At 39.1% G+C, this 234,355-nt stretch overlaps 7 protein-coding genes across 16 annotated transcripts; 3 read left to right on the top strand and 4 right to left on the bottom strand.

The window, feature by feature from the left end:
* Positions 1 to 10,672: 10,672 nt before the first annotated feature.
* LOC113420009 (retinol dehydrogenase 8-like) lies at positions 10,673 to 20,409 on the bottom strand. 2 transcript variants are annotated; one of them, XM_026679720.2, is made up of 6 exons: positions 20,221 to 20,409; positions 17,024 to 17,185; positions 14,354 to 14,533; positions 12,766 to 12,859; positions 11,393 to 11,576; positions 10,673 to 11,061 (listed from the first exon to the last, which is right to left on the bottom strand). In XM_026679720.2, exons 1-6 carry the CDS (start codon positions 20,315 to 20,317, stop codon positions 10,822 to 10,824), a joined length of 957 nt encoding a protein of 318 aa, XP_026535505.1. In that variant the 5' UTR covers positions 20,318 to 20,409; the 3' UTR covers positions 10,673 to 10,821. The 2 variants fall into 2 exon arrangements, with proteins under 2 accessions (XP_026535505.1, XP_087801870.1); XM_087945744.1 differs by lacking the exon at positions 17,024 to 17,185.
* Positions 20,410 to 21,101: 692 nt separating this feature from the next.
* GRB7 (growth factor receptor bound protein 7) lies at positions 21,102 to 95,606 on the bottom strand. Of its 3 annotated transcripts, XM_087945732.1 has the most exons (16): positions 95,499 to 95,548; positions 93,239 to 93,341; positions 55,601 to 55,796; positions 53,748 to 53,889; positions 42,068 to 42,224; positions 40,290 to 40,411; positions 33,201 to 33,281; positions 30,413 to 30,550; positions 29,473 to 29,583; positions 28,153 to 28,251; positions 27,642 to 27,722; positions 25,790 to 25,906; positions 24,486 to 24,546; positions 23,363 to 23,450; positions 22,731 to 22,824; positions 21,102 to 22,425 (listed from the first exon to the last, which is right to left on the bottom strand). In XM_087945732.1, the coding sequence occupies exons 2-16, from the start codon at positions 93,258 to 93,260 to the stop codon at positions 22,279 to 22,281; spliced, it is 1,656 nt and encodes a 551-aa protein (XP_087801858.1). In that variant the 5' UTR covers positions 93,261 to 93,341; positions 95,499 to 95,548; the 3' UTR covers positions 21,102 to 22,278. The 3 variants fall into 3 exon arrangements, with proteins under 3 accessions (XP_087801858.1, XP_026535497.1, XP_026535495.1); XM_026679712.2 differs by lacking the exon at positions 93,239 to 93,341 and having other exon boundaries at positions 95,499 to 95,606; XM_026679710.2 differs by lacking the exons at positions 93,239 to 93,341; positions 95,499 to 95,548 and adding an exon at positions 81,657 to 81,763.
* A 3,535-nt stretch (positions 95,607 to 99,141) lies between these two features.
* LOC148128998 (uncharacterized) lies at positions 99,142 to 122,213 on the bottom strand. 7 transcript variants are annotated; one of them, XM_087945748.1, is made up of 6 exons: positions 121,608 to 121,807; positions 121,045 to 121,143; positions 109,294 to 109,348; positions 103,160 to 103,220; positions 102,846 to 103,050; positions 99,142 to 100,843 (listed from the first exon to the last, which is right to left on the bottom strand). In XM_087945748.1, the coding sequence occupies exons 1-5, from the start codon at positions 121,694 to 121,696 to the stop codon at positions 102,992 to 102,994; spliced, it is 363 nt and encodes a 120-aa protein (XP_087801874.1). In that variant the 5' UTR covers positions 121,697 to 121,807; the 3' UTR covers positions 99,142 to 100,843; positions 102,846 to 102,991. The 7 variants fall into 7 exon arrangements, 2 of the variants coding, with proteins under 2 accessions (XP_087801874.1, XP_087801875.1); XM_087945749.1 differs by lacking the exons at positions 102,846 to 103,050; positions 103,160 to 103,220 and having other exon boundaries at positions 100,603 to 100,843; XR_015745679.1 differs by lacking the exons at positions 102,846 to 103,050; positions 103,160 to 103,220; positions 121,608 to 121,807 and adding an exon at positions 122,050 to 122,188 and having other exon boundaries at positions 100,707 to 100,843.
* MIEN1 (migration and invasion enhancer 1) lies at positions 122,052 to 127,025 on the top strand. The gene is made up of 4 exons (XM_026679736.2): positions 122,052 to 122,242; positions 123,645 to 123,742; positions 124,441 to 124,517; positions 125,248 to 127,025. Exons 1-4 carry the CDS (start codon positions 122,160 to 122,162, stop codon positions 125,329 to 125,331), a joined length of 342 nt encoding a protein of 113 aa, XP_026535521.1. The 5' UTR covers positions 122,052 to 122,159; the 3' UTR covers positions 125,332 to 127,025.
* A 1,259-nt stretch (positions 127,026 to 128,284) lies between these two features.
* ERBB2 (erb-b2 receptor tyrosine kinase 2) lies at positions 128,285 to 203,185 on the bottom strand. The gene is made up of 27 exons (XM_026679708.2): positions 202,844 to 203,185; positions 180,399 to 180,550; positions 179,013 to 179,199; positions 177,255 to 177,389; positions 175,578 to 175,649; positions 174,418 to 174,533; positions 173,350 to 173,491; positions 172,993 to 173,109; positions 172,427 to 172,553; positions 170,610 to 170,683; positions 170,317 to 170,407; positions 169,661 to 169,860; positions 168,207 to 168,339; positions 165,949 to 166,039; positions 165,115 to 165,275; positions 159,016 to 159,063; positions 157,848 to 157,986; positions 156,493 to 156,615; positions 154,819 to 154,917; positions 154,247 to 154,432; positions 143,954 to 144,109; positions 142,661 to 142,736; positions 142,407 to 142,553; positions 141,287 to 141,384; positions 139,540 to 139,713; positions 132,076 to 132,355; positions 128,285 to 131,672 (listed from the first exon to the last, which is right to left on the bottom strand). Exons 1-27 carry the CDS (start codon positions 202,923 to 202,925, stop codon positions 131,284 to 131,286), a joined length of 3,795 nt encoding a protein of 1,264 aa, XP_026535493.1. The 5' UTR covers positions 202,926 to 203,185; the 3' UTR covers positions 128,285 to 131,283.
* LOC148128997 (E3 SUMO-protein ligase KIAA1586-like) lies at positions 151,116 to 152,426 on the top strand. Its single transcript, XM_087945743.1, has one exon. The coding sequence runs from the start codon at positions 151,217 to 151,219 to the stop codon at positions 152,279 to 152,281; it is 1,065 nt and encodes a 354-aa protein (XP_087801869.1). The 5' UTR covers positions 151,116 to 151,216; the 3' UTR covers positions 152,282 to 152,426.
* Positions 203,186 to 211,505: 8,320 nt separating the features above from the next.
* On the top strand, positions 211,506 to 230,442 carry LOC148128996 (uncharacterized). The gene is made up of 3 exons (XM_087945894.1): positions 211,506 to 213,077; positions 213,245 to 214,042; positions 230,155 to 230,442. The coding sequence occupies exons 1-3, from the start codon at positions 212,457 to 212,459 to the stop codon at positions 230,440 to 230,442; spliced, it is 1,707 nt and encodes a 568-aa protein (XP_087802020.1). The 5' UTR covers positions 211,506 to 212,456.
* The last annotated feature ends 3,913 nt before the right edge of the window (positions 230,443 to 234,355 follow it).

Below are 234,355 nucleotides of genomic sequence, written 5' to 3'. Positions count from 1 at the left end.
CAGAACAGCTGATGGTCAGGGGAAAAAAAGGAAAAATAGCAACTTAGCAGGCAAGTTTGCCAGGTAAGGAGTGAGTGGGCGGGGAGGGTTCCCGCGGGCCATGTGGGCAGCGCAGCCTTGTGTTCCTGTGCAGCCTGGATTAATTGCTTTGGGGGTGCTCTGGGGTGACATTTCTCTGCAGACCACCAAAATTTTCTCGTGGACCACCAATGGGCCACGGCCCACCGGTTGGCGACCACTGTCCTAGATCTCTCTCACATTGACTACTCTTGAATGCTACCTATTCTATATCTGTGCTTTTGGTTTTCATGCCTAACTATAAAACCTTACTTTTCTCATCACTGAATTCCATTTTGTTGGATAAGGACCAGTGTTCAAGTCTGTCAGGATCCTTCTAGATCTTGAGCCTAGATTATGAGCCACAGTGGTGCAGTGATTACAATGCTGTACTGCAAGCTACTTCTGCTGCCTGCCAGCTGCCTGCAATTTGGCAATTCAAATCTCACCAGCTTCAAGGTTGACTCAGCCTTCAATTCTTCTGAGGTCAGTAAAATGAGGACCCAGATTATTGGGGGCAATATGCAGAGTCTGTAAACTGCTTAGAGAGGGCTGTAAAGCACTGTGAAGCGGTATATAAGTCTATTGCTATTGCTATATTCTGAAGTATTGGCTATTCCCCACAGCTTGATGTCATCTATGCTGCCCCTGTTTATAAGCCCTAATAGCTTTACAAGAAGTGGGGGTTATGGACTTCTGGTTTGAGCTTCTTCAGGACAGACCAAAACCTCGTCTCTGTGAGGCTTCGATCCATGCTCGCCGCTGGAGCACCCCAAGCCGGCTGGTTTTGGGGCTAAGCCACCCCGTAGAGGTGGTGAAGAGGGGGGAGACTGCCAGCAGGGTTGAGGAGAGCCGCATCTCTCCTCCCCAGCTGGCCATTACTCCCTTTCCCGAAGGCGGTTGCAGTGGTGGTCAGAAATGGCCACCGCAAAAAAGAACTCGACCGGAAAAGAATGTGCAGGAGGAAGATAAGAAGAGAAAGTTTTGGTTGATCGGGTCAAACAGCAAAAGCAACAAATAAGGTACCCTGGAATTGAAACTGTTAAAAAACAATAACATTGTTCCCTAAGAAGATTTTTAAGCTGCGAAGGAGAGAGAAAAGGGAAAAGATTTGGTTTTCTCCTTTTCCTATACTGACAGCTAAGAGACTTAAGCAAGAAATTGGAAAAAATCCACTTTGACATCAATAGGCATTTAATGCTGAAAATAAAAAGTCAAAGGGATAATAAAGATTTCTGGATAATTAAAAACTTTTGAAAACAGGAAAGGAGAGAAAAAGAATAAAAGGGCAGGATCTGGAAGGGAGGAGACTGCCTGGAATTAAAAAGAACTTATAGGAAAATCTCAACAAGACTTCCAAAAGATACATTCTAACTGAAATATCGCAACAAAAACCCCAGGAAGAGAAAGTTGAAAAAGAAATAAGAAGATATAACTCGGGACTATCTGGATTACTTGATGATTTCTGGATTCTTGGTTATTGTTTTGAATGACTAAAATCAATCGGGTGGTTGTTTAAAACTGTTTAAAATGGCTCCACTTTTAGAAGAACTGAAAATGGAACTTAAAAAGTACAAAGAAGATGCACAAGAAGGAGAGGTTCTTTTGGCTTCGTATTTCAGTTTTTAGAAATGGAGATTTGGAATTATGAGAAACAACAAGAAATGCCTGCAGAACAAGAAGATTGCGACAAAGAAGAAGCCGTCTTTAATGAACAAGTAATCTTAGATGGGGGGAAGGAAAGGGGGGGAAAAAGAATGGAAAGTTTAAGATTGGGAAAAACAACTCCCCCCCAAAAAAAAATAGAGTGAAAAATAAGTATGAAATCAGAAAGCAACAGAAGAGGGAAATGCAGAAGAGAGAATTAGAACTAGAGAGACAAGGGGGTAAAAAGGGAGGGAGAAGATGAGAGGGAAGAAAGAAAGGAAAAGAAGTTATAAAGGACAGAAGCAAAATATAGAGAAACAGGGCCTATTTAGAGATAATGGGTGAAAACTTAATGGAAAAAGGATTCTGCAAAGGTACATAAGATAGTATGGTTATATTAGAAGCAGAAATAATTTTAGAAAATATGAAAATGTATGATTAAAATGTCTGATAAAATAGCTATCGTAATTCAGTGGAATGCTTGTCAATAAATAAATGTAACAAAAGGTATATTTAATGATTTATAAAACATATGTGAAGAGAAATAAAGGAAAAATTAATTATGGAGATTATATGTGTTTTTAAGGAAGTATGATATTTAATTGAAAAGAAGTGTTAAAGATGTTAAGATTTTAATGATTATTAATGATAATAAGAACTGAACTGGAATGGAATGAGGGTTTATAATTACATATATTTACAATCTTTCTTTCTTTTTTTTTTAAAGAATATAGTGTGTATTATAAGAATGTACCAAGCAGAATTCGATTGGAAATTACGTATTAAGTATTATATTGAAGGTCATAAACTTAAGGTATATATTGAAGTTTAAATAAGAGTTGAATGGATGTAATTAAAAGATATAAAGGTGTCATACTCCAATTAGTAACTACAGGAGAAAATTTGTTTAATGAGAAAAGATAATATGAAATTGAAACAGAACAGACAAAAGTATAAATATAATGATATGAATTGAGATGAGATAATCAAAATAAAATTGACAAAATTAAAAGGGGAAAAACTATATAGAAAATCTAAAATAGTATAACATATGGAATAGAATACAAAAAGGAGCATGAAATTGAGTTTTGTGTCTGTATAAAGAAGTTCAACCCGGGACCATGCTATTTTCAAAAAAGATGTTTTACTTGTATTTTGTGTGTGAAAACCCAAATAAAACTTTATTTTAAAAAAAAAGAAGAAGAAGCGGGGGTTATGAAACAAAGACGGTCCTTGGCAAAGTTACATCATGTCAAAATGCTGTTTATAGAAGAAAACACTGCAGGGGATCATTTCATCACAGGAGAAATTCTCCAACACTTTATTATAACTACCAAGCACTATCAAAGGCAGTATAGAGTAGGTAATCCTCAATTTACAACTTGCAACCATTTAAATCTGCAACAGCACTGAAACATGTGATTTGCAACTGGTCCTCTCATTTATTACAGATGCAACATTCTCATGGTCACGTGATCAAAATTTGGGTGCTTGGTATCCAGCATGTATTTACAACGGTTACATGTGTGACCTTCCCAATTGACTTCCGAGAAGCAAAGTCAATGAGGAAGCCAGATTTGCTTTATGACTGAATGATTCACTTAATAAGTGTAGTGATCTGCTTAACAACTACGGGGGGAAAAGGTTGGGAAAAGGGGCATGACTCATTTAATAACTGCCTGGCTTAACCATGGAAATTCTGGTCTCAACAGAGGTCATATGTGAAGAACTATCCGTAAATAATCTTCTTTGTTTCCTTCTGAGGAAACAGCAGTGTGTTCCTTAAAAAGGTATCATTGCACAGAAGCCTTCCCTGCCCCCCAAAAGCTCCATCCCTATTATTCTGCAGCTACATCTCAAAAAGCACCAGTTTGACTTATGATCCCCCTGCCCTATAAGCCACAAGCCTAATCCTGGCACCTGCTTTTGCCAATCCAAGCACTCACACAAAGGAAATGCAGTGCTTCTCGGCCATTTTTTTTTTTTTTTTTTTTGCTGCTTAGACCTCATCGTGACTAAAAATATTGTGTCATGGTCTAATAAATACCTCTCACTGGAGATATTTCTGTCTGGGACTCGGAACTGAAACTCCTATGGCTGGTCATGGGCTATCTACCTTAGGATCATGTAGGCTGTTCAACCCAATGCAAGCCTCCCTCCCTGCGCACACTTTAGTTCACACTCAAAAGAAATGGCCACAATCACCGCTACCACCTCCCCCACAGTGAAACCACTACAGGAAAAGTTGGAACATGTACTGAACACAGTGTACTAGAAGATTATCTTTTCATATGTTCATCCATCAATTAATATAGCAAAGAAAGAGGCAGATAGACAAAGGCTAAGGTTTTTCACCTGCTTCTGCTTGCTGAATTCATGCGTTGTATTCATGGTTTGTTTAACTGTAGTTGTAAAATGTCACAGTTAGATTCGCATAAAATGAAAGTAATTTGGTATTGTTTAAAAACCATATGCTTAGAATCACACTTTGCACAAAAGCTGAAATGAAGAAATCATTTCGGGCCATAAAACCAAATTTTAAAGCATAGTTTTCAAACAGTAGTAGCTGTTGAGTTTACTTATGTAGAATCAAGGAAATCAGATTATTTCAGATTATTTTTGGGTGCAAATGATTAATGATCTGGTTCTAGAATTAATTATCTAGATTCTTCAAAATGGAGTGTTTGCACCCCAATGGCCATTTAAATTCTGTATTTATTTTTTTACCGAAGGCTACCTGATATAGCTCAGTCAGTGGTGGTATTCAAATTTGTCTACTACCAGTTCTGTGGTCGTGGCTTGGTGGGCATGGCTTGGTGGGCATGGCAGGGGAAGAATACTGCAAAATCTCCATTCCCTCCCCACTTCACTAACCTGCTTTCCAGCTCCGTTTCCTATGCAGGGCAACAAAAAGGAAGACCCAGCTGATCAGCTGGTACTCGGGAGGCAGAGAATAGATGGGGATGGGGCCAGTCAGAGGTGGTATTTGCCAGTTCTCTGAACTACTCAACATTTCCACTATTGGTTCTCCAGAACTGGTCAGAACCTGCCGAATACCACCTCTGAGCTCAGTTCTGTTCAATTATGTACAATTCAGATTTATAGCGCAGATAATGTTATAATTCCTCATTGGATGTGATTGGATTATTTCTTTGCTTCTCATAAAAAGCAGTAGCATCAGATACCCCAGGGCATTAACAGAGGGATGCAATCAAGATCACATGAGGTACTAACACCATTCTATAAAGCCTTAGTAAGACCACACCTAGAACTCTGCATCCAGTTTTGGTCACCACATTATAAAAAAGATGTTGAGACTCTAGAAAGAGTGCAGAGAAGAGCAACCAAGATGATTAGGGGACTGAAGACTAAGAACAGTTACAGGAATTTTGAATGGCTTGTCTAGTGAAGAGAAGGACCAGGGAAGACATGATAGTGGTCTTCCAATATTTGAGGGGCTGCCACAGGGAGGAAGGGGTCAAGCTATTTTCTAAAGCTCCTGTAGGCCAGACAAGGAATAATGGATGGAAACTGAACAAGGAGAGATTTAACCTGGAAATAAGGAGAAATTTTCTGACAGTGAGAACAATCAACCAATGGAACAGCTTGCCCTCGGAAGTTGTGGGAACGTCATCATTTGAGACTTTCAAGAAGAGATTGGACTGCCATCTGTCAGAAATGGTGTAGGGTCTGCTTGGGCAGTGGGTTGGACTAGACAACCTACAAGGTCCCTTCCAATTTGTTAATCTGTATCTATATCTTATGGAAAGAAATATTTGCACAGAAATACATTTAACTTATTCAAAAATAGGATAGATCAACTCCTCTGTATGCGGAAAAGTTGAACTGTTGCTCCACCTAGATCTGTCTTGAAGTTTAAGAGAAATACAGCTCTAGTTGATGATTTGGCTGGAAAGTGCTGAGTTCCAAATATATTACTCATCTAAGATACCGAAAGGGAGCAAAATCTGATAATCCAGCGACTGTAATGAAACAAAAAAAAATCTATGTATGACTCAGATCTTAACAGATTTTGCCTGAACCATTTATAATCAGCAATAACAGGGACTGAACCTAGGACTGTGAACATGCAAATATATTGGCAATAGCAATCTTTCTCTGGTTGCAGAACTTTCAGAAGTTTTGGGATGATAACTTGACCTTGGAATTTTAGTAGATGGATAAGCGGATTGCGGTGAATACAGCCAATAGTGTTTCCTGTTGCTTACAGTTCCAATTTGCCCTATTTGCACTATCTTTAATTTGCACTTTGACTTCTCAGAACTAGAACAGGTAATCCTCAACTTATGACCACAACTGAGCACAACAAAATTTCTGTTGTTCAGTGAGACATTTATTAAGTGAGTTTTGCCCCATTTTACAACCTTCCTTGCCACAGCTGTTTAGTGAATCACTACAGTTGCTAAGTTAGTAACTCTGTTGTTAAGTGAATCTGCCTTCCCCATTGACTTGGCTTATCTTAGAAGGTCACAAAAGCTGATCACATGACCTAGGACACTGCAACTGTCATAAATGTGAGTCAGTTGCCAAGCATCTGAATTTTAATCAAGTGATTATGGGGCTGCTGCAATGGTTGTGTGTGAAAAATGGTCATAAGTCACTTTTTTCAGGGCTGTTGTAACTTTGAATGGACACTAAACAAACTATTGTAAGTCAAAGACTATCTGTACTAGAAATCCTAATGCTTATGTGTATATATGTGTCTACATCTTGAAACATATATTGAAAGCAATAGATAAAAATTATATAGTAAAGGTAGGATACAAATAAATTAAATAAAGTATAATACCATACCAAAATATTTTAAATCAATATGCTAACACAATGTAATCAGGAATGAAAAGTTACCAAGATTGGCCATTAGGTGTCTCCACTTACCCAAGTATTCAGTATTGAGGGCCTGGAATTCATTCCATGTACAGACATTATATTTAGAGCTCTCTTTGCTGCCATCTAGTGGTCATCTGGTGTTTTGCAGCCCAGTTATCAAAGCCCTAGTTTTATTAGATGAGTTTACCTTATATCTCATCAGATTTAATTAAATTACTTTCCCTCTCATGTTGTAGTTGTGATAGAATCTCTTAAAGTTAATAAAGATTGTGCACTTTTTCTTGCATTATCAACTTTTATACCTAATAGATCATCACCACTGCTATAAATAGGCATCAAAGAAACTACACAGCATATAATTTTCTTAATTTCTAGGCTTTAGAATAAAGATACACATTTTGCATGAATTAACAAGCTACTGTGGGACATAGAATAAGGGATAATGCAGATAATTATGTAGAACTAGTGCCATGAACTCAATGACTTAAAGAGGGAAACAGCTATTCAGTTATATTGATCTTTAGGTTATTGGACTAGAATTCTCATTAACCCCAAGCAACATAATCATCACATTGGAAGAACATCCGGTTAGACGTAGTTTTCATCTCTTCTTTATTTCTCGTTGTTTATTATTATATTCTTTCTATTATGCTTGGAGAAAATGAATCCAGTAGCAAATGCTATAGCCTTCTCCAACTTGAATTTCCCAAGCACTTAGAAGTTCCATTTTTAACCATGCTGTTTTGGTACATTTGAGAGTTATAGTCCTAACATGTCTGGAAGAAACTACCATAGTACAGAACATCAGAATATATCTTGTAGTGACTTGAGGTAGATAAGAGATTGAACTATACAATCACTTACTAACGAATAGTAAGTGACAATTCTTTTCCATACTGTGCATATGTGAGTGAAAAGTGACAATTCTTTTCCATACTGTGCATATGTGAGTGAAAACCTTTGAAATGGTTAATAAGCAGAACAAAAAAAACATGTGAAAATCACCAAGCTAAATTGAAGGCAATATTGCTTAAATCCTTGCGAGAAAGAAAGATTTGCCAGAATGGAAAAGTTGAACAATCAGCATGAGAAAAGTTTTCAAAAGAGTCAAAAATTTTATTTGGGAAGTAGAACAACTTATACATGGTTGTGAGGTATCTCTTTTCCAAAAACATGGATAGCCGTTAGTGAAAATTCTGGTTCCCTGGAAACAATATCTTAACTGAATGTCATAGTATAAGCATTATTAAATGAAAACTTAAAAATAAAGCTCTACATTATTGTCCAAAAATGAAATCTGTTCTTATACAATTATATCTCCCCAGATCAACCCTGATTTTTTAAAATAAAATAAATAAAATAGCTTCAATTAGAAAAATATTGACTACAATACACTATGTTGATCATTATTGTTTTTATATATTCTGAAAGCTTTTGTAGGAGCACAAAGTAAAATTTAAAAACTGGATCAGAAAATTAGTTGATTTTATTATTAATCAGTTATATTTACTCACAAAAGCAGTAATTAAAAACAGAGGATTCAGGAAAAAAACTTTTAAAATAAATAGGATTACTAAATTATCTCACTTTGTTTGATCTCATTATTAAAGTACTAGCAAAGAGTATCAGGAAAAATATTCAACAGCTTAATAAGTTGCTTGCATATACACTTTATTTGTTGCATATAACAAAGCTTACTAGGATCCAATTAGAAAATAGTTAGGGAAAGGCCCATACCTTTTGAATTAGGGGTTTGAAAAGTCCAGATTAGATGTTGGAGTTTATAAAGTGAAGCCATTTGATGCAAGAAAAAGTCAAGGATTCTCTGGACATCCATTTTGTCAAAGAACTGGGGCGGGGGGGGTGCAGTATAATGTTAATATAATTAAATGGAATCAAAGTTAATAGAGATTTCTGGCAAAAGACCCCTTTATCCCTATTAAAAGATAATAAAGATGCAGCCCATTGCAAAGTCCTTACATTTGGTGCTAAGTGAGCATATTAAAAATACCATATCTTCCTTAACATTTTGCCTACTTTTGTTTTGTTTTTGTAAAATTTCTTACTTTAGGGGAATTTGTGTTTTAACTTTCAAAATTAAAAAAAAGCCTGAAAGTTTTAAAAAAAATACTATCTTCAATGACGTGATGAATGAGACCTGTGGATATTGATACAAAAGGTCTGGCAATATGAAGAGAAACTCCAAGGAGTGATCAGCAGAGTTAAAAGCAAACTATTTTCATAATGTTTTAAAAGATGATCTTGGAGAGACAATATAACAGCTGAGTAAACCATAAGAGCCAAAGCCTCAAGAAATTAGTAAAAGTATGGTTGGGCAAATCCCTATGGATCTTGAAAGGATTGTGACAAGCAGGTTGATGGGAAAAGGTATAGCTGAACTCCATTAGATTAAAAAAGGCATCTAAACTGCCCTTGATGCAGAAACCTAGCTAGAGGAAATATATTTTTTTTTCAGTGTGTTATTAGCCCAAAATGCAGTGGGGTAGCAAATTGTAGTACATCTGGGCATTGTCACATAGAACAAAGCATTCTAATTGAAAAGGAATTAGACCGGCCTGATTTCCACTATAAACTCAGTGGAACAAAACCACACATAATGACAAGGGCATCTGAAATTGCAACTCAAGTCTTTGCCAACTCAAGTGTGTGATGAGTTGTGAGCTCTTGTTTAAGAATTTCTACCATCTTTGTCTGGAAATCCAGGGTATCTAAAATGGCCCTTTTTGAACCCCCATCTTTTATCATAAATAACAGTTATGGAGGGTGGTTCTGATGATTATAATTTACAAACAAAACAGTTCTGTTTGTGCTCCCTCTTTATCCAGGTTATGTAATGTTACTGGTGATGCAAAACTGTTTCCAATATAATAACCAGTGGTGGGATTAAATTTTTTTTACTACTGGTTCTATGGGCATGGCTTGGTGGGCGTGGCTAGGGGAAGAATACTGCAAAATCCTAATCTCTCCCCACCCCACTAACTTGCTTTCCAGATCTGTTCTCTGTTCTGCAGGGCAACAAAAGAAGACCCAGCTGATCTTCTAATACTCTGCACCATATAAGCAATACTCAGTTCCAAATTAATTTGCCATTAGCAGAGCATGAATTCTGTAGGATAGAAATATAACAGATTGTGTTATCTGGGGTGTAAATGAATTGGTGTATATTATCAACTTTTGGTCAGAGGTTTTTAAAGAAACCAAGAAAATTACTTGAAGTCATTAATAGAGAATTCTGAAATTGTTTTACAACAAAATGAATTGATTCAATTTTTATGGTTACCAATTCATTTGACTATTGCAATATATTGGAAAAGTAAAATATCTCTATTATTTTATCAATAGTGTTTTAAAATGTAGACTGTATTTCTGTAAAATTACTAGTATAGAAAAGCTCCAAAATTGTTTTAAAAGCAGGAAAAATTAATCAAATTTATTTACCATTTGCAAGGTATATTAATAATTGTTGTAATATATCATTCTTGTCAGAAATATTGAAAATGGATGCTTACTTTTTCTCTCCTTAAGATTGTTAAGTGTGTATGCCATGTACAACAGGAATGGGATTCTACTGGTTCTGTCTGGCTCTATAGAACTGGTAACTCTGAAAAGCAGCAGACATAGAACCAGTTCTATGTCTGCTGCTGTTTTGGCCCACCTGCCCACACGGGCTCTTACCTGACCTTTATTTCCTGCTTTTTCAACCTCAGCTGCTTTGTGCGACACAGCTGCGATTGAAAAAGCAGGAAAAAGGAGCTTTTTCAAATGCTGCGCACCCGCGCACAGCGCTGCTCAGCTGTCCAGGCTGCAAGATGACAACGTTTCACACACACACGCAGCAAAACGTAAATCATAGAACCGGTAGTTACACCAGTTGGATCCCATCCCTAGTGTCTATACTTGTGAATTTATCACTTTGGCAAATTCCCAGTTGTGACTTTTTTTCCTGCTATGGTTCTTGTGTTTGTAAATTGCTTTTCTGTTGGGGGATTCTTATTGATGCTTCTTTGTTTTATCTCTTTGCTCTGTTCTTTTTTTTTGTTTTGCAAATAATTATATACACATTGCAATTAACAATGCCACAGTGCAAATAAAGCAAGAATTGGGAGTTAAGAGAGTTTAACAAACATAAATTGTAAGTTCAATAGTTCAAAACTAATACATTAAGCAATCACTTGAAGAGTTTCCATGCAATTACCCCTAACTGTCTTGTTGACTGTGAAGTTTGGGCTACCATCACGAAGATCTTCATCTGAAGCCCAGCAATCGGGCACCTTGTTTCACTTTGCGTGCTTGCCAGCGGAGGAGCTGGATGGCTCTTAGGCTAATGCGCAAAAGGTTGTTGTATCTGAAGATCAATTTATAGAACGAGTCTGTCATCAGGGCCCCAGTGGAATCCGCTTGCTTGAGAGCCATCATGGGGGTATACATGGCATTAGTCTGGTGACGGAAGGGCGGCCTGGCCATACAAATGACCTTTAGGATATGCTGCCAAGGGAATCAGAAGACATTCATGTGAGTATAATTTTAAAAGTCAACTTTAGGAAACAAAAGGATGATTTCTCTCAATGAAAGTGAATGAGATGTACATCTTAGCAAGGGTATCAGGTGTCAGAGAAGAGCATACCTCATTTATCAATATTATATGAATGCATTAAAAGTTACATGTAAACAACCTCCTTTCACACACATTCTTATAGAAACGGTAAATGGACAGGAGGCAGGATACAGGGAGCGTAGCTAGTGTGGTGAGATCACGGGGCATCTATGAACCTCTTGATTCTACAGTATCAAACCCCAAATTAGAGGATATTATCACCTCAGTTACATCTTCAGGTGTTTGACTCAGGCTGGAGAAGATAGCTTTGGAATTTTTGAGATAAATCTGAGAAAATATTTCAGCAGTCTCGGGATCTGTCTGGGAATAGTCAGCTTTCTCTGCATCTTCATAGATTTTCATCTCAAACTCAGTCACCACTGGACCAGGCTCTATCAAGCTAACACTACAAATAAACCATGAAAAATCATAACAGAAATGAGTTTTTAGAAGATACCACCAGCAGTCCTATTCTGAGGACATTGGCTACAAAATTTCAGTTTCCTCCAGTTTTTAAATTTTGTGAATTAGTCATGTTCATTGGTACTTAATCATCTTAAAAATCATAGAATGAGATGCATAAATCTATTCAATAATCAGATCTAGCGTTTATACTGGTCGGAATTCATACTGGAAACTGGAACTAATCAGGTAAGCTTCCCAAGAAAAGAGTGAAAGTTGTTTGCATTGATTTATTAAGAAAATGTTGAGTTACCTTCTTCAAGTCTCAAGAAATGCTGAACTTACAATTCACAGAATTCCAAAGTACTATTTTATTGGCTCACTAATTTGGAGGACACCAGGACAAGGAAAACTGTTTCAGATTAGTAACATCCCTGTGGAAACAGCTTTTAATCAAAATGTGTAAAGATGCTAAAGCAGCTTTCTTCTACTTAACACTCTGAATTTTCATAGCTGAAGTATTGAGCAAATACACTTTTAACTGATCAGAAGAGGAACAGATTCCAAAAGCCTATACAGGTAATTGAGTCCAAAATTTCTGTTGCTAAGCGAATGAGTTTTAAGTGAGTTTTGCTCCATTTTATGACATTTTTTCCATAGCTGTTAAATGAATCACTGCAGTTGTTAAGTTAGTAACATGGTTGTTAAGTGAATCTGGTTCCCTATTGACAGCTTATCAGAAGATCACAACCGTCATATAAACATGCCAGTTGCCAAGCATTCAAATTTTGATCAGGTGACCATGGGGATGCTGCAATGGTCATATGAAAAACGGTCATAAATCACTTTTTTTCATTGCCATTGTAACTTCAAATGGTCACTAAACGAACTCTAGTAAGTCAAGGGCTATCTGTATAGAGGTTAACTCTGAACTATTCATAGCAATTTTATCTGATCAGGAGCTATGTGATATTCAGTTAACAGAACAAACCTTTTCCACATATTGCCACTTTTTTCTGCTAAAGATCAAAATCTAAGCCTTTTGCTAGACTATTCCAATGAATGCAACTGCTTTTCTTGAATTTTTATTTGTATTCCATTCATTAAAACCTTACAGAAATAAGGACATGGCAAATCTGATTATAGTCTAATGGGAGGGAAGTTTATTAGCATCATCACTATCACCCACTCACAAGATATTAAATCTGAGAGCTTGGATGATAAGGCTTTCACAGAAGCCTTCAATGGCAAATTTGGACGCAGCATAGATGTCGTTGAAAATGATGCCTAGAAGACAAAATATAATAGATCATTTTATTTTATTTATTTTATTTGTCAAGTGATTATAAGATAACAGGTATAAGTATAAACATAGTTATGAATACATGAAATGGTTACATATAAGAAAAATAAAAAGAAACAATAGGACAGGGACGGTAGGTACGTTGGTGCGCTTATGCATGCTCCCTAATTATGGCGATGCAGTCATGACCTTATCTCTATATTTTGTTAATCAGAAATGACCAGCAGGAATTTAGCCTCTCTCTCTCTCTCCCTCCCTCCCTCTCTCCCTCCCTCCCCCTCTCTCCCTCCGTCCCTCTCTCTCTCCCTCCCTCCCTCCCTCTCTCCCCCCCCTCTCTCTGCTGTTGAAGGGGTTTTCCGGGAGAAAATTGAAACGAATAACTTCCCACAGCTTTTCTTTTCCCATTTTCTTTCTCCAAAGTTAAAACAAATGTATTTTAAAAGTAGAAGCATTGGGCCATCTTGTCTCTGAAGATGCCAATCCACAGTTGCCAGCAAAATATCAAGAATTTTGTTGTCTAAGCCACCGACACTAAACTCTGAAGTTCGATACTTAACGCAAATAATTGATTGCCTACACTAGCTAGAAACTTTGCTTCTATCCCTCTAATGGTGTTACTTGCAGCCCTTCAATGGGAAGATATTTTTTCTAACCCAGGGAAAATAACCAATTTCTGGGATAATAGATTATCTTGGCTGTCAACAGGACAAGATAATGGATAGGTTCCTATAACATGTTGAACCAGATACTATCAGATACTATCAAACTCTAATGTGATATATTATGAAAATCCAACCAGTCCTTGGTATTGGTTTTATTTTTATTGTTAATTTTAGAACCATGATCAATGAGCAAATTTTTGTTCATTTGGATGCCTGAAACTTAGTGCATGCATTTGAGGAACCAAAAGAACATTTGAAAAAACTAAATATGAAGTTGAAAGCAAAATTGCTTTTACAACAAAGGTTTTTGTTCACTCCGATTTTGATATATTTATTACTTTTCAAATAGGTTAAACATTACTACTTGTTATCTTATTTATATACTATGATATACCAATCAAAATATCTGTAAGGTTTGTCCCAAACTAGCATTATGGAAACACAAGTGGATCTATACAGACAGGATTATATGTACAGAGTATTTATTTTGTAAATGTACAAATCTTGGTGCATGAATGATCCATGATATCTCTACCTCATACATGATTTTAAATTCTTATGAAATTTGGTAGATAATTTGGAAGTTATTTTATTCAATCACACTATTTTCAAACCATGGATCCTCCAGATGTCTTAGAGGAAACTTCCCACAGTTTTTTTTTCTCATGCTCATAGTTGTGGTATAATATACCTGAAGAGTATCATGTTGGGCAAGAAAGATTGTCCTAAAAGATATGCATTTAAATGAAATGCTCCATCTGCTGCTCCCGAGTTGACTACTGTTTGGACAATGTAGATAAATTAAAGTCAGCTTACCTTGCAAACCCAGGACACTACTGATGACCACAATGTGCCCACTCCTCCTTTTCTTCATGTCTGGCAAGACCTCTTTAATCATCCTTACTACACCAAAGAAGTTGGTTTCCATTATAGCCTTCATCTCTTCAATTGATTGACACTCAATAGGACCAATGGAGCCCAGCCCAGCATTGTTGACTATAAGTAATAGTTAAGAATTTTGATTGTTTTACCACTCACCACACAACATGATAAAGCACTAAATGGAAAGTCAACTGAAAATGACATTATTGAACCTTGAAGGTTTGCCACTTGGATATCCAAAGCGTTGAGTCAGAAAATATGCCTACCATTAACTTTTCCAGCTAATCAGATATCTAGAGACCAGAGGATTAAGGGACTGAAGGCTAAAACATATAGAGAACGGTTGCAGGAACTGGATATGTCTAGTCTAATGAAAAGAAGGACTACGGGAGACATGATAGCAGTGTTCCAATATTTAAGGGGCTGCCACAAAGAAGAGGGAGTCAAGCTATTCTCCAAAGCACCTGAGGGCAGGACAAGAAGCAATGGGTGGAAACTAATCAAGGAGAGAAGCAACCTAGAACTAATGAGAAATTTCCTGACAGTTAGAACAGTTAATCAGTGGAACAACTTGTCTCCAAAAGTTGCAAGTGTTCCAACACTGGAAATTTTAAAGAAAATATTGGATAACCATTTGTCTGAAATGGTATAGGGTTTACTGCCTAAGCAGGGGGTTGAATTAGAAGCAGGGGTGGGATTCTACCAGTTCGGACTGGTTCTATAGAAACGGTTGTTACGATTCTGCGCAGTTGAGAGAACCAGCAAATCGTGCCCCTGGCTTGCCCCTCCCCACCTCTCCATGCCCAGTCAGTCCTTATCGCACATGTGCGACATCATGGCCAAGCCCGATATCGCTGACTGCATTCTCCCCCACCCAGTAACTCCTTAAGGTATTTCTTTTCCCCCTTCATGATGATCAGCTGTTCTGATGATCAGCTGTGCCGGGATCCCACTTGCTGTCTTACTTACTGCTTTGTCTAGGCGGCTTCCCCGAGGCCCAGGAGGCAAAGGGGGACTGGGGGAGAGTTGTGCTCCCCCGCATTCTATTATTTGCCTTTGCCCCAGGGAAGCCTTCTGGGAGCAAAAACACCCCCCCCCCGAGGAAGCTCCCCTGAGGCCCGGGAGGCTCAAAAATGGAGTGCAGGGGGGATGCTGCATGCCCTCCCCAGACCTCCATTTTTTTCCTTCCTGAGCCCCAAGGAAGCGTTCTGGGAGCAAAAACACCCCCTCCCCAGGAGGATCCCCTGTGGCCCAGAAGGCAAAAAAAAATAAATGTGTGCGGGGGTGGGGTGCTGTAAAAAAGGAGAAGCCATGCCCACCCAGTCACATGGCCATGCCCACCTAGCCACGCCTACCTAGCTATGCCCACAGAATTGGTTGTTAAAAAATTTGAATCCCACCCCTGATTAGAGGACCACCTTTCAACTCTGTTATTCTATATTCTATTCTAAGGATTAATAATGGTCATCACCAAAGAAGACTCTTGCTGCTTGCAGCAAACATTAACCAAATGTTCAACAATACGTTCAAAGCACAGTGTCTGAATACCTGGCAACTGATTGGTTATTCAATAATGGTGAAAAACTGGATTATATGTGAAAGCAGACTTTATGCGCATGACTTATGTGCATGGTGGGATAGAATGAAAACCAGTATAGAAATTTTTGTATAAGTTCAACAAGCAAACAGTTAAACTCCAAATTCTGGGGAAGGCCCACCCTCCAAGGAAGTACATCTTTATTTCAGTAACATCAATATGTCCTTGATTTGTTTTGTGCAGTCCTAGGCATTCTGGCCCTTCCCAAAATGTGGCACCTGATTACAAAACAATGAATTCTTTTAGACTTTAATCTCATCCAGAAATTGAGCTCAGTATAATCAGTCATTCACAATACATGCCTTCATTTTTCACACTACATCCTACTGTAATATTTCCCAATGGCATTGTCATCTCAGTTCAAGTAACGTGATGTATAACTCTTGCCTTGTGTTTCCTTTGCCTTTTTAAAATAAATCTTGGCCTTTAGTATGTGTTATTAGAGAAAAAGCTCTTCCAAGTGACCACTAAATGTAGCTGAAATATTCCATTAGCCGTTTTTAAAAGACATGACATTCCCTACTGATGTGTTACTTAGTCTGGTAATGAAACATCTGCAAAAAAAAAACAAAAAACCAATCCCAAACAGTACCAAGGACCCAAGGTTCAACCCTGAGCTACAGATGTTCTCTTCTATCGAGATATATCATCATGATGTAGTGTTTGCCTTAAACTGATTATGATTATGGAGGATAAACTTATGTTTATGATTAACTGTGGCAGTTTTAAAGGAGTATTCTCCACTGCTCCAGAAAAATATGTTGTTCTATGAATGATCTATGACATCTCTGCCTTATTCATGATCTTAGTGATTAATACTCAGGGGCTGGCATCTGCCAATTCATATTTTCTTGTTGAGGCTGCTACAGGAATGCCTCTTCTCTAGTCGTGGAGGTATCTGCTTAACTGAGTCAGATTCATGCAGACAACACACACACACGGATTGATGGAGTTTATTGTTATGTCCCCCAGAAGGCTGATAAAGCTGCAATTCTTTGGGTACTTACTGAGGATATCAATATGTCTCTGAGGAATGCTGTTAATGCAGTTCTGGATGGATTTTTCATCGCAGACATCCAACTGTTTGATCTCTAGAGTCTGGTTGAGTGCTAGCCCTATGGCTGCTTCCAGCTTTTCTTTCTTGGTAATGTTCCTCATTGTGGCAAAAACTAGAAGACAGGTGATGCTTGGTCATATATTCTTTTCAACTTGACTGGCCAAATTTAGGAGTGGATTATTTCCTATTTTATTTCAAATGGTCAATTTTTTAAAAAGTATATACCCAATAATAAATAATGCTGTCAATTGTATAAATATATGCATATTAGGTAAACATCAAGTTACATAATACGTTAGTAATTTTACCAACTGGTCTTGTAATGTTGCTTTTGATGAGCTCTTCTCATAATTTTTCTCAACCTGGTATCTTCAGGTCTGCTTTACAGTACACATTTACTTTGTATTTATGTATTTTAACGTATTTCCAGACTATTCAGTAATAATTTCTTAGTACCCGAGCTTTTGGAAGCACAAATGTGTTCTTGAGGCATGTGTTCACAAAAGTGAAACAGACTCTCACCTCACACTGAATCTATTTTCTTTGAAGCAAATTTCTACAGTCGAGTTGGCATTTGTTAAACATTGGAAGTTACAGCATGGAACACAGTGTATTATGTCTTTGAAAATGCTGATACAGAACTCACCCTTTGCAATATGATTGTTAGCTTTGGGTGTAAGTCCACTAACATTTGGCATGGGCAAGAAGGGAAGAAAAGTCTCTCCGTGATCAGGATCAGGATGGTACAAGACTATATGGCCAGCTAGGTTATATAACAATCTCAAGGTTCTTCAAGTATAACTTTTCTTAATGTAATAGTATCCAGGTGTGTGCCCCACAAGGTGCTGGCTAATAAATCAGGAGATTGTGAGTTCTAATCCCATTTTAGGCATGAAAGTCAGGTGGGTGACTTTGGGCCTTCACTCTGTCAGTCTAACCTACTTTTCATAGTTGCTGTTGTGGGGAAAATAGGAGGGGAAAGGAGTATTGTTTATGATCGCAACCCTGAATTACTTATGAAGTAATAAAGGTGAGATAAAAATCAAATATATAAAAGCCTGCCTTGGAGAATATTAATATTGATTTGTAAAAACCGGTTGTTGGTTGCATTATATCAATACTACTAAAGGCCCAAGTAAAGACTTGAATGTTTTATTTTTACCAGTTGATGACCCTAAACACAAGCAAATACGCTACTCCCAAAATATCAAAGTATTATTTTATGATCCACGATATCAATGTTTTGAAGATCATGCAGTGGACATTTGTATTTAAAACTGGAACAGTAAAAGAAAACAGTAGCAAAAATCAACAGCTTTTGATTAAGCAGGAATTCTGAGGCAAAATAAATTGGGGCAAACAAATTTTCAAACTTGCACAGTAGAAATTCATAGATCCCACTTTTGTCATAAATGATTTTGATCCTTAAGAGGACAAGTCTACAAACTGTAGTTTTTGTATATCTCAAAAACATTTGTACGTTAAATAAGCTGGCAACTTATGCAAACAATTAAATGGAACTACAGAATGTCCATGCAGAGTCACTAAATGAAGAAATTATTCCTTATACTAATAGTTGTTAAGAAAGGTAAAACTAGCAAAAGCGAGAATTCAAAATTTGCACTAGATAGATAAGGAAAGGTTCCAAGAGACCATAACTTCTAAAATTGGTGTTATGTGACATTAGAATGCTCATTATTCTGTTTGTCCAACACCAGTAATATAAACATATATTGCAGTGAAACACCAGTAATACAAACATATTTTAAACATTTATCCTTTCTGGCAATGAAATGTAGAGGCCAAACAAGAAAAGGGATTTAACTATAGCTAAATTTCATCTCAATATTAATATTTTCACAATTTTGCCCTTTAATAGTTATCTGAAATGGTGCTTCAACATTTACCACAACAGAGCATGCCTATCCTGAACAAATATATAACAATTTATAGAGATGGACCAGGCAACTGAAACTTTTTTAAAAGTGAGGTTGCTACTCAGTACTGTGCACTTTTTAACATATTCTTATAAAATTTAAGTCCCCATTTAGCATTATATTGTGTAATTCATCAATCTATTTGATAGAGAAATTGTATTTGCTCCCACTACCAAATAAATTCTCTTAAATCTACACACACACACACACACTTTAATCTGATTACTGAATTCTTGTATTAATTACATTTATATCCTGCTTTTATTTTATACAATTCAAGGTTAGGTAGTATTCTGGATTAGTATAATACACAGAACTCCTAACAACCAAACATATTTATCAAAACTAAGCTGGTATCAGTAACTATATGTAAGATTTTGTTCAAATACTTTTGTTATATCTGTAACTGGCCTGTTTAACCATTTTTTGTGAACAGTTACTAACTTATCATCCATATAATCATTATATATAACAAGGTTACCCAACATTTAGGGATAATAGACAATGTTGGAATAAAGAGAGCTTGTTTTAAGCTTGCTTGCAAAATGATTGTCGAAAAAGCGGTAACGATTCACATAACACTCATATTTTGGAAGGCAAATGAAATTCTCAGCTGCAATACTCAACATTTTGTTTTCTAAGAATGCTTTAAGTATTTTAAAGATGTGAGAGGCATTGATGGAAATAGTTTACTTTGGCTTGTATTTCCTTTGTGTTTATTTCCTTTGTGTTGCTTTATAGCATACCAGCTTTTTATTTAATTGCAGAATAATTGAAAGATAGAGAGATACATAGACAGATAAATAAATAGAATTATAATAAGACAGGAGGTTGGAAGTTAGCATGCAAGTGGGATACAGGATGATAATGGTATATATTATACCTGTTAAAAGCAGAAAATAATTGAAAAAGTCAACTGCTTATACCATTTTGTTCCTCATGAATGCCTTTGAGTAAGTAAAGTAATATTGGAGAATATATATAAACATATATATATGTTTATATACACACACACACACACACACACACACACACACACACACACACACACACACACACACATATATATATATATATATATATATATATATATATATATATATATATATATATATAAACTTAATGAACTTAGTTATCCATGGCTTTCTTGTACACTATTTAGGCACACACACGCACACACACACACAAATTCACAATTTTGAAAACTCACCTTTGAACCTCCTCTGCTTATCTTTTGCTAGTTTAGCAGCCAAAGCCAGCCCAATGCCGGATGAACAACCTGTTATCAGTACAATTTTGGGAGACATAGTGCCCTATGCATAGGAGAGAGATGTAAACTCCCAAAGGGGACTTTTAAAAATATTTTGAAAAGACTTGAACTTCCTAAAAACTTTGTGCCCTTACATCTTCTCCAAAGGGTTCAAAGGGCTTTAAAAAGGCCAGCTTAAGACCTAATTGGCTAAAATGTAAACTCTTAATCTCCTGAATTTTGTTAAATTCCAAATGGATTTGCATACAAATCCCATCTAATTAGTTCCAGGATCAGCCACTCGTGATGCATAAACAAAACCATGAGACTTGGCAAAGTATTTGGAAAAAAGAAAATGGCATTTCCCAATAACCTTTGTAAGGCACATTACCCAGCTTGGTTTGTTTGTAGACAAAATATCATAGAATCATCAAAACTAATCTGGAACTTAGTGATCTTTTTTTCCTGATACAATAATTTTTCAAGGGATACATACTGGATGCTTTTGCAAATATTATTTAGCTCTCGTCTCTCCAAGGCATCTGGAAATATCCTGGGCAGTCAAATTTTTAAAAATGGCAAAGAAGGAAGTGTCCCTTCCAACTCTGATTATGTGTTATTTGATATCTGTTATCTATTTCTCTATCATTCCTGCTGCAGACAGTGTTTAGGATAGGAAAACATGAGGATGAAATACATTTATATTGAATTAGAAATTAGAAATCTGGTGCCTTAGATATGGAGATTTTTTTAAAAAAGATTCTATAAGGTAACATTGATTGCAAAGGTTGCAATTACTTACTTGTTTCACAACTTGACTTGAACAGAAAACCAACATGAGGTATCATAAAAAATAAGATTTATTACCAGTATTTACATATACAAACAAAAAAGATCACAGTATATACTGGCCTCAAAAAGTAGCAGAAATAAGAATGTCACAGCCTTCTGGCATCAGCCCTTCTCCCTCCCACAATATTTTAAGCCCTTAATACAAGGGGTGGGGGGGGAAACAACTCTTCAAACCTAAATCTCTCATCTGTCACATTAACTAAACTTAACCAAAAAAAACCTTTCAATCTTTGCTCTGCAATAAGACTCGCAATTAGAAGAATTCATGGGTTTTGTGATTCTCCAAAGGCCAAGGTGATTCTGCCTACCAGGCAGCCCACTGTTCTTAGATCCGACAGTCTCAAAAAATTTCAGAGCAGTCTTTGGACTTCATGTGAGCCTTCTTGCTGTGGATTCTTTCAGGACAGCCTCAAAGACTCTTATTGGATCCTCATAACATTGTAGCCCATCCCTTGAACAGGTTGCATTTACTTTCATAAACTGTGATGCTACTAGGTACCAGGGAAGAGATTGAACAATAAAAAAAAACTCTTTTTCTAACAAAGGTGACAGCACCCATAGAATCTTGGAAAGAACCAGACAATAGTTCTTAAGAGAGTTAATAAGACTTTTGTATATCTGTATTGATTTGCAATAAGAATCAGGTCTAATATCCTACTATTGTTCCTAGTCAGTTAGGGTTTTGAAACAATGCATAAGTCTGGCATACATGCTGGACCAGGCTATTGGAAATTGGTAATCTTATTAGAAACATTAAATAATCAACACTGCAAATTTTCTGTAACATGGTGACAAAACAAAATCTGTATTAAAACATACATATAGAAGGGCACTGAAGAGGTAAAAAAAAATCATATGGAAAAATAAAGACACCAGCCAACAACGTTGTGACTGTTTCCAAACTAAACTACTATACTGTGACCTGAAATCCTTCTTTGATTCTGAAAAAAAAAAAAAAAAATCTGATGGCTTACTGATGAATAGCCCCATGGGAAATTTCAAATACTGTTCTTTACTTGGTTTCTTGTAGGAGTGGCTGAAGGCAAGGGGACAAGAGAAGTTGAAAGTCTGAAGTAGGTCCTGATGTATGCATTTCAAAAAGACCTACATATAAGCCTTAGCCAATGGTAATTCAGGGCCCAGGAATGGCCAATGGGTGACAGTCAATCATAAGGCAACACACGTGCAATAGTGCTTCAGCTTGCAAGGCAGGATGCCACGATTAATTTGGTGAAATTCCACTAGCTGAATCAAGTCAGCAAAACGCGTCTGGCCATCATCCATGGTATAGTAGAGGCGTCCTTCTTCTTCACACTGAAAAGCATAAAGAATTAGAAAACACTGGCATAGAAATAGAGGCAAAAGAGAACAGAAGAAGTAGAATGTGGTATCAGGCTCTATTTCAGGAATTAATCTCAGATAGAAGTGCTCTACCCCATGTTTTGTAGAAGGTAAAGTACAACAGAACAATACATGCAGAACATTTAAATATAACCCCTAGGATACTGAAGCAATATTAATTTAGGTAGGAAACCAAGAAAAAATCCTGCTTTGCATTTAGACACCAAACTAGGTTGGATGGATGAAAGCAGCTCAGCCAGTTTCATTTGTTCACTTACCGGAAGTATCAGATAGTGCTTCACTTTTTGCGTATGACTAAGGGACAAGACAAAGCCCTTGGGATTCCTCTGACTTTCACGCACCAGGAATAACCTGCAGTTGATCAGACCCCAAAGAAAGGTTAGTTTTCATCACCCAGTAATCATGGCTACTCCCCGTTCACTGTTCCAATTTATTCTACTGCAATGCTTGCAAATTATACATCTTTGAATAATTTGTCTTTTTTCATACTAACTAGACTCTTTCAGATGTCTACAGATTGCAGATCTGAAAGTTGCAAATGTCCTAACCCATATTATAGAAGGGCCATATTATAGAAAGCTGCTAGAATGAATTTATCTGCAGAGTTGGGAGATGCAACAGCCAAGTATTTGGATAGATGGTGATTCTTTTTCTTTGAAAGTCAAAGCCTAACAAAACTTCTGGTGGTTATGAAGGTGAAGAAAAGTGACTGCTAATTGTCCTTGCTTGCCTCTCCCAGATGAAGAAATACTTTGTTCTACTCTCTTACAATATTCTTATGAGGTGTACATCAATATCCCTCTCCATACTGGCCAATTTCTACAGCTCCATATCAGAATATAGTAGTAAAATTAATATTATGAACTAGAATGTTACTCAAGCAACATACCCATCCACAACTCCTTGTTGAATTATAAGTCGCTGGGTGTCTTCTCTAGAAATATGACCATGGAACCAGGGTTGCATTTTGTGGATGGCTGGAAGGAAGGAAGAAAAGAAAAAGAGAAAAAGGAAAATGAAAAAAGAAAGAAAGAAATTTATTTGAGAAGCAAAGCATTAAAAATATTCACAAAGAGCTTCAGATGTAAACATTAACTTCTACAGTGAAGAGAATTAAAGATCATGATTGAAGGATCCATTTTTCACCCTGTAAATGTTGAGCTGCTGAGAATAAATTGAAGCTGACAAACAGGGAATAATAATTAATCAATAATCTGTCAGGAATTAATATAATCAGTAAGAAATCCAATTACATTAAATTGAAGTTTAATTAATGGGAAATTCTTTCATTTCTACCTCTCTTCATTTCCATTCTTCCTTCATGTTATCTGCAATGCTGTCAACCAACATTTCACAACTTTCAGTCTTTATCTGCAAGTAAATAGATTGTAAAAACTATCTATCACACTTGTGATTTTCTTATATATGGGACTATTATGGTACGGCAGATTTCCCTATGAAGAAGTTGTACAAAATAATGTTGGATAGTATTTCTAAGACACCTTCCCATTTTGTCATAAGTTGCTGAAAGGAATATATTAATAACATAAATGTAAGTATTCTATGCTAATTTGGAATAGTAAGCTGCTTTAGCTATTTTGCTACTAGGGACAAGTAGGGAAGGACAATTAGTGTACTCTCAGAAGCACTTTATTGTTGTCCTGACTTATGATTTTATGTACCCCAGTACAATAATCAAATACTGAAACAGTTCAACTGTGCTTCAGTTAAACAATTCAGATGAATACATCTGTAATTCAACCTCATCCTGCCTACTATGTTCCAAGAGAGTGGACTGGAATTCCATTTTAAAAAAAAAGTCATGCTGATTGTATTGCGAGTTTAGATGAACACTACAGCAAATGCTGTAAGAAAAAGCATTATTTCCCCCTGATCAACCACTCGCCTTCATTCATCCCTTAATTTGCTACCAACAACATCAATCAGGTATTCGGCTAATGTTGCACATATGCAACATGGCTACATATCATATCCTTGGGGCAGGCACTCACCAGCACCGAATGGACAGCTCTGGAATGCAGTGGGAAGGCTGTATCGCTGAGATGTCTTCTTCTGCAGCATAGAAAAAAGAACACCAGAGGTTGTTCAAGTGTTTTAAATTGCCATCATATCAGACAACGATATCAGTAATTGTCCTGACTAATTGCCATATACTTTTTGACCAATTCCAGTGAGCAACTATACAAACATTTACAAAAATTGCTGTCCTAAATTTACTATATAGAGTTGGAGCTTCTTCAGAGTAAACATTGAGATTGGACTGTAAACTTCCCTGGAGATGGGTTGGTTTCATCATATTCATCTGACAAAGCTGCTGGGTTTCACAGAAGCCAGATAGTATAATAAATGACTTAATTTTTGAGTTGCCTTAAATTAATTCAGATTTACTTGTCTAATCATGTTCTTGTTTCATCAAAGCAATAAATGTGTTCAGGAATATCAGTATTGGACTTTTGTTGCTTGGCATAAAGAGAAACAGAAATAAGAAGGGAAATAATAAATAGAGGTGTTTAGGACTGGAGGTTAGCTGAGTTGTGCTGTTGTCCATGTAGGCTTTTTGGGGGGAGGGGTGTAAGTGGGGCCATTGTTTTATTTATGAGCTCTGTGAATTTCTGCTTTTCATCCTTGTACATCACTTAGACTCATCTATGTGAGATGAGCATCTATATAAATCATATAAAAACAAACAAACCAACAGGAATTTTAAACAACTAATGAACATTACTGTGTATTTGGTTCAGGCTAATAAGAATGCGAGCCTGATCGTATTTAAAATCCTTGTTAATACAAGAATTGCTTTGTTTAACTACTAGATCAAGCTCCAAGACATTCCAATGTCAGGCTTTTAGGCTTCAACTCTGCACATCCTTGCCATTTGCCCTAAACTCTTAATTCCTTTGCTGGCCTCACAAATGGATTCAGCTCTTATGAGACATTTCATTTCCTAAAGACACTTTGAATTTATTCACACACAGTTACACATACAGTACACTCACAGTTTAGCTGCACTGAAATACAGTGGGCTTTGGGCGAACGTATCATAGAAACTGTGCTATTTTCTTAACACGTTGAATAAAGTCTGAGTAAGACTTTGGTAAGTCTTAATAGATTTTAACTTTGTGGGCATGTTATAATATCACAGTAACTGGGTTTTGCTATTCCAAGTTTATGATTAAATATAATATGTGAACCCTGTTAATCTGTTGACACCATAGATTAACCCAGCTCTCTTTCTGTAACATTTCTGTATTAATGTCCCTGAAATTCCTAAGTAAGAAATAAATAGAAGATTTACCCTCCATGCCCGAGCTTCCTCCAGAGCTACAGTCAGTGCCTCATTGGGGTTTTCAATCACTCGCCCTGTACACCCCGAAAAGTCCATGGCAACGAGGGTATTATCAGACACGCTCCGCTGGTGGATTTTTAAAACAGAGTTTAGCAAATTGCTCTATTCAGTAGTACACAATCAATTCCTACAGGCAGCATGGTAAGGTGAGCCTAATTTAGTACCTTTAAAAAAAGTATTTACAAAAATCTTTAAAGAAAAGGAGGGAGATACTTAACATAGCAATTAGCAAGTTTTGGTATCACATATCAAAATTCTAAGGTTTATTTCAAGTTCTGATACTGCATACCAGTTTCTAAATTATAAGGTTTATTTAAATATACATTTAAGCTTCTTTTCTTTAAAAAAAAATAAAGAACAAAATAAATGGCTGCACACTGACAACAAATTTGATGTTTTTCATACTCGGGAACAAAAATAGTGGATTGCAATAGTGGCGAATATCTGTAGCTCGGGTGGAGGATGAGGGTGAAAGTTTGTCCTCTAGGTTGGTTTCTGAATGTTTTGTTACCAGGCTAGGTAACATTTTCAGCAGAGTTTAGGAATCACCTCCCAATGACCCTGACTTGAAGTAATCTCCTTGTCATAGTTGACCCATCACAAGACCCTTACTTGACACCTGAAGCCCTTACAAACAGAAGAACATCCCCTAAACTCCTCTGAAGATATTACTTAGCCTGGAAACAAAACGTTCGGAAACCAACCCACCAAGCTCAGAGAACGAACCTTCACCCTCATAAACTACTAGGGTATTTATACAAGTTTCCTAATGGCTACAATTTGGGAGGGAATTTAAAAAAAATTTATTCAGGTATTTTTATTTCTTCTATCTTTTAATAACTATGTAAATGAATTGTCTACTAGACTGCTTGTAAACTACCTGGAGCTATAAAGGGATAAACAATAGATAGATCTCTAAAAAAATTAAATATAAAAATGTGATAGACAAGAAGATGAATATATAGCACGATGTACATCAAAAATCAAAATCATAATATCTGAAAGAAAATGTTTTAAATCCCAAACTAAAGTTCTTATTCCAGTGTAAAATTTCCTTCCAACAGAGCCTCATATGTAAACTTTCTCAGCACAAAGACATGAATAAAATATAAAGCAGTAATTATAAAGGTTCCTCTGGGTAAATTTGGTTTTGCAATTTGTTTGGAAACTCTCTCAATTTTGTCCTTCTTTATTCTTAAAATGAATGTTATCCATTTATAGAATAGTATTTATATGTTTATGTTTTTTTTTTTTTTTAAAAAAAAACCCTAACATGTTGATTAGAGCTGAATTGTACAGGAAACTGAGCAGAAGTAATATGGTTGCAATCTGGTGAAGTAGAACCATTCTCATTTAGTGGCTATCTTGGTTAGTGACCATAGTAAAATGAAATTTATTACACTATTTATTATGACAATAATAAGAAACTAAATTTTGACCAATGCATGTGTTTATGATTAAATTTCATGTCCTGGCAATATCGCACACAGGAGTAAGAATGATAATGGCATAGAGACAACTTTATCTGAATGAGAGTGCAACAACCATTGTGCTGGTTTGCAGTGTGTTTTTATCTTGGTTCCTTTTTTACATAGTGACCATTTTGCTTAACAGGAAGTGGGTGGGTGAAATTATCTGCAGAAAATTTTCCCATTTAAAATTAACTCCAGAAAGAGTTTTATCCTCTCAGGAGATATATGCTTATAAGATGAAAGTATTTCTAAAATGTCTACACCTCCATAAGCTATCAAAATGTTCACCCAAATAATAAAAACAACTAATTTGTTATCAGATTACTTACTAGGGGCACAGTGCCAAACCAAGCTGGTTCCTTTTGGCGTGTCTGACATTGCTGATAGTTTCTGTAGAGCTGTATGCCGTACTGAGGAAAGATTAATAGTTGTTAATATAGAGAGAGCAACTCCAGCCCATGTAACAGCTTTCTATGCCTGAAAGTGGCAAGTTTGACAATATGTACAGTACTACCATAGTAAACTATCTTTTCTCTATAAAGCATAGTATTGAGACCATGCAAATTATTAAAAGCTCCCAAATGCAGTTGGAGATCAGCAATATAGCAATACAGCAGACAAGATTTGAAGGATGGTGTGGTCAGAGCTGAAAATCTCATGTCAAGCTAAATGTTACTGAAATGCAATCTTTTGAAAAAGGAAAAATTCAATTTTTGAGGCCAGGTTGCAATAAGGAGGAAGAGGGTGTTCTCTTTCCTTCCTATTTGGAGGAAGATGGTTTCCTATTTACATTGAAAGAAATTTCCTATTATTTCCAGTGCCAAACTGAATGGCTCTCACCTTAAAGAGACGAAAGGCAGCCATCCAGCATGTGCGACTTTGTTCATCTTCACAGCAAAATAGCTTCAGTCCTTTGACTCCACTGCGTGCCTTATGTGGCTTTAAGAGAAAGGGAAAACTGATTAAGAATGCCCACAACATGACAACTCTGGCAAGACTTTCCTCTTCCACATCTGAAAATTTTTTACATGAGCTTGGTCTCAATTATCATTAAGCCTCCTGCTTTAGAGGTATCTTGACTCGGGAATCATCATCCTAAATCAAGATTCTTCCCATATGGAATAAAACATTTAAGAAAATTGAGTAATGTATCAAAATCAGGATCTCAAATGCCCAAAATACATATCCATATGCTCTTGCTTTACTTTTTCTGAGTTTGTTTATTTTCATCAACCTTTAAATAATGGTAGTTCTATTCTTTTCATATTGGGCTTGTCAGGAAAATTAAGTTATTCCCAGTTCAAACTTCAGAGTGGATGCTTATTGCAACTCTTCCTGAGTTTGGGCCCAGGATTAAAATACAAAAAAATTAAAAACCAATTGAAAAGATAAAATAGATATGCAAACTGTGTAAAAAGGTTTAAAAGCAAGCCTTTAGATACTAAAAACAGAATGAAACATTAAAACAAAATTATTATTATTATTTTAAAAAAAATTCCTGCCCCTCTAGGCTCAATAATAGTACATTAATAAAATATAGTTACTTGGATATTGAGAGTTAAATTAGGTAAAGATAAAAGTTCCCCTCACACATACATGCTAGTCATTTCTGGCTCTAGGGGGCGGTGCTCATCTCCATTACAAAGCTGAAGAGCCAGAGCTATCCGAAAATGTCTCCATGGTTATGTATTGGCATGACTAAATGCAAAAGGCACACGGAACGCTGTTACCTTCCCACCAAAGTGGTCCCTATTTTTCTACTTGCATTTTTACATGTTTTCAAACTGCTAGGTTAGCAGAAGCTGGGACAATTAATGGCAGATCACTAGGGATTTGAACCGCCGAACTGCCGACCTTTCTGATCGACAACCTCAGCATCTTAGCCACTGAGCTACCACGTTCCAAGAATTAAATTAAGAACCCTCAAAATATTTTTTTAAAAATTATAAACCACAACTTCTAAGAGAATCAAAGGTTAAAGTTAGGGTCATAGATTGATCTACCAATTGAAGAACAATACTCATTGTATATTTTACCTGAACCTGAATATTTAATTCTATGGGTATTTTAAATGAACCTGATAATTTAAAATTAAAGTTAAAGGGAAATTAAAGAGATTAAAGGTGGAATGAACCCAAGATTAATTCTCACTTGTCTTACCTTGATACAAAAGCCATACTCGGTGGGCGTGTGATATTGTTTTTTGCCTTGGCTTATATAATAAATGACTGATTCATTTATGTCAACACAATATTGTAAATGCCGGGGGTCCTAGCATAAGGGAGGCAAGAAAATATAATATATATAGATATATATTAACAAATGAGATTTTACTTCATACCAGTTGAATCTGGGGTTTTAGATATATTCTGTATATTCTACCTATGCACGATTAGATATGGCCAAGAACTGAATTTAATATCTGATGCAAAACTCAGTATCCTACTAAATTAAAAGATTTTTTCTTTGTCCAGAAAAAAGTAGCTTTCATAACTACTAAAAAAATAAAAAAATTATGGACCAGGAGGACTATATTTTGTGCAGTTCCCATCTGAGTTCCCTAAATAAAAGAAGAAAATGTGCACATGTCCATAACACATACAAGTTTTTAATTTCTGAACAGACACAGCACGGCAGTCAAGAAACGTTCACCAGTTCCTTTGAATTCACCAGTTGATTTTAGAGATGTGGGAACAATAATATCAATTACTTCAAACAGGGTTATAAGGATTACTGAGAAGCTGAAGAGAAATGTATTATTATCAAAGATGAAAGTTATTATCGATGTTATTTTATTTGGGCTTAAACATATTTTATATCCAGTGAATTCTAGAAATCCATAATATTTGGGAAGCATAAATTTTACTTCCTTTAGTCTCTGATTTGTATGACAGTTTCCACTTGGATATACCAAGTCCCAGATCACCAGATTCTGCTGTCAAACTTCACACAAACATCATTATTATAAATGTTGCTGTTGATTAATCTTGACTGCTGTTTTTCTTTCTGGGAAAACTGTTGCAAGACACACTCAGAACTGTTATCCATAGCGAAAAAAACCAAGGGATTCTTCCATTATATCTTGCACTCACAAACTTACTTTTGACATGCCTTTTGTTGAGTAATAGAGCCCAGAACGCCGCAGAGAAAAGTAAAATCTTTTCCAGGCTTTGCGCCCAACTTCCTTCAGATGCAAGAATCCTTGAATTTCAGGACAGCTTCCTGAATTTAGAACATTCTGGGAGAAAAATGGAATTAAAGATTCAGGCTGCATTACAAATTTACTGGTAGTTTTCCTTGATAATGGCTTGAATTGCTTCTTTTTGAATGGGGGGAATTATGGGAGGAGGGAAAATTATGGAAGTTCTGTGTTGCATGATATAAATTTATAGCATGCAAACCTGGGAATATGAAATTTTCATATTTCTAAAGTACTTGTTGACATCCTGCTGTTTGCTGAGCTTAGTTTTCTTCTTGTAAATGTTTCATAGCCAAACTAGGTAATATCATTGGTACTCTTGACACAGAGAGTGTAGTTGTTGTATTTTCTCCTTAAAACTCCTTAAAAGATGTTTTGGTTGTCAAAAAAACCTACAGTGGTAACTTGGTATTCAATGCTAATTCATTCTGGGCAGAGCAACAACTACTAAAAATGATGAGTACCAAGCAAACCATGTGATTTACCACATGACCTTTTATTTCAACAGGAAGGAGTAGCAAGTTATGAGGCAGCCAACATCAGCAAGTTCTACTGTGTGTCAAATACTGGGAGAAAAATGAGCCCCATGGCAAGATTTTCTCTTCAAAACGCGCTGAGTACCAAATTCAACAAGTTTTGAAGCAGTTGAATACCAAGGTATGAATGTTATTTCACCAGGGATAGAGCAAAAAAAAAGAAAAAAAAAGATGTATTATATATTTTGAAAATCCAGGTGTACACAACCTGTATTCTCATGTGATCTGTTATTCATTCTGTGCCCCCCATCCCAAGCATCCCAAGTCATGTTATCATCACAACTTGCTTGTAATAATGCAGGTTTGGGATAATATGGTTGGTTAGATCTATTCTGCCTCATTTAAAAACAAAACACAGAACTATCATATCTGAACTATGAAAATTTACTTGACTATCTGATGGCAGGAAATCCGCCAATATTTAGCGGTCATATGGATTTTTATGGACCACATATAGCAGCCCTAGGTTTTTCCAGAGATTGGTAATGGATGCAGAGGGGGAATTACAGGGCAAAATGTATGTCTGAAGCCTCCTTTCACCTTTTAAACTCTCTCCAAACTTCCAGAAATCATTACCACATCCCAGAGACCAACAGGTATACTTAATTTTTAAACAAGTACCTTCCAGCAACAAAAAGCAGAAAATCCAGCCATAAAAAGTTGACATAGTTTAAATTCAAGTGACATTTTAAAAATGAAAAATATAGGAAACAAATATATTTACACAGTATTAAGTAATTTCTGGAAAACTCTTGTCCTTTATGAATCTGTCTACTGTTTTTAAAGCCATCCAAAATTAAGGCAATTAACCTAATTGCATACTGTATGGAGAAATATATTCCTTCTCTGGCTAGAATTGGTTGCCAATGAATAAATAACTTTTACAATAAAAGTTTTGAACATTTTATTCATATTGTGCAAAATTTTACAGATATAGTATATTCCTTCCTTTCGTAATGGGTAAATAACTAAGGTGATATAACTTATAGTGCAAATTTCTGGCTGTTTCCTGTCCAATATAAAGTGCCAGTAACTAGTTTCTGTATCAAAGCATCCAAGAGCTCTGTTTTCTCCTTTTGAATGATAGGGGAACTGAAAAAACTGAATGAGTAAAGCAGGAATGACCCAAGTTCCCTTTTTGCACATCCTGGATTGCAAATATTTTTTTCTTGTAAATGTGTGACTGTGCTGTCCAGCCAGTGTATGGGAATTGGATTAGTTAGGTAGCAATTGTGAGCTGTCCCCTTAAGGGAATGTATCATGGTAAAATTAGTTAAGGTATCCTGGGAAATGTAGTCCATGTCACGTGACCACATCTGTAATCCTGATTGGTCACAAAATTGACCCTCCATGGGTTAGAGGAGTTTTCCTCACTCTTGGCTGAATTCACTGACTCGTGGTAACTATTCTACTTCTATCGCTACGAGATGAGGGGAAAAAGGATAGGAGAGAACCATCTTTTTACCTACAAGGCAGATATGCAAAGGATTGGTCATTAAAGAAGAACTTCATCACAAATGTGAGTTATGAGGATACCTAATGAACCAATAAAAGTACTTTGTTTTGGATGTTTTGTTGAGTTTATCTATCTGCATCTGTACAGAAGACAAACCTACCACTGTACAGAATACAGAACAGTGACAAACTGTCAAAACTGACATTTGGTAGCATGATTTTTGAAGAGGGGGAAATGTTGCCGAAATGTCGAATGTCAAAATGTCTGTTTTACATAACCAAAGACCCCAGAGCAAAAATAGTCAACCAAAGACGAGCACATCTCTCCTCAGTGATTATCACCAAATCACAATCACACATCCTGTGATTTATATTTTAACAAGCCTTTGGGATTTGAAGAGTCTTTGTCTCATCCCCAGAGTGAATATTTGTAGAATTTCTTTTTAATATTGTTTTAATCTTATTACTGATCTATATAATCTTACTACTAGATCTATAAGCTATTCAGAGTCACTTATGATTGTGCAGCATTAAGCCTAATAAATATAAATATGTGCATGCACACATAAACAGAAGCTTCTGAAGATATATGCACAAAAATACATGAATGCATAGACACACACACACACTATGTATAAGTGTAATCCCTAGCACAAAAATGATTACTTGTTTCTTAGGTAAAGGAAAAAGAAAATTACCTGTATGAGTTCTAGGTGGGACATGCCTTTATTAGCTGCATCCTGACATCTGGAAACCATAACTTCAGGAAATATTGATTGCTATGGGCAAGAAAGGAAAGCAGAACAATGTCATGAATTTGGGCTGTCATATACTGTATCATGGTGTTCTTAAACATACTGTTTTAATACCAAAGGGAAAAAGTGGTCTGAGTGCTATAATGTGGATTTATTTTTAGATTTTTTTAAATTTTATTGCGCTTATATTTGTATTGTAAACCCCTACTAAAATTGTAAAAATTTGGCTTTCAAGTTTCCACAAAAGTTATTTTATGTTTACTCTTTTTGGGGGAGTTGGGTATTTTTGGATTAATATTGATTCCTGTTCACTACCTGGACCAGTCCCTGCAATTTTCTTGCCATTTTTTTCAGAAGTGATTTACCATTGCCTTCGTCCTTTGTATGACTGGTCCAATGTCACCCAGCTGGCTTTGTACCTAAAGAGACTATAACTTGCAGTCTCCTGGTTTTTATCCTGGTGCCTTAACCAATACATCAATCAAACTGTCTCTCTATAATTATTCCAATACCTAATATAATTATTCCAATACCTAATATAAAAGGGATCATTATTAAATTAGATTGCCATCTTAGCCAGTTAATGATTTTCTGAGGCATATATTTAATCATAAAGTATAAAAGCTAGACAACAACAGTTTCTGTAGAAAGAATATTTTCAAAATCATGCTTCTCAAATTTTCTTCAATCATGGACAATCATACTTTTTAAAGTATGAGCACTGCCCAATGAAACAAACAAGTCCTTCACAGCAGTTTGTACTTTAATAACACAGAAGCTCACTTTGGGGGAGGAGGTAAATAAATTTGCTATAATATAGTACACATGTTGCTTGTATTATTATCACTTCTTTGCTTCAATGAACCAGTTTTCTGTTTCTATACTGATCTATTCTCCACTGAGCCAAAGGGAGAATCCAGGATGGGTAGTCTCTAGTCTCCTAGCTCTGCAGACCAAGTTGAAAAACTGAAGACACACTCCCTGGTAACGGTCCCCAGTTCTTCACTCAGTCTCAGCGTGTTCAGACTACCCTTTAAGGGCTCTGAATAGTTAGGATTGTAGAAGAATATTCACCCCCTGCTTAGATCAGGTTTGACAGCTAGCCGGCTTGCCGGTTTAGCACTTTCATTTTTTCGCGCCTTTTTTCCGGTTCGTCTTTTTTTGCTTGTTAATTTAATTTTTGACTTTTCTTGCTGGTGGACTGGTTTTTGTTTTGTTTTCTGTCAAAATTTGAGTGGAGGTGACCCTGAGAGCCCGTGTGGCCCGGGCTGGAGTGGGAGTCAGTGTCTTATTTAACTCGCCTCCTCCCGATCCACTTTCCCTTGCCTGGGACGAGCCGCAGCTGGCACTAAGCGCTTCTGTCCCTTTTTGGTGGCAGCGGCCATTTATTTAGTTTAGGGACAATCTTGCAGTTCATCTCCAGGATTGTCCCTTGGGGGGGTTCTGGCCATTGGGATTAAATCCTGACCCCCCCATCCAGTCCCCAGAGCACCGTGGCAGCTGCGAGACACTTGAGTCTGCCTGATAATTGCGGTGCAGCCAGCGCCAGCCCGTCAGGGCTTGCTGCAATTCAAAGAGGCAGCCGTTTTTTCAACTTTTTTTCCTTGACTCGGCTTTTGAATTGCGGAGCTTGGCTGAGCTCACCACTTTGGGTCGCACTAGCCTCCTGAAGTGGTGGACAGCTACTGTAGCTGTAGCTGACAGCTTAGGCGGAATATTTTTTATTTTATTTTATTTTTACTTCTTTCTCCCTTTCTCTACCCCTGTCAAGTGACAGTTATTTTTGGCGGGCTCAAAGATAGCCACCAAGGGAGCTGATCAAGAATTGTCAGTTCCTCAGCAGGGTAGAGAGGAGGCTGTAAAGGGATCCCCCAAGCCCAGGTCTGCTGGTCTGGAGGCAGCAGCTAGGATTAGAGCCAGGGCTCTAGCCCCTAAGGGATCCTCTAGGGCTGAGGATAGACAGGCCAGGCGTAGACAAAAAGCCATAGACAAACAGTTTGACAGGGCAGTGAGAGATTCCAGGATGGCTGAATACAGAGCAACCCCTCAAACTTTACCTCCTCAAGATAACAGGCAGCCAGACCAACTGGTAGATAGGCAGTATATGACGGCCTGGTCTTCTGGGGGCTCAATTACCCACGATTTGCAGGGTAACCTCCAAATCAGGGCTGAGACCTCTCACAATTTTTCTGAGCCACCACAGGGGATCTTGATGGTGCCACCTGCAGACCAAGTCTCCAGTGGAGCCAGATCTGTGCCTGCAGCCACCTTTACACCTTCAGCAGCTGGCTTACGACCGGAGGAGACCCAGATGCAAGAAATGCCATCCTTCATGAGAGCCTGGATCTCCCAGACAATAAGACAGGAATTGCAGGCAGAGGTCAACCAGCTGCGCCAGCTGTCTTATTTGGAACCTAGCAGAGGAGTCCTGCAGGGGCAGGGGCAGGCTTCTGCTGAATAGCCGGTCCACTTCAGAGAGTGCTCGGCCTCCGCTTCAGAAAGCAGCCAAATTTATGGCTCCGAAAGGGACCTCCTTCCAGAAAGGGATTTTTCGGATGTGGAGTCGGAGGTAGCAGGTCCCCCCCCCTCCTTGAAGGGCCTTTTCCAGCTGGCTCTTTTCAAGACTCTGCTGGTTACGGCCAAGAGCATGGCTCATCTCAAAAAGGACACGGTCACCCAGGACCTTCCCACTGAGGGAGAAAGATCAGGAGGATTTCCTGTTCACTGAGAAAGCATCTGTGGTGGATGCTGTACCTGTGCCCCAGATGTTTCTGAACCTGGTCAAAAAGCAGTGGGAGTCCCCTGGGATGTACACTCGCCCCAGTGGTAGCCCTAGCTTCCTCATCTGTCATTCCACCTGATGTGGAGGATGTTCTAAAGACAGAGGACCAGAAGGAGGAGATGGTGCTCCGGAGAGCTCATCATGCCATCTCCTGGGCCATCAGAGCATTGACAACCACATCTTTTTTTTTACTCGGGCCTCTTTGCAGTGGCTGAGGCAGCTACAGGACATAATCCCACCTGAGGATCTCAGGGTGCATCAGGACCTGAATAAGATTATAGCTGCAGCTCAATTAACTGCTGATGCCACCCTCACGTCAGCCAAATTTTCTTCCAGAGCCATGGCCTCTTCCATAACAGCACGCAGGCTTCTCTGGCTAAGAAATTGGCAGATGGAAGTCAGAACCAAATGGAAGCTGGTGTCGGCTCCCTTTAAGGGAGAGAGGCTTTTTGGGGAAGCCCTGGATCCCTTTTTGACAGAAACCAGGGACAAGCAAAAGATCCTGCCCTCCCAGGAGAGGCACTTAGATTACAGGTCTCATCCCTACTACAGGAAGCCCTCCTTTAAACGGGGGAAGCTGGGGCAGGCTTTCCCCGTCAAAGTAGGCCCTTTTTCCAGAGATCCTCTTCTCAGGCCGATAGACAGGCCTTTGCCGCCAGAGGGCATCAGAGGCAAGAGGGCAGAAGGTCCTTTAGGGGTTCCAACAGACCATTCAGGCGCAACAAGTGATGCCCGAGCCTCATCCCCCATAGGGGGCCATCTGGGACTGTTCTGGCAGAGGTGGGAACAGACCACAATGGACGTTTGGATCCTGTCAACCTTACGGTCAGGTCTCTCTCTAGAGTTTCTCTCCCCCCCCCCCCAAGAGCCTTTGTGTGCTGCCCCATGTCCAGGGACCTCTCAATGAGGGATCTCATGGAATCAGCGATCCACCATCTGCTGAACATTCGGGCCATCCAGCCGGTTCCAGTGAACCAGGAGAGACAGGGTTTCTATTCAATGTTGTTTGTGATTCCAAAGGCCTCGGAGGGTGACGAGCAATCCTCAACCTGAAAGGGCTCAACAGACATCTAATCTACCGAAGGTTCAAGATGCACTCCCTCCACTCCATTCTAGAGGGACTGCAGGAGGGAGATTTTTTGGCCTCGGTAGACTTGATGGAGGCCTATCTCCATGTGCCCATACACCCCAACCACCGTCAGTTCCTGAGGTTTTGCTATGGTGGCCACCATTTTCAATACAGGGCTCTTCCGTTCGGCCCGTCATCAGCCCTTCAGACTTTTACCAAGCTCTTGGCAGTGGTAGCGGCACACCTCAGAACCTTACCCATAAGGATCCAATGCTATTTGGACAACATCCTGATAGCATCCTCTTCCAGACCCCAGGCAGAGGAGGATCTGATGTCGACAAATCAGGATTCTTTGAGAGCATGGGTTCTCGATAAACCTGGACAAATGCCACCTAGTACCATCTACTCGGATCTTGCATTTGGGGGCCATTATAGACACCTTGGCTGGACAGGTTTTTCTCTCACAGGAGCGTTGAGACAGTATCAGGGAAGTCACGTCGCTGATCCTGTCTTCCAGAGAGGCACCTATCATCTTGCTGTCTCAACTTCTTGGCAAGATGATATAGTGTATCGGGATTGTCCCATGGGCCCGCTTCCATGCCCGAACACTTCAGTGGTTCTTGCTCCCTTACCAGAGGGCGAGCAGGGGCAACTCTCCAAGGAGGTTCACGTCCCCTTGCCAGTTCTTCGTTCCCTCCATTGGTGGCAGTCCCGAGCCCTAGTTCAGGGATGCTTGTACAGGGAACCCCAGAGGATTACCATTACCACCAACGCCAGTCTCTATGGTTGGGGGACCCACTTGGGAGTCCAGGTCACCCAGGGGAGGTGGTCACGAGAGGAGCTCACCCACAACATAAATTGGCTAGAGCTCAGGGCTGCCCACTTAGCGCTCAAGGATCTAAGGCAAGAGGTGGTGGGGAGACATGTGCTTCTCCTCATGGACAATGTGGCTACCAAGGCCCACATAAACTGGCAGGGGGGCACACGCTCCAGATCTCTAATGCTGGAAGCAACTCAATTGTGCAGGTGGGCGGAGAGAAACCTGTTGTCCCTATGAGCAGAACATATCTCGGGAGTATCCAACGTGCAAGCAGACTGGTTGAGCAGGGCCACAGTCAACCAGTCAGAATGGCGACTGAATCCCAGTCTATTCCAGGAGATGACGGAACGCTTCAGCTGCCCGATTCTGGATCTCTTTGCATCACCAGAGAACACGCACCTCCCGAGGTTCTTTGCTCGATTCCCTGCCTGAGGAGCAGAAAGGGTCAACGCTCTCTGGTGCAGGTGGCCCAGGGACTATTGTATGCCTTCCACCCCTTCCCCTGATTCCAGGGGCAATCAGGAAAGTACTGATAGAAAGGGCGGAAGTTCTGTTGGTAGCCCCTTACTGGCCCAGGCGTCCTTGGTTCGCCGACCTGATGGCCTGTCAGTCACCAGACCCTGGAGAATTCCTCTGCACAAGATCTCCTTCAGCCAGGGCCCGATTGAGCACGCAGATCCAGCCTGGTTTCGGTTGACCTTCTGGCGCTTGAGCGGGGGAATCCTGAAATGGGAGAAGTTTTCCACAAAGGTCATTCAGACCATCCAGGCAGCCAGAAGACCTTCCATGACCAGGATAGCAACTGCAGAAGATTTTCTGCAGTTGGTGCGCTTGTCACCAATTGGAACCCACTGGGGTTTCTGTTGCAAAGGTATTAGAGTTCCTGCAGGACGGGTTGGATAAAGGTCTCGCCCCCAATTCCTTGAAGAGACAGGTGGCTGCCTTGGCCTCAGTGATTTCAGTCAAGGGCTCTATTTCTCTGGCCCAACACCCTAGGGTCTTCCTTAGGGGAGCCATGAATCTGAGGCCACCGCTACCCCACCTGGGATTTGCCTAAGGTCCTGCAGGCACTAACTTCTCCCCCATTTGAACCTTTACGTGAAGTCTGCCTTCGCCTTCTCACGTGCAAAGTGTCATTCTTGGTAGCCATTACCTCGGCCAGGCATATTTCGGAGTTGGCCGCCTTATCCATCAGGCAGGATCTGTGTGTATTCCATGCAGACAGGGTGGTTCTGCGGTTGGACCCTACCTTCCTGCCCAAGGTGAACTCCTTATTCCATCGTTCACAGGAGTTGATTTTGCCTAATTTCTGCCCTGAGCCTACCCATGCACTAGAGAAAAAATGGCACACCTTGGACGTTAGGAGGGCCCTCCGTATTTACATTAAAGGAACTTCTTCTTTTAGGAGGACGGAAGTCTTGTTTCCTTTCAGCTGTCAACTTTAGGTCTCAGGGTGACACCTTCCACAGTAGGTCGCTGGCTCAGAGCCTGCATTGCAAGGGCCTATGAGTTACAGAGCCTTCCTGTGCCCAGGAGGATCACAGCACTCAACCAGAAGTGCAGCAACCACCGTAGCCTGGGCAACGCAGGCATCGATTCTGGACATTTGTAGAGCTGCGACCTGGTCATCAGTGACTCCATTCATAAGGCATTACAAAATTGACTCCTTTGCCTCAGCGGAGGCGTCCTTTGGAAGACGAGTCCTGCAGGGTGTGCATGTAGAAGTGGGGACCTCGAGCTCCCACCTGTAGGACAGCCATCAGCCAGCTTTGGTATGTCCCATCCTGGGTTCTCCCTTCGGCTCAGTGGAGAAGGGGCATTGGTCCTACCTGAACGCTTCTTCTCAGGGAGCTGAAGGGAGAATCCAGTCCCACCCTGTATTCTGTCTGGTCAGAATAGGGAGGAAATGTCCCTTTTTTTGCAGTATCAATAAACTATCTGTTTGAAGACAAGGAGCAGCTGAATTTGCTTCAACATCGTTCAGAACTGGGGACCGTTACCAGGGGGTGTGTCCTCAGTTTTTCAACTCGGTCTGCAGAGCTAGGAGACTAGAGACTACCCATCCTGGATTCTCCCTTCGGCTGCCCGAGAAGAAGCATTCAGGTAGGACCAACGCCCCTTTTCTCCAACTAACGGTGTTACAAGGCAAGCAGTTATGGATGACTGGTGATCTATCGACCACATTGTGGGAATCATTATTTTGGGGGGTTAACATTAGAGATGTGAAATACAGAATTTTTACAATAGCATCAGGGAACACTATTTCATTCCTGAAATTTGGTATTGTTTAAAAATGAAATAACTGCAAATCACAGGATTAAAATGACGTTTGTTGCTACTTTTAAAGTTGTTCCAACTTACTGGTGAGCTCTTGAACAGCTCATATTTAGCATAATTCTTCCGGAAGACAAATCGACTATCACCTCCCACAGGCCATGTGGCCTGAACCTCTACCACAGACTCATGGTCTTCTAAGATCCGTTCTAGAGAAAACAATGGGAGAATGAAACACACTATGTTAACATCATATCTACATTCAGCGGGTCTTTTAAAATGCTAGATGCATACAGACAAGCAACTGGAAAAATCTGTTAGCCATCATGTTCAATTATCTGATCCCACTTTGTAACCTAATTTTCCCCAGTCTCTGAACATTTTAGATTCAGGTAGGGGAATTACATAGGAGTTTTGATTTCTTTTACATAAAAAATAGATAAATTCTACTCCTTTATATTCTAATTATTTATATTCTAGGAATTATTTTATATGGTGAAGCATTCTTTTACATGGGACCAACCTATGTGAGAACTAGGCCCCCAAAATGGGGAACACTTGAGCGTCTTTGCTTCTCATTGCAAAAAGTTCGTTTTTATTTGTAAAAACGTTTCTGGATATATTTAGTTTAGTCATTGCACCACAAAATCAAACACCATCTTCAGTGCACATCATGACCATGACCATGAAAATAAACACAGATACACATCCTTCACACTCCACACATTGAACCGAAAACCCCCATCACTGCACCAACACTGCACTATACAGCAGAATTCAAAAGAGATATTGCCCTGGGATAGAAGCTGTTTTTCAGCCTATTTGTGCTTGTTTATATTATTCTGTACCGTCTGCCAGATGGTAATAGTCCAAAAAAAGGGTGTCCAGGATGAGATGGATCTTTGAGAATGTTTTGAACTTTCTTAAGGCAGTGGGAGCTATAAAGCTCTTCCAAAGAGGGGAGAAGGCAACCAATGACGTTCTGGACAATGACGTTAACCCTCTGGAGTGCTTTCCTATCTGCCACTGTGCAATTGGCAAACCATACACAGGTGCAGTCAGTTAAGATATTGTCTATGGTAGAACGCAGCAGTTTTTCATTCAGATGTTGTTTTCTGAGAAGTCTCAGGTAGTATAATCTCTGCTGGGTCCTTCTGACCAGTGCTTCAATGGGAGCACCCCAGGTCAGGTCCTCTTTTATGGTAACACCCAGAAACTTAAAAACTGGCCACTTGCTTCACTCGGTCTCCATTGATAAGCAAGGGCTGGATGTCTGATCAGTTCCTTCTATAGTCCACTATAAGCTCCTTGGTCTTACTAGTGTTGAGGACCAGGTTATTGTCTCCACACCACAAAAGCAACCGGTCCACCTCATCTCGGTAGGCAGACTCATCCCCCCCAGAGATAAGTCCCACCAATGTTGTATCATCTGCAAATTTACTAATAGTATTACTAGTGTGAGTGGGAATGCAGTCACGCATGTAAAGAATATAGAGTAAAGTATAACGTATAAAGAGTACAGAGCAACACGCAACCCTGTGGTGTACCAGTGTTAAGAATAAGGGCTGAAGAGGTATGATTACCTAATCTGACCCTCTATGAGCGGCCAGACAGGAAATCCATAATCCAAAGGCAGACTGAATTAGAAAGCCCAAGGTCTAGAAGTTCAGACACTAGTCTATGTGGAAGAATTGTGTGAAATGCAGAACTAAAATCTACAAAAAGCATCCTCACAGAGCCCCTGTTCTAGATGAGTCAGAGCAGCGTGAAGAGTGATGGCTATATCTGACCGAAGGTGTGTTTGTGGGTATGAATGCATGCACATGTATACTCGCGGTCTGGACTTTCTTTCTTTTCCTCCTCACCTAGAGATAAGTGATGATAGACCTCTACCAAAGACCAGCAGTCATCATGCAAAGAATGAGTTTTCTGCACCAGCATCTCACAAACATGACGGGCCGTGGTCCCTGCTGTGATTTCCAAAGAGCAGCAGGTATGATCTTCACTGTAAACTTTTACTACCTGTGAGAATAGAAAAGAGTCCGAGAATAAGCTCCAGCACTTACTAGGACTGGCCTGTTCAACCTGTGAGCAAAGATATAAGAACAAATTTAAGAATTCTTATGCAAATACACATACAATTCGTGTACTCCAATTTCCTGGTTTTTCTTCTCCAAGTTTTTCTTTTTGAAATAAATTTCTAAACAATAACAATATACAGTAACTTGTACTTCATTCTTTGAAAATGGTACTGCAGCAAAATATTATACCCACAAACAAAGAAAAACTCTGAAATACATGTAAAGAAAGTTAATGAAGAGGACAGAATTTGTAAAAATGGCTAAACTGACTTGCTTGATTAGGGAAAAGATAACAAATATATTTATCAGTGACTGGAAATCCTTCATGGATTTTTGTCTGAAAATGGAAAAAAAGAACTTGTAATTTATGGGTTTCACAATTAGAAAGGATAGGATATGGAAAGAGGGGAGCCATGATACAGCTGTAGAGAGAAAGAATAAAATATAAATGCAATGTATAACTGCTGTAAAGAAAATTGGAAGTTGCTACAAGATGGCTACTGATTGGCTACTGATGGATATAAGATGTTTAAACAATGTCAAATGACCAGCTCTGATCTTACGTGTTTATGAATGAGTCAGTTCTGAAACATCTTTGCTACACTTCAGTTATTCCACAAGAGGGAGTAAATCATAAATTCAAGTAACAGAATTCAGTTAAATATATTATGCTTAAAAATAATTGAAGATCTATTGATCAGTTTATTAAATGACATTATCCAAAACAATTTCTCATAATTATTGATAGTCCTGTATTCTAATTCCTGATAATGAAGATGAAATGTATTATAAATATACTTAGATTTTCTATTTATTGCTATTTTAAATAAGCACAATATTCAAAAGAAACTCTTAATACTCATTTTAAGCTCTTAAAAAAAGGAATAGGATGGGATGTGTGTCTTTTAAAGATTCTTCCACAGTTAAATTCAAATTCCAGACTATTTAAGATGGAAAAACAAAAAACAAAACTCATTCTGAACAGTGTAAACATTCAGTGTGTATTTTTAATATATATTTTATGACTATTTAATTATTTTGTTAACATTTCAACTCTTCTATATTTGTGTTTGTATAAAAGCTGTTAATAAAGGAGGGCACTTAATCCTTCCAAAGAACTGGATTCTAGTTCACCTAGTAAAAATCCATGTTCAAGTTGCTGGTAGTTGAATGATCAGGCTATCATTATTATTTGCTCAGTCTCGTGTTTCCCTCCCCAAACATATGAAGAAAAAGAGATAGATAGAGAGATAGACAGAGAGATGAGAGATGAGGGGAGGGAGGGAGGGAGAGAGAGAGAGAGAGAGAGAGATTATAGCAGAATTACCATTAATTGGGGGTTTTGATGAGAAAAATCCTAATAGCAGTGTTTTAATGTATTGATAGTCCTCAATAATGATGATTATTGAGACCAGCAACACCATCACTAAGCAACACAGTTATGTCATGTGATTGTGGCAAATTTTGATGGCAACTGCAATAATCCCTGTTGCCATCATTAAGCATATCCATACAGTCATGGATCCATGCAATCATACCCATGCAATGTCCCATGATCTTGTTTGTTATTTGTGACTTCTTGCCAGCTTCTCCATTAAGCTTGCTTGTTGGAAACCAATAGTGAAGGTCGCAATTGGTGATCACACATGACTACAAGTTACTGCAATGTCATAATTGTAAGCCAATTGTCCAGTGCCTGAATCATGATAATATGGCCAGAGTAGGAATAGCAATAGCAGTAGCATTTATATACCACTTTATAGTGCTTTACAGCCTATAATAACTACAATAGTTGTGGCTATCATAGGGACAATATGCTGACTCTGTAAACCACTTAGAGAGCTAAGTGGTTTACAGAGTCAGCATATTGCCCCCTACGATAGCCACAACTATTGAGAATCAATCATAAGTCCCCTCATTCGGCACCTTCATAACTTCAAATGGTTGCTAAATGAATAGTAATTCAATGAGACTAGCTGTATACTCTAAATTTTTTAACTACATGGTAGCTATTTTTCACCACATATACAGATCCTTTAGTTATCAGCCTCAGACACAAATTATATTTGGCTGACTTTACAGGACTATAGGGAGGTGTGATGACTCAGCAATTAAAGATGCTGAGCTTTTCAGCTGGAAAACTGACAGTCCGAGTTTGAGACCCGAGCACCACTCAATGGGATGAGTTCCCTTTCCTGCCCACCTAGCAGTTCAAAAACATGCAAATGTAAGTAGTTTAATAGGTACCACTTCAGTGGGAAAGTAACTGGATTCCATGCACCTTTGGCGTATAGCCATGCTGGCCACATGACCACAGAAAATGTCTTTGTACAACACTGGGTCTCTCGGCCAAGAAATAGAGATGAACACTGCATCCTAGAGTCAGACATAACTGGACAGGGAAATCTTTACCTTTTACATGATTGTAACTGTTAAGAATTGCTGTCAGCACATATAAAGCACTTGAAGCAAGCATTCTACTATTATATTATGTAAACATTCTTACCTATTAGCAAAAAGCCTGAAAATATCAATAAATATTACAAGCTCTTTGAAATTAAGTGAATCTCCTTTTTGTCCCTTATTTATAGAAAGACAAATATTCTGCATCATTATTTCTAAATTTTTCCCCTTTATTGTTTTATTTAAATATTGTATTATTATTTCACACAAACAGAAAACCTATCATACTGTGTTTCTGCAAAGTGTTCTGGGCATCAGTCAATGGAAATCTCACATTTTATTTTTAATGCTCTTTTTGCTATTATGATTTATGTTGATGTTACTGTTGACAACACTATACAATTTGTGAAACAGTATTTATACACTAGTGATCCGACAACTTCCATTAAAAAATTCCCATTATCATCCAGGTTTTAGGGCAAACAAATTTAGATTTTGTTAAATTCCAAACCAGTGAGGGCTGTACCAAAGGGATAGTTGTAGTCCTTTGGTGAGTCGCTTTTGCACAAGTTCCCAAAGGTATGCCACCAAACTTGTAACAACAGCAACACTGCACATTCCTTGCAGGTATTTAAGATGAAAGGCATCCTTCTTGTAAAGAATTGGCAGCTACAAAAAGTAATTTAAATTCCATGAGAAATATTATATTTTAATAGCTATACTACATAAGTAGTGGGTCTTAGTTTATTACATAATCTAAAAGTATGCCTTTAATTGCACCGAGATCTAGAAAATTATTTTTTAAATTAGCATTGATGACTGGAGGTTAATAGGTAACCAATGTCCACTGATCCATGCAAAAGCAGGCTGAGCAACATTTAGAATACAACAAACAAATAAGAAATAAAGTCGTTTTTGCCACTAGCACTAAGTACTAATATTTGGAAAGGAGAGATACTGCACTTACATAATATGTATTCATTTATGAGGGCTACAACATATAAGCTATACAAATAAGTAACATCATTGGATGACAGCAAGGATTTAAAGTTTTGTGTGTCTATTGGCTGCTATCTAGTGGGCATTGGCTTTTTGTAGGCCAGATATAGTACAGCCAACTTATTTTTCAATAATTTTCAAATTATTGCCATAGGCTATTACAACTTTACAAAGTTACAACTTTAACTTGATCAACAGGAGCCAGTGAATGAAGGGCTTTGTTTGATTTTCCTATTATAGTTTGCAGATTAAAAAAAAATGATCATGGGGGGAGGGGATTGGTACCCAGGCTGTCAAATTCCTGGCCTGCGGCCCAGATGTGTCACATACTGGCCATGCTCACTGTTAAGTTTGGAGAATAAGGAGACCAGACATCTGACCAGTGACTTCAACTCTTTAATAATAACAGGAATCAGAATGGAACAGAGCAATGCTATGGGCAGCAGTAACCCTTTTATAGGGTTAGTTGCTGCCTTATTAACCAATGAAAATGTGCAATCAGTTCAAACTACTAACCAATAAGAACAGTCCCAAAAGTGGCCAATCAGGGACTGGTTCTGGCCCAATCCCAAGTTGTTGTACAAGGACCAATCAAGTGTGCAGGTTTTCAACCCCTAATTTGCATTTAGGTTATTCACTTTTATTGATTCACAACACCCCTCCCCCTTGGGTTCCGTTTGAGGGGAGCTGTGATAAAATCCTCAAGATAGGCAGGCCGTTTGGTCTGCCTGGAAGATTTCCGAGGCTCCACCGGGTTTTGTCCAACGTCCGGTTCCGGTGGAGCGTTTGGATGACCATTGTTAAGTTCTATTTCGCTGCACGGCGATTCCGTGCTGCATTCACTGTGGATGTCTCTGCTGCTGCATGTTTCTTCGGGGTTTTGCAGTTCGTTTTCCCCTGTATTAAAGTTCCCTGGCGACATCAACTCCCTCCCCGCTTCACGTTCTGGTGCTTCGCTGGGCTGTAGGGCTCCCGTTGACCCGCTATTAGTTGTATCAAAGTCAATTCCCTCGATACTCCCTCCCCCTTGAGCTTTTGAACCGGGGAAGTCATGGCCGCTGGGTGATAATCTCGATCGGAGTTGGTCTATGTGGCGTTTCCACACTCTCCCATCGTCTGTTAGCAGGCGGTAAGATCTAGGCCCGGTGAGGTGGGTAACGGTTGCGGGTATCCATAACGGGTCGCCGGAAAAGTTTTTGGCAAAGATTAAATCGCCTACCTGAAATTCCCGGCATTTGCTGCTGGAGCCGACAGGTTTTTCTGGTGCGAAAGTGGGGTGGAGCCGGTCAAGGTGCGATCGTATTTTCCGCCCCATAAGAAGTTCAGCGGGTGTTTTGTTGGTTACGCTGTGGGGCGTGATGTGCTGCAATAAGAGGATTCAATTGATTTTCTCGTCGATGTTGCCAAATTCCATTTTATGCAGGGTCTTTTTCACAAATTGTACCATGCGTTCTGCACGTCCATTCGCCGCAGGGTGCGCGGGCGAGGTCAGCGCATGGCGGATGCCCCGATCAGCCAGATATTGTTCAAAAGGCAATGCCGTGAACTGCGGGCCGTTGTCCGAGACCAACACGTCCGGAAATCCGCGCGTGGCAAATAGTCTGTTTAATTTATTAATAACTGAGTCGGTTGTAGTTGTGTGCATTTGATGAATTTCGAGCCAGTTGGAATAGGCGTCGACAGTAATCAGGAAAGTGTGACCTTTGGTAGGCCCCGCAAAGTCAATATGAATACGGGACCACGGTCCCCTCGGTGTTTCCCATTCGGTTGGGCTTGCTTTCGGTGGGGCGCTGCTGACGTCCTGGCAACGTTGGCACGTAGCGACCCAGGCCTCGATTCTTTTGTCGATTCCCGGCCACCAAGCGTAGCTGCGTGCGAGTGATTTCATCTGCACAATGCCCGGATGTCCCTCATGCAATACTGCCAACACAGTCTGTTGCAATTTGGCAGGGATTACGACTCGATCGCCCCACAAGATGCAGCCTTTTTGGGAAAACAGCTCGGTTTGGCGGGCTTTGAAGGGCGCCCATTCAGGTGCAATTTGGTCCGTCGGCCACCCCCGTTCAACCCAGCGTAGTATGTGTTGCAGAACTGGGTCACGTTTCGTTTCAAAAGCAATGTCTCTAGCCGTCAAGGGTGGTGCCTGTAGAGTTTCAATCTGTAGTGTTGAGAGGGTTGGGGCTGGATCCACAACAGCGTCTGGGAGCGGTGTTCTGCTCAATGCATCGGCGTGGAGAATCGATTTCCCGGGCGGTGCTGCAAAGTGTAGTTGTAGGCCGCCAGGAATTCAGACCAACGGGTCATTTTAGGGGACAATATATACGGGGTTGGTTTATTACCCGCAATGATCCCCAGTAGCGGTTTATGATCAGTGATTATTGTAAATGCACGACCATAAACATATTCGTGAAATCTTTTAACTGCAGCAACAATAGCTAAAGCTTCTTTGTCCAGCTGACTATAATTGCGTTCAGCTTTAGCTAAGGTTCGCGAAAAAACGCGATTGGGGCTTCCGCTCCGTTTGGTAACACGTGGGCCAGAATTGCCCCAACCCCAAAAGGTGATGCATCACACGTGATAGTGAGCGGCAGAGTCTCGTTGTACTGCATAAGTACTGAATCAGAAGTTAGCAATTTCTTTACTTGTTGGAAAGCATGTTGTTCCCGTTGTCCCCAAACCCACGTTGCTTTTTTGTCTAATAGTCTATGCAATGGTTCAGCCACTGTTGCTTTGTGGGGTAAAAACACATTATAGAAATTGATAAGTCCAAGGAACGCCTGTAGGTCTGCCTTGTTCCTCGGAGTGGGTGCCTTTTAATTGCTCGTAATTTGTCTTCGGTGGGATGAATTCCTTGGCTGTCCAGGAGGTATCCCAAAAATTCTACTTTTTCGGTACATAAGTGGCATTTATCCTTTTTTACTCTGAGGCCTGCATTTTGGAATCTTCGTAAAACCTCTCTGAGTCGTTTTTCTAGGGTGTCTTTGTTAGGTGCGGCGATGAGTACATCGTCGAAATATGGGACAATGCCTTTTATCCCTTGTAACAACCTTTCCATTAAACTCTGGAAGATTCCAGGGGCGACGCTTACTCAATTGGAGCCGGTTGCATTTAAAGGCGCCCCTATGTGTTACGATCGTTTGCGCCTCAGCTGTGGTTGGGTCTACAGGCAATTGTTGATATGCCTGGGCTAAATCTAGTTTGGCGAAAACTTTCCCGCCGCCCAGAGAATGGAGTAAGTGTTGCACTACCGGTACTGGATAAGCACTTTGCTGCAGTGCGTGGTTTAATGTGGCCCGGTAGTCTCCGCAAATTCTTAGGGACCCGTCAGGCTTGATAGGCGTCACTATCGGGGTTTCCCAACGGGCGTGGTCGGTGGGTTCCAGTACGCCCTGCGCTATGAGCTTATCGAGTTGTTCGTCAATTTTAGGCTTTAAGGCGAACGGCACCCGACACGGCTGAAGGCGGATGGGTGCTATTTCAGGGTTCAAGTTAAACGAGATTGGGGTCCCCTTATACTTGCCTAGTCCGTTCGCGAAAACGTCTTTGAATTCTTGCACGAGTGCTTCCTCCCAATCGACGCTTTCGGCCTTGTGGACTCTGGCTACAGTGATTCCGAGCGGCCTGAACCATTGCAGGCCTAGAAGACTAGGCCTGTCTCGATCCATGACAGTCAGTGGTAGTGCGACGGTGCGGTCCTTGAATGAGACCTGGAATCTGCGGGACCCGACAACGGGGATTCGATTGCCCTGATAGTCTTTGAGTATAACCCTTTGAGGGTTAAGGTCTTGGCAGCGAATCGTTGGAAGGAGCTGTTGGAGCGTTTTCCACGACACCGTCGAGAGGGAAGATCCCGAGTCTACCTCCATCACGCAAGGTTTGTTTTCGATGGCGACCTTTACTCTGATTTTTCCGGCATCAAGGGATGTAGCGTGGCCTATGGTGATTGTTTGGTGGGTCTCTTCCCGCCGGGTTTCTTCATGCCTGGTGGAAGTGGTGGACGGTTTGTTTCTGTAGGAGTGGTTTAATTTTGTTCGGTGTGTGCCGAAGAATCCTGAAGATTGGCATTCGGCCTGTCGGGGTTTGGCATTTTATTTGCTTCTGCAAACCTTTGCGATGTGACCTCGTCTCCCGCAATTTCGGCAGAGCGCGTCGAGGAATTTGCAGCCGGATCGTGGGTGATTGGATCCACAACCGGCACACGGTCGAAAGGAGTGTTGTGTGGACTGGTCTCGCTCCGTTCGCAGTCGGTTGACCTCTTCCTCATCGCTGTCGGACGGGGACTCTAGGTCTTCGTGGTGAGTTGATACCGGGTGTCTCTCTGAGCGAGGCGAGGTATCAGTGGCGAGTTTATGTAGTGGTGCGTTGGTGCGGCGCATTCGGGCTGCCGACTTCTTGGTCGCCTCTGCTGCCAAGGCTTCTTTAAGGGCATCGTTGAGACTGATGTCCCCCTTAGCCATAATTTTACTCTGGATCGTGCCGTCTTCTAGGCCTAGAACCAAACGGTCCCGGAGAGCTTCTTCTAAGTCTGCGAATCCGCAGAGGCCTCCAAGGTTTCGGAGGTCTGCGATATAATCAGCGAGGCTTTCGCCTTTCTGTTGGTCCCTCCGGTAATATTCATGTCTTCTGACGAGGGTTGGCACCGTAGGTGCGTAGTGAGCCCGTAGTAAAGGCTCGAGGACGTCCCAGTCCATCTCTTTTACCTCTGCTGGCCTGTCAAGTGACTTTGCCATCTTAAACATGGTCGGGCCGCAGTGAGTTAGAAAGATAGCTCTTTTTTTCCCCACTGTTGCATTTTTTAGGTTGTTGGTCTCCAGAAACATCTGGAACCGATCCATGTATGACTCCCAGTCTTCGGTCTCTGGGTCGAATGGAGCGGGTGGTACGACACCGCTGGCCATGTTGCCGTTGATGGTGCGTGATCAACCACGTGCTCTGTAGGTTGCTCTGTAGATTTAGTCAGCTCTTCGGTCTCCGCATCCCACCTTCGTCGCCAGTGTTAAGTTTGGAGAATAAGGAGACCAGACATCTGACCAGTGACTTCAACTCTTTAATAATAACAGGAATCAGAATGGAACAGAGCAATGCTATGGGCAGCAGTAACCCTTTTATAGGGTTAGTTGCTGCCTTATTAACCAATGAAAATGTGCAATCAGTTCAAACTACTAACCAATAAGAACAGTCCCAAAAAGTGGCCAATCAGGGACTGGTTCTGGCCCAATCCCAAGTTGTTGTACAAGGACCAATCAAGTGTGCAGGTTTTCAACCCCTAATTTGCATTTAGGTTATTCACTTTTATTGATTCACAACACTCACCCCCAGTTTAGTGAAGGGGGGGGGGAAGTCCTGCTATGTCAGGTGATGCCATCATGACGACGTGAGTTTGACAGCCCTGAAACTTCCAAAAGGCTACTGAACTTAGTTCCCATTGGTTCTACAGATTGGAGTTGCTAAAAGTTATACTTCAAAAATATTTGAAGAATCGCTGTTTTCTCATTGCTGTACTGAAGACTGCAAATGAAACTTCTCTTAATACAAAAGTCAGATGAGAAAGTAAGAAGTGTTTAGTTTATAAAAATGTATGGTCACTGGTCACTTTCAGAGATGAATAATAATGCATGGTGGCTTCATCACATCTTGTCTGTCCCTTAGTACTTCGAAATAAAAATGTACAGAGTGAAATCCATGTGTTTCTGAAATATGAAAAATAATTAAATCTTCAGTGTGACTTTCTAAATTAAATCTGTGGCTTCTTATCACAGACAATTTCCTGTGAATATTAGCTAATTTAATATTTCCTTTTAAAGGTTAGGGTTAGGGTTAGGGTTAGGGTTAGGGTTAGGGTTAGGGTTAGGCAAGGGAAATTAGATCAGTTCCTACATATGAAGTGGAGCCAAAGTATCATTTAAAATTTGAAATGGTCAGCTGGATCAATAACTTTCATTGAAAGTAATAAATCTAATCAGTTACAATATAACTTCAAGAACTCTTCACAAGTTAACACTTGAGGATACCAGTCTGAGAAAGGGTGCTCTATTTATCAGAATTACTCAGTAAAATTGAAAGAAAGACTATCCTCTCTCTCTGAAATAATTTAAATTTAAAATGGAAATGGCATTCTTTGACTATGGGCTTGCAGCTTTTTCTTAATACAATTCTGATGTCTCTTGCAGTTCACTGTAGAATTGATTGCTATTTATTGTGATATAAATGTGGATTATTTTATTTAATAAAGATGTATATTATTACAATATCTATTAGCAATCATAACCAGACAGCAAGAATAAGATGTTTCTAATAATGTATTTGATGTGGGCACAGACAGGCTAGCATACCAGCTGATAGTAGATTATCAGATGATTTGTTAGTTTGCCTGTGCCTCACATCAAAATTCTTCTTTTTTAAAGCATGTCTTTAGATAAGAAACCAAAGAGACATCAAGTGGACTCCAATACTTACAAAGCAGCTGGAAGCCTTCCATCCCATAATTAAAGACTCCTAACCCAGACTAGTTAAACAAAACCTAAGAATCTTGGCAACAATTTCTAAGGGAACCAGCTTTGCCATATCTTGTTCTATGAACTCAAGAGTCCAAAGCTGTAAATTTCCCTTGACTGTTCTTCTGCCCATATTTTAAGGAAGGGGAAAAATAATGGATAACACTGAACATTATGGATTCAACTGTCAGCTCTTGAGAACAGAGCGGGCCCTGCAATTTAGGGTCACATTATGTTCTAAGGATATTCTAAAAACTGATCATTTTGATGGATGTTTCATGGAGAATAAAGGAGTAATTGGCTGGGTTTTTTGCAATATGGCTGGGTGAAACATGGTTATATAATGTGCAACTTGCTGTGTTAGGATGGAATTTAACAAAGAATTTCAGGGAGCTTTTAGAATTACCGTATTTGCCGGCGTATAAGACAACTTTTTTGCCCCGAAAAACATGCCTCCAAGTGGGGGGGTCGTCTTATACGCCGGTATATCCACTGCCGGCTTTCGGATGCTTGTTGGACGCAGCGAAGGCGCCTCTGGCTTCCTGGATCCCCTGCGTCGCTTCCGCTTCATCCCGCTCGCCTCGCTCCGCCCGAGGCTGCAGCCTTCCTGCTCTTCCCACGGCCCCTGGCACTCTGCCCTGCCGCTGCAGCCCCGGGGATTTCTGGAGGGCGTTTCCGGTGGTGGTGGGGGGTCGTCTTATACGCCGGGTCGTCTTATACGCCGGCAAATACGGTATCAAGAAAACAGAATTACAATATTTATAAGGATATTGAAAATTGAAACAAACCCAGAAAAATAAGGAAATATTACAAGAGATTTCCAGGTTTCAAACTCAAATTGATATGCTAAGGAATTTATTTAATTAAAAATGGTTGATTAAAAAGATAGTGTCTGGATTCATATGTTGCATGAAACAAAATAAAAAGAAACACATTTGCACAATGTGTGAATCTAGCCAATTATAATGCCTTGTCAGGTTATTTAGTTATAAATCATTCTTACTGTGGGCCAGCAGGCAATTTTCACTTCATTTTTATACATGACTGCCCCCCCCCCCTGCCAAAATGTACCTTGGTACGCTTTTTATCATCTCTGAATTTGCAAGACTCAAAAACAAACTCCCTGAAACTGGTTCCTTTAATCAAAGACCATATCACTTGGAACCTGTGGAATTGAAATAAATCATATGTACAGGCTACCACATTGGGAGAAGCTACTCTAAACTTGCCAGTGGCTACTCTCAGAAGCATCTTTACTATGCTTCTGTTTCATTCCAGCTTTGAGAAAAAAAAGAACCCGTAAAGTTCTTCTAGGTTTTTCCTAAGAATTCAATCCCTAAAGGTTTTGTGCATATCTCCATGAAATTTTCTTGAATACTCATGCTCTTCTTCTGAAATATTTTCTTGGTTTACAGTTTAGTCTTTATCCTGGAATTATTTAGGAACCTTAGCTTTTCCCAGATTAGCCAGGTCAAATAGGTATTGCCACCTAGCTGGACCAGCAAGGAGAAACTGGTATAGCCCTGGGCCATCTTCCTCTTCCCCCAAATGCAAATAGATACACTTACATGAGAGCCACCTTCACGCTGTGATCCTGGCCCCAGTGTGGAGCTGGTGAGGATAGGTGAATTTGAGGGACTACAGAGTTCTGGAAAAGGGTTTGGGATAGAAGGCAAAGATAAGGTATGAGGCTTTTCCTCCTTCATTTTTCTAAAGGAAAAGAATGGAAATATTGTTATAAATGGGTTAGCTACTAATAGGACATCTGGGTTAGTTAATAATGTCATCACTATTATTATTATTGGAGTAGGTGTTTTTTTCCTAACTAAGTTATTCCCTCAGAGCTAATCATGTTGTCTATATGCATAGCATGGCTATTATTGAAACACAAATGTTTGTGCATCTACCAAAGTATCTCAGGCATCATAAAAGGCAAAATGCAGTTGTACATATTTATTTGAGCAATTACCAGTAAGTCAAAGTGCCCTACATGATATGACAAGTGGTCTAGACCCATAATTCAAAATCAAGTGTTCCGCATAGAAACATGGTGGATACAGTTGAGGGTGCTGTACAGTAGTGGAGGTTTTTAAGAAGAGATTGGACAATCATTTGTCTGAAATGGTCTAGGGTTTCCTGCTTGGTCAGGGGGTTGGACTATAAGACCTCCAAGTTCCTTTCCAGGTCTATTATTCTGTAGCAGAACCAAATACACATGAGACACTCATTATCTCTTGGAAATCTCTATTTTTTTCTGACACTTTATTTTTTTTTACCCCACAAGCAGTAAGCTTCAGAGAAGAGTCAGATAATTCCTACCAGAAGTCTGAGCTCATCTCTTGCATATAATTATTTCAGATCAATATATCACATTCAGCACTTATTGCCCAGACTTTAGATCACTCTGCACTTGTTCACAAAGAGCTCATTCAACATTTAGTAGACTCAGCAAACTTGCTATATCCAGTTTTGTGTGCCACTAGTACTGGGAGCAGACAAGAAAGCAAATATTTAATTCTTTTGGCTTTTTCTTCCCCAATCCTTCTGTGTCACTTCAGGTTTGTAATCTATATGCATGGCCATCACTGAGGAGGAACGTTTGCACATCCACCAAAGCATCTTGAGGCACCACAAGAGACAAGGTGTGCAGATTTATCTAAGCAGTTATTCAAAATGGTCTTCATGACATGAAATGGTTTAGCACTGCAGTTCAAAATTAACTGATTCTCAGTTTCAGAATTAAAATGAAATCAAGTACCTTTAGATCAAGAATGTATAAGAAAGTACATCACAATGAGTAGCAGAATGGCTGATTCCAACCATGTCTTTATTTTGACCCAAATGGTCATTGGCATGCAGACTCAGCAGTTATCCCAAAGGTAGCGTGATCCTCAACAGAAAAAAGTTATCTATCATGTCAAACGAAAGATTTGCACGCTGCTTATAAACTTTGGTTTTAATATTTCATTTTGATCATTTGATCATTCATTTTGATCATTTATTAAGCTCATGATGAGCTTAATAAACTGTAGATAAAACTAATAATCTATTTCACTTTTTCTACAACTAAAACAGAAAAAGCTATTAGCCTATGAGCCACATTTCATTTTTTTCTATTTATAGATGAGATACAGACATAACTTGGACAATAATTAATTCAAAATATAGAAAGCAGATTTCAAGACTCCCCATAATTTCTTCTATCTTTCAGTTATGTGTAAAACACAAGGCAGAGTCATTGTATTAATAAGCTTATACTCTGTTCATGTTCAGAAATAATTTTTGATAGTTATTTCTGGCACTGATATTGATTCCCACAGAAAGCTGAAAGATCAGACTAAATTTTCTCGCCACTGATTTCTACTTCTATAAAAACAAGCCTTTTGTGTTATCACAATGATTTTTCTCCCTTGTAACATACCTATTTGCTTGGATGAACAGAGGTTGAGAACGCTTGATCACATCAGTGTGGGTCAGAAAGTTGCTCTGCTCATCGTTGCAGAGAGGATTGTCATTGGAAAGGATTCCAGTATGATCAGGTGGCAGGGCACCTTCATAAGCATTGCCCAACATCCTGTTAAGAGTTTTTTTGGGAATTCCAAGATCCATGTCATTATCTGTAACAAATAACAATTTGACTAACTCTTCCAAAATAAGATGATGCAAATAACCAGGTAGAATAAAATTCTGAGAGGTAAATGCAAGTTGTTTTTAAAGCAATTCTTCAAAACATTATCACATTTCATTTTCTTTTTTTTACATTAAAAGTTGCTGTTTTTAGGAAGTGGCAGGATCATGTAGTTAAATATGTTCACACTAAAGCTGTGTAACACTTCATATTCAAAGGGCACAAAGATGTGCATGGTTAGTGAAATGGTTAATGGTGATGGTTAATGAAACAAGTAACCACATTTTTTCCAATATTATTACAATTATCTCATTCTAGCTTAAATTAGACAGTAAAATTCAGCTCAAAAGTTGCTTATTTGTATGAATCACCTTCAAGTTTTCAAAGTGACATATACAATTAAAAACATTGTGCTGCTGAAAAAATGCATTGTTGCAATCTTTGGTAAATTATCTTCCCTGAGCTAATTTTCATAGGACTACAGGAGCATAATAAATGGAGTTATAACCCAGCAATCTCACCAAGGCAATTAGTCAGCGATCTGGTTGACATGAAAAAATAGCATACAGGTAACCAAATGAATCCATATCATTCTCTTCTCTAACTTCACAGAACAATATCAGCTCTAGAATATCTTGATACGAGTATTGTCAATGGGTTCCCTTAAACTCAAATATTATAATAATGAGGTAAACCATACAGAAGGCACACAGCTAATTGTACAGTTGATTCAAGTCCCAAAGGAGAATAGAAGCTTCAATTTATTCTTGTGAATAACGAGTATAAGATGGCAGCATGCAAGACAAATTTGCATTAAAACAAATAAGATTTGTTTTAACCATGGTTTCTTGAATAATGAAACATATGATTATGTTAAGTTATAAACTCATCAAATTGTGCCAAAACAAAGCAAGCCACATTATGGCTTAGTATAATATGTGACAAATAGCCATTGAATTTTCAGTTTTATTTAATACAGGGAAACTTCAATTTTTGAACATTTATTTCCGCAGTATGTGGAATATAATGTTCTATATGAGTTGCAGGACAGTCTATTACTTGGAGTTTTGTTTTTGTTTTTTGTATGCAACTATCCCAATGTATACTACGTTGAAACACAGTATTTTTATTTATTTTGATTTGATTTAACCCAACCTTATTTATAAGTAACAAAGTGGCCACTGTACATAACAGTTCTTGCTGTTGTTGTTTTCTTCATAACAACAACCCTGTGAGATGAGTTGGCTTAAGAGTGAGTGAGTGAGTAGCCCAAGGTCATCGAGCCAGTTTACATGCCTAAGGCAGGGCTAGTAATCTCAGTTCCCTCGTTTCAGCTTAACACTACACCAAATTGGCATTTTTACACAAATCCCCAAATATAATCTGATTTATATGCAATTTTTCCAAATATAAGCCGTTGCTGCCATTTGGCTCTGGCTTTTTTGCTTGTACTTCATTGAAAAATATAATATCCAGTATATGCATTAATATAAACTTAATGATTATTGTAATATGAGAGAGTGGTATAAGAGAATCACATATGCAACAATGCATTGACAGAAGATTCAGTAAGAGTATAACAATGAGGTTATACTCTTGCAAATTATAATGCTAGTGCTGCTGTATGAATTAATATTAAGGTCCAAATTATAGGTATATTTCTGAAAAGAAAACAGATTGCAAGAACCAACATATGAAATAGCCTCACCCAGCCTGATTCCTTTCCAGATGTATGATCTTCAATGCCCAAATTCTCCAGCTACCATGGTTACTATTGTCAATAATGAGAACTAAAATCTATACTTCTGAAAGATTGGGAGGAAAACTACCCCGTAATATACAAGATTCTTTCCCAGATTTTAATTTTCAGAAGATGCTTCCAGCCCCTTTGATATACAGGAAAAATGCAGAAAAATAATTTTCTACCCAATTTTTCAGGTGATATTTATCATAGTTTTTGCAGGTACTTTATCAAACCTGCTGTACTTTTCTGACAAAGAAAAAGCTTTAAAACCATTAAATTTAATAGATTAGGCAACAGATCTACTAGGAAGATGCATGACTGAATTAATTAGGATGTACACCTGGGTAAAACTGTGTAGAATTATAAACATCATTCAGATAAAAAAACTGTCTAGGAAATGAAGAATATGCAAAATTAAATTGAAAAAATAAAGGTACATACACTGAGTTCATCTGTGTCAAAAGAAATTGGTGACTTTCAGTCACATAGGGTCAATATAGCTATAAATCTAAGTGGATCCAAGCACTATTAACCTTAGAACCTTGTGCCAGTTCGTATAAGGCTTCATGTGAGATAAACATATTTCACTGTCAGCCTCTTTGCAGGTATTTCCTCCCCAAATTCAACAGATAGGCCAATGGGAAAATGCCTAGTTAATAGTCACATTCCTATTTATCATTTTTGATTCAGATGTATACATGCTTTTACATAGAATTTAAATTTTAAATTTTTTAGAATTTTAAATTCTAGAATTAAAAAAAAAAAAAATCTCTCTCCTCGCTCATTTCTTCATTCACCCATGATTTCATTATCAGAATCAGGTAAAGGTGACTCAGGAGTTCTTCTTTGGGTCAAAGAAGCAATGATGACAGAGTTCAAAAAGCAATTCAGGTGGCACAGGAAGTTATCAGAAAGTCTAATTTCACACGCCCTTTGTTGTATTGTGCCAACCACTTTTGTACCTCATGGTGAAACTATGTTTGTTGCTCCAATGTTCTCATGAATGACGAAGTGGCTGGGTATATTTTGATAAAGTACTCCACAAAAGTCTTTGTTGTAAATTACCAGTTAGGCTTCAAGATGATACAAGAAAATCTGGCCAGCCATATGGAATTTTGCTTAACCTGAATCACTCTTGCCATTCACAAAGAGCAGAGAGAATTGTGGGGACATTTAAATCTTGTCCTTTCATGGGAAACCCTCCTAAGAACGGATATTTTGTCAGTTCTAGTCAAAGACTTTCACGTTTGCCATCTCAGTGGGAAAAACTACAAATAACAGCCTATTTGTATTCAAGTCCTCCCTTAGTGATGAAGTGGGGCGACCTTGGGCCATTATTCTTTCTCAGCACAATCTACCTTACAAGACTGTTGTTATGGACAAAATAGGAGGAAGAAACAGGATTTGTAAAATGAAGGAGGGATATAATGAATGAATGAATGAATGAATGAATGAATGAATAAAAAAGTCTTGACCAGTAGGTTTACACAATTCCAAATTACCAAGAGCTTCACAACCACAAAACCACAAAAACTACTACTTTATGCAACAATTCTGTACAGATACATCTGCCCTCACAAATCAATGTAAATTATTTTTGAGCTTTTGAAAGGCATTCTTAAAACTATTCCCCTTACAAAAATTTCCCGACAGATTGCATGGGCACGCTTTTTTGCCACCAGATAAATATTGGCTATTTATAAGCCTGTCTGACAAAAAGCGTGAAAGGGACAAAGATAAAATCTGTACATTTCTTCATTCTCCCAAGTGGAGGCTAAACAATCAAAGGCTCTCTGGTTAAGGAAAGGCCTCTGGCCTCCTCCAAAACAAAACAATGGCACACTCTGGACTAACCACTTCAGATTCCATGAGTGTGAGAGATCACATGACCAAGCAGCTCTAAATTCAACAAGAGAATTAAGCAAGCTGGTGAAATCTGGAGGAGGAGCCTACAAAGCATTTAATCATATATATTCTCCACGCTCCCTAGTCTCTACTTTGAAGTGGCATATAGGCACATTAGCAAACTAGGTCAACAATGCAGCCATGAACAAATAAATATGAATAATGATCTAAAGGTAACTCAGTGGTTAAATTGGTCCCGCTGTATAAATTAAACTTAAGCACATTTTAGTTTTGGATAGTACAATTATTGGAATTCAACTCTCCGCTCAAAGCAGTTCAGTTTGCACTTCAGAAAATGTCCTGAAAACAGGATCAGGTTCACAGATTAGGATTTTACGGTTTCCCACTCTGCAGGAATAATATATACTAAATGGCATGTTCTTGGTTGATTTCTTTGTACAATGCAGATAATTCCTGAGAAGGATGGTGGCCTATGAATTCTGCTGTAAATGTGAAGAATGTAAAAGCTGCAAGAAGTACATCATTTGTCTGAAAAGAAGATATGGGTGAGAACAGATTACTATATGCCCTAGTTTAACTTGGATTGTCCCAATTAAACATGCACTGGTTTTAAAAAAAGGTTCAGGAAGTAGGGCTAAGGAACAGCAAAGGGAGAGAATAATATTTGTCACTCCCTTCCCCCACTTGCCTTTTCCAGGAAAGGAAAAGAGTTCCAATAATTAAATGTGTGCTCCGGATTAACTGAATAAACTCCCTCCTTCCTTTGCTTTTACAAGTTATGCAGGCAAATGAAGAAACATTGAAAAAATGCTAAACCCTCTGCCCTGATTTTACTGCTTAAAAATATAGTAAATGTGTGGGATTGCAAAATTGGAGCCAGGTGATCAACGTTTAAAACATTTGTATGTCCTCTCTTCATAGTCTCTCATGGCTGAGTTCACACATCATGTTAGAATAGGCTAAAATGGCATTGGATCATTTGTAATTCATCATATTGTGGGAAGCCAGCCTTAGCTTGATAAGTCATAATAAGTGTTATTGCAACTTGATAAATCATAATAGGGATTATTTGGTTAGGTATAACATGTTACATGAACACAGCAACTGTTTTTGTTAAATTTAAATTAGGTTTCAGTGTTCTCTGTGAGCACAGCTACTGTATTCATATTTGTACTCTGCCATTTATTAAAGGTTTAGATGATTAAAAAGTGTAAACTTACATATCACCAAAAACATAAGCAAACATAATTATCAATATATTTGTATAAATGGTTATGTGTGCATGTTGTGAGAAAACAGCAACATATAATGGCTGGAATTAATCGAATAGGTTTTGTTCTTCTTAAATTTAACAGCAAAGGCTAGGCCTGAATAGGAAATATTATGGGACTTTTAAAAAGGCATTGAAAATCCTGTATGTTAGATCTGAGGTGGATCGGGTCGAATGAGACGCGAGACCATTCTGTGAGTTCAGCTCTTTATTTGCAATAAGAACAGTCTGAGAAATACAAGCCGCGGCAGTCCTTCATATAGGGCTGGCTCGCGGCTCGGTGGCCAATGGCAGCGCTTTGAATCTCCCGCGATCAGCACAGCCAATCGCGGTAGATTCTTAGCGCTCCAATCACGGCCGGGGCGTCGACCAATCAGGTCGCTGTCCGTCTGGACCAATCGGTTTCGAGGGTTTGGAGTATGCTAATACAGCATACCCCTCCCCTCTTGGTTTCGTCTGTCGGTGCGTCGTGACGTAGTCGCGCAGGTAGGCGGGTCTTCGTACCTGTCTAGTTGACCTGCGCAGATCAGTTCTTGTTTGGTTGTCGACCGGTTCGGAGGCCTTCTCTGTTGCTCTGGGTCCAAGGGATGGAACCGCCTGGAAGGTCGGGCTGGGCCTTTCTTGGTAGCTCCCTCCCGGTCTACCCGGGCTGGTTGAGCTGCCGTCTTGGCTGTTCCTGCGGGATCTTTCCGGGCTGGTTGTGCTGGCCCGGCTGCTCCTTCCTGGTGACGCTACTGGGGTTGCCTGTTCGGTGGGACCCGCGTTTGCTGGTGAGTAGGACTGGTTTATTTGTGGGTTTTTTGTTCCGGGTGGGGGTTTTTCGGCTTGTGCTAGGGGGTTCCCTTTTTCTTTAACGCTTTCCGATTCCCCCCCCCTTCTAGTTTCTTGGTTGGTTGTATGATTGTTAGCTATTCTGGACCTTAGTTGGTTAATGTGCCGTTTCCAGTGCTTCCCGTCGCTTGTTTCTAGCCGGTATGATACGGGGCCGGTTATTTGGGTGATCGTTGCTGGTATCCATAGTGGTTCCCCCGACAGGTTTTTTGCGTATACGGCATCACCTATGTTAAATTGTCTGTGCTTGCTGGAGGAGCCCGGGGGTTTGTCAGGGATGTATGTGGGGTGCATTCTATCTAGCGTTGATCGTAGTTTTCTGCCCATCATTAGTTCTGCCGGGCTTCTATTTGTGGTTGCACTCGGTGTGATGTGTTGGATGAAGAGCAATTTATTAATTTTGTCCTGTATGTTGGTTGTTTCTATTTTCTGTATGGCTTTTTTGTGTATTGTACCATGCGTTCCGCTCGTCCGTTCGCTGCCGGGTTTGCCGGCGCGGTTAATGCATGGCGTATACCCAGGCCTGCCAGAAATTGTTCAAACGCTAGTGCGGTGAACTGGGGCCCGTTGTCCGACACTATTATATCTGGCAGGCCGTGTGTGGCAAAGAGTTTGCCCAGTTTTCTTATTACCGCCTCTGTTGTGGTTGATTTCATGGTGCTTACCTCCAGCCAGTTGGAGTAAGCATCTACTGTGATGAGGTACATGTGCCCTTTGGTCGGCCCCGCGAAGTCTATGTGAATCCGAGACCACGGTCCTCTTGGTGTTTCCCATTCCTGTATTGGGGCGGCGGGAGGACTGGGTCTGGACTCTTGGCATTGTTTGCATTTGGCTACCCAGGTTTCGATCTGTTTGTCCATGCCTGGCCACCATGCATAGCTTCTGGCCAGGCTTTTCATCTTGACCATCCCTGGGTGCCCCTCATGTAGCATTCCCAATACCCTTTCTTGTAATGTCTCTGGGATTACCACTCTGTCCCCCCAAAGTATACAGCCCTTCTCGGTAAAAAGTTCAGTTTGTCTGTTTCTGAAGGGTCTGAATAGTTCGTCCCTGTCCCCTTCCGGCCATCCTTTTCCAACCCAGCTTAGGACTCGCGCCAGCCGCTTGTCTTTATTTGTTTCTCTGGCAATGTCTGGCGCGGTCACTAGTGTGTTGGGTATTGTTTCTATTTGGAATACCTCTGTCGTGGGTGCCGGGTCGTCTTCTAGGTCGGGCAAGGGTGAGTGGCTCAGGGCGTCTGCGTGGGTGATGTCCTTCCCGGGTCGGTGAATCAGCTGGTAGTTGTATGCTGACAGGAACTCAGACCACCTTGTCATCCTTGGTGATAGAATGTTCGGTGTGGCCTTATTTCCTGCCAGGATGCCTAGCAGCGGCTTGTGGTCCGTAATGATTGTAAAGGTCCTACCGTAAAGATATTTGTGGAATTTCTTAACGCCGGCGACGACTGCTAGGGCCTCCTTGTCGAGCTGGCTGTAGTTCCGCTCTGGTTTTGAAAGTGTCCTTGATGAGAAGGCGACGGGTGCTTCCCTCCCGTCTGGTAGCTGGTGGCTGAGGATGGCGCCGATCCCAAAAGGCGATGCGTCGCACGTTACCGTCAATGGCAGGGTCTCGCTGTACTGGATTAGTACCGCGTCAGATGTTAGCAGTTTCTTTGTGTTGTTGAAAGCGCTCTCCTCCCGTGCTCCCCAGGTCCAGGTGGCTGTTTTATCTAACAGCCTATGCAACGGTTCCGCCACGGTCGCCTTTTGGGGTAGGAAGACATTGTAAAAGTTTAATAGTCCCAAGAAAGCCTGCAGTTCCGTTTTGTTTTTGGGTCGCGGCGCTTCCCTTATGGCTCTCAGTTTCTTCTCCGTGGGGTGAATCCCTTGTTTGTCTAGGAGGTACCCTAGGAATTCGACCCTCTCAGCCCTTAGTTGGCACTTCCCTTTCTTGACTTTGAGCCCCGAGTCTCTGAATTTCTTCAGTACTTCCCTCAGCTGGGCTTCTAGTTGCCTTTCGTTTCTTGCGGCCACTAGCACGTCGTCAAAATAGGGGACCACCCCCTCTATGCACTGGAGGAGTCTTTCCATGAGGCTTTGGAAGACCCCGGGTGCCACGCTGACTCCGAACTGGAGCCGGTTGCAACGGAAAGCCCCCCGGTGCGTTACGATGGTTTGGGCTTCGGCGGTTGCGGCATCGACTGGCAGTTGCTGGTAGGCTTGTGCCAGGTCGAGTTTGGCAAAGATTCGGCCACCCCTCAGTGAGTGCAGGAGGTGCTGCACTACTGGGACAGGGTATGCGCTTTGCTGGAGCGCGTGGTTTAGGGTGGCCTTATAGTCCCCACAAATTCTCACGGACCCATCTGGCTTGATGGGGGTGACTATGGGGGTCTCCCACCTGGCGTGATCAATTGGCTCCAGTACCCCTTGCGCAATGAGCTTATCTAGCTGCTCATCGATCTTGGGCTTGAGTGCAAAAGGCACCCGTCTGGCGAATCGGTGCGATGTTCGGGTCTATGTTAAAAGAAATAGGGGACCCCCGGTACTTGCCTAGGCTGTCATCGAAAACTTCCCGGAAGTCCTCCACGGCGCCGCTTCCCAGTCCGACTCTGCGGTGTGGTGGATTCCGGTTACTTCAATGCCTAGTGGCGCGAACCACTGTAGTCCCAATAGGCTTGGCCAATCCCGGTCGACGATGGTCAGGGGTAGTACTTCGGTGTGGTTCTTGAAGGTGACTTTAAAATGGCCTCTGCCAACTACAGGGATACGGTTTCCCTGGTAGTCTTTGAGGGTTAGTGTTTGATCTTCTAATTCTTTGCGGCGGATGGAGGGAACCAGGCGCTTGATGGTGTGCCATGAGACCATGGAGAGGGAGGACCCGGAGTCCACCTCCATGTCGCATGGCTGGTCTTCTATTCCCACCGTTACGTATACCTTCCTGGCGTCTCTTGTTGAGGAATGGCCGACGATGACGGTCTGGTGTGTTTCCTCCCTTTGCCTTGCCTCGTTGAGCCGCCTGTTCCGACCCTCTTGGCTCCAACGGCTCTCTGACTGGCGGTCTCGGAGGCTGGTGGGGGTGTTCTCTTGCCTGTGCAGGCTGCCATCTCGTCGCCGCGGGCTGTAGCGTCTTTTATTTCTGCACACCTTGGCGATGTGCCCTCGTTTCTCGCACTGCCAGCAAACGGCATCTAAGAACCGGCAGTCCGAACGGGGGTGATCGCCTCCGCAGCCGGCGCACTGGAACCTTGACTTGCGACCTTGGTTTTCCCGTCGCCCTCGGGCTGCTTGCAAACGGTGGATTTCCTCCTCCTCGTCCTCGGTTCCCGAGAAGGAGTCAATGTCGCTGTGGTGTGTGGTTGCGTCCTGGGGGTCGCTCTCGGGTCGCTTCTTGGGGTTCGGTGCCGCCGGTCGCTGCTCGTGGCGTGATGCTCGATTGTCGCATCCGAGCCGCCGATTTCTTGGCCGCTTCCGCCGCGGATACCTCGGTGAGCGCGTCGGCGAGTGAGATGTCGCCCTTCGCCATGATGCGGCTCTGGAGGATGGGGTCTCGGAGTCCCAGGACGACGCAGTCTCGCAGGGCCTCATCCAGGTTGGCGAACTCGCATAGGCCGCCCAAATCTCGTAGGGCCGCTATGAAGTCGCCAAGCCCTTCGCCCTCGCGCTGGTCCCGCCTGTAGAATTCGTGCCGCCGGATGAGGATGGGCACGACGGGGGCGTAGTGGCTTCTCAGTAGAGGCTCGAGTTCGCCCCACTCCATGGTCTTAGCATCCTCTGGCTTGGTCAAGGCTTTGGCCATCTTAAATACAGTTGGTCCGCAGTGTGCGAGGAATACGGCCCGCTTCTTGTGGCCGTTGGCATCTTTAAGATTGCTACACTCAAGGAACATCTGGAACCTATCAGTATAGGATTCCCAGTCCTCGGTAGCGGGATTGAAGGGCGCGGGTGGCGAGTTGATGCCGGCCATGCTGTCTGCTGCTGTGTGCCGCCTCGCCACGTGCTGGGTGGTTTCTTTGTCTCACAATCCCACCTTCGTCGCCAGTGTTAGATCTGAGGTGGATCGGGTCGAATGAGACGCGAGACCATTCTGTGAGTTCAGCTCTTTATTTGCAATAAGAACAGTCTGAGAAATACAAGCCGCGCAGCCCTTCATATAGGGCTGGCTCGGCTCGGCGACAATGGCAGCGCTTTGAATCTCCCGCGATCGGCACAGCCAATCGCGGTAGATTCTTAGCGCTCCAATCACGGCCGGGCGTCGACCAATCAGGTCGCTGTCCGTCTGGACCAATCGGTTTTGAGGGTTTGGAGTATGCTAATACAGCACACTGTATCTATAGGAAAATGCACATAACTATGAAGGCACCCCAATAATTCCTCCTATCATGCTTTGTAAAACTGGTACAAGAAGTATCCTTACATATGGTGCTTTAAGAACATAATGAGACATAGGAGAGAAGATTCTAGTAGGTTGTGACTAAACTAGTTAAAATTTTGCAAATTATATTCTGCACCTTTGCATTGTAACTGTGTGGATATCAGAGCACTGGAGTCACAATGACGGGAGAAGAGAAATTGTTTTTGGCTTGCAGGCAAGCCTGCCCTAATTCAAGAGCTGAGTAGTAGGCAACCAACATTTTTCTCCAAACTCTCTGGCACTTGTTTTCTCCTGAAAGGTAGCTATTATTATCATTACTGCTTTTTTCCTTCTTACAGGCGCCAATATTGCCTCATATTCAATTCCAGTGGGACCAGACCAGTCACTAGGCATGACTCATCAACTCACGATGCTGGTTTAACCCTGCTTATCAAAATTGCATACCTGCATCTTTATAAGAGAAGTCATCCACCATCAGCCATGATGAATACTACAAAAATAAACATGTGTCTAAAAACCTTGCTTCGCTTACTACTGATCTGACACTGACCAATTACACTCCCTGTCATTTTTTTGAGGGGGAAGAGCTGGGGAGTTAGAGAAAGATGTAGAAACCAGGTCTACCTTATTATCCGATCTGTTTCCCTTCCATCAAAAGAAACCAGTGAGTCAGAATGTGAGGTGGTGATTCAGATCTCATACCACACCCTGTGTACCGGCTCAAGCATGTCTCAGCCTTCACATACCTGCACTCTGTCTTACAGACTCCTTTTTTCCCTGGAGACTTGTGTGGGTTGAGGAGAAAAAAAGCTATCTCTGGACTCAACAGTAGATGTCTGATCAGTCACAATGGGTGTCACTTATTCTAATTTACTTGTTTCGATTAGAAAACATCTACCTCACTTTATAAACCACAAAAGCAACCACTGAAAAACTAGTATTCTCAGCACTTGTTTATGTAGATTCTGCTAGTTCTTTTCACATGACATACACCTTTATGTTAGTTCAACTTGTACTAATGAGATTGTGTTTTTTTAAAATTTCTTCTAACCTACCATCTAGGATTTCCTGGTGGTTTCCAACTATTCACTATGTTTGAGCTGCTTAGGTTTTTTTTAGATCATCCAATTTATGTGCTGTAAGAACCCAGCTATGCTGATAGTAGTATTAGCTGTAATCACCACTGTAGGTTGTACATAGAACAGAGTGTTTGATGATCTTTACATTTCTTTCTAGCAATCTGTATGATTTTGTTTCATTTTTAGCCCTGGACAATCTCTAGTCATTATTTTTAGTTTTTCATCTTTTTAATATGATTTCCTCAACTGAAATTCTTGTCCCTCCTCAGAGATGCTGTATTTGAGGAAAAGTATAGGCATTAGACACGTTTTTGGTTAATATAGACAATTATTATAACTACTTATTACTTTAGTAGCATCTTATAATCTCTATAAAGCTCTAGAATCCAAAAAGAAATGCTGCAGAAGTTTTTATTTATAAATGAAGCCCATCCTTATTTGTAATTTCAAAGAATGAAACTGGAAATTGCGGAAACACAAAATCTTGATACCAAACTTGGTCATATTTCCCTGTGCACTTTCATGAACTTCAAAATAATTTCCCAGGAGATGATGCTACCCACTTTGCAAAATCTGGGAATTATGCAAATATTTTGTATCTAATATATATTTTACAGAAGAAACATAAGTTATTTTTTAAATCATAAATGAAATGGGAATAAAATGCAAACAGTACATTTACATCATCACGTTTTTCGTTGCAAAAGCAGTCATCATTTACAAAGGGTTTATCATCATAAACAGCAAAAGTACCAGCTTGGTGCTGGAGGAAAATGAATTGCCTTATTGGCTAGCAGTCTGAAACAGGGAACATATTGAGGAAATATTCATGTGACTTGCAGAGTATCTAAAACTTTACTACTGGTGCTCAGTCCTTACAACGGAGAAGAAGGAAAATTAAAATACATGATTCGATTCTATTCTGCATTATTCTTGGCTGATTGTTTGGCTGATAATCATTGGAAAAAAATATTTTAGCTAACAATGGCAGAGGTACAAAAATATCTATAAATGATAATTTATTATTATAAGTAGCAAATAAAAGCAACAAGCAGCAGAGAATGAAGGAACATAGTACTATAAAGAATATGATTGTTCTGAACCAAGCTATGTAAAAAGATTTTTTTAAAGAATTTAAGATATTATCTTCACAACCCTAGAGTCTGTGGCGTTCGGAAAAGACTGAGCTGAAGTCTTCACTCTGGTCCGTGTTTCCAGTGGGAACACGGACCATTCCTATTGGCTGATGCCGTTTGACAGCCAGCTATAAAAGGGAGCTGTCAAACGGCGTCAGCTGTTGTCTGCCAGCTGGCTGCCTTGTTAGCACGGCAGCCGCGGCAACCCTTTATTGTTACAATAAAGTAAAAGCTGAAGTTCGCTCCGTGTTTGCCTCAGGTTATTCCGCCGCTTCACAACACTGGTGACGAGGGCGGGATACATATAAGAGGCAACCGGGCAAAGAATCGCTGAGCGAAGTCACTACAAAAAGAGCCGAAGTCACTACTGAGCTGTATGTCACTTTAAGAGCTTCTGTCACTATTCGTGAGCGCGAATTTCAACTTTCCTCGAAAGATCCGGCACCACTGAGTCGAGATGACTTCGAACCCTGCATTCCCGCCTTTCAGACCAACAGCGGAAACATGGGAATCCTACAGAAACCGATTTGACTGTTTCCTAGATGCCATAGACCTTGCTGACATTTCCGACCATAGGAAAAAGTCCTACCTTTTAAGTTTTTGTGGAGCCACAGTGTTTGACACTGCTACGGCATTATTGGCTCCACGTTCAATTAAGACTGTTCCATGGGAAGAATTGCAGGAAATTCTTTCCAACCACTATTCCCCTAAGCCATCCCGAATTGCCAGACGTCATGCTTTTAGGAGACGGATTCAGGCTGAGGGAGAGACTATTAGTGGGTACATGGCTGCCCTATGAACAGCTGCCTTGCATTGTGGGTTTAGAGACTATCTGGAAGACATGTTATTTAGACCAACTAGTTTGTGGAGTCAGGGATTTAAGGCTACAAAGGTGTCTATTGGCTAAAGGGGATTTAACCCTTAAATTAGCAATTGAAGAGTCTCAAGCTGCTGAACTATCAGCACTTTCAGCAGCAGAAATTCAGGGAAATCCAATTAGCCAGAGCAGCTCAGCCATCCATTACGATGAAGCCTCCACAGAAGAAGGCTATGAAGAGGCTAATGATGTAAATCGCCTCAGGCAGCAAAAAACCAGTCAAAGGGAGAACAGGCCAAACCCCAATCTACCTCCATGGCCTCAGCCCATTTGTCTAAGCTGTGGGGGAAACCACCTCAGGGCATCCTGCAAGTTCAGGAATGCCATTTGTCTAAAATGCCAGAGGAAGGGTCATTTAGCCAGGATCTGTCAAGCAGGAAAAACTTTCGCCCAAAAGCCTCAGACAACCCAACATTTCCAAAAACAAGTTGAAGACTGTTTTACCTGCTATCAAGCCAAGCTGACTAACAAAGGCTCTAACAAAATCAGTGCTTTTGTTTCTATAGAAGGGAAATCTTGCAGGATGGAGGTTGACACAGGCTCAGCACTGTCCATCATCTCATGGAGCACCTTGAAACAACTACTTCCCAGAATGGCTAAGAAGAAGCTTCATGGCTGCCAGTTAACCCTACGTGACTACCAAGGCAGAACCATCCCAGTCATCGGAAAAGGCAAGTTTTTTGTTCAATTTCAAAATTTTAAAGGTCACTTGCCTTTAGTGGTAGTGGATGGTGCCCTCCCTAGCCTGTTGGAGTTAGACTGGTTCCCTGCCTGTTGGAGTTGGACTGGTTCCCTGCCCTTGGCCTCCATATAAGCGGAATCCACTCTATTACAAATGCTGAAGTGGACACCTTGTTTAATGACTATGCTGATGTGTTCAGCGAGGGGCTGGGCTGTTATTCAGGAACCTCAATATCTTTCAACTTGGACCCTCAGGCAGTACCAATCCGTTTAAAGCCTCGAAGGGTACCTTTTGCAATCCACCCCAAATTAGACATGGAGCTTGACAAATTAATTAAACAGGGTGTATTAGAGCCTGTGGACTTCGCAAAATGGGAGACCCCAATAGTGACACCCCTGAAGAAAGATGGTAGCGTAAGAATCTGCGCAGATTACAAGACATCAGTGAATAAATATTTACAAATCAGCACTTATCCAGTCCCTGTTATCCAGCACCTACTACATTCTTTTAAGCCAGGAACCATTTTCATGAAATTAGACATGTCACAGGCCTATCAACAGTTCCCTGTTGATGACACAGCCGCTGAACTACAAACTATTGTAACGCACAGGGGCACTTTCAAATGTAGGCGCCTCCAATTTGGCGTAAGTGTGGCCCCAGGAATTTTCCAATCCTTAATGGAAAGACTTCTTCAAGGATTACCAGGCATAATTCCGTATTTTGATTACATTTTAATATCTGCTCCTGACAAGTCTCAGTTACTGCAAAGAGTCAGAGGAGTCCTTGATCGTTTCAGAAAGCATGGTCTTAAATTAAAGAAAGACAAGTGCACTATTGCCACTCCACAGGTAGAATTTTTGGGATACAGAATTGACGCTTCTGGTATTCACCCAATCGAATCCAAAGTAAGGGCTATTCACGAGGCACCCACGCCAACTAACAAAACTGAGCTCCAGGCCTTTTTAGGATTTCTTAACTTTTATGCTTCATTTTTGCTACATAAAGCTTCTGTTGCAGAGCCTCTGCACAGACTCTTGGATAAGCAATCCCCCTGGCACTGGGGACCTAGGGAATCCCATGCCTTCCGTGCTGTCAAATCATTACTTACATCCAATGCTGTCCTGATCCAATTTAATGAGCATTTACCTTTAGTTTTAGCAGCAGATGCTTCTCCTTTTGGCATAGGTGATGTTTTAAGTCATAGACTGCCTAACAGTTCTGAGGCACCCATTGCCTTTTTCTCCAGAACTTTTTCCCCAGCTGAGCGCAACTACAGCCAAATTGACAAGGAGGCTTTGGCTGCAGTTGCTTCTGTCAAAAAATTCCATGAGTTTCTATATGGACACTATTTTGAGTTGATTACGGATCACAAGCCTCTGTTAGGCCTTCTGTCAGGCAAAAGACAAACTCCTCAGATTTTGTCTCCAAGGATGACCAGGTGGACCTTATTTCTGGCTGTCTATTCCTATACACTGGTTCATCGACCTGGCAAGAGTCTATGCCACGCTGATGCTCTTAGTCGCTGCCCCCTGCCTGTTCCTGTGGAGGATTCTGCACCAACTAATGCTGTTTTCCAGATCAATGATCTCAAACTTCCCATCACTGCCCTTGATATCACTGCCCACTCTGCCAGGTACAAGGTAATCGCCCAAGTTCTTGACTGGGTGGGAAGGGGGTGGCCGGCAATTCCTTATGCCCCCGAATTCGTGCCTTTTAAAACTCACCAGCAAGAACTATCTTCTTTGCAAGGCTGTTTACTTTGGGGAACTAGGGTAGTTATCCCTTCCAAGTTGCAAGACTCAGTTTTAAAGGTCCTGCATGAGGGCCATCCCGGCATTGTCAGGATGAAGGCCCCAGCTCACAGTTATGTATGGTGACCAGGCATGGATGCTCAGATTACAAGTTGGGTGAATGCTTCTCAGCCATGCCAAGCTACCAGACCTGCTCCACCCACCTCCACTCCAGGCAGGTGGGAAGATTCCATGGCCCCTTGGTCCCGGGTACATATTGATCTGGCTGGCCCCGTTCATAGGCGTACATTCCTGGTGATGGTTGATTCTTTTTCTAAATGGGTAGAGCTGACCTTGATGACCACCACAACTTCAGAATCTGTCACTAAGGCTCTATCAAGGATAGCTCTATCATGGCCTCCCTGACACCATCGTGTCTGATAACGGCCCCCAGTTTACTTCCTGTGAGTTTGAGGTCTTCCTAGCCAACCTAGGAATAAGGCATGCACTTACAGCTCCTTTCCATCCTGCCAGTAATGGCCTGGCTGAAAGGGCAGTCAGATCGGTGAAGGAGACCCTGGCAAGGTTTGGGCCCATAGATTGGTACTCTAGGCTCACTAAGTATCTCCTGACCCAGCACACAACTCCTTGTGCCTAATGTGTGACTAATAGGTCTCCGGCTGAACTTCTCATAGGTAGACATCTGAGGACCACCCTAGACAGACTCCATCTGCATTACGCCCCAGTCACGCCCGTAGGGTCAAATAGCCAGGCAAGGGAGTTCACTGAGAATGACCAGGTCTATGCCCGGAACTATGCGGGACACCCTTTGTGGATGCCTGGGCAGATTGTGGCGGTAACTGGTCCTAAGTCTTACAGGGTCCAACTGCAAGACGGGCACATCTGGCGCCGCCATATCGATCAACTTAGAAGGCATTGGAGTTTGTCTGCAGATGGTCCTCAAGACATTCCTGCAACAGAGAAACCACCGGCGCCCGAAGAAACTTCCCACGAATCTGACAGGAACGCAAGCCTACCTGAACAGCCATCTGTCCCTCACTCAGAGACACCTGAAGCCGAGATGCCAGCTTTGTCGGCACCAGAAGTTGCCCAACAAGCAGAAAAGTTCCTTCCAGCAGCAGCTTCGTCAGAACTTAGAAGATCTGGCCGCCTGCACAAGCGCCCGAGTTATCTGAAGGACTACACATGCTCCATTCTGGGAGAAAGGAGTGTGGCGTTCGGAAAAGACTGAGCTGAAGTCTTCACTCTGGTCCGTGTTTCCAGCGAGAACACGGACCGTTCCTATTGGCTGATGCCGTTTGACAGCCGGCTATAAAAGGGAGCTGTCAAACGGCATCAGCTGTTGTCCGCCAGCTGGCTGCCTTGTTAGCGCGGCAGCCGCGGCAACCCTTTATTGTTACAATAAAGTAAAAGCTGAAGTTCGCTCCGTGTTTGCCTCAGGTTATTCCGCCACTTCACAACAGAGTCAGTTTGGTGTAGTGATTCAGACAGCAGGCTAGAAACCAGGAGAGTGAATTCTAGTCCATATTTTAGGCATGAAAGCTGGCTGGGCGACTTCAGGCCAGACTCTCAGCCCAACTCACCTCACAGAGTTGTTGTTGTGAAAAGAGGAGCGGGGAAAGTATTATGTAGGTTCACTACCTTGAGCTATTTATAAAAATAATAAAGATGGAATATAAATAAAATAAACCCCAATGCTGCTAACTTCTTCGTAACAAACTTCTGATCCCTGATTGTTAAAATCTATACTGAATCTGAAGATCAGAGATACACACGCTGTGTCAGATCACTCTTAACTATTCCAAGGGCTATGCCAAACCAAATTTCCAAACTTCGCAGCTTATAAAGACATACCCATTTGATTTTTGTTTAAATCTGTGTGCAGCCAGAGTTGTGAACTAAACCTACAATTAATTCCTGATAAAAAGCCAGCACACCTTCTGAAACTTCACTGAGACTGCTAATACTGTATTATCTAAGTCTCATTGAGACCACTTTAATGACTAAACAATTAGTCATAGTAAGTTTGAATAAATTATAGACATATACATAAATACATAAATAAAGAAAAAATAAGTTCTTAATTGTATGCCTAACACCAAATATGCTCTTCTAGCAGTAAGTGACAGTGTCCTATCCTGCAACTCAAGAAGTTGCCGGATGTTTGTTTTCCCTCCAGCAATCTTTTCTCTGCCTGAGTCATCCTAAGATATTCAGACACAGAGAGGGATGCCCAATATGAAATTAGAAAGTAAAATAAGTAAACAAATAAAAGAATAAGGGAAATAGAAGAGTAAGAGATGTCAGAGGGTGAAAAAAACAAAACATGGGGACTCTATTTAAAGTCTGAGGTTAAAGATGGAAGTCATATTTGAGAGGATTGATGGTAGCAGCAGTATATAAGATGTTTAGAGAAACCAAGACCAAACCATACAGATTGAACCCCTTCCTTCCCTCTTTCATCTGCTCACCATACACAGAGTCAACACACGTCAAGGTCCCTATGCCTCCTCATTTCCAGTCAAACCAGTTTAGCATCATGATCTCTCACGCAAAGATGCTTGAATAACCCTTCCCTGGTAACAACTAACTGGGTTGATATCTGGGACACTTGCAAGGAAAGACAGGTCATTTTGGCTAGCAGGAAGAAAGTTGTAAAAATTGGATAGTGATGGGGAAAGGAAAGATAGGACAGCTGTTGGCAAGCAGAGGAGGAAATTTATTTATTTATTTTATTTTATTTATTTGATTTGCCAATTGTTTACAAGATAATAAGTATAAGTGTATACATAGTTGTGAATACATGAAATGGGTACATATAAGAAAAATAAAAGAATAAGAGAAACAATAGGACAGGGACGGTAGGCACGATGGTGCGCTTATGCACGCCCCCTACAGACCTCTTAGGAAAGGGGTGAGGTCAATAGTAGACAGTCTAAGGTTAAAGTTTTTGGGGTTTGGGGAAGAGACTATAGAGTCGGGTAGAGTATTCCAGACATTGACCACTCTATTGCTGAAGTCGTATTTCCTGCAATCAAGTTTGGTGCGGTTTACTTTGAGTTTGTATCTATTGTGTGCTCTTGTGTTGTTATGGTTGAAGCTGAAGTATTCATTGACAGGTAGGACATTGCAATGTATGATTTTATATACCATGCTTAAGTCAGACCGAAGACGGCGTAATTCAAGGTTTTCTAGTTTTAGAATTTCAAGTCTGGTGGCATAAGGTATTCTACAACGAGTAGAAGAGTGGAGAACTCTTCTTGTGAAATATTTCTGGACTTTCTCAATTGTGCTAATATCAGATACGTAATGAGGGTTCCAGACTGATGAACTGTATTCGAGTATTGGTCTAGCAAATGTTTTGTATGCTCTGGTTAGTAGTGTGATATTACCAGAGAAAAACTACGTAGGATTAGGTTAACAACTCTTAATGCCTTTTTGGCTATGTAGTTGCAGTGGGCTCTAGCACTTAGATCATTAGAGGTGAGTATTCCAAGGTCCTTTACAGAGCTTGGGTCATCAACAAGATCTTGACTATTCAGCTTGTATTTTATTTTCTGATTTTTTTTGCCAATATGTAAGACAGAGCATTTATTTGTTGAGATTTGAAGTTGCCATTTGTTTGACCATTCAGATACATAGTCAAGATCTTTTGTAAGGTAGCAGTATTGTCTGTGGTATTGAACAGCTTTACATCATCAGCGAAGAGAACGCAATTGCTCTTAATATGATCACAGAGGTCGTTTATGTAGAGTATGAAGAGAGTTGGTCCTAGAACACTGCCCTGGGGGACACCACTATTGACAGGTACTGGATTTGATAGAACGCTCCCGATTTTGACCATTTGTTGTCTGTTTGACAGGAATGCTTCTATCCAGTTATTCAGTTGTCCAGAGATACCATAGGATTTTATTTTTAGGAGTAGTTTGTCGTGTACCACTGAATCAAAGGCTTTACAGAAGTCTATGTAGATTGTGTCAATTGCTTTGCCCTGGTCGAGTTGTGTCGTCCATATGTTTTTGCAGTGTAAGAGTTGCAGATTACAGGATAGTTTTTTTCTGAAACCAAATTGTTTATTGGAGAGTAGGTTGTTTGACTCTAAGTGGAGGATGATGGATTGGTTAATAATTGATTCCATGACTTTACAGGTGACGCAGCATAAGGAGATTGGCCTGTAATTTTCAACTAGGCTTGGGTCTCCCTTTTTGAAGATGGGGATGACTGTGGCTTGTGACCATAGGTTAGGCAAGGAGCTGGTCCTGAAAGATTTTTCAAAGATTATGCTTAGAGGTTTGGCTATGGCAGTGGATAGCTTTCTTAAGAAGTAGGCACATATTCCATCCGGTCCAATAGATAGAGATGGTTTTAGATTGCGTAGTGATTTTTCGACATTGTCTTCTGTGAAATCGATATGTATTAGATCATTGTTGTTATCTGTGGTACGGCTAGGAAATACTGGGCATGATCCATTGCTGTTTACAAATACTGAGCCGAAGAATGTGTTAAAGATGTTGGCTTTAATGGTGTCGTCGTTGCAGTCTTTACCATCAGGTCCTATCAAGGGAGGGTACACAGGCTTGCTACACAGGCTTGCTACACAGGCTTGGGGCTCACCTGCTACAAAGTGTACACATAGGAATGATTTAATGAATCAGAGGATGGCAAAAATATCCCATAATTCCATATTATAACTTTCTATTTCTAATTACATTAACCTCTCTTACTAGTTTTGGATTACCATTTAACATAAACAGAGCACAGCAGCTTGTTTAAGCAACCCCGTAAAAGGAAAATTCACTTAGCCTGGTATTTCTCCCACTCTGGACAACTAATCTGACTAATTCATATTTTTCTATCTTTTATTACCATAACTCAGAGAAAATTGAAGAATTGTAGCATGAAAACAGTTCTCCATAATCCACGTATTGCCCAAAATGGAGGTGTGTGGGCAAATCAAGAAAAAGTTAAACAATTGTTTTCTAAAAGAAGCTGTGTTCTTTTCATTCAGCAATCCCTCACTACTGAAAAACATAAAGATACTTTTCATGGAGGAGAGCTTTCTTAGAAAAAAATGGGCAAGGCTTATTTATTGTGTTAATTTTTAGTGCTTGTTTTGTAATTCACCTAGGAACATAGAAATGAACCAAGACTTAGCTTATATTTTGTTTTTCACCTGCCAGACAGTTCTAAGATCCTTGAAAAACCTCTCCCACTTTGTTCTCTTTCAACTGATATTTGGAAGCATGTTACCCCAACCAGGAGATTACACAGAATAGCCATTGCCAGATCCCCAAAAGATTAGTACCATTACCATAACAGGTAGCCATTCTGGACTCCCAGAATTTTGTGCAGAAGATTCTAGACTCTAAAAGTTGCCTACCAAATCCCAATATCAAATTGCAATTCATGTAACAGTAAAGTGAATTCATTAAACACATGAATAGACATACTGTATATACTCGAGTATAAGCCTAGTTTTTCAGCCCAATTTTTGTGCTGAAAAAATCCCCCTCGGCTTATACTCGAGTCAGATTCCCCTCTGAAAAAAAATGGTGTGGAGTCGCGGCCTCCGGCGGCAGCGACTCCCAACAGTTTAGCCGGGAAGGGAAAGGCAAAAGCGCTTTGCCTTTCCCTTCCCGAGCGGCGGGACTGGGGCGCGCCGGCGGTAGTGACTCCTGACTCAGGGGGCCTCCGAGGAGGGGAAGAGAGTGACTCCTGCCTCCTGCTGTCATCATCATCTTCTTCTTTTGGGTTAGTGAATCAATTAAACCTTTCATGATAGTGAGATCGTTTCCCAAATTAATTATTTTTATTTTTGAAATTTACCAGTAGCTGCTGCATTTCCCACCCTCGGCTTATACTCGAGTCAATAAGTTTTCCCAGTTTTTTGTGTCAAATTAGGTGCCTCGGCTTATATTCGGGTCGACTTATACTCGAGTATATACGGTAATTACATTTCATGATTTGAATATACATCTTACCTTAAGATATACTCAATAAATTTTAGTTTTTATCTTTACCACTTCGTAGCATATGGCCTTCAATATGCCACTCAAAGGCAAGGACAGCCTTGATTCAAGAAAAGTTGAGCACCTGATATAGCAGAATGTTTCCGCAATTATTTTAATCAATAAATTAACCATCACCACCCCCAAAAAGGAATTAAAATACTCTTCAATCACCTTGTGCAAAGGCAAAATGATACCAGCAATGGGAGATCTGAAATTTTTATTTCATTTTTGCTAAACCACAAGGAAAAATATGAAGGCATTTAGTTCAATGGAAAAACAGGTGCTCTCCATAAAATGGCCCGGATTAATTTCTAGGGTTTTGAAATGAAAAATCTTAGACTCCTGAGCTGTTGGCACTGTAATAGGTAAAAGAGATGCATAAAGCATTTCTTTGGAACATATAAGCTTAGCTGAATGGACATATTTTTTTCTGTTACAGGGAATGCTTTTGCTTTGCATCTCTCTCCTTAGCATTCCAAGGTCAATATCTCTACTTTCTATATGATATTCCCTACTCTCTACATCATGGGAATCAAACTTGCCATGTCATGTTGCCGTCAAGTGATGTATCGTGATGTTTTTTCCCTTTGTGGAGCTGCCAGTTTGACACCCCTACTCTACATGATAAAACACAACTTCTGTCAGCTTAAGGCAACACTGGGTTTTACATAAAATGTCAAGGGTTTCAGTTGCCAGTTGTGTTTGGCCAATACTATATACACATTGGAGAAAGTTAGGGGCCTTATGAGATGAAATGCTGCCTTAATGGAGAACTAGTGCTTGGTACCATAGTAAACCACCCATTCTGCAGAGGCTTTGGGTATTGCAAAAGAAAGGCTGGTAGGCTACATATGATTCATCATCCACTTTTGTTTTTGGTAGCATTTTATTTCAAAGTGTTGTTGCCATCTAGCCTTGTCTCAATTTCAATTTCAGCTTTGTGTAGCCATTTAGCTTTTTTATCCATAGACAGATATTTATCAACTGATTAATATCAGATCATCCTTGCTTTACTATCAGTTGGGACCAGCAACTCCATCAATGAATGACACAGTTGTTAAGTGAGACATCACACGAATGTCATGGATTAGCAACTCTACATCCATAGCGATCATTAAGTGAAATATCATGTGACCATGCCTTGCAATTTTACAGCCAAATTCTCTACTGAATCAGCTTGTCAGAAGCCAGATGCGAAGCAATAATGATCATGTGACCACAAAACATTACAATGGTCATAAGGGTAAGGATCAGTCATAAAGTAATTTTTCAGCACCACTGTAACCTCATATGGCTTCTAAACCAGGGGTCACCAACCTTTTGGACCTCAGGGACCACCAAACTCATCATTTTAAATCCCAGGGACCACTAACTGGTTCTGTGGGCATGGCCTAATTTGTGGGTGTGGCTTGGTGGTCATGTGACTGGCTGGGCATGGCTTTTATGTAAATATTATAAATATTTATATAAATATTGAATTTTTTATTTAAAAAAGAGCAACATTTACCTAAAATCAGGGAAAGTAGGCAGGCAGATTGAGTTGTTCACAGAATCACAGATTCATTCAGAAATCTATCTATCTGCCATTGGCTAGCTCAGTCTATCACATAAAATTTGCTTGCAAGCAAACTCACAAAATTAACTCACAACACACCATGTGTGTAAATATTGAATTTTTTATAAAAAAAGATAAACTTTTACCCAAAATCAGGCAAAGCAGACAAGCAGATTGAGTTGCTCACAGAATCATTCAGTGATCCATCTATCTGATCTATCTATCTGCCATTGGCTAGTTCAGTCTCTCAAATTTGCTTGCCGTGAGTCTGCACTGAATAATAGAACCTTCAGTCTTAAGGGAGGTTCAGCTGTGCTTAAAAGCAGAGCCGAAGATCTAAAGACTAGCTAGAAAGCAAGAAATCCAACCATTTCCTGCTTCCTAGCTAATCTAAATCTCCCGGCACAGCAGACCAGATGTTGGTCAGAAAAAGGAAAAATAGCAATTTAGCAGATAAGTTTGCCAGGTAAGGAGTGAGTGGGCAGGGAGGGTTCCCGCAGGCCATGTGGGTAGTGCAGCCTTGTGTTTCTGCCACAGCCTGGATTAATTGCTTTGGGGGAGGGGTGCTCTGGGGTGAGGTTTCTCTGCGGCCCACCAAAATTTTTTCATGGCCTACCAGTGGGCCGCGGCCCACCAGTTGGTGACCACTGTTCTAAACAAGGCTCTCATTAAGCAAGGGCTACCTGTACTATACAATAAATGCTAAGGACTCTGGGAACAGTAAAGTATGAAGACAGTACAAGTAACATGAAAATCAGAACAAAATCTTGCTAAATTCTGTCTTCCTTAAAGTTTGTTCTCATCATTTCTTTCACATACTGCAATTTGTGCCTTGTAGCCTTGGAAATGAAACCTGTTTGGAACACATGCTCTCCCATTCAATTTGATTTAGACTCTCAAGAAAAGGAGAAAAGAATTTTACAAACTGAACTACCTACGGAACACCCCAAGTTCAGACAGACCAGGCTTTTAAGCATTCAGTCCCTTTCTGCAGAGGAAGCAAACCAGCCAGAGAAATGGGACAAACAAATTTATTTGACTTTTGTCTTTGGCTCTGTGCCTTTCAGGAGGCCTTTTTCACGGCTGATCAAGTTTCCCAACAGTCTCAAGGTCATACCATATTTAACCATGTGTGTGTGTGTGTGTGTGTGTGTGTGTGTCCATGTACAGAGAGAGGCTGGGGTGTAGCCATTCCACCTCCACCACCATATTCCACAATTGTTCCAATTTAACTAATGGGAAAAGTCTTAGTTATTAAATTACTATTTTGTTAAATCACTTATCTGATGCTTTTAAAAAAACAACCCCTTTCAAAGGGATGCCTTGTAACATTTTGTTAGTTGCAACTTATTGGAATGGCCAATCTGCTGTTACATTCTCAGAGATCTCTGGTCAGGTTGCACACATTGCATGACAGAAATGTGTAAATGTTCTCCAACAGCCCTTGAGCAATTTTAAAAACTGCTTTGGAAAAGCATGGGAGGGATATCACTCAATTCTTTCTCCATTCCAAATTATAATACTCTTCCTTCCATCCATGTCCTGCTATTTGAAAGACATCAGTGCAATCACTAGGTTGAAGGCACTCTATCCTTTGATGTATCTAGTAATCCCTTAAGATTCCCACACCTCCAGATATTTACCCAACTTTAAGATAATCCACTTCAGGATTAAAATCATTTAGACCATGCCTCTTTGCACATAGTTGTTTAATTTGGCCCAGGTATGTCACTGTGAGCCACAGAAATGTTACAGCAGAATATTTTTGCTGCAATTTTCCCACACTGACTCTATGCCTTAGTTTACAAAGAAGAGTTCAAGTGTTAACACATAACCCCTGCTGTGAAAAAGCAGAGATAAGACCATGGAGGGAGTTGGCAGGTTGAGATGGGCACAGATCCAAGCAAGGCACAATATTCAAACCTTCTTTTAGGCTGTGATAAGTTGCTCCTGTTGGCAGCATGAGCTGGGCCAGTAGCTATTTTTAAAAACAGATCTAAAACTAGAGAAAGCCTGCAAGTCAGCAAAAGCTGATGCAGCTGTAGCAGAAAGCAAGACACCAAAAGGGGTTATTTAACCCTTCAGTCCCAAAGTGCAAAAGCAATAAAAGCATAGGCGCATTTATTATTCTTTTATGGTGTAATTCATTACACATCTTCTGGCTGCCCGTCTAAATAACCGGACAACCTCTTGGAAAGGGAGGTACATGGTATTCAATAATATCACACAAGAACATAAAATAGTCTCAGATTCTCTCACTTCATAAATCCGATGGAAGGTTTTAGGCAATTCCTATCCTTAAAATTGGCCTGCACGTCATAGAAAGACTGAGAATAAACAAAAAATATTCACTATGTACAAAAGCTCATAGTTTTTGGAGGAAAGGCAGTATATGTTGTTGCACATAAAATATATACATTTATTACACAGAATCAATTTTTTGTAGAGTGAGTCTGTATTGATGAAAAGTGTGTGTACATTTGGATTCTAGGCTGGACTTTTGCATTTCACTTTAATTAAATGCATCCTTCTGCTTACTTAGGAACATATATAGAAGTTATTGCAGAACATGAACAGAAAATAGCAATAACTATAGCACTTAGACTTACACACCATTTCACAATACTTTACAGCTCTCTCTAAGAGGTTACAGAGTCAGAATATTGTCCCAGCAATCTGGGTCCTCATTTTACTGACCTTGGATGGAAAGCTGAGTCAACCTTGAGAATACTGGAAACAATCACGCCATCTAATTCAGGGGTCACTAACATGAGGACTGTCAGCCCCAAGATATACATCGGTGTCTAATATAGTACCCACAACATTATAAAACTAAGCAATGAAAAATGAAACAAATTTCAAAATCTGACATCATCTGCATCTCACATTTTTTTACAATCTTACACAAAATTTCACAAGATTTCAGATGGTGGGACAATACATAATTCATTGTAGTCATAGTGTAGACATAACACTAAAAGCCATAAACCATATATTTAAGCATATGATTGAATCCACATTATTCTTGGATATAATCAAACACATGTAAACAAAAATTATAGTTTAATGAAATGTATGAATTTATGAGCAGCTGGATCACAAAGAGATATTTATAAAAACAAATAGCTATGAGTGTTTATGCAATCCATGAACTTGAAATTTGTAAAACAAAATCATATTCAGGGAACATTTATCAAAACTGAACTAAACTAGCCTAACTGAGTATGCCTAAACCAAGGGTATCAAACTCAATTTCATTGATGGCTGCATCAAGGTTTTGTTTGATCTTGGGGGGGGGGGGAGGTGGCCAGGGGTGTGTGGCCAACTTGATATCTCTCATGTTGGGGGCGCCTGTGGTGGCCCAAGCACTCTGCCAGCAAAAACAGGCTCCTGAGCTCTGTTTTCGACTGGGACAGCCTCATGCAGCAGTTTGCCAGCAAAAATGGAGCTCCATTTTTGCTGGCAGAAGCACCATGGACTGGTCCTTTGTTGTTAACTGGACAGCCCTGCAGGCCAGATCTAAGCACCCCACAGGCTGGATTCGGCCAGCAGGCCTTGAGTTTGACACCCCTGACCTAGATCAAATTCATCTCAACCAAAAATTCACTAAGTAATATTTAGCAAGCCTATCTTCTGTTCTCTCTCTACTATTTCCTAATAACTCACACTATACTTGTAATTTTGCATCAAATCCATACCATTTACTGATCTCAAATACTTTCAGAAAGTGTTGAATATTCAAAATCCTCTATTCCCCAGATTGAAGAGTGAATCTTAGGAAAGTGGCATTCTAGCAAACCCTGTAAAGTGCGCTATCCCAGCAAATTTTCAGCACACTTTAAAATATTGCATTTAAAAGCTTTTCTCCTAGATGGATTGAAGAAAACATGTGCATTACTAGGGATTTCTGTTGGTTTCCACATGTAACATTGAGTGGTTGCTGAGTCAAGAAAGGTTGTCAATTAATAGTAGAACACCTACTTTGTGCAAAGAAAAGGGCTCTCAAATATTATCTGTTGCTAATTAAAATTAGCAATTTTGGACCAACTTTACACTTATATAGACAATTTGTCTGTTAAAGAGAGAAGCAAAATGTCTAGAATTTGAAAATTTGAATAGGAAATCAAGACACTTATGGATCATCTTTGCATGAAACTCACAACTGAACTCACACTGCTTTTGTCATCTTTATTTACTTCCTTGTTTTCTTTCTACCACACAGGGCATTTCTCACACAATGCAATGAGGAAGAAATGGGAAAATATGTACTGGCCTTTTGGCATGAGCTCAAAGGCAAGTGAAGCAAATATTAATGTCATTCTGGAATAAAGCTAGATGATCAACAGGTTGTAGCTTAGACCTTACATTAAATCTGCAGCAGGCAGATTGTTTTAGAATTCTGGGAGTATTGTTCCAATATATTTAGTGAATGTGTGGTTGAAGAAGAGTTCTTGCTCATGAAATTTATGTTATAAAGATTTTTTAAAAATCCAATTAACATTAGAACATTTTAGTCTCAGATGCTGAGTGGCCAAATGCAATATGTTTATTGTGGAATATGAAGAATAATAAAAATAATAATAAAACTGAGAATCCAAGGTAATTTGCACACTCAATAAGGCTACAGAATAAGGTAAATATAGCATTCTCAAATCCAATATTAATGAAAAGTTGCTAGGTTATTCCAGTATTATAACTAGAAGTCTCTCTCTCTTTGTATTTTTCAACACTTCATTGAAAAACACATATCAATATCTACTGGAAGGAAATCAACATTATAAATGCATATATCAAGCCATTTAGTCCTTCGTTTCCCACTATAAAAACAAATTGTGTAATCAAAAAATATGCTGTGGGAGTTACATCAGTTTTGGTGTACTCCAATTTCAATCCCAAAAATGACGCTGAGCCTATTCTTCTTTTTTCCGCGTTCAACAGCTGCTACTCTTTACTCCACTAGTTATACAATCTCCAACTGCATAGACAATAATCTAATCCATGCCCTTGTTCAATGAGAACAATTTCAAATAAAAAGGGCTCTTCCTAACATATGAAGATGTCTCCTGAATGCAGCACTTCATACTTCTATTTCCATGGGCTGAAAAAGTTATAAAAGATAATTTTTATGGTGTGCCTAACAAACCAGTATCAGATTTAACTAGAAGATTCCTGTCCATCAATATTCATTTCTCCCAACTTTAGAAAGTCAGGGACATGTTGTCCTTGGAATCTTTAATTTGTACAGTTGTTTGCTTATTTTCCCCATATCTTTATGTTGAAAATTAATAATTTTTTTCATTATAAATTTGACTCAAAATTGACTATGTGTATTTTGAAGGATCTAAATAATTTTTATGTCAAATGTTTGGTTTTCATGTTATACACTTGACTAAAACAGAGATGAAAGAAAACAATGGATTGTGCCTCTGCCTGTAGAGAAGTTTGCTGAAAGTCACTTCCCTTCAACTCAGATAATTATCTGAAGGATTCTATTCCTCTTTAATTTTAGATTTGCACAGAACTGAGTGACTAGATATATTATTACAGTAACTCTAATTTGTTCTATTTATTTATTTATTTTTACTTATTGTGTTGTTCAAATCCAGTTATTGTGACTTAGTAACCCTTATGGCATATGGCTACATTATAAGAACTATTGTTGCTATTTGATCCAATAATTAGCTGAAACCACAACACACAAATAACAAAAAATGCAAAATATTTGTGTTGAAGTAGAGCAGCTTCCGCCATCTTGTATTTGTGCAGAATTGCTAAACAAAGGCAGTTGGGAGATATCTGCTGGATAGAATTCCTGGACAGAAGAAATTGGACTTTTGAAATCTGTTTTTTAGATCTTTCAGTTGAACTCCAGACCAGATATGGACTCATCTACAATGTGAGATTGGTGTAGAAGGAGAAAGCAGAGGAAGTCTTAAGTATACTGTCTTGTTTCATTCTTTCTCTTCTAAAAAGGAGGAATAGAAGAAGAAAAAGGATGAAGCAAGGCAATATACTTAAGACTTCCTCTGCTTACTCCTTCTGCATCAGTCTTACACTGTAGATGACTCATATAACCTCAGATCAAGACTTGGAAAAACCATTTAACTATGCTTAATCATATATCAATATTTGTGTAAATAAAATAGGACTAAAGTGCCAAAGAGGACATAAGGAGTTAAATGCCATAAATAAGGTTTAAATTTGAAACCTTCCTATTTCATAGTCTACCTTTTTAATCACAAGTTCTGTAGACTTGGCATAGCACTGATAGCGCCAAAATAAATCAGTTCAAATAATCTATATGACAGAGCTTAAGTGTTATACTCTACATAACCCAGCAAGGTAACAGTGCAATACTATGTGAGTCTACTCAGAAGTTCCCAGTAAGATACTTATGCATTCCCTCTTTTCATTTCCAGTACTTTTTGTTTCTACCTATGGTTGGTTTTAACGAAAGACTGAAAAACATCTAGCAAGGATAAGGGGGTTTATTTTAGGACATTTTGAGGGAATGATTCTAAATCAAATATAATGCCATCAAAGTGTTCCAAATGCTATTTGGTTTTATGACTATACTGATAACACAGCAACCAAGATTTTGATCAAGATGCAAAAGACATCCTAGTACCTATTCTGATGATCTTAGTGATCAGCTAAATTTTTTAATGGTAGAGAATTAAAGATGGTACGATTCTAAAAGTGAATTGCTGAATAACAATGGACTCATTTATTTATTTATTTGGTAGGCCACTATAAAAGTCATATGCCAGATTCCCTTGTCCAATCAGGCAGAACTATTTTAGCTTGTTGTAATGCATAACCCAACCAGCTAAATTTTTGTTCTATATCAAATAGAAAAGAAATGCATTCCTGCAAAACTGCATTTTCAAGCATGTATTACTCTAACAAAAATATTGATATATGATATGTGCTAAAATTAATTTAATTAGGGTTCCTGTTTGTGAGATACTGGGAAACATTGTGAGGATGGTAGAGTTTATAAAGCTTTTTTCAGCACACTTAACTGTAATTCCCACAAAGAATTTTCCTACCACCTCATATTTGCCAGCAAAGCACATTAGATCCTGCCAACACACTGTATAAAAAAGCTGCACGCAAGTCATTAGCCATTGACGTCTGAGAATAAGTAATTTCATGAGGATCCTGATGATTGGATCTGAACTTGGCAGCAAAGCTGAGCCCAGCACATAAGTTGACCTTTCACCTATCCCAAAAGAAAATTATATCACAAGAGGCTTAAAGCAGCCCCACAGAGGGCAAGAAATAGAGAGAGTAAAGACGATCAAAGTTCTAGTGATTAGACAGAGGGTGCAATCACAGCATAATCATCATGTAGGGTAAAATATGCTGGAGAGAAAGAAAGAAAAAACTGCTGGCTTCAGCACCCTTTTTTCCTGTATCTTTGATGTGACTTTCATTTCCTCAGTAAATGCCGTCCTACATACGTACAATGTAGCTTCATCCAACATTCATACCTCATTACTTGGCTCTTATCTATTACAGGTTTTTTACTTTAAACTTTATTCTTTTGAGCAAGGACTTTTTGCTTAGGGTACTATATACCACAGTTGGGTAATCCCTGGTCTATATGTGATTAGTATAATCATGCAATAAATATTGGACAGCAAATTATCACTTCTCAGTAATTTTTGCTTATTTTAAAAAAATCTGCATTACTGTAAACAATAGAAGATTTAATAAACCAATTTTACTGAAAATGAACTATCCCTCCAAAAAGAAGTTCCCATGATTGACATTACCATGCTCTTGGGCCAATACACTTTAACTTCTTAACACATGGTTCCCCTTCCCTGCTCTATATCATGAAATGTGTTATGTTCCCTAAGCTGGTAGGCAGCCTCCAGATCTTAGACAGCTCCTATCAGGTATAGTTGGTGTGACCAATGGTCAGGCATATAGTGTACTTGAACTATTTAAAATAGCCATTCCCGATGAATCTAAGAAAGGGAGCAAGATTCATTATTTCTTCCAGTTCTGCCTCCCTTTTTGGTAAGTTAGCAATTTAGAAGATTGACTTTTAATAGTTTCACTATTTTTGGAGACAGTATTATTTTTGCTTTACATGAGTGTTGGCTGCTACTTTATCTCATATGCTAGCAGGTAACCTATAGAACAGACATTGGAACTTTGTTTTGTACCTATCAACCACTGGCATATAAAATTCCACTTCCTTTACTTTCATGCTATAACTCAACACAGTACTTAAACTTAATGGGGACAATTTCTACATTACTAAACATTCAGTAATAGAGTGATTTCCCTCACCCCTTGAAAAAAAATCAAGTGATCTTTGAATCAGACTTTCCCAAAATTCTGTTTTGCAAACTTCTGAGAGATAATTCTTTTCATAAAGGTTATTTTTTTCCTAAAGAGACTAGAAAAATTTCAAATACAGTTTCATCTCACTTTTGATCATTATATTTTCAAAGGGGTATTCTATTTTTTTCAGATGATTTCATTTCCAAAGAGACTTTCATAAATTAATTCTGTCAACACAAAGTTACTTGTAATCTAAACATCATCACATCTTTAAAAAACCCTTTTTGCTTAATATATAGCACTTTGCTTCCCAAACAAACCTGTGAATATGTTGAGCTGAAAGATACTATTGGATCAAGATTTCCCACATTTTACATGAAAATTATTTTGTCTCAACCACAAAGAACAAATGTCTATTCAGAACAGAGTAATTAAAAAGATCACTAACATATAAAAATATATATCTGATGCTGCGTATCAGACATGTTGCATTCCAGATGTGGAATGTGTTAAAAAGCCTGCAGGAGGTAGCTATTTAAAATTTTAGTTTGAAAAATTAAGTTGATAATTGATTCAAATGATTAATCATTCATTTATTATGTTACACTTTCAGGTCACCTGTCTCAAGGTCTAAATTTGTCTTTAAAGATCTTTTATAATATTCAAGCATAAGTAAAACTAAAAATTATTTGGAACGATCATATGTAGTGCCATTACATTTTGAAGCAAAATAAAAAATAGGGATTACCAGCTATGGTGGAAGGAGCCACTACAGTGATACTAGATCAGTATCATAGATAGCCAATTTGTCCCTAGTACTGTTCAATGTGTTTATAATTACCGATAATATAGGAACTCAGTATGACTTGGATCCAGACTACCCATGGGAATAATCTTGTTCAGAGGAAATCTAGCAGTCTTGTTCAATCCATGATGTCTCCTTCCTTGAGGGATCAAAGAGATTGCTCCCAAACCAGGTCTTCTTAATAGCAGCTGTGGAATAAGCTGCCCTTGAAATCCATACGGCTCTATCTTTCCATCTTTTTTCAGGCCAAAAAGATATGACACTTTAATGTAATATTTAGACATTAAAGCACGTGGCATGGACCGTCCATGAAGTGGCATGGACCCTCATTTCTACTATTAGGTCTTTGTATACTATTGGTATATTGCTATAAAATGATTTTATTTTAATTTGGACTATGTATCTGAAGTGGCAAAGAAATTAATGGCTTGCATGGGGCAAGAAAAGCAGAGAAATCAAGCTTTATAATTTTTTCATGGATTGTGTAACTAGATTATAAACTAACTAAAAGGACAAGGATCTGGTTTGCTGATAAGACTGATTATGTTCCTTCCCTAGCGTAATAAGCATAATAAGCTAAGTGTTCTGATCTGCAAACTGTTAGTTTTGAACACCAAAATTCAGAAGACCAATATGAGATTTCAAAATTACAAAGATTTTTGACAGTGTAAAAAGTGTAGAAGATAATAACAAAATAGTTCAGGGCCTTTACAGTTTACAGTTCAAATAGAATTGTTCAAAAAGTTTACAGTTCAAATAGAAAGCCCAGTAGCTGATGGTTCCTCATTCCTGTCTTAAGAAATGGGAATATACACTCTGAAATCTGAAAGGGCAACTTTGCCCTTCCACAGCCTTTAACATCAACTTACATGTTTTTTAACCATACTATATAAGTTAACCAACTCAGAAGTCTAATACAGTCTTTCTTGTATGTAGTTGCCATTTTAGCAGTAGCCACATTTATGTGTAATTCTGTTTTTGAATTTTCCTTTTGCCATTTGCCTTTTTCCTTTTTTCCGTCCATGACACTCCAGGCATGTGATACTTTATGGATAATTTTTTTAAACTTAAGGTGCCACAAGATTATTGCTTTTGTTGACATCGTTTAGAATATCTTTATTGAGCTATCTATAAACCTACTACAAGCAGAAATGTACACCTAATAGAAAACAATGTTCTTGTTTCCATCATCTCCCTTTCACTTCTTTATCTATGCAAGGTGTCCTTGCTTGTTGACTGTTTTGTTCAGTGACCAAAGTTGGATGTATTTTTTAAAAGAAAGGTTTGCTACTAAGCTTTGCATTTATGACTATTGGAAGATCCCATAACCACCATTCAAAGGCTTTGCAGTTGGCCTGCATTTAAGTCTTCACAGCTTGTCAGTGACAACCATGTGATAGTCATTTGTATGCTTCCCAACTAGCTTGCAACAAGCAGATTTAATGGAGAACATGGGTGTAAAATCAAAGCCATGGTGACATCACACAGCAAACTCAATTATAAGAATTAAAAAATAAGGCTTCTACTTAGTGAGAGGATACAAAAAGTTCTAGCCTTTTTACATATATTTTGAACAAGCTGGTGGAGAGAGAAATTGAGACAAAGAAACAGAGACAGTGGAGGGGAAAACTGGATTCAAAATTCATAGAAAGTCTAGAGCAAAATAATTAATTGACAACGACAAAAAAAAACACCTTCAGTACAGATCATTAATATTAAAATAGTGTTGTATATAAGTAAGCAAAAAGACATGAAGACCCAGAATTCTACAGCAGAATCCATTTTGTGATATAAATATTGTGGACTTAAAAGAATACTGTCTCTACACATGCATTTATAAATATTGTTAAAGCAGTATTACTCACTACCTATAGAACAGATATGGAAAGCCAGACTGTTATTGTTATTGCTGTACTGAAGGGTATTGTCTGTAAAGTAGATTTACATTCCAGAGTAGGCCACTAATTCTCAACCCCAGCCATTTTAAGAATTCCCCTCCAGTTTCTTGGATTAAGAAACACTGGAGTAAAAAGAATAAAGTAAACAAAATAATTCATTATATTGAATAATTTTAAATGGAATTGTGAACAAAGGATGAACATGTAATAGTTAAAATGTATAAACTTTTAGTGAAATTTGGAACAAGAACAGGTTAAAGAGTGTATGGTAAAATAGGCTAAAACTTTGATTATAATATACAAATGGAACAATGGGAAAATATGATTGAAATGATTGAAATTTACATTATGTAAAAATATAATCTTAAAGAGAATTTTTATAAAATAATCTACTGTTGGTATGTAACACCAAAAATATATATCTAGAATGTATAAAGGCACTTCACATTTATGTTGGAAATGTGAATAAGAAATGCTTTGTAGATTTGTCAAAAAGCTAGAAAATTTTGAATTCAAACACATATAGTGATTCAGAGGATTTTAAAGATTAACATCAACTGAAACTAAAAAATTTCCTCCTGTAGTGATGGATAAACAATTAGTAAAGAATCATGGAACAGTTTTTCATATGTAACTGCAGCTAGATTATTGCATGCACAAAGATGGAATGATTTGCAAATACCTGCAATGAAGAAATGGTTGGTGAAGTTGACAAACATGCTGAATTGGCTAAATTGACTTATTTGATTAAAGAAAAGGCAATATGTATATTTGTTAATGTCTGGAAACTCCTACGGAATTTTTGCACAAATAAAAATGAACTTATAATTTATGCTTTGATGATTAGACAGGATAGATTATAGAAAGAAGAATGTTATGTTGCAACCAGAGAATAAGAGGAAAAAAATATAATACAGCACTTATAACTGCTGTAAAAAGAAGATCAGAAGCCATTTCTTTACATTTTCTTTTGTTTTTCTTTTTGCACTTTTTCTTTTCTTTTTTCTTTTCCCTTCTTCTATTCTATTTTAGTTTATATTAGTTCTTATTAAAATTTCCAATAAATTTAATGTGTATGTATGAGTTCATGTGAGAGAGAAAAAAATGAGAGTGTATGACAGTGAGACAGGGTGTGTGTCTGTGTGAATGTTTGTGTGAAACACTGGAATAGAGCTTTTAGCAGTGTATGTAGAATGAATAGAATGCTGGGGGCTTCACTCCCAAAAGCAATTGTGAGACATAAAAAACTGTATTTGATTCAATTTAGAATTAATTAAATATACTTGTATTTAATATGATCACTCTCCATTCTATTTTCCTTCTATCACATTAGCAATTAAAGTTTCATCATTGCTATTTTTAAAATGTTTTAAACAATTAGGGGGAAATTAGCATATATTATACAGTAGGTCTAATCCTAATAATATTTTTACAGGGTGGCATATGCTGTTCTTTTTAACTCCGGTGAAGAATCCAGATATTCTTCTAAGTTAAGGATCCAGTTAATATGTTTAAAGTTTAACCCTGCTCTATCATGGCTCCAGAAATGACAGACAGCTTACAAGGCCATGGCAGAGGTCGTCTACTCAGGAAAATTTCACAAAGAAGGGATTCCTTTGTCAAGCAGCCCTCAAACACTACAAGTCACCCTGCTCTGTCTTCACTAATTAAACTTGATGGCAAGAGTTGGGTTCCACCTGGATTTTTATTAACAGAACATTCTGTTCCTCTCCAAGGCCAACAAGTCATGTCCTTCTAACATTGGCCAATGGCCAACTGGCAGCCCCTAGATTGAAGCTGGCACCACCACCATTGAGTCAAAGATTATACTAGAAGTCCCCTGAGCCGCTTAATTCTCTTCCCACTGGGAAAAAAACAGGACTCTGATGAAGTCAAGAAAGCAAATAATTGCAGAAGGACATAGTTTTCAATGGTTTTCATTTGCATAGTTAGATGGACATTGGGGAGAAAATGTGGGTAACTAGTATTGAATTTACATTGTGTCCTAATTTAAGAGAGCTTTTTTAATAAAATGATGTGTTGTTGGTATATGATAACAAGGAACTTACAAAATATGTGCAAATGTATTTCAAACGAGTGTTGGAAATCTGAAAAGCTTGAGGGAACTTTTTATCATGCATAGTGGATTTGTGAGAAAGCTGAGAAATCACAATGATGTAAAGGATTTTAAAGATTAATGTTGCAAAGAAATTGAAATTGGTTATACTTTGACTTATGGACAATGAATTGGAAAAGACTCATGTTACATTGATTTTGTCTATGGTAACTGCAACATTATTGTATTCACAACGATGTAAAAATAATGAAATTCCCACAGTGGGTGAATGGATTGAGAAAATGTCAAATGACAAAATTGACCTGTCTGTTTAGAGAAACAAACAAACAAAAAATTCTGAAACTTTTTTTGCTGAAAAAAGAAATAAATATGGTTTATGGATTTGAAGATTATAAAATGGGCTAGTCCTCTAAATAAGTAGATAGATACCTATCTACTTATCTAGAGGGCTAGCCCATACCCTTGAATGCCTACAACATATGTCAAGATGGCTTTTGTCTACTTTTACTGTACTCTTAGATACAAATGTCTAGTAGAATGGGGGGGGGGGTGAATTTTATTTCAATATTGCTAACAGGACAGCTTTTTCTTCCTGAAATTAGGGAAACATGGCACACAGTCAGTAAGGACCTATCTATGCCAGACCCATGTTCACCTTCAGACACTGAGTGATTTTAGGCAACTCATTTTCCATTTTCTTTTAGCCTAAATTCTGCATAAGAATATAGTCACAAAAAAATGGAGATGAGAGCGCTAGTTACCCCACCCTGAAATCCTGAAGAGAAGGCAGGATGTAAATATAATACATGAAATAAAAATGTTCCTGTCTATCTTATGATGAACCAGAAGATTCTAATGGAGGCTCTTCCTCTAGGAAGTCTCACCTCAACTGTGCTTGGACTTTTATTTCTGGGCTTTAGTATCTTATTTCTTCAGTCCCATCTCAGAGTATAATTGCTTTTGTAACTTATGTACCATATTCAAATGCATGCAGCTATAAACTTTGAATAATATGTCTAAATTGTTAATTTACTTTTATGTAAGGCATACATAAAGTCTAGAAAAACTTTAAACAAAGTAGAGTTTGCTAAAGATTACAAATTTGCTGAAGAAATCATGACGCGTCATCCCAAGGGACAAAGCATTATATACAAACAAAATATCAAAAAGTATTTTTTTTAAAAAAGAATGTTCTTACCTTGTTTCCATTGAATTAGCATGTGTATCTCTAGCTGGGCAACAGAGCACTAAAAACATCAATTAGGAAGCAAATTGCCCCCGTTCTTGTTTTTCTCTCCTGTCTGCTATTTGAAAAAGGTCAAAAATAAAAAAAACAAAATAGAGACCCCACACCCACTGTGTGGAAACCTTTAGAGTGGCTAGGAAACACTGGCAAACAGGAGCCTAGAAGCAGTTGCTGCCAAAGAATGACTGCGTTCACCATTCTATAATTTTGGAAGAAATGCTATAGCTCTATCTTAATGGGTTTTTTTTCCAGTACTTACAGCAGAAACAGTTAATTTCTGGAGTTAATCAGCGCAGCATATGAAGGTCACTAGTCCCACAGTGGCATTAGGAAAAAACAAAGGTAGCATCAGTCCTGGAGCAGTGTTATTCCTGTTTGTAGACTGCTCTAATCAACCAGTGGAAAATTAGTAAGAGAGCCACATGTTTTTGAGCTTAACACCTGCCTCTTTTCATTTTCTATTGAACAGTTAGATAACTGAATATTTTAAAAGAGTTAGCACTTAACAATTTAGAGTGAGTAGACATGTGGAAAAAGCGCTAAGAAAGACAATCTGGCTCCTTACAATTTTTCCTTAGGCCCTAAGATGGTGATGGCCCAAGGTTCTTATTTGAGTGGATATAGAATAAGGGCACACAATGTTATGCTCCCACCAGAACCGACATATTTTTAATAAAAAATAAAAAAGGCCAAAAAACCTATATCATGAGGTTTGATTTGTAGCACTAGAAGGCTGTAGCATCCCAAATTACCCAGATTATTGTGAGGAACCTGGCAACCAACGAAAGACAGAAACACCTTATTATGTCAACATAGAAACCTGAAGTCACACTGAAAGTATAGTGGTTTGCACCTGAATGGCAAGGAATGACTCCATTGTTTAATCATACTTTTTTTCTTTTGTAAAATCCCTGATCTGTAGTAATACAAATATTGATTTGGAATTGCAGTTACAGGTGTTTCTATTTTATGACTCAGAGAATAATAAGCAATCCAATTTACGTTTTCAAAACCATTACTTTACTTGCCTTCTGTTAAAATACCCAAATACTATATGTTATCGGTGCAACAGGCACACACATTCATGGTTAAGCTATACTATTTGACTATTTTGAATTCTCAGTTACAAGGAACAATAGAAGTTTAGAATATTGTTTAATAACAATATTAGGATATACAATTGTTGATTGATAATATGAGTTACTATGGGAGTTGTAGTCCTTATATTTAAAGCAGTGTTTCTCAGCTTCTTAGCCCAGGATCTGGGCACTGAAAATCCACACATCCTCACGCTGCCACATTTGAGAAACACTGAGCTAAAGGTCTGGAAGACGAATGGGAATGGGAATTTATTAATTTACAATTTATAGGTTCCCCTTCTACACATGATTCAGGGTATCTTACAATAGTCTTTTAAACCTATCAAAAAGTTAAATGATATAGTTTTTAATTGCAATTAGTACTCAAATTAATATGCATATTAATTGATAGAGTGTCCATTATTAATACTTAAAAGGCATTGTCAGAAGGGTTAGATATAACAATTCTGGAAATTATGCTCATAGTATAATTTGTCATATTGATCCACATATTTTCTTATCTCTTATCCTAGTACACTTTTCCAAACTAAGATAAATGTATACTGAAACTGAGATTACTTAATTATAATCTGTTTCCCTGTGATTTTCCTTTGTCCCACTCCTCCTGTTTTCATCTTTGTTCCAGAAATATAAACAGGAAAGGAAGACTGCAATCTTAACAGGAAACAAATAGCAGGAAGAGTAAGAGTTTTTTTTTTTTTTTTTAAGGAGATAGGAAGTTACAAAAGTAGCTTTAAAACTCTGTGCGGGTTTATGTATATATTTATAAAAACAACTTTAAAAAAAAATCCAGAGAAAAAGAAAAATCATATTTCAAAGGAATGTGAGAAAACACAAGAAAATATTAAAACAAATTCAGGCACAAAAGCCTTCAAAAATCTTACATTACAGATGTTAGATTTGAACTACAATGCTATCTACACATATTCAAAACTGGAGCAAGATTGTGGATTTTACTCCTCAATAAATAATATAACAGGCAGCTTGTCTTTCAGTTCACTAGCAGACACCCCCCCCCCATCCTCAATCTGACCTTTTCTAACTCCAGATTTAAGAAGGAAAAAGGGAAGCAAAGGGAGTTAGAAAACAGAGGGAGAGATAAACAAGCTTACCTGACACTGGCGACTTGTGGTTCCGCTGTTGCTCCACTCTCAGAACTGGGGAATCCTGTTTAGTTTGAATCCTTTATCTACCTGCCTCCAAAGTTGCCACACCTCTTTCTCTTGACATCACAGCCGGCCAAAACACACACACAAGCAGACTAGAATTAACCACAGGTAATAGAGCAGGTGCACCATAATTTCAAGCTCCTTTCTTCTTGACAGCATTTTAGAGAGTTTTATGGTTAACTTGCTTAACTTTCCTTCGTCGGGGACATTCCTTTTCCACTTCTCCATTCTACTTTGTTTGTTTTTCAGTCAGTTCTTGGGGTTATTCATACCATTTCAGACTTTACTAGACTAGCAGGGAAAGGTCTTTGAGTGTTATTATAATAAGTCTGATAAAGCCAGACTTGACAACTTCAAAAAAGTAAACCCTGGGATGGGGAACGTTGGGAGAGGCAGAAGAAGATGGAGAATGAAAGATCATATTTCTGGTTAATGTGCACATTGGCACCTGGCATTTATAATTTTGCCCAGAGATAAATGTTATTAGAACACTGACCTCGAACTGATTTCAATCTACGTAACAAACCTCAAAGTCCATCATATAGGATAATTAGATATTCAGAAAAGGATTCTATGTGAAAGAAATTTTAATTTTTTTAGAAAAAAGGTTTAAAAAAAGCATTGCTATTTAATTACGTTTTACAAAAGACACTTGTGACACTAGACCAACTGTTAGGAATGTAAGTCACCTAACAGTTAGTTGGGTTGGAAAATATATAAACCAGGATAGACATTTTAATACTGTTTCGTTAAGGGAATGCTAAAATGGTAATTGGGTTTGGTTCCTCAAACGGGCATAAGATGAAGCCAGAAACCTGGCTTGTTCCTGTTCTGTCCTTTTTCTGGAGAGTATTGCCGTTCTTGTATTGACTGTTGCTGATCATAGTTGGATTTGATGTAAGTCTGTTACTGAACTGTTTTTGATACTGGACTTTGTTATTTGGATTATCCCTGGACTGAAAACTGACTGCTTTACCTGTGAATGATTTTGGACTGTATTTTGAACTTTGCTTAAAACTTTATTGAAAGTAAAATAAACCTAAATTTACTGTACAGTGTATCTGTGTGCTGTGTGTGTATTATTCAAACACTTCTCTCAAATACGTCTCCCTGTATGCGCTCATTCTCCTAACGGGGAATTACCTCAACACTGGTTATGGGCCCAGGCCATACCAGGCTCAGATAACTGAGAGTTAGTGTGAATGCACAGTACTGTATACAGACAGCTGTTTACTGTTTAATTGTGGGTTACTATCCTGGTAAAGATGGCACAAGACACTTCAACAAGTGATAACCCGGTTGGAATGAACAAACTATGCTTCCTGGTCTATGAAGTGTAGTTTACTTCTGCGTAGAGAAGGGTTATGGAATGTAGTTCAAGACCCACCGGATGTAAATACTTGGGATCCAGAAAATGAGGACGATGCCAAGAAGCTTGCTGACTTTAAACGAAACAATGAACGAGCTCTTTGTATAATTGGACTAACACTGAGTGACCAGCAGCTAGTCCATATTCGTGGAGAAGAGTCTGCTGCTAGGTGTTGGGAGAATTTGAAGAGGATTTATGTTCGTGACAGTGTAGGTGCACACATACAACTTACATGTAAACTGTTTAGAGCACATCTTCTGAAAGGTGGAGATATGTTAGCTCATTTGAACTTCATGAAAAGAACTTTTCAGGAGCTACATGAAAAGGAACTGATATTTTCTGAGCTGCATTAAGTTTACTTCATTCTTTCCTCATTGGATGAAAGTTATGACGATTATGTATCTTTACTGGAAGTCCTGCCCAGAGATAAACTGACACTGACTGACATAGTTCCTCAAACGGCCATAAGATGAAGCCAGAAACTTGGCTTGTTCCTGTTCTGTCCTTTTTCTGGAGAGTGTTGCCGTTCCTGTATTGACTGTTGCTGATCATAGTTGGATTTGATGTAAGTCTGTTACTGAATTGTTTTTGATGCTGGACTTTGTTATTTGGATTATCCCTGGACTGAAAACTGACTGCTTTAATGTGAATGACTTGGACTGTGTTTGTTGAACTTTGCTTAACCGTTTTACTGGAAGTAAAAACCTACATTTTACTATACAGTGTGGCTGTGTGCTGTTTGTGTGTTATTCTTCACCACTCTCACTACGTCTCCCTGTGTGTGCTCATTTTCCTAATGGGGAATTACCTCAACACCAACATAACTCAAACCATCTTTAATGGAAAGCAAAGCTACAATCTTTTTTATCAAGGTTTTGTCTTCCAGTAGTTTTCAAGCTTTCTAGCAGCTTTTTCTTTATTCTGCTATAGATGGCATATATGTTTGATAAGAGAATGCAATATGGTAGAGAAATGAGGAAAGAAAAATATTGTAAGGCATATTTCAACCCAATTTTTCCATAATTCTCATTTCTGAATTAAGAATACATAGCAGCAACAGGTGGAGTTACTTATTATCCTTGATGATGATTTCCATATTACCTAGGGACGAGGGAGGTAGCATTTTGTCAACAACTGGAGGAAAACAATTTTCTCTCTGCTCTAGAACAAGGCCCAAAGTCCATTGTGGTTGCATTTTGTAAATTGTTTTTAGGATAAGTGTGATGAGAAGTACAAATGATCTTTGAATATTTTCCAAATACTGAGTTGCTCCAAGGTGCAGTTTAAAAAATAGCATCACAGGTAGGCTTCAACTTACAAGTTACAACCATTCATTTAGCCACCATTTAAATCTAGAATTGCAGTGAAAAAAAGTCACAACCAATCCTTGCACTTAACAACCACCACAGCATTCAGAGTCATGGGATCAAAAATTGGGTGCTTGGTAAATGGAAATTCTGGTCCCAGTTGTGTTGTAAGTCAAGGACTATCTGTATAAAATATTCCCTGTTTGGTATTATGGTCCATGTATCTCTAGTTTACTGAGTTAAATCTCAGATTTTCCCAATTTAGTAATCTTGGAATATATTAGACTACAATTTCTTATTGAATTTTTAGAATTCTCTTGTTGCTGTCTCATTACACTGAATGCATTCAGAAACATTGTCTGAACATGGCTTATATTTTCCATGATTTAGTCATTCATAAGCTTATCATTAATTAATGTTTCATTTTAAATACATTCTTATATTTTTTCCATCACTTATAACAAAAGAAAAAAATAATGTCCAAAGTAATAAAATTTATTTGGAATGTTAACGCTGCAAATCTCTCGTCTTATGCTCAGTTATATGGAGGTGTAAATAAGATTGTATCATAGAATCCTCAGAAACTTCTTGAGATCTGGTTAACCTTTTCTAAGGAAATTCGCCCCTTGCTATATAGTGACAGTTATAAATTTCTTACAGCGCAGATACTTCGTCCACACATCTATCTCTGTTGAATGCATGCTTTCCAGAAAGGAAATCTTTCTTTTTGTTACTGCACTCGTCAAATCACTGTACATGTGTGGCCCAACATTACAGCCTCTCCTTATATCGCCCAAACTAATAACCTCTCAGTTCATAAAAAGGAATAGCACACTTTTCAGAATCAGAACACCGTTTCTCAATTTCAAAGAATAGCCTGGGCATCTCTATCAATAATCTCAAATGTCATGAGGTTTCAACAAAGTTTTATAAAGGAATATTGAGATTTTTGTGACATTTAATAAGATTGATATATTTGCTTTCTTTTCAAAAAAACATTAAATTTTAGGAAATAATAACTACTGTTAAGCTTAATTACACAATTATTCACAAACATCCAATTAGTGTTATTTTTCCTCATACTGTTAAAATTCATGAAATAAAAAAATGACTTTATTGAATATTTGTGAAATTATTATTAGAAAACTATTGATTTGTTACAGGATCCAGTTCTCCATTTCTTCACTGCCCTGTCTGGTCTTGAATGGGGTGCCTCAAACAGACTTGGAATGTAATCTGGGGGTTCTCCTGGACTCATGACTCCTGTTTCAAAGACCAGATGGCAGTAATGCCAGGAGGGCCTTTGTGCAACTGCGGGTTGTGTGCCAGTTACACCCTTCCTTGAACCAACAATCCCTGCTCACAATCACTTGTATCCTAGTCACCTCCTATCTTGACTACTGTAACGCTCTCTACATGGAGCTGCCCTTGAAAAGTATCAGGAAGCGCCAACTGGTTCAAAATGCAGCTGCCCACATGGTTTTGTGCAGACTAGGTGTGCTCATGTGTTACCTCTCCTGAAAGAGCTACATTGGCTGCCAATTTACTTCCGGGTACAATTCAAGGTAATGCTTGTCACTTTTAAAGCCCTACATGGCTTGGGATCCGCTTATCTGAAGGACTGTCTCTTCCCATTTATATCCACACGAACCATCAGAGCAGGGAGGTAGGGAATGTTGCCGGTTCCCCTTCCCAAGGAAGTACTTCTGATGGGACCCAGAAGAAGGGCTTTTTCTGTGGAGACTCTCTTCCTTTGGAACTGACCCCCACTTTGACACTCTTTTGCAAAGCCCTGAAGACCTGGGAAACCCAGAGTGGGATGGAATCCATCAAGGGGTTTGATTGCTTTCTTGTTGGTATTAGTTTTACTCTTTGTATTTGGGGTTTTCATTTTTTGTAAGCCACCTAGAATCACTGAAAGTGAGTGGGAAGCAATATAAATTAACTAACTAAATAAATTACACAAACTGAAACAAGTTACAAGCTCTTGAAATGACAAGTTCTTAGAATTTTGCAGTGCATTTCTTACATATGTACGTGTGTGTGTTTCCATATATACACAAACATGCACACACATAAGCACATGCACACACACAGAGCTATATCTGTTAGGGGATAGCACATAGTGAAAATATACCTGTATTACAGAAAATTTCGTACAAAACAAAACTATGCAAATTGCAGACAAAAATGTGCATGTAAGAAGAAATTTATACAAAAATGCATATGAATCTTAATACAATATTTAAAATATATTCTTAAATGAATGTGGAAATACTAAGCCTAAAATGGTAGAAACTCAGGGAGAATAACCATTTTATTTAACGACGGAATAACTATATTTCTATTCCCAATATTCTTGTATCTAATTCTTTAAAGTTAATCTTATGTACATTTTGAAAATAAAAACTAGTAAAATTCATGAGCTGTACATGTCATGTACATACATGGCAAATGATTTCTAGTCTTTGTATTCCTTCCTCCTCCTCCCAATCTCAATCTTGGTTTTTTGTTCCCTATTCTTTCCAACCCAAAGGAATGTTGGGAAGAAGTTCTGTCAAGAAAGTCAGGTCCTGATTTGTCTGCTGTCTCCTTCCACCAGCTGGGTAACTCTGAAAATCAAAAAGAGAGGGCCAAAATTGATATAAAAGAAGTCAGTAAAGCAAATGTCAGATTTCAAAATTGGCCAACAATCAGATTTAAGATTGTGCAGAAAATAATTTTGGAAAAACATCTCTCTATTCCCATCCCTATAACAGTTAGACCCCTATCTTGAAAGGTTACTGATTGTTCCATTCTAAGGTTCTGCTCCTTCATTTTTCAGTCAAGGGATGCAGAACAGAGCAAATGCAGTCTATGCTATTCTTCCTTATTTAAATACAAACAAGAAGGGACAGATAGTCTTTGCTTATCAACATTCATTCAAAGTTATCAATATTCACAGCCTCACGATTGCAATTAGGGCACTTGTGTAGCTGGTGCACATTTACAATGGCTGCAGAGTCCTGAGATCATGGGATCGCCATTTATGACCCTCACTGCCAGCTTTCGACAAGTAGTCAGTGAGGAAACTGACAGGAAGTTGCAATTCAGTATCATAGTATATGACATCGCACTTAACATTAACTGCATTCATTCTCTTAATGACCACAGCTAGAACTGACAAATTGCCATCATAAATTGGACATGGTCACATGATTTTTCACTTTACCACTGTATCACTTAGCAATGGAGTTGCTCGCCCCAATTGTGCTTGGTAAGTGCAGACAGCAAAAACCACATACAGAGAAATGCAATATTTATTTATTAAATCAATTTATATAGCCACTGATCTCACAAACAATTGAATTATGTTGTTTCATTATACAGAAGAAAATTTATATGTCTCTGAAGTCCATTGCTTGTAAAGGGCCTGGAAACAATTCCTGAAGCAATGTTTTTCTTGCTTTCCCTATCTCGTTATTATTTTTTACAATGCAAGATAATGTTAAAGAAAAAAAAATATGTATAGTAAAGGGTCAATGTGTTTCTTAGCAGGATAATTTTCCAAAATTGAACAGGTCCAAATTTAGTATGGTGTGAGAAGAAGAAAAAAATCAAGATAAAATGAACAGTATCTGGCCCAGGCCAGTACAGGAAAAATTTTCCTTAAAGTCCTCTAATGCAAGGATCCCCAACCTCCTGGCCCCAGCAACCAGTCTGTGCAAACAAGCGAAGCCCCATCTGCGGGATGCAGGCAGCATGTAAAATCATGCCTCCTCTGGTATATTGAAAAACCTGTCTCCACGGAATCAGTCCCCTGGTGCCCAAAAGGTTGTAAACCTCTAATGTGATTCCTAAGGAAGAAGCAGTAAGCCATTGGTGATTTGGAATGTTGGCAACTAATGTATTCAATTCTACGTTCTCTTAGAATTCTGTCTTCCCAGTCATGTGACTCAGAGATGAGAGGTTGTAGTGCACATATTCTCCCCAGTGCACACACAAACCTGTGGTTCAGTGGTGGGATTCAAATTTTTTTTACTACTGGTTCTGTGGGCATGGCTTGGTGGGCATGGCCATGTGACTGACTGGGCGTGGCTTTTTTTGCAACCTCCCCCTCCGTTTTTTAGGCCTTCTGGGCCTCAGGCAAGCCTCCCTGTAGGGGGAGGCGTTTTTGCTCCCAGGAAGTTTCCCTGGGGCTCAGGAAGGGGGGGGAAACGGAGCCTGGAGCACAGCACCCTCCACGCTTCATTTTGGGACCCTCTATGCCTCAGGGAAGCATCCTGGGGGGACATTTTTTGCTTCCAGAAGGCTTCCCTGGGGCTCAGGAAGGAAAAAAATGGAGCCTAGAAGGAACGTGCAAACCACTCCCCCGTTACTTCATTTAGGGAACTTCTGTGCGTCAGGGAAGTCTCCTGGGGGAGGCAGTTTTTGCTTCCAGGAAGTTTCCCTGGGGCCCAGGAAGGCAAAAAATGGAGCACACGGGGAGAGGGGGCTTGCGCCCGCCTCCCTCCATTTATTGCCTTCCTGGACCTCAGGGAAGCCTCCTAGGAGAAGCAGTAAGTAAGCGAGGGGAATTCTGGCACAGTTGATCGTAGGAACAGCTGATTGTCGGGAAGGAAAAAAAAGTAATACCTTAAAAAGTGACTGGGTGGGGCGAGCGTCAGGCAGGCAGGGTGAGCGAGCATCGGGCAGTGGGGCAAGCAAGCGACTGGCGACCAGGTCGGGGGTATGGCCACCCAGAAGTTACTACCGGTTTGGCAACCCACACCAAATTCTTGCTACCGGTTTGCGTGAACTGGTACGGACTGACTGAATACCACCATTGCTTGGGTTGCTGCTGGTAAAGGGATTGGAAATAATCTCAGAAATTATGTTCCCTTTGCATTCCCATTCTTTTACTGCACATTTTTTAACCACATGCTATCACAAGAATGTATCTATCATACCTGCAATGGAGGACTGGAATGTGAAGATGACAGAATTGGTAGAAATGGCAAAACTGGCCTGCTTAATCAGGGATAAAATAAGTACTTTTATAAATTGCTGAAAATGGATAAAAATGATTTGATAATTTTATGGATTTGTTGACAGTATAGAATTGCATATAGAAAGAAGTTAACTATGTGAAATAACCTTGGAGAAGAGTGAGAATAAGTTTATTTCTAACTATCATATGAACCATAGTTTCTTTAAATATTTATTCTTTCCCTTTTCTTATTTACTGCACTTTATCTTTTCTCTCTTTCTCAACTTTGCTTTCTACATTTTTCATTTTTATCACTTTTTAAAAATCTAATAAAATTATATTTAAAAAGATATTAGATTTAATGTATAAATTGCAATGAAGTAAACAATCTGACAATCTCATAGGCCATTCTGCCTTAGAGAACTTACTTTAAAATGCAATGTCAAAATCTGTGTTATTTCTTTTTGATCTTCAAAAAGGTCAAAATTCATTTCAGCCATCATTTGAGAAAAAAATCTTCTCAGAAGTGTTCTTTCCCCTACTTACCTTATTTCCTAGAGCATTAGTACTTGATTCTTTTTAGGTTTCAATAAGTCTCATACTGAATTCAGTGAACTTTACACACTGAGGTAACTTTTGATGAGATGTAGTCTGAATTCTATCTTTGGCTTGCAGTCCTGATTGTATGGTCAAATGCTGTGGAGCGAGGGGAAGATAGCCACACCCAAAAGAAAAAAAAAGCCTTTTGGTAACCTGATGAAGTAAAATTACTGCATTTCTTCCTTGAACAGATTATATATTATCTTTGGTATATATAAAGCATATGGGATGAACTATGACAAATTTCCAAACCAGCTGCCCTCCAACGTGTGGGGATTAGAACACCTGGAATGTAAAAGCAGACTGGTTAAATGGAGGGATAACTCTGGGTAGTCTAATAAAGGAAAATATTTGTAGCTGAGGGTTGACATGAGGGGTCCTTGGTGCTCTCTGAGCTTGTTTGTTTTCTTGCAGACATTTCATTACCCAAACTAGATAACATCATTAGTGCTAGTGAAATGTCTGCAAGAAAACAAGCAAGCTCAGAGAGTACCTAAGACCTCTGGACAATTTCAAAGGTGCTTATTCAAAAAGGCAACTGGACTGTTGGTTTTTTTTCCTTGCGGAAGATGTTTTGCTTCTCATCCAAGAAGCTTCAACAGTTCTGGCAGGATGGGGGCTATGAATTTTTCAGCTGTAGTTTATGAGAGAATAATTTATTCTCTCATATATTTTAATTTCATAAGCATAAGCATTTTGTAGGGAAAAACCATACACAAGGCCAGAAGCCAAATGAGGAACCAAGGAGTCATATCTGAAACCTTCAAAAAATGGCTCTGCTTTTTTCAGATCTATATTCCATTGGAAGGCCAGAAGTACCCACTGAAGAAACACTTAACTTGACAAAGATGAAGAGAAAGAACATAGCTGTTGTGCTACAGGACAATATTTCATTTGACATCTAGATAAATTAAGTGAAAATTATGACAATAGTGAAGAATTTCCTAAGCAATACTCTACATGATTTTCATCATATGGTTATCCTCTGTTGGTATTTTAAGCAATCACAATAAATGAACTATCTATCTATCTATCTATCTATCTATCTATCTATCTATCTATCTATCTATCTATCTATCTATCTATCTATCTACCGTATTTGCCGGCGTATAAGACGACTGGGCGTATAAGACGAGCCCCCAACATTTCCACTCAAAATATAGAGTTTGTTATATACTCGCCGTATAAGACTACCCCCTCTTCCACACACCTTCCACTTTTGCATTTTTTTTTTTTTTTTGACGCACTTTTCTGCTTTGGACAATTTTGAAATGAGCTAATCCAATTTTGAACCAAGAATATGCAAATAGCTATGGAGTTTAGAAATGAGTTTTAAAATATTTTTCATTGCTTACCATTAAGCGTAAAATATGTTGTAAATAAAATGAGAACACAGGAAACGTTCTCTTCTCAATACAGCTGATCTCTCTCTCTCTCTCTCTCTCTCTCTCTCTCTCTCTCTCACACACACACACACACACACACACACACACACACACACACACACCAAAACCCGGACACTGAAAAGGCTGCCAAGGAACATTATATTCAATGCCTTCTCTTTAATCAAGAAACAAGGAATTCCTTAGAATCTTTTTTTTCCCCAAGTGGCCCTCTTAAAAAAAAAAAATGGAGGTAACACTTTCATTCAAAAAGTCTTCCAGTATCTGGAGTCGCTCAGACATATTGAAGTGAGGCAGGAGAGTAAGTGAAATTTGAAATGATCCAGCTACCGCTTTTCTTCCCCTCCTGCCCGAAGGCCATTATCTCCACGTCAAAACGAACGAGGGGAGGCAAAGAAGCCAAACACGCTAAAAAGGATCTCTTTATTTTCCTACACAAGGTCACACCTACTTTTCCGCATTCAAAGGACAACCTCTCCTCACCACCACCACACACACACACACACCCCAATACCCGCAAACAATGTTCTGGGCATTAATCACCATTGCTACATTAACCTGGTAAATTTATACCCTGCCTCCCCCAGTGTTGCTTTGACGGCAGGATTTCACACAGCGGGCGCTCGCTCGCTCTCTTCTCCGCTCTCCCACCGTTCGCACATGTTGGAAGCACAGTAAAACCTGATAACCCACCCGGGCTCCCCATCCTTAACCTACAGCTGCCCGCATGCAAAACCTGCGTACAAAAGAAAAAAAGAAAAAGAAAAGTACGCCGCACGTGAGGATCTTGAATCCTCTCCTCCCCACACCGCTAAGGAAGGAAGAGGGGGAAAGGTTGCGCAGCGCGTGGCGCAGTGACACCCGCCCCACACACACACACACACACACACACACACACACACACACCGCTCCCCCAGCCTCCCTCCCGGCTGCAACTCAAGCTCGAAGTGGGAGTCGGAGTCCTCCCGGCGTATAAGACGACCCCCACTTGGAGGCATGTTTTTCAGGGCAAAAAAGTCGTCTTATACGCCGGCAAATACGGTATCTATCTATAGATAGATACCTACCTACCTACCTACCTACCTACAACTTATCTGCTTATATCTCCTTAGTGAACTAAAACAGTTCTGATTACATTATTTATGGATATTGACTTCTAACTTCAACCTTTTTTTATTCAGCTTCAATGCAGATAAAAATGATAACAGCAGTGATTCAACAACAGGTCTTCTGAGAAGCAGGAAGTTCAGCCTACTTTTGGGTTGTACCATTTCAGATTAACCTGACTGAATGGTCCTAAACAAAAACAAAAATTAAGTACCAGGAAAACTAACGTGGAGACCCTATTAAATTGAATGGTACAATCTGGACTCAGACCATTTACTTCATTAAGAATAAGAATGCAGCCTCAGGCAAATCTGACAAAGTCCTTCTTCTACTGTAACTCTCAAGGCAGCTTAAGGAATATTCTTCCATTTACTTTAATTTGGCAGCATAGGCTTAAATAGTTGCACCCAAACTGGAGCCAAGGAGGATTATTTTTTCTGCTGAATCCAAATAAGCTTTTGCTTTCTTTGTGTGCCTTTCCTGGAGGCTTTGGCATCTTGGCATATTACTGAAGAAAAAAAATGAAGGTACTGAGACAACGGGAACACCTTTTTTTAAATATATATATTAAATCTACAACTTGAGCTTGTAACTAAAGATGAATGATTTATGTCTATGCAAGTATTCATTCTGCATATGTGAAGCCTTAAGGATTGGTGGAGTATCCCACATTCATTACTACTCCAATAAGTATCACCTATCAGTGGGAAAACCTCCATCATTGCCATCCTTAATATGGAGTAAAGCTCAGGGATGGGATTTTACCAGTTCGGACCAGTTCTATAGAACCGGTTATGATTCTGCGCAATTCAGAGAACTGTGCCCCTGGATGGCCCCGCCCCTCTCTGCCCACCCCTACCCTCCCAGTCAGTCCTTATCGTGCATGCGTGACATTGCGCGCATGTCCGGCATCGCTGACTTCCCCGCCCAGTCACTCCTTAAGGTATTGTCAACTAAAAAGATACTCCTTTGGTCTTTTTACCTGCCAGAAAAAGGGGGGAAATAAGGCATTCCTTAAATGCCTAGATAATCACCCCGGCAGCCCAAATTTGTCAGAGCGTAAGAAGGTTAGTGGAGAGCATGATGGATGACTCTTGGATATGGATGTGTCCCATTGGAGAAGTCACATCCAGGGGGTGGGGGGAAGATCAGGGTCAAGGGGGAAATGTATGATGCAATTTAGCATTGGCTGCATCCAGCTAAATGCCAACATGGCCACTTCTAATAAATCAATTTTCTTTTCTCTGAGATGTGGCTAAAGATTTTTTATTTGAATGTGGGTGGATTTGTTGAAGCGCTGACAGGTATTTCTTTTTTTCCCCCTCCCAATGATCAGCTGTTCCTATGATCAGCTGCGCCAGGATTCCCCTCACTTACTTACTGCTTCACTCAGGAGGCTTCCCTGAGGCCCAGGAAAGCAAAAAAGGGAGGGGGTACAGCACCCCCTGCCACCTCCCTTTTTTGCCTTCCTGGGCCTCAGGGAAGCTTCTTGGGAGCAAAAGTGCACCCCCCAGGAGATTTTCCTGAGGCCCAGGAGCCCCCAAAACGAAGCATGGGAGGGGTGCTATGTGCCCACCCATGCTCCATTTTTTTCCTTTCTAAGCCCTTCTGGGAGCAAAAATGCCCCCACCCCCGGAGGCTTCACTGAGGCCCAGAAGGCCCAAAAAACGGGCGGGGGGGGGGTGTTGCTGCAAAAAAGCCATGCCCATCCAGCCACATGGCCATGCCCATCTAGCCACGCCCACAGAACTGATTGTTACAAAATTTGAATCCCACCCCTGGAGACCTGTTCTGACATCTGTCAAAATTCATTCTGATTTCCTGCAAGTCGATTTTTAATATTCTAAATAGCTCTATCCTGGAACAGCAATGAACCCATGTTTAGAATCCTGAGAAATAATTGATCGGTCACAGAGGTTGGCCCATCCAATCACATCGGAAACAGTTCTTCACTACACTAAGAAATGGTAAATTAGTGGTAAAATGATATTTTGAAAACAGCTCTTTTGCTACAAAAAGATTCAGAAGAGAATTGGGTTAGATTTAAAAAAGGGTAAAATGTCAGTCACTATCAAGTTTCTTTGATTAACATTGTCATCTATTGGGAGCCCAGAAGTGCATCTCTTCTGTAGCATCTAGATGGGCCCCATTCTGCTGTACTGAAGAGCTGTAAAGACCTGGCTCTTCGCTCAGGCTTTTTGCAAGGGAGAGTGCGATGCCCATTATATCCTGCCTGCTGAATTTTATCTTTTTTACACATTTCACTGATTTTTATTATAATTTTTTGTTTGATTATTGTGAGATACCCAGGATCATTGAGATTTGGGTGGCATATAGATTTAAATAATAATTATTATTGTAAGTATCATCATCATAAATGTGTTTATGCTTTTCCCACTTGTTTATTATAGCTGCTTTGATGCCAGGCAGGTAGTCCTTGAATTAAAACAGCAATTGGGACCAGATTTTATTAGGCAATGTGGTCATAAAGCAAAGCATATCAGGGACAAGCAACCAGAACAGCTCATGGATAGACCTACAGGTTTGATCTCAATATGTTTTCTCCTCTGAATGGACTCTAAAATATCTATTCCCCACTAGCAGGGCCCTTCAGCAGTGGATCCACTACTTTGCACCACTTAGTAATGACAATCCCTGCAGTTCTGGTTGCCATTGTTAAGTAAGATTGTGGGTTATTCAGTGAACATATCCTCACAACTACCAGTTTGCAACAATCAAAGTCAGTAGGAGCCAGCAGGAAGTTGCAAATCTCAGATTGCTTACAAGCAGGCTGGCAGGCAGGTAAGTACTTCTGCCAATTGGAAGAGGGAGCAAGGATGTGTGGGAAGTGGGGAAGGCATAGCATGAGTACAGTGGGGCTTGGGATGATTGCTGCCAGGTAAAGAAGGGTGCACAGGGGTTGGGAAGGTTGTGCAAGTGGCCAGGGAGAGGCAGTGTGAGCATAGCAAGCCTAAGGGAAAGTGTGTAGATGTGCGAGACTTACCCAAACAACTTTTGATCTTCTCTGCCAACCTCCCTCTTGACTTTGCTTGGGGTAGCTGATAGGAAGTCACAAATCATAATCATGTGAGATGCTATTACAACATAAGTGCAAACCAGTTGCCAAGTGCTCAAATCATGATCATATGAACACAGAGGTGCTGGGACAGCCGGAATTTGAAGGATCAGTCATAATCACCACTTGTTCAGCACCATAACGTAACTGCAAAACAAGGAGTCATTAACCAAAAACTATATGTATTGGAAATTTAAATAGAGGTACCTAAAGATAACTTAACAACACTGCTGCATTCCTGTAATTCTAAAACGAATTTCAAAATATAGTAGTGTGTTGGGGAAAGGAAGAGGCCTCAGTGAAAGTGTTGTGAATAGCCAATATGCAGCATTTCTGTCATTCTAACTCTGAAATAGTGTCTGATTTTTAATTGTTATTCACAGGGATCGTGTTCTTCCTATTATTTACACCAAAGGCAGATTTCTTACCTATCTCTCTTTTCAGGATTCAGGATGTTTGGATTCTTCGGGGGGTGGGGGGACTAAAAGTCTGGAGTCACAGAGCAAAAAGTTGTTATGTCTTAGCTAGGTTGTCTGCCATTTTCCCAACAGCTCTGGTGAATGGCTAAAAACAACCCAGAGATCTGGAGAAATGCAGTATAAAAAAAGTAGAGAACTTTGCTTGAGATTCATGTTATCTCTAAGGAATATATAACTACTTCAGTTAGAGTTTTGCTTTAATTTATTATGTTTCTCTGTGTTAACTCCCCCCAATTCCTTTTCCTTTGCATCTGGAATATATTATGTACAATTCCAGAGTTATACAGTAAATTTGATGTAAAGATTTACTTTTCTCGGTCTTAATTTGTTGAAACTGATATATAACTTGAAACCTGCCTCTCTCCAAAGATTACTGATATAACAAACCAGCACCATCTTGTGATTTGCCTAGAGCAGTGCATAGGTTTTTGTAAACCAGACTTCATAAATTCATAAATCACATTTTCAATTAAAAATTATTTTGTTTATCTCGTGAGATTGATTTATATCAACCACACAACTCAAAAAATGATGGGGAAAGGACATGCTTCTATACTACAAGTCCAGTGTAGAAATTATTATTATTTTTTTTACAAGTTTACCTTTTTTAATCTGTTTTATAACCATAATCATATACATTTTTCCTTTTGTTTGATGGAAGGACAATTTTGATTGTGAAAGCCCATTTTTTTCACAGACCAGGGTTAGTAGAAAGATGCCAGATGAAACACTTCTTAAAAATTAGGTATTGGAAGCTCTTAGAACCAGTTACACTAAGTAAAAGAGTGGTAGGAAGGTATGTTGACTTCTTGGGTAAGAGGACTGAAACCTCCAGCCTTTCAACCTACGGGCTCAACTGTGATACTATGAAGTTTTGTAAGCTTTAAGGAAGTTCAAACAGCTTTGAAATGTAACTTCCTGTTCAACTGTTATCAAGTGGCATGAAAGGAGAAGACAGCCTCATTTCTAACACTAGTAATGTTTGCTTGTTTATTTGTTTGTCTATTTATTTATTTATTTAATATTGTAGCCTATTGACCCATGGCGACTCGACGTGGTTTACACAATGTAAAACCATATTTAAAACAAAAAAAATAACAATAAAAACTAACAAAAAGAATCAAATAAATTAATAAAAAGTACCATAGAACAAAATCTGGAAAAAAATAAAAATAAAAAATCATCCCCCAACTCCTATCCCCCACCCCGATGACAGCAGATCACACGAGCCATTTGATGGCTCCATCCCACTCTGGGTTCCCCAGGCCCACTGGCAAAACCAGGTCTTCAGTGTCTTCCGGAAGAGTGCTAGAGTGTGGGCCATTCTAATCTCTGGGAATGATATTCCAGAGAGAGGGAGCCACCATGGAGAAGGCCCTTCTTCTGGGTCCCACCAGGTATATCTCCCTCAGGGATGGGACCCACAATATTCCCTGCCTCCCCACTCTAATGGGTTGGGTAGATGTGACCGGCAAGAGACGTTCCCTCAGATAACCCGGTCCCAAGCCATATTATTAATATTAATAATAATATATTATTATTAATTTAACATGGAACTAATCAGTTTGTCTCTAATCACTTTCACAGAGGGCATTTTCCAGTTCTGAATGAAATGCATGGGGGAGCGGAAACTCTGGAGGGGTCTTACTGAAATAAAATATAAAATGTTATCTACAGCCCATTCTAGGCCGCCTGCATATAGAGGGAAAAGGGGCCAACAGCTCTTCCACATGCAACTATAAACACACAGCTTTTTAAAAAAGATACATTTAACATCCTTTCAAAAGAATAGTAATACTTTATAAGGAATATATATGATACTCAGATGGTAGTTTGGAAAGCTGCAGAACCTGGGCATCCTGGGTATCCTGCAACCCAAGCCAAAATGACCATGAAAGGAATTGAATAGAGGGAAGGAGAAATGGCTGTAGAATCTGAAGCAACCAATAGAAATTAAGCTGATCTAATACCTCTACCAGGTACATCACTACCAGTAAAGTACTGCAGATTGTAAAAGCAACATCTGTGTCAGGAAAAGAGGTAGAAAAACCCACTCTGTAAAACTGGAATTGTTGTATGAATAAAGCTACCTCTGGCACATACTGCTCTGGAACTTCAATTTTGTTGCTCTTATCTAAACCATAAAATCTAAACCATAAATAACTATATAGTTTTTAAATAAGTATCTTGAGGATAATGATCATCCCCTTTAGGGGATGGTTGTTGTCATTATTGATTTATGACTAAATATGGTCAATTTGAAAGCTAGTTTGATGTAATAGTCAAGGTGTCAGGCTAGAAACTGGGAGATTGAATTCTAATTCTGCATTAGGTACAAAACCAGTGGGTGACCTCAGGCCAATTCTTCTCTTTCAGCCCTAGGAGAAGGTAATGGTGAACTACTTCTGAAAGCTTGTCAAGAAAACTGCAGGGACTAGTCCAGACAGACTCCAGGAGTCAAAAACTGACTCAAAACTCCAAATGGTCCTGCATCCCCACAAATGCTTTATCTCAAGTATAATTCATCTTACTGTAAAGCAAGTCATGAGATGAATTATATCCAAGAATAATAGTACATTTATGTTAACATTATATATTATGTTGCTTGGAAGTTTTTCCATCTATATACTCCTTGAGAAAGAAAAAGCAACGGTGCATGATTGCTTCATGCTATTAAGGACATAAAGATGTATGGATGCAATCGAGCTTTTTTTTTTTCAAAGGGTCATCCAACTCTTCTAATATTGTAAATTTAAGGGCTAAAGTGGCATATTCATTTCTCCTGCTGTATTTCCAAACTAAGGATTATTACACTTTCAAAGAAAAGGGAAAATAAATTAACACAAATATGGATTTAAAAAGATGTAGTATAGTGAAAAAGGTGGAAAAATACCTAGTACGGGTGAATTACTGATAAGTAATAACTAGCTTAGTCCTAATCTCAATTAAATTATTTGATTTTTTTGGGGGGGGTCAGTCACATATTTATCATTCAAGAGAGTGATCATAGAGTATGAAAACTTTTGCCCTGATTATTTCCCAAACTCTTCTTAATCCTTCTAGTCAGATTTAATCCCATCTAGTCAATTTCACGATACTTATAGAAAACTTGTTTTCTCTTGTTTTGCAAGTAAGTGCATCTCCTCAAGCAACATCATACACATCTAGAACTAAATCAGCACTGGTTTTGAAATCCATTGCATTTGGCAACCCATGGAAACCATGACAGGAAGTTTTTTAAATTGACATTAAAATGAGATAAATACTCAAGACAGTTTTTGAAATGAAACATTAAGTGTTGTATCCGGCTAATAATCCAATCCTAGAATTTTGTGTTGGAGAGAAACTGGCCCAGAGTTACAGAATCTTTAGAGGCCAGTTTTCTCAAAATAAACTGATAGATCTATATTTCAACAATTTAAAAATACTTTTTCAAAGAATAGAAAATAAACGATCATATTTTCACACTGCCATTTGTTTTATAAGACATTAGTTCAGTGAATGAAAACATATACGGATGGAACAATTTCAAAGCAGATGTTCCCTTTGAAGAAAGACAATTTTTACTTTGCAATTTCTGCTAGCCAGCTTTAGGCTCCGAAAATTTATTTCTTTTGTTGTATTCACATTAGAGAGAGATACATTTCATTTTATTTTGGCATGTGAAATATCGCAAGAATTCTAGGATCTCTGAAGTAATCACTGATCTCAAAGTCTATTAATCAGGACTCTACTGCCATCTCTGAAGCTCAGGGCCAAATAAAATATCATAGAAAGAACGGAGAGGGAATGTCCTACTCCCAGAACACAATTATAAATAAGTTATAGTCTTGAGAAAATAAGATGTTTCAAGTGTAGCTGAAGAATTTTGAACACTTTCTGAAATGAAATAAATACATTCTGGTTGTTTATATCATAGAGAAAACTCCAGCTGGTATAGTAGTGGCAAAGCCAGGCATTGGGAGCAACTAGTAGCATTGGGCAGGTGAGGGCATCCAAAAGGCAGTTGTAAATTTGGGTAAGTCTGAATGATTTGTTCATGGGGCCAACGCAATGGTCATTAGATAAAGACATGATGTAAGGATTACATGATAGCCTTTTTTTTTTTAAAAAAATCCACTATTAGTGCCTCTTCAAAAATTCATCAATAATTGAATTTATTTAATACTTATCCCTTGGTTAAGATGAACACATGCACAGATGTCATACGTTTACCACAACCAAACCAGAAGTCCTGCGTCGGCGGGGGGAGTAATACTGAAATAGCCTCGAACATTATCACTGAGCTGTCTCTTAGTTGTATGGGATGCTGCCTTTATCTACTAATGCTAGCTCTGCTGCTGCTGTTTGCTGACAGAAAACTTACAATATACTACTACAAATCAGAAAGAAATGAAAAATAGGAAAATTCTGCCTGTTGCAGTTTTGTAATATTTTCATTTTGCAGTTCTCATACTGTTACAGACATAGAAATGGCAACGAGCCTGATTTTCCTGGGACAGGAAAATCTGATGCAGATCTGATGTTATATTAGCCAGCTTCAAAAATGCACAGGTCAAGTTGCTTTAATACAGGAATGGCTTTGCTGTATCCAGAGGCTACATTTAACATTTTTGGAGATGGGGGAACTTCCGGTTTGGGCTTCTTCGGTGATGGACCGAATCCGCGATCGTGTGCGGTTTCGATCTGTGCTCACTGCCGGAGCGCCCCGAGCCGCTTGGATTCAGGGCTAAGCCGCCCCGTAGAGGTGGTAAAGAGGGGGGAGACTGCCAGTGGGGTTGAGGAGAGCTGCATCTCTCCTCCTCGGCTGGCTATTACTCCCTTTCCCGAAGGCGGTTGTAGCGGTGGTCAAATGGCCACCTCAAAGAAGAACCCGACCAGACAAGATTGTGCAGGAGGAAGATAAAAGAGAAAGTTTTGACTAACCAGGTCGAATTGAGAAAGCAACTATTCAAGGTACCCTGAGTTTTGAACTATAAAGAATAATATTGTTCCCAAAGAAGATCTTTGAAGTGGCGAAAGAGAGAGGAAAGACAAAAGATTTGGTGTTTTTTTTTCCCCTCTTACATTGACAGTTGCAATTGGCTTTAAATGCTAAGAAGAGATCTGAGCAAAAAATTGATATAAATCCACTTTGACATTAATAGGCAATTTTAAGCTGAAAATAAAATGTCAAAGGGATAGTAAAGACTTTTGGATATTTTAAAACCTTTAAAAGGAGGAAAGGAGAGGGGGGGGGAAAGTAAAAGGGTGGGATGTGGAAAAATGGAGGAGACCACCTGAAATTAAAAAGAATTAACAGTGAAATTTTAACAAGACTCCTAAAAGATACATTGTAATTGAAACTTTGCTACAAGATAACAGACCCTCCGGCAAGAGAAAGTGGAAAAAAGAAGCAAGAAGAAACAGCTTTGGGTTATTTGGATTACTTGGTGATTTTTGGAATTTTGGTTGTTTGATTTTAATGACAAAAATTAATCGGGTGGTTGTTTAAAAGTGTTTAAAATGGCATCACTCCCTGAAGAGCTAAAAATGGAACTTAAAAAGCAAAAAGAAGATGCACAAGAAGAAAGAGGATCTTTTGGCTTCATATTTCAATTTTTAGAAATGGAGATTTGGAACTATGAAAAACAACAAGAAATGCTTGCAGAACAAGAAGGGCAGGAAGAAGCCATCTTTAATGATCAAGTAATTCTATGTGGGCTTAAAAAGGAAAAGGGGGGAAAGGGAGTGAAAAACCTAAGATTTGAAAAAACAACCAAAAAAAAAAAGAATAGCTTGAGAAGTAATTACAATACTAGGAAGAAGCAGAAGAGAGGATTACAGAAGGGAGAATTAGAACTAGAGAGAAAGGGGGTCAAAAAGGTGAGGGGGAAGAAGAGGGGGAAAATGGAAAGGAGAAGTTATAAAGGACAGAAACAGGATATAGAGAAGCAGGGAAAACATACAAGGATTCACAGAGATAATGGTTGAAAACTTAACTAAAAGAGAGGATTCTGCAAGGGTACATTAGATAGTATTGTTATATTAGAAATAGTAATGGGTATAGAAAATATGAAATATAGGTGATTAAAGTGATAGATAAAATTGGTACTGTTATGTAATGGAATGTAACTAAATGAAATAAAGAGAATAAGAGAATGGAAGTGGGAAAGGATGGGAATATTTTAACTATATCAGATGTTAAGATGAATTTAAATAGAATAACAACTCTATTAATTACTTCCTTTTCTGTTTAGAATTTATTGATTTTTAAGGGAATGTAGCAAATAGAACTTGGTTGATAAATTATATGAAATGGAATGTTATAATTGTATTTTTTAGAACCTAGTGTGTATTTCTAAGGGAATGTACCAAGCAGAATTTGGTTGATAAGAGTTATATATTATAAAATAGAGGTTAGAGATTCAATGTTATAATTGTTAAGATATAAATTAAATCTTAAATGAGATTTGAATGGACAGTAATTTAAAGATATAAAGGTGTTACACTCCAGTTAGTAATTACAGGGGAAATCTTGTTTTATGAGAAAAGAAAATATGAAAGTGTAAATAGGGCAGACAAAAGTATAAATATGATTAGAAAGATACTGAAACTTAGAAAAAGATGAATATGTAAACGAGTTTATGTCTGTATAGAGAAGTGATAACCTGGAATCATGCTGTTCTCAAAAAGATATTTTAATTGTATGTTTTGTGAAAACCCAAATAAAATTTTTACAAAAAAAAATTTTTTTTTGAACATAGGACACTATAAACAGGAAGATAACACCAAATGAATGAAACTGTGTTACACCAGTAAAAGATACCTCTCTTTTTCTTTGAAGAGGTGGTTATACTGGTATTATTTAAAATCTAAGCTTATTTTATGGTCTTTAATGTTTTCCTCTCAAAATAGGAAAACTGTCCTGTTGCCATACTATAGGAGTTGGAAGTCACTGAAAAGAGCTTTGGATTACCATATGAACTTTAACTTTTTTTCCCCACAAAAAACAGAAGTAAATGATGGAACTGGCAAAAAATGCCTAAACTTGTAAGACTGCAAACAGCTATAAATGTGAGCCAGATGCCAAATGCCCAAAATACAATCATGAGACTGTTTGTGTGTGTGTGTGTGTGTGTATGCACATACTTGCATGCAGTTTTGAAACTTCAAAAATGGATCATAAATAGCTCTGGAGAGGTACATCATAACTTTGAATAGTTATTAAATGATAAGTCATTAAGTGAAGACTATATATAATCCAACCTGCATTAGAGTCACTAAATATTTCTATATGCAGGTGTTTATTTGCCTACCTTCATAAATGCTCCTGAATAGGAGCATAAATATCAGAGCAGTATAATCTTTTCTACCAGTCTCAAGAAGAGATCTTTCTTTGCTTTGATATGCAGCTGAGCACAAGATATTTTTAGTGTTAAAATAGAAAAAATGCCTATAGAGAATATGATACCTGGAGAGGGGGAGTATCAATGTTAATAATTACAGACATTTTATTAATACCACCACATAGAGAGCCAGAGTCAATATTGATGAATAGACAAAGCATGATGTCTGGATGGGAAGGCATAAGCTTCCAGGTTTAATTCTGTACTATATACTTTAAGATACTACAACCATAGTCCCCGGAGATTACCTTGTAGTGGGAAGCAAAACTTCAGCTTTTGCAGACTCATACAAAAGACCATTCCCATAACTCTTCTCTGATGCAAATGTGGGTTTCTTGCATGTTGCAGATCCAAAAACCAAAAGTCTCCACATTGCCTTTTACTGACTATAGATATTGGCTGGATTGAAAAGACGATTCCTACTTTTTACTTTATTCAGTGACTCAGCCCACTGCGTTGTAACAAAGCTATTTCCATACCCGTCCCACCCTTCTTCACCTCCCCTTTTCCTGGTCTGCTTATATGCTGCACATTTATCTAAGACAGAACTAGATGTTTGAAATACTGTCAATTAGGGGATCCATCTATCACAAATACTCTATGATATTCACCATTCTGCCTTGCATGTGTCCTAGAAATCTGCTCGTTACACAAACTTGACCCAAAGGACCATCAAAAAAAAGATTGATGATTGCAGTACAGTGAAAACTATCTGAATCTCTTTATGGAACTGCAGAAGTCACCTGGAGATATGGTATCAAGCTATTTTTGGGGTTCTGGAAAAAAGGGCATGTCAGATCAAGTTTAGCCTATATGGTTCCCAAACTTGGCAACTTTAAGACTCATGGACTTCAACTCCCAGAATTCTCCAGCCAGCACAGCTGACTGAGGAATTCAAGGAATTGAAATCAGAAGTCTTAAAGCTGCCAAGTTTGGGGACCCCTGCTATAATAGATCAAATGGGGTGGAGGGTGGGGGTGGGGAGCAGAGAAGGAAGAAAGGATTTTCATGCAAATAGAACTTTAAGCTACGGTATTCAAAAGTTATCAAACCAAATGTAAAACTTCTCTGGTCAAAACTAGATCATCTGAAGTCATATAATTCCAAAGGTGAGCTGTTCTACCTACCGTATTTACCGGCGTATAAGATGACTTTTTTGCCCTGAAAAACATGCCTCCAATTGGGGGGGTCGTCTTATATGCCGGGTCGTCTTATACGCCGGCAAATAGTAATTGGGAAGCACTGCGGCTGCCGCGGCTGAGGCACTTTGCGGACTGTGGAAGCGAATCCGTGAGCCGAAAGGAGCAGCCAGCCTTCTCCCAGCTCCCAAGTGAAGCGAGGCTCGCACCGCCCGAGCTCCGCTGAGGTATCCGGCTGGGGCTGTCAGGAGTTGTTACTGCTGGCGCGGCTCCGCGCGGCTCCAGTCCCACGTTGCCTCGGGAAGGGAAAGGCAAAACCAGGAGCCGCTGCTGCCATTGCAAAGCGCCGCCGCGGCTCTTCCTTTTGCCTTTCCCTTCCCGAGGCAACGCAGGACTGGAGCCGCGCTGAGCCGCGCCAGCGGTAACAACTCCTGACAGCCCCAGCTGGATACCTCAGCGGAGCCCGGGCGGTGCGAGCCTCGCTTCCTTGGGAGCTGGGAGAAGGCTGGCTGCTCCTTTCGGCTTCACGGGATCGCTTTCCACTGGTGCACAAAAGTGCCTCAAAAAAAAAAAAAAAGTACAAAAGTGGAAGGCGTGCGGAAGAGGGGGCGAGTATATAACAAACTATATTTTGAGTGGAAATGTTGGGGGGTCGTCTTATACGCCGGGTCGTCTTATACGCCGGCATATACGGTAATAACATTTTAGTGCAAAATGTGGTTATTTTCAAGCCTAGCAAGTATGAATGTCTAATTTTATAAGTGAACTGTTACAAGAGGTTTGCATACATGATCTGAAACTAATCTACTATTTTAAATAGATGTAGTAGAAGGTCCCAATTTGGTTGCACTTCTTTTCCTTGTAAATTATCATTTTCCATATTTATCATGACATTGTAGCATGATTCTCATGGTACTGGGACACCCATTTATGTTGAGCTTCTGTGCATTCTTGAATTTCTAATCGGGTCTTAACATATAAACATTTAACAAGGAAAAATCTGTTGTGTCTCTTTTTTACCTCTGGGAGATTTAGTTCTTGCAAAAAGTATAACTGAATTTTGTTCTTTCTCAGTGAAAGGGAAAGATGTTCACACATCCACAGGGAAAGACAGCATTCTGCTAGAACCAAAATATATTAGGTTCCCTATCCTCAATTCCAAAATGTGGCCCCTAAAATCAACAGTTTTACCTTATTCCAATTTACCTAACTAAAATAGCTAAAATTTAGAAATCTAATTCATTTATATATGACTTGATGACACATAATCAATCAATGCATTAATTTTAGCCTTTGGCAAGATAGCTTAAAATAAAAAAGAAGGGGGAATTATGGACTTGGTATAGATCAAGACAATTGTTTCAATTTTGTATTTATATAATATACTCATATCTGCATGATTTACAGATTATATATCCATACACTGAAAAAAACATGATTACATTCATATTTATATAAAAATACATTCTATTAAACCTCAAGGACTTACTTATACGGTTTTTTTTTCCCCTTCCAATTGTGTCCAATTCTCACAGACTGTATGGGCTGCACTTCTGCACTTTTCTTGGCAAGATTTTTCAAAAGTGGTTTGCTTTCCTCCTCAGGCTAAGAGAAATGACCAGCTCAAGGTCACCCAGCTGAAATCGTATCTAAGGTTGGATTAGAAATCAGTCTCTCAATTTTTAGTAGGATACTTTAATCACTTCATCAAACCTGCTATTAATATTATCCAGGTCTGACCTTGCTTAGTTCAACCCAGCTGTAGGATTTAATTCATCCTGTACACAGAAAAACTCCTTATTTGTAAGTAAAGATGTATATTTTGAAATATATTATGTCACTTTTCCCCCCAAAATTTCTAACGTGACCTACAAGATATTAACGTATTTTTTTAAAAAAATTATAACTTTTTAAAAATATAATATAAGTAGCAGAACACCAAGAATAAAATCTTGCACCAATAAATCAAGGAAGCAAAATCATTCAAGAGCCAAGAAAGAGAATGCCTGAAGTGGTAATATTGCAGTTTTTCAAAAGGTAGTATTAGATAAAAGTACTAGATAGTATTTGCACACCTATGCAAATCTATGCAAATTTGCTTTGATATAAGAAACAGTTGTTTCGAGCATCATATTTCAGATAAAATGCCCATTTCTTTATTACCACTCCATATTTGGAGGTAAAAAGTGTGCAGCTTTCACAGTGTTAAGTAGGTTTTTGGAGCTGATTATAATTTTAAGAATTATGTTTTCCATAATGCTTTATTTACAACTTGAATTGCTGTTATTTTTAAAATCAAAATGTTAGAGGATTGTTCAACATTTTTTCTCTTGTTCGTCTAGCCATATTGAGAAAAATAAAGCTGTTATATTAGAAACAATCTGGTGCCTTCCTGAAGTTTTAAACTACAGGTTCCCAAAGCCACTGCCACTCAAGATTTGTGAAGTTGGCCAAAATCTGGAATGTATAGGATTATACTATATTTTCACCCAGATGGAAAGGGAAGCAAATGTATAGGATATTTTTGTTTCCCTTTGGCCTTTTTAATTTTCTCTTTTAAGAAAATGTTGATGTTATTTATCTCTACATGTAAGTTGATGGCCGATTTGTCTGAATGCCTGGCTTCAGGAATTCTCTGAGACTTCGGGACTTGGCTTGATCTAGGATACTTACAGTTTTATAGTTGAGATTATGGTTGAGTCTGTCCATTTGTTATGAAAGTAAGGAGTTTTCATTATGTCTTTTGACTGCTGCTTGATGTTCACGGATGTGCTGTTAAAATAAGAAGGAAACAAAAATATCAAAATACCTCACCAGAAATCAACACTCAGAGGAGCAGAGATTAACACCAAGATTAACACTAAGTCAACAATCAAGAAAACAATACCCCAATCAAAGAACTATCAATGCAGATAAACAGTAAACAGCTAATCAAGGAACCTCCAAGAACATTCCCACCAACACCAGAACACTAGTATTTAAACATAAAAGCAATCTCCATTCCCCATTCCTTTCCAGCACTGATGATGTTACCTAGTTTAGTAACGAAACATCTGCAGGAAAACCTCATGGTCAAAGACTACCAAGGAGCCCACAATTAGATTCCTCTTTGCAATATCTACTTAGCAGAAACCTGCCTCAAAAGTTTATTTTCTCCAACAATAATTGCCCCAGCTCATCACCAGATTTGGAAGCAAGGACATGTCCAGATTGTGAAAATGCAAATCCAATGATACCGATTCCCTAGGATCTTATGAGTTCTTGAAGGCAAGATGGTTGATACAGATAGAAAGTTTGCATTTGTATTTTGCATTATCCAGGGCATGGTGCCTGAAGGTTATTTGAAAGGAAGGGCTCTTTGACAGCAGAGACTTAGCATGTCACCAATAGAGAAACTGGCCACGAAACTCTTAAGGCTGAGTAACCATCAGAATGGAACTGCTCCCTTGCAGTGTTTCCATGGTAGCGACCCGGAGAACTGCACAGAGGATACAGCTGACTTAAAGGGAATGGATAGAGTTCTGCATTAACGATTATGCTAGCTATCAGCAGGGGGAGCTCAAACTCTCGGCGGTGTGGCAGAAGATTGGAGGAAACGAAAGGCCCGTTAGAGGCCCGCTTCACGTGACCCAGCAAGGCCTCTGAAGGCCCACATAAGCCGGAAGTAGGTTTTCTTGCCTGGGATGAGGTAGCAACCCACAGGAAGTCAACCTTGGTTTTTGAAACTTCGGCCCGAACTGAGACGGGAAGGCTGTTGGGTAGGTTCCGTGGACTCGCTAGCGGTTGGCATGATGAGCGATGGGTCAGGAGAGCCGACTACGGAGGTCCCGCCCGTTACCGGAAGAGGGATTCATATCGTCGTGGAATACTGGTGAGCGAAAGAGAGCCGGAGGGCGGCGCCTGTGGGGGGAAGGCCACGCCTCGGCAGAGGGTAATCCCGCCCATCCATGGAGGCTGCGAAAGCTGGTTGCTCTTTTCTCTCATGCTTCTTGATTTCGCTGCCTGGCTCCCCTTCAAAGTTGCGCTGTTAAGGCAGGGAGGTAGAGAGTCGCCTTTTCTTTCCTCCGTGTTTGCGTCTTAATTTCTTTGTTCTTGGGCCAATGCGGTTGCTTTATAGCAGCGTTTCCCAACAGAAATTCTACAGAAACGGAAGTTTCCCAGACTTGAAATTCTAGACCTAGACAACCTAGAACTACGCCGCCTTCGGTCCGATCTAAGTATAATATATATAAAATCATACATTGCAGTGTCCTACCTGTCAATGAATACTTCAGCTTCAACCATAACAACACAAGAGCACACAATAGATACAAACTCAAGGTTAACTGCACCAAACTTGATTGCAGGAAATACGACTTCAGCAACAGAGTGGTCAATGTCTGGAATACTCTACCTGACTCTGTGGTTTCTTCCCCTAACCCCACAAACTTTAACCTTAGACTGTCTACTATTGACCTCACCCCTTTCCTAAGAGGTCTGTAGGGGGTGTGCATAAGCGCACCAACGTGCCTACCGTCCCTGTCCAATTGATTCTTTTTATTTTTCTTATATGTATCCATTTCATGTATTCATAACTATGTTTATACTTATACCTGTTATCTTATAATTACTTGAAAAAATAAATAAATAAAACGGCAACTTTTAAGGCTCGGGAACTTACTCCCAGAATTCCCTGGCTAGCCTGGTTTATGTCATAAACTTTATGATATAACCGCCTTGACGTGAATTTTTACAGATCATAAGGGACAGAATAACATGCCTTCCTGGGGTCTCCACAAACCAAATCTTACTGTAAGGGCAAATAACAGAGGGGTTTAGTTTGGCTCCTTGATGTTGGGAGAATGTTTGTGTGCTCAAGGTTTATTTAGCCTATCTGTATTTTATCAAGCTTAGAAGCCAAAGAACTAGTTTGCCCTGCATGGTTCAGAGTTTAATGACAGAAGCATGCCTGGAAAGCAGAATAATAGCATGAGTTACTGTATTTTATGTAAAAATGTGGATATTTTTCTTTTGGTAATATTTGCAAAATGTTGGAATGCAGCCCCTCGTTCCACAGAAAGATGATGCACAATAAAGACATTTACTCTTTGTGAATTCTTCAGTCTCGTGTGAACCATGTTTTAGTACTATTTTCAAAATAAGCAGGTAGTGCATATGTAAAAATCAAATATTTTATTGCCTCCACCCAACTTTCACTTTACTGCCTTTTTTACTGAAGATCTTACCCTATCTTCAACTTAAACTTTACACCAACACTTAATTTCTCTTTTTAGCAAGCCCTGTGGCTTTGAATCTGCCTACCTGGAACTGGCAAGTGCTGTAAAAGAAGAGTACCCCGATGTGGAGATCGAATCCCGTCTTGGGGGCACAGGTACAAGTTAGTGTCTGTATGCTAATAAGCAGCAGCAATTAGAAAGATCTCATTTATATGATGGAATGAAGATACTATGTCTATGAAATTAATGTCTGCATAATAAACCTGTACATTAGAAGATCACCAGTATGGGCTGGTTGTACCCCTTGGAATTAGGGAACTAGCCTATGATCAGTCCTAAGAGTTTAAGAGAACAAAGTTCATACTCATATAAATTAAAATGAGAACAAGAGATAGTAGTAGGGAAAGAAAAATTAATATTTTTGCCCCCGTTTGCTAGGTCACCTATTGAAATCTCTATATACTGTATATTTTCATGGGTAAGATGAGAGTCTTAGGTCCTAAAATATACCCCTCAGATTGAGTTCAGTTTATCTGCTGAGTTTATCTGTATATTATTAAGAAATACCTGGTGAATAATTAAAGAAGTCCAGGTGCTTTTGAAAAGTTGACCTTTACTGTATACCCAGTAAAAATTTAGTGCTACAAGGAGATGAGTTGTCTTCTAATATTTGGACTTTCACATGGATTGTCCACATCCAAGTACAGATGTATATACAGATGTATAGGTATGAGTATGAAATCTTACTGTCACTTTATAGGTTTATTTTTGAGATAGGTGACACAAGCAGGTTTTTGATTCTGGATGAATTAATATGAACTGAACTGCTTATAATGCAACATATTTTTTAAAGGTGCCTTTGAAATAGAAATAAATGGACAATTGATCTTCTCCAAACTTGAGAATGGAGGATTCCCTTATGAGAAAGACGTGAGTTCTTATTTTTTCCTGCTATTCCTCAAAATATTATTTTGGAAGAAAGCTTAAATATCTAAGGTAATGGTCCAATTGTTCTCATGTAGGGTTTCAGAGATGAGCTCAGCAACATATTGTAGGATTTGACTAGTTTTAATTAAAAAGTAGAGGAATGGTTAGATGCTGAAAATGATGTTGATATTTGCTTTAGAAGTTATAGTCATCCTTGACTTTATTTGAAAAAATACTGTGTAGACATGCCAGGAATAAAATTGTATTCTTAATTCATGTTCTCATCCAGATAAAATGGGAGCATTATTCTAATAATATTTCTCACTTCCTCATAAAACATACAGTTGTAGGCTAGATCTAGTTAGCCTATCCTATAGTTAGAATAGAATAGTTGTTATAGGTGTGATAGAAAAAAAGTATCTCTCTTCTTCCAGTAGCCTCCATTTTCCTTCAAACCTGTTCCAGAGAGATGATAATATTGTAGAATAGTGGGGACGGAACACTTCAGGGAGGAGGAAAAGGGAAATCCCTTGTAGAAGTGAAAATGTGTTCACACAACACGGGAGTTAAAAATCCTTCACTTTCAAGGTTCATGGGGAAAGAAATTATGTACAAGAGATTTAGTTTTCCTTCCTTGATTGACGGCGTTTTGACAATTTATTCTTTTTCACTCAGTCTATTGAAAATGGGGTGGAAAATTACAGAGTTTATTTTCTCCATTTTGTCTCTTTAGCTCATTGAAGCCATTCGGAGGGCTAGCAATGGAGAGCCACTTGAGAAAATCACCAAGAGCCGGCCACCTTGTGTCATTCTTTAGTGTATTTTTTACATTTACTCCATGTTCTCTACTTGCCCACCCTCCCTGAATCCTTGTCACTTTTGCTTCCAATTTTTGCTTCCAACTTTTACTTCCAACTTTTGCTTCCAACTTTTCCTTCTGGTATTAATTCAATCAATAGTTTAATACCTGATCAGGATAGACATTAAAATAATTTTGGTTGTTTACAAACAAGTAAAATAAGCTAGAACTAGAACTTAAGCCATATTTGGGGGGGGGGGTTCATTTAACAGGGCTTATTCAATAAAGTAATCTTTTTTTCTTGAGGACAGTTTAATGTAATTCATTTTTCTATTTTTTGAGATGCTAGCATGGATCTTTCATGTTGTATTTGTTTTTAATCCCATCTGAATGAACAGGAGTAAAACCTTGTCTTAGATGTCTTAGAACATCTAAGATCTTTTAGCTTCTCTGCCTTTAAAGCCACAACTTCTGGCCATTTTCCTGCTCCTTTCCAGGGATTTAGAATGAGCTGGTGCCACAACCTGACTTCACTATGAGATCTGCAGGTTCAGAGTGAAGCTTGATAAGAAGTCTTCCCAATAGTCCTGTATAGGGACAATTGATACTACAGCAAATGTTTTCAAGGACCACATATTTTAAAGCAACATTTTGGGGGTCATTGTTGCTAAAGGAGTGCTTCAGAATGAAAAACATCCTACACACCACACTACATGAATGAGAATTAATCACAATTCTTTTGCTCCCCTACTCCACTGATTTATCTTAGGTTTAGAGTTTCCCTAATTTTACGTGAAATTCAATCGAGTTAACCAGGACAATGTTGCTACACGTGAGAGGGGAATATTTAGATACTCATTTCTTTTCTACACTGCGCTGAACTTTTGCAAATGATCATCCTTCTAAGATATCCCCAAACGGCATGATTTGTTGACAAAGAAAGTAGTTCTTTGATGCTTATGTTCTGAATTAGTTTTTTCTGAGAACAAGTATAAAATCGAAAGTAATTCATAGTAGGACATTTAAAAATTATTTTATGGGTGACTTATATTTACAGCTCAATTGTCTTGTTAAAAACTAGACTTCTTGAACTTTTTACCCCCTCCCAATAAGTATTTTTGTAGTTTAATTATTTCAACAGTAAGTTATAAGCCTAACTCTTCCATTGCAATCATGAGACTTTTAAGAGTTTCATTTGGATCAGAGTATGTACCTGTCTAACTTGAAGTGTTTACTTGCAAACAGTCTTTCTTTTGATTAAATTGTAGATCTATATCTATTATACTAGTAATACAGATTTCACGACATGAACTTATTGTCATAGTATTCTCATCAGTACGTATGGCAAATATTGAAATCAGAACATAAGTTATCAACCCTGTAACTGCATGTTTCACAGCTTATTTCATAGGAATGAGCAATATAATTTTCTTTAGTTTTTACTTTACTGTCATTTTCACTGTACTGTGATGCCTCTATTTTGTTTCAAGACTTGATTCTAATAATCCAGTTTTCATCTTGGATCTATCAGTGAGTAATTCTAAGAAGTAATTGAAAATGCTGCTGCTTGTTGGCCCCTTTGCTGGGGCCAGACGGTGAAAGGCACCAATAATCTTCCTGCTTCCAGAGTCTTAATTTATATGTTGAAATTGTTGATGAGCCTCTATTTAGTGCAATTTATAATAAAGGAGAAAATGCTAAAATGCTTGCAATATATTGTCTATGTGATTCTCTTAATTAATTAGAGCTTTTCACTTTTGGGGAATAGCTTGAAAAAATAAGATTGCTGTTTGCAAGGCATGATATGGGGTAGGATTTAAAATTTTGCAATTTAGAATGAAGAAAATTTAAACATTAAATTAAAATGGTTTGATTTTTTAAAAGTTTTTCTTTCCTATTAAAAGTAGACAGTCTCAATTGCAGGGGTTTGCTTTGAGCATGAAACAAGATTGCCTGTATTTGCTTCTGTTCATTGGTTGCAAAAAATCTCACTGGATCAACCCAGTGAAGAGTTCCTTTCACTGGTAGCGTACAAGAGATATAAGGAGAAAGAAAGACAGGGAGTTGTTCTAAAGAAAGTGGCTAGGTGCCATAACTGACCAAGGAAAGGAAGAGTTCCTTGTGCTAACAGTCTCACTCTAAAAAAAAGTATTTTCCACATGTTCAAAAGTCCAGCTTCCATCTTGAACATGCATGAAGGGAAGAAAAAAAAGCCAGGCTAAAGTAAGACTTATATGAACACTTACATGGATATGCAATATTGACATCTGGCCTTAAGTTCTGGCCAAAGAATTGGAATGATTTATGTCTGTACTACAGCATCCATGCCTTGTTCCTATAGGCAATTTTTAATTACTAAAATGGCCAATGAATAGAACCAGTGCAAAGGTTAAGTGAAGAGAGGTCAGCCACCCTATAACTTTTTTCTTAAAAGATACAAAGTCTCCTTTTTACTGTTCCTCAACGTCATTAGCCTTTCATCTTTTATTGGCCTTTCTCCTTCCTCCCCCCTTTTTTTTAAAAAATTTGGAAATCTGCTACACTAATATCTCTGCCTGGGGAAAGGGATCTTTTGAGGTGAGTCAGGCTGAGAGTGGCCCAAAATCTAGTAGGGGAAAACAGCTAGGTTAGCTATTGACCTAGAATTTTTCTAAGATGTAATTATTAATTCAAGAGTACTATGTTGTATTATCTCAGACTCAATTGTTTTGCTCTTTCCATCCTGAAATAGGATTTTTTTGTATAATATATAAATTTTTGTATAAATTTATGTAATTCCTAAAACAGAAATCTCAGTGACCTGGGCAAAAGGAATCATGGTCCCATTTTTCTGCTGTCAAAAGCATCTAAATTCTGCCAAAAGGGTAGACTTTCTCTAGAGATTATTTCTGACCCTATATATGTGGGATTGAGCAGTTATAGAAATGTCAGTTTAAGGGACAATAACAATAAAAAAGCTTCAACACAAATATTATAGAAAATGAAAACTATATTATACATTTCTCAGATATACAAATACTTAAACCACATTTTTCTTTTTTTAAAAATAGTACTGACAGCTGATACCTCTCACTGATTTAACTTAGCACCAGCTGGAAAACACAGGTTTTAATGGAAACAGGAGAATATGCAAGTACAGTGAACTTCAAAAATAGTAAACAAATCATTCTTTACAACAGCTACATACACAATATAATTCTATTGTATTGATTTGTTTCTTACTGTTTTCTATAGTTTTTGTAAATGGTATTCAATTCCAAGACATTCTTTATTTACAATGAACAAGCTGTACCAATCACACTACATCCCTTTGCTCTTCAAGGATCTTTAGCTAACCTGCTGCCACCATCTGCAACTTTCAGAATTACTGACATACACAGCCATTTCAGATATTTAAATATCAAAACAAAAGGCATTTCTCCAGATCCTCAGACTTGTTCTTTGTATGTACATATTGAAAGTGGTTACTTTTTTTGTCAGTGTTAGGAAGCCCTGGTAAAGTTTTAAATTCTCTTGTTCTATTTCATGTAAAGACATCAGAAAACAGTGCACTAATGTTAGCATCTCCATTTCATTACCCCACTTTTCAAATTTGATTCAAAAAGAGAGGAAGAAATAGAATTACGGTAGTTATAATCACAGTATTTATTCAGAATGGTTTTAGAAAAAGTTCTCCACAATCCGCGACCTACTGAGTCACTGTTTCAGAGATATTTCCTTATTAAATAAACAGAAAAAGAATGGCCACTGGTAGGTAAAAAAAGCAATGGAGTGCGATTAATTCTTGACTTCATGTCAACTTCCCCACTGACTTTCCTTGTAGGAAGCTGGCAGGGAATATAGTAAATTAAAATCATGTGACTGCAATTAACTGCAGCAGTATAAGGTGGCATGGCAGCATTGAAATGGGCACAAAATTGCCAAATTTCAGTCCCATGGGAGTCATGGGTCCCAGATTTGGGATGCATTCTGTAAGTTAGCACATTTGAGGTACATAGATTCAGCAAATTGTTGCTTTCTGAGTGTGTTTTGCCTAAGTGAAGGTTGCAACTAAACAAAATGAATTTTAGCAGTATATAATAGACCTACAATCATGACACATGGAATGGGAGATACTGACTTACAGGAACCTTCCCCAGTCTAGTGCTTTTCAGACATGGTACTCTTCCATTCCAACATACCACAGAAAAACGGTCTTGGGATTCATTTAGTTACATGTCACTAAGTTCACTTAAGAGACATCAATTATTTTTATATACAGCATTTTAACATAATAGTAATAATTAAGAATTAATTCATTGAAGAAAGACTTCAATTAGAAGAAGTACAACCTGGAAAGTAACAAATCAACTTTAAGAGGACCACTGCTGGCATAAATGTAGACTGATTACAGATTAGTTCTTTCAGAGAGTAAAAAATTAAGCACCCCTTAATCTGTGCTTAATGAAAAAGTTCCTTTATGTTGCTTCATAAATTACACTGAGTAATACTGTACTCTATTTTGCACATTTTTTGTAGCCTTGAGTGCATGAGAGAAAGTAAGAGGCGTTTCTTGAGTATCAAAAATTTACCCACAATTATATTAAATATATTGCCTTTTTTAAAAAAAAATCATATTAGTGGTCCTCAGGATTTAAAAGTAGTTGGCCCTGGGATCCAAAAGATTGGCGACCCCTGATTTAGAAAACATATCTATATCTATGCATTTCAAACATACATTTGCCTCCATCAATGCTGGACTCATTCTTAAAAGCAAGGTTCTTAGAAATCTATATTTGGCACTATCAGTCTGCCCTTTCATATACTACATGTACAGCTTTCACTTACTTAAGAAACAAATATTTCAAAAGCGCTGTTAAAGGAGACATATTGAACCTATGAAGAAACTTCCTTCTAGTATTGTCTCTAACTGAAGCAATATGTTAGATGCTTTTTGTCAGCATGCTTGGTAGAAGCTAAGAAGTGGCATGTCAAAGATCATATAATATCAATTACTTTCCAATCCAAACATTCCCTTTCTGAATTAGCATCACATAGTTTAGTTTTGGTTCCTCAACTGCCTCTTCTAGAAACTTCGGCAAAACAAATACGTCACTAAGCAAAAGTCTTTGTTCTAAAATATCTTGTTGAAAAAACATAAATTATTTTGTTCTTATCTGGTATATTATTCCCATCCTAGGGTTGAAGAATATCTGTTTAAGCGATAATAAAATTTCCCAAAATAATGCTTTGCCCTTATTTTCCACTCTTCCTGTCAGTCCAAACTCCAGTAAGAATGTTTTCGCTCTTCTTAATGTATTATAATTCCAACTTGTCGTTTTCCAGCCTCTTCTAGTAGTCAGACCCTCTTATCTTGAATCCCAAGACATCAAAAGCAGGGACTACAGGTATGGTGAGAAGAAAAGAGCACTCCATTCTGCTGAAGTACCCAAATGGCAGCTGAGCTGCTTGAATCAGAGGAATGTCACGGATGTAGCGCCTTACAGCCCAGAAATGGGCAGACTTCAAGTTTGCAGGATTTTTAACCTCTTTTTATTTAAACCTGTGTCCGTCATCTGATTCTTGGGGTAATGGAAATAGTGTTGCAGAATTCTGAGCCAACTAGTATGTTTGATTACTGTACTATATTGACCAAAACTTGTAATTCTTCCAAACAAAAATCCATACTTGGACCCCAAAACTTTTAACAGCACATCTTAGGGTAGTAGCAGAGGGAAAATCTTGCTACTGCCAATATTAAATAAGAGGGAGTAAAAAAAAAAAAAAAAAAAAGCACCATGCTATTCTATTGCAGTAGATCCCACTATCTTCTTTCCTCAAGAGCTAGGAGATATGAGAGAAACAACCCCATTGGGCTTTAAAAGGATCGTTAAGGCTTTAATCATGTTCATGCATGGGTAATTCACTGGGTTTGTATCCTGAGGTGTCGTGATTGTAAAAGTCAATTTGATTGGTCATGAGAAATAGTTTTTATGGAAAGTCCTTGGAACAAGTGACTGATTCTGACAGCCCTAAATACTCCAGGTTCTCTGCTGTTGGGGTTGAAGGAAAGCCATTGGTAGCAGCAGAAGGAACAATGGAGGTGGCAAAGAATTCTGCTGGATTACGCTTAGGATTTTCTTGGTTCCAATAATAAAGGTTGTCAAAAGCTTGTGGTAAAGGGCTAGATGCAGGGACACTGCATGGTGTCAGGTACTCTGGATTTTCCACTGCACTGGTGAAACTCATATAGAATGCATTCTTTGGTTCCTTGAGAAGCCCGTTTTTGCCCATGTGCCTTTTTTGCTTTTCTAGTGTAGATCCTGGTAGTCGTAGGTTTTTGTTGGGTGGAAGATTGTTTTCTGGTTGATTTACATACTCTACAGAGAAAAGAAAGAAAAGAATAAAAATAGTAAAATCCAGGCTTGATAAGCTTGCATGCTTATCAACAAATACTACTAAGTGCACTCGTGGCTTTTTTTTTTTTTCAATCAAAATTTAATAAAGGTTAGAAACATTCTTTGAGAATATCCAGATCCATTACAAAATATCTGAAATACTCAATCTGCCATTATACAGAGAAAGGCTATACAGCACATGGATACACACTTTTCGGTATCTATATAGGGTTGCTTAAACTAAACATATTTCTTAAGATCGTGCTGCAGAGAAAAAAGACATATTAGCTTTAGGGATTTGCAAACTACATAAATATCCCAAGCATTGTTCTGCCTTCAAAATCAAACTGCTATGCAATCTCCCAATAAAGAGAATAGTACATACCTGGTATGATAGGCAAGCTTAATGGTGCAGTGTAGGTCTTGTTATCAGGATTCTCCTTTTCATTGACTGATGCACTTGTGGGATCTTCACTATAGCGCTGAAGAGAAGAATCAGGTAACTGCAATGGTGCTGAATTCTGCACTGCTTTGCTTGCTGCATAGTCCTCCTCATGCACGTCCGTGGTGATACTTTCTGACTCTTCAGAAAGGGATGGCCCCAAGTATGGGTAATGAGGAGATTCCTCAGTCTCTTCTGCATCCATTTGAGTCTCTAGAACATTCTAGAAGAAAACAGTTCACAAGATCTAAAAAATGGATGTTATAACTTGGTAATTTGTATATACACACACACATATTAGATGGCTATCTGCATTTATACACACATACTCGTGTGTATAAATGCAGACAGCCATCTAATATATAAATGCATTTAGTATGTAAATGCAGACAGCCAGTTTGGTCTAGTGATTAAGGCACCAGGCTAGAAAGAGATAGATTGTGAATTCAAGTCTGCCTTAGCAAAAGCAATAGCATTTAGACATTTATACTACTCCATCCCAAAGTAAAAAATGCAAAAAAGCAAAATGGCTGTCTGAGGAAGCTTTACAAATAGTGGAGGAAGGAAGGGAAGCAAAAGGCAAGGGAAAAGAGAAAGATACACCCAGTTAAATGCAGAATCCCAGAGAATAGCTAGAAGAGGTGCCTTCTTAAATGAACAGTGCAAAGAAACAGAAGAAAACAATAGAATAGAGAGGACCAGAGATCTCTTCAAGAAAATTGGAGATATGAAGGAACATTTCGGTCATGATAAAGGACCGAAATGGCAGGGACCTAACAGAAGCAGAAGAGATTAAGAAGAGGTGGCAAAATTACACGGAAGAACTACACAAGAATGAGCTTAACATCCCTGATAACCACGATGGGGTGGTCACTGACTTCGAGCCAGACATTCTGGAATGTGAAGTCAAATGGGCCTTAGGAAGTCTGAGCAACAACAAAGCTAGTAGAGGTGACAGTATTCCAGCTGAGCTATTCAAAATCTTAAAAGATGATGCAGTAAAAGTGCTACACTCAATTTGCCAGCAAATTTGGAAAACTCAACAGTGGCCACAGGATTGAAAAAGGCCAGTTCACATTCCAATTCCAAAGAAGGGCAATGCCAAAGAATGTTCAAAATACCGCACCATTGCACTTATTTCACATGCTAGCAAAGTTATGCTCAAAATCCTACAAGCTAGGCTCCAGCAGTATGTGGACCGAGAACTCTGTGATCATATTAAGAGCAACTGCGTTCTCTTCACTGATGATGTAAAGCTATTCAACACCACAGACAATACTGCTGCCCTTCAAAAAGACCTCGACTATCTATCAGAATGGTCAAACAAATGGCAACTTCAAATCTCCACAAATAAATGCTCTGTCTTACATATTGGCAAAAATAATAATAATCAGAAAATAAAGTAGAAGCTGAATAGTCAAGACCTTGTTTGTTAGGGATAACATTGTTTACCCTAACTGGTTTGGGTAAAAATAATAAATATGGTATCATGGTTTGTTAGTTAAAGTGTGTGTAACTTTAACTGCAAGAATGTAGTTAAGGGTGTGGTTGTAAAAGCACTATATAAGAAGCGAGGCAATTGCAGCTCGCTCTCTCTGGCTTACTGATCCCTAATTACTGGATGGATTGATGACTGCGTTCTTGCTGAAACGGGGAGAGAAAGAAGAGTGTTGATTTTTCTCAACGGAGAGAAGATAAAGATTGGACTGATTTATTGTAAGTGAACTGACATTGGCTATTCAACATGGACTTTGCAAATAGAGTATCCCCGACAAGACTTGACTGAAATTGATATATGACTAATGGACCGTTTATATTTGACTATGCTATAATTCTTAAATGGAATAAACTATATTTTTGATAGCACAAGCGTATCTGTATTTTTACTGCGTGTTAACTAGAAAACTTATCTCACACATTTACCTGTCTTCCTATTTGACTTCGCTGTACATTCTGTTTAGTTTGTTTTCCTTAACACCCGTTGGGGAATCCAGGCTTAACACTGTTGATGATCCAAACTCTGTCAAGGACCTTGGAATACTCATCTCTAATGATCTAAGTGCTACAGCCCACTGTAACTACATAGCCAAAAAGGCATTAAGAGTTGTTAACCTAATCCTGCATAGCTTTTTCTCTGGTAATATCACATTACTAACTAGAGCATACAAAACATTTGCTAGACCAATACTTGAATACAGCTCATCAGTCTGGAACCCGCATTACGTATCTGATATTAATACAGTTGAGAAAGTCCAGAAATATTTCACAAGAAGAGTTCTCCACTCCTCTACTCGTTGCAGAATACCTTGCCACCAGACTTGAAATTCTAGACCTAGAAAACCTAGAACTATGCCACCTTCAGTCCGATCTAAGTGTAGTATATAAAATTACATATTTCAATGTCCTACCTGTCAATGAATATTTCAGTTTCAACCATAACAATTGTCATGCCCCTGGTGGAGACTGACTCTGAAGAAGAGGAGGAACAGCCAACAGGGAGTGGGAGTGTGGCTCCAGAGGTGGTAGAGGAGGATGGGGAAGGGCAGAGGCCGGCTGAGCAATCAGAGGAGGATCCAGGCCCATCCCCTATCCATACTAGGTCACGCAGAGAGGAGAGGATCAGGGAAAAGCGAGGTCTACTCAGGAGGAGATTACCATGATCCTCCTCGTGGCTTGCAGCTGGGAGCTATGTATATAAATTTGTAACTGCGTAGTCAGAATTGCTGGAGTCAAAGTTTAGTGTTTACTTTGAAAGAGGTTTATCTTTGCTGGCGTTCTTCCCATGGACTCTCCTCGGTTATTTTCCTGGAATGTATGATTGATTATCTTGGCTTGCTTCAGAACTCTCGTCAATGCTATTTGTTTTGGTTTTCTTTTTGCCTCATTATTTACTTTTGTGACTTTAAACTGTGCCTAATAAAACAGGGAAGTTAAGCTGAAGGCATGACCGGACTTTAATGTATGTTTTGGGTTTGGGGTTATTTTGAGAGACTACGGTCATCACATTTTGACTCCAGCCACCCCTTCAACTTATTTTTGCTTTTTGTGGGGTGACCATGGATCAGCTCAGAGCAGAGATTGCCCAGTTAAGCCAGCAAGTGGCTCTTTTGACTGCACAGATGGCACAAATGCAAGCTGCCCAGCCACGCCAAAAATGCCCAGTGGCAGTGCCAGATAAATTTGATGGTTCGCTGGCCCAATTTCCAGCATTTTTTGGGCAGTGCCAGCTTTACATGAGCCTTCAGCCTGAGGACTTTCCCACTGACCAGGATAAGGTGGGGTTTTTGATTAGTTTGTTGTCAGGCTCTGCAGCATGTTGAACGATGCCTCTGTTGACCCAGCCCAACCAGGTATTGGACAATTACACCGAGTTTTGCTGTCAGTTTCAGGCCATGTTTGAGGACCCTGTTCAAAGCCAAACAGCAAACAGAGGTTTGAGAGAGTTGAAGCAGGGGCATGGCTCACTCATGGATTATATTGCTAGTTTTCAGGTGGTTGCTCAGGATGTACAATGGAATGAGTCAGCACTATCAGACCAGTTCCAGGAGGGTTTGTCGTCGGAGTTCCTGGATGAGTTGGCACGCACTGAATGCCCTCGCACCCTTCAGGAGCTCATGCATCTGTGCCTTAGTATCGATGCTAGACTTCAGCATGACGGGTGCAACGACGGACAGAGACCGTATCTGTTTCCAGCAAGACGGCGCCCTTGGTGGAAGTGCCTTTGGAGGAACCCATGCAGTTGGGGGCTGGCCGCCCTCGCCTGACTCAAGTAGAAAAGGATAGACGTCGTTGTGATGGTTTATGCCTCTATTGTGGCAATCGAGGCCATTTTGTGGCCAAGTGTCCTGTTAAGAATCCACAGCAGTGACGCCTGCGGTGGTGGGAAACAAGCATCGCTCGGACTAAGGGGGTCTGTAGGTCGGGGTGTAAAGTCCTTAGGCCTGCCTTCTTCACCAACCTTGCCATCCTCGCCACCTTTGACATCTCCACCACAATTGTTATTGGTGCTAACAGCAAGTGTGTTCGTGCCTGGTGTGGGAGCGGTGGAGATCCAAGCCTTGGTCGACTCAGGGGCCACAACCAATTTCATGGGTGCTCATTTTGTAGAGCAGTGGTTCATTCCTCAGCAACAGGTGTCCCTGTCAGTAATGGTAGAGACGATTGATGGTGGGCCCCTTTGTTTGGAACCAGTGGTTGCTGCAACCAAACCCCTTTGCATGCTTATTGGGCAACATGTGGAGGAAACCATGTTCTACGTTACTGCAGTGTCTCATTTTCTGGTGGTGCTGGGTTTGGAGTGGTTACAGGCCCATGATCTACAGATTGTCTGGTCGTGTGGAGCTGTGCAGTTCCTTGATAGGAAGTGCCCTAACCATTGCTTGCGCTCCTGTGCAGGGAGTGTGGCTACGCCCGTGGACCTGTATCTATCTGCAGAGTTGGTGGACTTTGCTGATGTGTTTGGGGAGAAGGAGGTGGATCAGTTGCCTCTGCATCAGGCGTATGACTGTCCAATCGACTTGTTGCCCAATGCAAAATTGCCGGTGGGTCGGATATATTCCCTGTCGGAACCGGAGTTGGCCGCGTTGCAGGATTTTATTGACAAGAACCTCTGGAAAGGGTTTATCCGGTCTTCTACCTCCCCATTGGCTGCACCGGTGCTTTTTGTAAAAAAGAAATCGGGGGAGCTACGTTTGTGTTGTGATTACCACAAATTGAATGCAATCAGAGTGAGGAATCGGTACCCGCTTCCCCTCATCCCTGAACTGATTGAGTGGCTTCATCAAGCTAAGATCTTTACGAAGAAACAATAGGGCAGGGATGGTAGGCACGTCCCTGCCCTATTGTTTCTTTTTATTTTTCTTATATGTATCCATTTCATATATTCATAACTATGTTATACTTATACCTGCTATCTTATTATCGCTTGACAAAATAAATAAAATAAAATAAATCTACCAGAAGTAAAGGCAGGATTTCGAAGAGGCACAGGAAGTAGAGATCAAATTGCCAACATACGCTGGATCATGGAGAAAGCTAGGGAGTTCCAGAAAAACATCTACTTCTGCTTCGTTGACTATGCTAGAGCCTTTGATTGTGTGGATCACAACAAATTGTGGCAAGTTCTTAAAGAGATGGGAATACCAGACCATATTGTTTATCTCTTGAGAAATCTATATGTGGTTCAAGAAGCAACTGAGAACTGGACACGGAACCACTGATTGGTTCAAAATCGAGAAAGGAGTTTGGCAAGGATGTATACTGTCGCCCTGCCTATTTAAGTTATATGCAGAGCCCATCATGAGAAAGGCGGGGCAAGATGAATCACAAGTTGGAATTAAGATTGCCGGGAGAAACATCAACAACTTCAGATATGCAGATGATACCACTCTAATGGCAGAAAGTGAAGAGGAACTAAAGAGCCTCTTGATGCGGGTGAAGGAGGAGAATGCAAAAGTTGGCTTGAAACTCAACATTAAGAAAACTAAGATCATGGCCTTCTCAATTCCTGGCAAATAGATGGGGAAGAAATGGAGGTAGTGACAGATTTTATTTTCCTGGGCTCCAAGATCACCGCAGATGGGGACTGCAGCCTAGAAATTAAAAGACACTTGCTCCTGGGGAGGAAAGCTATGGCAAATCTAAAAGCATACTAAAAAGCAGAGACATCACCCTGCCAACAAAAGTGTGTATAGTCCAGGCTATGGTTTTCCCAGTTGCAATATATGGCTGTGAAAGTTGGACCATAAGGAAGGCTGAGCACCAAAGAATTGAGGCCTTTGAACTATGGTGCTGGAGAAGACTCCTGCAAGTCCCTTGGACTGCAAGATGCTCAAACTGGTCAGTCCTAAAGGAAGTCAACCCTGACTGCTCTTTAGAAAGCCAGATCCTGAAGATGAAACTCAAATATTTTGGCCACCTAATGAGAAGGAAGGACTCACTGGAGAAGAGCCTAATGCTGGGAACGATTGAGGGCAAAAGAAGAAGGGGACGGCAGAGAATGAGGTGGCTGGATGGAGTCACTGAAGCAGTCAGCATGAGGTTAAATGGACTCAGGAGGGTAGAGGGCAGGAAGACCTGGAGGAAATGTTGCCCATGGGGTCGCAAAGGTTTGCACACGACTTAGTCACTAACAACAACAACTGCTTCACAGCCCTTTCTAATCGGATTACAGAGTCAGCATATTGCCCTCAATAATTTGAGTACTCATTTTACCAATCTCAGAAAGATGGAAGGCTGAGTCAACCTTGAGGTGGTCAGAATTGAACTCCTGGAGTGAGCAGTGAGCAGTGAGCTAGCATGCAATATTGCATTCTAATCCCTCAGCTACCGCGGGGCTTAGCAATGAAAACCAGGATGACTTTGGGCCAATCACTCTCAGTCCAACTCACCTCACAGGGTTTTTGTTATGGGGAAAATAGGAAGAGGAAGGTGTTTTTGATATGTTCGCTGACTTGAATCATTTGTAAAATAATAAAGTTGTGGTTTACAAATTTGGGTTTTAAAAAATGTAAGGTTTTATTGAATATATGTTCAAGTCTTCTACTTATCATAACATAGAAAATTAGTAAAATAAAATAACTTGCAAGAATTTTGCCAAAAGTATGTTTGTCCTCCCCCTTGCACACACCTTATTGTCTATTATTGCTTTGTTTTTCAGTTCATAGACAGAGCTTTTACAAATAGATTCCTGCCTTTTTGGACCTACAGGCATATTTATTTCCAATATCTTCAGATGAACTGTTGAGGGAACTGGACCAAACCTCATTCTACTTTCTATGTGTAGGTTTGATGTTTTTTTTTTTTTTATTATTATCTTTAGCTCTTTCTCCTCACCATGTTCTAGTCTAGCAATCTCTAGAAAGAACTTTTTTTTTTTGCTGATCTTTTTTTCCTGCTCTTGCCTCAAAGCAAAATTCTGTACTGCAGACTTCAACTGCTTGGTGATACCTTGATTGGCAGATTCCTTTTTCTCCCTTCCCACCCATGCTTAGAAAGCAAGTGTCAATCTTTTTCATTATGCAGATAGGTAGCTCCTGTCTGATTCTATTGGAAGGAACATTAGAGATTATCTAGGCAAGTTTTTTCACCCATGGCAACTTTAAGATATATGGACCTAGCTCCTGAATCCCCCAGTTTCTGGGAAATGAAATCGACACATCTTAAAATTGCCAAATCTGAAAACATTGATCTAGTCTGATCCTCCACTCAGCTTGAGTTGCTTGTAACTGGAAACAAGAACTCCTTTTTTTTGAGCCATCCAAGGAAGACTTTTAAACTTTTGTATGCCTAAATTAAAGCAGTCCTTAAACTAAAAAAAATAATAATCCCTATTATGTAGGAGAAATATAGTATGACAAACTGGTTTTGTCTGTTTTTGGATATTAAAAACTAAAATCATATGCTTACTCTTGTGGAGGAAATCCTAGATCGATAGTCAGCTGATGTTTCACCACTGAAAAAACCCTGATGGGGGACAAGGTATTCTTCTGCATCCACCAAGTCTTGCATTTCTTCCTCCTCCAGCAAAGTGCGATAGAAAGTGCTGTCTACGGGGCTGGCAAGGCCCATCTTTTCATCATTCTATCAAGAAAAACAAACAGCAAATGCTTGCAGCTCCCAAAATTTTCTTGCTTCCTCTGAAAGTTTAGACTAGTCTTGTAACACCCTGGATGGTCAAAATTAATGTCCCCATAATGCAGTTGTGTCAACTAAGGCTGTCAAGAGGACTTATCGAAGGTCATTTAATACTTTCATGACAAAAATGGGAACTTAAATAGGGATGTCATGGTTCACAGCTGATGGCTCTATATTAGGGGGCACTAAGCTGATACCCATCTATCTTCTGCAGTCTTATCTAAGATTCAAAATAAACACCATTTTGGCAGCAGAGGAGCACAAACAGAAAGCAATAAAGCAAAAGATTACTACCAGTATTTTTAACTACTAGCATTCTATACAATGCAACCCCAGAACATAAATCAGAGATAAAAATCTAGAACTCTAAAAAAAAATACACACTGGCCCCTAATAGCTTTGGATGTGGATTCTAGAACGTCCCCAATTATTGCTTAAGATAGGGAAAAGAAGTTATGAAGTATGTAGAAAGTATTCCTATTCATTTTATGTAATCATTACATTACAATTAAATACCAAACAAAACAAAATCAATCTTTTTATCCTGAATGTTCTCCCTTTATCTTGGTACTTTATAAAATGCCAGTCCCAGCAAGTAAATTAAAAGTGGGACCTTCACTTGTCCGCCTAATATAGCTTCTCACATCTTTTGGATTAACAGTGAGTTTTTGATACAGAAAACTTGAAGCATAGCTGATGAAAATATTCCGAACTCAGATAAAATATAATACGTACATAAGTTTGTAATACTATCATGTGATATTTACTTAGCTAATTTGTGCTCTTCATTGCATGAGAATATCCATATACTATGCTCCTTCTGAGTCAATTTGAAATTGTACCTTCTATAAATTTGGAAGTTGGATAAGTGAAATGGTTGCTTATATTATAAAAGCCATAATGCATTACCCATTTGTTTTGAAGGCTACCATGTTAAGAACAGACACATAATGTTGCCTGAAAACTAGTAAAGATTCAAGCATGTGATCTTATACCACTGAGGTATAGATTGACACTAAACGAATACTCATTAGTCATTATTAATTAATTTTCCTTGGTGTAAAATATTTTCCTATCTCCAAAGCACAGAGAGAAATTTAGATCACTGAGATCTAGATTAAAAATCAGGCTATGAATCTGCCCGTATATGTTCAGAAGACTTCATATGAATACAGCAGCAGCTACAGTTAATTCCAGATACTTCCATGCATTGTCACTAGAAGCAATATCTATTTTTTTAAGCAATAAATTAACTGGGGCACCTGTTTTAAAAGATTACATTAGGATTAGTTATCAAAAATATCATCAACAAGATAGTGCTGTTTTGACCCGATAGGACAACTCTGAGTATAACTAGTTGATCAAATTTTGAGAAACAATGCTATTCTAGCTGGACTTAACCTGGTGTAACAGGAAACTCTTTTAGTTTTTCTTTCCCTTTTTCCACCATCCCTACTGTTATACAATGAAAGAGTTGGGAGGCAGTGCAATCCTCTTGAAAGTAAAATATCATCCTCACCTGAATAACCACAAACCTTTGAGGATCTCTGGCCATGCGAGTGAACTCAGTGACCAATTCTCGGAACTTAGGCCGACATTCTGAGTCAATCATCCAGCCTACAGAGCAAAAAGAGCATACATGTTTCTATCCAAATTAAGTCCTCCTTTTGACAAAAAGAACTAATTTCTCTGATAATGGGAAGGAGAAGAAAAGGGGGAAAAACATGATCAGCTACTTAACATGAACAAGGAAAAAAAACACAGAAAATATTATCATGACTTCTGGAAATTCAAAATATTTATCTACTTCAGAACCCACCTTTTGCTTTTAATCTCCTGCAATATTTTTCATATTGTAAACCTAAGTACTATGCACTTGTATGTATGTATGTATGTATGTATGTATGTATGTATGTATGTATGTAATTCTGTATAAGACAGTTCATACCTTTGTTTCTTACAGAAAAGAGTAGAAATCTCTGAATATACTAAAGATGCCTATCCCCAATTGGGCAGAAAACCCAGACAGAAGGCAGGACAAGTAGTAACTATCCACTTTAAATAGCTGCATCTAGAATACATTGCTTTTGGTTTTTGAATAGAAACAGGCTTTCCAAATACTAAACACTGCCAAACATAATATTTTATACTTTTAAAAATAATCCGATAGAACAGATACATATCTGAACAAATAGCAGCAAAGTTAGTAGTTGATAAAAAAATTAAGCAATTTACAAAAATTAAACCAATGGTTTATAACTAGCAATCATTGGAAGGCATATTTCTAAAAAGAAGACGTCTACCTCACTAGACAAAACTGAATTTTTTCATTTAAAAAACAGCCCAAATACTGTCATATCTTAGAATCATAGAATTGGAAGTGATCTATCATCTATGAAGTCATCAAATTCAACCTCTGTTTGATACATACAGTTTGACTTGCCCTTATTCTCTTCCTGCTTCCTTTTATAGGACATCTAGAGGCTAAGATAGAAAAATTACAGCAATTGCAGTTTTGACTACAAACTTATTCAATCTGATGCTTCTCAGAAATATTGGAGATATAAATTTCAATCTGGGATTAATAGTCCCAATATCTTTTCACCTAATGAAAAACCTAATTATCCCGAATTTCTTACATTTAACCATAATCATATAGACATCAATGGTGCAAATAGGAGGCTGGGGCAATCTCTCTCCTTTTTCCAAGAGTTCAGGAATCTCCCTGGCTGGAATACCATCATAAGGCTTTGCACCAAAAGTCATCAGCTCCCAAACAGTAACACCTGGTGAAAGCAGAAGAGAGAGAGAGAAAGAAAGAGAATGGGAGATTTCCATGAAGCAACAGTAAAGTTTTCACAATGGGAGTTAATTGAAAGGCGATTACACATACCATAGCTCCACACGTCACTTTGATGAGTAAATCGTCTGCGCAAGATGGACTCTAAGGCCATCCACTTGATAGGCACCTGGACAAAGAAATGATGGCTACAAGTCACATCTATGCTGGTTAATTTCAAGCAGTACCATTATTTAAAAGTTTTTAGATCCTGCTTAGATAAAGGTTGTGGTTAATTAAAATGGTTTTCAATATAAAGGTAACGAAGTATTATTTGGCACTTGAAGATGTCCAATTTCAAACTCAAGCAAGTGGACAAAAGACTGATAGAATAGACAGAAAATTTGCTTACAGAAATATCTCATCATATATACTGATTTCTTATGTACAATAATCTATCCTACTTCCAGGCTCTGAAAAATGCCACTGAATTATTTTTTCAGCTCTATTTCATTTTGATATTTGGGTGTTTTAAAAAGATTTGGAATGGTTGCTGTTTATTTCTCAGAACCCTCCTACTAAAACTTTTCTTTCTTTAATTTTGGAAAAAGATAATGGTACTGCTGATATTCTGCTGACTGAATTTCAGCAATGGAATCTTTATGAACTAGGGAGATGCAATCCACAGAGTTCAAATTGGTCATCCCTATTTTAAAAAATACAAAATAGAAAGGGATTTAGAAAGTTCATTCTGATTATTGTGCAATTCTATCCTGTTGCCCTTCCATTTTTAAGCTAGCTTGATTTTATAATTTAAGTTTGTTAAGTTGCTTTGGACAGAAGGAGAAAGTGAGGAAAACTGAGATAATGTGCTTTCAGAGCCTTAATTTAAGAAACAAAGGAATCAGTTCATACACTAGTGTGTGTGAGGCGACAAGACAAAAATTATTGTCAAAGTACTAGCCAGCCTTCATTCAGAAGAGATTATGCTCTTAACATACAAAAGTTAAATATTATCAGTCAGATATTATTTGCAGTTGTTTTGGGTTATAACAATAGAATTTTATCTGTTCAACTAATATATCTTCAATCTGGCATTTCTCCAGATATGCTGGAGTACTTTCATAATCTCTTAGGCCAGTATCTCTCACACTTGGCAACTTTAAGATTTGCAGGTTCAACTTTTAGAACTCCCAGCCAGCCACCAATGCTGCTCCAGACCATACAAGTCTAACTAAATATTCTAATTCAAAATATCTAGTGGATAGCAAGTTGAAGGATGCAGGTCACAGCAATGTGTTAGGAGGGAGCTAAGTGCACCTACTGTTATGTACTGTACAGGTAACTAACATTTCCTCACAGAACCTATCGACATTTAGTCTATTAAGGAACATTGCCATGTCCCACCTTGCCTCCATCAGCGTGATATTCTGTTTCATCAATGTCCAGCAATCGGGCCAACCCAAAATCCGTAATCTTCACATGATTTGGGCTCTTCACCAGGACATTCCTGGCAGCCAAGTCCCGATGAACCAAACGGACATCCTCCAGGTAGCTCATGCCCTGAAAGAGAAGTAAATATTATTTGTTTTCTTGACCAAGGAGAAATATTGATGGAACTCCTTAAGATAATGCATTCCCACTGACATTAATTATAACACTATCATTGATGTTATTAGTAAAATCAATTTCTTTTATGTCATCAGAAAGTTGCTTACATTTAATTTGTAAGTAAATGTAAAGTTGGGGTGTTCCCACGATGCTTCCGGTGTTAAGGATTGGTCAAGCTAATGTTTCAATATATGAAACTAATTATCTACTGAACTAAACAATTATTCTATTTAATATATCTTGACTTTAATATACCTGTAACTATTGAAAATAGATCTCCAATATACTGGGTATAGTTTTCTATATCTGCCTATTGTCATTCTCTGACTGGAAATACAAAGGATGGAAAATTGAGTTTTGTTTTTACAAAAAAAGAACAACTTTTATTTTATACAAGTTATATTTCTCAACTTCCAGTCTTTAAGAAAGAAAGATTCTGCAGGTAAAATGGCTATGGAAAAATGTTCTAATAAGAATAGAAAAAGGGAATTGTGTATATTTATAAGGACATGTAAGAGAGACTATATCAGAGAGATGTGGAACACTGTTAATTAAAATTGAGCAATTCCTTCAAAATCTCTGTTGTTTTGAATGTACTTCTATTCTGCCTTTCTTCATAAAGAGGAATTTGAGCAAATATCTTTTCCAATTACAGAAGAGTAAAATATAGATACTAGGTAGTTCCATTCCCAGCTGCATATTAATAAATTCAAGAACCTTTTTCTACAATAAACCGTTCAATATAATTAATTATTTTATTTTATTTTTATTTATTTATTTATTTATTTTTGTCAATTGCTTACAAGATAATAGGTATAAGTAAAAACATAGTTATGAATACATGGATACATATAAGAAAAATAAAAAATAAACAATAGGACAGGGACGATAGGCACGTTGGTGCGCTTATGCACGCCTCCTACAGACCACTTAGGAAAGAGGGGAGGTCAATAGTAGACAGTCTAAGGTTAAAGTTTTTTGGGATTTGGGGAAGAAACCACAGTCAGGTAGAGTATTCCAGACATTGACCACTCTGTTGCTGAAGTCGTATTTCCTGCAATCAAGTTTGATGCAATTAACCTTGAGTTTTTATCTATTGTTTGCTCTTGTGTTGTTATGGTTGAAGCTGAAGTATTCATTGACAGGTAGGACACTGCAATGACAGGTAGGACATTGCAATGTATGATTTTATATATTATACTTAGATCAGACCGAAGGTGGCGTAGTTCTAGGTTTTCTAGGTCTAGAATTTCAAGTCTGGTGGCATAAGGTATTCTGCAACGAGTAGAGGAGTGGAGAATTCTTCTTGTGAAATATTTCTGGACTTTCTCAACTGTGTTAATATCAGATACATAATGTAGGTTCCAGACTGATGAGCTGTATTCGAGTATTAGTCTAGCAAATGTTTTGTATGCTCTAGTTATTAGTGTAATATTACCAGAGAAAAAGCTATGTAAGATTAGGTTAACAACTCTTTAACACCTTTTTGGCTATGTAGTTACAGTGGGCTCTAGCACTTAGGTCATTAGAGATGAGTACTCCAAAATCCTTGACAGAGTTTGAATCATCAACAAGATCTTGACTATTCAGCCTGTATTTTATTTTCTGATATATATATTTTTTGCCAATATGTAGGACAGAGCATTTATTTGTGGAGATTTGAAGTTGCCATTTGTTTGACCATTCTGATACATAGTCAAGATCTTTTTGAAGGGTAGAAGTATTGTCTATGGTGTTGAATAGCTTTACATTATCAGCGAAAAGAATGCAGTTGCTCTTGATATGATCACAGAGGTCACTTATGTAGAGTATGAAAAGAATTGGTCCTAGAACACTGTCTTGGGGGACACAACTGTTGACAGGTACAGAATTTGATAGGACGTTCCCAATTTTGACCATTTGTTGTCTGTTTGACAGGAATGCTTCTCTCCAGTTATGCAGGTGTCCAGAGATACTGTAAGATTTTAGTTTTAGGAGTAGTTTGTTGTGTACCACTGAATCAAAGGCTTTACAGAAGTCTACGTAGATTGCGTCTATTGCTTTCCCCTGATCGAGTTGTGTAGTCCATATGTTTTTGCAGTGTAAGAGTGGCAGATTACATGATAGTTTTTTGCTGAAACCAAATTGTTTATTAGAGAGTAGGTTGTTTGTTTCTAAGTGGAAGATGATGGATTGGTTAATAATTGATTCCATGACTTTACAGGTGACGCAGCATAAAGAGATTGGTCTGTAATTTTCAACTAGGCTGGGGTCTCCCTTTTTGAAGATGGGGATGACCATGGCTTGTGACCATAGGTTAGGCAAGCAGCTGGTCCTGAAAGATTTTTCAAAGATTATGCTTAGAGGTTTGGCTATGGCAGTGGATAGCTTTTTTAAGAAGTAGGCACATATTCCATCCGGTCCAATAAATAGAGATAGTTTTAGATTGCGTAGTGCTTTTTCAACATTGTCTTCTGTAAAATCTATATCTATTAGATCATTGTAGTTGTCTGTTGTTCGGCTAGGAAATACTGGGCATGATCCATTGCTGTTTACAAATACTGAGCCAAAGAATGTGTTAAAGAGGTTGGCTTTAATAGTGCCGTCGTTGCAGTCTTTACCATTAGGTCCTATCAGGAGTGGGATGAACCTTGAGTCTTTTAGTTTGTTGTTTATAAAATTGTAAAAAGCATGGGTGGAATTGGTGCGTAGAACGTTTTCTTCTTCTTTTAATGTGATAATTGGTGCATTCAGTTTTTATCTGGTGGCATAAATTTTTGTAACGGCTTTTGAAGTTGGCAACGTGACCAGATTTGTTTTTCCGCCAAACATTCTCTTCAGACCTGCCAAGTTGGTGGCTTATAAATAGGTTGTGTTGATGTAAGATCAGAAGCATTTCTTACTTTTAGTCAGAGCAGATGAAAAATGGAAAAGTAGAAACCTAATTTGACAGAATGATTATATATGGAACAATGGTTTCAAGACCTAGAAAAACTAAACAGTGCTTCCCCATGAACCAGAAGGGTTAGAGCAAGGATGGGCTTCAAAATTTTTAGCAAGAGGCTCTCTGCCCTAATGACTGGCTGTGTGGGCATGACTGGGTAGTCATGTGGCTGGGGGGGATATGGCCACTTCTTTGTCCTAAGTACTGTTAGGCAGGAAAAACCAAAAGTACACATATACACTGAGTGAAACCAGGCTTAATGGCAGTGACTGTGAGAGGGATCTTGGAGTCTTAGTGGACAACCAGCTAAATATGAGCCAGCTATGTGCAGCAGCAGCCAAAAAAGCCAATGCAAGTTGCATTAACAGAAGGATACAATCAAGATCAAGCAAGGTACTAATACCACTCTATAAACTAAAGCCTTAGTAAGACCACACCTAGAGTGCTGCACCCAGTTTTGGTCACCACACTATAAAAAAGATGTTGAGACTCAAGAAAAAGTGCAGAGGAGAGCAACCAGGATGATTAGGGGACTGGAGACTAAAACATATCAAGAGTGGTTATAAGAACTGAGCATGGCTAGTCTAATGAAGAGAAGGACAGTCTTCCAATATTTGAGGGGCTGCTACAGAGAGGAAGGGTGGAAGAGGGAAAATATTTTTGAGAAATATTTATTGTGTTTTTTGCTTGTCAAATTTAAAAGGCCATTGGACTCCATAAAGGTTGTGATAGCAATAGAAGCAATGATGTAACCATGAAGCAGCAGCTAGGCAAACTGCTGAATAGTCTGAATTATGCTTTGGAAATTGTGTAATGTATGCTTGAAATTGAGCAAATGAATGAGACCTAAAGGTAAGCTATTCTCTATAAAATCCACTCTGAACTTAGTCTGGCATGAAAAGGCAGAGCAACTAATTTGTTTTGAAGAGGAGGATATGGAATAAAGAAAGAAGATTGGTTTTAGGAGACTGCATAGTTTTGTTTACCTAGAACATTCCCAAGGCACTAATCAATACTATATTAGCTGCTCCAAATGTTCTTTTGGCTAAACATTGAATCCAGGCCTCCCTACAGCCTCCTGGGAGAAAAAAGGGGGCACCGGGGGTGGGGGTGGCACCAGACAAACCCCACACCATGTTTTTGCTCCCAGGAGGGGAGCCAGGTGGGACTCCTGGGGACTCCTGGGAGAGCTGGGTTGGGTGGGCCAGGCCATCCAGGAGTGGGATTTTGGGGCTCACCTGAGCCCCCGCAAGTTCCCAGCAGCCCACCCCTGGGTTAGAGCCATACAACCACTTACAACCAGGGGTGGGTTTCTACCATAGAATCAGTTGTTAACGTCACCGGTAGTTCTAAGAACCAGTAAAATTGACCCCTGCTTGGCCCCTCCCCTTTCTGCCGCTCCTATGGTCCAAAAACTGATTTTTATTACTGTGCATGCGCAAAAATCCCTTCCTCATTCTCCCCCACTTGCCTTGCCCCTACTTATAGCACATGTGCGCGAACTACAAAAATTTTCCCGCTCGGCGCCATCGCTCACACCAGCAGCAGCAGGAGCAGCAGCCGCTGAGCCAACTAGCCGCCGAGCCATTCAGCCATCACTGCCTGCCTTCTGCCGCCCTGCTGAGTGAGTGAGGGCAAGCTGCAGTCCCAGTCGCCACCATTGCTAACCGTCCTTGCCTGGCCGGCCTGCCTCCCAGGCCTGCCTTGCCCAGCCTGCCTCCTGAGTCCGACCTGCCTGCCTTACCTTAAAGAAGACACAAGCCTCGGCCGCCGCCACTTGCTGTCCTCGCCCACCCTGATTGCCTATCCCGCTGGCCTCCTAAGACGCGGATCAGTAAGTACAACCTCCAACCCGTCACCTACCTACCACCGCCTGGTTGATTGCCGACTCCTGGAATGCCCACTGCCATTGCTGACGCTCCCAGCCTCACCCGCCCCATCTTTCCTCCCCTACGGCCCTCCATTGTTGCTGCCTTGCCTTCCCACCACCGATTGGTACTGAGGAGACAAAGCAGCAGCTCCTGGTGGCCTGGTCCCCTACCTCCTCTTGCCGCCGCTGCTGCCGCCAGCCGACTCCCAGGCTGGGCGCTGCTGCCTCATCCACATGGCGGCCGCAATCTTGGTGAGGCTACTGGCGCCGGCGCGCCACCTTCCCTCACCCACCATGGCCCAAGAGTTGCTGCCTTACCTTCCCACCACCGAATGGTAATGAGGAGGCAAAGCAGCAAGTCCTGCTGGGCTGGTCCCCTACCTCTTCCTGCCGCTGCCACCGCCAGCCCGGTTGAGAGCCAACTCCTGCGCTGGCCATCCTCGCCGCAGCAAGCTAGAAGACTGAGGACCCCAGCATAGTTGGCTCCTTTTTGTCTCCTTTTTGTCTCCTTTTTGGTAAGTTGCTTTTTTATATTTATGTATTTATTTATTTTTATACTATCTGTTTTTGTTTTTATTAATCATAAAAACAAAATGTGCTTAAAGAAATATCAAGATGAATAGTAAAATAAAATATTTTTTATTTATGTGTTATTTATTTCTTTAGTATCTGTTTTGTTTTTATGATTAATAAAAACAAAAACAGATAGTAAAAAAATATATAAATACATAAATAAAGAAAAGCAACTTACCAAAAGAGAGACAGGCAACTTCTTGTTACAATGATGTTATACATTGTATGTTTCTGCTTAAATCAATATATAGCAACATCAATGTAACAAGATGTTGCATGCATACATAAATGGAATTTTTTTAAATAAAACTGTTTTATTTTTTTTAAACATAAACAAAACAAACATAAACATAAACCATCTTCAGTTACATAGTGTGTTGGTTGGCACTTGTGCACAATTTCTGCAGTCTTTCCCTTCCAATTTGCATTAATCCTTATATCATAAATCCACTATATATATATTTATATTATTACTATTATTAATTACTTACTAGACTACTAATATTACATCATTTGATGTGAGCAAATCACCATCTTTACTTAATCTACTTTGTAATGCTCATTTCATCATCACCAATCTCCTCTACAACAATATATCCTTACCCTACCTTACCTCTGTAATTCTATTATACTTATATTATAAAGTATTATAAAATATTTCATAAATGAAAAAGCAAAGCAGAAACAAACATCAATAAGTACAGCAGTGTAACAGAAAAATGATTTAAACTTCTTTGTATTGACTTATTTCTAATTTTGTTAATTATATCAACATGTTTATAATTATCAACCTTCTGTATTTAATTCATACATAGCAATGATCATTCTCCACCTAATTTCTACCTCTTATCTCTATCCATTTCTGCACATTGTAATTTTTTAATTTCATTTTCATCTATGGGGATCTCTTTGTTTTTCCACTATTGTGCAAACAATTCTAGCTGCTGTTAACATGCATAACATTAAATATGTATTGTACTCCCTTTATGTGGGTACCCACAAAATATTTCTGGTTTTAAAATTTAAATCTATATGTTGCTTTACCATTTTTGCTAACCTGGACACTATATCCTATTGAATGGCTACACTAGCAGTGCCCAATACTGAATTCATATATTCCAGTTTTTTAAACTGAGGAATAAATTTCCGAAAAAAAGAATTCAGTATTGCTCTGTGACTGTACCTATCAATTCCATTTGTAATCTAACTTCTTAGATGATTTTGTACTGTCATCTTTTTTTTGTACTATATATATCTGCATAAAGCTGTGAAAAGCTTCAGTATATTTTTAAGCTGCATTCTAAAAAGGTTAGGCGACCAAACATATAGAGAGAGAGCTTTCCATTAGGGACTGTTGGTTCCATTTCAAGTGTTTCTTTTTCAATTAATGAATTGTAATTATGAAAATATCAGCCATTCTTTTATATACACATTGCAACATCTTTTTTATAGACTGTCATTTTCATATCTACTTTCAGTTCCGTCTCATTGTTGTCTGGTGAAACTTGTTCCTCTTCCATAACATCTTTTAAACATTAACTAGCTATAGTGTCAGGGACTCTTAAAAGTAACTGAATATTACTGATCTCCGTTTCTCGCCTGCTTTCTTTGCTTGCCACTGCCTTCACCACTCAACTTACAACAACAATCGAGTCCAAACCACTGTTGATTTTTTTTGCAGCATATTGCCAAGATGAAAAGCCAAATGAATTTGTCTGCTTTCTTCGGCAAGAAAACAAAAGGAGATCCAAAAGAGTCACAACCACAACCTTTGGAGTATGAGGAAAGCAGAGCCAGCATATCATCCATCGAAGAAAGCGGAGCCAGCACATCATCCACACCACGACCAGAGGAAAGAGTAAGCACATCATCCACACCAGGACCAGAGGAAAGAGCCAGTACATCATCCACACCAGGACCAGAGGAAAGAGCCAACACATCATCCATCGAAGAACACGGAGCCAGCACATCATCCACACCACGACCAGAGGAAGGAGCCAGCACATCATCAGGTACTGGAAGAGCTGAATCAAACATTGAAGGGAACCTTCCTGACTGCTGGACACTGCAGCAGTACAATAATTTTAGGGGAAAATATGATGGACTGGACGTTTCCCAGAAAAAAATAGGTTGCAAGTATTTCAGAAGATTTGAAATTTTGAGCAAAGAAAGAAGTGTCCACGGAGCTAAGGAGTGGAAAAATTACCAAACTGAACCATCAGGAAGGAGTAAAGAAATCCAACAAGCTTCCCCCAGAAAGAAATTGAAGGAACATTTCTCATCTAAGGCTCACAACATCTGTACAGAGAAGTTAAAGCAATGTGAGCAGGATGTCATAAGCAAAGGACTGGAGAAGATGAGTGAAAAATATTTGGATAGTACATGTAGAGTGTTTATTACAGTGTATAGTTTGGCACAAACGTGCAGACCATTTTCATATATAGAAGATCTGATTGAGTTACAAAAAAGAAATGGTGTAGATTTGGGAACAGGGTTGCATTCACGTAGAACTGCAGTTACAATAGTAGATTTCATTGCAAAAGATATCAGGAAACATTTATTTACCAAAATTATTGAGAAAACTCGCAAAATCTGTTTGATAATTGACGAAGCCTCAACAATATCTTCCAAACCAGTTCTTATACTGTACTTAGAAGTTGAGAGTCCAGCTTTCTCACCAACAATTTTCCTTGAACTAGTAGAATTAGATACAAGATGCAGAGACGATATATTGTTCAGTTATAGGAAGTTTGAATAAAGTTGGGTTTAATAGAAACTATCTGTAGAAACATTTAATTGGATTTTGCTCTGATGGAGCCAGTGTTATGCTTGGGAGAAAATCTGGGGTAAGCACTAGGATAGCCAAAGAGTTTCCAAATATTATAATATGGCATTGTTTAAACCATCATATCTGCAACTTGTTTTAGATGATTCTATTAGGGAAATAAAGCAAATCAATCATTTTCAATTTTTTATTGATAAAATATATTCTATTTTCCATCAATCAAATAAGAACCTAATTGAACTTAACAAAATTTCTGAACAATTTGAGATTGAAATTATAAAAATTGGTGGAGTTTTTGGACCAAGATGTGCTGCCTGTAGTTTAAGATCAACCCTAGCTGTGTGGCATGCTTATCCAGCGCTACATCAGTTTTTCTGTTCAAATAAAAAATACTCCAGTATGGCTGCCCGTCTTGAAAACTCATATTTTCCCACTGATTTGGCCTTGATGATTGATGTCCTAACTGAAATATCTCTCCTTTCTAATGCATTGCAAGCAAGAAATAAAGGCTGAAAAACTTATGCTAGGATCAATTAGATCATTTGAAATGCTTATAGAGGAAAAGGGTTCATATGAAAATAAGGTTGATGAATTAATCACTTCAGATACCTTTAGAAATATAAATTTTATACAAAATAATTGATTTGTGGGACTTCCTCGTGAAAAACTTATATAAAGCATTGTTACTAATTTGAAGAAAAGATTGATGGATTCCGAACATTTAAAAACAGGCTGCCAATTTAAAGACATTGATCAATTAAAATTTCTAAATTACTTGGAGCCAGATTATTGGAACATTGAAGAAGTGGTGGTTCCATGGAGAGCAGCTGAAGGAGAATTGGTTGCATTTGGTCAAATTTTCAATCATGAAATCAATATTAATGATTATCGTGATTTCATAGAAAATGTACTAAAAGATTCTAAAAATTATACAATTCCTTGCAGCATTAAAAAGGCTAGAGATATGATTAAAACTATTGCAGTCAGTTCAGCCGAGGCGGAAAGGGGCTTCTCGCAGATGAACATAATATGTTCAGAAGGCAGAAGGCACCTTACAGTTTCCAATATTACAAACCTCCTGACCATCAGTCTAATTGGCTTACCTGTGCAAGAATGGGACCCTGTTCCTATAGTAAAGAAGTGGTTACGGGCATATCACACAGCTGATGATGCTCGTGTTAAACACAAGAAAACTGTAACTCGGGACGATAATAGAAAAGCAATTTGGGAGTACTTTAAATAATTTTTGTTTTTTGTAAAGTTTTGTTATGTAATAGTTTTTGATTAATATTTTAAAATGTAACAATATAGTTTTCTGTACCTTTTTATTATTTAAGCATTAAAGACATGACATAATAAACTACCTTTTGTTTTGGTATATCTTTTTTAATACTTAGTCATTAGGGCACAGACGTGATGTTGAGTTGGCCTCAACCAGCCCTCTGCAGCCCTCCCTGTAGTTGCCCGTGCCTCGCCTTGCCCTCTCCAGGGTTCGCCAGGCCTTGGAAACTGGCAAAAAGCACTTGCTAAGCAATTGGCCACTAAGCGAGCACCTGGTCATTAAGTGAGGACCACTTAAATTTGGGTTGCCAGCCACATGGCCACCTGCCCGGGCCTTGCCTGGGCCTCCCCAGGCCTTGGAAACTGGCAAAAAGCACTTGCTAAGCAATTGGCCACTAAGCGAGCACCTGGTCATTAAGTGAGGACCACTTAAATTTGGGTTGCCAGCCACATGGCCATGGCCATCCGTCACTTAACTACATAGCCACGCCCACCCGTGTCACATGAACATGTAACAATGCCCAATCAGCAAGCTACTCCCACCCCAGTCACATGACCACCAAGCTACACCCACAAATTAGGCCACACCCACAGAACCATTTGTTAAGAAATTTAAATCCCACCCCTGCTTACAACCCTACCTAACCTGCCACATACCTTAGCTATTTGCACACACCAGTTGAGGAGGTCCTGGGATCCAATGCGGTCCTTATTCTCCCGCACGTAATCCAGAAGGCAGCCATATGGCATGAGCTGAGTCACAAGTTGGACTGTGGAGGTGAGGCAGATTCCCAATAGCCGAGAGACGTAAGGGCTGCCTACACCTGCCATAACATATGCCTCCTGTTGGAACAGAGAGGGATGGAAGTGAGGGACCTATGTAGGAAGAGAACTATCTGTTGGAGATGACCAGGCTGAGCCCAAGAGGGAAATCAAACACGTCATCATCTGGAGTCCTTATGCCTTGAAAGAGACCTAAGTCTCTTTGAAATCCGTTGAATCTTATCTGGTGGCAATTTGCCTTGAGCATTAATAGATTTTTGTGTATTAGGTTGCAAGGAATAAACTTACAATGCTTTTGAACTCTATCCTGGCTCCTGTTTTCTTGCGCCTGACAATACTGAGAGACCAACAAGCAAAAACAGGAACCATGTAATAAATTAGGTAGAGTACACTGTACTTTTCTGGAAGAAATACACCTTCCTGGGAGGTCATCACAATTTTCTTACATCTAAAATCTCCTTGTTGGCTTTAGGTGAAGTGTTTTCCCTCAGGACTTTGATAGCTACTGGGATCTTCACGTTCTCTCCATCTGGAATCCACACACCCTGCGGGGACAAGATGATGATGATGATGATATTAATATTAATAATAATTTAAATGCTTTTAAATTTAAATAATTTTAAATGTTCGGTTGAGTGAGTTTCATGTTTAATGAATAAAAGAGACAATGATATAGTTATGGATACAATGAGGTTATTCTTTAATCAAGAAAGCATGTGACCAGAACAAAAATACAGATCTGATGAATAAGAAATGCACAGCAGAAGAAATATATATAAAATACACATTTTTCAGAATGTTGCAATGAAGGACTCAGTTTGAGGATTTGGGAGACCTAAAACACAAACATGTGTTTTACCATTACAAATATAGATACAGATGGTTTTTAAGAAATATTGTAACTATTTTATTTGTTCGTTCATTTGAAAAATGAAGGAAATAAGAGTTGGAATGGATCATATAGGTTCTCTGATCCAACCCTCTGCTCTGTGCAAGATCCACTAAAGCATCTCTGAGGGATAGCCATACAGTCTCCTAAGACCTTTGGAGAATGAGAATTTCACTCCACTAACAAAACGTTAAATCTGGCGAAACAAAAAACAAAAACCCTCCAAAAATAGAGCAGGAATCATATAATATTTTTATGAATATCTGGTAGTGTTCATTGAAATACACCAATGAACAGAATTAAATATGCTCAAACCATGCTGACTGGAAAGAATTTCCATTTGCCTGATCAGTTCCAAGTTGGAAAATGCTAGGCAAGAATATGATTACTGCATTTCTATACAAGGAAGACTGCAGGGCAAGTGGAACAACCACAAAGATACTGGTCAAATGCATGGCAAAACAGTACTGATCTCAAGAATAGCTTCATGCTTGATCCCTAACTAATCCATTTCTGCTTTTTAATCCTCTTCTCAAATAAACCCAAGAAAGCACTATGGTGTACACTTTAACAGCATTCAAGGTAGTTCTTCAAATTGCAGAACATTTGCACATTTTTGCTGATTACAAGAACACTCCACACAGTTACAGTGAGGGTCTCTAATCAGCACAACATCTTGATGATCTCACAACTATGATCTATTCAGCAGCTGAGCCAATATTCAGCTGAGATATGGCACATCTGTAGTGAATTTGATTTTTCATTAGAGACATTGAACCCTACAAAACTTGGGAGGGTAGATCATTCTCCTCAATGGTGGGAACTCTGGATTTATCATATCTCCCAGGTCTTATACATGTTCAGCCATTATTGGTCTAGACTAATATTTCTGTAATCTTTTAAATTGAGCCCCTCCCTATCATAAACATATCATTTTTCTTTTGCTTTTATAAAGTATCAAAGATACAGGAAAAACAGTTATGAAGGGAGTGGGCTATTAGTTGTGTACTGTGTTTTGTTCTCTCTGGGAAGAATATTGATTGATTCATGTTGCATTTCCAAGACTGGTGTGATTCAAGACTTTGCTTCACTTTGCCTTCAGAGAGTTTAGTGAAAGAAAACAGAAAAAGAGGGGAAGTACTCTGAATTTCTCAGGGTGGTTTCCAGCCAAAGCTTTGCCTGCCATTTGCCCAACTTTAGTTATGCAGTTTTCAATTCCTGTTCTCCTCACCTTATACACGGTTCCAAAAGCACCTGACCCCAAAATCTTGACTTTTTTCAGTTCTGTTTCCTTGAGAATACGCATCTGAGCCTGGTTTGGAAGAGCTCCACTGGGAGTCAAAGGCTCCACTAACTAGCAGTCACAGAAAGAAAGGAACTTAAGAATGAGTGAATAAAAAAGAAGATAAATATATTTCCATCAATGAATCACCAATACAAGAATATATCAACGTTTTCTAAATAACACAAATGTAAATGGAAATAAAAGCAGTGCTGGGTATCCTTCAGAATTATTAAAACATTTCTGAATTTTTTTTCTGTGTTAGATTTTTATCCCACATATTTTCCATATACAATTCAAGAAGGGAAATATACCAATATTATATCTTTCCCCTATTTTGCTCACAACAATCATCTTGTGAGGTGAATTGGACTGGGAGAGTGTAACTGGCCTAAAGGGTCAATTTTTCATAGAATTCAGTCTCCTGGTTCTAGGCCTGCATCTTAACCACTATACCAGATTGACTCTATTGCAGTCTGTGTTAGCAGCTTTATGAATCTAGGCAATAAGGAATCAGCTTTTTTGGTTTAAACAATGGCAAGCCACAACTTTCTAATACCCCTGAAAGCAGATTATAAAAACAAAGTCCTTCTTCTGGTATTTGTTCCCATGACTCCATACAGCAATGCTTGGGTTATGAGGCAGTTGGGGCTGGGATTGCTGTTGCTAGGTGATGCAGTTATAATGCCACATGATCACATTGCTTAATGACTGTAATCCCAGCACTCCCAGTTACTGGTTGCAGTTTTGTGTGGGACATTAAGTAGGAAGAAGTGGAGTTGTTAAGCAAAGAGAGTGGCAGTGCCTTGAGTAGGCCAGAGAAGGCTGCAGGGAGGGTCAGTGTGTGGCTCAAGGAAGGTTTTAGGAGGGTTATGAGGAGGTCAGGGAACTTGGCTATGCACAGGAAAGGGTGTGCTGTAGGTGAGATAAAAAGCAGTGGGAGACACTTACCAGAGCAACTTGCAACCTTTCTTACCAATTTCTCTCTTTGACTTTGCTTGTGGGAAGTCAGTAGCTAGGGAAGGTTGTAAATAGTGATCACGTAACCACGATTTGTGTCAAGGTCATACTGTAATCATGAGCCAGATGTTCAAAAGTTGGGTCATGATCACATGGTTAAGAGAAAGCTGTGATGACCAGAACACCAAGGACTAGTTGTATGTCCATGTTTTCATTGCTATTGTAACTTCAAACAGTTGCTGGATGAATGGATGTTAGCAGAGAACTAACTATGTGAATTTGAGCTTTATTTCATTTGCTTTCACTCCATTACTGTGGGAAAGGTTCACAACTTCTAACTATACCTCAGTTTCCTGCAGAAGACGCCTCATGGTAAGTTTCCTCTCTTGCTTCTTCCGTCGACTGATGATAAAAACAATGACCGTCAAGAGAACTAGGCCAAGGATACCACCTACCACACCTGCACTGATTGAAGTAGCATGGCTGGAAAGAGGATGGAAAGAGAGAGGGATAAATTGTAATCTAAAACAGGGAATGCCAAGCTATGATCAGTATTCCTCTGGTTAGAACCAAAGGATTAGCAGCAAATCAAGTAAGCTGAGAAACTTTTCAAATATCATTGACAATAGCTGGAAAATCAAAGTCACCATTCCTTCCTTACAGTGACCTTGTTATCTGTGTGTGGGCAATAGTGGTAATTTAACTGGTTTCTCTGTTTGGCTCTACAATAGTTAGGAAGATTAAGCACTTCTCAGACATAAGATCCCCATCTTTCTTCTGCAACATAGATACTTTTCTTTCTCTGATTTCTGTCTCTCCATAGTATGCTTCCCTTCAAGTGGGAAAGAGCAAACTGTGTGTAGACATACTGAAATTACAATGAAGCTGCACACAAACCAATATATGGATCAGAGGTATTTCATTCATTGCCAAATGAGACAGCAGGCTTACCCGCCCCCACAAGCCTCTTTGAACATTATGGGGTGGGGGGAGACCTCACCATTCTCCTCTAGCAATGTAGCTCATTAATTGACTCTAAGTAAAACATTTTCAACATTTATCTTAAATAAACTTTGAACATATCAAACTGATGCTTGCCAAATCAAAGCCATTAATTTGCCTAGCTTGGAAGAAAGGGAACAAATTTTAGGGGTCACATTTTCTTTAGAGGTTTTGAGGTTCTTTAGAGGTCTTGAGGTTCTTCCTACTATCCAATCTGAGGGCTCATTTATTATTTCTAAGCCTTAGCAAATGGCAGCACTTGGCTGATTTTTTCTAGAATCAGTAATTAAGCAGACAGGACCTGATTTGTGCCTTGATGACTACCACAACATTCTAACATTGAGAAATCAAAAAACATTCCCAAAGGGTGGCACTTCCATGCTGTCCTTAAGAAAATCCAATAAATTTTAAACTTGCAAACTCCTCCTTTGCAAACAATAGGTTTTAGATATATTATTTTGATTTCATGATAGAAAAACAAGATAAGAGAAACTATATATAAAAAAATACCTGGGCTTCTGATCCACAGGGCAGCCAAATTCATCCCTTAGTGCACATCTGGAAAGAGAAAACTGGTGTCACACAGTCATTCACTAGCTAAGTTTTATTTAGTGCAGTCTTTCTCAAGCTTTCACTTTGGAAATACTCTTAAAATAATTCTCAGCTTTCAGAGAATCCCTGAATAAAAATTGCAAAAAATCCAAAGGCCTTCCAGTTCAATTCACTTCTAACCTACAGAAACCTTGTTTTCAATGTTTGCAATGAGTGTAAAGCAGCAGGCTGGCAACAGTTTCAAAATGTAAAAAAAATCACACCATTACAAACCCTACCTCTGCAGAGCGCCAATTAAACACACAGAGAGACTCACACACTATTCTTTTCTATTTCAATCACCATCTCACTTGGATCTCTAGGGTTTTGCAGAATCTTAGTTCAGAAAAGATGTTTTAATGAATAGCAGTTGTGCAAGAACCAAATGAAATGGAGCTTATGCAAATAATTTTCTGACGGGTTATGTCCTGTACATATTATAAGAATTACAGTTTTTGTGGGACTTCCGGTTTGGGCTTCTTTGGTGACAGACCAAAATCACAATCGTCCGCGGTTTTGATCCGTGCTTGTCGCGGGAGCGCCCCGAGCCGCCTGGATTCGGGGCTGAAGCCACCCCGTAGAGGTGGTGAAGAAGGGGGAGACATCAGCGGGGTTGAGGAGAGCCACATCTCTCCTCCTCGGCTGGCCATTACTCCCTTTCCCAAAGGTGGTTGCAGCGATGGTCAGAAATGGCCACCTCAAAGAAGAACCCGACCGGGCAAGATTGTGCAGGAGGAAGTTTAAAGGAGAAAGTTTGACTGACTGGGTTGAATGGAGAACATCTATTTAAGGTACCTGGAACCTGAGTTTTAAAGGCTAATACTATTCCTAAAAAAGATTTTAAGCTGCGAAAGAGAAAGGGAAAGGAAACGGAATTGGCTTTTTCTCCTCTAACATTGACAGTTTTAACTGACTTGGAACATTAAGAAGAGATTTGAATAAGAAATTGATACTAATCCACTTTGACTTTAATAGGCTATTTCTAGCTGAAAATAACATGTCAAAGGGATAAAGATTCTTGGATAATTTAAAAACTTTCTTTAAAAAAAGAAAGAAAGCAGTGGAGGGAAAAAGGAAAAAAGAGAGTGGAATCTGGAAAATGGAGGAGACCACCTGGAACTTAAAAAAAATGATAGTGGAATTTTAACAAGGCTTGCAAAAGATACATTGTAGCTGAAACTTTGTTACAAGATAACAAAGCCCCTGGAAAGAGAAAGTGAGAAAAGAAGCAAGAAACAGTTTTGGATTATTGGGTGATTCCAGGAACTTTGGATGGAGGATCCTAATGAAATAAAATAAAATCAATTGGGGGTTGTTTAAATCTTTTTAAAATGGCATCACTCCTTGAAGAGTTAAAAATGAGACTTAAAGAACAAAAAGAAGAAGCACAAGACAGAAGAGGATCTTTTGGCTTCGTATTTCAATTTTTTAGAAATGGAGATCTTGAACTATGAAAAACAACAAGAAACGCTGGCAGAACAAGAAGGGCGGGACAACGAAGAAGTCATCTTTAATGACCAAGCAATTTTAAGCGGGGTAAAAAAAGGGAAAGGGGGGAAAGGGAGTTAAAAACTTAAGTACTGAAACAACAACCAAAAAAAAGAGTAATTTGAAAAGTAATCATAATATCAGGAAGAAGCAGAAGGTAGGATCACAGAAGGGAGAATCAGATAGAAAAGGGAATAAAAAGGGGAGGGAGAAGAAGAGAGGGAAGAGGGAAAGGAAAAGAAGCTACAAAGGACAGAAACAAGATATAGAGGTACAGCAAAAGCGTACAAGAATTAAAGGTACAAACCTATTTAAAAGACACAGAGACAATGGTTAAAATTTAACTTAAGGAAAGGATTCTGCAAGGGTGTAAGGGATAGCATTGTTATATTAGAAATAGAAAAGGGTTAGAAAATATGTTAGATGATTAAAGTGATAGAAAAAATTTCTATTGATGTGTAGTGGAATATTTGTTTGTAAAGAGAATAAGGCTCTCAATGATTTAAAAAGAACATTTAAAAAAACTGAAAAGAAACATGGAAGATTTTTATCAGTTGACAAGATGAACTTGAATAAGAATAATAACTTTATTGACTACTGTTAATAACTATTGTTTGGTTTTTTTATTTAAAGACAGTAATACGTAAAACATGAAATATAGATGATTAAAGTGAAAGACAACTGATATTACTAGGTAATATTTGTTAAAAGAAATAGAAATGTAAAAGATTGTTATTAATATTAATGGCAGAGCTGTACTTGAATAGAATAATTATTCCATTTACTATTGTTATACATATATACACAGATATACATATATACATATACATTACATATACATATACATATACATATACATACATACATACATACATATATATATATATATATACACACACACACACACACACACACACACACACACATACATATATACTTTTTTCTTTTAAGAATTTAGTGTGTATTTTTAAGGGAATGTACCAAGCAGAATTCGATTGAAAATAGGTATGTGTTATGAAATAGAGGTTAGAAAATGAATGTTATAACTGTAAAAGTGTAACTTAAATTTTTAAATAAGATTTGAAAAAAGATACAAAGGTGTTACACTCCAGTCTAGTAATTACAGGAGAAAATTTGTTTTATGAGAAAAGATAATATGAAATTGTAAACAGGACAGACAAAAGTATAAAAACATTGATTAGAAAGATTTTAATAATTAGAAAAAGATATGTAATTGAATTAAGAAAGGAATGAGGTAATTTAAAATAAGGCTATAGGAAGTAAAGAAAGGGGGAAAGCTATCAAAAAAATTGCAAAAATAGTTATAAGATATGGAGTAGAATGTATAAGATAAATATGTATTGAGTTTATATGGAGAAGTGATAACCTGGGGCCACGCTGTTCTCAAAAAAAGATATTTTATTTGTATTTGTGTGTTTTGTGAAAACTTAAATAAAACTTTTATTTAAAAAAAAAGAATTACAGTTTTTGTCTGGGAACCACAATGAAATAAAAAATAGATGTTGATACTCTCTCTACTAAGAACTTATTTTTACCTGAAATAAAATGAGGCAGCAAAAAATCAAAATGTGATAAGAAGAAACCAGATTAGACTGTTATCTGAAGAAGAAGGCAATAGTAATTTCAAAGTTCAGTTATTAACAAACTCTCAAAACACAGAACAAGTTACACTTTAACCTTTTCTGCAATTCAGTTCCAGTTTAATATTTTATTTTCTTAAAGATATGTAGGACCGCCCATCTTAAACTAATTCTCAGTGGTTCAAAACAATAAAAATTTAAAACCATTAAAACATTTTTTTTAAAAAAAAAAAACCTGATGCCCCACAACTCCACCTTAATGGCTGGGTAAAGAAACATATTTTAATGGAATTCTGGAAGGCCAAGAGGGTGGACGCCTGCTGATTCCTGGGGTGTGTTCCATATGGCAGGAGCAGCCACAGAAAAGGTACAGTATGTTTCCTAGGTCCCACAGTGTACAGAGGATGGTATTTCAGAGAAAGGAACTCCAGTGAGTCCCTCCTATCCAATCTAATGGGACAAGAAGATAACCTCAGTAAGAAATCATCTTAATACTTGATTCTGTACCATGTAGGATTTTAAAGATAATGAGTAGCACCTTGAATTTTACCCAGAAAGAAACTGGAAGCCCGTTTGCAACAGAGGAATAACATAGATCACACCACTGATGCTGCTGCATTCTGGTCTAGCTATAAGCTTTCAGATGGTCCTTCAAGGGCAGCCCAATGTACAACACGTTGCAATAATTCCTTTGGGGGAGACAGGTAGCTATATATATTTGATTGACTGATGGATTGATTGATTAATCCAAACAGGAAATGACCAAGGCCCTTAGTGACTGTGATTCAGAAAAGAGATCTGTGCAGGTTCCCCCAGCCATGGTTGTCATTTGCTCTTGTAGGAGCCATGAGCCCAGGAGGATCAAATTACATATCAACTCAGTCCAGGGAAGTGCAATCCTGTCAGAGTCAAAGATGACATGTTAACAAACCCTGGAGGGCTATGTAAAATGTAAAGCCACTAAGTCTTGTCAACATTGAGTCAAAGTCAGTTCCTCCCCATGCAGACCCTCATAACCTCTAGGCCCTTGGTCAGCACAATAACTGTGTCATATGTCAGGGCAGGGTTAAAGATGTATGCTGAGGATACCACATACTGTGAATTTGAATGACTTTATCCAGAAGCTTCATATAAATGTTAAAAAGGAGAGAAACCTAGTCCTTGAGAAATCTCAACTCCTATTCCCAATAGCATGCAGACAGAACAAAAGGTGAAAGGAAAACTATAAAGGAAAAATATATAAAGAAATTGCTTCTTTTCCTTCATCAAGTTAAGTACCATTTCAATAACCCCACTTCTGTAACATTTTATCCAAAAATCTTTTCAACTCATGTTTCACTTTTTATCAATTAGCAAATGCTAAACTTCATCTCTCTCTCTCTCTCTCTCACACACACACACACACACACAAATACCACCCCCAAAATTATTTTTTCCATATACTATTGTTATAAACAAATATTTAAAACTGCTTTGTTCAAATTTAATCAATAAAAATTCTATTGCTACCTGAAACAACATATAGAAAATCTTGATCTTTAATCCCTTCAAATGATCTCCCACAAATTAATTTATTGTTTTCTTTTTATCTCCTTTTAGAAACTCCTTTGCAAGTTCAATTTTAACATAATATCTTATAATTCTCTTCAATTTTAACATCATAACTTATATTTTTTCTAAACATACAATAAAAAATATCTCTCACATTTTACCTATAAACAAACCTTTAAAGCCTCATCATTTAATTCAAATCATCAAAATACTAGAAAAAATAATCATATCTATGTATTACTAAAGCTCTCATTCGGGTAACTTTTAGCTGGGAAAAATGGTGCATCATAAGGCAACAATTTTTGAAAGTAAATACTTCAAATGAACTAATTTATTCAAAATCTGGGGTCCATGACTTCTGTGGAATTCAAATTTGGCAAGTTTTATAAAACATTTCATTACATAAACATTATCATAAAACAGTTAATGCATAATACAAAATGGCATAAAGTACTTTTTGTGCCCATGTTTGACCGTGCTATACAGTGCAACATGGACTATTTTCAAGGCAGATACATCTCTGAATGTATCCCAACTCTTATGCTTTATATTATATATATTGTATTAGAATTCTGAACAAGCCACAGGATTTTTGTAATTAGCTTCAAAATCTTATTTCCAGTCAATCTGCCCCCCTTATTGCATTTATAACTTTCCAGAATCAGCACTCTAATCACCCACCTGCTGCTTAATTCCAATTTTTTAAAAAAATTCTCCTTCAATCCTCAGCAAAAGAATTTTCACATAAATTTAAGAATGTTGAGATTTTTTTTTTCATTTGGAAACTAAAGTTGTTGGTATTGAAAGGCAATAAAATTCAGGAGGGCCAGGATGGTTGCACCATCCCTGTCCCAAGCCTTCTAGAGGTCACTCACAAGCACAATCAATACTATCTCAGAAGTGAAGTGAATCCAGAGTGAAACAGAGTCCAGATCTCCCCTCTCCTCATCCCTCCACGTTAAATCCAAAGCAAGGCAACCCAATAAATAACTCAGGCCTCTCTTATCTCATTCCATTTATGCATTAATGTAAGTTAGAACTTAAAAGTTTTGTTATCATAAAAAACAAAAACAAACAAACCCTTCTTACTGTTCCAGTCATGCTTGACCCAAAATTGAAAAAAACAAAAGGGGAAGAGAATATTCTTTTAAAAGATTAACTCTAATTAGTTGCAATTTCAACAACAAAGGGAAATAGCTATCAGTGAGAGTCTCATTTTAAAATTATTCTTTAAACTGTAATTTGCTTTTGCAGTGTCTTTAGAACAAAAGCTGATCTTTTTTTTTTTTTTTTTGCATTACACTGTCCACTTTTTATCAGAAAGTAGTCAGAATCCTGCTGTTTCTTGCTCTGATCTTCCCATCCCTGGGCTACTTACGAAAGGGTACAGTTGACTGGGCAGAGCTGACAGACATTGTCTTCATCAGGGTACTTCCAAACAGGTATGAAAGAGCCATCAAGCTTCACACCACTGGGACACCGCTCTACGCAGGACAGTCCATCTTTGTAATGGGCACAAGCTACACACTGATCTGCCTCCTAGAACGGGGAGAAGTATGGTATGAAAGAGTCTCAATTAAACAAAAACAACAACTCTCCTCTCATCCATTTCATAAATTTTGTTGGATATTGAATATGTCTCAATATTGAATGATGTTCTTGTTATTTCATTGTAGAAGCTGTCTAGTTGCTGACGTGATCTTAGATGGACATAACCTACAGAGCGGTGAAAACCAGCTGTTTGATAGGCATCTAGGCATTTAGAGTCACAGGGTATGTTGCAAAGTTACCTCAGGAAAAATAGCAGCGGTTACACAATTTATTACATACATATGAAGGACATAGTTGTATACTTCGGATTTGGTAACACTGCAGATAGTTGCTAGAAAGCAAGTTAATCTTAAGGATAGCACTCTCTCAAGATGAAGTTGTCCAAATCAATTCACTCAAGTTAGCTTATATAATCTATGATTGTTTGCTCTGTACTATTGTTTGCCTTCTTTCTTAAAAGTGCTATGACTGCATCAATAGCACTGAACACTGAATAGGTCATCAATTTTAGGTTTTCTAGTCCCCAGAAAGGAGGCCTGGATATTTACACTCTTTTCACTGTGAACCAGTCACAAAAAGCTAAAAAAAAAAAAACATAATAGAAAAAGAAACAAGAATATAATATCTGAACATGATTGCAGTTTCAAGATATATTTCTTACCGATCCATTGCAAGATTCAGTCCCGTTTTGGGGCATGCACTCTGGATGACATGGAAAGCACTGTGTCCCATTAACATATTCCCGGATATCCCTGTAAAGTCCAAGCAAGCCAAAGTTTAGACAGTCCAAATTCTTGACTTCCTAGTTTTCTCAAACGACATTATTTTGTTTTTCAATTTGTAATCCACTGAATTAGAATAAAAATAACTTTATAATCAGGGTTGGGTGATTTAAAAATATGTAATTATTTCATTGGTGGTAGGTATTTTAGACAAAGAGGAGGTATGATGTCACTTCTATGTACCTTCAAAGAATACGGAAAGTGAGAAATTTGATAAATGGCACAGGATCAGGCATCCCAACCGTGATAAAAGTACAAGTAAGTAGTCCTCATCTTACAACAGTTTGTTTAGTGACCATTGAAGTTACAACAGCACTAAAAAAAGTGACTAATGACCATTTTTCACACTTATGACCATTCTAGCACCCCCGTGGTTACGTGATTTACATTCAGATACAGGTTCCACAGTTATGACGGTTTCAGTGTCCTGGGGGTCATGGGATCACCTTTTGTGACCTTCTGACAAGCAAGGTCAATGGGAAGCCAGATTCACTTAACAACCATGTTAATTTAACAATTGCAATGATTCGCATAACAAATGTGGCAAGAAAAATTGTAAAATGGGGCAAAACGTCACTTAACAAATTTCTCACTTAGCAACATAAATTCTGGGCTCAATTGTGGTCATAAATTGAGGACTACCTGTAAATTGCCATGGGGTGAAATTTGACTCCTTTTTAATTTATTTATACTTGTTAAGAATTTTACCTGAAATAAAGACAAATCTAAAAAAAAAATGAAAAGGTGCAAAGAAAAAAAGAAACTGAAGTTATGAAATATACCGTATATGCCGGCGTATAAGACGACCCGGCGTATAAGACGACCCCCCAACATTTCCACTCAAAATATAGTTTGTTATATACTCGCCCCTCTTCCGCACGCCTTCCACTTTTGCACTTTTTTTTTTTGAGGCACTTTTGTCTACCGTGGAAGCGAATCCCGTGAAGCTGAAAGGAGCAGCCAGCCTTCTCCCAGCTCCCAAGGAAGCGAGGCTCGCACCGCCCGGGCTCCGCTGAGGTATCCGGCTGGGGCTGTCAGGAGTTGTTACCGCTGGTGCGGCTCCATGCGGCTCCAGTCCGCGTTGCCTCGGGAAGGGAAAGGCAAAAAGGAAGAGCCGCGGCGGCGCTTGCAATGGCAGCAGCGGCTCCTGGTTTTGCCTTTCCCTTCCCGAGGCAACGCGGACTGGAGCCGCGCCAGCGGTAACAACTCCTGACAGCCCCAGCCGGATACCTCAGCGGAGCTCGGGCGGTGCGAGCCTCGTTTCCTTGGGAGCTGGGAGAAGGCTGGCTGCTCCTTTCGGCTTCACGGGATTCGTTTCCACGGTGCTAAAAGTGCCTCAGCCGCTGGCAGCCGCAGTGCTTCCCAATTACTATTTGCTGGCGTATAAGACGACCGGGATATAAGGCGACCCCCAATTGGAGGCATCTTTTCAGGGCAAAAAAGTCGTCTTATACGCCGGCAAATACGGTAATTTTCAACTTTCTCTTCAACAGAAAAATTACACTTATAATCTTTCTTCTCTCTTAGGCATTACACAAATCCCTTCAGTCCCTCACTTAGTCCACATCTTTTTAACTCCTCAACCATAAATCGTATCATTATTTTGGGATTTTTTTTTTCCAGCAAAAAGCCCATTCCGTATAAGGATTCTTGATGACCTATAATGGCAGACCCAGGCAGTTTTCTGAGCATGAAAAATGAAGTGATTTGTTATTGCTTCTTCCCACAATAGTTTCTTCTTTTAATTCATTTTGAAACTTCCAGTTCTAGATTTTTCAGTCAATCCAAATATTAAATCAGATCCAATTCTGTTTGGCTTTCCAAAGTAAGCTATGCAGTGCCACCTACTGAAACTTTAAGGATATTATTTTTGCTTTTTGTTTGAGGATAAGGGAAATCAAACACACTCTTACATTTTATTGTGATTTTATTTATTAACACCGATTGCTATTCCTATTGTGTCCAGTTTCAGCAGCTTATACTTCTATACTCAATGACAAGATTAAAATGCAAGACTTGAAACGTTTTCCTTCTATTTAATACTTTCGAAATCCTCCCTCCCCCCCCCCCTTATTATTTTCTCAGTAAGAACTCAGAAAAGCCCCACCACCTAATCACATCTCCCCTTGCCACGTACCCATCCAGAACATTGCAATTCTCAATGCATTCCTTCCCACGGAGAAAGCCACTGCAGGATACACACTGACTTTTCCCTGGTCCCCAACAATGTCCCTGGATGCACAAAGAATAGCAAACTTGGCCTTGGAGACCTAAAGAGAAGAGATGCAAAGGAAGGTTGGACAGCACATAATTTTATACTCAGGGAACCAATCAGTATAATTAACCTGCGCTCTTGCATCAGGTGCTAAATTGTGAGAATCGCTGTGGTGTATGATGCGTTGCCCTATGAGCGGGGAAACCCAGCCTCTAATCCATCTTCAGCCATAGAATGACTTGTGCTGGGTTCTCTTTTGGCCGAATCTACCTCACAGGCTTGCACTTATGGGGACCAATAGGAAGAGTGAGCACTAGGTATATCACCTTGGGCCCCTGTACAAAGGGAAGAATATTAGTTGAATGAATGAATGGAGAATGGAGCTGGAAAGCAGATTAGCAGATGGATGTGGCTGCCTTGGGAGGGGTGGGAGAGTTAGGGACCTGTGTGTGTGTGTGTGTGTGTGTGTGTGTGTGTGAGAGAGAGAGAGAGAGAGAGAGAGAGAGAGGAGAGGGAGGGAGGGAGGGAGGGAGGGAGGGAGAAAACATCACCACCAGGTTGGATTGTATTCTCATTCTCTCTCTCTCTCTCTCTCTCTCTCTCTCTCTCTCTCTCTTCTCCTCTCCTCTCCCTCTCTCTTTTCACACACACACACACACACACACACACACACACACACACACACACGTTGTCCCCACCCAAGGCAGCCAAAAAGCAAGGTGTTTGGGATGGGGAGAAGGCGGGCAAAGAGCAAGAGAGGAGTGATGACTGGCTCCCAATTTAGTGCTCACACTGCCCATCCTCCCCCGCCCACCGTTATGTTGGGTTACAATAGATGAAGGGCAGGAACCAAGGGAAGGAGGGCGCCTGCAGATGGATGCTGCAAAGGGGCCATTGGAGCTGGCTGCAGGAGCGCACAGCAGACCAATCGTTTTGCGGAGGCATGCGGGGGCTCCTGCTCCTTTTGCAGCCACAATCGCTGAGCTTCTTGGAGACGGCAGCAGGAATGCACCCGCAGATCATCTGTTTCACAGAACAAGCTGCTGGTAACACTGTTAGGCAAGGAGGTGCGAGAGGCTGGTGTCCCCCACAAAATAAGACCTAGCTGTTTTTTGGGGGGTGTCAAAAGAAAGTAAGACCCAGTCTTATTTTGGGGGAAATATGGTATTACAACCTGCCCAAACCAAAGATATGCCAAGCAACCTTCTAACGTCTTCCTGTGAGCTCACAATATTGCAGGGAAATCTCACACGGGATTCTATTTTATGTCCTTTCCACCAAAATATCAGGTTTATAGGACATTTTCATACTTACAAAGAATGAGGAGTGGGGGGACACACACACATTAACGCAAATGGGCTTCACACATTGCTTACCACATTGCTCAGGTGAATTGTTGTCATTGTGGAATAGCTTCTGCCGGGGGTTTCTGAAGATGTTGCCCCAAGGAACGTTTTGGGTGAAGCAAAGGTCGGGATTGTGGTGGATAAGGACCATGCCACTACTGATTTCTTGCAGTGAACGCAGGCCCAGCCAGGATATGTTGAGGTTTTGCAGCGTTAGTGAATAAGCTCCACTGCCACATGAAATAGATTTCCCAGTTAAAAACGAGCAAAATTCCAGTGACAAAAATAGCCATTACTTCTGTTAAATCTATACCACTAAGCTAGAGAAATAGGTCATGAAGATAGACTGTCTTCCTGATTCTCTGAGAGGTTAAAATAAAGATCTTATAGGAAATAAATAGAAAATAGTTTTATTATTATTCTATAACAGCTGTGGGCATTTATAATTTAAATGTCTTTTTCTTTTATCTGTAATCTTTCTTTGTTATAATAAAAAGTTTCCCTCTTCCCCAGGCTAAGATACAAAACCTAATCAGTTGTCCAAATTTTCAGCAATTTGGTCAAATAAGTCTGGGTAATCTAGTAATTGGTGATTTAAAAAAAAAAAAAAGAACCCATTGCAATTGCTCAGATACCGACAATTTAACATAGATCTCACCGTTGTTAAAACACTTGAGACAACTTACTTGTAAAGTGCCCGCCCTCGGATCACCTGAAGGTTCTGGAAAGGACTCAGGTCCAAGAGAGTCTCTGGCCAGGATTCAATGTATAGAAAGCCTGAGAAAACACCAAGACAGATCCATTCAATGGAGAACTGTGATTGCTACTTTTTTAAAGGATTGGCGCTGACTTCATTACAGAGGAACAATCATTTGATCAGAGGCAGGGACCAAGTGGATATGCTGCTATTTATTACAAGCCCTGGTACACTGCCCTTATCACAAGGCCTCAAACTGTCCTGAAATCTTCTTGTACGTACCTGTTAAATCTTTCAGGTGCATAAAGACTTCAAGCTGTTCAGGTTGTAGGGGTGGGGTATTTGTGGCAGGATCTCTAAAGAGAAAAAGAAGGAGTGAAACTTAAGTGTTCACATGCACACATCTAAAATGACCCCTCCCCCCTGGTTATTCTAGTGGTCAACATTATTTTTGGTTGAAATGATGCCAAATTGCACACTTTCACATGTCTCTTTTAGGAGAATGACAGGACCATCCAGATTTCACAGAAAGGTATATAAACAAGGAAATATAAACACACATATCCAACTTTTTGCTCCCATAAGTTCTTGCTTTCAAAAGAATATTTTGAGGAGCTATGGGCCACGGTGAGTGTGAATGAGATCTGTATTCTTATCTGTCAAGACAGTTTCCCCTTAAGATTCAGATGACTCCAAGCCTACAATCTTCTGTAAGGCTCTTAAGGTCTGGTTGTTTCCTTGGGGCAGAGTAATGAGGCAGCCCCTTTCTACCATAGAAGCAAATGATATGTTAGTATGTTTGGTTGCCAATTTCTTCTGCTACTTTGATAATATTTTGTGATTGATTGGTAACTGATTTATATGTGTTTGTGTACCTCTATGAATTGTGTATTCATACAAGTTAAATGAGTGAATGAATGTATGGCACAATGCTGTCACTTGAGAAAATATGACTACATTTTTTGTTTCATTTTGGGAGTTGAGGCTGTTGTTGTTTTGTTGTGGCAAGCCTGTTAGAGGTTGAGTGTCACGCTTTTTTAGAAGACTAAGAAATGCTGCCACATGGCAGCTTTGCTAAAATAAAAGAAAGGGCTTGAATATGAATCCTACAAGTCACCCATTCCTTCTATAATACTTTCAATTTTTCTATTAATTTTTCTTAATTTTTCTATTGTCACAGGTGATACTACCTTTCCTTTAAAAAGTAACAATATATCATGCCATCATGAGATATATTTCTAAGGGCAAATCATATTACAGGGCTTTCACAGTTCATGTTCTGATTTTCCTATAAAACTGTGACATTTTTCAATTCAACAATAATGGGAAATATGCAGATTTATCCAAGCCTGGACCCAAATCTATAGACACTAGTCCGTTAAACCTTTTCACCTTTGAGCTGGAAAATGGGAACCAGAATGTGTTCAGACTACCCAGCACCAAACATCACTCCTACTGCTGGAAATGTTTATTTTAAGAAATACCAAGGTTTCTCAATTTAGAAGCTTTCCCATCAAAACTGTTAACATATATAAAAGCTTCTATCTTAGGCCAACAAATTATTTTCTCTCTTCACACCACAATTTTCACTGGCAGCATTATTCTCCCACCCCACAGTAGCTTCACGACAGAGATTAGTTTCAGAACAGATTATTAGTGTAGTTCTTTCCCTCCCCATTTTCTTTTTCTTACAGACTTCGTTTTTGGAGACACTTTTTAAAAGCTTAAACTTTTAGGCCTTCAAAACAAAATTCCTCAGTGATTACAATGGTGCTATATTTTTAGCCTTGTTTCTCTGTTCCTATGCGTTAATATCCTTTAAAAAAATAAAAGCTTTCTAAAGATGCTGAATTATGAAATAAGCTTCTAATTCTGTAAATAACTCTGTATGGTTATTTATGGTTTAAAAAGCTCACCTAGAAACAATAAGCTCTGGCTTTAAAAAGTAATAAAGCTAAATTGCAGCTCTTCTGCAATAATTCACTGGGCTCGCTCAGAAGCTTCCTAATGTATAAGCTGGGATGCATTACCCAAAACAACTACACAGATGCATCCCAGAAACTGATACAGCCTTCTGACTCTAAGACTTGGTTACCTACCCTGCAAAGGTCTCTTTCAGAAAGGCTAAACTGCCAAAGATCTTGGTACAGCCAGTAAAGTGGTGGATGTTAGAGGCATTGACAGCACGAACGCCTTTCAGGAAATCCATTCCTAAACCATAGCAGACTAAAATAGAGAGAAGGTGGTGTAGAATTAACTAAAACAGAAAAAAGGATGCATATATTTATCTATACATCATATTAAACCAACAGTGTAGGGCAGCCTATCACAATTTAAGCCGTGAACCTCTGGACTTTACAGTCAGTGAAGAACAAGTTGGTTGGCCTTTTGTGGAGGCATAACAATATGGAAGTGAATCCTCTGCATTCCACAGATGGCAACAAATTATTGAGATGACTGAACTCCAAAACAATAAGAGTAAATGGAGACTAAGAAATTTACAGTTAAGCCAAAGTCCCTGGAGTTGGACAAGTATAAAGCCAAAACCCGTTCATTCTTTCCATGGCTCTGTCAAAAAAGTCAAGGAGAATCCAGATAGATAACATTTTGCTGTGTCCAGAAAAATGGGGAATCTTTTTACACTTCAGCTGATTTCAGTTCTTACCTTCTGGGCAGGAACTGTCACATTTCTCACATTTCTGCATGGCACCCATGCTCACTTCTTGACTGTTCTGGGGACACACCAGAGTGCAAGAGCCTACCTCTGCAGCCAAGTAATTATCTGTCATGAGATATGAGGAAACCATTTTTAAAATGCTGTGCACAGAAATCTATCAGGTCAAGAAAAAGGTAAGGCTATAATTCATCTTGATAACTGTACGAATGTACGAGTGCTCCAAAAGAAGCAAGGAATTTCATATATCAGTATATCAAATGGTTGAAAGTGATTAGAAGTATGGTATCTACAACCCAACTATCTGCCCCCCACTCCAAGCAAACCCATCCATATATAGAGGCTTACAAGGGCAATGAGGGACACAAGTTGCTCCAAAAGTATAGCGTCCATTTGGGTTGTGCATAATTTCAAAAGTATCTGGATTGTAGTTCATTAAAGGTGGACAGTGCAGTTCACATATACCACTGTGGTTGAAGTGCAGGCAGGCCTGGAAAAACAGGAAGTAGTAGTATTTTTTAAAAAAAAACTGCAGGCAAAATTCAAGAAACAGTATACGAGATGTCCTGCCCTATTCATCTCTTGGAGGAAAAGCAAGAAAAATTGTGCCTCAAGAGATAGTCATTGCTTTGCATCAGGTAAAGACAGCAGGATCCTTTTTTAATAGCATATTAATATAGCCATTGGTTTAAAATTGATCTAGTTAGTGAAAATACTCTAGAGCAGGGCTGTCAAACTTGTGGCGTCACAGCAGCGTCACGTGATGTATCGGGACATTTTTCCCCTTTGCTAAACTGGGCCTGGGTGTGGCCAGCGTGTGATGCATTTGGCCTGTGGGCCGAGAGTTTGACAGCCCTGTTCTTGAGTATAAGTATACAGCTAAATTTTGCTTGCCAAAGGAAACATCCAAATATTATTGTATCTTTGTAACAGCTGCTTTATTGACAATATGCAAACACAGCACATCGCACCCTATGAGGCTGGATGAAGAGGGACTGGACAATAGTCAACCTCCCCATTGGCTGATGAGACTTCAACTTCTCCAATCCTAATACCATGAGGTTCAACAAGCCTTGACTTAGTATAATACAGGAATTAAAGTGAAAAACAAAGAGAGAACTCAACATATTTTCTCATAGCATGGGGTCTTAAATGTCAGTGGACACAACACCAGTGTTTTCTGTCTAGAACCTTCACTACTGGATCCATACTCTTTTGACCAAAACCAATCTAACCCACAGTTTTCCAGATGTATGTAGCCATATGCGAGGGGAGGTTAAGTTTAGCTCCTTGCAGGAATACTGGTAGGTACCAATTAACAAATGTCAACTTTGCTGCAATCGCAAAGTAGCAACCTGTTCAATGAAGTAGACATCTCCAGGCTGGGGGAGAGGCCTCCAAGAGATCCCCACTCACCAGGCAATCAGAATGTTTGGGTCCTGTACAGCCTGCCGCACACTGCTCATGGCAACAGTCTGTTGGGTGTCCTCCTTTGCACCTCGGGCAGCTGCTGGCACAGATTGTACTTGTCACTGTGAGAGAGCCAAAAATGAAGAAACCAGTCATTCTACCTCTCTCCCATACAAGCAGAGGTTCCCTGCTCTCAGATACTTTGCAGGAAGAAAGGACTTCAGTCCAGTCTCATCTTGAACCAGAAGCAATTGTATGATGAAGGAGACTAGAGTGAACTGCTGCTGAGACCACTGTGGGAAACCACAGGTTGAGCAGCACTGATCATCAGGTTATTAGGGATAATCAGGGACACTTAGAACAAACAGATCAGGAAGTTTTGACCATAGAGAAAGCTGAATTCCCAGGCAGCCAGGACACCATTAAGCAGAAGCACAGCTTTCCCTCCCCTCCCCCAAATAATGGAACCTTTTCCCTCTAAAGCAGGGGGTCTTCAAACTTGACAGCTTTAAGACTTGTGGACTTCAACTCCCAGAATTCCTCCTCCAGTCATGTTAGCTCAGGAATTCTGGGAGTTGAAGTCCACAAGTCTTAAAAACTTGCCAAGTCAGAAGACCCTTGCTCTAAAGAAACTTTCTCCCACTGCCTTGGGGTTAGGACTTCCAAATCCACATGCTGACTGGGGAACAGATTCTGAGAAGCACAACGAGGATGTTTTAACTTGAAAAGAAAGGATGGTGGGGAAGAGGAGAATATGACAGTGCACTTTATTATCTGAAGAGTTATCATGCAGAAGTTCAAGATTAGTTCTCTATCATTCCAGAGCGCAGAACATTGCATAAAGGATTTATATTACAAGATGATTTACAGATTTCATGTAAATCTTGGAGAAACCTTTCTAATAGTAACTTGACAGTGGAACCAATTATCCAGGGGAACATTAGTCTTCCTACACTGGGCTAAATCTTTGGCTTAGACGTAAAATCTTTGGCTTAGACTCCAGCCCCTTAAATTTTAAGATCGATTCAATAACACATTTCAAGTTCTGTATTTTTTAAGCCCTAGGACCCTGAATTTTTAAAATAGAATTTGTCTACCATTTCCTTGCATGCATTAGAGATGTTGGATTTTTCCCTCAGATCCCAAGCAGTGATATTCCTTCTTACATATTTGACAGCTTCCTTTTGCTTCTCCCCAGCAGTGGTTATTATGTGGGCAGATTTGGCTGCAGTCAGGGCCTAGAGGGAAGGAAAACAGATTTTTAAAATCTTACAACTAGGAGGAAAAAACATGAAAAATTGGAGTAGTGACAATTGTGAGATTCCAGATGTCCTCAGCTAGAAAGACTGCAAAAATGAACTTTTGGCAAAGAGTTGTGTATGTTGTAATTTTGCCAGGACACAGAATGCAGTTGTACTGGATTCAGCTTCTTAAGAATATCTGCTTTCAATTTTTTAAATTAAGTTTCTAACCCTTTTGTTTGTAATAGCAAGCAGGGTGTTTGTAAGACACATTTGCTGAAGTCTCTAATGACAGAAACAGCTGAATATGATTGTTGATAGAAAAGAGCAGAGTTTCACTGTTCCTTGTGAATAAACCAAAATATATCACATAAAGCAGAAAATATTGCAGAAGGAATTATACAAAACTAAAGAGAAAATATTTAAATTTGCTTATATAACACTGCAGAATTGGCTTTTCATCATGTGAATTTCAGCAATTTGGGCACGGAATCCAGACATATCTCTAATATGTAAAAGCTAAGCTAGTGCAAACTGGCTTATTAGGACAACAAAATGACATCAGCCAGGCCAGAAATGGGGAATTCCTAGAATGCTGATGGTGGCATTGGTTTTCATTCTGTCAATTTGAATAGATGAACTGTTGACAAGTAAGTAGTCCTCAACTTACAACAGTTTGTTTAGTGACCATTGAAGTTACAACGGCACTGAAAAAAGTGACTAATGACCATTTTTCACACTTATGACCATTCCAGCACCCCCGTGGTTACGTGATTTACATTCAGATACAGGTTCACAGTTATGATGGTTTCAGTGTCCTGGGGGTCATGGGATCACCTTTTGTGATCTTCTGACAAGCAAGGTCAATGGGAAGCCAGGTTCACTTAACAACCATGTTAATTTAACAATTGCAGTGATTCGCTTAACAAATGTGGCAAGAAAAATTGTAAAATGGGGCAAAACGTCACTTAAATTGCAGTCACATGAGATCCCCACTTAATGCAGTCCTCACTTAATAGGGCAAATGGGATTGCTGGAATTGCCATTGCTAAGTGACATGGTCATGTGATGTCATGCTTTATGACTGCATCACTTACAGACAGTAATTCAAGTCGTAACTGCTTTACAAGCCAAGCGCTATCTGGAAGTTCATAATAAAAGAATATTGCTCATTCATTCACCCAACCTCACAGATTGTAGAAAGAGTTACTGTGAAGCATAAAATGAGAAAAGAGTAATCCAGTGCAGGGATAAAGTGCAAGATCTATAAATCTTTGCTATATTTGTTATTCCAGTTATTATGGGCATGCTACATGTACAAATCACAAAAACTACAAGAGATGTGATATGCAGGAACTTCAGAATTAGCTCCAGATAAGAACAAACATAAGCCAACTTGTATTACTAATGGAAGCTATGAAACTCATTTCATCTCAGGGTCTTAATTTTACCAGAAAATAAAACAGCACTGATAAAAAAATCAAAATTCCAAACTTTACTCAGAAGAAAGAAAGTAGATATAAAATATTTCCCGAGCATCATTAAAATTACTTCTGCATATATTTCCCCATGAAGCCCAGAGAGCTAACCAATTATACTTACAGTTCCTACGGCGATGGCTGCTGATCTCTGTATAGTTTTGCCCGTTATATTTATGAAAGATAGCTTCCCAATGGATGGTTTCTTGGAAACACAGCTGAGGGTTCCTCATCATAATCACACTACCTTTTAAGATCTCTGAAAGCAAACAGGAGGAAAGGAAGGGACAGTGAAGGGACTATGAGTTAACAGTCTGTTTTTGTTCATTATTTTAAAATCACACATTCAATCTATTAGAAAGTTCAACCTGTTGTCACAGCTAAACTGGAACTCTATTACAAACTGGGATAAAACTGTATTACATTTCCTAAAATTAGTTCGAGGTAGAGTAGCAGCTGAGAGTTTGGCACATTATGATCATAATGTATCTATGCTGAAGAAAGTATGTCCATGGCACAAGCGATGTAAATTCATGGCACAAGCAAGATTTAAGCAACAAATATCATACCTTATAGTTCAGGCTGAAATATGATGCCAAATCTTTTAAATATTCAAGGGGACTTTGTAGGGGGATATGGGACCAGACCATCAATCAATCACTATACTACCAACAAAACATTTGTTCATACTTTGTGCAATGAATTCATTGTAAACAGAAATATAGTACAGTTTGGAGTGAGGGGAGTTGCTAAAACTTGTTAGCATGAGCACTAAGAAATAGGTTCATCAAGTCTTCCCACCTAGAAGTAAGCTAAACTTTTCAAATTCACATTATTTCAAATTCTAAACGCATCATTTGGAGCTCAAAACAGAGTGTTCTAGCAATTCTAGAAGCTTCTGAATTCAAGATAGTCCCTGCAAGTCAGAACAATTCTTCTGATATCAATCTGGGCATTTTGATCTGGGTTAACTGTACATATTTGAGAAGATTTGCACTCCTCTTGTTTCTACAAATGGGAACTGAAAATACAACTTTCCCACAGAACTTCAGGGTTTTAAATGGAAATAACACATTTATTGTGATTTTTTTTTTTTGGAGCTGAGCTAGATATAAATGCTTTCAGTTGCCAAGCAGAAATACTATAGTATTTTTTTTACAGAATTGGAGTTGCTCTTAAGGCGAAAAATTCTTTTTTAATAATGGCAGTTTCATAAAATATTTAATAAATAAACATTGTAGTACATTTTAGGGCTGGTTAGAACAGCAATAGTAATGACTTTTGGCTTCTCCTAACAGTTGGAATATTTACAACAGTTGTGGTTTATTAAGCATATGTGAACTAGAATCTTTGATTTGTTAGAATCCATCAAAATTTCCAGTTCACATATCCTGTTAAGGCAGGAATCCACCAACAGTGCTTCCTGCCTTTATGTTTTAAATGCAAATAATTTTGTCTGGATTCAACCCAGAGTGCATGGCTTCCAACACTGCCTCCTGCATATTCCACATCTGGAATACTTCATCCAATTTTGGTCACTATACTACAAAAAAAGATATTGAAACTTTGGAAAAAGTCCACAGAAGAGCAACTAAGATGATCAAAGACCTGGAGACTAAAACATATGAAACATGGCTGCAGGATTTGAGTTTGGTTAGTCTAAAGAAGAGAATTAGGGGCAACATGATAGCAATATTCCAGAAGAGGGGGTCAAATTATTCTACAAGGGCAGGACAAGAAACAATGAAATAGTATAGGTTCTCCTGCTTGAACAGGGGCTAGACTAGAGGACCTCCAAGATCCCTTCCAGCTCTATTCTATTCTGTTCTGCTCTGCTCTGTTATCTTCTTCCTGAGAAACTACCCAGCCCATCTTTACACACCTGTTAGTTTCAACATGCCCAGTTCCTGCAACCCCACATCTCCACTGGGATCAGCATTGTCTAGGACAGCCAGTGCATACTTCTCATCATAGAGCTGCGTTCCACGAATGATCAAGAGGCTGTTCAGGTGTAAATGGCGCATGTGATTCTTGGCTATTAATACATATCCCTGGACTTCTCTGATGTCCTGAGAAGCAGAGAGAGAACAAAATGAAGTATAAATGTTTCAGGATGCTTGGGTTTGCAAAAGATCACCTAGTAAGAACATGATGAAGGTCCTCCAGAGCTGATGGGCCATAATACCCTCCTTGAACTTTACTATACTACAGATGAAAACTGAAGTGCAATAGCTGGGAGACCAGATTCCCTGACTCAACAGACCCAAATCTTCCCTGAGCCAAACTACAGTATGTTGCACACAGAGAAGAGAAAGTTTGAGGTTACACTGCTCTATGTGTACAACATACTGTTATTCCTCCATAATCTGCAATTTGTAAATTGCAATTGCTACATTTGGAGAACATACTGAGCTTTACTCAAAATACATATTTGGGCTTACTGCACTATATTTGGGCTCAGTGCAGTAAGCCCAAATATATATTTTGATTAAGGCTTGACATATTTCCCAAATCTATATTTTGTTATTTACAAATTGTGGATTATAAAGAAATCAGACATATCACTAAAAGTGTAGCTTATTGATTTAACCATGGTTAATATAAATAATAATAAGTGCGCTCAGCATTAGAGTATATAGGGGGAAAGTGGCAGATGATTTGTATTTATATTTCCATTCACCTTTTACTTATACCTATCTATATCTTCGTTTCCATGTACTCTTTCTATTCTAAGCTTGTAGGTGTTACTTGAAGCCAACTTTTCTGGTTTGTAAATTGTGAGTTTGACACAAAGACTAGGCTCAGATATTATGCTTTGGTATGTTTTGTTTAATAAGGATTTCTAATACTAAATAATGAATTTCATTATGGCTTAGCATGTCGCAGAAATTAAACTAGTTTACGGACTACTGAACCCAGCATAAGCAATCCAATTCAAATTCTTGGGACCCAAAACAACATCTTATTATCTTGCTTACCTGCAGGTATAACATGAGACTCAAAAGCTACTAAAGCCCCTTTAAGGAGAAATAAAAATATGCACAACTAAATTAAATTTAGCTACACTTTACTAAATGTGGTGAATATTTGGAGTTGATCTAATACAATCCTAATAGACAATGTTTTTGTAACCTCTAGTCATCAATGTCACCTTCTTAAATTCTAATGGCAGGGACAGTTAAGTGGAAGCATGTAGCGTTTCCCCATTTCTAAGCCAATAAAAGAAAGTTTGGAAACACCACCATTTCTCAAATTATACTGTACCTACTTTGAGAAAGGATGTATCCACATCTGCTGGTAGATATGTGATCTCCAGATTGCCTTGCACAACTTGACAATGCTCATAGAGCCAACGGAGTGTGTCTGGATGGTTTTCTGGGCTGGAGGGTTGCTGCAGTTTCATATCTGTCCCTGTGCATACTGAGAAGAAGAAGAAAAAGGAGGGAGGAATTATCATGAAGCTCAAGAGAAAGAAGAATCTGCTTCTCTCAAGAGGGTTTTACCTATCTGGCAAGACATATCTGGTTACTTTGATCACAGTTGCAACTTCTGAACCCTCTCAAATTCTTCATAATGATCCGTGATCAATTACTCAACACAGCTATTGAGGGCATTGCCTCAGCTCCCACCACCCAATTAATAAGCAAACACAGAAATTGGCCTGTACTCCCCGCTCTCTTCCATTGCAAGAACCTTGGCTTCCTGCATTAGTTCTGTGAGAAAAGAAGAGAAAGTAAACCACAGTTGCAAAAGGACTGGAATCCAGCACAAAGTAATTATGGAACTTCAAATCACCATAACTGCAGAAGGCAGGAATTGGTGGGCCTTCATGCCAACAGCAAAATTGCAGACTCCAAGCCCCACAGATCCAAATCACAAAACAGAAATTTTCAATTGGAGATTTTGGGTGGCAAAACTGGAAGAAAATTAGTTCAGTTGTCCAAGATAACACCAGCACGGAAACAAAAGGATGTGATTCCAATGCACCATATGGAGGGGTTTATGCCTTCTTAGGCTATACCTTGGCAAGGTATGTGAGTTTATTTTGGAAAGTTTGAATTAAGTTGATGGGGTTTAAAATCTTAATTTTAAACTGTAAAATAAAAAGTTTAAAATGCATACAAGCCAAACATTTCGTGTATATTATCCTTACTAAACAATCACTGAGCAAAGAACATCTTGAGAATTTCAGTTATTTTTCTTTTTTAAGTAAGTTTCCAATTCCTAGGACAACTACAATGAGCTTAAAGAAAATGGCGTAATTCTCAAAATCTAGGGTATACAGTGTATAAAATTGTCTAGTGTGTATAGTGAGTGGACAATAGTGCCCTGCAGAACATCCAATCTTTTCTCTTAATTAGCAGGACTAAATCAGATTAATAATATAGATATGTATAAACTTGATTGATGTGCACAATTTCACAGCCTGCAGAGATCCGTTGCTTGGGCCTAACGCATATTAAAATGAACATGAACAGCCCTACAAGTTTTTTAGCAGAGGACGGAATCTCTCTTTCCATTTCAAAAACTAGCAACAGCAATAATGACTGAAATCATATATTGTGCAAACAAATATTTTAATTCTAATTTGCTGAACAACCTACAGTAGCCTACTTCACATAATGCCAAACCATAATAGCTAGGTTTCCACCTCATATTTAGGTTACTCATTTGTTATAATGACTGAATATTAAAATATTAACTTCATGTGCCGCCAACTGCTAAAATACCTGCTTTTAAAAAAGATGTGTATGCCTTGTTTTCAAAAGAAAAATATGAGAATCTACATGCATGGACATGGGTTGTCTGGACTGAGAAATTAACTTTTGCTATTCCTTGCAGCTTTTCCTACTATATATAATTAAAATGTATTTTTCCTGAAAAAAAAATGGAATGTGGCTTTTAGCAGTTGAGATTCAGAAATCCAAGAGGTCATTACCCTCTTTCATTGCATGCCATTCTGGAGAGATTAAAAAATGCAGAGCAGGATGGCAATATAATAAACTGCTTTGAAATAAATGTGGGTGGAAGGGGTTTTTTGGTTTCTGGAATTCAATGTGCAATTCAATCGTGGAACTCTGGTATCCATCCAAGCCCTTCCAAGCCAAGCAGGAACTTCTCAGATCCTTTCAGAAAAACCAACACTTCCTGTGTCACTTTCCAGTTATTGAAAACATAACTAAAATCGGCATACATGTTCCCAAGTATAATTCATGCCTCAATATAATCCTCCCCCAGATTCACGACATGCAATAAAACAGTTGCACAGTAACTGTTTCTTTAGGAAATACAATGAACCCAATTTAACTTGATGGTTCATTTCAATAACTTCCTATTGATTTCCTGTAATAACCTAATTCATCCCAGCTGCTGTCTGTGTATGAGTCAGTCATCCTCATTGCTCAGCAGGGGATTTGAAACATATTGATTTTGAAGGACTAGACTTTTAAAGGCATAGTCTTTTTTTAAAAAAAGATCTGCTTATTCCAAAATACATTTTGCTGTGATTTTCTATCTGGAATGGATTGATTTGATTCCAAATCTTGTTTTATCAGAAACATTAGGAAGGCTGACAAGCTACTTCAATTTTGTTTCCTTCACTGATCTCAAATTTGTATTCAGAAGCCATTCCTTCTTGTCCCTATTATCTCTTCTTGTTCTACCACCCACATTTCTTAAGTAACTCGTTCCCAGATTCAAGTTATTTTATTTCTCTTGATAATACCCAACACTCATTTCCATATAACAAAAACACATTGTAGATTGCTTGGGGGAAAATTTTGGATATGGGATTGACTTAGAGAAATGGCAAAAATTGTGGTCTCAAAATTATAAAATGACAATGTCAACAGCATATGAAGAAAACTTGTATAAGATGTTTTACAGGTGGCACTTACCCCCAACAAGAATAGCAAGAATGTTCAAGAACAAATCTGGAAAATGTTGGAAATGTCATCAGACACCTGGTTCATATTACCATATGTGGTGGACGTGTGCGGATGCTAAAAGATATTGGACTAAAATCCCTACATGGTTGGAAAAAATGACAAAAAAACACATAGACTTGAAACCAGAGATATTTTTATTGGGAATTTTACCTGAAATATACAGTAGGGAATTGAAATATTTGATTGTAAATGTATTAACAGTGGCTAGGATTGTATTTGCCAAAAATTGGAAAAATGAGAAAATACCAACGCAGGAAGAAGTTATCAAGAAAATAATGGAATGTGCTGAAATGAGTAAATTGACACTTGAAATTAGAGGACAAGATAAACAATTTTATAAGATTTGGGATTTGTTTTATCAATGGTTAGAAAATAAAATATGGTAATGAAATATGTAGAACTTTAGAATAAAACCATATAGAATATATAAAGATGAATATATTATAATTATGGGATGGATTTAGGATGATAATATGAATTACTATAAGATAAATCAATTTAAAAATATGGAATATCTTGCATAATATGAATGAATAATAGCATAGTCAAATGATTGAGTAACAATGATAATAATGTATTTAGGAATATTTGATTGATAATATGAGAATATATACAAGTAATTGTGAGGACTATGGAGTGGATGCACAAAACAATTTGTAACCAACCGACACACTGTATGTACGTAAGTGGAAGATGGCTTGATGTTTTTATGTTGTGTTTGTGTATGTTTGTCTTAAAAAATTTAAAAAATGTTTTTTTAAAAAACCACATTGTTATATACAGCCATTTTTTTATTTTACGAGCATTAATTTCAGAGAAGTGGTTGTCCAATCCCTCCTTTTAAAATTCCAGATTTAGAAAACCTCACAACTTCTGGAGTCAAGTTGTTCCACTGATTAATTGTTCTAACTGTCAGGAAATTTCTTCTTAGTTCTAAGTTGCTTCTCTTCTTGATTAGTTTCCACTCATTGCTTCTTGTCCTGCCCTCTGGTGCTTTGGAGAATAGCTTGATTCAGTGCAACTCAAACTTTCAACTCTTGAAAGAGGAGGATGAAAAGGTATAAAGAAGTATAAAAATAAATTTACCATTTTTGAAGAAGATCTTTAATAATGGATGACAGCAAAACTAAGCATGTGTTTGCTCAGGATTGGAGAGGTGTCAGAGCAATTTTGGATAAGGTATCCTGAAGGGAAGACAGAGAATGGCCTTGGTCTTCCCAGTTGTTTCTCTACAGGTATCATTTTAGGAGAAAACGTGGTTTATAATGATGCAGGACCCCATGTCTCAGTGCGGGAGAAGGATCCCATCTCATTCTACCTTCAGCAAAAAGAGATTTTTATTTTTAAAAAAAATCCAAAATACACACTTATTTCATGACCTATTATGCAAGCCAGGAGAGTTAGGTTTACTGAAGGCTAGAACTTTAAAGAAAGAAAAAAGAAAAGAAAAATTCCATGAACAAAGGAAGAGAAGAACCAGGGCTTTTTGAACACTGTTCTTTCACTGGGAAGGAACACTCCATTGCTGGATGGAGCAATGGAAATATTATAGAGTCAAACCCTTTCAATTATACTGTTGGCTACATGCCTTAAGAAGGGGACAGGGTGGTCAGTTTCAGGTCATCAGAAAGGGTTCCTTGGCAACTACTTTTCTAGGTCAGCTGTCCAACATGTACAACACTGCAGTGTACATGATGCTTTGTTGTTGCCTAAGAGCTCAGAAATAGTTGGAAGGGCTGCCCCAAAGTAGTTTTACAGGAACAATTACAGGGAGTCCTCGTTTAGTGACTACCTTGTACAGCAACAGTTCACAGTTACAATGGCGAGGATTTAACCAAGCCTCACATTTATAACCTTCAAAGGTCTGTAAAACAAAGGAAAACTGAAGAACATAATAAACAGTGAAAGTTTCAATTAGAGACTGCTTTGCTTAACAACCAGTGGCAGTCCCAATGATGGTGACTAAATTAGGGGTGACATGATAGCAGTGTTCCAATATCTCAGAGGTTATCACAAAGAAAAGGGAGTTACTTACTTTTCTTTACCCGATATGAGAAGGCTGCATTCTTCCAGTTTTTTCAAAATAATCTGATATTACTTTGTCCTTGTTTTGAGTTCCGTGTTATACTTCATCAAAGCTTTAATAAACTGGTGGGCCTGAACATGTGATCTCTGGCTCCTTCCAATTTTTTGAATCAGAGAGTAAATTAGCTCCCAGGTAGCTGGGACCAGGGCCAGATGAATCAAAGACGTGCACTCTCTATTGTACTGAAGTTTGTTCTCTGCCTTTATAGAGATGACAAGGTGCCGAAAACAACTTGAATATGGGCCACAGTATCATTTGCTAGGCAATGTCAGCCATTCAAGTATGTGCCTTGGGCAAGGACACATGTCTATTCATGAAATAGTTGGGCAATAGTTGAGATCTCGATGGCATAGTGGTTGGAGTGCAGTACTGCAGGCTATTTCTGCTGCAGACAGCTGCCTGCGATTTGGCAGACCAAATCTCACCAGGCACAAGGTTGACTCAGCTTTCCATCCTTCCAAGATGGTTAAAATGAGGACCCAGATTGTTGGAGGCAATATGCAGACTCTGTAAATTGTTTAGAGAGGGCTGTAAAGCACTATAAAATGGTATATAAGTGCTATTGCTATTGCTATCTTATGGCTATCTTATCTTATGAGCAGGGGCAAAAATTTATGGCCCACCTGATGTTGATTACACAGTGGGGGGGGGGGGGAGAAACAACCTTAGTATCTGTAAATACCTCAACCTAAGCTGGGCAGTCAAGAGGAATCAGGAGAAAGTAAGCATAATCTAAGTTTCCAGTCCTCATAACTTGTGTATATAATGAGAGAGGCAGACTCTCTGAGCTCTTTTCATTTTAGCAATGTAATTTAAGACAGTTTGCTGCTGCCCTTTTAAAACTCCTGATCAATGAAAACAAGTCTTCCTCAAATATCCAGAAATCTCTGGTATATTCAGTTCAGCTTTCTATTCACTTGTTGCTTTAATGTTAAAGTATGTAACTTAAAGTCCTCTCAGGTCTATAAACTGATTTACCTATTTTAAATAATCATCTCTCCCACTGTAATTTTTGTCTCCCCCTTCCACGTTTACTAAGAGTCTCAGACATCAAAAACTATCTCTGTTTTATATTCATATCCTTTATTTGGAGAGAGGGCAGTAATATATACTGACATATATACTAGTGGACCCCTCTCACCAAACTCTTATTAGGATCTCTGACTTTATGACAAGTATAAATACTCAACTGCATTGTTCAGTAAACAACTAGCACAATTCAGCAAGGTTGTTTGGTGAAAGGCTAGATTCACCTACTATACACAGAATAATCTAAATCCCTTTTTGAATAGGGGAGAATGAATTGGTATCAATGGCAGGGCCCTTAATGAATGTGATTATTGCAAATTTTGCTCCAAAAGACGGAAGGGCATTTGCTTACAGCACGGCCCAATTTGCGGTGTGTGTTCCCTATCTTATAGTAGGCATCTCTAAACTGATGGGCTTTAGATTGAAAAGGATTTAACTCCCATTTGGGAAATTATAGGCACGGTAATAAAGTAGTTCTTAACTTATGACTACAACTGAGCCCCAAATTTCTGTTGTTAAGTGAATTTTGCCCCCTTTTATTATTTTTCTATGGTTGTTAAGTGAATCAGGCTTCCCCTTTCCTTGTCAGAAGGTTGCAAAAGTTAATCACATGGCCCCAAGTCATGTGCAACCATCATAAATATGAGTTATTTGCCAAGCATCTGAATTTTGATCATGTGACTATGGGGATGCTGCAACAGTCGTATGTGTGAAAAATGGTCATAAGTCACTTTTTTCAGTAAATTGTAATTTCAAACAGTCACTAAACAAACTGTTGTAAGTCAAGGACTACCTGTATAACCATTGTACATGTACATGTTATATAGCAAAGATTGCTATATAACATGTACATGTACATAAAATATTTGTAGCTTTCTACTTCCTCTCTGTGTTTAAAATGGTACAAATTAATTGATATTTTTAATTGCTATCTAATTTTCATAATATGTCACTAGAAAAGATGGGAAAAACATCAAATGTCACAAATCTTCAGTAGGTTGAGAGTTAGTAAAAACAAATTATGGCTAATTCAGAAGCTGTAAGCCAAGAAATTTTGTATACATACAGTAATACAAAGAATGTTAAAATTTTAATCCTGGAAAGAAACCAGAACTTTTTTATTGGAGTTTATGGATTACTGAATCAGAAAGGATTCGTGGAAGATAAATGTTATTTATGGTAATGACAGCATGATTATTATATGCATAAAGATGGAAGATAGTGAAATTCCCGCAATGAAAGAGTGGTTATAAACTGTCAGAATTAGGAAAATGCCAAAAGATATCTGTTTTGTTAGAAAGAAAAAAGCAAGTACTTTTTAAAGTTTGGAAATCTTTTACTGACTTTTTCTTTAAAAAGAAAAAACAAAACAAAATTATGATTTGTGGATATAATAATTTCAAAAGATGAGAATTTAATACAGAGTTGAAGGAATTTCTGGAAGAGAACATATGGAGGAGAGATATGGAGTCACTAATTTTTGTTTTTGTTTTTCTTTGCTTCCATCTTTTCCTTTAGGTAAAATTCTCAATAAATACTGGATTATTTGGTGGATTTGAATCTAAAGGTATACTTATTTCGCTTTGTTGAATAAAAAAAATGTTTAGCTAGTAGGTTAGTTATAAAACTCAGGGCAACTAAGCAATAAGATTATTATTTGGAATGGATGTTCTCCCCTACTTTCTTTCCCATGAATGCATCCAAGGCAGATGAGAAAATGAAGAAGAATCAGCTTCGGCTTCTCAAGGATGGGCAATTTAACACTGAGAGCCATTGTCAGCCAAGAAGAAACTTCTCATACAAATGTCACAGCTTCTGGTCAAATAACAGTGAGAAAAATAGGAAGAAATAATGATGGCAGATTCCAGCTGGCAAAGAAAACATAGTTTCACTTAGTTCCAACAGAATTCAGAATTAAGCAATTGATGAAGTGGAACTAATATATAGGTTAATGAATGGCAAATGCATGTTGGAGAGTGGGAAATTACCTAAAATAACGGAACAAAGCCTGGAAACTTCAACAAAATATCTGATTTGTGAAGTTTATGATCCACAAAGATAAATAAAGGTTAAGGCACCAGACTGGCTGGAGATCGTGAGTTCAAGTTCCGCCTTAGCCTTGAAAGCTAGATGGGTGACCTTGAGCCAGTTACTCTCTCTCAACCAAACCCACCTCATAAGGTTGTTGTTATGGGGAAAATACGAGGACGAATGAGTATTAGGTATTTTCGCCACCTTGACTTATTTGTAAAAATAATAAAGGCAGGAAAAAATAAATAAACAAACAGTTCAGTACTGTTGCTGGAGTAAAGAACACAATTACTCCATGAAACTGCAACCCCAAGAACTGTGAAACCACATGTGGATAACAAGCTACGCAAATTTGCACTACAGTAAACACAGTTTCTTTTTAAAAAAATAATATAGGGACTAGTTACTTGTATTTAAATAAGAGTGAGAAAGTCTTAACTGGAATTTATATATTATCCTTAAATCTTAACAGACCTTAGATTTTAAGCAAAACAACAAAAACGAATGGAACAAGTTCATTTTGGGGTGTGATAAACAGCCCAATTAACAATGTTCATCAAAACAGCTACTTCTAAATTAATTTGGGTTGAAGAATTTGGGTTTATTGGTATATAGATAATCCTTGACTTATAAGAATTCATTTAGTTACTGTTCGAAATTACAACAGCCCTGAAAAAGGTGATTTATGACCTGTTTTCACACTTACGACCATTACCTCATCCCCGTACTCAATGTAACCAAAATTCGGTTGCTTGGCAACTGATTCATATTTATGATGGTTGCAGTGTCCCAGGGCTACATGAACACCTTTGGTGACCTTCTGACAAGCAAAGTCAATGGAAAAGCCAGATTCACTTAATGACTGTAAAGTGCTAATTTAATACCAGCAGTGATTCACTTAAGAACTCTGACCAGAAAGGTCGTAAAACTCACTTAACAACATAAATTTTGGGCTCAATTGTGGGCATTAGTCAAGGACTACACATACAAGGTTATAGAATATATTCTTAGCTAAGGAAAAATTTTTATTGCTTTGGAATGTAAACTCGAATACCTACAAAAAGGGTCTACTATACAAATGATTTAAGTGGGCCAGATAACTTTTAGATGAATTATGTATAGTAAGAGACTTTGCAGCTGAGGAAAATTTAAATAAAAAAATGTATCCCATTATGTTGTTAACTGAGAGCCAATATTGTCTATTCGTATCAGGGCAGACACTGGGAGATCATGAGTTCTAATCCCGTTTAAGCATGAAGCCAGGGACAGTAGGTGACCTGGGGCCAAACACTTTCTCTCAATCCTAAGAAGGAAACAATGGCAAATCACTTCTGAAAAGCCTTGCCAAGACAACTGCAGGGATTCGTGCAAGCGATCTCTGAGAATTGGGCTTGCTTAATGAAAAAAAAAGTGTTCTAATTGCATAATATTGGAATCAAGTGATGAAAAATTTCATTTTTAAAAAGGCGAGGCTCCAAGAATCTGGACAACCATGTATCAAAAATTAATTATTGTTATCTAGTGATTGTTTGGATTTCTTTGTCACATATTATAATGGATGGAACACATCTAAATCTAAGTGCAATGGCCCCATCAATGTTTGTATTTGAATTTTCAGAAGTAAAGCCAGGGGAAAATGACCAATGGTAAATAACAATTGTAGCAGATGTAACTCTGCTATTTGCAAGCCCAGCAAATGAAAATTCCTTCTACAAATTTAACTGAATCTCCTAGGCAGAAAAGCTGACACCCAAGGCTGCTTTAAGGATTCTGCTGCTAAACTCTTTTTCCTATAAGATCAAAAATGTCTTTACATCATTCCTCTGGCAGTTGGCAGAGTTTGAAAACAGAACTACTTTTTCAAGCTGAGCATGTTTAGAAAGGGAAAGTGATTCTCTGAAGTAACCCTGATGAAGCCAAAATGCTCCATCCCTCAACTGAAGTTGGTACTGCCCACACAGCTTGATCCAACTAGAATTAGGATCAACAAACTCAATTTATGTAACCTTGTTGCTACTGGAAAATCTAGATGTACAAGTACAGGCTGTGAAGGAAAGGAGTTGCTAAGTTGTTGAGAGACATGGAACAAGTATACTTTAATGCAAGTGAAGTGCCATTACTGTAGCTACTTTTCCTATTCAAAGCCAATATGAAGAGCAGAATTTCAAAGTAAAGAAATAAGTGAAGACTCACTATTTTCTGGAGTTTCTACTCAAGAAGCTCTTATTTCTTCTCCCACAAGAAAGAAGGCGATGAGAAGTGGAAATATACTTTACATATTTTCAAATTCTATTTACACATTCCATAGCTAGATTTCTTGGGTTCAAAACTAACCCATAAGACTTTAGATAAATACAGCCTGTCACAGAAGGCTTAGGAAATATACAGACCAGGAAGCTAGACAAAAATTTTGTTTCATCTCTTTAACAAAAACAGCAGACCCAAACATATTGTGTGTCCAGTGACACATAATGATAACAATGTAATGACACCACCCATAGATTTCAGAATCTGGTAGATAAATTGGAGTACAACCAAGAATATATTTTAATTGGTCCTGTCTAAACATATCACATATTTTACTGCCTCAATTTTTCATTGAATATTGTTCCATAGAATGAAACATGAGATGGTACTGAATTCGATAGGAGTTTGTGCTTACTACTAGAAACCTGATACAAAAATACTTGGAAAAGCTGTCTTTTTGCAGTTTGATTATTTAACATAATGGTTTTATAAAATCTCCATTTTTTGCATTCTTTAATTAACAGAGATGAATTTTTGCAAAGTTTGGAAATTGTTTCTTTCTTCCAGGTATTAGTGGCAGGACTACTAATGAAGAGAGGTCTCTGGCCAAAGGGACCCAAGTGTTTGGGTGCTCTCCATGGCAAGGACACATGGGGGTTGGTTTTGCAGCAAGAGGCCACTGCCAATCAAAGGAAGTTATCTGACTCTAAGTCAGTAGGGACCCTCCTACAGGATAATCAACGGAAAGAGCCCATAATAAAGTGCACTCCCAGCTGCTGGAATTCTCAGTGTGTCCATCAATGGTCTCCTGGCAACAGGCAGCAGGAGACTGAAGGCCTCGGCCACCCAAATAAACAGGGGCTTTGGCTCTTATCTGGTGCTGAGTGCAGCGTGGGAGGAGGCTGGGTTAAAATGAACTTCATTACAGATGGAGAGATCCCCTTCCGGAAAGAATCTCCCCTTTACTACTTTAGTAGCTGCCGATACTCCTTCAACCCACTTTTAAGTAATTTTTATTGAGAAGAAAAAAATAGGCATTGGTGAACAAACCAATAAATAAAATCTGAATGAGACAAACAAACTGGTTTTAAATTAATTTACCAAAAGGTTTGCAGCCAAGTAGCCATCACAAAGGGAGAAGTATTAGTGACGGTTAATCTCACAGATGTTGACTAGGGCTTCTTTAGCAAAACAGATCCCGGGTTGAGTTTTGTAAATTCTGCACCTCTTCCTTCCCCTGCATTAAAAAAAATTCTTTTTTGGTTGCTCTTTACGCTGCTGGCTCATATTTAAGAAATAGTCCACTAGAACTCCAAGATCCTCTCACAGTTACTGCTATTGAGTCAGGTTTCACCTAATCTAAACCCGTACATTTGTTTTTTCTTACCTAAGTGTAAGACCTTACTTTTCTCCATACTGAATTTCATTTTGTTCGACAGGTTAAAAAAAAGTAAAGGAGTTCCTGCAGATTTTTACTCCACTGTTCTTTGTCTACTATAGTGGGCGGAGTTCATCTCCATTTCAAGGCTATTGAGCCAGTACTGTCTGAATACATTTCCGTAATTATGTGGCCAGCTAATGTCACGGAGTGCTATTACTTTCCCACTGAAGTGGTACCTATTTATCTACTTGCATTTGTGTGTTTTCAAGTTGCTAGGTTGACAGGAGTTGGCGTGAGGATGGGAACTTGGGTCTCAAACTGGGGCTGTTGGCTTTCCAACCAGTAAGCCCAGCATTTTAACCAATAAGCCACTGTTGGTTAGGACTGTTGGTTAGGACTCAGTGTAAATCACACCCACATTTCTTTAGCTCCTTAATGCCACTCCAGGTCAGCTAATGGAAGCCTACCATATAAATGATGATTAAATGGAATCACCATACTCCTGTCAAGGAGGAGTATGAAGATAGTCTTGAAGAAAGTATGCAATAGTTGATAAGGACAGTATCAGCTTAGCCCTGAAAGATAACAGGAGGTGAAAAAGAAACCCAACATTGCCCTGATTTATCTTATTTTTTTAAAAAGAGGGAGAGAGACACTGTCAGACTTTACAACTTCTATATAATATTCTATAATAATATAGTGGACTTCCAGTAGTTCTTGTGGTATCTGTTCTCTGCTCTGGCCTACCTCAAAGAACTGGAAATTTCTCTGAATATCACCTATTGCAGACAAAGAGAGATTCTGTTTGGCTGTCTCATCATTGTTATACCTGGACTAGATGAAAACTGACATTTAGTCAAAATGACAAACAAAATACAAGGCAGCAATATTGAGTATCAAACACAAATCAAAATTATATCTCATCTTTGCTTTAGGGCTATTGTTTCAATAGCTTAAAAGGAATAAAATAAATGCCAGATAGTTAAAAGGAAGCATTAACAACAAAGATGATCAAGGATTTTTCTTCTGTTTCTTCTTCTTTTCTTCTGTTTTCGCTTGAAATGAACCAGAAAAATATGCAGATTGAAACAAGTAAAACTTCATTGGCATATTTCTCCAAATAAGTCTTAGCTTAATAGCATAATTTACACAAATGTATGTACTTTAACCTAAGTAAGGTAATCCTCAACTTACAATCACGATTGAGCATAAAATTTTTGTTAAGTGAGACATTTGTTGTGAATTTTGTTCCATCGTATGACCTTTCCTGCCACAGTTAAGTGAATCCCTGCAATTGTTAAATTAATGACACTATTGTTAAGTGAATCTTGTTTCCCCGTTGATTTTGCTGGTTGGAAATTCACAAAAGGTGATCACATGACCCAGGACACTGCAACCATCATAAATATGAATCAGCTGCCAAGCATCTGGATTTTGATCACATGACCAAGAGGATGCTGCAATGGTAATAATTCTGAAAACTGGTTATAAGAAGTCAGGTTTTTTTCAGTGCTGTTTTAATCTTGAACGGTCACTAAATGAACTGTTTTAAATGAAGGACTACCTGTTTTTATATAAAAATTGCATCTGTGTAAAATATATCCAGGAATAATGAATATTTTAATGTGGTTGAATATGAAATAGGAGTCACTAACTTACACATTAAGACAAGACAAACTGATACAGGTAAGAAATTTAATGATCCCAATTACTGCTTTATTTCAAACATCAGGAGAGACTGTATTCCTCAAATTCTCCCTATGCCCTTTCAGCAGCACCAATCTAGTAGTGGTGTGCAAACTATTTCAAATTCAAAACAATGGGCCTGATCTTACTGGAATACTTTTGAAAGGTCAAAACAACCTGTTTCAAATTCAAAGTAGTGTGTTTCATATTCAAAGCATTTTTCACCCATACATTGTTTGAAATATGAGGTGCTAAATAGATAAATGAGCACTGGCAAATAAGCAGTAATATTCTGAATATTCTCTTACCAAACTCTTTCCTACAGACATTAGTACTTCTTTGATAATTTCTCTCCAAGATCCTCCTTAAAGAGATTGCTCTTGAATCATCTACATGAATAGAGTCAGTGCCAGCTTGGTGACATTGGCAAAGCACATTTCTGCATACATTCTTTCCATTTGAGACTTGAAACAATAACAAAAATATGTAAGTCCTCATTTTAAATTTCCCAGCATGTTCCTAATGATCCTCCTCCTATCCTGTTTGAATTTAAAATTGCAGTGTGTCAACTCATTCCCAATTCAAAGAGCACAGAAAAACCAGCTCTATAGGTGGAGGATTTGGCTGTGTTTAAAAGAGGTAGAGATTTGCCCCCCGCCCTCCGCCCCTTCTCTCTTCCTTTTTATCACCAGAATTCTTAATGTGTAACAAAGGCAAGGTAACTTATATTGTTCTCATTCTATGTCATTAGCATACCATTACGAATTAAGTACTCATATTACTTGTAATAATTTTTAATAGTTATATTTTCAAAGATTGTTTTCATTAAGGTTGGACCTTAATGAAAGTAAAATAGCAACAAATACACTAAAGGCTCAAATGAGTTGATAAGCAGGTGATTAACAAATATTCCTCAAAGTAAATTTAAAAAAACACCCACACCCATATTATTATCAACATAGAGGATTCTTGTTTTGCATAGAAAGAAAAAGAAAGAGAGGGAGGGAGGGAGGGAGGGAGGGAGGGAGGGAAGGAAGGAAGGAAGGAAGGAAGGAAGGAAGGAAGGAAGGAAGGAAGGAAGGAAGGAAGGAGAAAAATCCATTCTATAATCTGTAAATAATTGTATATCTTCAGCAAAGATAATTGAGTACAATAAAGTTTCTATTAAAGTGATGCTTATTGCAAGCAGATGAAAATTCTCTAAGGAGAGTGTATTAATGTAACACAGAGATTTTTATTAGTAACAGGGTGGCTAAAATATGTTTTGAAAGCAAATGGTTGGATATATATATATATATTACAAGCACTAAGAAACCACAGAATGGTTTAAGGTAATGTGGGAATGATATAGTTTATAATATTACAAAAGTAAAACCCACCTACTGTCTGGATCAGGGACTCCTGTGAAATTGATTTTCATGTAGTTGGGGAAAAAATATTATGCACCTGATCATTTATAAAGTGTCCTTCCATTGAACATTCACTAATTTTTATATGTAATTTTTAGTGAAGATTTTTTTACACAAACAAAAAGATAAACATGAGGACATATATAAAGAAAAGTTAAGAAAAAGAAAAAAAGAAAAAGTGTAGCAGTATAAATAAAGAAAAGAAAAAGTTAAGGAAGCAATTTCTGATCTTCTTTATAGTAGTTACAAACCAAATTATTATCCCTCCTCACTAAGATTATGGCTCTCCTCTATCCTGTTCAATCCTTTTAATATTAATTTCTACTATTGATTGAGAAATCCAGAAATCGCCATTTCATTTCTTCCCGTTTTCACCAAAAGGTTAATCAAAGGCTCCCAACCACATTTATTAAAATACTTGTTTTATCCTTAATCAAACAGATCAGTTTTCACATTTCTTTTATTCTGCCTTCTTCACGATCTATTCTCCTCCATTGTGGGTATTTCCGTATTTCTTCAGTGTTGAGTATTAAGAAGTCTTGCTGCAATTACCATATACAAAATCAATCTTCCATAAAACTTTTCTAACTGGTTATCCATGAGGCCCAATAAAAAAAATCTAGTTCAATCATAATATTAACTTTTAAAATTCTTTGTATTTAATATGTATTCATATTTTTTCTTTTTTACTAGTCATTGTAAAATCATGGGTTTTTTTTCATATTTTTCATATTTCTAATCTTGATTGGAAAGTCTGATGAGCTGCAATAGTATCAACTATCCACATAAATTACAAATGGAAAGACTATGTATCCACTCAAGAAACATTTCTCCTTCTGAAAAGAACTTGTAGGCATTAACATTTGGAACTCTTGTTTAATTATACAGGAAGAAACAACGAAGAAAGAAAACATATCCAACAGTTACTGAGTTCACTCCATTGTTATTTTTAAGATACTAAGCATATATGATCTTGGCTCTAAAGATCCTGTAAGTTCCCACTAGTTAAGCAAGGGCTCAAAATAAATAATCCTATATGATGCTGTTCAAAGAATCATTTCTATTCCTATATAGATTAGGATATTTTTTTATTTGTAAGATTTTTAATGGAACTTCACAGACAGCAGATTCAAAACATCATGCTCATTATATAATCCTCTTTGGAGTACAAAGCATAGGAAAGCTATAACTTTCAAATGTCCTTTTGCATACTGAATCATTATGCTAAGCATGCTACCTAAATCTCTTCTAAACTGAACGAATCATTATTCCCGTCTAGGTTTAACATCTCTACGGATCCACTGGAGTTTCCATAGAAAATATTGTTTGGATTCATCCTTCTAGAGTAACGTTTTCCAATCTTGGAAATTTTAAGATGTGTTAACTTTAAACTCCCAGAATTCTCCAGCTAGCAAGGCTGCTTAGGGAATTCTGGGAGTTGAAGTCCACACATCTTCAAGTGTTAAGGTTGAAAAACACTGCTTTAGAGCTTTATAACAGAATGTGTGCCAGTGGAGGCAGAGGATGTATCAATCCTTTAGTGGTATGACACACAAAGTGTTCTTTCCGAAGTTCAGATTTGGTAACCTTAAATATGGGTGCTGGTATTAGTTCCAATCCTTGTTCTAAAAGTTTCCCAAAATAACATCATGAAGCACTTCAAATATTCAAAAAGTGCTAGATAAAAGTGATCATTATTACCTACCAGTAGCAGCTGTGACTTATTAACAAACTGTTGCTAGGTTCTGAAATAACAATCCTTTCCTCTTTCAAGAACTGTTCTTGTGTTTCAAACTACTTGCAGGAATCTACAGGTCTTGTAAAATCTGAGTGACACTCCAAGGGCCACTTGCATTGCTTGATGCTCCCACTCTCAAACATAGCACTACTGGGAGAAGGTCAAAAGACTAGAATAGTGTTGCATTAACAGCAGCGCCTTGATTTCAATCCTCTAACTTGGGGGTGGCAGGAGTCGGGAGGGGGGGGTGAGATCAATATTTAAAGACAAGAGATCTATGGTAGAGCCACAACAGGAATGGCTCGGAGAAAATTTTATTCACCATTGTAATCATGCAAGCAGTTACTTACAGGTCAGGGCAAATTTTGATACATTAATCTTCTCCTTCTCACATGCATGTTAGCTATGTATAATCAGGGATGTTCAATGTGCAACCTTGGCTGCATATATTTCCTAAACTCATTTCTGTGGCTGCAAATCTCTTCCAAATGCCTTTTCATCTTGAGACAAGAAATGTATGAGAACTCCTATATAACAGTTAATAAGCATAAATTGGCTTAAATAGTTTTAAAATGAGATGAAACTATACTCATTCCCCTCACCACCACCCAATTCTGAAGAAAAGAAACAGCATATATAGCTTTTCTCCAAGTGTGACATTTTTATGGGAACATGTATAGGAGAATTAAAAGAATCCTGTACCAGGTTACCCCTAATACTTTGAGAAATGTGTTTAAGCACATAGTGTATATCCTCTTGTATGTCCTCTGCAATACTACAGATGATACAATTGAACAAGGAAAGAAGAATGCCTTCAAAAAGCTTTGTTCCATTTGAGCAGAGATGCTAGTTGGCTCTTATGTCTCCATTTCCACTTTTGGGCACCTTGCAGAAAAAAAACAACACCTCAGGGCATCCGGAGCCAGCTAATGTCCTTTAAAATAAATTGAGAAATGCCATGCGGGAGTGAGGTCAAGAGTTGTATTTGGAAAGTAGACTTTTCTCTTTTCAAAACCATTTTGGTTTAATATTTAATAGAAACTCTGCGGTGGAAGTATAATGAAGTGGAAAGCAAAGGAATCTTCTGATGGAAGTTTGAAGGTCACCTTGGCAACAAGTTAAGCCAATGGATATTGTATGCTATGTATTTGAATGCCAAAATAACATCTTTCCAAATTGTTGTGTCGGATCACTATTCTTCTACTATTCTTCAACTTTTAAGCAAAAAAGAATCTTTAATAAGATTCTTTTCATGCTCCTTGACTGCAGAACACAAGCTCATATTCAGAATTTCATTTGGTCACAGCATATAGAGCTGCACAATTAATCTAGAAAATAAACATATGGCATACTCCAAATCAGAGGTCTCCAACCTTGGCAATTTTAAGACTTTCAGGCAGCTTTGCTGGCTGAGGAATTCTGGGAGTTGAAGTCCACAGGTCTTAAAGTTTCCAAGGTTGGAGACCCCTGCTGTAAATAAATAAATAAGATCTAGAAAATATACAATAATCTTACGTTTGAAAGTGGTTTGAATAGTACAGATGTATTCAGTTGGGCCTATTCAAGAAGTTCAGAAGTTGCTTGGAGACTTGAGAAAGAAGTACAACAAGTTTACTATTTTTTCAAAAGAAGCAAAAAAGTTTTATTCTGATTACTTCCTCCAAATGAAATGGTTTGAAATAATTCTCAAATTTAGTCTTGATATATAGAAAAACCACAGATCTCTCAAGCAGAGACTGCCACTAGTTTATGTGATGCCATAGGCCAGGTATTTTAAGCATTTTTTTTTTTGCTTGATGAAGAACTATGGAGAATTTAAAACCTTGCAGAATATTTTGTTATTTGATTTTTTTACCTTTATAAATGTTATTCCACCAGTAAGAATTGTGAAATGTATTACTGCAGTGGTCTTTACAATAAACTTTTATGTGATTATAGACATTGTACAAAGAAATGTTACGGTGGCAAAAACTCGGGAAGTAAACTTGAGTATCAAGTTTATCAGTAAACTTGATAGTTAGAACTATCTATCTATATTTACTATCTATCTATATTTACTGATAGAACTAACTATCAGTAAAACTTGATAGTTAGAAAAATACTATCAGCTTCCAGATTTTATTTACCAACAAACTGCAAAGTAATATAGCCAGAGAATCAGGGCTATCTGGACATAAATATTACATTTTCCTATTGAGAGCTCTTGCTGAAGCCTTATTTGAAACTAATAAATATAAGACCAGGTTATGATATATTCAATTAAACCAGTTAAATAAATTATGACTTAATACAATGTGCAAATCCAGCCTGAGGGCAGGGTTGGTTCATCCCAATCTTACAGACATGTACACTCCCAAATTTCCAGATGCTCAAACTTGTAGAAAGGCAAGACCAGCCTGAATATGAAGTAATGTCTTAAATTCCTAACTATAAATCACTGTCATATATCTGGAATGAGGAAGAACAGCAATCAGAAGTAAGGCCTCAGCCCCAGGATCTCTTTCTTTGGATCTCAACCAATGGTTCTCCTTTGTTGCTGATGCTCTCAAAAGTAGCTTCTGCCCAGCTGCTATTGGCCACTGAAGTTACTTACTGTAATCCTTCCACATCTGGTATCTGCAGAGACATCTATCTTTCATAATATCAGGTCCTTAATAAATACAAGTTTAGCATCTTTTGAAAGAGATGAAAGCCTGCTTTTCAAAACAGAATGTTCACTTTCTTGAAAGAGTATTACTCTTATGTTACAGACACCTTGATTTATAACAGAAGACAGGTAGATTCTATTTGCTTTGTTGACGGACTATCAGCATTTGATGTATTGTACACTTTCTGCTGTTTCTATAGGTAACAAAAATAGTATCCAATACAGCTATGCAAAGGCTGTATGCAGTGTCTCTGCATGGCTGTATTAGTTACTGTTTTATTACCCGGTGGTAGTGATGGTATGGAGGAATGGCACCACCTTGTCTTCTCCGTCTAAACTTCATGGTTGTTCATGGACTACTTCTGGATGTCACCAGGCATCTAGATAGAAAGCTGCTAGCATTACTATTCCCTCTACCTATCTCAAGGACAGAATTGATTTTTATCTATTGTTCATGTCTGCTTTCTCCTGCACTTCTATTTTCCACCTGTGAGCTGGGTTAGCCTTGGACTCAGGTTTAGGTTCTTTCAGAAAAATGGCAGACCCTTGTTTGAAAATAGCCTGATAGTCTGCCTGATGTTTCCTAACATTTCTTCAGGCAACCTGACAGACGGCTAAACATGACTTTCCAAGCACACATCTACACTTGTCCAATCCTGCCATACCACACCTTACAGAAGGTGATTGGTGGTTGGTTCCCTGCCAGTCTACAATGCTTGGCAGAAGGAGAAATGAAGCTGAAAGATTCATTTCTTTACCTCATCCTTCATTAAATCAATAAGAACAACATCACTCACCAGCCTTGTTATTCTGACAGAGTAAAACTTGACAACTGAATCAGCAAATTTTGTGCCAGTATTACTTTGAATTCATTCACCCTTTAATAAGCCATCTAACAGTGCCCAAATGCAGAGTGCCACAAGTTAAAATACTATAACAAACAATGTAGTGTACATGCTGCTCTAAATCAAAAAGTACATAACAAGGAAGCACTAGTGCGACAAAAGAAGGTAATAAAATAACCTTCTCTGCATAATATATAGCATGCTATTAGCATTATGTTCTATTGCCACATCAAATGTTTTGCAACATTCCAGAAAACACCATCAAATTCGGCGTCTCTGACTCAAACACCATTATTATCAACTCAAGTTAGCACACACATAAAAAACTTATCTATCTAAAGTTTAAATAGTAAACATTTAAACTTGGGGTGTGGGGTAGAAAGAAAATAATTTAATTTTCTAGAGAGGCAAGCAAAAATTAGTACTGTATGCTCCATTTAATGCCTAAATTTTGAAAAAAACCAACCAGTGTTTTTGAAAACTATTGCCCTCAGTGCAATCTCACCCATTTTCGTATCAGTTCTCCAGAGACAACTGCTGAAACTAACTGGAAGAAAGTTTCTATCTATTTAAAAAAGGCAAAAGCTTTTAGACGATTATATATTGAAACATTAAATTGAGTGTGAAATGTAGCATGAGTTACAAATCTACCTTTCTTACTAGAAGACCATCACCCCCCCCCCCCCGCTTCTGTTTCTGAGATTTAATGTTATTCTCTTTTCTGATTGTTAGAAATTTACCAGGTAATATTCCTCCACCATTGACCTGGTTTCCCCAGAAGGAAGTCCACAGAAAGAAGATAATCTTTTCATGGAGCCCCTCAGCACACTAAATAGGGCTAGAAGGAACACCAGACTGAAGAACACCATCAGTACAGGGTGCTTTTCTTCTTCTAATGTCTTCCAGATACTTTGGTCTTTGATTCCTATCTACTTTGATTCCTATCAACCTCCTCTGATTATGTAAGCCCATTATATCTTGGGAAAAGAGGTAATGAAAGAGTTAAGGAGATGGATGAGAAATTTCTGGTTTTTCTGCACTCATCTGGCTTGAGACCCCTGAGAAACCATCTATTAATCCCTAAACTTCACCCCTTTAAATTCAAGGAACCCAATAATATTTTCACAATATTTGCTTAACAGAACCCATTTAGATAAGATATGCAGCAAAATTGCCTGATCTGCATATCATGAATTATTTGTTATTATTAACCAGATTCAACTGAACTTTTGTTCTCAAATCATCCTTAACTCATACAATTTCTTTGGAGAAGTAAGATCAAGAAAAGCATTGAGAAAATACTGGGTGTATGGAAACAATCTAAGGCCAGAAAGAGTTGGACATTTAAAAATGGGACTGAAACATCTCAAATCATCCTTACACTAAAAAGCAACTTTAAAAAAGTAACAAAATGTTCAGTGTGTAACTATGGATAATTAAGACAGATAGCTGGTCATTTCTATTTCTGATGGACAATATCTGTTGGGATTATGACCAGGAGCACTGAACAATGCTGAAATCTACACAGAAGTTTTCTTTTCTGTAATTTGATATCATCCAATAATAATACATTTCCTATTCCACAATATCAAGCTTATCCTGTCTGGAAATTACAGCAACTGCGATCCAACACTTGGGGAGAGCTGTAGTTTGTAGAAGGCTGGTATGCCCCCTTGATAAAAATGAAATCCACAAAACTAAATGTTTTACTTTTCAGTCGCCTAGGATTTCATTATAAATTATGTCAAACCCAGCCAAACTTCATATTTGATTAGAACTACAGGCCACTGATTATTTCTTGACAGTAAAATGATTTTAGACCAGTGCTTCCAGTTTTTTTTCGTTCTGAAAAAAAAAATCATAAGTAAATGGGACGCCAGAGAGATTTAAAGTATCTATGAATATGTGTAAAAGCTAGCAGAAACTAGCTTCCGCCGCCGTCCGTTGAGAGCTGCAGCCCTTTATCTCCCTTCCTTACAAGGTAGAAACATTCTCTCTTATTCACACATACGCTTTTGTATAGCAATCCAGATAACCCCTAATTTAACTCATGAGTAATTCAACCAGAGTCCCCGGCTTCAGGCTCATAATCACTGCTACAGATTGCAACAAAACAACCAACCAGAACAACAACTCCTTTCTCGAAGGGCGGAGCTATAAAGACAATCTCCGACACCAGATCTACGATAGTCTCGGACCCAAAAGAAAAGGGACCTCCCGAAGAACTAGTAATCCAGTGCATTCTCCTGATTTGCTTTGTTAAACTAAGATCTGGGCGAACCCAATTGAGAAATGGTCAGTTTTCCACGAAAACTTCTCAGATCCCATCTGCAAAACCTGTCCCCCCACAAGACTCGCCGAGTTTAACAAGCCAAGTTGCATTTATTCTTTCTCTCGCCTCCACTCGCCTCGCCCTGCCTTCCCTCAGGGTTGACCCCTATACAAGTATTTGAGCAATTCCATGCAGTTTACCCACACGTTAAATTACAATAAAGTTACACTCTCACACAGAAGAAAGCGTAAATCGGGATTGGAACGCAAAATTGTGTCTGTTGTGCAATTCTTTCCCTCTTTTTCCCTTTTCTTTTTTTATTCGCTCCCTCTCCCACGGATTTTTCCATGATTCAAATCACACATACAGTGTATAAGCATTCACAATGACCTACCTTCGGTAGTCGAACCGCTTGGCCAGACAGAAACCAAGAGAAACCCCATGCCGAACCAGCAGGGACAAAAAATGTGGCCCATTGTTTTATCATTGCAACCCCCTGCGCATAATGTTCTTCTAGACTAAGAAGCGGAGTTATTCCCACAGCAATCTTCAAAAATATTCCCACCAGCTTCCCTCCACGCTTCTTTGCTACCTAACTTTTCAACTCCTTTTACTTCCTTAAAAAAAAAAAAAGGTCACCACCTCTGTGGGTTGGTTTTTTTCCCCTCCGCCAACGCTAAACGTCAGGAACGCGCCGAGCGCGGGCACGAGAAAAGATTCCAGTTCCCTCGGGAGCGGCGAATGAGCTCCTCTGGGGACGTACGTAAGTTAATGCCTATGGAAAGAACAGCAGAAGAAAAATGCTTTCTCTCTTTTTCCCCCCCTTTGATTCCGTACTGCTGAAGTTGAAGGTTTCTTTTGTGCTTCGGAATTTTGTTTTAACTTGTATCGTTGGCTGACTGAGGAATGCAAATCTTAGAGTAACATAGAAATATGTGAATTAAGCCCAACCTCCATAAAAAAAATTGCAGAACAAAAACATTATCAATACACTAGCAATATAAAACGTTACACCAACAAAGATCAATAATAGCGCCAAAATTTAGGTGATATATTTGTAAAATGCTTCTAAATTTGGATTAATCTTGTATTATCTTGAATGAGTTGGAAGATTGTATTAATCTTGAATGAATTGATGAGAAATTTGAGACTGATTAATCAGAAAGATTAGACTGAAAGATTAATTGAAGTTTTTAACCTTGATAATAAAAAAACCACAAGTATCTTTGCATAACTGGTTTTTTTCCCTAAAGGACTGAAATAAATCAATACTATTTTGTCAGTTATTTCCATCAGATACAAAACAGCTTCAGTAAATAAAGCTGTAAGGTAAAAGCTATACTTACTTGTATACATGTACTTAGGGTGTGTGCATGTATGTGTGTTTGCATAAAAAAGATAGTGTGTTACCTTTTAGTTTTTACCTAATTTTTACCTAATGATTTTTTACCTTTTACTTTACCATACAGAACCATGAATTAAAATTGCCCTAATCGAGATTTTTTTTTAAATTCACTATGTAACCCTAGTCTAATAACAAATATTAAATTACAGATTACAGATTAACAGAGTTGGAAGGGACCTTGTAGGTCATCTAGTCCAACCCCCTGCCCAAGCGGGAGACCCTACACCATTTCTGACAAATGGCAATCCAAACTCTTCTTGAAAGTCTCAAGTGATGAAGTTCCCACAACTTCTGAAGACTGTATTAGATAGGATTGCAATATAAAGCAAAAACACTATTTAAATCAAAAGCATCTAAAAGGGAACATATGTTGTCAGAATGTAGTTAAGTTTATACTATGTGAACCCAGCCACTTTTTGTAAACTACGAATTAAGCTCTGCATATTGTGTGGCCTCAGCCAGTGATGGGTTATTTTACAAAAGTATGATTCAGTGGAAATTGTAGAATGACTACATGCATTGTTTATATTTTACATTAAGTTTCATGCACTGTGAATTATACTTGAATTCTCTTTCTGGGAAACAGGTGCTATGTGCTTTAACAATAAAAATGAAACATAATGTTTATTTCCTGCTTTCCACTCAACAATCAACTGAGTTTATGTTTCTGGAATATAATGATCTTCTCAGATGTGGGATGGGATGAATGGCAGGATAATCTTTTCAGCAATGCCCCCTCCTTTTTGGGAAATGAAGTTCCTCCAGAAAGCATACTCAAAACATCAGAGAGGCCCACTTACAGGCTTCAAGGCTGCTGTTTGGCCTCAGGCAAAAATGTTCTTCTCTTTCGCTAGGCTGTTAAAAAATTACCTCCAGCTCCAACATGCACTTGCATATCTTACTTGGACTGAATGCCTCTATAGGAATATAATGCTTTTTAAGAACACCCACAATACCTGTTTGAAATGTCCCTCATGACTAATCAGCAGAATGTGCAAAAGACTTTTAGCAGGTAGGTAAAGGGAGAAAGTTATAAAGGAAGTAAGCCCAATAAATCACAAGAACTCTCTTCTGCTATGCTCAGTGAAATAAAACAGGAGGGTGCAGTAGCATTGCTGGAGAGAGGCCTGTTCAATTTCTGCATAAAAACAGCTCATAAGGGTCTACGTGGAGTGGAGACAAAACATGTGTCATAACATAATTGCAAACCCCATGACTTCTTGCATACTTAGCTGAGACAGAGGGATCTAAGTACACTAGAGTAGAATTTGTACAAAGCCACTGCAAAAGTTGGCATTCATTGCAAGCACCAATACAACAGTTGGGTTACTGTATGGGTTTGCTTTTTTAATTATTTTTATTGGGTTTTTAAAAAGCTAACAAAAAAGACAAAGCATAAAAATAATTATAATGCAAATACAAAAAAAATATAAAAAGTGCATAAAATGAAAATGTACAACCAAAAAAAGCAAAGTATATTTCACTGTAGCAATTGAATTACAATTACATACACAATATTATACAAATGTACACATTTCTAGTGTATTTATTTATCATTCTGCATTTTTGACCTACTGTATTTTGTATAAATGAGTTCCATCTTTCATTTCATTCGTTCATACCAAATCTAAGTCTATGTGTGTAATACATTCCTACTTGACAAATGTAATTACTTCTTCAGTCCATTGAGTGAACTAGGCTATATATTTATTTTTCTAGTGTTGTGATATCCGTTTTTAGACAAAGGAAAAGCACAGAGTACATTGTCCAGTGGTCAAATTCCATGTAACAAAATGCTATTTTGACCATTCTTTTCTATATAAACATAAATTCTAATTATTTTCTGTTGAGTAAATTATAATCTGAGGTCCATTGGCACTCTTGCTATAGAAGACATTCTCCCACTGTTTAGGCAACATAGGAAACTAATATTTTATTTCACTCATTTCTAAGCCAGTGGTGGGATTCATTATTATTTTTTACTACCAGTTCTGTGGGAGTGGCTTGGTGGACATGGCAGGGGAAGGATATTGTAAAATCTCCAGTCAGAGGTGGTATTTGCTGGTTCTCCGAACTACTTAAAATTTCCGCTACCAGTTCTCCAAACTGCTGAATACCACCTCTGTTCTAAGCGTCTATATATTAAATTGATTTATTGATAACAAAATCTGTAAAAATTATGATTTTTTTTTTAGTTTTAAAGTATTTAACTATTCTAGGTTCTCAAAAGCTGAAATGCTGCTGGTCCAAACAATGTTGTTAACAAATGTTGTTGTGTAAATATTGTGATCGAGTTACATCTGGTATCCATCTCTTAATATGGCATCTGTTAAAAATTCATCAGTTGGTACAAAGAGATTATCTTTGCTTACCTCCAATGTTTCCTTATCACCACTTTCTTCCCAATTTTTAAAAGTTCAGAAGCATGGGAAAAATATTGAATCTTTTTTTACTGACATTATATTTCACAACTTTCTAAGTGACTTGTTTTCATAGTTCTAGTCTATTGAGACTTTACAAAAAAGATTTAGAAATAAATAAAATAATGTCATCTGCAAATAAAAAGTTTATTTATATGTTCAGCTGAATACCATGAGTTTCTTTTGGAGGCCAAGTTCCAGCTATGACATAGAGAAACCCGAATGGCTTGGGAGACCATTTTCTCCCATATAGACTTGCTCAGTTTGAATGATTTTTCGTTCTTTTTTCTGTCATAACTTTGATGAGGTCTACCTGTACAAGTTTTCAAGTGGGAAAGGTGGAAAGTTACTAGAGGTTATTTGCTTTTAAAATGCTCTTACATATATCTAAATTATATTTTACTGTGATGTTGAATATAAACAATTGAGTTATTTCAAACAACAACAATAGTTTATTTCATGGCCAACTTTTGCTTATTCCGGTGAAGCTTGCCCCAGGAAAATCATCCAAGAATGGAAAACTGGGGTTGAGATTTAACAAAAGTAGCAGCATCCTACACAGTTAAAGGAAAAAGATCCTCTGCTGTTGTAGTCTCGCATACCTAAGACAACTGCTGTTGAACAGTAAAAGGGATCTTGTTAATTTTTCCATTGAAACCAGAGCAATTCTCCTAGATTATCTCTCCTCGATATAGATTGCAAAACTCTGGCCACAAAAGAAAAACAGAATTGGAAGTTTCTGGCTCTCTTTGCTGCCATCTAGTGGTTATCTTAATTTCTGTAGTTTAACATTGCAGCTTTTGTCTGTTTACTTATACAACATTTTAAACAGTGCTTCCCACTGAGTATTGGTAGGGAAACTAAACAACTGCTTATAGTTATTTTTGTAATTTTCAAAATATAGAATCTGACAATATGTTCACAGCTCCTATTTCGAGTGCAATACACGTAATATATTGAAGTAATCAGAGATGGCCCTGAGTCCAAATACAATGATTTAACAGATTTAACAGATAATCAGAGTTGGAAGGGACCTTGTAGGTCATCTAGTACAACCCCCTGCCCAAGCGGGAAACCCTACACCATTTCTGACAACTGGCAGTCCAATCTCTTCTTGAAAGTCTCAAATGATGACGCTCCCACAACTTCTGAGGACAAGCTGTTCCATTGGTTGATTGTTCTCACTGTCAGAAAGTTTATCCTTGTTTCCAGGTTAAATCTCTCCTTGTTCAGTTTCCATCCATTATTCCTTGTCTGGCCTACAGGTGCTTTAGAAAATAGCTTGACCCCTTCCTCCCTGTGGCAGCCCCTCAAATATTGGAAAACTGCTATCATGTCTCCCCTGGTCCTTCTCTTTACTAGACTAGCCAAGTCCAGTTCCTGCAACCGTTCATTGTATGTTTTAGCCTCCAGTCCCCTAATCATCCTGGTTGCTCTTCTCTGTACTTTTTCTAGAGTCTCAACATCTTTTTTATAATGTGGTGAACAAAACTGGATGCAGTACTCTAGGTGTGGTCTTACTAAGGCTTTATAGAGTGGTATTAGTACTTCCCTTGTTCTTGATTGTATCCCTCTGTTAATACAATTTAGGATTGCATTAGCTTTTTTGGCTGCTGCTGCACACTGCTGGTTGTCCACTAAGCTGGTTAGTGTATTTAAATGGTTGTCCACTAAGACTCCAAGATCCCTTTCACAGTTACTGCTATTGAGCCTAGTTTCACCCAGTCTATATGTGTACTTTTGGTTTTTCTTGCCTAAGTGTAGAACTTTACTTTTCTCTACATTTGGCTCGGTGGCCCCAAAATTTTGTAGAGTTGTTTGCAAAAATGAGTCCAGCAAGCGCATATTCATTCATACAATAAACACCATTGCAAAAACCAATCCCAACCACAAAAAACTTCGCTCAAGACCAGACTTATCCATACTGCAAAGAATCCGCTCCCGTAAACTCCGCAAGGAACTCAAAAGACATCTAGACAATGGAGAGAAGGATCTCTACATTGACTACCGCACTGATTGTTTCAAAAGTAAGTCACACAGCCCACAACTCCACATCCAACCCTACCTCATCCAACCCACCCACTCAAAACTAAGCACGCACGCCCCCAACTACCTCAATTCCAACTACAACTGGCCTTAAATGCAAGCTACTCAATGCAAGAAGCCTTGTGAATAAAATACCTGAATTTCTCCTCTTACTAAATATGGCTAAATTCGACGTTATATTTGTCTGTGAAACATGGCTCAATGCATCTCTCCCTGACTCCATTACCCCAGTAAGAGACTATCATGTTTACCGATCAGATCGTGAAATTCGTAGAGGAGGTGGTGTTGCTATCTTCTATAAAAAGTCCTTACATCTAAAAAACATCCAAGTCACCCAAGAGCTTGCTCTTCCTGAGACCATCGTCTCTGAACTGTCCTTAAATATCACATTTCGATTCTTACTATGTTACAGAGCCCTGATTATGACATCGAACATGTAAACAAGCTAAATTCACTACTAACATGGGCAACATCCTGCCCACACACTTTTATCTTTCTTGGTGACTTCAATCTACCTCACATTAACTGGACCCTAAACAAATGTAAAACTGAACCCATACATGCAAACTTCTACAATGCTGTAACAAACCTGGGACTGGAAAAACTAGTAACCCACAATACTAGACTTAACAAATGCCTCGATCTCATCTTCTGCAATAGTTTGAATTTAATGTACGGAAGACAAATTAAAGAATCCTTTTCCAACAGTGACTACAGCATGATTGACTTTTGTCTCAACATACATCCACACAAAAATCAACACAATAATGTGATCCCCAATTATAACTTCAAAAAAGGCAACTATGATCTTATAGACAACGATCTCTCATCCCTTGATTGGCAATCTCTATTCACTAGATGCAATACCGTTGAAGACCATTACAACATATTTTTACTTGAAGTCAAAAGAGTCATCAAACTATATGTACCATTAACAACTCCCAAAACCAGAAAAAACAAATTACCCATAACAATAAGGAAGCTTCAATCCAAAAAGAGATCACTCTGGCAGAAAAACAAATCTGGCCATGTTGCCAACTTCAAAAGCTGATACAAAAATTTATGCCACCAGATGGAGGGCGGAGCTGGTGTCACGATGATATGGCATGCAATCTCAGAGGTCTGAGATCGCAGCCGTTCTCCTTAGAGCTGATCGGATCATCCAGAGAGTGGGCAGTGCTTCAGTCATTGCAGCTGTAGGCTAAGCTTAATTTTGAGGAACGCTCCTCCCACCATCACGTGGCTCCAGCGTAGCGTTCCCCAGTTTTGCTCAGCCTCTTGAGAGACTAGGCGTATCTAGTGTTTTCTCCTTGGCCGTTTCAAATTCTCCCTTTGCTGATTCATTTCCTTTCAGGTTGTATTATTTTTCTTATTTTAGATCCTTAGCCCTGCGCAGTGGTCCGGACTCCAAATTCCCCTGGGTAGCGTGGTTTGCTCGCCCAGTGGGTGGCAAGGGGAGGGCTAGCAGTGTCCTCACGCTACCCCCCCCACTCCCTCCGGAGTTGCCCAGCCCTGCTGTCTTCCTCCCTCTTAGTTCTCCTTGCTATTTTCGCTAATTCCGCTTTGTTCCGTTCCGTTCTCCCCCCTCCCGAACACCGTTTTTTTCTCCAAGTGAGTTTTTATTTCGTTTCCTTTGCTCTCTTCTATTGCGGATCTGCTGTGTCCCTGGGGAGGTGTTTTTTCCTTACGTGGCTGAGAGGCCCCGTCGTCCCCATTGCAGGCGGCCACCATTTTGGCGCCACCTCATGGCTGGGCGCCATTTTGTTGTTCGAGTTTATTAAACTCGCATTGAACGCTGCGTTATTTCAAGCCAGCAGCAGGACCCGTAGGCCTGCTCAGTGCATAGATCTTGTTTTTCTGCCTTCAGCCTCCTCAAACGGAGGCTAACTCCAGTAATCTCCCACAGCTGTCTCAGCCAGCAGCAGTAGTATCTACAACAACATCACTTCCACCCAGTTCTTGCCTGGGAAGGCAGTCGGTCTCGGCCTGCTCTCTCTTCAGGCCTTCAGCGTTCATTAGGAGATTGGATACAAAAAATACCTTTTTTCCCCTACATCTTCGTTTTTCAATAATAATAATAATAATAATAATAATAATAATAATACATAAAAATAATAAATAAATAAATAAATAAATAAATAAAAATTAAAAGGGAAAGCAAGGAGAAAGAGGAAGTTAAAAAAAAACAGAAATAGAAGGGGGCGAAAGAATTTTGCTAGGGCTCCCGGCTTTTGTCATAGGCCGACCCCTAGGTGTGTCTACCGCCTCTTATCAATTATCCTTGAAATGGCAGAGAGCAATCCGTCTAAGGGCTCTTCTTTGAAGGCCAAGTCCAAGACCCACCATCTGCGCAGGCAGGCTAAGGATACCTCCAAAGCCTCACAGAGGGATGCTTTAAGACGCCATAAGGCATTAGAAAAAGAGTTTGATAGACGCACCAGACAGGCAGGATCAGTGCCTCCGGTGTTTCCACCTCCCACTCCCTCTCCCTCCACCCAACCCCCTCCTCCTTTAGCCTATTCCTCCCTATCCAGGTGCAGCTCAACCTCTCAAGGTCACCAGGCTCCTGGGACCTCGGCCGGACGAACACCAGAAGCTACTTTTACCCCCACAGCCGCTGGCCTGCGCCAAGAGGAACCTCTTGAGTAAGAGGTTCCGAAGCATCTGAAAGCCTGGATGGAGTCGGCTATCCGACAGGGCATTGTGGAAGGACTCCAACAGATAGTCAGGCCAGGCCTCCTCCTGCTGGCCCCCGAGCCTGAATCTCTCTCCGTAAGATCCCTCCCTCTCAGATCAGAACCGCTCCAGGATCAGGTACCCCCTCAGGGGGAGGTTTCCCCTTCAGTCGGGGAGGTGGAGGAGGAGGCGGAAGGGGGTTTGGATCCATTCAGGGAGGAGGAGGAGGAGGAATTTGAGTTGGGGTCTTCACAGTATCACGAGCCCCTCTCCGACGTGGAGCCTTCTGAAGCGGAGATGTCTGAGGATGAGGGCCTCACTCCTGACCAACCAGCCTTTGTAGGGTTATTCAAGCCCCAATTATTCAAATCTCTCCTGTACAAGACCAGAAACATTTCTGGATTAAAGTCCCAGGCCCCCTTGAGCCCTCTCCCCTTGAATCGGAAGGCCCAGAGGACTCCATTTTTAAACAGCCAGTAGTGGAAGCAGAGGTTATCCCTCCCATCTTCCTTGACCTGGTGTCCAAGCAGTTAGCTTCGTCTGCGGCCCCCCGGACCCATCAGCCCACGACAAGAAGTTTTTCAACCTGGACCCAGACCTTTCCAACTTACTAGGCACCCCGGAGGTTGATGAACCCATCGTGGGTCTGGCCGTTTCCTCCACCCTCACCGACCCCTTAGAGGCCTTGAAGCTGGACGACAAGCGGGCCGAACTGGCTCTTCGCCGAGCTCATCAATCAGACGCCTGGGCAATTAGATCGACCACGGCCACCTCATTCTTTACCAGGTCCTCCATTCGCTGGCTCCGCCAGCTCAAGCAGCACGTCCCAATCTCCAATGTCCGAGCCCATCAGGACATAGCCAAAATCACGGCCGCTGCCGAGTTCTCGGCCGACACCACTTTCCACTCGGTTAAATTTTCAACCAGAGCCATTTCCTCCCACGTCGCTGCCCGCCGTCTGCTTTGGTTAAAGCATTGGCAGGCAGACCTCAAAAATAAGGTTAGACTGGCTTCCGCTCCCCTCGTGGGCAATAAACTGTTCGGACCATCCTTGGATCCCCTATTAGTGGAAGGGCGGAACAAGAAGAAATTTCTTCCTTCCCTCACCCGAAAGTCAGAGCCCAGGTCCCTTCAGCCCTTTCGGAGAGCTCCCTTTCATCCCTATTTCCAATCTTCCTTCTCCCCAAGGCACCCTTCGGGTTGAGCCAGCCTCAAGAAAGGACCGACCCCTCTGACAGGCTCAGAAGGGGCGGTAGCTTCAAAAGGCCCTTTCGAGGCCCTGGTAGCCGGCCCTTCCAGTGTTCCCGATAGACCACAAGATTTGATCCCCATTGGCGGACGCCTTCAGGCATTCGCCAACCAATGGGACGACTCCACTTCTGACACTTGGGTGAGGGACACCATTACGTTTGGCCTTACCCTCAAATTTCAATCTACCCCCCCCCCCCCCCGACTTTTTCATGCCATGCCCCCTCCCCAAGAACCACACCAAGCGCAGCCTCATGGACTCTGCCATTCAGCACCTACTTGCAATCCAGGCCATCCAGCCCGTCCCTCAGTCTCAAAGAGGACAGGGATTCTATTCCCATCTATTCATGGTACCCAAACGCTTAGGGGGATGGAGAGCGATTCTGGATTTAAAGCGGCTTAACCAACATCTTGTATTCCGCAAATTCAAGATGAACACGCTGCAATCCATCCTACTGGGAGTTAGGCAGGGAGACTGGTTGTCATCCATTGACCTCTCAGAGGCATACCTCCACATCCCAATCCGACCCTCCCATTACAGATATCTGCGTTTCTCCTACAATAACCTCAACTTTCAATACGTAGCTCTCCCGTTTGGGTTGGCTTCTGCCCTTGGCTTCACCAAGGTCCTGGCTGCTCTAGCTGCCCATCTCAGATCCCTCCCGGTGCGTCTCCACTGTTACCTGGATAATATCCTCATCCTCTCCCCTTCGAGGGACCAGGCAGTGAGGGATACCCGTACCACCCTGACCTCCCTCCAGGAACACGGGTTCCTCATCAATTGGAAGAAAAGCCAATTATCCCCTTCCACCAGGATATCCCACCTGGGAACGGTAATCGACACTGTGAAAGGGAGGGTGTTCCTATCCCCGGAGAGACTCCTCAGCATCCAAAAATCCGTCAAAGACATCAGACGTCTCAAGAGGGTCTCCCTTTCCCAATTACTGGGTAAAATGATATCTTGTCTTTCCATTATTCCCTGGGCCCGTTTCCACTCCAGATCCCTCCAGTGGTTCCTGCTCCCGTACCAACGATCCGGATCAAGCAATTCAAAATGCAAGGTCAGGGTCTCACCAAGGGTGCTCACTTCCCTTCTTTGGTGGAACAAGGCTTCTATCAACAAGGGCTGCCTCCTCAAGGAGCTCCCAAGGCTCACCGTTACCACAGGCGCCAGTCTGTCCAGATGGGGCACTCATCTACAGTCCCTTACAGCACAGGGCAGATGGTCAGCGACAGAGAAACTGTGCAACATAAACTGGCTGGAGCTCCGCGCCGTCCACCTGGCCCTCTGCAGTTTCCTCCCCCAGGTACGCGGCCGCCACGTTCTCATCCTCACCGACAACATCACGGCCAAAGCCCACATCAACAAACAGGGGGGCACTCAATCATCACGCCTAATGAGGGAGGCCGAACGTCTCTGTCGGTGGGCGGAGTCTCACCTCCTTTCCCTCAGGGCGGACCACATCTCGGGTATTTCCAACACCCGAGCAGACTGGTTGAGCAGGGCCACCATAGACCAGTCGGAGTGGCGCCTCCACCCAGCCCTGTTCAGGGAGGCGTCTGCCATTTTCGGTCCTCCAGTAGTAGACCTGTTCACCTCCCCCCTCAATACCCAACTTCCAAGGTTCATCTCAAGATTCCCTTCCCCTGGGGCAGAGGACTACAACGCCCTTCGGTGCTCGTGGCCCAGGGGCCTTCTCTATGCTTTCCCTCCTCTGGTGCCCCTTGTCCTTCAGAGGGTACTTCACAAGAAGGCGGAACTGCTTCTCATGGCACCTTATTGGCCACGCCGCCCCTGGTTCGTGGACCTCCGCATTGGTCTTGGAGTTTGCTGTGTTCTGCTTGATTGGTGTTTCTAACATCTTTTGTCTGTTTTGGGGCTCTTTTTGTATCTTGATTGGCTGGCAACATTGTATTCCTTTATTGGAGGCCTTTAGTGCAGCTTGGCTCCAGGTAAATGGAGACCAAGACCAATAAACACAGACCAAGACTCCCAACCAATCAGGATGAAGAAAAAAACATTCTGGCACAGCAATAGGCTGCCCCAAATTTAAATCTGAAACCACTATAAAAGTCTGACTCACAGATGAACACTATACAGAAGCCTGATGATGGCAGATGAGATTCTGCTGAAACGTTGCTACAACTTTAAAAGCACAACTACAATGACGTGGGAAAATACCCGAACAAAGCTGAATACCATACATGTAAGTACCTGCAAAAACTTAAGAAAACAAATATCAAACCTCTACGAGGAGGAAATAAACTATGAGAAGCTGGAAATCAAAAGAGCAGGAATACTATGTGACCTCAAATTCCTACGCAGCTGCAGAGACAACAATACAACACCAACCTGCTTCAAATTAACAGCACAGCAGCCACTAAACGTATCCTGAAAAGAACTGAAATGGCTACTCAGGAACGAACTCCACAGTAAGAGATTCCAATTGGATCAGTTAAACAAAGATTTGCTAGCACTACACCTGGAACTGAGCAGCAAAATCCACCCTCTACTTTGGGACAAGATAAAACAACTTACAACTTGGAGAGCTGAATCTGAAACCACTTACAAAAATGATAAACTCTTGAAGAAACTAAAGAAATTAGAACATGACAAGAAAGCCCCCAACAACTCACAACAACACCTGAAACAATTAGTATACAACGTTTCCAACAGAGAACTCACCAAAACAGAAACAGATGTCCTAACCAAAGGATTCAATTATGCCATAGCACCCAAAAAAAAATCCCCACAGAATCCATCATATGTGCAGTAGAATCCAGCCTAACCAAATTAAATACAGATGAAGCTGATAAAATAAGACACCAAGTTACCAACATCCTATGCACAAGCAAACCACCCAAAAGCAACTTGCAGAAAGAAGAAATTAAAGCGCTACAAACCCTGAAAAGAGATAGCAGCATAATCATACTCCCAGCAGACAAAGGGAATGCCACAGTAGTAATGGACAGAAAAGACTATGAAACAAAATTGACAGACCTACTCCAAGACTCCACATACAAACCCATAAACACAGACCCAACCACATATCTGGAAAAATTAACCAAGAAGAAAATTATAACCAGCCACATAAGCAAAGAGATCCAACACACGATCATACCAAGAGAAAAATCTTCCAGATGCCCCAAACTATACGGCCTCCCAAAAATACACAAAGAAGGCATACCTCTCAGACCCATAGTCAGCTCCAGAGGAGCACCACTACAAAACCTAGCTAAACACTTAGCAAAACAGCTACAGCCCCATGCTGAAACAGCAGCTTCACATGTACAAAACTCATACCACTTCTTGGAAATGATCAAAGATCTACACGTGGAGCAAGAAGATCTGCTTGTAAGTTTTAACGTGGTTTCACTATTCACTCAAGTCCCGATAAAAGAAACCCCTTGAAATCATCAAAAATAAATACCAACCAGCTAAACACCTCATGGAACTAACAGAACACTGCTTAACCAACACATATTTCATATACAAAGGACAAAGATACAAATTGAAGGAGCCCCTATGGGATCACCACTGTCACCCGTCATTGCAAACCTGTTCATGGAAGAATTCGAATCCAGAGCCCTGGCCAATGCCATCCTCAAACCCAAACTATGGTTAAGATACATCGATGACACATTCGTGATTTGGCCCCATGGAAAAGAAAACCTAAACAATTTCCTAACACACCTAAACAGCACACCCCCCAAAATCAAGTTCACCATGGAAACAGAAACAAACAAACAACTACCATTCCTAGATGTACTAATCTACAAAAAAAAAAAAAAAAACAGATGGCACACTAGGACACACCATATACCAGAAGAAAACACACACCAACCGCTACCTCAACGCCCAATCCCACCACCACCCAGCACAGATAAACTCCATGCTAAAACACTAATTTCTAGAACCAAATGCCTGGCAGACAAGACACACATAAAGACTGAACTATGCACCCTGACTAAAGTACTGACAGCCAACGGCTTCCACAAAAGCAAAATCACCGGCTTGATCCACAAAAACACACTGAGACATAATGGAGACCCAGAAGATGAACAGACCTATGGAACAGCTGTCCTGCCCTACATAAGAGGTACTACAGACAAAATCAGTAAGATACTACACAGACATCACATCAAGACTGCCTTCAAAACAGACAGAAAAATAGCAGCCATCCTTAGAAACCCCAAAGATAAAATTGACCTGGAAAACCAGGGCATATACGAAGTCCCCTGTGCATCATGCCCGGCCACATACATTGGACAGACCAATAGAAGAATAAGTATCCGCCTGGATGAACACAAAAATGCAGTAAAAAAGCTGGAACACACTTCCTCACTAGTCCAACACATGAAAGCCACAGGTCATAGCATCAACTTCAATGGCACCAAAACCCTAGCCACTATAGAAAACCCCAGCCACAGAATCATCAGAGAAGCCATAGAGATTGAAAAAAGACCAGAAAGCATGAATAGAAGAGATGATTCCACCAGACTGTCAATCATTTGGAAGCCTGCACTCACAAACAAAAAAATCTCCACACAACTAGCCAGACAAGCACCTGGGCACAAACAGATCCCCCCTGATACCTCCAGCTCAAACACACCCCAACCAGGCACCCAGATGAAACCTAGCTTCCTAACAAATGATAGCCGTCCATTTACCCGGAGCCAAGCTGCACTAAAGGCCTCCAATAAAGGAATACAATGTTGCCAGCCAATCAAGATACAAAAAGAGCCCCAAAACAGACAAAAGATATTAGAAACACCAATCAAGCAGAACACAGCAAACTCCAAGACCAATAAACACAGACCAAGACTCCCAACCAATCAGGATGAAGAAAAAACCATTCTGGCACAGCAATAGGCTGCCCCAAATTTAAATCTGAAACCACTATAAAAGTCTGACTCACAGATGAACACTATACAGAAGCCTGATGATGGCAGATGAGATTCTGCCAAAACGTTGCTACAACTTTAAAAGCACAACTACAATGACGTGGGAAAATACCCGAACAAAGCTGAATACCATACATGTAAGTACCTGCGAAAACTTAAGAAAACAAATATATATATATATGTTTTTTCACTTGAGACCCTCCAATTGGATTAAGGTGTTGAAGAACCTGAAGAAATTTTGACTCCTTTTTCTTTTTCTTTTTATTATTATTATTGGGCTTTTTTTCCCCTTCTACCATTTTTATTTTTCACTGTGGATTATAATTGGCTACTTTACAATTGGATTAAGGTTTAGAAGAACCTGAAGATTTTGAATCGTTCAAAATGAGTAGGAAATTTACAGCTTCTGGCTCCTCAACTACTACTTCCGCCTCCCCACCATCTGGAGGACAACGTTCAATACAGACAATGTTAAAAGCAAGACAAAGATCAAGAAAAAGTGACTCTGCAGATGATTATGCAAGGAATCCAAGATCTTAAAACAAGATCAGAGACTATTGAAAAGAAAATAGAGAACATTGAACAAAGAACAGAGAACATTGAACAAAGAACAGAGAACATTGAACAAAGAATAGGGAAAACCGATGAAAAAGTGCAGAATATTCAACAAATGATGTTGAAGTATGATGAGAGATTCCAAAAAATTGAAGAAGAAGATAAATAAAGAGACAAGAACATTGGAGATATCGATAGTAGACTAACGGTGGTTGAACAAGATAAAAGTGGGATGCTGAAATGGGAGATGGACAGATCAGAATTTTATCTCAGATTTCAAAACATAGAGGAGAAAAAAGGAGAGAACCTAGCTGAGATAATGATAGAAATACTGGCTGAAGCTTTGGAAATAACTCAAGAGAAGATGATGGATGGAGTAGATGAGGTATACCGAGTCTTTACAAGATATGCGATGAGAAATAACCTACCAAGAGAAGTTCATATCAGATTTACAAAAAAAGCCATTAAAACACAAATATTACAAGTAGCAAGAGAGAAAACGCTGAAATACAAAGGCAAGGAGATTGTGGTCTTAAAACAAATACCTAGAAGAGTCAGAGAGATGAGAAGAGAATATCGATTCCTGACTAAAATGTTACTGAAAAAAGAGGTGAATTATAGATGACTGATCCCAGAAGGGTTAATGTTTACATGGCAAGAACAGAGACACAGAATTGATTCAATTGAGAAAGCAGAACTATTTTACTCAGAATTTTTTGGAAGGAAAGAGGAAGAGGCAGAAAAAGAGATCTCACTAACTGAATTCCAAGACGACCAAATAAAGACTGAAAAAGAAGACGGCACAGTAGGTGGACAGGTGGAAATCAAAGAACGTGAACCAAGATCTACGAGAGCTGCCAAACCCAACTATAAAATATAAACATGGAAGAAAAAAATTTGATCACAATTAATATAAATGGACTTAACTCAGCTGTTAAAAGAAGGAAAGCTTTTCATAAATTAGAGAAATTAAAATTTGATATAATTTGTCTACAAGAAGTACATATCAAAAAACAACATGAACAACTGTTGGTACATCCAAAATTAGGGAAAATATTTACTTCTCTAACCCAATGTAAGAAAAGAGGAGTGGTTTTATATATTAAAGAGACCACTCCAGCAAAACTGATTTACAATGATGAAGATGGAAGAGTATTAATGGTGGAAATAATGGACAATAATATGAAAACACTCCTGATTGCAATTTATGCCCCAAATGATAAACAAGAAGAATTTTATAAAAAATTACATATGAAATTAATTGAACTGGACTATGCCAATATAGTTATAATAGGAGATTTTAATGGAATTATAGACTGGACTATGCAGCAACTACAACAAAGCAAAACAGAAAGATTCTCCCAAAATCCTTCCTTAAAATGGCTGAGGAATTAAATCTAAAAGATACATGGAGAGAAAGAAATGCCAAAACTAAACAATATACTAATATATAACAATAAATATAACAATATATTTATTCAAATAGACATTTATCATGGTCCAGAATAGATATGATATGGATGTCAACAGAATTACTATCTAATATCCAAGAAGTAAATATTGAAACAAGTACTTGGGCAGACCATAATCCAATGACAGTCAAATGGAAAGGACAAAAAAGAAGATCGAGATGGACGCTAAACAATACTATTTTAAAGGAAAAAGACTTTACACAGCGGATGGAGAAAGAACTGGCCTTTTTCTTTAGAGAAAATAAAAAAGAAGATACATCAATTCAGAATGTATGGGATACAATGAAGGCATATGCTAGAGGCTTGATAATTGATTATACAAGGAAAAGGAATATTAGGAAAAGGCAAGCCACTAAGATTTTAGAAGATGAGCATAAAACTCTTGAAAAAGAGCTACAGAAAAAGCCACAGAAAAAGGACATTAAGCTAAAAATGGATATAATTAAACACAAAATGGGTCAAATAGAGAAAGAAGAACTAGCACAGAAAATTAGAGGTGCTAAACAGAATTACTTTGAAGATGCAAATAAACCAGGTAGATGGAGCATATAAATTGAGAAAAGAGAAAGAATCAAGGAAAATATTGTAATTAATAGATGACCAAGGTCAAGTCTGCTATGGCAACAAAGAAAAGAAGGAAATTATCCAAGATTTCTATGGGGAATTATATAAGCAAGAGAATATCAATGAGAAAAGAGTCAAGCAGTATTTACAGAATGCTAATTTACCTAAGATACCTAAAGAGACTGAAGAAATGCTAGAAAGCAATATAACAATGATGGAATTAACTGAAGCACTTAAGAAGCAAAATAATGGAAAAGCACCAGGACCAGGTGGACTTCCGGCAGAATTTTATAAAGAATTTTATTACAAGAAGCGTTGAATCTTCCATTGCTAGAAGTTATGAATGAAGTTATGTTAAAGAAGAAGATACCTAAATCATGGTCAGAAGCCTATATTACACTTATTCCTAAAGAGGAGGCCGACCCATTACAAATTAAGAACTATAGACCTATTTCCCTACTAAATGCAGATTATAAAATCTTTGCTTCAATACTGGCAGAAAGACTTAAAAAATATCTAAATAACTTTATTCATTCTGATCAAAATGGATTTCTGCCAAAGAGACAAATCAAAGATAATATGAGAGTAATTCTGGATACTTTGGAGTATTATGAGGCACACCCTGAAAAGCAAATGGCTTTGATATTTTTAGATGCACAAAAGGCATTTGATAATGTGAATTGGCGATTCATGTTATTGTTGGAACAGATGGGGTTTGCCAGAAAATTTATTCAAGCAATAGAAGCCATATACTATAAGCAAACGGCAAAGGTAATGATAGAGGGAGAATTGACAGACTCTATTAATATAAGAAAAGGAACAAGACAAGGGTGCCCACTATCACCTTTGCTGTTTGTGTTAACTTTGCAGGTGTTGATTAGAAATATTAGAGACGAAAAGAGTATAAAAGGAATGAAAATTAAAAAGGAAGAATTTAAACTGCAAGCCTTTGCGGATGACTTGGTTTTTATCTTAGAAGACCCATTAGAAACAGCACCAAAATTACTGGAAAAGATAGAGGCATATGGCAAGGTGGCTGGTTTGAAAATTAACAAAGATAAGACAAAGTTTTTGACAAAGAATTTGTTATCAAGACAAAAGGAAGAATTGGCAGATCTATTGAAAATTCAAGTCACGAATAAGATTAAGTATTTGGGGATACATCTCACAGCAAGATGTAGTACATTAAAAGAGAACAATTATATTAAACTTAAGCAGCAGATAGCCCTTGACTTGGCGAAATGGGAAAATCTACAACTGTCATTAATAGGGAGAATTTCAACAATCAAGATGAATATATTACCCAGAATCCTATATTCGTTTCAAACAATTCCAATTAGGCTTGGAAAAGACTACTTTGAAGATTTAAATAAAATGGTGTTGAAATATATATGGCAAGGTAAGAAAGCAAGAATAAAATTAAAACTTTTGCAAGATGCTAGAATTAGAGGAGGATTTGGTTTGCCTAATTGGGAGTTGTATTACCAAGCTACAAATTTGATGTGGGTTAAGGAATGGATAACATTAAGAAATACTAGATTGTTGACACTAGAAGGACATGACTTGTTGTTGGGGTGGCATGCTTTTTTATGGTACAAGGGAACTAAAACACAGGGATATTTTAGAAGACACTATATACAGGAGTCTTTGTGGTTAAATTGGGAGAAGACTAAAAGACAATGGTATTTGAAAATTCCAGTCTGGTTATCGACTATTGAAGCATTTTCTTATCCTATAATATACAAAAAGGAACAAACAGTTAGATAATGGTGAAATATTGAATGAAAAGGGTGAAATTAAATCGATGCAAAATCTAGAGGAACAAGGTATAAAAATGAATTGGTTTTCATATGCGCAAATACATTCAAGGTATGATGAAGATCTCAAAACAGAAGGATTTTATGACAAATTGACTGACGTAGATAAGATTTTGACAGGTACTGATGAAAAGGTGATTTAAAAATTGTATGGATATTTATTAGAAACTAAACTAGAAGAAGAACAAGTTAAAGAAACTATGATTGCTTGGGGGAAGAATTTTGGATATGGGATTGATTTAGAGAAATGGCAAAAATTGTGGTCTCAAAATTATAAAATGACAATGTCAACAGCATATAAAGAAAATTTGTATAAGATGTTTTACAGGTGGCATTTCCCCCCGACAAGAATAGCAAGAATGTTCAAGAATAAATCCGAAAAATGTTGGAAATGTCATCAGATACCTGGCTCATATTATCATATGTGGTGGACTTGTGCGGATGCTAGAAAATACTGGACTAGAATCCACATGGTTGGAAAAAATGACCAAAAAACATACAGATTTGAAACCATATATATTTTTATTGGGAATTTTACCTGATACATATAGCAAAGATTTGAAATACCTGATTGTAAATGTTTTAACAGCGGCTAGGATTGTATTTGCTAAAAACTGGAAAAATGAGAAAATACCATCGCAGGAGGAAACCATTAAGAAAATATTGGAATGTGCTGAAATGAGTAGATTGACATTTGAAATTAGAGAGCAAGAGAATAAACAATTCTATAAAATTTGGGACCTTTTTTATCAATGGTTAGATAATAAAATACAATAATGAAATATGTAGAATCTTAGAAAATAATAAATATATAAAGATGTATTTTTTTTCTTTCTTTATCTATAAAAAAATTTTTTATGATAGATTTGGGAAGATTATATGAATTGTTACAAAATGATACCAAGTAAATTATAGTTATCTCGCAAAATATGAATGAATAAAATTATTGTCAAATGATTGAATAATAATGATACTAGGGTATTTAATTTCTGATTGAGAATATGAGTTATTATATGATGTAACTGTAATTAATGACTATGAAATGGATGCACAAAAAATTTGTAAACCAACCGACACACTGCTTGTATATTCATGGAAGAAAGGTTGATGTTTTTATGTTTTGTTTGTTTATGTCTGTGTTTAAAAAATCAATAAAAAATTTAGAAAAAAATTATGCCACCAGATAAAGACTGAATGCACCAATTATCACATTAAACAAGAGGAAAACCTTCTACGCACCAATTCCACCTGCACTTTTTACAATTTTGTAATCAACAAACTAAAAGACTCAAGGTCCATCCCACCACTGATAGGACCTAATTGTAAAGACTGCAACAACAACACCATTAAAGCAAAACATCTTTAACACATTCTTTGGCTCAGTATTTGTAAACAGCAATGGATCATGCCCAGTATTTCCTAGCCGAACCACAGAAAACTACAATGATCTAATACATATTGATTTTACAGAAGACAATGTTGAAAAAGCACTACGCAATCTAAAACCATCTTTATATATTGGACCGTATGGAATATGTGCCTACTTCTTAAAAAAGCTATCCACTGCCATAGCTGAACCTCTAAGCATAATCTTTGAAAAATCTTTCAGGACCAGCTCCTTGCCAAAACTATGGTCACAAGCCACGGTCATCCCCATCTTCAAAAAGGGAGACCCCAGCCTAGTTGAAAATTACAGACCAATCTCTTTATGCTGCGTCACCTGTAAAGCCATGGAATCAATTATTAACCAATCCATTATCTTCCAATTAGAGACAAACAACCTACTCCCTAATAAACAATTTGGTTTCAGAAAAAAACTATCCTGTAATCTGCAACTCTTACACTGCAAAAACATATGGACTACACAACACGATCAGGGCAAAACAATAGACGCAATCTACATAGACTTCTGTAAAGCCTTTGATTCAGTGGTACATGACAAACTACTCCTAAAACTAAAATCTTATGGTATCTCTGGACACCTGCATAACTGGATAGAAGCATTCCTGTCAAACAGACAACAAATGGTCAAAATTGGGAGCGTCCTGTCAAATTCTGTACCTGTCAACAGTTGTGTGCCCCAAGGCAATGTTCTAGGACCAACTTACTTCATACTCTACATAAATGACCTCTGTAATCATATTAAGATCAACTGCGTTCTCTTCACTGACGATGTAAAGCTATTCAACACCACAGACAATACTGATACCTTTCAAAAAGACCTCGACTATGTATCAGAATGGTCAAACAAATGGCAACTTCAAATCTCAATAAACAAATGCTCAGTCTTACATATTGGCAAAAAAAATAATCAGAAAATAAAATACAGGCTGAATAGTCAAGACCTTGTTGATGATCCAAACTCTGTCAAGGATCTTGGAGTACTCATCTCTAATGATTTAAGTGCTAGAGCCCACTGTAACTACATAGCCAAAAATGCATTAAGAGTTATTAACCTAATCTTATGTAGCTTTTTCTCTGGTAATATTACACTACTAACTAGAGCATACAAAACATTTGCTAGACCAATACTCGAATACAGCTCATCAGTCTGGAACCCACATTACGTATCTGATATTAGCATTAGTTGAGAAAGTCCAGAAATATTTCACAAGAGTTCTCCACTCCTCTACTCATTGCAGAATACCTTATGCCACCAGACTTGAAATTCTAGACCTAGAAAATCTAGAACTATGCCGCCTTCGGTCTGATCTAAGTATAGTATATAAAATCATACATTGCATTGTCCTACCTGTCAATGAATACTTCAGCTTCAACCATAACAATACAAGAGCAAACAATAGATACAAACTCAAGGTTAATCGCACCAAACTTGATTGCAGGAAATACAACTTCAGCAACAGAGTGGTCAATGTCTGGAATACTCCACCTGACTCTGTGGTTTCTTCCCCAAACCCCAAAAACTTTAACCTTAGATTTTCTACAATTGACCTCACCCCTTTCCTAAGAGGTCTGTAGGGGGCGTGCATAAGCGCACCAACGTGCCTACCGTCCCTGTTCTATTGTTTCTTTTTATTTTTCTTATATGTATCCATATATTCATAGCTATGTTTTTACTTATACCTATTATCTTGTAAGCAATTGACAAACCAAATAAAATAAATAAATAAATAAGTCCAAGGCTACAACATCAGCAATTCTTCAATTTTACTCTCACAGGGATTATTGGTTTTAATTTTCTTGCTATTTTTTCAATCACTTTGAATCACTTTTTCAATCACTTTTACATTGAGGGGAGCTGTGTGGAGAGTTTCCTCCTTTAAATTCCTGGGAGTACCTCAGTGAAGATCTTACCTGGAAAATCAACACAACCCAGGTGGCCAGAGAGGCCCAACAGAGACTCCATTTTCTTAGGGTCTTGTGAAAGAATAAAGAGGAACAACAACTGATGACCTCCTTTTATCAGTCCACAATAAAAAGCATCCTCACATATTACATTATGGTGTGATATGTTGGCTTGACAGCCACGGATAGAAAGACATTACAGAGGGTGATGAGCATAGCACAAAACATTGTGGGCTGTTCCCTGATACCACTAGATGATCTCGCTAGGACTTTCTGCCTTAGAAGAGTAAGGAAAATTCTCAGGGATGACTCACAACCCCGTCAGCACTTCTTCACTCTCCTACCATTGGGTAGGAGATATAGAAGCATAGCCAGCCACACCAACAGGCTGAAGAACAGTTTCTACCTGTGGACTGAACGGAAAATAACTTCATGTCAACATAGTATGATAGACTTGCAGGGTCGGCGTGTTATGCAACAAGGTCCCATAATGTAATAAGACTGGGTTAGGGACTTCTGTCTTTACTGTGTGTTGTGTTGGGGGGTGGGTGCACGAAGGGAGGCTCAGCCAATCTCCTTGTACACATGTTGTACTCTGACTATAAAAGTAATAATAATAATCATTCTTTTACAAGATGGCCCTCCAGCAGGGATGAGCTGCTGGGGTTCGGGAGATCCTCTAGCTAAGATTCTGCGGAGAACCCCCAAATCCCACTCCTGGCTGGCCCCTCCCACCCCACCCCTCCCAGGACTCCCCACGTGGCCCGTTTTGGATGCAGGTAAGTGCAGGGCATGCACGGAGGCTCGAGGAGGGCGAAAAATGGGCCTCCCGGAAATTTGGGAAGGCCAGAAATGGGCCCGTTTCCTGCTTCCAGAGAGCCTCCAGAGCCTGGGGAGGCTGTGGTGCAGGAAGCCAGCTAGGCCATGCCCAGCAACCGGGCAGAGAACCCTTTGCTAAAATTTTTGAAACCCACCCCTGCCCTCCAGATATTTATTTATTTATTTATTTTGATTTGCCAATTGTTTACAAGATAATAAGTATAAGTGTATACATAGTTGTGAATACATGAAATGGGTACATATAAGAAAAATAAAAGAAGAATAAGAGAAACAATAGGACAGGGACGGTAGGCACGTTGGTGCGCTTATGCACGCCCCCTACAGACCTCTTAGGAAAGGGGTGAGGTCAATAGTAGACAGTCTAAGGTTAAAGTTTTTGGGGTTTGGGGAAGAAACTACAGAGTCGGGTAGAGTATTCCAGACATTGACCACTCTATTGCTGAAGTCGTATTTCCTGCAATCAAGTTTGGTGCGGTTAACTTTGAGTTTGTATCTATTGTGTGCTCTTGTGTTGTTATGGTTGAAGCTGAAGTATTCATTGACAGGTAGGACATTGCAATGTATGATTTTATATACCATGCTTACATCAGACCAAGAAGGCAGTGTAATTCAAGGTTTTCTAGTTCTAGAATTTCAAGTCTGGTGGCATAAGGTATTCTACAACGAGTAGAGGAGTGGAGAACTCTTCTTGTGAAATATTTCTGGACTTTCTCAATTGTGCTAATATCAGATACGTAATGTGGGTTTCAGACTGATGAACTGTATTCGAGTATTGGTCTAGCAAATGTTTTGTATACTCTGGTTAGTAGTGTGATATTACCAGAGAAAAAGCTACGTAGGATTAGGTTAACAACTCTTAATGCCTTTTTGGCTATGTAGTTGCAGTGGGCTCTAGCACTTAGATCATTAGGTCCCTGTCCTATTGTTTCTCTTATTCTTCTTTTATTTTTCTTATATGTACCGATTTCATGTATTCACAACTATGTATACACTTATTATTGAAATGCAGTCCCCAATATTCCTCCTCATTGGCTGGCTGCGGGCTGCTGGAAGTTGTACATGATTTTTATTATCTTGAAGCCAAATGTTTCCTGTAGGTTTTACAGTATTCCATAGGTTTAGCACAATGTGAAAAGCAACATTATGAATTTAAGCCCAAAATATGTTTTTCCTGGCCAATTGACATCTTAGCAGCACAAAAACAGCATTCAAATTCATTCCTTGGTACCTCATAAATCATCATAAACAGGGTCATATGATGTCTAAATATGGCCCAGTTGCCAAGGGCTTGAAGTGAGATCATGTGACCGTGGATGGAAATTCAAATCCAGGTCATAGGTACCCTCCTCCCAAGTAGGTTCATCAGAACTTTGGTTGCTAAGCAACCAGTTGTAATTTGAAGATTTACAAAAGAGGCTTGTTAAAATTTTGAAGAATTTTGTGAGAAGGGACAAAGAAAAAATGAAAAGAAATCAAGATCTACACTACTGAAGATCAAAATTGTTAAAAAATAAAATGAAAGAATATACAAAAATTATTTGATCAAGTTTAAAATAGATATGTTGTTATCTCTTGTGAGTATTGCTGACATTGGGACTGAAATTATAAAGCTTTATGGATTTCTTTAAAGATAAGAGATGGGATATAGGAAGAAGAGATCATTTGTTGTATTATAAGAGAAGGGGATAAGTTACTAAAATTGTTTATAGTTGCTGAGTAATTTCTTTTTATATTTCTTTTATTCTATTTTACTATACTGTTAATTTTTTCTCTTTTTCTTTCTGAACTTTTTTCTTTTTTAACTTGCATTAGTTTTTACTGTTGCAATCTTACTATTAAGCATAATTTTTGATTATATTGAAAGTGCTAACTTTGTGCTATTAATTTAAAGATACTTGCTATTTTTCCCCAGTTTAAAATTTGCAATATGTCTTTTTAAAAGTTCAGTTATTTTCCTAGGCTAGGTTCCTGAAGACCAGCCTGCTGAGTGCTCCATTGTGCAATTTATCTTTGTTCCAATTTCCCTCTCGTCTTTGTAGCTCTCTTCAAAATGCCTTCTAAAAAGAATCTGACCACTGCAGGTACTGTCAGAAATTCATGACTGATGTCTAACTAACACAATTTAGTAGGCCACATTGTTTGCTGTGTCTCCTTGGAGTCTTTGGCATCTTCTACCACTTGCAATGATTGGGACTTCTGTTGTACCATAGTTGCCTTTCAGATAGGAGAAGCCAGGCAGTGGGAGAGGGCTTTGGAGGAGGGGAAGAGGGGGCTGTTGGCTTGAGAGCCTGAAGCCTGCGGAGGAAATTCTTGGAACAAGGGGAGATTGCTAGAGAATGGGCTCTTTCAAGACTTCTATCGAATCCTGCAGGCAGTGAAACGAAGGCGGGTCAATTCTTTTGTGGTGTTAACTTTTCCTTTAACTGTACTTTTCACGCCCTGCAGCTATTTGCAAAATCAAAGTTTACTATCTTGAAAATGACTAGAAATCTGCCTTAAAAGATCAATAAGTTGCACAGCAGTTACAATGTTTCCTATCAATATTTAACCATTGAGAATGAAAGGTTTTGAGACAAAGGAAGGATCTTTTTAATAGAATGCCTCATAATTGGCTACCGTAGACATCAGTTTGCTTGTACACAGGAATCAGTTCATATCACTGCCACGTCAACAAGGTTATCACACAACCTGAGCATGGACTATGGCAATTAACTGCTAAGCCCTAGGTGGAGGCAGACATACATAAAGATAAAGTCTCCTTCAAAGTGAACAAAACACTGACTTAGTGACTTAATGGCCAATGTCCATGGTTTCTTGGCAGCAGTACAGAAATGGTATGCCTTTGTCTCCTTCCAGAACATTTTTTTTCCAGTCAGATTGTTCTGGTATTCTCCAAAGTCCTAAGCTTGAGGCTGCACAGGATCAGCTGTAAAATAGCAGGAAGACGGCAGAAGTTCTTCTTTAATGACCAATCCTTTGCATATCTGTCTTGTAGGTAAAAAGATGATTTATCTTCTATCCTTTTCCCCTCATGTTGTAGCGATAGAAGTAAAACAATTACCAGGAGTCTGTGAGTTCAGCCAAGAGTGAGGAAAACCTCCCCAACCCCTGAGGGTCAAATTAGTGACCAATCAGGATTACAGATGTGGTCACGTGACATGGACTACATTTTCCAGGATACCTTAACTACATTTACCATGATGCATTCCCTTAAGGGGACCGCTCACAATTGCTATCTAATTATCCAATTCCCATATACTGTCTGGACAGCACACTCCCCACCTGTAATTGTAAATTCCACTATTAAAGGAAGAAAAAAAATTAACTATAAACTAAGATAAGCAGTAGACAGTAATACTAACTGAATAGCATATAACTATATAACTAAGATAAACAGTTAGCTAGATAACTAAAAAAACCAGTAGCCATTAATAAAGCATCAAACAAAGTGAAGCATGCAAAGCTCGAGGTTCAATCTTCAAGTTCGGCCTCTTGGTGCAAGTCTGCTGGTCATCTCTGGTGGCTTTTTAGGGTGTACAGGTACTCTTGGTGGCAAAGGTGAAAGTCTGGTGGTCGCTTCTGGTGGCCTTTTAGGGTTGGAATGGTACTCTTGCTTCCACGGTGTCAAAGGGTGTCGGGAAGCTGTTGGAAAGGGTGTTGCGGAGGCATATGCCCGTGTAGAGCATCTTAGTGGACATCTGGTGGTTGCTGGCAGCTGTTTAGGGTGTCCTAGCAAAAGTGTACTGATCGCCAGCAACCTTTTAATCTGGAATGGCATTCTTGTTTTCGATGGTGCTAAAAGGCATCAGAAGGCTGTTGGAATGGATGGTGCTAAGGCATTTGCCTGGGTTGGGGCCTGCATCCGATCGACACTGACAATTCCTATGATCCCCATCCTAGTGGAGATTTGATGGCCACTGGGCCATCTACAGGGTCACCGACTGACTCGGAGAAGAGAAAGGCACGAGGGGCATTATTTCCCGGCAAGAGTAGGATCTCAGCCTCCGGATCTAGAGCGGGGAAGTGATGAGCCAGGTGCTGTAGTTGAGGCATGCTACTTATGACCTCAGGTGTTGCAATCTGACTGCAGTCATTCGGTACCCCATCACATTCAAACACGGGCAGTAGTGGGAACCCGGAACTTCCATCCAATGACTCTATGCAGAGTCCAGTAGCTCTCCTCCCTGCCGTGCTTCTTGGTCCATGGCACATTGATATAGTGAAGTAAAGTTCGTTCTGTTGCACCTCAAAGAGGTCGAAGAATGCAGGTCTGGCCAGGGTGCAGGTGCTTTGAGTGTCTATCCGCATGTACATTTTCACCACATGTTCAGGGCATCCTTAAGGGTACACTTTGGCTAAACAGATGGGAAGACACGAACGAGTGCACGGTGAGTCGGCGCACAGTGCTTTGCAGTTGACACTCATCCTCGGTTTTGGTTGCGGTTTGGCAGTCTGCCAAGGAGTCCTGTGTGCATCTGTGTTACGTTGAGGCTCCTTGTCCGAAGGAGGGCTACGAGATAACTGCAGTGGCGGCTCAGAGTCTGGATGTAGCGCGGTTGGGTGCTGGTCACTATTGCATAAGTCACATTGCACCTTGGCTGTGCAGTACTGGGACAGGTGTTTGGATTTGCAACACTTGTAGCAATATTGGTACTCCCTTAGCAGATCTTTTCATTGGCTCAGTGACTTCGCTGCAAACCCAGTGCACCTGTTCAGCGAGTGACGAGTGTGGTGCATAGGACAAAACTGTATTCTCCTTGTATTTGGAGATCTAAATTGGGTTGTATCTGATGAGTTCTCTTCCCAACTGTGTGTGGATGAGGAGTCGATCTCGGTGTTATGTGTGGACGATCTGTAGAGATATGCAGTAGAGGCTGGAGAGGTCCAGAGTTGTGGTAGCAGTCTCTGTTAGGTTGATAAACTCTGCGTCTGAGGCAAAGGTTTCTGAAGCTGTTGCAGGACTCTGTTTGCCGGAAGACAAATTCTTGGAGAAAGGCGGGTCTCATCTGCGGTTTGCGGCCAGAAAGGCATCGGACAAAACAATCCATCGTTCTAATATTTCTTTTGGGAGTTTGGCGATGATTGCTTCTTGTGTTATGAAGAGATCAAGGCAAGTCAGTCCTGGTAAGTTAGAACATTCTTTGGCTGTTCACAGAACTCAAGAAAGAAAGGATCCCTCTCTGTAATCCAAACAAACTGTATAACTTTAAATGGAACAAGGTTTCCTGAGCCTCTGTGATTGGATAGAGAAAGGGGGGGGGAAATTCCTCCCAGCAGCCAACCGAGCTTTTTAAAGTTTATTGTACAGATAGAGAGAGAAAGAAGTTACTGCAGGTTTTTTAAGCCAAAAGGCTTTGTATCTTGAGAGGGAGGGAAATCTGCATCTTTGAGACAAAGGGCTTCTACCTCATGGGCAGTCCGTTTCTATGGTGATGAGGTATTTTTATTACTGACTTCCTGTGGAAGCTTTTGGTTGGAAGGGCCAGTGAGATGCAGTCCTTGTCTCAGGAGGAAGGGGGAAAAAAGGAGCAAATTCTCTTCAGCTGGTGTGAATACATTCAATTTCTAGCTTTTAGTCCACAAAGGGAGATAATCTTCTTGTAACTGGAGGGATCCAGAGACAAATGGAATGCTTGGCCCCTCCCCCTGCTTGCACGATGAGCCTGCTTTTTAGATAACAGCGATGTAACATGAGACAGAGCCTGTCTTTCGCTGAAGAGAAAATGGGCGTTGGTTCTTACCTGATACGCCCTTTCTCGGCGAGCCACGAGGAGCATCCAGAGAGTGGGAGGTGCTTCAGAGTCCTCTCTCACAGGCTGAGCTTCAATTGAGGAACGCTCCACCCCTTCCACGTGACTCCATGCAGCGTTCCCCAGTTTTTGCGAGGACGAGAAGAAAAAGCTATTTACTCATCCTAACCAACTAGTGGATCCTTGGACGAAACAAGATCCCCCACCAGACGGAGAAATTAGGGTGGGGCTGGATGCTCCTTGCGGCTCGCCGAGACAGGGCGTATCAGGTAAGAACCAACGCCCATTCTCCCTCGAGCCGCTCGGAGCATCCAGAGAGTGGGACATACCAAAGCTTGGCAGTCCTACGGGAGGGACTCCGTCTGGGCCGGAAGCCCCTCCGGGTCATTGATGACCCTCTGCAGGACTCGTCTGCCAAACGAGGTCTCCGCTGAGGCATATACGTCTATCTTGTAATGCCTAATGAAGGGAGACGGGGAAGCCCAGGTGGCTGCCCAGCATATGTCAGTGATTGGAGCCTGGGTGGCCCAGGCTGCCAAAGTAGCTGCACTCCTGGTGGAATGTGCTGTTATTCCACTGGGTGTGGGCAGGGATTGTGATAGGTAGCATCTGGAGATGGTAGCCCTGATCCAGCGACTGATGGTTGAGGGGGATACTTTGTGCCCCAATGATCTGGGCTGAAAGGAAAGGAAAAGGGATTCTGACCTTCGCAGAGGTTGAGTGCGCTTAATGTAGATGCGCAAGGCTCGTCTCACATCTAGGGTGTGCCACAAAATTTTCCTGTCCCTCGAGGGTCTGGGGCAAAAGTTTGGAAGGACCAATTTCTGCGCCCTGTGGAAGGTTGAGTTGATCTTGGGCAGGAAGGTAGGGTTGGGACGAAGGACCACCCGGTCGGCGTGAAGCACGCAGAGGTCCTTTCTGACTGATAGGGCTGCGATTTCCGAGACTCGCCGAGCTGATGTGATGGCCACCAGAAAAACCACCTTAAAAGTTAAAAATTGAAGGGAGGACTCCCTTAGAGGCTCGAAGGGGTGCCTTGTGAGTGAAACGAGGACCTTGTTGAGGTCCCAAATAGGATACCTGTGAACAGTCGGGGGACACAAGTTGGTGGCACCTCTGAGAAAGGCTCTAACCTGAGGGTGGTGGGAGAGGGAACCAAAGTTGTCGCAAGGGACGACGGTTGACAGGGCTGTGACTTGTCACCTCAGGGTGTTAGGGGAAAGCCCTTTGCGCAGGCCTTCTTGGAGGAAATCCAGGACCTGAGCAATAGAGGGGGAGAGGGGGTTAACCTGGGACTCACGACACCACCTGCAGAAGCTATTCCACGTGGCATCGTAAATCCAAGTGGTTGAGGGCCGCCTGGCGGCCAGAATGGTGTCAATTACTTGACTTGAGAATTTCTTTTTTCTCAAGCGGATCCGTTCAACCTCCAGACGGCTAACGAGCCATTGGGGGTCCGGATGTAGAAGGGGCCCCTGAGAGAGGGAAATCCTGTTCGGAGGGATTCTCCAAGAGGGTGCTACAGATAGGTTGCGGAGGTCCGCAAACCACAGGCGCCTGGGCCAATAAGGGGCCACCAGAAGCAGATCCGCCTGCTCGTGGATGAGCTTCTGTATCACTCTGGGAACTAGGGCCAGGGGGGGAAAGACGTACAGGAGCCCCGGGGGCCAGGGGCAGCGCAGCGCGTTGTGGTTCTCCAACCCGTGGGATGGGTATCTTGAGAAAAACCTGAGAAGTTGTGCGTTGGTCGGGGATGCAAAAAGGTCCACCACTGGTAGGCCGAAGATTCTGGACGCCTCCTTGAATAGGGACGGGTGGAGGCACCATTCTGACTGGTCCACCGTGGCCCTGCTCAGCCAATCCGCCTGGATGTTGGAAATGCCGGAGATGTGCTCTGCTTCTAGCGAGAGGAGATTGGACTCTGCCCAGCGGCAGAGGCGTTCGGCCTCCCTCATCAACTGAATAGACTGGGTGCCCCCTTGCCTGTTGATATGAGCTTTGGCTGTGACGTTGTCCGTGAGAATGAGGACGTGACGTCCGCGCACCTGAGGGAGGAAGCTGCGCAGGGCCAGGTGGACGGCGTGAAGTTCCAGCCAGTTGATGCTGCATCTTTGTTCCGTCCTTGACCATCTGCCCTGCGCCGTGAGCGAGTTGACGTGAGCGCCCCATCCGGATAGGCTGGTGTCTGTGGTGAGGGTAAGCCTCTGGGGCTCTTTGAAGAGATGGCCCTTGTTGATGGCGGGGTTGGTCCACCAGAGGAGGGACATGAGGACCTTTGGAGGTACCTTGACCTTGGATTTCGAATTGCTTCTTCCAGATCTTTGAAATGGGAGCAGGAACCACTGTAGGGATCTGCTGTGTAAACGGGCCCAGGGAACAATGGAAATACATGAGACCATCTTACCTAATAATTTAGAGAGGTCTAGTAGAGTTACTCTTTTTGATCGCCTAATCTGTTTGACCAATTTCTGGATGCTGAGGAACCTCTCTGAGGAGAGGAAGACCTTTTCTGAGACCGAATCGATTACAGCCCCCAAGTGAGTAATTCGAGTGGATGGAGCCAGTTGGCTCTTTTGCCAATTGATAAGGAACCCGTGGGTCTGGAGGGCAGAGAGAGTAGCCCTGGTGTCCCTCTCTGCCTGGCGTCTGGAAGGAGATAGGATGAGGATATCATCCAGATAGCAGTGGAGGCGTACGGGAAGGTTCCTGAGATGAGCTGCTAACGCCGCGAGGACCTTGGTGAAGGTCCTTGGGGCCGATGCCAAACCAAAGGGGAGGGCCACATATTGAAAGTGAAGGTTGTTGTAACAAAATCTGAGGAATTTGTGGTGGGAGGGGCGGATTGGAATATGTAGGTATGCTTCCGAGAGGCCTATAGAGGATAGCCAGTCCCCCTGCCTAG

Source organism: Notechis scutatus, chromosome Z (assembly GCF_049901735.1).
Source record: "Notechis scutatus isolate UNSWTSFEM ecotype Mainland chromosome Z, rNotScu1.2, whole genome shotgun sequence".
Classification (NCBI taxonomy): Eukaryota; Metazoa; Chordata; class Lepidosauria; order Squamata; family Elapidae; genus Notechis; species Notechis scutatus.
Note: the sequence above shows the minus strand (reverse complement) of the source record. Positions and strands in the feature narration are given on the sequence as shown.

Bases quoted from the DNA above. Each gene is read 5' to 3' on its own strand.
- LOC113420009 (XM_026679720.2), bottom strand. From the start codon at position 20,317: ATGTCTCCCAAAATTGTACTGATAACAGGTTGTTCATCCGGCATTGGG. The intron at 14,534-17,023 runs GTAAGTACCCAA...TATTACTTATAG, and splicing joins GAGACATATTGATATCCTCA to TCAACAATGCTGGGCTGGGC. The intron at 11,062-11,392 runs GTGATAATATCC...TTCCCTTGGCAG, and splicing joins CACCTGAAGATGTAACTGAG to CATATCCTAAAGGTCATTTG.
- GRB7 (XM_087945732.1), bottom strand. From the start codon at position 93,260: ATGCTAATTCAATGGAAACAAG. The intron at 30,551-33,200 runs GTAATTTTCTTT...TTTTTCTCCCAG, and splicing joins CCCACCTAGAACTCATACAG to AATGTTCTAAATTCAGGAAG. The intron at 22,825-23,362 runs GTATGTTGCTTG...GATCAACTGCAG, and splicing joins CAACAAGGAGTTGTGGATGG to GTTATTCCTGGTGCGTGAAA.
- LOC148128998 (XM_087945748.1), bottom strand. From the start codon at position 121,696: ATGCCCTGGATAATGCAAAATACAAATGCAAACTTTCTATCTGTATCA. The intron at 109,349-121,044 runs GTAAGTATCCTA...ACTTCCTATCAG, and splicing joins ATAATCTCAACTATAAAACT to CTACCCCAAGCAAAGTCAAG. The intron at 103,051-103,159 runs GTATGATAGATA...TCCCTTTACCAG, and splicing joins ATTCCAGTCCTCCATTGCAG to CAGCAACCCAAGCAATGGTG.
- MIEN1 (XM_026679736.2), top strand. From the start codon at position 122,160: ATGATGAGCGATGGGTCAGGAGAGCCGACTACGGAGGTCCCGCCCGTT. The intron at 123,743-124,440 runs GTACAAGTTAGT...TATTTTTTAAAG, and splicing joins ATCCCGTCTTGGGGGCACAG to GTGCCTTTGAAATAGAAATA. The intron at 124,518-125,247 runs GTGAGTTCTTAT...TTGTCTCTTTAG, and splicing joins GATTCCCTTATGAGAAAGAC to CTCATTGAAGCCATTCGGAG.
- LOC148128997 (XM_087945743.1), top strand. From the start codon at position 151,217: ATGAAAAGCCAAATGAATTTGTCTGCTTTCTTCGGCAAGAAAACAAAA.
- ERBB2 (XM_026679708.2), bottom strand. From the start codon at position 202,925: ATGGGCCACATTTTTTGTCCCTGCTGGTTCGGCATGGGGTTTCTCTTG. The intron at 170,408-170,609 runs GTACGTACAAGA...GTGTTTTCTCAG, and splicing joins GCACCTGAAAGATTTAACAG to GCTTTCTATACATTGAATCC. The intron at 159,064-165,114 runs GTAAGTAGCCCA...TTCTCTTTCCAG, and splicing joins CCAGTCAACTGTACCCTTTC to ATGTGCACTAAGGGATGAAT.
- LOC148128996 (XM_087945894.1), top strand. From the start codon at position 212,457: ATGCCATGCCCCCTCCCCAAGAACCACACCAAGCGCAGCCTCATGGAC. The intron at 213,078-213,244 runs GTAATCGACACT...TTTCCACTCCAG, and splicing joins GGATATCCCACCTGGGAACG to ATCCCTCCAGTGGTTCCTGC. The intron at 214,043-230,154 runs GTTCGTGGACCT...GCGGTTTGGCAG, and splicing joins TATTGGCCACGCCGCCCCTG to TCTGCCAAGGAGTCCTGTGT.